This window comes from Pinus tabuliformis, chromosome 3_2 (assembly GCF_031772625.1).
Source record: "Pinus tabuliformis cultivar Carrire ecotype Pingquan chromosome 3_2, CPIR1, whole genome shotgun sequence".
NCBI lineage: Eukaryota > Viridiplantae > Streptophyta > Pinopsida > Pinales > Pinaceae > Pinus > Pinus tabuliformis.
This window is the reverse complement of record NC_142302.1, coordinates 140,010,873-140,299,230: the sequence shown is the minus strand read 5'-3', so window position 1 is coordinate 140,299,230 and position 288,358 is coordinate 140,010,873. Positions and strand designations below refer to the sequence as shown.

Sequence of the window (288,358 nt, the reverse complement as noted above, 5' to 3'; positions counted from 1 at the left end):
GTTCCCACTCCCACCACCACAATATCGTTCTTTGTTCCAAGAACGAAACCTTGGCCACAACCTTCCTTCCATTTTAATGTTATAGAAAGGAAAAGGAAGAAATAAATAGGATTTGGGGCACATGTTTCTTATGATGTGACACATGCTTCAACATTACCAATAGTAACCAAAAATTACGAGGCAATGTTTAATGTTGTGGTTGGGCCTATATATAAATTCACCAATACTTAAGATTATCTGGGCATAAGTCTTCAAAATTAGAAAATCAATTGTATGAATATATCAGAGGAGTTGAGAAAAATAATGGGGGGAGGTCAGATCCACAGTTATATCATATGGTTGGATAAATGGGATGGGAAAGGTGTGGAAATTTCAAAAATTTGTGCTTTATAAGACTCCAAAGATTTCATCTTATTTACTTGAAGTTTCTCTGGTCTATTTCATAAAACTTTGAAAATTACAGTTGATTTTGAAACATTTATTGCCACAACAAATACTTCAATGTTGTCCTACCTTTTAACTAGGGAATAATCTTAGCCAACTCTCGCATTTGAAAATCAATTTCATATTTGCATGATTGTAAAAGTGTTAAATATGATTTCTAATTTATGCCAAAACACACAACATTTTTGCCTAGTTGTTCAAACAAATTAGCATATTAAAAAGGCCATACTAATCATAACAATAAGAAACCAAAGTTTGATTTATATATCTCCAACATATGAATTTAAGATAGCAGTAGTACACTTCATATATTACAAATGAAAATAAAGTACAATACTTCAACTCATCTGAAGAAAAGCTCTTTAGCTACTTCCTAAGCCCTAGCTGGGGCATCCACCAAAGCTAACTGGAAATATGTTAAAGGCCCAACAAGGCATCCCACCAAGCTAGCTAATCGCACCAAGGCTTCCACAACAAGCTAGTATCAACACCAAGAAGCCACCTTTGGATGCCCCAAGCCCCAATATCATTCCACAAGCTATCAAGAAGATTCACCAAGTATGCATCACACAAACTCCAGTTGCAACCAAGCCTAGGTATATATTAAACCAAGACTTCAAGACAAACCCTATCACTGCAACTCTTCTCTAGGGTTAACTTCACACAAACCCTAAGTATTCCAACTCTTGCATCACACAAGTATTGTTTTTCCACTATTCTATGCTATTGCAATCACTTTAGCTCAGTCTTTTCATAAATTGGTAATCAAATTTAATCTTCCAATGATAAATAAAAATTGTAGATGGAACAATAAATACAATGTACAATAGAAGACAATAAAAAACAATAACAGGAGACACCAAATTTGGTCAAAGACCAGGGGAAAACCCCACAAGGGAGAAAACCCTTTCAAATACGTATTCTTACTAGATTGTCATTAAATGTTCAAAAAAGAGATATAATGATTCAATTCATCAATAAAAGAGTCAAAGTCAATTTTTTTACTGTCCAAGAGATCAACCAACCAATATCCAATAGATGAACCTCAAAGTCAAATCTGGTCAACAAGTCAAAGTCTGCAATTTTTTCATAGTCAATAGCAGTCAAAGATGCCATAACTAGTCCACAAGTCAATGATCAAACTCCTCTAAAAGATCTCGGTCAACTGCTCAAAAATGTGGCCTTGAATGTTCGTCAAAATGAAGTTAGAATAGTCCCAAACAACTCAATCAAACTTGGTCAAAGGAGAGATATAATTTCTACAGTCAAACTTCATATTTTAGAGGTTAAAGTCAAAGGTCAGCAGCAGTCAAATGTGCCCAGAAAATTTCGACTCCACAGAAAAATTCAGCCTCAAAAGATCGAAATTTTGCAAGTCAAAGGAGGTCAAACTCGAAGTCAAACTTGGTCAACAATCACCCAATCAGAAAGTTAACGTAGAATTTCAGAACTGCCTCTTTCCCTTCACACGTGTGAGCTTGGACGTCTCAATTGCAAACATGTATGAACCAATCCAAAGAACAAAGATAAGAAGATGCTTGTGATGTGATTTCCAAATGAGGTTGACTTTCCATGTATTTATATGCTTCCTTAGAGACCTAATTTGTCCTTTAGGTCGAACTAAACTTTTGTGAAAATGTGGGTTTTCATATTAAAAATATATTTTTCCTTGACCAAATTAAATTTTTCCAAGGGTAGAGATGGTCTTCTTTGGATGAGGAAGGTTGTCCAAAGGAGGGAATTTGTCCCTGAGTTGCAAAATTAACACTCCCTCTCAGCTAGGGTCCCGACTGCAACATATGTCCCATCTCAAATGTCTCATCACCATTAAGTCAAATGTCGTATTTTCTCATCTTTACTCGTCTCTAGTCATTTTCTGAACACTCTCAAATCTAAAAGAAGAGGAATTTGACATCATATGAGAGATCAAGCTACCATTCTCTATCCAAAGACACACTCTATCTTATTGACCTGTGCCAATAGGAAGGATACCACTTACCATGAGTTAAGGATCACACTTTATCCTATTGTTTGTTGTTCTTTCCAACTTGAAACCCAAGAATCAGTGGTAGAACACACACATCCCATAACTTGAGCGAGATACCACTTAATTTTATATAAATGGTAAGGATTGCACCTAACTCAGGTAGCTAGCACCCATTGGCCAGGTGGCTGGGAAACAATCCCAACAAGCCCAATTTGTGGGTAGGATGCTAATTGGGGTATACTCTCTCAATACCAAAGATAGACAATAGGTAGGATACAACTTAACGTGGAAGGTAAGGATCACAAACTATCATATTGCTCGACAATAGGCAGGATACGACTTACCAAGTAAGGTAAGGATCACAAACTATCATATGCTCGACAATAGGCAGGATATGACTTACCAAGTAAGGTAAGGATCACAAACTATCCTATTTTCCATATTTCCTTCAACCCCATGAGCTCTTCGGCTCAATTCCTCTCCCTATGAGCTCAAACTGGGGGAATAGCATAGCTCAGTGTCCTCGATCAGTTGGGACCCTTACCCAGGAGGGTCACATCCATCAGTCTAAGCTGCTCTCTGAAGACCAAGAACTTCCCTTTCGGTAAAGACTTGGTGAATATATCTGCTATCTTCTCATCAGTCGAAATGTGATGAAGTCTCATTGCTCCTCTCTTCACTATATCTTGAATATAATGATACATGATCTTAATACGCTTGGACTTTTCATCGAACATGGGATTCTATACTAATCAAATCCCATTCTTGTTGTCACAATATATCATTGTCGTATCAAGGACCTGCTCAAACAACTCTCCAAATAGCTTCCTTAACCAAATGACCTCATAGCAAGGCATGCTAGCAACAATATACTTTACCCTTGTCGTACTTAAAGCTACAAACTTTTTCATCCTACTCATCCAAGATATCATGGCAGAACCCAAACTAAAGCAACACCCTGATGTGCTCTTCCTATCAATAACATTTACGACCCAATCAACATCAGTGTATCCATGTAGTCTCACATCTTTGGTAGTATATCTTAGACCAAGATTGATTTTCCCACACAAATATCTCAGCACGTGCTTGGAAGAAACCCAGTGTGCATGAAGAGGCTCAGTCATGAATTGACTCAAGGTGTTAACTGCAAAACATGTATGGACGAGTGTTCACAAGGAACGTCAATGCCTCAATCAACTGTTAATACTCAGAGTGGTTCGCCAAGCCAGGTTTAGCAGCATCTCCACATAGCTTTTTGAAGTTCATTTCCATCTAAGTGGTTAAGGACTTTCATTCTACCATTCCAAATCTTTCCAATAATTTCACAACATATTTTCCTTGAGAAAGGAAAATCTCACCAGGTCTTTGCCACACTTCTAATCCCAGGAAGTAATGCATCAAACCAAGATCCTTCATTTCAAACTCAGAGGCCATCTCCCTCTTACACTCGAGCATTAAAGACTCACTACCTATTAAGAATAAATCATCAACATATAAAACTAAAATCAAATGTATACCTTGGACCACTTTGAAGTAGAGGTTTGGGTGAGAACTGCTTCTTGTGAATCCATATAGATCTTTCTTCAACCTACAAACATAAGTCTTTATGTCCTTCACTTCAAATATCTTATGTTGCTCAACATATACTTCTTCTTGTAGTATGCCATGAAGAAATGAAATCTTCACATCCATCTGGTGAAGGGTCCATCCTTGACTAGTAGCAAAGGAAACAATAGAACAAATAGTGGTGTATTGGGAAACTAGTGCAAATATGTCATCATATTCTTCTCCCTCTTTCTGGGAGAAACCTCTTGCCACGAACCTTGCTTTATACTATTCAATTCTTCCATTAGCTCCATGCTTGATCTTGTATAGCCATTTAAAGGTCACAACATACTTTCCTTTAGGTCTTAGAACAACATTCCATACATCATTCTTCATAATAGGATCATACTCATCGGTCATGGAATCCTTCCAAACTTTCTCTTTCATTGCTTCTTCAAAGGTGGCAGGCTCAACCTGTATGATGGAGCTCATAGCTACAATGTATCATTGGTACTAGCATGGTTTCTTGCTTTCTTTAAAGGTTCCTTTGGTAGGAGCATGCCTCTCGACGTCCTGTAATGTATCACGGAGCCAAATAGGCCTTTTCCTGGTAGGGGAATCACTTGGAGGGGGATCCAAAGGGTCCATAGGCTCCATGGGATCATTAAGAATATATTTCTTAGGTTTCAGCACAGAAGGACCTTCTAGTAGGTCCATGTCATCATCTTTTTTCTCAATAAGAGGAGGTGGAGGAAGGTCCCTTGATTTTCCAAGGGAAATGTCTTCATCAAAGGTTACATCCCCATTAAATTTGATTTTACTTTGACCAAATATATATATATTCTAAAGGCTTTAGAATTTTCAAAATATCCAACAAATGTACCTTTCTTTCTTATGGCTTCCAACTTGTTCCTTTTTTCCTTCAGCATATGAAAATACATGGGGTAGACAAATATCCTTAGATGACCAATATCGAGCTTCACACCTGTAAACACTTATTCAGGAGTTATGTTATCCAACGCTTGATGAGGAACCCTATTTTGAACATAGACCATTGTATTTGTGGCTTCTCCCCAAAGGAACTTTGACAACTTTTGATCATGTAACATGGCTCGGGCAACTTCCATGATAGATCTGTTCTTTCTTTCAGCCACACCATTCTACTTGGGATTATATGGTACAATAGTCTCTTTCTTGATTCCAACCTCCTTACAAAATTCAACGAACTCATTTGAGGTATATTCTCCACCATTGTTGGACCTAAAAAATTTGATTCTCTTCCTTGTTTGATTCTCTATCAGATCCTTGAATTCCTTGAACATGTAAAATGCTTTGTCCTTATGCTTCAAATAAAATATCCATGTTTTCCTGGAGAAGTCATCATTAAAGATAATATGATAGAGGTAGGCACCAAGGGAGTGCACAGGCATGAATCCACATATATTAGATTGAATGAGTTGTAGAATATCATTAGTCTTGTTTTTTTAGAGGGGAATGGTCCCCTTGTCTTCTTTCCACTAGCACATCCTAGACATACACCATCATGACTAGATGGAACATCAGGCATCCCGGAAACCAGTCCTATAACTTTAGGTGGGCTTCATAATGTAGGTGTGCCAATCTTCGATTCCATAACTCACTTTAATGAGTGGAATATTGAACCAATGCTTGCAATGACCTTCCATTAACTCTATAGAGTCGTTCAATTCTAGATCCTAAGGTGAAAGAATCTCTCATGCAAGATTCCATAGGCCGAGTGAGGGAATTTCCTTTTATGAAGGCAACTCTCATCTCTTTGTCTTCCAAGGTATATATAGATACCAAGTTCTTCTTTAGTCTCGAAACATACATCAGAACATGAAGAAGAACTAATTCCCCAAAGTCCAAATGAAATTTAACAAAACCAAAGCTCTGCACAAGATATGTAGAGTTGTCCCCAACGATGATATTTCGATTAGACTCCCTCTCAACCAGATTGGATAGGACTTCCTTGTACCTAGAGAAATGTCTAGAAGGCCCACAATCTACAAGCCAACTATCACAAGAATATGGAGGAGGAGAACTAGAAAGAGAGGAAATAAGAATATATTCAGATTAACTAGAAGCAGAATTATTTTCATACATGGAGTTCCTTGACCACTTTTGAGGATGGTGGCCTTCTTCTCGATCATCAGGGGCATCTCTTCTTTTATCATTTCCTCTTCTTCTATCTTTGAACCTATTGTTGTTGAAGCCACGATTGTTGTTCTATTTGGAACTTGGGGCATCTCTCTTCTTTGGGCAGTGTTAGGCATAGTGACCATGCTTGTGACAATTGTAGCATTCAATATCCCTTAATCTTCTATTAGAGTCCTTTGATTCAGGGGTAGGATTTCTTAAACCATATTGTCTCCCTATTCCTTTTCTATTCTTGTTTTTTGCAACAAATGCAGAGGGCTCTCCTTCTTCATTTTTTTGGATCCTCCCTTTGGAGATCATCTCGATTTCTTCTTGGGTATAATTTCCAACGAGCTCATCAGATGTTGGGAACTTTTCATTATTGCTAATAGTAGTAATGAAAGTTTCCCAAATAAGAGGAAGAACTTGAAGAGTGACCAACACCAATTCTCTGTCAGATATAGGCTTACCAGCAGTTTTCAATTGATCTCTTAGTTGGGATATCCTTATGACATAGGATTGCACTGATTCTCCCTTGTTCATCTTCATGCCCTTGAGTTGATTTTTCAAGGAAAGGATATGATTCAAATTGTTAACCTCATACATCCCAACTAGCTTATCATAGATGTCCTTAGACTTCTTCAATTTTCCAACATAAGTAAACAAATGATATTTTAATGAATCAATAAGAATTATCTTGGCTTTGAACTCACCTTTCTTATATTTGTTCTTGATAGCAACAAAACCATTCTCTGAAGGCTCAAGTACTTTTCCTTGTACATATTCCCAAAATCATTGTCATATAGTATGATTTCCAACCTAATATTCCAAGTAGGAAAGTTGAAAGAATCACCTAGCTTCTCATTATCCTTTAAGAAAGAGGTAGACATCTTGACCAAGTCAAATAAGCTCCTTTAGCTTCTTCCAAAGATGATTGCTCTTGATTCCTTGGCATTGTTTTCACCTTAGCTCTGATACCATATTAATTTTCCACTGTTATGTGCTATTACAATCACTTTAGCCCAAAATTTTCTTCAATTAGCAATCAAATTTGATATTCCAATGATAAAAGCAATTGTAGATAGAACAATAAATGTAATGTATAGTAGAAGAAAATCAAGAGAAATAACAAGAGACACCAAATTTGGTTAAAGACCAAGGAAAAACCCCAAAAGGGGGAAAACCCTTTCAAATTCTTCTTCTTATTAGATTGTCACAAAATGTTCAAGAGAGAGATACAATGATTCAATTCATCAACAAAAGAGTCAAAGTCAAATCTTTGACTATCCAAGAGATCAACAAACAATATCCAATAGATGAGCCTCAAAGTCAAATCTGTCCAACAAGTCAAAGTTTGTAATTTTGTCACAGTCAACAATAGTCAAATTTTCCCTAACTAGTCCACAAGTCAATGGTCAAACTCCTCCAAAGTGCGGCCTTGAATGCTAGTAAAAATGAAGTCAAAACAATCCCAAACAACTTGGTTAAAGGAGAGATATAATTTATGCAGTCAAACTGCATATTCCATAGGTCAAATTCAATGGTCAGTAGTAGTCAAAAGTGCCCAAAAAATCTCAGCTCCTCCATAGAGAACTTAACCTCAAAAGATTGAAATTTTGCAAGTCAAAGGAGGTCAAAACTCCAAGTCAAACTTAGTCTACAATCACCCAATTAGAAAGTCAGCACAAAATTTTAGAATTGCCTCTTTCCCTTCGCACGTGTGAGCTCAGACCCCTCAATTGCAGACCTGTACAAAACAATCCAAAGAAGAGAAAGAAGAAGATGCTTGTGATGTGATGTCCAAATGAGGTTGACTTGTCTTGTATTTATATGCTTCCTTAGAGACCCAATTTGTCCTTTAGGTAGACCTGAAATTTTGTGCACATGTGGGTTTTCATATTAAAAATATATTTTTCCTTAACCAAATTAAATTTTTCCAAGGGAAAAGAGGGTCTTCTCCGGATGAGGAAGGTTGGCCAAAGGAGGGAATTTGTCATTGAGTTGCCAAATTCACAACAAGTAAAAAAAAGTCTAAGACAAGAACATCAATATTACAAGTACACTAGACTTCACAGTAAATGATAACACTCCAAGTGTTGTCTAGGGTTTACTTCACATAAACCCTAAGTCTTCCAACTCTTGTATCATGCAGGTGCAATGAGTCCAAGACAAATAGATCAAGATTACAAGTACATACTTGAATAATTGTGCCAAAGGCTCCACAACAACCTATTCTAAGTCATTATACTAGATTCACAAGTTCAGTGCACCTCTATCAACATGTCATTAGGTGGTTAGGAACCATCTTCCAAGTGGTGCACTCTCCAAGCTATGGCTCCACATCCCAAGCACTCCTTATCAAAATGTTGCACACTCCCTAAACTAAGGCTCCAAATGTCAAGAACTCATCATCACAAGGTTGCATGATCTCCAAGCAAGTCTCTACATGTGAAGTTCTCCTCATCACAAGATTACATGCTCTCAAAGAAAGGATTTAATCTCCAATGCTCCTCCACATGTGTGTAACAGGTCCACTGGTGTGCCCTCCAAGAAGGCTCACTCAAGCCAAGCACTCAACCTCCACCCATGTGTCATATGGTCTTGATGTTCTTAGGTCTAAGCACCCTTTCTCTTAGTGCCACACACTCCTCCAAAAGATAACTCCATGTCTTATTCTAAGGCACGATCCTCCTCAACATAAACACCATGTAGAAGATGTTAATGCCACATCAAGTAACTATCTCTACAAGAGGTGCACCACCTCTCGCACATATCCCATGGACAAGCATCCACCTACAGTAAGCTCTCTAAATGTTGATCAACTAAAACTATCTAAGATACAACAAGAGGTTAGGGTTTTATCATAAATACCACATCACATGAAGCACACCCTTACATGGTGTAAACATTCTTGAAGAAATTAAAAAGCTAACACATGGCCCTATTAAATTTCTTCATTTATTGTCCTATAGGGGCAATGTTTATTAAATTTATTAATGCATTTGCTAATGTTAAGCATGCTACACTATTATGTAACTTTATGGATGAGTTCATTATCAAGTTACACATAGAGCATGTTTTTTTTGGGTCATAACAAATAATTACATCTAATTATATGGTAGTTGGAAAAATGTTAATACAAGAACACCACACATTATTTTAGACTCCATGTGCATTACATTGCTTTGGACTCCATGTGCATTATTTTGCTTTGATTTGATGCTCAAGGATATTAGAAAAGAATGCTTTGTTATAGATGATTGGGGAGGCTAAAAGCATTGCCAAGTTCATTTATAACCATGCCTTAGTACTTAACCTCATGAGAACATTCACATAAAATTGATAATTGGAATATTCTACCATGACCCATTTTTTTTACTAGTGTCATTTCTCTTCAATCCATTCTTAATTGCTAATTAGAGTTGAAGAGAATGTTTCTACAAATATTATACAAATCCATCCTACCAGAAACATGAGCAAACTATTTCTTCACTTGTAAACAAAGCAGTGTTGAAAAATTGATATTGGCCAAAAAAAATTAGCAAAAAATTAATAAGATTCCATAAAGCAACTTCTCCGAAACATTGATAGGCAAAAATCAACAAACTATGGCAAACATTAAAAATTTAAAAATATATTCATTTTTTTTAAATTGGAAAAAAAAAAAAACAAACAAAACCAAAAAAAAAAAAACAAAAAATTGGGAAAAATCGTAAAAGATCACTAAAAGGGAAAAATCACAAATTTTTCAGGCTGATAAATCAGTTGGCCGACAAAATTGTGATTTTTCGGCACATCGCCAAAAAAAATCGGTGGTTTTATCAACATTGATAGAAAGAATCATTTTGGGATCAACACAAGAGGTTTCTGCTATCAATGAATGTTTGGAGTACCATGACCAAATTTTCAACCGCGATGCTTTGCATTATTATATTATGATCAAACCAAAAGTGTGACTATCTTCATACCCATGCATTGTATTGCATATTTGGATATTTTTCCTCATTGGAGGAGCACCTTACCATGTTGGGAGCGTTTGTTGTTCCTTGATATGTTCAAAAATATGCCAAGGCATCATAAACCTATTTTTCACCTCAAGTTGGTCGTTGGCCCTTGGTTCTAAGGGGGCTCCCTCATCAGATTCAAGAAGAAAACTCGTTGCTCACTGGCACTAAGTAGCAGCATGCCCATTAAGATCAAAGGCCAGATTTAGATGGTAAGGAATAGGAGAAATAGGGTTGAGGATACAAATGGCGGGGAACTGAGAGTAAAGACTGTAAAATCTCCAAACCGGAGGCCTAATTCATTGGGAATGGGAGGAACTGGAGTCCCGAAGTACAGAGCTACAGAAAATAAAACTTAATGATGGAAGGTGCAAGAGAAAAAACAAAATTAAATCTCTGGCATCAGTGAGTAAGGAAAGCGCAGCAACGCTGAAATAGAGAAAATTTGTTGGTCAAAAAATGAGAATCTAGTAAAATAAAAGTGAAAGTAATCTTTGCAATATATATCCTAAAGATACATGAAAAGGAATGAGAACCTCTCAGAATCCTTTCCCTGTGCTCTATCAATTGTATAAATACTTCACAAGACAAAATAACATAAAATAGACCATGTCGATAGACTTACTTGAGACGCCTCAACACCTATAATAATCAGTTGTCACAATTATACTAAAATATAGACATTATATAAGAGATCGAGACTGTTGTGAAAATTAAACTCATATTTCTGCAAGGTGTTGACATATAAATGTTCCACATGAAATTTCTTATCTATATCGATAATCAGTATAACCAGATAACAAATAATATTATTTCCACCAGTCTGAATGCAACACTTTGTCTCTATGTGCCTCCAATGTGGGATTCGGATTAACCTCTATGCGCTTTCTCCCACTTGTCACTTGGTTTGTAAGCTCCTTGCACATATAATATGAGCCCTGAAACCTCGACGAACCTACTCCACACTTGGATTATGGTTTAGCACTTGCAAGGCACAAGTCATTCGAACATCTTCCTACCTAATATCATGCCTATAAGATGCATTTTCCAAAGCATGCTTTTCATGAAGGATTTTTAATTCTTACCTTTAGGCAACTACTACAATTTGAATTCCTCTTCCAGTGTCCTAACGATGAGAAACAAATTATGCTTCCATACGCTTCTCTAATTACCAAATTCAGGTGCATGCATTAGGACTTGACCAGATAAAGGAGCCCTGGAATCAAAATCAACTTCTCTGTGGAAACAATATGGCTACAAAGAAATATTTCATTTCTTCTACCAGTTTAATGTCTGATGTTGTAGATACATGTATGCCAAATCATGTTCGAACCATCCCCAATCTCATGAGTCGTTGTTGTTCTCTTTGCATTTCTGACCAAATGACCATGTCTTTACTTTGTAGGAAGACTGATTTCCAACATTAACATAGAGGTGATCCTAGCACTCCAACCGTGGTAAATCTAGCACGTCTTTGCTCTTGCTTACTCATTAGGTCTTTCTTGATAACAAATAACATTAGCACTAGAGCCAGAGAAAGTCATTGCAGCCAAAGGCCTTCATGCCTTCATTCGTTCAACATTTTGAAGTTTTGGGCATCGAACCCTTTGAAAGCCTTGGGTTTGTTGCAAAAGAATAGACCAAAACCCCAACCACTACACTTGAATTTCTAGGATAGACATCGACTTGGAATGATGTCGTTGTGGTGCAAATAAACTGGGAGTTGACTGAGAAACAAATCGTTGGGTTTCTTCATGGGAATCAACTTAGAACCTCTTCCTGTGCATTCGGATTGGCCCTAAAATAACTCGATTTGGCTCCCCATTGTCAAATGTCAAATCCCATGCACTTTATTGGAATGCTTTTTTTCTGCAAATTCAAGTTCCTCTACGCCCATGTTTGTTTTTAATATTTCACAAATGGCCAGATTTGCTCTGTGTTGGCTACTAGGGAGGTAGTAGGTGTAAATTTCATAAAAATGGTTGAGTTAGTGTAGGTCTTGTGGTGGTGATTGTCTGTTGTCTTTCTTCCCACTTGGGTTCTAAGTTCTAGATATGACACGTTTATTTATAACATTATTATTTACCTTGATTGTCAGGGATAGTAGTAGATAGATATTGTTAGTGGACTTAGCTAGTACTAAATTCCTGGGGATAGTAATAGATAAATATTATTAGTGGACTTGGCAAGAAATAGATTGATATAGTGAACCAATTAAAAAAAAAAAATCTAACAAAACTTCCACTTGTTAATAATATTTGTATTTCGAGCAAGGATGTGATTTCAAGGGGGTTCCCTTAGTTGTTTCAAAAACCGTCAGGGCAACAGACACACTCTAATATGAGCACATCAATTGCCCATAAAGCCAATGGATTCCTATTTCGACACCCCCCTTTATTAACTCTCGAGCAGGCTGGGGAGAAGAAATCCATTGTAATCATTGATTCGCTCCTATTTTAATCTTTCAAAAGCCCATATCGTTCATGTCAACATCTCTGTTCCAACCGCAAACATATTGAGCACCATTGCCTTGACTGTTTCAACATGATATTTGCTTGCATTTGGGAGAGATATTGATGCTTCTTGACCCTACTCAACCTCATTTAGCTAGACAACCTCCTCTATTATTGGAGGATTTATTGTACATGTGATACTTTTTGTTGTAGTTTGACTTAGTCTATTCGATGGCAATTCATTTTTTTTCCTAGGCTAAATTAAGAGAGATTAGAATATAATAAAGAGCGAGAAGAATGTAGAAGCCTCCATTATAAATAGAATCTCCCATCTCATTTGAAATTGTTGTTGTTGGTTATTTTTTTGAGAATACAATTTTGTTGAAGATTTACTTATTAAAGCTTTTAGTGTCATTTTTTTTAGATTTTCTCTCTTGGATTATTTTTGGTGCATTAAAGATGTATTGAAATAACTCACCACTTTTACAAGTTTTCAAGATCAATCCATTTGAGGGGTAAGCCTACCACTCAAAGAAAAAGGTTTTAAGGTTTATCCCTTCCTTCTTCCTTTGTTAATTTGGTAAATATTGACTTCCTTCTTGTGTTTTTCCTTTCAATCCTTGGCAAGGGTTTTAAGTATTTTATTCAATCTATAGTTGATCTTGTTGATGAAAGGAACTTGTTTTAGGAACCTTTTCTTGTAGGGGTTTGTTGTTAATACCTTGTCTTGATTAGATTGGGACAATTTTACCCTCAAAGTCATAATTTCTTAGCCCTAATCCATTAAGTCATAAAGACCAATTTTAAGAAGGGCACAATTCTGACCCAGAAGCCCTAGTTACAATAAGGCAATTGTCTTCTCCCAACAAACAACCAAAAACCCTAAAATTAAAAAAAAAAACAAAAAAAAGTTAGTAAAAACAAAATGAAAATCATAAATTGGATTTCCTTCCTAATCTAGTGCAAAATTCACGGTTTATTACATTTCCTAGATTGGTTTGTCAAGGCTTTGCCCGTCATTTATTATCTCTAAGCCCTATAGAGGAAAATTTTCCCTATAATATTGTGCTTCAATGTTTTATCTGAAGTGTTTTGGGTTGATTTTAAGGATTTACAAATCTTGAAATTGCATAACAACAATAAAATCAATTTTTAAGAAACTCCTAAAAGCTATGGTGCTTAAAGGTGTAGCTTCCATTTCATTAACTACTTTTTTTTAATTGCATTTCTAGTGGTGAAATTCATCTTCAAATAATTATAATTACATATACTTCATTTGGAGATGGTTTGCGTGAATTCAAAGTACAAACATTGGATAAGAAAAGGGGGAATCCACTCTTTTATTTAAATTTATTGTTTATTTCAATGATATATCTATTGTAATTTTGCTTCTAACATCTTGGATTGTTTGTTTATTGCATACCGCAAGCCCTAGCTTTGAACATCCAAGACACCTTGCATATAAGTGGAAAAGTTTATCTTGGATGGTTCTTTCTTCACTTTAAATTTGAGTGCATTATTTATCATAGAATAAATTTGGAAGTGTCAAACTATTCAGAAATATAGCTCTAGCGAGATTCTTGCACAACTTAGGTGTGAACATGTGAGAAGTAGAGATAACTTCTAGAGACCACTTAGTAAAAGTGGGAAGCAATACTATCTAGTAATTTCCCTTAAATAAATACAAGTAAAATTTATTGTATTCTTCTAGTCCTATAAATCTAAATGAAATGTTCTATAATTATAGAATATTAGTTAACTATATTTATTCTAATCTTAGCCATACACCTTATTATTGAAATAAAGTAGTTGGTATGATTAATGAGATTGTATGGAAAATTAGTTTATAGGATTAAGGAGATTAGTTGTCTCTCCCAAAGCATAAAGAGGACAACATGGAAGAAGTTGAAACACACAAGAGAACACTTGAGAGAGGCGGAGACCAAGAGAAAAAGGAGAGTACATATGAGAGGAGAAAGTGTGGATACAATGTAGCAAACAACAAGATGGAATCCATACAACAACAACATCGTACAATTGTAAAGCAATGGTGTTTTTTTTTTGCAAAGCCGAACTTCTATTTTAGTAGGTTGTACTTCTCTATTATGCAATATTTTATTTATTGTACAATTGCTAAGTTACAACACACTGTAGACATACCTTGTAAGATTTGATCATTAGAATAATAAGCTTATTCAAAGGGGAAAATCACTATGCATGTGTGTTATTCATTTATTGCTTCCATTGTTCATTTTTCCAACCATTTGCATGATTGTTGCATGTTCAAAAATATATTCATTTCTCTAATTAAATAAGTTTAGATTTGATTTATTTAATTAAGAGAAACATAGGACAACAATTATCTAGGGCCTTCAGAAAATTTGACATGACCATTTTTCATCTAGTCATTATTTTAGCTTAAGATTGACTGCAACTCAAACGACACCTTGCATCATCAATTTATGTTAACCAATTTCATTCCTAGGGCTCTAAAGGTAGCTTAAAGTGGTTTATTTCAAGTAGCCTCTTCTAAGTTTCATTTATTGGAATGACAATCATTTTAATGCAAAACTAAGGTTGTCTTTTATGTTTATATATAAATTAAATTTGATGCACACAAAAAAACACACATCCACTAACCCAGAACTCTTTTTCTCAAGTGGATAATTTATGGATAATGTTATTGATATTAATTTGGTATCTCAAGGCATTTAATCATCTTGGAATACTTGTGCTTTACATTTTCATACATATTGATTCATTGAAGAAAATCATAATATTGCATAATATTAATTCACTAAAGATATTTACTCATAAATATATCATTGTAGATAGGGATACCCATCTTGGCCTTTGGAGCTTGCCTAAAGTGAATGGGATATTGTGCTAAGGTAACATGGTGCAATTTCCATCTTATTTCCTCAAAGTAGCACCAATGGTTGGAATTTCCACCAAGTGCTAAATTAGGCAATAATTTTTTTGGCATTGTTGCCCATGAGAAAGTCCATATCTCGGTTTTTGATGGGTTTATTTTTTTATTTGTATCTTAATGAGAATGTTGTGAAAGTTAATTTAAAATATCTCATCCGAAAACCCCACATAATGAAAATATAACGAAGAGATACTCTAGAATAAAACACCCAAGGTTTACTTTGTCTTGTTCCTATACCCATATTGCTTAAAAATGAAGAATATATAGGCTTAAGAGAAGAGAAGTTAATATTAAATAATCACTAAGGACTTGAATATATGCAAGATATAAGAAGATTATTTCTTAATAATACAATTGTCTTTAATCAAAGATCAAATGGTTGCTCCTTGGTTGAATGATTATTACAAACCATTCGATTTCACTAATATTGTTGGTCAACATCATGATTTACTCAACTGATTGGAAGAGATGCATTTATTTCATGGTGATAATGTTTTTAGCACTAACAAATGTTGGGATGCTTTCATAATTTTGTTAAATCTCTTTCAATTGAACATTTTTATTTATTAAATGTTTTTCTCAATCATTGAGGAAAGATGCTAGACAATGGTTTCTTTGATTTCCTAATAATAGTATTAACCCTCTTCAAGCTTGTAGAGATACTTTCTTTGGTAGATGGTTTGAAATAAGAGAATATGTTTTGTTTGAATGTTTTAACTAATATAAAAAAGAAAAAAATGAAAATATGGATGAACTCAACATTAGATTTCCTCAAAGCCATCAACGTATCCTAGCCACTATCATGTTGTAGTATTTGAACTCCTTCCAAAGCCAATTTAGTTTCTTTCTAAATGAAGCTAAACGAACCAAATTGATGGATGATAAAAGAAAATATTAGAGCATTGATGATAATTGGGTTCTTACAATAAAGTCAAATATGCTAACTCCTTATAGAGCTATAGTTGATCCTAAACCAAGGGCTATCCATACTACTCAATTAACCTGTAAGCCTTTTTCCACCATCATGGAGGAAACAAAGAGATTAGAGACAAATTTATCGTAAACAATATGTGTTATAAAATAGGATATTCATCCAGGTAAAACGAAATCAACAACAAAACATGTTTCCTCCTAGAAATGGGAATCGAAGCCCTCCTTTGAATCAAAGACCTTCCTTAACTCTGGAACCAACCAACAAGTTTGCCATGATCCCCCTCATTATTTAATAGCTTGATAATGCTTCCACGAATTATAAAATACTTGTGCAAAGTATATCCAAATAGTCAAAGCAATTGCTTAAGATGATGAGAACCATTGAGACTCTTGCACCAACTTATTTGAAGGGAGGAAGAAATTCCATTTGTCCTAAGAGAACATGCAAATTTATAGATAGGTCCATAGATGTTAAAAGAGAAATTAGAATATTTGGTGAAAATTTGTCTCAAGAGGAAATTCAAAAGATGGCTAATAAGTATAAAGGTTTGACCTACCAAAGAAGACAAAGTAAATGTCCTCATGGAGATCAACAAGATCTTTAGAGTTCCCTGAGAAGGATAACCAACCAATAGGACTAAGTATGAAAGTACCTCAACATGATCCCTCAATGAGTAATCCTTTTGAGTTAAAGTTGGATGTAACAAGTTGGATGGGTAATGCTAAGGTACATGTTCCCATAGTTGAATAGTAAGGATTCCTTTTGTAAGAAGTCAAATAAAAGAAGTCTTGCAACTAGAAGTGACAAGTAAAACAAGCCAAGTTGTGGAAGATAATGAAAATGGCCCTATCATTCTATAAGCTATGAATGAGGAAGGAAGAAGAAGTACAACTCACCAACCTTTTCTCATATCGTTATTAGTAGTTGACTTGCTTTTGCATAATTGTATATTGGACTTTAGAGCCTCAACCAATATCATTGTCTTACAACATTGAACCAATTGGGATTGAAAACCACAATACCTTACATAAATATATATGCAATGGATTCCAAAGAGGTTAAGGTGTGTCATTTAATCAAGGATATTCACATAAAATTAGTGGTCTACCCAAACATCTCATTATTAATGGATGTAGTTGTCATAGATGTTTAGACGCTTTGGGAATGCTTTTATCTCACAAGTGGGTTGTCACCCTTGGAGTTAGTATTAAAATGGACCTATATTATGCTATCACCCCTACTTGTGAGAATAAATTTGTGACTTTGCACCATAAATAGACAAGAAGATATCATCTCGAGGACCTTGAGGATCATATGAGAGAATTCATTTGTTAAGAGGAAAATATAAGATCTCGTATATTTTGGAAACTAGAGTAGCTTCCTAAGAAAATCTAAGCACTATTTGGAAGATGAATTGTGATGGAGCTATGTCTAATATAGGCATCAATGTTGGGAATGTGTTTACTTCCCCTAATGGTGACACTTTGTGTCATGCATTTTGGAATTGAAGTAAAAAATAACATGGTGAAATATGATGTTTGCTTGGATTAAGCATGACTAAGGATATGGAAATTAATATTTTGAAAATCCAAGTTGACTCTAATTTGGTAATCCTACAAGTAAAGAAGCAATTTGCATGCAAGAATAAAAGATTGAAGAGATACAAAAATTTTGTGTGGGATATAGTGGAATGGTTTTATGTGTTGTCCTTACATGCAAAACTTGGAATGTTGAATGAGAAAGCTAATGCTTTTTCGATTGTTGCTTCAAATCTCAAACCATGAAAAAAATTGTTGGAAGGAGGAAAATTAGAGATCATATTTAGACCATCAATTTCCAACAATATTGAGCATTGGTGGGATTTTTATATTGATGCCTAAATCATAATATTTATAAACAAACTAAAAGAGTTTGTTGAAAATGAAATTGAATAGAGAAAGGAAGGAACAAAATAACAAGAGTAGTTAAAAGATAATAAGACTCTAGCTAACCTCATTCCATTAGAGAATACGTTTGACAAAGATGGCATGTACAAGTAAAATAAATAAATAGTTACACCAAATGAGTACATGGAAATCAACACTGGATCTCCAAATGGTTCTAAGATTGTGAAGATTAGTAAAGGAACTTCAAGTGAATAAAGAAAGAAGATCAAGATTTTCATTAGAGAGTACAAATATGTCTTTGGTTGATCATATGATGATTTCAAATCCTACAAGGGTCACATGATATGACAAACAATATCCTTGAAAGAGGATGTCAGACCCTTTCGATAGAAGTTGAGACAAATAAATCCAAAGTTAGCGCCCCTTATTTAATGGATTTTTAGGTTACAACCAATTGTGGGTAAAAAAGGTGATCAACATAATATTACATTACCACATTAGGGGACATTTGAATATTTAAGAATGCATTTTGACTTATTCAACATGGATGCCACTTTTCAAAAAGCCATGGATTATACATTTAGATATTAGGGGAAAGATAATTGAGATATACCAAGATTATCTAACTATGATTTTAAAGGAAAGTAAATATCGTGGTGGAAAGTAACTCTCATGGTGGATGTCTTAGGAAAGTGTTTGAAAGATTCCATAAATATGGAATATCATTGAACCTAAAGAAGTTGATGCTTTGCATTCTTAAAGAAAAGCTTATTGGACATGTAGTTTGAAAGGATGGGCTAAAGCTCAACCCAAAGGGAACTAAAGGTATTAAAGAACTCCCTTTACCCTGAAACAAGAAAGCTTTGCAATCATTTTTTAGTAAAATCAAATTTATTCAAAGATTTATCCCAGTTTTTTCCAATATAACCAATCCTATAACCAAATTCTTAAAAAGGATGTGGATTTCAAAGCGGATAAGAAAAAGAGAGTTAGCTTTTGAAGCCATCAAAGAATCCATTGTGAAATCCCCCATGTTGGTAAGTCCAAAGTATTCAAAGGATTTCCAATTCTTCTCTTTCACTTCTGAAGATACCATTGTAGGTGTTTTACTTCAAAATAATGATAAAGGTGAAGAGAAACCCGCCGTTTTTTATGAGAAAGATAACATTGCAAGTGTTTTTCTTCCAAATAATGATAAAGGTGAAGAACAACCCATAGTTTTTATGATAAAGACTTGTTAATTTTCTAATACGAAATCTAGTTTAAGTTCTTATCAATTTATTTCATGCCCAAAAAATATATATTCACTCAATAAATTATATTTCTGAAAATTCATTGAACTGGTATTTTAACTTAAATAATTTGCAATGAAAATTTAAATAGAAAATTAGTCATTAACACAACAATTTTTTTCTCCCTCCAAATTATCCTCCACTTATATTACTCAGGAAAATTAATGGCTCCCTTAACAAGGAAAATGACACTCAAAGAAAACACAGTTAATGGAACATGGCAAAACTGACCCCTATAAATTCATGTTACACTTTGTTAGTTGTCTCTCACAAGTTTGGCCTTCCTCGAGCTACTCAGCTTCTCCACTAGTGCAACCTCAACCTTGTCAACCTACTCACACTCATGAAACCACTCCACAAACTTTGCCTCAGCTGGCATGGCCTCTCCAAGCTCACATCACACCTCAACCTCATCCTTACGCAAATATCAACCCTCCTCTTATGCTCTCCACTTGAAAAGCAGTGTTCTCAATCAAACTACTAGTTGCACACTTTTCTTCTCCCTTTACTCTTTAGTCTGTCACTCCTCTTGATAAATTTTCTTTCCTAATAATTTGATATGTCTTTCACCTCTTCCTTAGGTTTTTGATATGCTTTCATTAAGCTAGATCTCAAACCCTATATCTCCTAAGTGATAGAATACTAGGATTAGATCCTAAGCCTCACTTGAGATTAACAATAGAGATTATATCTAACTTACTAAAGTAAACAAATTTACTTTTAGCTCAATAGCCAACATTAATTAATTAATGTGATTTTCGCAAGTTAGATTTATGAACAAATCATAAAATCACTTAATTAATAATTTAAGGAAGTGCCTAAAGAGGCTTTTGGACATATTTTGCATGTTTGACACCTATCCTATGCAGAATCACCTTTTTGAGCTATCATCAACACTCTCTCCTAGCAAGGAAGGTATTTGGCACCACCCCCAACTTATCTTTGTAGAAGACAAACTTCCCCTTCACTAGCGGCTTGGTGAAAATGTTCTCAACCTGCACATATGTGGAGATGTATTGAAGCTTCATAGCTCCCCTCTAGACCTTGTCTTTGATGAAGTTGTATCTAATCTCTCTATGCTTGCACCTATCTTGACACATTCGATTATTTGAGAGTTTGATGAAACTCTAATTATCATGGTGAATCACAGTGGATCCAACTCTACACCAAATAATCACGTGAGCATCTTGTGAAGCTAAATGGCCTCACAAATCACCAAACTCATTGCCATGTACTTGGCATATACTAAACTAAGAATAATTAAACTTTTCTTCTTTCTAAACCATGAAATCATTGTTGATTCCATACTCAATCAACACCATGAGGTTCTTTTCCTATTTAGCACACTCCCGACCCAATTTGAGCTTATATAACCCTGCAAATACACTCCACCACTCATGACATATCTCATCCCATGCTCCACTGTACCTTGCAAGTACATGAGCACATGCTTCATTGCCACCCAATGCACACTCCTTAGCTCCACCATAAATTGACTCATGGTATTCATAGCAAAACACATATATGCCCTAGTGTTGACTAGATACATCAAAGAACCTATCAATTTCTTGCACAAAGTGGGATCTAGCATCCTTGACTCTTAAGAATTTAAATTATTCAAGTTGTTAATCATGGGGGTAAACATATGCCTACAATCCACCATATTGAATCTCCTCAAGAAAATAATTGTATATGTTCCCTATCCCATGAAAATTCCATATATTTGTTGCCACACCTCCAATACCTACTCTATAGAAATATATTTATTGCACTTCTTTGTGAGTTTCTCTAACCTTGTGAGTCATACTAATCAACATAAAGCACCAAGATGAGTGGATCATATCCAACAAGCATCTACTACAAGTTGGGATCTTCCTCACTCTTGGTGAATTCCATACCTAGTAGATACTCATTAATCCTCGAGTAACATCCTCTCAATGATTTCTTGAGTATGTATAGTGCCAAGTCTTAAACTTGCATATATGTGACTCTCTCTCATTCATCTCAAAACCATGTGACTACTCAATGTGAACCTCCTCAATAAGTCCATTGAGTAAGGATGTTTTCACATCCATATGATGTATCCTCCACCCCATCTTTGAAGCAAAAGATATAGCATCCCTAATAGAACTATACCTAGTGAATGGAACACATGTTTTCTCATAGTCCATTCCCTCCTTCTAGGAAAACCCTCTTGCCATGAACCTAGCCTTATGCTTCTCAATACCATTATCTATAGCATGCTTGATCTTAAAGATCCATCTCGAACTAAACATTGGTTTCACTTTTTTCATCGACATAATTTCATGCACAACATTTTTCATGATGGAAGCATACTCTTTAGCCATAGAATACCTCCAAATATGCTAGCTTGCAACCTCCTGATAAATTCTAGGCTCATAGTCAATGATATCATTCATAAGTTCCATGTAGCTAGGAAACTGTCTTAGTGGTCTACTATCCCTCAAATTACTCCTAGAAGTGATCCAAATGGAAAGTGGAATCCGGACATGGTATTTACCCATGGTATTGTAACTCAAGCTGGCGCCATAAATAATGAGCCTCACCTCATAAAAGGACAGATTGTTCCACCATAATGTAGTGGCAAAAAGTTTCGCACATTTAATAAATGGTTATCTTTCCTTTCACATGTTGGGATGTATTCAATGAGTATCTTTATTATCAATGCTCTGTTGAGAATAATTGATATTATGTGTTTTTGTTTCCCCTCCTAGTATTCAAGTTCCTAAGATCTTGGCCCCCCAAGATTCAAATTAATGGTATTAGAGCTGGTTATAAGTCCATGGAAACTAGGGTTTAAAGAAAATGTCAAAGGTTCTAAAGTGAGGTAGAGGTGCAAGAGAATGGGACTCTGCCATGGGGGAATCTCTGTCACTCCCTCCAGTGTCGTGGATGAAACATACACCTGCCCCATCTATGGAACCGACAGAGACATCCTCCCCTACTACGAGAACTATTGGTCCTACTTCAATTCCCTTTACAAGATGGAACAATGGGCAGGGAACTATGCCTGTTGTGGCACCCTCAATGACATCTTTGCATTGATATTGTGATTTTAAATCGCTCTGCCTGTTATCAAATTGCATACTAGTATTAAATTACATGATTATTGGAATGTTGTGGGTTTGGCATCAATTATGGCCGTGTGACGGACAACCTCCCATTGCTTCCATCAATCGTGGTCCTGATTAAAGACCCGCAAGTCGGATGCTAGCATCAAATTTAAACATTAGATAGGAAGCTGAATAACACAGCTAGAAAGCACGAAATCAAAATGGTTACTCCATCAAGAGCACCATAAAACATAATCTAGTTAGACACCAGAGGCAAGTGACACATACATACCTCCAATGTACAGGCCAAGCCTAGATCCTTCATCCCTTCCAATGAGTTATAATGTAGTATACAACCACCAAGGAGTTGATGAATATTCATCAAAGCAGTAGCACCAATGACATGCTTTCCTAGAAGATGGAAAGAAAACATCTTGGATGCACAAGTAGAGTGGTTAAGTTTTACAAGTACATGTGAGAACTCCTTTCCAAGAGTGTTGGTAGCCTTAAGGTCACAAATAATAATTTCATCACAAGCATTCCAAGATTGGCACCACAAACCCTCTTCTAACGCAATAATTTTAGATGGGGAAGGATATTCTTCCATAAATGACGTCTGACCAAAATTCTAAGCTAGCAGATCAATGAGATCTGACTTAGATAAACCGTCAGCTATGACCTAATTTGAAGAAGTTTCGACAGTTTTGGGCTTCACACTGGGAGTCACCTTAATAAGTCGGTTCAATATCATAGTATTTTACTTCTATTGGCACAAAATGTGGTATTGGTAGGTTTGGATGTGGAACTAGTGACAACAAAAACATCCCTATCAGTTGAGGTAGATTCAGGTATTGACCTGAACTTTTCTATTATTTAAATTGTCCATGATTGTAAAGAATCATTCAGGAAACATTCAAGCAAGGAGTGATCTACATTGCATCTAGTGAGCACATTAAATATGGTTTTATGAGTTGTCAGGCAAATGTGTTAGCAAAATGTGCTTACATTTCTTTATTGTAATTCCTAACACCATTATTTGGTCTCTTATTTGTGTTGATTTTTGAGGGAGTGCTTACTCAAGCTTTCCCAAACTAACATATTTTTGTTTCTGAGGAAGAGGAACCTTCTTAATGATGGCTATTTTATTAGGATCTATCTGGATTCTTTCCTTAGAGAGAAAGTTCCCTAAACCAATCCCTTCATTCATAAAAAAAATGGCACTTTTCAAGGCTCAAGGAGAGATTCATCTCTATACACATTTTCAAAACTTTATATAGGTGAGAGAGAGCTTCTTGGAAATCATCTCCATAAGGTCTGAAATCAACCATATAGATCTCTGTTGAGTCATGTACAAGATTAGACAAAATGCTCAATACATCCCTTTGGAAGGTAGTAAGGACATTATATAAACCAAATGGAAGAACCCCATAGGAAAATTTTCCCTGTGGACATGTAAAAGTGGTTTTATCCTAATCTTCAGGGTTGATCTGGTTCTGATTATACTTGTTGAATCCATCTAAAAATGAAAAAAAACTTTTTCCCTCCGAGAACATCCAAGACTTGGTCAATGAAGGGCATGTCAGGAAAATGGTCCTTTTTTATCGCTTTGTTCAGTTCCATGCAATCAATGTAGACTATCCATTTTCCATTCTTATTAGGGACAATAGCTAAGGGAGACACCCATTCACTATCTGAAATTGGATGGATGAATCTTGCATCTAATAATTTTTGAAATTCTACATTTACAATGTCTTTTACTGCAGGGTTTATTTGCCTCTGAGGCTGGCAAACAAGTTTGTGTTACTCTTTGATGTATATATGATGAGTGCATATAGAGGGGTGGAATCCCTTCATTTCCTTGTAATCCCATGCAAAGGCATCAATATTCTACCCCAAAACAATGAGCAGTTTATCCTCTTGATTAGTTGAAAGAAGGGGGCTAATTTTCAAAGTTTTGGAGGGGCTGGTTTTATAGTTTTTACATTACTTTGGTCAGAACCAATAGTGATTAGATATTCCCATCAATTGTCCTGAGAGAAGCCAAGTTTTCATGTAGATTCTTCTTTCAGGCCATTAATGTTCATGGCAATAGGATATTTTTTTTACATAAATTTGTCAATCAAATTATCTTCATCTAATTGTCTACTACCAATGTGGTTTCTAGTGTACAAATTAGGTAGGGTCATGATAGATAAAGGTCTTATTCTTATTCCTCTTCTACCCAAACAATAAAATCATGCTTAATGAGAGGTTGAGCAGGAAGATATAAAACAAGTTTTTTTTTTGGACTACCCTTTGTGATTGTCATATTTCTATCCCTATAGTTGATGTAGGCACAAATAGTGGCCAACCAAGGTCCTCATAAAATAAGAGGGTATCCATTAAAATTGGTCTTGGGTTGAAGAACAAGGAAATATGTGGGATATTCCCAAGAATCGATGGAGACCAAGACATCTTCAATGATGCCTTCAAGTTCTCTGTGGATCTATCAACAATTTGTAGTACTATGGTGGTTTTCCTTAGGGATCCTTGGAGATTGAGATTAAGCATAGTTTCCTTGGTCATGACACTTATTATAGGTCCCAAGTCAATGAGAGTGTTAGGAAATATAATATCATTGATGTGAACATCTACTACTGGGCTTACAGGATCTAAATACTTTGTGATGATGACCTTCCCAAGCATAATATCAGCTAGCTACCCTATTGTATTAATAGTAGGGGTATCTCTTTTCCTCCTTCCAGACCTTCTAAGGCATTCCTCTTTGATGAAATTGTTGTATATAGGAACATATTTGATGTCCTACAGGAGGGGAATTTTAATACACATATTTTTCAATCCCCCCTAAATTTTGGCTTCTTCTAGGGTGTGTGCTTTGTGAGGGGTCAACCTTTCATATTAAGGAGGTATGTTGACTTGAGGTATAGGGTCTTCCTTCTCTTCTTCTATATTTTCCATTGAAGAAGGTGGGTGATAATTTGGAAGAATCTTCCTAGACTTGAGGTTGATTTCTTGGATATCTACAACAAAAGTTAGATAAGAGGTTTCTCCAATGTAGACATAACGATCCTCCTTATTTTTAGGATTAGGGTTCGATTGGGTTTTTTTGCAAGATTATGTTGGGGTAGCTTTGTTTTAGAAGAAGGGGCATTAAGGCAGGTGGTTGGGATTCATGAGGCCTCCATCTTGAAGATGGATTACCCCATTAAGGAGGTTGGTTCTAATATTGTTGAAAAGGAGTAATTGTATTTTTGGGAGGATAAGACCGTGGAGTAGGCATAGACTAAGGTGAAAAGCTAGGTGGACAGTAAGGTTGAAAATGTGCTTTATAACTTGTATTGAAAGAGGAGGGGCAGTTCATACCTTGTTGATATTGTCTGAGGCCTTGTGGCCTCTTTTGATTGACAAAGAAGAGTTGCTCTATGCTCACATCTTCTCCTTGGTACACAACTATCAAACCTGAAAAAGATGGAAATTTGTCAATTACATGAATTTCTTCACATACAAAACATATCTCTATGGCATCTAAGGGGAACTCATTCCTATGATGTCTTTTGGTGCATCTAGGGAAAAATATAGTTAATTCCCTTTCTACTTCTTCTTGTTTTTTCTTAATATGTTGTATGTCCATATACATAGAAAAGATGTGCAAGATCTCGTTTTTTAAATCTTGTAGCATACCTCCTATCTCGTTCATAGTAATTGTGGTGGAGGAAGAGGGACTTACCAAACCCTTTTTTGTTCTACCGCTTTTTCCAGTAGCTCTAGAATGATTTTTGAATATTGTTTTGATATCTTCATAGTTGAGCTAATAAATATCTCCATTGTCCAACATGTTGAGGGTCTCCATTAGTTATATGAATCCCCGTATCAAAACTAATTTAAAGGGATCTAGATCTAACATGTAGTTGTATGCTCTTTTAAAACTTAGCTGAAATCCTTCCTTGAAATCTTCTTGGGATTCATCTACCCCTTGGGTCATTTTCAATATCGCATCCCTTGTGTCTCTTTCTCTACAATATTCCTTGTACTTGGTGTTAAAATCTTATTTCATTTCTCCCCATGAAGTGATGCTACCCCCTGTAGAAATTCCCACTGTAGATCAACAAATTATGCAATATACTAAAGCAAAATACAATATCTACTTCTACAACAAACTTTGCGGAAGCTTAATCGAATATGAGCAAGATCAATGAGAACACATATAACTGAGAATGAGAAATCAATCACACATAACATAGAAGAAATAACCCGGGGAAAGCCTCAGCCTAAAACCCCAATCTCTGTAAGTGGAAATATGTTCAAGTTACAAAAAGAATTAGCGTTCAAGCTATCCTACTCTCTCTGCAATCAAACAATACTACTCATAGACAGTCAAAGGCTCTCACAACCTTCTCCTCTGCCCTCCAAGCCTCCTATTTCCTTGCGCAGTTTTTCCTGGGGTCCAGTGCTTCCACTTGTGTGAATTCCCACCTCACATTGCTCACTTGGCTCAGAAATAACTGCACAAACCTAAAGGAGATAATTCCTTCTGCATGGATGAGTTTCCTATATAGGAAAAATCCTCCAACTGATAGTACATTGTCCCTTCCTCTGATCTCAACTGGGTCTTTGACTGAACTGACATGCATGAGTTATTTATGAGAGAATATTCAGTTATCTGGAGAGCGGCAGTTACATGCATGCAAGCATTAACTAACTGAACTCACAATTAATTCAACAAACAGTTTGAACTAATCTAACTTGACTTGACTCAGTTAACTGAGCCAACTAATTACAACTCAATATTACAACTCATCCTTATCCCTTTAATTGATGGATAAATTCCTCAATCAATGGAGAAAATGTTGCATGTCCCCACCTAGACTTCATGTTTGATTTTCTACAACTAATTAACTCAAGATAATTAATTAATTATTAATCAAACAACTGCTAAGAACAAATTCGAATTTTAGTTCAGGAACTAACTAAAATTGGAATCCATCCCGAAATGTGATTTATAGCAATGCTATTTTTAGCACTTCCATTTTTCATTCCTTGTTGCTATGTCTAACACTAGTACCCGAATTGCTATTTATAGCAATGCTATTTTTAGCACTTCTATTTTTCGCATTTCTTGTTGCCCTTTTCAACACCCCCTTCTAGGCTCATGAACCAATGAAGGGTTGCAACCTTGAGGGTAAAGGGGAATAGTTTGAGCTTATGCTCATCTTTTTTGTAATCATATTGTTGGGTATGTTGTCATTGATATCAAAGTGAGCGCGGAAGGTACAAGATGTCGAGCAGGTGTAGGATGATTGACCAGGTTCGAGCAAGAGCAGGCAAGTGCAAGATGTAGAGTGTGTAGATATCATCATTGATCTCAAATTTAGTTAGTGGTCACTGATGCGTTGATTCCCACAAAATGATACAAGTGATGATGATGATATAGGTAATGATGATGTAGCTTGTTGATGTCCATAGGATGATGCAACTTGTTGATGTCCATAGGATGATGTAGCTTGATGATGTACTGATGAAACCCTAGCTCTATGGTTTTGTTTCCTTGGAGGATGGACATACCTCACATTTGTTGGAGTTTTTGAAGTAGAATATTAGTGATTTTTCCTTAGAGACCCTCAACATTAGATTCTCCTCGTCACATTGATTTTATTGATGTGTGGAGTGTCTCATGGGCCTTCACAGTTTGTGAGATATGCACAGTTAAAGTTGATACATCCTAATTGAGGTCAAGAACCCCAAAGGGTGATGAGGTGGCATCATAATTTTGGATGATGATGTGGTAGTTTTAATGATGTGGCATTTTTTTATTGATTTATTTAGTATTCATTTATTAGTGAAGGAAGGGGTTAGCTTTCAATGATCGGTGCCAAAATAGAATTCATTAACTTGAAGGGAAAATTAAATTTAAAAATTACTATGGTCCAAAGTGTTAAAGAGAAATCAAAATATTAGAGAGGGAAAACTTTCAAATATTAAATTTTTAATTCCCTCCTTTTTGTCTAAGTTGACCCTCCTAAAAGCCTAAACTTCCTATAAATACAAGGGACCAATGCTCATGTTGTTTGTGAAGAAATTGATCTTTCAGTATTGCATCTACAACATTGTGGTGTAATGTTTGGATTAGACGAAAGCTTTTGAGAAGGATTCACATATATTTTTGGGAGTTACATTTTTCTTTAGGTTTTTCATTTGAAAAGTGGATTCACTTAATTAACTTGCAAGTGGGTCCTGTTGGAGGTTTCACTTTTACAGTCTTTGTCTAATGACTCAATACTTACTCTAACTTGTGATGAATGTGACCCCTTCTTCCTAAAATAAATGCAGATCCGAATACTTAAACTATGATCTGAAGGAAATTTTGAAATCCATCTATGACTAGGGCATCATGATTATTGGTTTTTGGTTGGTTGTTTTTGTTGGGTAAAGGGTCTTGCTAATTATTGCAGATACATTTGTTGAAGAAACTTTTAAAGCATATCTCTGGTGGGCAATAATTATGGGTAATATTGAGTGAACCCCATGCAATCTACATTGCATCTCTTTGAAACACCAAATCCCCAATTCATGTACGTAACTATGAACGAATGTAATCTATACATATATGATAGGAGGTCAGGATTTGATGTCCTGAGCAGATTCAAGCATAGTAGTATTGTGATATTTCTCTTAGCAAGACACTGAGATTTCAAAATGTTGGGTAATTTAATTGTTCTTAAATTACTTCATTAATTGTCGACCAAGGTTTGTGTACTTATGAGATGTATGTGCATTATATATGCTAGGAATTCATCTATGGACTGAATTATTCGAAGTATGAATTATCTTAAGTATGGACAAATGTTTGAATGAGATTTAGAAAGTAAACACACACAAGTTATTTCTATTCAAAGTTACATCAAAACCAAATTATTTAACTGAATTGAAATCTATTGCTTGCATAATTGAAAGTCTTTTTTAATTGCAGAATTCAAAACTTACTTCTACTTGCATAAAATGAAATGCTAGTACTAAATTGTAGCAAAAATATTCTAATACTACTTGCAAAATTGAAAACACTACACCACTATTTTGCAGAAAGAAACTTCTACACTAATTGCATAAGAAAACTAATTGCAGAAAGAAAAGAAACTAATTACAATTTCATAATGAAACTACTGACAGGAATAAAAATCAAATGAGAACTTGTAACTCTAAATGATTACTAATATGCGCAATTAACTCCAAAAGACATTTCTTTTGCCATCTATGAATTTAGCTAAGTAATGAAACCTGAAAGGAAACACATATGAAAGTTAAATCTTTTTGGTAATTTTATTTTATGAGCGCTCTAAGACTGAAATAACAAATGATCAAATCATAATTGTAATGAAACTATTCTAAGAGAAAATAAAATTCAGAAGACTATCACGCTATGAGAAAATGGAAACATAAACAAAACTAAATAACCTTACAACTCAATAGGGGGGCCTCTCGTGAGCATAAGTCTGCTATTGATCAGATGATTTCTTAGTCACGCATTGAAAACAGAGGATTGTATTAACTTGAAACAGAGTATCACAAATTCTAGAAATGAACCACAATAAACTTAATAATCACACTTTGTTTTGGGCCTTGCCTTATGGATTTTATACAAGTTTTGATTAAACAACTTCAAGAGTTTTATGCCAAAACGAAATGAAACTATTCTACCATCTAGGAAATATATTTAAACTAAAACTTTATCTCCTCATGATTTTCTATCGAAAGAGAAAATCACGAGGGATTCTTATCGGATCATATCCTCATGATTGAAAAAGTCTTTTGCACGCTCGCCTGATGTCGTTTTGATCTATTGTTTCCTTTGCTTGATTGTTTCATCGTCATACTCAAAGTTTGACTCTTAGATCTCCTGATCTTTGTAGCCTACCAAGTCATTTCGATAGGTGGTCATCCATGTAGTGAAAATTTTTCACCTTCAGATACTCTTCATCCCTTCACTAATGCACTGAAACCTAACCATTTACATCACTGTAGAATTCAACATTGGCTACAGAATGTTCACAATTTTGTTATTGTAGGAATGCTTTCATTATAATTCATAAAGAAACATAGATTCTAAACATGGATGATAAATACCTTTTTATAAATTGAATTGACCTTGAGTATGTTGATACTGCTACAAAAATGGTGACAAAAAGGTAAAGGAGATGGGAAAAACTAATTAAAAAGGAAACAATTCCAGACTTCAACATTCCCCCACACCAAAAATTTTGCATGTCCCCATGCACCAAATATTTAAAATTGATTCTTCGTTCTTCTTCAATGTGTGATTTCTGAAGCCTGTGCAAGCACATCCAAACTAGTGCTTTTTTTTCTTTGTCTAATGTTGAAGGTATCCCTTGGTCTCTTCATCAGAATTTTAATCTACAATCCCCTAATTATATTCTTAAGGAACTTGTTGTTAGCCTTGAGTTTCTTATTTTTCTTATACCAATGGTAGAGATGTAGAAGTATGTTATCATTATGGGTTCTTAATATCTCATTATGTACCTTTGTTGCTTCCCTTTCTTGTGTCAGGTGTTTATTAAGAACCTCTAGCTCATATATGTCATATTTCAAAGCATCTTCAACTCTGTGTTCTTGTTATGGAGTTTATTTTGTCAAGGAAGTTTCACCAATTTCATTCTTTTGATTCTGAGAGATATTTGCCTTATGTTTTTCTCTTTGTTCCAAAGATTCTACATAATCATAAATTTATTGCTGGACTAGGTCAATGTCTGGAGTTTTTCTTGTCAGGATCACTCTGTGAAGTGGTGTTTAGTACCCTTCTTCTTCAATATCAATCATTTCTAGGGACTATGTCTTTGAAAGTTTTGAAATTCTCCTACTTCTTCTCAATTTTACCCCTGATCCTTTAGTGTCTTGACTTTTTTCTTTTCTAACCTCTTGTTTTCTCTTCTCTGATTTTTCACTTTCTTCAAGTAGCTTAGAACTTGAGCTAGATTTCTTTCTTATAAGACTTTGTTTTTCATTTTTCTTCTTACATTTTTCAAAGTACTGAGAGAGCAGAGTATCATCCTCAAACATGTCTTCTGGTACTTCTATATCATTCTTCTTTGGACTTTCTTCTTCAATTTTATCTTTTTTAGGGTTAGGGTTTGATTCTAACCTTTGTTGACTTCATTTAACCCTACTGCTTGTTTCTTCTTCCTAGATTTCTACAAAATGATTTCAAACTAGGAAATCTTGCCAATTGTCTCCCTTAGCTTCTAAATGTGCCTCTATAAGGATTTTGATGAGTCCATGATGGTAGAGAGCATTATCAATGGATCTAGACTCTCTTTGTATACTAGATTCCATCTTTCTAAGACTTTGAAGCAAAAAGTAAGGCAAATTGATTTCATTCCCGTCAATAAAATGCATAAAGAGTTGGGCATGGTAGAAAAACATAGTTCCAAATCTATCTTCACAAGTTAAAAAATTTTGGATAACCAACAATAAATTTCTCCATTTTCCTTTCAATGCCATAACTGGGATTCTCTTTTTAAAGATGGATATGTCCATACCTTGATCTCTAAGGAAGTGTACCCATTCATTCTCCTTGATTTTTTTGTTCTTGGACCAACTTTCTCTATTTTTGGGAAATTTTGTAGCTTCTGCCATGATAGACTCTATCAGAATAAGCTTAATGTCTCCAATTTTTGCCTCGACTCCATAAAAAGCCCTAGAAAAATCTTTGATAACCTCTACCTCATGCCCGTCAAATTTTTCATAGAACTTAAGCCACCCGACTTGTTGCAATTGGTATTTTACTATCGGGTGTGCTTGAAGAAACTTAATCCCGTTTGGTTCAAAGCATACAATAATCCCCGTGGTGAGAAGAATTTTCTATCCTCAATTGTTTCCTTTCAATAGGGATGATGAAAGACTGATACAAAAGGGAATGAGTGAAGCTTGAATGGTAGAGATTTCATAATGGAGCATAATGAAATGAAACATAGTATAATGATAGCAGAATAATGTGCCCATGGAAATATTTGTTTTATGACCAGACTGTTCCTTTTGTATAATTACCCACGATCCCTAGATTTGATTTCATAGGATCAATGGAACGTATTTGATATTGATCAGATTGATGTGACCAACTAAGTAATGATGAGGGAGTGGGGTGTAATGGTCATGATAATGAGTGTGATTTTTTTAGCATTTTTATAAGGCCTTTTAATGATTCAATTTTTTCTTTGATAAAATCATCCATGAATTAAAACATAAGTTCTTATATGAAAAATAATTCAACATCCTACATATGTTTGCTTTGTGAGTTCCTTTGATGTTCCTTTGTTATGGATTTTCTGATGTTGATGCAGATGTAGAATTTAGACTTGGCTACAGAATTGAAGATCAGCAACACGATGACATAAATTTTGTTGTTGCTCATTTGAAATTTTGTTGCTCCGATAAAAAAAGGCTCTTTATCATTGTTGTTGCTTTAGGTGGTCAGTGAAAAAGATTGATCCTCAGAAGTATTGTTTGCCACCTGAAATTTATTAGAAAAAGAAGGATAGAAAGAAATAGGGACAAGAAAGAGGAATTATCAAAATCTATACATCCAAGAAACCTTGGTTTTCAATTAATATTTTCTATATAAACATGCCAACATAGTTGGTTTTCATGTTTATATATGTATATATATCTTCTTCTTTTTTATATTGGAAAAATTAAAATGAAGTTGGAGAATGAGGAGAAGAATCTCTCCTTTCTTGACCAACTTGAATTCATAATTCTCTTGCAAATATTTGTCAAACTCTTCATTTGTTAGTGGTTTATGATACAACCTTAATCTATGACCATTAACAACGAAAGTAACATGTTAATCATCAATAGTTATAATTTTGACTGCTCCATTATCAAAAATAGTATCAATCTCATAAGGACCAAGCCAATGAGTTTGAAATTTCCCTTGAAAATATTTGAATTTGGAATTAAAAAAGAAGAGCTCAGTCACCTTGCTTGAACTTTCTAGCTTTGATAAATTTGTCATGCCACTTTGATCTTTGTTGTTTAACTATGTTGGTTATTTTAATAGCATCTTGACGTATCTCATCTAGCTCATTCAATTGTGATAGTCTCTATTTTTGAACTTCTAATAGATCAAGGCACAGTTTAGTTGTTTTCTTTAAGGTCTACACTTGGAACTCAATTGGAAGAAAAACTTGCTTTCCATAGACAATCTCATAAGGAGTGTGTCCAATTGTGTTTCTCCATGTAGTTTGATATACCAATAGTTCTTATGGAATATTTTCTGCCAATCCTTCCTATGCAAGTGCACAGTCTTGCTGAGAATTGCTTCAAGTACTTTGTTGGTGGATTCCACTTGTCCATTGGTTTGTGCATGATATGGAGTAGACTTTCGATGCTTGATCTTATATTGCTCCATGATATTTTGCACCAACTTGGATGTGAATTGAGTACCTTGATCTGTTACAATTTCTCTTGGAACACCAAAATGACTAAAAGTATCCTCAAACGGAAATGTAACTACAACATTTTCAGTTGCAAATAAAAGAGGTTTAGCTTCTACCCATTTTGTAACATAATATGTGAAAACAAGTATGCACATTTTCTTCTTAGATGGAGGATTTATTGGTCCAACAAAATCTAGAGCCCATTTTTCAAAAGGCTCTACAATTACGTGTGGTTGTAGAGGCATTTCATCTAATGGAATAGGTTTCCCCATTCTTTGACAACTATCACATCTTTTGACATATTCTTTGGCATCCTTGAAAATGGATGGCCAATAATATCCCAAAAGAAGGATTTTGTAAGCAGTTCTTTTGTCAGCAAAGTGTCCTCCACATGGCTCATCATGGAAATCTTTCAAGATTTCAGGTACTTCATCTTCTTGAACACATCTTTGGATGATCAAATCAGATCTAGTTTTGTACAATTCTCCATCTATCCATGAATAAGGTGCACTGGTTTTGATCACTTTTTGCTTTTCTATAGTTGATAGTTTTGGAGGTAAATTTCTTGTAGCCAAATAATTAGTAATATCTACAAACCAAGATGTTTTACTAGATACTGCAAAAATATATTCATCAAGAAAATTATCTTTTACAGGAACATCATCATTATTATTCTGCATTCTAGCAATAAATCCGCAACTATATTTTCTTTTCCTGGTCTATCAAGAATAGTAATGTTGAATTATTGTAACAATAGCAATCATCTTGTAATTATACCATTACTAATTGGTTTGTTCATTAGATGTCTAATGGAAGAATGATTTGTATGAATGGAAGTTTCATAACTAGTGATATAATGAAATAACTTATTAATGGCATGCACAACAACTAAAATCTCTTTTTCTGTTATAGTGTAATTTAACTTTGTTGGAGTAATTTTTTTGCTTGTATAATAGATAGCATAAGGAGTTAAATACGTTTGTCCCAACACAGATCCTAGAGTTGTATCTAAAGCATCAGTGGAAATGAGGAAAGGAAGAGACCAATTAGGTCCCCTTAAAATTGGTGCTTCAGTAATCTTTTGTTTCAATGTCTCAATTGCTTTTTGACAGTTAGAATTAGAAAAAAAATCACAATCTTTTGTAAGGAGTCTGAAAAGTGGAGAGGATATTTTTGTGAATTTTTCTATGAATCTTCTATAATACCCAGTAAATCCAAGAAAAATTCTAACATCTCTTTGACAAACAAGAATTGAAATTTTAGAAATTATTTCTACTTTAGATGTATCCACTTTAATTCCATCACTTGAAATATGGTGGCCTAAAACAATCTCTTCATTAAACATCATAAAACATTTCTCATGGCTTAATGAAATGTTTGCCTCTTTACATCTAATAAGAACTTTTTCTGATTTTTCAATAGCTTTCTCAAAAGTATCACCATACACAGTGAAATCATCCATGTATAATTCCACACAATCATGAATTAGATCAGAAAATATACCTAAAACTATTCTTTGAAATGTGGCGGGTGCATTACATAATCCAAAGGGAAGTACCCTATAGGGATATGTTCCCCGTGGACATGTAAAATAGTTTTATCTTAATCTTCTAGTGCTAGTTTGATTTGGTTATATCCACTAAAACCATCTAAAAATGGAAAATACTTCTTTCCTACCAAGGTATCTAATACTTGATCTATAAAGGGTAGTGGAAAATGATCTTTCAAGGTAGTCGTGTTTAATTCCCTATAGTCAATACACACTCTCCATTTTCCATTTTTCTTAGAAACAATCACTAAAGGTGACATCCATTGACTATGTGATATTGGATAGATGAAATTCACATTAAGTAACTTTTGTAATTACTCCTTAACAATTTCTCTCATATTAGGATACATCCTTCTCTGAGGTTGTCTAACCCATTTGGAATTTTCCTGAATATAAATATGATGCATACAAGTTTTAGGATCAATTCCTTTCATATCAATGTACTCCCATGCATAAGCAGAAGAGTTTTTTTGTAGCATCTGTATCAATTTCCTCTTTTGAAATTCTTCCAAATTATTATTAATATTTAATGTTTTATCTGGAAAAAATTCTACTTGAGAATTGCCAAACTTTTCCATAGAATGTAAAGCCATTTGGTGAGATGATAGATATTCAATATTGCATTTCTCTTGAAAACTTTGATCTTGCTCACAGTATGAAGAAGAATCATTATTATTCATTAAATTTATTAATTGATCTTCTTCATCTAATTGCAAAAGAATATAAACTGGTTGCATATCATCAAAGTCTTCATTATCATCATCTATCCAAATTTCACTTTCTACTTTAGTTATTGTTTTTGCAGGAGGATACAATGTAAATTTCTTAGTGGTACTCCCATAAGAGATATACATATCTCTGGATCTACAATTTATGAATGCATCAACTATAGCTAGCCAAGGTCTACCAAGGATCAAAGGATGTCCTCCTAGATTATTCTTGGGAGTTAAAATCATGAAATCTATAGGATACTCCCAATAATATAGCAAAACATACACATCTTCTAATACTCCATCTAATTTGATAATAGATCTATCTGCTAATTGTAATAATGTAGGGGTATATTGAAGATTAGGAAGCTTAAGTTGCTCCATTGTCGGTTTACTCATAATATTGATGGATGCTCCTAGATCAATTAAAGTGTTTCGAATTTCAATACCATTGCATGAATTTTCACAATGGGACTACCAGGATCTAGATATTTTTGAACAATAGGTTTCCCCATTATGGTATCAACAATTTTTCTTACCAATTGGATTTTTTTAACGTATTTTCTTTTTCTTCCTAGTTTTCTAATGCAGAGCTCCTTAATAGTTTTTGAAAATATTAGTATTTCCTTTATAGCTTGGAGTAAAGGAATTTTGATGCAAATATTCTTAAGTTCATCTAGCATATCATAGTCTGATAAAATAATTTTCCTTTCTATTCCTTTATCAATTTTGAGCCTTTCAGGAAAAGGTGGATCCTACAAAGAAATAGAAGGTTTTTCTACTAGAGGAACTATAGGAGATTGCTTTATTTGCTCATCCTTTGATTGTATAGGAACATCTTCCTTTAGAGGAATATTTTCTTGATCAATATTTGCATCTTTTTCATGAACTTCATCCTCTTTAGATTTTTGGATGGTGATTGTTGGTGACTTATTTTGTAAAACCCTACTAGATATAAGTTGAACATCATTTAGACCTAATGGGGTAATCATACAAGCTCGAAAATTTTGTGCTTCAACAATGATAAATAGCTTGTTGATTCTTATTGTTTGGATTCAGCAGCGGTTGAGCAGGTAGTTGAATGGGTTTTTGAGGAAACGGTAATGAAATTTGTTGATTTGGATTTTGAAATTGAGGGGGTTGGGTTGGTTGAGGATGATAATTTTATGGTGGAAAAGAAGGATAAGGTTGTTGGAATTGAGGATATTGACGATATTTTCCATAAGGATTTTTCCAAACTTGTGCCCAAGATGGATTTTGAGATTGTGGGGGCCAAGGTTGCCATGGCATGGGTATAGTCCAATTGTTTTGTGGATATGCATATGATTGAGTATTGAAACCTTGAGTCATAATTGATTGTTGATTTTTCCATGGTCTTTTAGCAATAAAACAAAGAGATTCAGCTTGGCTTGTTCCAACTTCATCTTGAAAAACAACTTTAAGACCAAGTTTCGAAGGAAATTTCTTTGTATTACGATTTTCAGCACATATGACACAAATTTCTATACTATCAAGGGGTTATTCTATTAAGGAATGTTTATTCCAAGACTTGGGACAGAAAATAGAGAATGCAACATTCTCAAATTTTTGCTTGTTTTGTATCTTAAGGGTATCTAGTTGATCACTAAGACTCCCTAGGATATCTGTTTTGAAATTGTCAAGTAAATTGCCTATTTCAGTTATACTTATCGTTCTAGTTACAGATTTATTAATTCTGGGCATCACAAGATTTTTACCAGTTCTAGCCTTACCCCTTGAAATATGCTTACACAAATCACAGATTTCTCCAAATGAAAGTTGTGAAACATCTCACTTTCCCATTAAATTGAGAATATCAATCCATTCATCTCTGATGGATTTTAACTAAAGAGCTTTCTATGTTTCATCATCTAAATTATGCATCTTAGCACTTTTAATATTGTAAGCAAATCTCTCAACTAGGTCTTCAAGGCTTTCATCCTCTTTCTACATCATCTTAAAAACTTCATCCTTAAGGTTATGGGGTATACAATAATCCTTATATTTTTCTAAGAACATATTTTTCATTTATTCCCATGTTCTAATAATGTGTGTTCCTAATCCCATGAACCATTTAAGTGCTCCATATTTAAGAGTAGCTGGAAATAATTTCTATTTTTTAGGATCAAGTAAGTAGTCATAAGATCTATATAAAACTTCAAACTCAAAAAGAAATGTTTTAGGATCCTCATTTCTCAAACCATGGAAATTAGGAAGGATGGAGGGTGAGATGTTCTTCATTGTGGTTGTGTTATCCTCCTCAAAAATGGGAAATCCATAAGGATCTTGTTCTCCCCTACCACCTCTACCACCTTGACCTCCACCTCCTCCACTTCCTCTTCCACCTCCAACCCTAATTTCACCATTTACATTGTGTACTTCTCCTTCTCCTTCCCCCACCATTGTAGATTCCTCATAGCTAATATAAGGTTCTATGATAGGATTGTCTAGCTCTTATTTTGGTTCCTCTACTAATGGTATATTATAATAAGTTTCTTCTTCTTCTTCTTCTTCACCAAGAACCTCTAGTTCTTATCCTAGAAGTTCCTCTCCTGTTGAAGATTGGAAAATTACTCCTTCTGTTGGGGATGTAGGTTCTTCAACTATAGCTTTGGTAGAGGAAGTTAGTGAATCTTTTGGTTGGATTTCAAATCTATGCACCTTAGGGAGTCTATGTCTACCTTCCAATGATGGATCGTGAGTATGAGTGGATGGTGTGGAACTATGAGATCTAGCGGGGATGAGTGGTGATGTTGGAATTTAAATTCTACCTCTACTTACAAATATACCCCTAAAATCCCTTTCTCTATGCATAAATTATTTTTACCATGCTTTAATTATGCATCTACAAAATTGAATGCACCTAAAATGATATGCAAACCAAGAATGGAATCTTGTATACGCCTCCCTGGCAATGGCGCCAAAATGTTGGGTAGTTTAATTGTTCTTAAATTACTTCATTAATTGTCAACCAAGGTTCGTGTACTTATGAGATGTATGTGGACTATATATGCTAGGTTCTATCTATGGACTGAATTATATTAAGTATGGAATTATCTTAAGTATGGACAAATGTTTGAATGAGATTTAGAGAGTAAACATGCACAAGTTATTTCTATTCAAGTTACATCAAAACCAAATTACTTAACTGAATTGAAATTTATTGCTTGCAGAATTGAAAGTCTATTTTAATTGCAGAATTTAAAACTTACTTCTACTTGCATAAAAGGAAATGCTAGTACTAAATTGCAGGAAAAATATTCTAATGCTACTTGCAAAATTGAAAACACTACAACATTACAGAAAGGAACTTATACACAATTGCATAAGAAAACCAATTGCAGAAAGAAAATAAGTTAATTACAATTGCGGAAAGAAACTACCGACAAGAATAAAAATCAAATGAGAACTTGTAATTCTAAGATTACTGACGTGCACGATTAACTCTAAAAGAAATTTCTTTTTTCATCTATGAATTTAACTGGGTAATGAAACCTAAAAGGAAACGCATATGAAAGTTAAATATTTTTGGTAATTTTCTTTTATGAGCGCTCTGAGGCTGAAATAGAAAATGGTCAAATCATAGCTATAATGAAACTATCCTAAGAGAAAATAAACTTCAAAAGACTATCACACTATGAGAAAATGGAAACATAAACAAAACTAAATAACCTTACAACTCAACAGGGGGCCCTCCCATGAGTGCAAGTTTGCTATCGATCAAGTGGTTTCTTAGCCACGCATTGAAAACAAAGGATTTTATTAAGTTGAAACAAAGTATCACAAATTCTAGAAATCAACCACAATAAACTTAATAATCGAATTGTGTTTTGGGTCTCACCTTATGGATTTTATACAAGTTTTTATTAAACAACTTCAAGAGTCTTATGCCAATATGAAATGAAACTATTTTTCCATCTAGGAAATAGATTTAAACTAAAACTTTGTTTCCTTATAATTTGCTATTGAAAGATAAAATCACGAGGGATTATTCTCAGATCATATCCTCGTGATTGAACAAGCCTTTTGCATGCTCGTCTGATGTCGTTTTGATCTCTTGTTTCCTTCACTTAATTGTTGCATCGTCATACTCAAAGTTTGACTCTTAGATATCCTGATATTTGTAGCCTCCCAAGTCATGCCAATAGGTGGTCATCCATGTGGTGAACATTTGTCACCTTCATATATGCTTCATCCCTTCACTGATGCATTGAAACCTATCTAACCATGAATATCATTGCATAATTGAACATTAGTTGTGAAATGTTCACAACTCTTTTATTGTAGGAATGTTTTCGTTATAATTCATAAAGAACATAGATTCTAAACATGGATGATAAATACCTTTTTATAAATTGAATTGACCTTTAGTATGCTGAGACTGCTTCAAAAATGGTGATGAAAAGGTGAAGGGGATGGAAAAAGGTAATAAAAAGGGAAACAATTTCAAACTTCAACACTCAGGTTGGGACGAGGCATTGTCTGGTAGAATTTTGGAGCATACAATTGAATATTGTATCCAAATACTAAGAATCAGACACATACTAGGGTGTACTGCGAGGAATTGTAGGTGTGGTTGAGCAGAGGTGCAACTAGGTTTGGTAGTTAATGTTGTAGTGTTGACTTTGTTTGAGTGTCTACATTATAGCATCAACAATAGTAGGTAGTCCTGGAATATTGGGAAGAAGAGGGGACGATGATGTGGAACAGTAGAAATAGTGGAAGAAGTGACAACAGTGGCAGCAGGAGGAGTAGCAGATAGTGGCAGCATCAGTGGATAGTTGGAGCATTTGCAGTAGTGAAAGAAGAGACAACAGTGGCAGTAGGAGGAATAATGAATGGTAGTATCAACAGTAGGAGAGAGAGTAGGAAGCAGTGAGTAACTCTAGCATAGCAGTGTGCAGCAACAATGAGTGACACCAACAAAGTAGTGTGAAATAGTAGCATCAATAGGCAACAGTGAGTGACACCAGCAGTAGCATCAGTGGAAAACAATGAGTGGCACCAGCAGAGAAGTGTACAACAATAGCATCAATGAATAACAGTGAACTATGGGAGCACTGAGTGGCAACAGTCGATAGTTGGAGTAGTAGTGGAAGTAGTGGCATTGTGAGTGGAAAATTGTAATTGGGCCATTATCCCTGGTACGAGATCCCAAACCCTTTTATTGGATCATTTTCTTCCTTCTATCTTACCGCTAAAACCCTTAGGGAGTCTTTTATTTCTTTCTAGATTCATCTAGTAAACTTGTATGTACATCATACATAATCAAGCACTTGTTGAGACGATATATCCTATAAACTGATCTTTTGATGTGATGTTATTTTATGTTCTGATATGATGCTCTAAATGTTTAAAGTAATAAACTAGCAAATTGTATAAAAAGAAAGGGAAATATTGATTCACCCCCTTCTTAGTATTTCCAACACATATGCCTTACAAACTACAACAAAAAGTGTCAAGGTATTTAGTTCCAAAACATGGAAGTGTGGGAGAGAAGATGGGTTGATGCTTCTCATTTTGGTCTCCCCATTTGCCTCCATAATAGGAAAAACTTCAGGCTACCTATTTCTAGCCATGGTATTAGTGGGTGATGAAGGTACTTCTCCTTTTGCAAGCTCCTCAGAAATCCTTTCTTTCTAACCTAAAAAGGCTTCAATATCCTCAATGGACAAAGTAGGAGGCTCACAATCAGTAAGAGAAGGTTGGTTTCTTATGGAAGTGAGGCTTTTTTATAATAAAAAAAATCCTAAGTTATCCCTAATTCTATGAGACAAAAAGAAATAAATATTGTTCTATTTTTTCTTTTTTTTTTCTATGATTTAAATGAGAATGCTTATGCAATGTTTTTTTTAAATGAAAAATGCCTAATGCATATTTTTATGTTTTTGTGGAAAATGAAAGAAGTGAATCAACTAGGAAGAAATCAGTGCATACTTTAACACGTCCTTGGAAACAACACCAAAAAGTGATGGACCTCAGTATTACAACAAGAACTATGCAACTCTCAAGGGTCTCAACTTTAATTTTCAACCTGGGGTTCAAACAAACTTAAGAGGGGTTGACACCATGTGTGCAACATGTATTATCTTCTTCTTTTGTTGATCTTATGGAGGTAAAACCAACTGAGAATAAGTTGAGTTACAAAGAGACCATTATGATTTATATGTTATAGGAAAGATTCAAAATTGTGAGAAAGGAAGAATAGTAAACAAACCTACACTATATGTAGGAAAAAGGAAGCAAACCAATTCAATCTTGCTGAAACAAAATCAAGTCTACTTTGTTGTCCATGGGAATCAAACTTGTAGATGAAATAGAGCATAAAAATACTAAACCTTAATTTGACCTAAAAAAGAAATTTTCCTACAACAACTAGGTAAAATATTGGTGTGCGATACAAGTGGAATCCAAGGGATAATTCGAACCAGAGGCACAATGCATTTTGGATCAGAGGTAGGTCATGACCCAAAATCAATTAATAGAGTATGTTAAGGTGCAATGGAAGCCCTTTGCACCAGATGAAGCCACCTAGGAACTCACTGGTCAAATGAGGGTTTCTTACCCAATTTTTTTTACTATGTAAATGAATGTAAATAGTTGTGTATATATAAAGCTCACAATTGTATTTTTTGTTCTGTGTATAAAACACCAAGGACGGTGTTCCTCTAAGGGGGTGGGGTCTGTAACAACCCTTTTTTTTGCCCTCTGTCAATGTCATTATGAATATTGATTTGTGTAAATGATGTGGAAATACAAATTATGGCGAAGTTGGAGGAGTGGACACATATTCAAAATATAAGGAGGAGAGGTTGCTTTGGATGTGATTATCCTAGGCCACTTCATTTATTTCATTCTTCCTATTCCCTAATTGAATTAAATGGTTTACACAACAAATAGTGATGTTGAGTATGGGCCACAAGGGTAAACGAAGAACCCCATACTTCCTTTGTTCTCATGGGACATGTTGGGAAATCCAACATGCAAGAGAAGGGCCAAGGGAGTTGGTAACGGAGAGAACACAAACTACATGGAGTGAAAGTGGAGAATAAAGGTCAAAGTAGAGCAAAAAAAGAACATGGGGGAGAGAATGCACAAAGTGAGTGGATGTGAGACCAAGAGGAGAGCATGCAGGAGCTCTTCGAAGATAAGAGAACACGAGATGATGATCCTTGTATTTTTGGTGAGTCGACAATGTAGTTTATTGGTTTTATGATGGGTCAGTGAAGACTCAATGATGATATTGACCCACTAGTGCTTGTTGTCTTCGATGATAAACCTTAAAGTGATTTCCTTGGTGTAGATAAACCACTTAAATATTATTGAATGGGATGATAAACCATGCGGGTGCTTGTTGGAAGGATGATAAACCACTTGGCAGGCTGAGACACTTAGGTTCTTGTTGTCTCAGTTGATAAACCTCTCAGTTCTTTCCTTGGGCTGAAAAAAACACGTAGAGATTGTTGGATGGATTAATAAACCACCTAGATAGTGAACTTTGGACTACTGCAATGCTTGCCTTGAAAATCCTGCTGATAAATTGCCCTTAGATTGAGATCATTCTCCTAGACTAAGAAGAAATTCATTTAGCCTAGGGTGAATAATTGTGATCTATTTAGAGAGGCATAAGAGTCATTATGGTGTTTACCGCGTGAGGTAGTTGATAAACCACATGGACAATGCACTCCCTCTCTCATCTAGTTGACTTGTATTGGTGTGAATTTTCCCTTGACCACTTAACTCCTCAGATTTAAATCTGGCTCGTGGGTGATCAACTGCAAGAAATATTGTAGTGTAGTTGGCCTATGATTGGGTGGAGAGTTGAAGTCCCTCCTTCAATTGTTAGTCATTTAAGTTAAGAAAATAAGTGTATTTACTTTAATATATATATTTGCACCATGGATGATGAACAATGTCTTAGTATGTGATATGGCATTGTATGTACTAACTCTACTAATGGAGGAATGTGACATTCTTGTTTGTTTTCGATGAATTTTTCATTTATGTGTTTTCATGGTTTTGAGGGACTAGTAGGTCTCTATGTTGTTGTTATTCTCACAATTGACATAGCTATTTACATGGTTAAGTATGATTTATGGTTGTGACTCAGCTAATCTGTTAAAGATGTGATTTCCATTATCTAATATGTTGGGAATATCAAATATCTCTATCTTGTTTAAGGTTGTTGACTATTTTTCTTGATAAAGAGCTATGGAAGGTGCAGTGTAACATATGATAAATTAGTTAAGATCTAATAGTAATTGTTTGAGGTAAATTCATTAGTTATGTATGAAAGTGTGTTATTGGAGCTCTAGAGAGGTATTAATTGTAATATATTTATTCAGTATCTAATATCAGATAGGTCATTAGACCCATTAAATGTGATAAGTATAAGTATAACACTTTTAATGTTTAGGGCTTAGATATCGGTTTCATCCTTGTATAATTGGTGTGTTGGGTAGTGCCTCACTTCAAGGAAGCTCAGGTCAAATACCTCAAGGTTGCTTTATTTTATAAGTTTATGTCTAGGTAGAAGTCGGCACTTGTATCCAAGGCTAGATGGATCTTGGATGGACCAAGTATCGAGACTGGATACCTTTTTAAGCCTCTATTGCAAAGTGCATCCAGGGATGACAAAGGGGTGGATGCATTTAGGACTAGTGGATGTATCCAAATAGCACATGTGAATTTTCAAAGTGCACCAGGTTTCAAATGATCAAGGTTTTCCATGGGTAAGTTAATAGAGCAGTGATATCCAGTGAGGGCCCCACGTCGGTGGGGCCAAATGTTAATTCATTGGTAAGTAAATTTGGGATCTGAGTGATCCAATTATTTGTATGTGGTGGAAATTTTTGTGATGCTGAATTTTTCCTATGAGCAAGATTTAACATAGAAATGCAACAAAGTGTAGCAAGACCAAACCCTAGGGACCCGATAGTTTGGGTCAAGGTGGCAATTTCCACAGAGGTTTTTAGGACCACATGGATGCTACATGGAAATCCTTGCTAACATGGTGAATTTTAACTAGTTATATTTCAAATGAGCATATATTTCAATTTAGAAGTCAGATGGAGATAAAGTTTATATCACCGAAAATATCTCAATGAGTTGAGTATGATGGTGATATCATAAATTAAATTCCACAAACATTGGTGAAGGATTTTTATAACCCCATTTCCATAACATACCATGTGTGTAACACCTCCCACAGCTTGAGAAGGTCTAAGTAGATCAGAGGAAGCATCAGAGGGGGTCTCAATGCTTACCTCATTCCATCTATATGTTTTTATGGTCATGTTAGCAAGGGACCTACCCATCACCCCATTGGGGGTCGGGGGTCCCAATGCTTATGTTTAACGCACTTTACCATCGATTAGTTCTGATGGTTGGATCAACGAGGGTCCTACCCATCACTCCATCGAGGGTTGGGGGTCCCAACACTTACATAAAATATGTCAACATACCATTAAATTCTTGGTGAAATTATAATTACAAGTTTTCTCTAGGTTGCAACTATTTAGTAGTGTTTATCAAATAAGTGATGTGATTATTATCTTAGATACGTAGCATAGAATTCAACCTTTTAAAATTACTCTATTTCATAGAAACATTGGAATGATAGGAATTCCTAAACATATTTATGAATAATATTATGTATCATTGAATGCATCATCCATCAACGATAGGAAACATAAATATAATTATTGGAGATGTATAATGGTATACCTCCAGTGGCGGAAAGGGAATACCATCCCAACATTATGAAGAATTATTAAACTATTGGACCACCTAAATATTTGAAAGGAAATATTGAATAAGAGAGATCTATTAGTTAAAGTACTATTTGATTGTTAATATCTAATAATTTCTCTTGTAAAAGAGATAATTATTCCAACAACATAATAGAGACCTCTTCAATCCTTAGATCTGCTATAATGAAATAGTACCGACGTAAATATTATTCCTTTGTCAATAAATCTTATTAATGTTGAAATTCCCTTGTACCCCAAATCTGGTATATATCTAGACTAGATCATAAACACACTGAAGGTACTCTACTAAAATCTTTTTGCACAACAAAAATATGACAACAGTGAAATCAATGAAAGTACACAATATTTTGCAAAACTTGTCCTTATTAGTCCATCAATAAAAAAATCATAGGGTTCTCGTACCATGTATCTTTACAACCCCTTATATAAAATAGTATACACAGTATACAACAACTAGGGCCGCTAAGGTCTAAACCTTCATACCCTAATTTTCCTAATACAAAATACAAATGGTTTTCCTCTACCTACAAAAATAAAATTAGGAAGATATTGTCTTACCTAGGTTTCCGTTTAGCCATAGACTTTAGTTCTCTTGTTATACCTTATTGTAGCACAAATCCTACTGTTGCTACAAACTTCTTTCCTTACATAAGCCCTAATCTTCCCCTTCTACAATAATAACTTTGCATCCCACTGATATCTCCTTAGATTGCTCCCTATAGCCTTAGGATAGCCATTTATTATTTGTGTAGGTCTCATCCTACCTCCTAACTATCTCGGCCAACCTACTTGGCACTTATACTTCTGCTTCCAACCCTCACTAGGGATACTAAATTACTAACCAACCCTCCTTAAGATGTCCACTTTCCTTACTATTCTTCTCTTCAAGAGTCTTGGCATGTTTCCCATAAGTTCTATTCAGCCCTTACATGCCAACTTATACTTAGCCTTGACCCTCCTACATTGCCTGAGGTCCCTCGACCTATAGATTAACACTATGGACCTGGTCCTAAGGCTATAGTAGTTTGCGACTAATCCTTATTGGCTCTACAACTGCCCTACAAAGCACCTAAAAAATATGTAGGAGGCCTTAACTAGGCCTTAACCCTCTTAGCCTTCTAGAACTAGGCCTCAGACCATCTTGTAGATTCTCTTGTGCTTGTGGCCACACTCCTTAAGGATGTAATTCAACATTAGAGCTCATGCTGCTTGAACATACCTTATATTAGTCACTTTGAAACCATTCTTTGGTTTTTCCCTGCCTCTTGGATGCCCTTCTTGGGGCCTGTGGCTAGATCCCTTCTTCTTGCGATCTAGACAAACATGGTCTAACCCTCTTCTAGGGCTCGAACCTCTTTATTATCTCAGGAATGTCACAAATCAACCTCTTATTTTGGCACAACAACTTCGGCTCCCTTAAGGACAATCCACTTGGCCTCTACCATAGATTCTAGGACAAAATTACTAACTTGGCCTCCTTATATAGATTGTGGCTCCTCTAGGGTCTCTTTTCTCTACTAATGAATTTTCTCACTTGTACGTCTAGGACTCTCCTTTGGCCTCTTATTTATACTTTCCCTTTAGGTTATTTAGGGAACCCTTGGCCCTTGAGGGTTTTTCCCACTTAACCATTAACAATTAATTAGAATAAAGAATTAATTAACTTGGGTCTCAAGCCCACTACTTTGGGTCAAAACCCCAACCACTTAGGTAACTTTCCCAACAAACTCTCTTTTGGTGGGTTTTCTACTCTAGAAAATAACTTCTGAGCTACCCAAATTTCAACAATTACATATTATGTTATTTTATTGGTGAAAGGGGCAGGACCCTAGAGAATTTTATTTTCACAATGATATGTGTGTGTGTGTGTGTGTGTGTGTTAACCAAGAAACGTCGTCCAGAAGTGGTGGGTGATTACACAAACCATTCAAGTTTTAACCCAAAGATGGTAACATGAAACACCAATTTATTGAAAGCAATGTACACTATGACGCGATGGAGGAGAGCCGCAACATCCTTTATATTCTAATGTTTCCCTACAAAGTGAACATCTCTTTCAGCTATAAATTTGACTACAAAAACTATTGCAAGGAATGACATAGCCAACATAATCTTCACATTGCATAAGTATTGTTTTAATGTTGTTGATGGTTATACTTTCAAGGTGGTGTATTTAATGGTGGGTATGCATATGTTCTCTTCACCTAGTTTTGTTATAGCAACCTCCCTGAATTTGGTTATAATGATCAATGGAATTAAGCTACTCAGCCAAATATAACCACTTGAGTTTAATATAGGCATAAAGGATGAGTTATATATATCCATTGTCTATGACATGCCCAATTTGGAAATTCGTGATTTATATTGGTAATGGAATTGCTTAAATTAAAATGTTGAGGCAAGATAATGGCATGACTATGAATAATTCTCACATTATAGATTTATAATGATGATATATAATTACCTAGAAAATAGTGTATGATACAGTTTTAACATTCACCTAACATATAATTACGTCTATATTTTTTAATATAGGGATCATTAACTGTGTACTGTTAAATAGTTGAAAGCGTTTACAAGTTTGAATAATCCATAATCAAGTACAATTAAATACTATACATATCTCCTCCAAATATCCATTAAGCATTTAGAGAGAGAAATTAAGTGTGCCAACATATTTCACATAGAGATATATATACAAGAAATTTCCATCATAATAATCATGAGTCAACATTTATAAAATAGAGGAACATAGATCATATTACTTATCTAGTTGATTTGTTAGGAAATTGAAGGAGAGACTTCCACTCTCCTCCCAATTGCAGGTCATATGTACTGTAATTCTCTTGTAGCGGGCCACACCTAAGCCAAATCCAATGTCTAAGGAATTACAAGTGGTTCAACAACAGTTAGAGATTGGGCCCTTTGGCCTGTGAATTAGCTCCAACGAAGAAATAAATAGATGGCACGATAGAAACACAAGTTGGTGTGATGGATCTCTATCCAAAGTGATGGTGCAAGTGAAGTAATCAATATGTGTATTTTCCCAATAAACTAGCACTAAGAAGGGATTGCACATTTTTCTCAAGAAGAGGGGGTGCAATTACAAATTGGCTGAGTAAACCAGAATGAGAAAGGGAGGATGTGAGTACTCTAAGGCTCTAGGAAATGGTGTGAGAGGGCTAGAGTCAAAGGTACGAATTTATTTCCCCCCTCTCTGATGTGAGGGCATATATTTATGTCGCTCAGATCCACCACCTCTACATCCCTTGGTACGATCGAGAAGCACCACCTTGGTTCCCCGTTGCCTTCACATGCACCCTTTGTCTTTACAAAGTGGAAGAGGGACTCCCGATGGCACCCGTAGCCAACTTGCCCCTCCACATTTATATCAGTGGATAGTCCACTAACTCTAAATAATTGGCCCATACACTGTCTCTAAAATATGGCATAGTTGCATTAATAATTCTAGTCAGAACAGGGAACAATTTTTTCTCATCCATAAGGAGTTTGGCATTTAATTCAATGGGGTGTGGTTAAGGCCTTTTAGAGCAACAAGAAAAACCCTACAATCCTCCCTCAAACCAAGGATTCGTAAGGCAGTCCAACCTTTAGTTGTGTTCATTTTAGTTAATAAGTAATATCAATTATTAATTAGGGTTTCGGCCAGTCATGGCTCTCTCCACGTTGGTGTGGTCATCACATCTATATTTAAAATAGCAGGGTAGAATAGGGGCTGTTACACTTATGGAAGAAGAAACTAAACCAAATGTGGTTGCTAAGAGTATGACTCTAAATAGACAGTCACATAAAGCCTTTTGAGTTACCTCAACCTGTATGGTGTCATGAATTTACGTGAATGGATAAGGAAGTCAGTATGGAATCTTTCAACCTAAGTGAGAGGGTCAGGAGAAGTCTTGAGTGATTTGTCTAAACTAAGCACAAAAGGCACTGAGAAAGGGGAAGTACCAAAGGATTGCTAAATCATAGAAGAACTCCTTTGTGATGTGAAATCCCATTGTGGAAACACTATGAATGATAACAAGGCACATCTTAATGGTTGAAAGGTGACCTGCTAACGTATATTTGTGAAGGAGAGTGGCCTTCATGTTTTGTATCTGCTTTGAACCCTGTTAATCCCTAAGTGACTCTTCCTCTTAAAGTATTGGATCTAGATTGAAGGTGGCTAGCTGCAAGAAAATTGTAGTGTGGCTAACCCTATGGTCAGATAGAGAGTGTGATGTATGAGCATCAGTTAAAGCTCAAATGATTAAAAATATCAAAACCTTTACCAAAGGAGTTGGTTCCTCAAAAAGTGTAAATTTTATTATATGTAAAATAAAATTATTATTATTTTTCCATGGAAGCTCTAGCTAATTATTTAGATGCTCGAGAGACTTTATTTACAGAGAAGATTTTTCCGAAAAAAATCACATCTTTTATTTCTTGAGCCAAATTGGGCCATCTGATCCACTTTTCATAGATCTGGAATGATGCCACATATGTATTTATTCATGATTAAAATCAATTAAAAAAAAAGCAGAGAGTGTGTGGCGAGAGGGTTAGCGTGAAAAAAATTGCAGAGTCACAGGGTGTGCGTTAAAACTTATATAAATGTGTGGAAAGCCTACGTAACAAAGCTTCTTCCCAGAACGAAGTGTAATGGGTCAGGACTTAACTTGTTAAGAGATTACAGGATACATTCCTTAGGGCAAAGTATATTGGCCGAGACGTATTTTACAAAGAAATAGAGCGATCGAAACACCAGTGGGAGAGACAGACTTTAGTCTATTAAGTGTTGGAGATATTTCCTTCCTGGACTTTGTTTCCCTGGAGTTTCAAAGAGGTATTGCTTATAAAATAATCGGGGTCTGGGGTTCAAATTTTTATCGCGGTGGTAGCATGGTAGTCTCATTGCTTTTCCCCTTGATGCTAAATCCAAATACAACGGAGCTTAACAAAAAGGTTGACGGAACGGGAGTTCGACAACAGATGGGGAAAAATATTCGTCCAGGAGTCTGTCTCCCCGGAGATTTCGAAGACAGGATCAGTTGAAATTGTCGAGGTTCCAAGATTAAGTTGGTGGTCACGTCCCATAGTCTTATGACATTCACTTCGAATGTTCGAGTGCTTATGTGTTTTAAAACGGGCTTGGGTTGTTAATTGAAAGATTTGAGTCGTTGAAGAGATTCCCGTCCCGGTTTCTCTCTCCCCAGGACTTTACAAAGCAGACCCAAAGCACTCAACTTGAAATCATCGGCGTCCAGGGTTGATCGCCATGGTCTCTCTCACAGTCGTAAAAGCCTCCATTGGTAAGCATTGTATATATATAAGAGGATTGGAAATGGCTGCATTGTTGGGCTATTAAGGGCGTTCCCATTTCCCCTTAGACCCCCTTTTTATATATAAAAAAGGGAAACACCAAATAGGTTGGGACTTGGTGTATTCCTCTATGGGTTAACTGCATATTTGGTCTATATATATAAAACAAAGTTTTAAATCTGTTGGTTTTATTACATAAAAGAAATCCTCTCACTCAATTATTTTTATAATACACTTATAATTTGGGATTGTGTTGAAAGTTTTGGCTGCGGTGGTTCTAAATTGATTTGAGGTCTGATAAAAAAATTTGACTTGCTATATATATGCGTTAAATTAAAGCCTTAGGCCTGCACCAGAGTGACTCTCCCTTCTTCTATTTCCATCTGAAAGGTTAAGTGACATGGATAAGTATAATTATTCCTTCTTCTTTTTAATGAAATGACACTGTTATTCAATGTTTCATGAAATTTGCTATGTTAGGTTATTGAGTATGCTTATGTTGATGAGCTGGTACAATGTTTAATTATACTTGGTTACTAGTTGTTACTTTTTTTATGAACTAACTTTATAGAAAAGTGAAATCTTTTAAGTATGTCACTTGTGATAAATGTAAAATGTATGGTTCTATGAAGTAAAATGCCTAAAGCTAAAATGAGCTTTAAGGATATCCATGTATTTTGTTAGTTTGCATGGTTTTTACTAGGTTAGCTATGAGATTGAATATCAATATTGTATCTCTATTGGGAATGGGAAAAAGGGTCAGCCTATGATTTGGTTACAACTCTGACTTGCATTGTTCAAGAAAAGAGAATCCATGAATCATGAAATATGTATTTCCCTTTACTAGCATGATCATAAGTATAATGGAAGTCTAAATCTCTATGTCGAAGGCAAAGAAGCCTCATCTATGACCTTAGTCCATTTTTTTTAAAGAAAAAGATGCTTCAATCAAATTCATTGATGATCCTTGCATATAGAAGTTTGATTCAATACTCAAGGAAAACAAATTCTAGCATGAATTTCTATGGATAATTTCTAGACCAAAATAAAGTGGAGGAACCACCGGAATTCCATCCAGAAATATAAGTTTTGTTATGTGCCAAGGAAGAAGGACAAAGAGGTCTAACAAGCCTCATATTTGACCCATTGTGGAAGGTCGAAAGGCCTCAGATGTTTCACCAAAATTTCGTGATAAAGGTCGAGTGTCTTCACCTCCAAAAACAATTTTTTTGATATCTTCTAGCTTACTATAATGTTGGATGTTGAAGAGTTACGTTTGAAGTTTGATGCATCCTTGAACACTTGGAATGTGAGGTATGTATCATCGCTATAGTTTTTGTTTTAAATATTCTTAGATCTCAAATCATCTGTATCAGCAAAGACTGAGTGTAGGTCTAGTTGGAAAAAGTTTTTATCAAAGACTTGAATCATAATATACTTTGGAGTTGTTCTCAAAATGCATTGTGAAATTGTTCCTTAATTAGAGGACTATGTCAATGTCCTAAAAATGCTACCTTATAAAAATTATGCATTAAATGAGGTCATAAGGAAAATTATATGATGAGATTTACAATCAACAGTACATGCACAAATACATCTACTGATGTGTGGCATGTAAGTTATCTTGTTGTATTCAAATATGATACAGGCAACCTGTACAATAAAGTGATGAATAGAAGATGCAAATTTTGTACACAATATACTATAATGTTATGTTTTTCACTGCATTGATGTAAGTATGTGAGTATAATCATATCGGATGAGATATGAAGCAATAACAAAAGGCTTGAAGAAAACTTGGGTAATTATTCCTTCCTTCCTTAGGGTTATGTGTTTCCTTTGGAAAACATTGCATTGTATTTCTAAATTTAGGACATTGTTACAAACCATTGACACCTGGAAGATGCATTGTATATGTTGATACTAAGAAAACACACATTGATGGAGGATGTGCATTGGATATGGCAAGCTCATATTAAAGGAAAAGAGGTTGAGTCCCTCTTCGAGGTTAAAGATCGAACCTCTCCTGACAAATACAAGTCATTTACAGAATCCAATATTGTTTTGTCACATAAAATGATTGAAAAATATGTTGGATTAAAGCTCTTGAATGAATCTATTGTTACTAAGACCTAAGCTTCTAGAAGTACCCATATCATTTATATTGTTGTACTACTATGGGTATTTGAGTGGTGAGATCTATTTGTAAATATAATTCTCAACCCAGAATGATGAAGTCTACACTTTGCATATTAAAGTGAAGACCAAGTCACCAAGGATGAGAAATTATTGTTGCTACAATGATCGTGAGGAAGCCGAATTACTTGGTTTGGAAAAATCAAGGATAATCATTGGACAAAATACTCTTGATTGATTAATGAAAATAATATATATTAAGAGTGTATCAATTTTAGGGTCTTGACATTTTGATATCAGAATTAAAAGTTTAAGGTTTGGAAAATTTGGCTAGTTAATAAGGCTTAAATAAGAAATCTTTAGGGTTTGTGGTCAAAACCCTAAAACTAAATCAACGTTTCCATTGGAAGAAGAAACCCTATACTATGCAAGGAAGGAATGACATCTTGTTAATGATGAGGACAAGGATAATAAAGTTTCAAGATGGACGAAATGAAGCTAAGATTAAGAGGGAGCTAGCATTTCCTTATAATCCTCAAAAGATAGGTACTTTATATCTCTTCTTTGATTATTAGTCTTTTTTTTACTATTAGTCTCTTGTCTTTGTTTCTTTTCGTGGGTTGTAATTGTTCTTCCATGACCTCCTAGTGAGGATTGCAGGTATATAGTGAAGGCTACCAAGGCTTTGGAAATAGATGGAAGAAGTGGAAGAATGAAGCAAATTAGAGGACTTTCCCATAATTGTTAGTTTTGTTGAGAGATATTCTACTAGATGAAATCCGGGCTTAAAGGGAGCTAGTTTGAAGTATGCCTCGATTGTGCCAAAGAGAAGTCATTAATGACTTCCAAATAGATATAACATGCAGTTGATGGCAGCATAGACAAGTAAAAAGTGGGAGTTGAATAGAAGGTTCTCCCAAAAAGAGGGAGAGGATCATGACAAGACATTGACTCCAAGTTGAGAGGTACACTTATGTTAAAACTATTATCTTTTCTTTGAAAATTGCACCAAATGGATGCAAAGATTGTTTCCCTCAATATGGTAATTGACGAGGAATAAGTGTACATATAACTACCTCAAGGCTTTGAGATACATGAGAAGAAGTCTCATGATTGAATAAGGCTTTGTATGATCACAAGAAAATATGCCAGGCTTGGTATTTTTGGATTGATGAATCAAGGTTAATTCTATATGATTTGTCTATAAAGGAAACATAAGAACTCATGCATCAGAAGGAGTAGCATTGATTTTCTTTAGAGGGAGTAGTCAAGGCTTCCTTAGGAACCCTTGCTTTAGCTTCAGAGGGAGTAGACCTCTGAGTTTGATATGATGAACTATTATTGACATTGTCAAGCTAGAGAGCTAATATGCTGAAAGGCAATAAAAACAAAGGGAATAGCCTAAATTACCACAGTAGGATATGTTTCAGTGTGAGAGGGAGCACCCAGTTAGGGTGAAAGGAAAGAAATTGTGGTGGTTGTTTCCGGGAAAACTAGTGTCCATTCAGAGCTGCTAGTCCCACCAAGACGGGTAGCTATCTTAGAAACAAACAATTCAAAGTCACTTGTGTTTTCCTTTATGAGAGATAGATGAGAGATAAGCAGAGAGTACCAACCTTAGTCTTTCGCTTGGCTCTTTGCTTGTTTCCTCTCTCCTTTGATAGAGCTTCACCACTCCTTTCTCACTTGTCTCGCTTCAAAGAACACCTGTAGAGTCAAAGCAGCAAAATACCATCAAAGCATAGATATCTATAACCATAAACAATGTAGAATCAGATGTACATTAACCATACAAATGCATACACAAATACAAGATTCAAAAATATACAAGTATATGGAGGAAAACTCAAATAAATTTATTGATAGAAGTAGTAGAAGAGAGGATTACAACCCAGCTGTCTGATCCAGCATCATCCTCCCAACATGAAAGCCCTCTTCACCTCATAAAAAGCTAGATCACCCAACAATACAATGTCTCAAAGAGAAACAAACAGCACTTCCTTACAATTTACAAAATTCCAGCCTCTGGATCTCTAGGATGAGGGATCCATATATAGATATTTGTAGGGGGGTGAGTTAGCTTCTGGGATTTTGATTAGTGTCATTTCACTGATAGTTCTTGGTTCCACTTGGAGATTTCATGATCTCTTACTCATCCCTGGGCGAATTCAGTGAGGCAAGTGTCATATGAGCAATTTCTAGAAGATTCTCTGGGTTTCCACCTAGCAAACTACCTCTGCCATTTATCTGCTCTCGCTCATCGCACCCTACAGAAGGGCTTTTCAGTATGCATTGCACCCTTTGTGTGTAGTAGGTGAGATGCATCGCACCCTTAGCATGGAGCAGTTTGTATGGTCCAGTTTTGACCAGTTCTGAGCAGTTTTTCAAGGAGAACTTCTGGGAAATTATGTAATCAGTTGACCTTGATCCTTTAGGGTATGAAACAATAATTTTAGGGGTTTTAGAGCCCTTGGTTTATGGACATATGTGATTGGGGTTGCACTGCCCAAATATGTCTATAACAGTTTCCCCCTAAAGCATGAGGTCGTAAATCTTCTGATGTCGGGTGAAATGCTTTACCATGAGGATACAAGGTTTTTTGAACTGGAAGGTGACCTGTAATGAGATACAATATAATACATTATCTTCATAATATTTTCATGATCTAGCTGAGGCGGGCATTCCCATGTTCAGCTTTATAAATTCATTTTCATGTACATAGGACAGACAACGTCTGTGTGGCAGACTGATGATTCTAGTAGAGCCATCATCCCTCAGCTTGGATGATTATCTGTGTAGCTATGATGTACATTTGATGTCTTTATTTTCCTGAATATATCGCAGCCCGAATGGATGAAACTAGATCCGGGGTCTTCAAACTCGTTCAATCTTCGCCCGAAGTACAAGTCGATCCATGTGAAAAGATGTTATGGTGTCGAACATGGAAAGACATCGCCTGATTACCAGCCAATGATGTAAGTTGTTAACAGGCGCGAGAGGAATCACCGCTAATGATAATGGCCCTCAAGGTACTGCAATACAATTCACGTGGTGTGAATACATGAGTCGATGTCGAACACCACTCAAAATCTTTCGGTCGAAGGCCGTTGATGTAAACCTGTCGCCAGAAGTGAGAAACTTTCCATTGAGACATGCAAGCTTCAAAGTATTGAAAGGGTTGTTCCTAAGTCAACTTCTTGGATAATGAGCTAATGTCGAGAAGAAGTGACCCGTCATAGGAGGGCCTTAATGAATCCCACATCCACGACATGGAACGGAGCAAAATATTTTGTGGAGGTGAAAACGATCTGATGATACAAGGTTCAGGGTGGCGGTCATGAAAGAATGGAGCGTGAAGGTATTGCAGCGGATGAGGCATTAGCTGGGTTGGTGAATTATCTGAGCGACTTCCCTTGAACATATCGGCGACACTGAAATGGATTGGTAGCATTAACCCCAAAATGGATGGTACGGAGGACCAATGGTGATATGACCGGTGAAAGAAATAGCCCAACCCGACTCAATCATGGTGATGGAGTGAAAGTGTCATGTTCAAGAGCGACCAGCTACCAATGAATTTCTTCAAGTTTTCTTCCCTTTTTCCCCAGTCTTTGTTGACCAGTACCTCTTTATTTTTGTCAAGCTTGAGGAGGATAACATATGCTTGTTCTATAATTTTCCCTTCGAGCAAACATGTTGCTATGTTTTAGCGAGCCTAGCGACAGTGAAACTTGCTCTTGTCCGTATGGACAAGTTTGTCGCTATTGTTTTAACAAGTTTAATGAAAAAGATAAATCGGTCCTTTTCAGTTTTAGAGAGTCTGAAAAGAGATGGAAAGGAAAATCCAATAGTCCTTTTTCGTAGTATAATCCCTTAAGTCTGAAAAAAGTATAAAATAATACGAAAGGGATGACTTTTCCGATCACTTTAGCGAGCTGAAAAAGACAATCACTCGATCTTTTTGTGTAATGATCCCTCAGGTCCAAAAAGATTAAAATATAAAGGAGGGATGGCACTTCCAATCACTTTAACGAGCTGGAGAGGCCAATTGCTTGGCAATCTTTTCATATTCTATGAATCTAAAAAGAGCTTAAAGGAGACTCATTTATGAGGAACGAGTGATGTTTTTGGATAGCAACTGGTTCCAGGTAAGTTTGGAACTTTTCAATCACGGCAGTGTAAAGGAGGTGGCTAATAGAATCACTCGTCGCCGCTGTTCCTCAAAAGGGTAAACAATCAAGTGGAGGCGTATGATCGGCTAGAAAGTGGAGGTGATGGTAAGAACACGACCAAGGCTCAAAAGTTGATAGCGATGTGATTAAAAAGGTTATTTATCGAAGGTCGGTTCATTTTCTAATGAGCTTGAACTCTAGTGGAACATATGCTCATTGCTAGGTTTATTTTTTAACGAGCTTGAACTTTGCGTAAACCTACTCATTGCTAGGTTTATTTTTTAACGAGCTTGAACTTCGCGGAAATGTGCTCATTCCAGTTGTATAATAAGGATGTCTCTCATTAGTAGGTTCATTTTTTAGGGAGCTTGCCCCATGCGAAACTTTGCTCCGAGCCTTTTGTATGCAAGCTAGGAATGACCAATTACTGTCCTAAGGGTTAAAGAACTACTGAGGTTAGGTAGGATACTTTCTCGCCGGGAAACATTTCCTTTACTTTTCCATCGTTGTTGGTTCCGACAAAGGTGAATGGCGGATCAGACCAATCACCTAACTTAAGCAGCTGAAGTTAGTAAAAATACGGGGTTAGAATTACGCTGGTCGCCTTTCACTTACGTAAAAAAGGTTTGCATGCCCCCAGGTATAAAGAGAAGTAGAGTTTCTAGGTTACCATATGGAAGTTCTTGCATTAAAGCAAGGTTGTTTCGTCCACGTAGCAGCCAAAACACTTCCTTGGCTTTGTCCATCGAAATAGACAAAGGTGAATGGTGGGAGCTTCCAATCACATAACCTTCGATGAGGAAATCTTATTCCAAACTGATCCCATTTTCCTAAATGGACGGGTGTGTCAGACTAGTCATATATCCTATGAGGAAACCTACCTTATATCTAGGGTTTTCCTACCGAAGCAGACCAGGGCACATGCCCCATGGGTTTAGTCACATTCACCGAATCACTCGCAATCATCAGGTGGATGGACTGGAGGTTGATGAGACATTCCTTGTGCAAAAAGACCATTTAGGGATGGCATTTGACTAGTAGCCATGTTTGAACCAGGGAATGAAATCTAGTCAACGAGCCGGACCATTCTGCCTTCATACGGGAAATACATCACCCGAAAGAGTGAGGAAACAATAGCTCTCATGCTGTAAATGTAGTCACGTCGAAGGAGTAGATTGTAATCTAGAGTTCCTTGGACTACCACACATTTAGATGAATGATTTTCCTTCTCAAAGTTATAGGAAAATTTGGAATGATCCCTAATAGTCGACTGGTTCCTTTATTGAAGCCTGAGAGATTTCAAATCTTAGGCAGAAGAAATGGCTAACCAAGTGGTTTCCAAGTAGTTGAGGAAAGGATACTCACAGAGGCCCCTTCATCTATGACAGTACCAGCCATGATCATTCTGTAAGCTTGTATTATGATTCAGAATGGTACATTAGATGGTAGGCAGGGTCTCGATAGTAGATTCCAATCAAAGCAAATGACTAAATTGCTTGGAGGAGGGACCGAATAAATGGCCGGATGAATCTCTTGAACTGAGGACTTCCTTTCTGTGGTAGAGGAACGAGTAGATTGCTCCCCTGTTCATTGGATTCTGTGTTAACAAAAAGAATTTGAACAGTGTCGTTCTCATTCTCTTTGGAGACTGTATCATCTGAAGGTGGACCTTCTGAAGACAAAACTGGGTCGATTGCTGTCTCGACCTATTGACTTTGGTCCGGTGTGGACTCAGATGGTTTATCTTCGATGATAGGTGTTTTGACGGACAACAGAGGTGTGTCAGTTGGATTTTCAACTAGCGATGGACTTGGCAAGAGTTTCTTGTATCCAGGAGGAAGTCAGTGTGGTGAAGCAGGACGGTTATCCAAGACTCTTTTAGCTTCGTCTAGGAAAGGGCAATGGTGGAGGGCATGATTTCCTTCACACAACCTACAAGGAAATTTAAATCTTCCTTTTTTCCCATTGACTTCATTTTCACTAGTTGATGGTGTACTCTCAACATGATCGATAGAGGTTGAAGACACCGATTGTGCAAGTGGGGAGACTAGTCTCTCAAGATTCGCGGGATACAGGGGCAATCTCGATGATAGTAGTCTCCTTTGTAAATGAAACACAGATATTTGGGTTTGGATAGTGCAGTGTGTGGATTTTCGCCAGACGATGCATGGTTTCCCCCTTTCATCGTTGGATTCTTCTTCTTCTCCTCCTTCCCTTTCTTCTTCTTCTCAGTTACTTGGTTTTTAGTGTTACTAATTTCACCAAGCGAAGAAGAAGAAGGAGAGGGAGAAACAAACGAAGTGGAAGGTGGGGGAGAAACTTCAGTATCATCTGGTTGCTGATTTGATTGCTAAGGATTTACGGTGTTTTGAATGACAGAGGTCGAGAAAAGCCATACTGGTAGGCTAATTGTGAGTCCTGGAAGGGACAATGTAGCCATGTGTGGAGCACCAACATCTCCCCAGGATTAGAAAGGACTAGGATTCCCCCCAAGGGGAAATCCTTGATTGGTGGACTCCATTTTCTCAACCTAAGACCAACGAGGGAACAGTGATGTTATTCCAAATTAAATGAATTTTATGATGCTTTGACACAACTTGACTTTTCAATTTTTAATAGTCTAGAAAAAGCTAAAGATGACTCTAGTCGCCTTCGATTTTTAATGAGTCTGAAGTGACAAGTGCTCAAATGGACCTTTTCTTTTAAGGAGTCTGAAAAGGAATGAAAGTGACTACTCTAGAAGTCTAGACAGAGGGATTATCAAACCAATTGCAAAATTGCAATATACACCTCAGTGGTAAATTATAGAGAAATTACCGAGGACTTTAGGTACGACAGTCAATCTTCCTTAATGTTTTGTTCAGTGCATTGTGATCGATAGGGCAGTAGACACAGCTTCCTAAGGATAAAGGATATCAGCCTATTGTGGTATCCCAATATATACTCGACGGTACGTTGGAGCGCAAGTCCATACTGGCACTTGTCGTATCAAAGAGGAGGAATCACCCAACCTATGATGAAAACGATAGTTACCAAGCTTTACGATGCCGGAATACATCTCTAGCCTAGACTTCTAGATGTTGTGCGTTAGGTTCCAAAGCGTTTTTATGTTCATTGAGGTTTATTTTATAGTTTATCTTTCTTAAGAAGTTTTCCTTTCAAGGTTCACCGCGTGATGTATATGTACAACTCCTAAATATGCAATCTAAAATGATAAACAGTCGTTTATTTTTTTTTAGCAATGAAAATCCTAGCTACTAAGGAAAGGAAAATATGATTCTTTCAACATAGAGCAGATAGCACACACTAGATGCACTTTTCCTAAATCAATTTCCGCATGCAGTCTAAATGCAAATGCACATGCATGTATTTATTTTTCAGATCCCTTAATGTGAGAATGACAAAAAGAAAACTAAGTACAGATCTGAACTATTTTCTTTCAAAGCGATAGTACTAACAATTTCCTCTTTTCAAAATGAAAGGAAGACTAAGACGACACTTTGCGATTTCAAACTTAAAACTGCTTTCGACACTTGAAATACTAATAATTTCAAAATCAAGTACAATGGAAAAAGTGTAATCAAGTATCTAAAAGAGGAAGACTTTACGACACTCTTTTTCTTGACTGAAAACGACAGTTGCGACACTTTTGAATCAAAAGACGACAGTTCGATTAAGCTACTGTTTGCAAAGGAGGACTGTAAACGATGAAAAATACATAATAATAAAAAACGTTCACAATTCCTTATCAATGGAGGCTTAATAATGTAAAGGAAGAAGGTTTCAATAGTGACATACTGATCATAGACAGCAAAACTACGGAATAGAGTTGAAAACAATGAAGAAAAAACCAAAATCTGGAGGCAGAAACAATCTCATTCAATCATCGCGCCTGTCCTTAAGGGAAACAAGGATGCATCTCACCTACAGCACACGGGAGGTGAAATGCATCTAGACTGCCAATGAGAGACAGTGCAATGGTCCAAGGACAAGACTAAGCTTGGTTTTCACCCACAGTTTGCAACTAAGTTCAGGGATTTAGGCCGAGCTAATGATAGACAGTAAACACAAAGTATAGGGGCAGATCTAATGAGGTTATTGAGCTACCACCAAGGCAATTAGGATGTTTGAAAGTCAGATGTTCAGTTCATAAACCAACCCGGAGATTGACTGAAGCAAAATTGATCTACTTTGCAGTTGCATAGCAAAAGCAGTTCGAAGGCTAGCTGGATTTACTTCAGGCTCCGCCTGTAGTTTATAAAGCAAACAATAGTAACAAACAAACAAACTATTCGCTCCCAGTGGAGTCGCCATTTTGTTTCCGGGAAAACTAGTGTCCATTCAGAGCTGCTAGTCCCACTAAGACGGGTAGCTATCTTAGAAACAAATAATTCAAAGTCACTTGTGTTTTCAATTATGAGAGATAGATGAGAGAGAAGCAGAGAGTACCAACCTCAGTCTTTCGCTTAGCTCCTTGCTTGTTTCCTCTCTCCTTTGATAGAGCTTCGCCACTCCTTTCTCACTTCTCCCACTTCAAAGAACACCTGTAGAGTCAAAGCAGCAAAATACCATCAAATCATAGAGATCTATAACCATAAACAATGTAGAATCAGATGTACATTAACCATACAAATGCATACACAAATACAAGATTCAGAAATATACAAGTATATGGAGGAAAACTCAAATAACTTTATTGATAGAAGTAGTAGAAGAGAGGATTACAACCCAACTATCTGATCCAACATCATCCCCCCAGCATGAAAGCCCTCTTCACCTCATGAAAAGCTAGATCACCCAACAATACAATGTCTCAAAGAGAAACCAACAACACTTCCTTACAATTTAAAAAATTCCAACCTCTGGATCTCTATGATGAGGGATCCATATATAAATATTTTCAAGGGGGTGAATCAGCTTTTGGGATTTTGATTAGTGTCATTTCGCTGATAGTTCTTGGTTCCACTTGGAGATTTCATGATCTCTTACTCATCCCTGGGTGAATTCAGAGAGGCAAGTGTTATATGAGTAGTTTCTAGAAGATTCTCTGGGTTTCCACCTAGCAAACTGCCTCTGCCATTTGTCTACTCTAACTCATCGTACCCTACAAAAGGGATTTTCAGTATGCACCCTTTGTGTGTAGCAGGTGAGATGCATCGCACCCTTAGCATGGAGCAGTATGTATGGTCTAGTTTTGACCAGTTCTGAGCAGTTTTTCAGGGAGAACTTCAGGGAAATGATGTAATCAGTTGACCTTGATCCTTTAGGGTATGAAACAACACTTTTAGGGGTTTGAGAGCCCTTTGTTTATGGACATATGTGATTGGGGTTGTAGTGCCCAAATATGTCTATAACAGTGGTGGACCCCGTGATAGGAAGTTGATCATTTTTATGAGCCAAGGTGTGTTTCCCAACATGGGTTGGAGTACCAGCATAGTAGAGTTGGTCATGGCAAAGTCAATTATGATTTAAGTAAACAACGAAGTACAACTACAAATTCAGATTGGGCAAAAAGTGTTGAAGACAGAAAGAGTTCATCATGATATTACTTTGGTTTGGAATCTATTATAATTTCTTGGATGAGTAGGAAGAAGACATTTTCACAATCATTATTGCAGTGGTTGCATATATTGTGACTAGATTCGAAAATTGAGAAGCAATTTGTCTTCAAAATCTACTTGAAAGATTGTCTTGATCAAGTGTAGGTGACGACCATGATGACAAGTAGGAGCATAGTGAGATATAGTACCAATACTTGGTATAAAAGGAAGCAGCCTGTGTTTCCGAGAAAACTAGTGTCTTTTCGATCTGCTAATCCCACTAAGACGAGTAGCTATCTTAGAAACAAACAATCAAAGCAATTTTCTCTTTCCTTTATGTAAGATAGATAAGAAAGAAGAAAAGAGGACCAACCTGGATCTTCCACTTGGCTCCTTGCTTGATTTCTCTCTCCCTTGATAGAATTTGCAACTACTCTCCTACTTGTCCCGCTCTAGAGAGTACTTGTAGAGTCAAAGTAACAAAACACCATCAAAGCATCTCGATCTATAATATCATAAACAATGCAGAATCAAAAATAAATAGACCATACAATTGCATTCAAAAACAACAAGATTCACAAATACATGATTATATGGAGGAAAACTCAAAGAATTTTAATAATAGTAGAAGAGAGGATTACAACCCAACTATCTGATCCAGCATCATCCTCCATGCATCAAAGCCCTCTTCACCTCATGAAAAGGAAGATCACCCAACAATACAATGTCTCTTCTCACAGATAAACCAACAGCACTTCCTTACAAATTACAAAATTCCAGCCTCTAGATCTCTCAGATGAGGGATCCATTTATAGATTTCTTGCAAGGGTGTGAGTCAGCTCTAGGTTTTTTATTAGTGTCATTCGACTGATAGTTCTTTGTTCCACTTGGAGATTTCATTGATCTCTTACTCATCCTTGGGCGAATTCAGAGGGGCAAGTGTCATGGGAGAAGTTTCTAGAAGATTCCATGAGCTTCCACTTAGCAAATTGTCTCTGCCATTTGTCCATTCTTGCTCATCGCACCCTACAGAAGGAATCTTCAGTATGCATCACACTTGGCTAGTTTAGTAGTCGGTATGCATCACACCTTGACCATGGAGCAGTCAGTATGGTCTAGTTTTGGCCAATTCTGAGTGGTTTTTCAGCTGGACCTTCTGGGAAATGATGTAATCAGTGGACCATGACCCTTTAGGGTATGAAACAACACTTTTAGGGGTTAAAGATCCCTTGGTTTATGGACATATGTGATTGGGGTTGAAGTGGCCATATATTTCTATAACAGTTTCCCCCTAAAGCATGAGGTCGTAAATCTTTTGATGTCGGGTGAAATGCTTTATCATGAGGATCCGAGGTATTCGAACTAGAAGGTGACCTGTATAAAATACAATACAATACATCATCATCATATTATTTTCATGATCTGGCTGAGGCAGGCATTCCCATGCTCAGCTTTGTAAATTCACTTTCATATACATAGGACAGATAATCGTCTGTTGTTGCAAATTGGTGATTCTTTATATGAAGAGTCATCATCCCTCAGCTTGGATGATCATCTGTGCAGCTTATGTGTACAATTGATGTCTTTATTTTCCTGAATATATCGCAATCCGTATGGATGAAACTGGATCCAGGGTCTTCAAACTCGTTCAATCTTTGCCCGATGTACAAGTCGATCCATGTGAAAAGATGTTCTGAAGTCGAACATGGAAAGACATCGCCTGATTACTAGCCAATAATGTACGCTATTAACAAGTGCGAGAGGAATCACTGATAATGTTAATGACCCTCAAGGTACTACAGTAAAATTCATGTGGTGTGAATATATGAGCCGATGTCGAACACCACGCAAAATCTTTCGATCGAAGGCCATTGATGTAAACCTGTCGTCGAAAGTGAGAAACTTGCCATTGAAGCATGCAAGCTTCAAAGTACTGAAAGGGTTGTTTCCAAGTCAACTTCTTAGATAATGAGCTGATGTCGATAAGAAGTGACCCATTGTAGGATGGCCTTGATGTATCCCACATCTACGACACGAAATGAAGCAAATGATTTTTTCTCGAGGTGAAAACGATCTGATGATACAAGGTTCAGGAATGGTTGTTATGAAAAATGAAGGGTGAAGGTATTGCAGTGGATGAGGCATTAGCTGGATGGTGAATTCTCTGAATGACTTCTCTTGAACATGTCAACGACACTAAGATGGATTGTTAGCATTAACCCCAAAAGATGGATGGTATGGAGGACCAATGGTGATATGACCGGTGAATGGAATAACTCAACCAAACTCGATCATGGTGATGGAGTGAAAGTGTCATGTTCAAGAGCGACCTGTTACCAATAAAATTCTTCAAGTTTTCTTCCCTTTTTCCCCAGTCATTGTTGACCAATACCTCTTTATTTTTGTCAAGCTTAAGGGGGATAACATATGCTTGTTCTATAATTTTTCCTTCGGGCAAACCTGTCACTATGTTTTAGCGAGCCTAGCGACAGTGAAACTCGTTCTTGTCTGGATGGACAAGTTTATCGCTATTGTTTTAACGATTTTAACAACAAAGATAACTCGGTTCTTTTCATGTTTAGATAGTTTGAAAAGGGATGAAAAGGAAACTCTAGCAGTCCTTTTTCTATAGCATAATCTCTTAAGTCTGAAAAAGTATAAAATAATACGAAAGGGATGACTTTTCAATCACTTTAGCAAGCCGAAAAAGACAAGCGCTTGATCTTTTTGTTTGATAATCCCTCAAGTCTAAAAGATTAAAATGTATAGGAGGGATGGCGCTTCCCCTTACTTTAACGAGCTGGAAAGGCCAATAGCTCGACAATCTTTTTATATTTAATGAGTCTAAAAAGAGTTTAAAAGAGACTCGTTTTTTAGGAACGAGTGGTGTTTTGGGGTAGCAACTGGTTCCAGGTAAGCTTGGAACTTCTCAAAACATGGCAGTGTGAAGAGGGTGGCTAACAGGACCACTCGTCGCAGTTGTTCCTCAAAAGGGTAAACAATCAAGTGGAAGCGTATGATCGGCCAAAAGAATGGAGGTGACGGTAGGAACACAACCAAGGTTCAAAAGGCTGATAGCAGGGCAATCACAAAGGTTATTTACCGAGGGTGGATTCATTTTTTAATGAGCTTGAACTGGGAGAAACTATGCTCATAGGCAGGTTTATTTTTTAATGAGCTTGAACCTTGTGGAAACATTGCTCATACCAGTCGTTTAAAGATGTCTCTCATTGGTAGGTTTATTTTTTAGTGAGCTTGAACTCTATGATAACATGTGCTCATTGTCTTTTTATGTAGGCTAGAAACGACCAAACTACAAAGCTAACTACACTAAAGCTAAGGAACTACTGAGGTTAGGTAGGATAGTTTTGTCTTTCGTCTCGACAAAACACTTCCTTTGCTTCGTCCACGTGCTCCAGACAAAGGTGAATGGTGGATCAGACCAATCACTTAACCTAAGAAGTTGAACTAAAAAGCTAAAAAGCTAAAAACACTAAAAAGCTAAGAAATGAAAATGGTCATTTTTTGCTTGCATAAAAAAGATTTACATGCCCCCAAGTATCGAGAAAATGAGAGTTTCTAGGTAACCATATGGAAGTCACTGCGGTTAGGCAGGATTGTTTCTGTCAGCGATTAGACAAAAACACTTACTTGGCTTTGTCCATCGAAATAGACGAAGGTGAATGGTGTGAGCTTCCAATCACATAATCTGTCGGGAAACCTATTTTTTTCAGCTGGGTTTACCTGCCGACGCAGACCAGGGTGCATGCCCTCTAAGCTTCGTTACATTCACCAGACTACTCACAGTAATTAGGTGGATGAAATGAAGTTTGAAGAGACATTCTTGACGCAAAGAGACCATTTAGGGATTATGTTTGACTTGTAGGTGTGTTTGAACCGGGAAATGAAAGCTAGTTGATAAGTTGTACCAGTTTGCCTTCATGCAGTAAACACATCACTCGCAAGAGTGTGGAAACAATAGCTTCCAAGCTATATATATAGTCACATCCAAGAAGCAGATTGTAATCTAATGGTCCCTGTAATTCCATCACATTCAACTAAACAGTTTTCCTTTTCAAAGTTATTGGCAACTTCAGAAGGATCCCTAACAGTCGATTGGTTCCTTTGTTAAAGCCTGACAAATGATGTGTGACAGGCGCAAGCGATGGTGAACCAAGTGCTTTCCAAGTAGTTGAGGAAAGGATACTCACTGAAGCCCCTTCATCTATGATTGTGCCAGACATGATCATTTTGTAAACTTTTACTATGATCTGGAATGGTACATTAGATGGAAGGCGGGGTCTTGCTAGTTGATTCCAATCAGAGAAAATGACTATACTGCTCGGAGGAGGTACCGGAAAACGGCTGGATGAACCTCATGAAATGGGGGGCTTTCCTCCCCTTGTAAAGAAATGGATGGATTGCCCCCAAGTTCATCAGACTCTGTATTGACAAAAAGAATTTGAACAGTGTCGTTCTCCTTCTCTTTGGAAATTGTATCATCTGAAGGTGGACCTTCTGAAGGCAATACTGGGTCGACTGCCATCTCGACCTATTGACTTTGGTCCGGTATGGAGTCAGAAGGTTCACTTTCAAAGATAGGCATTTTGACCGACAATTTAATTATGTTAGTCGGGTTTTCAACTAGCGACGGATTTGGTGAGAGTTTCTTGTATCTAGGTGGAAGTCGGTGCGGTGAAGCGAGAAAGTTATCCAAGACACTTTTGGGTTTGTCAAAAAAAAGACAATGGTGAAGAGCATGATTACGTTCACAAAACCTACATTAAAATCTGACCTTTCCTTTCTGTCCATTGACTTCATTTTCACTAGTTGATGGTGTGCTATCAACCTGATTGCCAGAGGTTGATGACACTGGATGGTGTGAACGGGGAGACCATTCTCTCAAGATCCGCAGAATGCAAGGACAATCTCAATGAAGGTGGTCTCCCTTGCAAATTATGCATGGAGATCTGTGCTTGGAAAGTTCAGTGTGTGGATTTTCACCGGATGATGCATGATTACCCCCATGCTTAACTGACTTCTTCTTCTTCTTTTCCTTCCCTTTCTTCTTCTTCTCAGCTACTTGTTTTTTAGTATCGCTAGTTTCACCAAGCGAAGAGGAAGAAGGGGAGGGAGAAACAAGCGAAGTAGAAGGTGAAGGGACAACTTCAATGTCATCTCGTTGCTGATTTGATTGCTAAGGAATCACGGTGTTTTGAACGACAGAGGTTGAGAATAGCCATACTGGCAGGCCAATTGTGATTCCTAGAAGGGACAATGTAGCCATATATGGAGCACCAATATCTTCCCAAGAAGAGAAAGGACTAGGATTCCCCCCAAGAGGGATTCCTTGATTGGTGGACTCCATTATCTCGACTGAAGATCAACGAAGGAATAGGGATGTTCTTCCAATTTAAATAAATTTTAAATGACGCTTTGACACAACTTTTCTTTTTCAATTTTGAAGAGTCGAGAAAAAGTTGAAGATGACTCTAGTCGCCTTCTATTTTTAATGAGCCTGAAGTGACAAGTGCTCAGATTGACCTTTTCTTTTAAGGAGTCGAAAAGGAATGAAAGTGACTACTCTAAAAATCTAGACAGGTGGATTACCAAACCAATCGCAAAACTGCAAAATACACCTTGGTGATAAATTAAAGAGAAATTACCAAGGACTTATGTACGGCAGTCAATCTTCCCGAATGTCGTGTTCAGTGCATTGCGATCGATAGGGCGGCAGACATGGCTTCCTATGGATAAAGGATATCAGCCTATTGTGGTCTCGCAATATATACTCGACAGTACGGGGAGCACAAGTCCGTACTAGCACTTGTCGTATCAAAGAGGAGGAATCACCCAACCTTTGATGAAAATGATAGTTACCAAGTTTTACGACGCCAGATCACATCTCTAGCCTAGAATTCTAGATGTGTTGCATCAGGTTCCGAAGAGTTTTTATGTTCATTGAGATTTATTTTAGAGTTGATCCTGTTTAGAAGTTTGTCTTTCAAGGTTCACCGCATGATGTAGATGTAAAATTCCTAAAATGTGCAATCTAAAATGATAAAAAGTCGTTTATTTTCTTTTTAGCAATGAAAATCCTAACTACTAAGGAAAGAAAATTATGATTCTTTTAATAGAGAGCAAAGAGCACACACTAAATGCACTTTTCCTAAATCATTTTCTGCACACAGTCTAAATGCAAATGCAAATGCATGTATTTGTTTTTCGTTTCCTTAATGTGAGAATGCCAAAAAGGAAAACTAAGTATAGATCTGAACTATTTTCTTCAAAGCGACATTTCGACAATTTCTTTTCAAAATGAAAGGAAGACTAAATGACACTTTTCGATTTCGAATAGAAAACTGCTTTCGACACTTCAAATATTAACAATTCAAATAAAATACAATGACAAAAGTACAATCGACTATCTAGAGGACAAAGACTTTACGACACTCTTCTTTTTTATTCAAAATGACAGTTACGACATTTTGTTCATCAAAACGACAGTTCGATTAAGCTACTTTTTTGAAGAAGGACTGTAAATGATGGACAAATACATAAAAAACATTTACTAATCCTTAATCAATGGAGGCTGAAATATGTAAAGAAAGGTGGCTTCAGCAATGAGATACTGATCATAAGCAGCAACACAATCAAACAGAGCTGAAAACAAGGACAAAAACCAAATTTCAAAGAGAGAAATAGTATCATTCAGTCATTGCACCTATCCTTCAGGGAAACAGGGATGTATCTCACCTGCAACATACGGGAGGTGCGATGCATATAGGCTGCTAGTTACAGACAGTATGATAGGCCAGGGAGCGAAACTAAGTTGGGTTTTTGGTCAAATTTGCAGCTGAGTTCAAGGATTTAGGCTGAGATATTATGAACAGTGAAGAACAAAGTACAGGGATATGATCTTAGGAGGTTATTAAGCTACCACAAGGGCACTTAGAATTCTTGTAAGTCAAATGTTTAGTTCATAAACCAACCTGGAGATTGACTGAAGCAGCGTTCATCTACTTCGCAATTGCATAGCAAAGGCAGTTCGAAGGCTATCTAGCTAACTTCAGGCTCTGTCTGTAGTTTATAAAGCAAACAACAATAACAAACAAACAAACTATGCACTCCCCAGTGGAGTCGCCATTTTGTTTCTGAGAAAACTAGTGTCTTTTCTATCCTCTAGTCCCACTAAGACAGGTAGCTATCTCAGAAACAAATATCATAGCAATTTGCGATTTCCTTTATGTAAGATAGATAAGAGAGAAGCAAAGAGGACCAACCTGGATCTTCTGCTTGGCTCCTTGCTTGATTTCTCTCTCCCTTGATAGAATTTGCAACTCCTCTCCTACTTGTCCCGCTCTAGAGAGTACCTGTAGAGTCAAAGTAACGAAACACCATCAAAGCATCTCAATCTATAATATCATAAACAATGCAGAATAAGAAATACATTTACCATACAATTGCATTCACAAATACACAATTATATAGAGGAAAACTCAAAGAAATTTTTTAATATTAGAAGAGAGGATTACAACCCGGCTGTCTGATCCAGCATCGTCCTCCCAGCATCAAAGTCCTCTTCACCTCATGAAAAGCAAGATCACCCAATAATACAATGTCTCTTCTCACAGGTAAACCAATAGCACTTCCTTACAAATTACAAAATTCTAGCCTCCAGATCTCTCAGATGAGGGATCCATTTATAGATGTCTTGCAAGGGTGTGAGTCAGCTCTGGGTTTTTGATTAGTGTCATTCCTTTGATAGTTATTGGTTCCACTTGGAGATTTCATTGATCTCTTACTCATTCCTGGGCGAATTCAAAGAGGCAAGTGTCATGGGAGAAGTTTCTAGAAGATTTCATGAGCTTCCACTTAGCAAACTGTGTTTTCCATTTGTCCATTCTTGCTCATCACACCCTATAGAAGGCCTCTTCAGTATGCATCGCACCTAGCTAGTGTAGCAGTTAGTATGCATCGCACCTTGACCATGGAGCAGTCAGTATGGTCCAGTTTTGGCTAATTCTGATTGGTTTTTCGGGTGGGAAATGATGTAATCAGTTGACCATGATCCTTTAGGGTATGAAACAACACTTTTAGGGGTTAAAGAGCCCTTGGTTTATGGACATATTTGATTGGGGTTGAAGTGCCCAAATATGTTTATAACAATCTGGCTCCAGTATTATTCTACAACCAAGAAGATTGTTGACAAAGCCTCATTCCCATGACGAAGTTTGTATACTTGAGGGACAAGCTTGGACTTATTAAGAATGCTTATCTTAGTGAAAGGGAGCGTTGATGAGATATCATCATGAACTGACATTCTCCCATTGTCAAGTATATTAACCTGAATCAGGGAAAATGGTTCGGTAGAGGAAAGGCATTCTTCCTATGTCTAGTATGTTGACCCAAATGAGGAAGAATGGTCCTAGAGCATCAAGTTCGTTTAGCATCAGGCCCTGAATTACTCAGTTAGAGTGTGGCCTTTGGAGATTCACCATGTGTCAAATATATTGACCTAAATGACGGTGAACCAAGACTAGTCTAGATATCATGTGTTAGGTACTGACCCGAATTATGGTGACTAGTTGATGATGTACCATGTGCCTGAAGTACCTAGATTATGGTGAGGATGTACCATAGGTCTAAGGTATTGACTTGAATTATGATAACTTGTTGATGCTAAATGATATACCATGTGTCTAGATACTGACCTAGAATATGGTGAGGATATACCATAGGTTTGAGGTATTGACCTAAATTATGGTAACTTATTGGTGTTGTTGGTTTACCATGTGTCACAATTATTGGCTAGATTATGGTAACCTGTTGATACTATTTTTTTACCATGTGTCACAATTGTTGACCCGATTATGGTAATTGGATTTGTTATAACCTTTTCTTGGAGAAATTTGTCAACATGAGAGCATCTAGATAGTCATTATGAATACTTCCCCTAGTTAAGAGGGAGTGTTGATGTTATGCAACCATCTCACAAAATAGAAGAAAAGATAGATCAATGACTTCAAAATCAGCCTCTTCGAGGGGGAAACCTCCTTTACATTACACAAATAAAAAATTCTTGGATGATTCAAATGACAAAACCTCCTTTCTATATATAGGAGTCTAAGGGGTCATAATTTAATGTAAGGGCACAACAATAACAATAATGGGCTTCTATGGGGCACAACCATAACTATAAGGGGGCTACACTAATAACAATGAGGGAATACACTAGTATTATAGGGACCTAACATGCCCCTCTCCTTCAAAAATAGTGTTGTCCTCAACGCTTGAGTAATTCTGGATGATTCTGTATAAAATTCTCATCCTCCCATGTGGAATCTTCTGCGGGTAAGTTCTTCCACTTGATTAGATACTCTGAAATTGATCGATTTCGTAGCTGCCAAGTTCTTGTTTCCGTGACTACTTCAGGTTCCAATATGATTTTTCCTTCCTCGTCAAGTTTTGGCAATATTGTTTGAACTAAGAACTTGTCACCTATAACCTTCTTTAAGCATGAAACATGAAAAAATGAGTGCACTTGGGAAGATGTAGGAAGCTCCACTTTGTATGCCATGGTACCAATCTTTTTCAACACCTTGTAAGGACCATAACACTTTGGTGATAATTTATTATCCTTCTTAGCTTTCTTGAGGGACATTTGTTTGTATGGTTATAACTGTAAAAATACTCAGTTGCCTACATCAAAACTTCTTTCACTGTGATGTTGATGAGCCTGTTGTTTCATTCTATCTGCGCCAAAGTGAGGTTATCCTTTAAGAGTTGGAGAACTTGTTGTGATGTGATCCAGATTTAAATAGGAACACAACAAATTACAGATATAACCATACATATAGAGATGCAGAAGAAATAATACTTCATTTAATTACTGTAAAATACTGAAATATGCTTACAAACATAAATGGAAATAAACTAGCTAGGGCGATGGTAGCTTATCTCTGAGAAGAGATGTGGCAGCTACATGCCCCTGAACTGTGTTAAAATGAGGCTCGAAGGCCTATTTATTGTTGAGAAACAATGGAAAACCATAAACATCCAAAAACCCAACCCTAGGAGATGAAGCGCCAAACTATGGGCCCCGTTTTGGGTAAATTGGTACATCAACTTCCCGGGGTCGTAACTTTGGCATATGATCTCTGTTTGATGCGCACAATGCCTTGTTAGAAAGATCTATCCGAGGAATACAACTTTGGGGAGAGAAACATTAGTTTGTGGACCCATTTTTCTCCCAATTTTCCCAAAAAAATGTCGTTTAGGGCCTCAAAACAGTTCCAGAAGTTCAGGACCCGAAAAACTGCTAAAAATAGAAAAGTGTGCTACAATTAAGGAAACTGAAAAAATATATATATATATATATTGAAAGAAACAATGGTGGGGGTCCAAGTAGAATTAGTGGGTGGCCACCAATATCCACCTGTATCATTCCTCCCCCCTTAGGAAGCAATGGTCCCCATTGCGTTGAGTTCCGCCATGAGATGAGGAAACTTCTGCTGACCTTGGTTCCTGGTGAGCCACTTGCCCTAGTAAAGGAGTTGGCCTACTTTGACAACTCGATACAGTTGGATCTTCTATTGGTGAGTGTACTTGATTTGTGTGTCCAAGATCCGATTGGCTGTATCTTGTTCCATGAAATCTGGATTTAACTCTGTGGGTGTGAGTTGTTCTGCAATGTCGAATGTGTCTAGTAATGGTGGAAACTATGGCCGAAGGCGGACCACATTGAACACTGGGTGCAGGCCAAGGAATGGGGGAATGCTGAGCTCAAATGCATTATCTCCCACAGCCTTGGCAATGGTGTAAAGACCATATTAAAGTGGCCTAAGTTTCCGATAGGCTCCGGTAAGGCGTTCCTTTTGCAAATGTAACCAGACTTTGTCACCCACCTGAAACTTGTGTGGCACCCGATGTTGATCATGTCGCTGCTTGTACTTGGAATTTGATTTCTCTAAAATGTTGTGGACCTGTTGGCGAATATGTTGGATGTGCTCAATGAAGTTGTTTGCCTTATCTGTTTCAGACTGGACATGAGTCGAATCTACCTGAGTAGCTGCAAATGGCATGGCCACATCAATGGGACATAGTGGCTGGAATCCCAAGCCCACCTAAAAAGGGCTATGGCCAGTCGAGATGTGGAGAGCCCGGTTATAACTGTGTTGAACATAGGGGAGGCTCTCATCCCATGTGTGTGGATGCTTTGAGTTGTACATGCGCAGAATGTGTATGATCATCCTGTTGACAACCTTTGTCTGGCCATCAGTTTGGGGATGGAAGGCTGTGGACTTAGTGAGTTTGGTGTCCAACATCAACTAGAGACTGGAACAAAATGTAGTGAGGAACCTGTGGATCCCAAAGTGTACCCAAACTCATTCAAAGAAGAGTTTAGCAGTGGCTTTTTCTATGATATTATTCTTGCAAGCTGCCATAATGGCCATCTTCAAGAACCTGTCGACAACCACAAAAACATATTCGTTTCCATGCTTAGTAGAAGGAAGGCTCGACATGTAATCCATGGAGATGGATTCCCAAGGTCGACTAGGGGTAGGTAGCAAGGTATATAGGCCTTGCTTCTTGATGGTCGGTTTGGAAATGGCATAGGTAGTGCATGATCTGATGTACTTCCCGACATCCTGACGAAGATTCGGCCAATAGAAATACTTTTGCAGTACTGCCACTATTTTCTCAACCCTGAAATGCCCAACAACCCGACTGTAGTGTGCATCCCAAATCACCTTGGCATGCTCGCTTGAAGGAACACAAAGGTGACCCAATCTGGAACATGTTGACCCTCCAAGAGTGTCTGGTATGTGTGGCTGAATTCTAGGTCGCTTTTGTAGAGAAGTGGCCAATCAAAAGTCTCGTGCCCACTAGAGTTGAGCACGGTGGTTAACACCATGATCGGTGGTCGAATGAGGCAATCTGTAACATTATTGGTGTTTCCCTTCTTATACTTGATATTCAAATGGAACTGTTGTAGGTATGTGGACCACTTCTAATGGCGATCATTCTGCAATTTTCCTTGGGTCTGCATGAACTGCAGGGGTTGGTGGTCTATGTGGATGATCATTTCCTTCCCCAAAATTTAATGCTTCCATTGTCGGTAGGCCTGCACAATGCAATACATCTCTTTGTCATAAGTGGGATACTTCTGGATTGTGTCTGAAAGTGTCTCACTATGATATGCCACTGGATGCCCGTGTTGAGTAAGGATTGCCCTAATAGCATAGTCAAAGGCATCTGTCTCGACCTCAAATGGTTGTTTCAAGTCTGGTAATGCGAGCACTAGTGCTGAACAGGGGCAATGTTTTAACTTTGTGAATGCCTTCTGTTGAGATTTAAACCAAAATAATTTTTCTTTCAGTCCTCCCTTGGTGACTTGACTCAAGGGCCAAGTGATATGAGAAAATCCCAACACGAACCTGCAGTAGAAGTTGGCAAGACCCAGAAAGCTGCATAGCTCTGTCAGAGTGGTTGGATATGGCCAATCCCAAATGACTTGGATCTTAGCTGGATCCACATGCACCCCCTGTTCATCAATAATGTATCCCAGATACTAAACCTAGGTCATGCCAAAAGTGCAATTCTCCAAATTGGAACATAAATTGTGTTGCCACAGTGTTTGGAGAACCTGTCGGATGTGGTGGAGGTGCTCTTCCCAACTCTGGTTGAAGATCAGGATGTCATCCAAGTATACCACTACAAATGAGTTGGTGAATGGTCGCAAGATTTCATCCATTATCCTCATGAAGGTTGCAGGAGCATTCTTTAACCCGAAAGGCATAACCAACCATTCAAAAAATCCCTCTTTGGCTTTGAAGGTAGTCTTCCACACATCGGAGGGTTCGATCTGTACCTGATGATATCCTGACTTCAAATTGATCTTGCTGAAATATTTTTCCCTCTTCAGTTGGTCCAGGAGGTCATCAATCCATGGGATCGGGTACCTATTATGGACAGTGATATTGTTCAACGCCCGATAGTCAATACAGAGTCTCCAAGTCCCACCCTTCTTCTGTACCAACACGATCAGGCTCCCAAAAGGTGATGAACTCGGACAGATGTGACCTTTCTGCAACAGCTCCTGAATTTGCCTCTTGATTTCATCGTTCTCCAGAATGGAGAACCGATGGATTGGTCCATTTGGCAGTGGTGCACCTGGGGTTAGATCAATGGAGTGCTTGACCTAACAGTGTAGAGGAACCCCTGCGGGGGAGGTGAAGATGTCCTCGTACTCCTCCACAACCTTTTCCATCTGTAGTTGTCGTGCGGAGGGCCATATCTGGAAGTCGTGGCCACCATCTTCTTCTTTCCTTGAGGGCGTATCATCAGGAAAATAAATTCTTGGTTTTGGTAACGAGCTTACTGCATTGTTTTGCAATAACCAAAGAGATGGCAATATGTGGTGCTACCTCTGGTATCCTGTACAACTTATTTCCCAAAGTAACAATAACATCACAAGGCCTTGATTCATACACAAGATGTCGCTTCCACAAGTATGGTTGGCCTAATAATACATCACAAACATCAATGGGAGCAATGTCAAACAATACCTCATCCATGAAGGGCTTGATGTTGTATGGAAGGAGACACTGCTAGCTCACGCGAAGATCCCGTCCTTGGTGAAGCCACCCGATGGTGTATGGTTGTGGATGTGTTGTGGTCGGTAAGCCCAGCCACTTCACGACCTCCACCAAAATGAGGTTCTTTTGGCTCTCGCTGTCAACAATGAACTGTAGCAGGGAGCCCTTTACCCACATCTGGGAGTGGAAGAGGCGCTCCTCCTCCTCTGGATCTCCAGGTTCCTTCTTCTGGATCTTCGTGGTGGCAACGGTGGTGTTGGGCTCCGCATCGATAATCTGCTTAACTTTGTCACTCCCCTTGTCAGGTTCTGAATCAGAGTCAAAACATGCATCTGATTTTAAAACCTTTAGCTCGGATACCAGTGACTGCTTGGCCTGACACTCGCTTGTGTTGTGAGTGAAGCCCTTATGGGATTCACACCACTTTCCCATGTCCTTTTTCGGCTTCGTGGCACTGTTCTTTGCTTTCAACTTTGGTGGGTTGTCTTGGGCCACCCTACCTTGGCTTTGTCCTTTGTTCTATGGTTTGGGGATACCTTTCCCTTGCTTCAGATTCGCAGATACACAGTCTCGCTTCTTCTGTTTAAACTTTTCCTCGATCTTGATGGTATATCAGTATGTCGTGCTGAGCGAGGAGATGTTCAGGAATTCTATTTCATACTAGATGTAACTGTGCAGGTAGCCACGGTATTTGAGTACCAAATGCTGCTCCGAATCCTTGATACCCAACTCTATGTGAAGGGTATGGAAAATATTGGTAAACTCTGGCACATCTTGGTCCCTTCCCTACCGCAGCATGGTCCAATTTATGTATTGATCCTCATAGCTTCTGACAAGGTAGTACAGCTTGAAATGAATTCCAAGTGGGTGCGTATGAAAACAGTGAGGCTATACTTTCATCCTTCTGCTCGCAGTAGGTTTCCCACCAATCCTTGACATGGGGAGCGGCTTTGAGAAGAGCGAAAGTAATCTTTTCATGGCTGGAAAAATCATGAACAAAAAATTACCCTTCTAGCAAATTTAACCATTTATCTACAACGTCTGCATCTATCTGACCCTGAAATATGGGAATGTCAAAGTTAACTTGTAGCTTAAAGGGTGTGGCGCTTCCAGAGTAGCTGTTGGAAGTAGATATGTCGCCCCTGGATAGCTATTGAAGGATTTGGGCAAAGTTGTCCATCATCACGTTCCTTTGTCGCTCGAGGGCCTCTTCGAGCAAGATTTTGATAGGATCTCCTACCCCCTCGTCTTTCTTTTCATCTATCATGGGAGGCCATCGGGATTTGCGAGGCTGGTCTTGTAAAGGTTCGACCAGTTCAAGTCCTAACTCCTTATATCCTGACCTCATTGGGGACATGCAAAGAAAGACAGAGAAAGAGCAGACCACTCTGATACCACTGATCCAAATTTAAATAGGAACGCAACAAATTATAGATATAACCATACATATAGAGATGCAGCAGAAATAATACTTCATTTCATTATTGTAAAATACTGAAATATGCTTACAAACAGAAATGGAAATAAACTAGCTAGGGCGATGGTAGCTTATCTCTGAGAAGAGATGTGGTGGCTACATGCCTCTAAACTATGTTACAATGAGGCTCGAAGGCCTATTTATTGTTGATAAACAATGGAAACCCCTAAACATCCAAAAACCCAACCCTAGGAGATAAAGCACCAAACTATGGGCCCCGTTTTGGGTAAATTGGTACATCAACTTCCCAGGGTCGTAACTTTGGCATATGATCTTTGTTTTACATGCATAATACCTCGTTAGAAATATATATCCGAGGAATACAACTTTGGGAAGAGAAACAGTGGTCCATGGACCCATGTTGCTCCTAGTTTTCCCGAAAAAACATCATTTAGGACCTCAAAACGGCTCCGGAAGTTCAGGACCCGAAAAAATGCTAAAAATAGTAAATTATGCTACAATTAAGGAAACTGAAAAATAGAAAGAAACAATGGTGGGGGTCCAAGTGGAATTTGCGAGTGGCCACCAATATCCACCTGGATCATGATGCTCGATGTGATCTTCCACTGCTTGAATCTTAGAATTTTCTCGTAAAGATGATGTCATGGACGGTGGATGACATCCATCAAGTGTCATAATTGTGGTCGTTTTTGCTACAGTATCGGAGGAAGTGTTATATCACCATTCAGCCTGAGGTAACCACTTGACCCATTGTGTCTATTTACCAGATACAAAGCAACGAAGATATTCTTCCAAATATTTGTTCACTATTTCAGTTTTCCCATCTGATTGAGGATGATAAGATGAGCTTTGAGCTAATTGAGTACCCAGACAAGAAAATAATTTCATCCAAAAATTTCCAGTGAAAATAGGATCTTTGTCACTTACAATAATCTTTGGGTTTCCATGTATCTTTTGAATTGTTTCCATAAATGCAGTAACCACCATACTAGATTTAAATGGATGAGATAATGCACAAAAGTGTGCATACTTGGTAAGTCTATCAACTACCACCATGATGACACTCTTTCTTTCAGACTTGGGTAAACCTGTGATAAAATCCATTGATACCTCCTCCCAATGTTGACTTGGAATGGATAAAGGTGTAACAGACCCGGATTCATAATTGTCTCATCTTTATTTTGATTGAAAACCAAGCATTCCGCCACAAAATTTTGAATATCAGATTTAAGACCATCCAAAAAAAACCTTCTCAACCTTGTGGTAAATTTTTAAAAATCCTGAGTGCCCTCCTAAGGGAGAGGTGTGCAATTCCTGAAGAACTTTTTGTTTGAGTTGGGAATTCTTACAAAGGTACAAGCGATCTTTGTACCATAATGAATCATTATTCTAGTTGAATGTCTCAGATGTACTAAGATCTTACTGCAACTTTTGAATGAGTTCCCACACTTCTTCGTCATTCTACCATTCATCCCTTGCTTCAGTTATCCAATCTAGTTGGATAATAGAAATGGCATAAAGAAATTCTTCCACATCCTCATCCTTTCTTAAGAGTGCATCTACAACAACATTTTGCTTCCCTTTTTTGTAGATAATTTCAAATTCATAACCCAACATCTTTGTGACCCATTTTTTATGCTCTTCTAAAGATATGTGGTGCAGTAATATCCTCTTTGCGGGCAAAGACGATCCCTCTAGCCCAAGAGAGTGGGTCTAGCCACAAACAAGACAATCTATTGTAAATTTCCTTAGATTAGAATTGAATAAGAGGGCCTACCTCTTATAATGCTAATCCACTTGATGGTGATCTTGCTTCCTTGCTCCAGCTTCCTTTCATTCCTGTAACTAAAACAAACGTGCAAGAAACAATAGCAAACGTGATAGCATAAAATCGAATCCAATCTACTTAAAAGGTCAAGGAGTTCTAAGCTATCAAATGTAATATTACACCCGATATAGGAAATAAACCATTAGTTGTATTAAAATAAACTTCAAAGAGAAATACAATCGAAGCCTTGACGTTGGAGATCTCCTTTCTGGTATCCAAGTCCTGCTACACACCTTTTCAATACTCTTTTCCTCCTCTAGCTTGACATGAAATGGATTCCAAGCTCTAACTCTCTCTCCTCATGATTTAGCTACCAAATACTATTCTTTTGTCATCTAAGACTAATCTTCTTCTATCAAAAGCTAAAGATTTAAGAATTTTGCAGCTTCACTATGTGTTGTATTATGTTGTCTCTAACAAAAAAGGGTAAGAGGAAGTGGTTTATATAGGGAGAGGAGGATAAGAATGAGATCCACTCAAGGAGGAAGAAGGTCTTATCTCCTTGGGAAGGTCCACTTTTAAGGGGGAAAGAACCTTATATGGAGTTCTCGTCCCTTATCCAAACAAACGAACATCCAGCACATCGCCACTAGAAGTTTCTAGACATGAAACTCCATTTCCTTTTATAAAAATTTTCCAAAAGTAGAGCGGTGTGGATATTGGGCTAACAGTAGCATCGATTGGCACATGTCACAGTGTAAAACTATTCCATTAGCGCGGGTGAGACACTGGGAAAGAGCGTTGATCTTTAAAACTTGGTTTTAAGAAGGATTCTCTGGAAATGTCCTGAAGGGTGTAGGGACTACTTTCTTCAAAGTTCAAGGGATGCAAGAGCATAGGTTTCATGGTGAAAGTATAACATAGTAGTCACTACTAGGGTTCTCTGAAATTAGGAATGGGGAGTGATAGGAGAGTGACAAATTACTGTGTAACAGATTCCCCCCAAAGCATGAAGTCAAAGCTAAGAGCGATGGCTGAAATGCTTTAAGACGAAGCGATGACTTGGAATACCAGCATCAGAAGACCTGCAAATCAAACATCCATGTACATATCTAAAATCTGATAGTAATGCTAGATAAACATGAGAGGCATATAACAATACATGAACCCATGGTATAGGCACAGCTATCCATCAAGAAAAGGATCATGTGCATGATCCTCGGCATGGACGCAGCCATCCAACTGAAGGGATCATATGAAATAGATCCACGGCATGGGCACAGTCATTTGCATAGAGAGGATAAAAATGAAAAGACCCACGGTATGGTCACAACCATTCAACTAAGTAGGATCAAAATGATATCCACGGCATGGTTGTAGCCATCTGTCTAAAGAATCATGTATATAATCATGAATGACTCATCACTCCTCGCAACCTAGAATTTTGTGATCTAAGCCCAGGGTCTTGCACTCCAACACAACTTGATCAAAGTACAAATTCTAACATGTGAATAGACACGTTGAAGATGAACATGCTAGAAAATCTCTTGATTACTGGCCAATGATGTGAACTGTTAACAAGCGCGAGAGAAACCACCCATAATGTCAATGTCTCTCAAGGTACTATCAGTACAATGCATGAAGTGTGAATAAGGAACTGAAGTCGAACACCTGTGAAATCACTTGATTGAGGGCCAATAATGAGAACCTGTTTTCGAGTTTGAAGAACTTGCCATTGAGGCATGCAAGCTTTAAGGTACTAGAAAGGAGTTTCTAGATCAACTTCCTAGATAATGAGCTGAAGTCGACAGGAAGTGATCTATCGAAGGAAGGTCATAATGAATGCTTCATCATCGACACAAAATGGGAAACACAATGAATGAGATTAATCCAAGATGGTGACATATGATCAAACAATGTACAGGTAGGAAGACTTCTCTTGAACATGTGGATGACACGACTCCAGATTTTGGCAGCATTTGATATCATAAGATCATAGGCCACGGTGACATGGTAGAGATCATATGAGAGGTTTAAAATGGATAACCCAAAACCCAAGGAGGTAATTGACAGAGTGAGGATGTCAAAACCCGACATGAACAACAGATGGGTGTCAATGTTCAAGAGCGACATGTTGCCTCAAGTGAATAATACAACTGATGAAATACTTCCAATTTTCCCCCGCCATTTCTAGCGAGTACCCCATTTATTTTTACACAAGCTTGACGAGGATAGCATATGCTTGTAATATAAGTCAATCCTTCGGATGGATCCATGCTAGTAAGTTTTATGAGCCCTAGGAAGGAGTAGCTCATTCTCGTCATAATGACATGTCCTATGTCATTTAATCTTTTAATGAGTCTAACAAAGGTGAAACTCAGAATCTTTTCCACGTTTAAAGAGTTTGAAAAGGACACAGAAAAGAAAACTACAAAGGTCCCTTTTCATAAAGTTGTCTCTCGAACCCGAAAAGGTAGAAAAAAATATTCAAGAGAACCTCCTAGTCATGTTTGACTAAGGTGTTCCTTTTTCGTAAATAGTTTATCCTAGCGTGAAAAAGGGGTAAATGTATACTGGGTAAATGACATTTTGTAGCCTTTAACGAGTTCAAAATGACAAGAGCTTGGCAATCTTTTCATATTTTGAGAGTCAAAAAAGAGCTCAAAGATGACTCCCTGCTTTTATTTGCTTTAATGAGTCTAAAAGGGAAAAATACTCGGCAATCTTTTCATTTTTTACGAGTCAGAAAAGAGCTTAAAGGTGACTTGTCCTGGAGGAATGAGTGGTGTAAAGGGTAACAACTGGTTCCGGTTATGGGGGAATTGCTCAAAACACCGAAAGGTCAAGAGATTAGCTAGCAAAACCACTCATTGTTGCGGTTCCTCGGGAAAGGAAAATCAACCAAATGAAATCATATGATCGACCAAAGAGATGGTGGAAATGGAATGAAACAACCAAGGCTCATCTAGCAGAAATTAGCTGATAAAAACGGCAATCACGAGATGTAAATTAGGCATGGGTTCATTTTTACATAAGCTTTAAGCATGGGGAACTCTGCTTGAATTCAGTTTCATGTTTACACAAGCTTGAAATGAAAAATTATGCTTGAGTTAAGTTTGCATGCCCCCAGCATAATGACTCAAATCAAGGTACATGCCCCCCAAGCTTCATTTCATTCAACTAGGTGGATGGAATGAAGGTTCACTTTCGAGATCTAGGAAATACTTGACTAGGATATTACGATATCTTAATTAAAGACTCGATTTGGAAAAGGAAGTTGTTTCATTTTTTAACGAGGTTGACATAGTAAAAGAACTATTCTCAGACAGTTGTTTCATTTTTTAACAAGGTAGATACAGGAAGAAGCTATCCTTGGACATCTGTTTCATTTTTTAACGAGGTTGATACAGGAATAAACTGTCCTCAGATGTCTACTTCATTTTTTAATGAGTTTGATATAGGAAGAAACTATCCTCGGACTCCTTGATTCATTTTTCAACAAGCTTGACACGAGACAAGGAACTATGCTCACACCCCTTGTTTCATTTTTTAACAAGCTTGACACAAGACAAGGAAATCTGCTCACACCCCTATTCATGGACCATATGAGAACATGGCTCCCAAGAGGTCCTCACTAGATGGGAGAACCATGCTCTGGGAGGAATACATGTCAACTGGTGCCAAAGACAAATCAGGTTCAATTGCCCCCGGTACATAATGTACTATACCATCTATGTGATCATCAGCAGATGTGGAGACAGAACAGGTAGCCACATAATTGATCTGTGGCGGGGAGGGTACTTCTTGCAAACAAGAACCAATAGGGGATGATGGTTGCATAGGAGATCAATGGTCACTATTCTCCCTTCGTGTGGAAAACAAACCACACAAAAAATCGAAGAAACAAGAACTCCCATGGCATAAACATAGTTGCGTCCAAGGAGAAGATTGAAATCTAAGGGACCTTGTACTACCATCACATCTATATAGACTATCTTTCCTCCAAAAGTAATAGGGAACTTTGGAAGGATCCATAAGGGCTAACTGGTTCCTCTGTTGAAAGCCAACAGATTCTAGGTGACAGGCACAAGCTATGGGGAACCCAAAGTTTTCCAAGTAGTAGAAGACATGATGATAACAAACGTGCCTTCATCTAATACAGTTCCATGTACTACCATATTATAGGCTTGTACTGTAATCTAGAAAGGCACATAAGATGGAAGGCGGAAAGAAGTCAATTGACTCCAGTCAAAAGAAATGACATAACTACTTGGTGGCGGTATTATAGGATTGCCCCCATGCTTTACAGGACTAGGAGAAGGACTCTCCTGAGCAACTGGGATGAGAGGGTCACTCTTCGATTCATGAGAATCTGAGGAGACGAGAAGAACATGAGCAGTATGATCACTACTCTCTTCGGGAACAGAGTGAACAACTGAAGGCAGGGCCAAGTCGACACTTTTTTCGACCAATGGTTGGTCGGTAACAGACACAAGAGAGTCATGCTTAGGAAGAGCAGGATGGGCAAGAGATGAATCCGAGTCAATCTCCTTACCAACTAGAAGAGGGTTAGAAGAAAGCCTCTGATAACCAACAGGGGGTTGGGCTTGAGGAGCTGCAAGGTTTTCCAAAATTTTGGAAGCTTTATCCATAAGATGACAAAGGTGAAGAATATGTTTCCCTTCACATAACATACAGGGAAATCTAATCTTTCCCTTCTTCTTACCATCATTAGATGAAGGTGTAGCATCGACATGATCTCCACAGGTTGATGAGGATGGTGGATTCAGGTCTTAAGACCATACCTCTAAGACTCTGGGAATGCCAGGACAGTCTCGAAGGAGATGGTCACCCTTACACAACTTGCAAGGGAATCTGACCTTCCATGGAGGCTCGGAAGGTTTGTCTATGGGAGGTGCATTTGGAGTAATAGTTGAACAGTTGGCCTCTCGCTTATCTGACTTCTTCTTCTTATTCTTAGCCTCCTGGTTACTGAATTTCAAACTTTCACTAAGCGAAGTAAAAGAGGAAGGGGAAGAAATAGGGGAAGAAGGTGAGAGGTCAACCTTAGAGTCAATGTGATGTGGTTCAAATGAAGGAGATGGTTGGACAGAAGTTGGGACACTCGAGACCACCGAGGTCGAAAATAACTAGACAGGTAAACCAATGGTTAAACCTAGGAGGGACAACGTTGCCATATAAGGAGCACTAGTGTATCCAAAAGAAGGAAACGGACCAGGATTCTCATTCGAGGAGAATCCTTGACTGGTAGACTCTGGAAATGTTGCCATTGGAATCAACCCTAAAGAATCACTAAGGAAGATAACTTTAACCAGGAATATTTTGTGGGTAGTTAATTTTAAGACACTGAAACAAAAATTTTCCTTTTCATATTTTAAGAGTCGAGAAAAGAGCGAAAGGTGACTCTAGTCGCTTTCGGAGTTAACGAGCTCGAAAGGACAAGTGCTTGATGATCTTTTTAAATTTAAAGAGTCAAAAAATATCAAAATGACTACTCAGGATCATCTAGGCAAAAGGATTACCAGGTAACCGTGAACTGTAGAATACCTCCCGGCAAACCGAAAAATACGAGCAGGCTATATCCCCGAATGTTGTGTTCGGTGTATCATGTTTACAAGGCGGAAAACTCATCTTCCTATGGATAAAGGATTACAACCTATAGGGGTCTCCCTTTATATACGTGACGGTACAGGGAGCACAAGTCCATACTAGTGTTGTCTAAAGTTAACGACAGCTGCTAGGTTTAAAGACGTCAGAACACGTCTTTAGCCTAGACCACTAAATATGAGCGTTAAGTTTCAATGCTTCCTTAGGTTAATTCAATAAATTTTAACAGTTGATCTTGAATTAGGTTTCAATTCCAAGGCCCTGCCGCTGTCATTTGAAAACTACTGTATGCATCTGTATGAGAAAAGAAATCTTTCTTCGATGAAAGTTAACACTAATTGAGGGATATATAGCACACAATAAATGCAACAGTAAAAGAATGAAATCTTTCACTAATACATTTCCTAAATGTACTTAATATTCCCTTAACAACAAAAGAAGTTTCATTTCATTTCCAATGCTTATGATCATGCAATTCTATTTTCCCAATAACGCTACTAATGCAATATTTTCACTTAAGTAAACTAGAATGATGTTCTTCTTTTCATAAAATGCAAAATGAATCTTTCACATAGAGCATTTTTAATGAAAATTTCACAATTCCGAACAAACATGCATCAATCAAATCAAAATCATGATAAATGAAACTAAAATCTACTTCTTCCTTGAATCTAACAAACCAAACACATAAATGATTCAATTGACAAACCAAGCAATGTAATCTATGCTTGGAAAGAGAAAAGAGACACTTGAAATAAGATAACAAACGAGACTCTTTCACTCATCCAATTGAAAATGATGAAATGAAGATGTTGCCACTGAAAGATGGATTAAATGAAGCAACAAATCAAAAACTTGAGACAATGAGTAAACAAACAAATGAACGGTAATTGACCTAGATGCCCTAGGGTCATAGAAACCATCCAAAAACTCAAAAAATCAAGCAATGAAACTTCAAGCCAATCAATCAATCAAACCCAGCAAACAAAGCATCCTAGTCACTTCTAGGTGGAAGAAGAGAGTCTGAGGGTCAAGACACACTGGCACTAGAATGGGAGAAACTCTGATTTTTTCTTAACTCAGAAACCGGCACAACTTTTGGGCTAAAACTAGTGCTGATAGGCATGACTATCAGACTAAAACTAGCGTTGATCGGCGTGATCGGCGCGACTGTTTGGATAAAACTAGCGCTGATCGAGGGATTCAAAGAAAAAATAAAAAATAACTTCACACAGGGCCAGACTTAACACATCAGAGGGTGGGCTAGTGTCTGTATGCCTTCAAACAGGTCAATACAGATCCAGAAGACCATAAATAAACAAACTAGACGCACAAGTAGAAAAAAACTGAATGATGAAAAGGAGATGTATGTCCCTATTATGGTCACCAATTTATGGTGTAGGAATATCCTCTCTATGGATAGAGACGATGCCTCTAGCCCAAGAGAGTGGGTCTAGCCACAAAAAAGACAATCTAATGTAAATTACCTTAGATTATAATCGAATAAGAGGGCCTACCTCTTATAACGTTAATCCGCTTGATGGTGATCTTGTTTCCTTGCTCCAGCTTCCTTTCGTTCCTATACCTGAAATAAACATGCAAGAAACAATAGAAAATGTGATAGCATAAAATTGAATCCAATCTACTTAAAAGGTCAAGGAGTTATAAGCTATTAAATGTAATATTACACCCGATATAGGAAATAAACCATGAGTTGTATTAAAATAAAAATCAAAGAGAAATACAACCGAAGCCTTAACGTTGGAGATCTCCTTTGTGGTATCCAAGTCCTAATGCACGCCTTTTCAGCACTCTTTTCCTCCTCTATCTTGACATGAAATGGCTTCCAAGCTCTAACTCTCTCTCCTCATGCTTTAGCTACTAAATATTAGTCTTTTGTCATCTAAGACTAATATTCTTCTATCAAAAGCTAAATATTTCATAATTTTGTAGCTTCATTATGTGTTGTATTGTGTTGTCTCTAACCAAAAAGGGTAAGACAAAGTGGTTTATATAGGGAGAGGAGGATAAGAATGAGGTCCACTCAAGGAGGAAGAAGCTCTTATCTCCTTGGGAAGGTCCACTTTTAAGGGGGAAAGAACCTTATATGGAGTTCCCGGCCCTTATACAACCAAACGAACATCCATCACATCACCACTAGAAGTTTCTAGACGTGAAACTTCGTTTCCTTTTATAAAAAATTTCCAAAAGTAGACTAGCACAGGTATTGGGCTAAAAGTAGCGCTGATCGGCGTGGGTCACAATGTAAAACTCTGCCATCGGCACAGGGGAGGCACTGGGAAAGAGCGTTGGTCTTAAAAATTGGGTTTTAAGAAGGATTCTCTAGAAATATCTTGAAGGGAGTGGGGACTACTTTCTTCAAACTTAAAGGGATGCAAGAGCATAGGTTTCATGGTTAAAGTATAAAATAATAGTCACTACTAGGGTTCTCCGGGAACAGGAACGGGGAGTGACAGGAAAGTGACAAATTACTGTGTAAAAAGATAATATTTGTTCTAAAAAGTATTTAATACTATCATCATGTATTTTTACCTTGAAGTGCCTTCCCATTAGGTAAGGTCATCATTTCTTAAGTGCATGTAGTATTTCCAACATTTCCTTCTCATAAATAGCTTTGTGTAAATACTTTCCTTTGATTGGATGACTTTCAAAAGCAATGGGTCTTCCTTCTTGCATTAAAACAGCACCATTTCCATTTCCTGAGGCATCACATTCCACATTAAAAGTTTTTGTGAAGTCTAGTGTAGCTAAGATCAGTGCTTGGCACATTGCCTCTTTAGTATTCTCAAAGGCCTTAGTTGCTTCTGGAGTCCAAGAAAATGCATCTTTCTTCAGTAATGTTGTTAGAGGTGTTGTTATTCTCCCATAATTCTTAACAAACTTGCAATAATACCCTGTCAACCCGAGAAATCCTCACAGATGCTTTATGGATGTGGCTATTTTCCATTCCTTAATGGACTTAATTTTGTTAGGGTCTACCTTAACACCCTTATGAGATACAATATGACCCAGATATTCCACCTCCTCTACTCCAAAGAAACATTTGGAGGTTTTTGCATATAATTGTTTCTCCTCTAATAGCTTGAGCACCCTGTCAACATGTTGAACATGATCCTTCCAAGCCTTGATGTAGATTAGTATATCATCAAAAAATACTAACAAATTTTCTAAGGGTGGGTTTGAAAATGGAATTCATCAAACCTTTAAATGTAGAAGATGCATTGGTAAGGCCAAAAGGCATGACCAAAAATTCATAATGACCCTCATAAGTTCTAAATGGTGTTTTTGGAACGTCTTCAGTCTTCATTCTTATTTGATGATATCTTGAACGAAGATCCAACTTGGTGAAGTAAATTGCTCCATGTAATTCGTCCAATAATTCATCAATGACGGGAATGGGAAATTTATCTTTAATAGTGAGCTTGCTGATCTCCCTATAATCTAGACACATGTACCATGATCCATCCTTCTTGTGCACCAATACCACTGGAGTAGTGAAATAACTTTGACTAGGTTGAATTATACCAGCCTCTAGCAATTCTGGAACCATGCATCCAATTTCACTCTTTTGTGCATAGGGATATTTGTAAGGCCTCATATTTGGAGGAATACTTCCTAGAATCAAATGAATAGCATGATCATGATCATGAATAGGTGGGAGTCATTGGGAGTCTCAAATACCTTGGAATGATTTTCCAAGACTTTCTGGAGGTCTGGATAAATAGATGATTTTGATGTTTAAGCCTCAAGTGAACATAATTGTGAAATTACACCTCGTTTTTCTTTATTTAGAATATTTTTCATGCTATTAGAGTTTATTATCTTTCTCGGTTTCCCTGCGATACCCCTTAATTCAAATTCCTTTCCTTCCCAAAAAAATTTCAATAAAAGTTATTGAAAATTAAAAGCTATCATACCCAAAGATTGTAACCATTGACTCCTAGTACAACATCAGCACTACCCATTGGAATGGAAAGCATTGGACTATTAAATACATATTCTCCCATGGATAGCTTGATATTATGGCACTTTCCTGAGCAATTTATGGTTCCTCCATTTGCAACCATCACTTGACACTCTGGTGCTGGATATAAGAAGCAATTTAATTCCTTGGCTATCTTACAATGAATAAAATTATGGGTACTACTCGAATCAATCAAAACTATTACCTTTTTCTTCTTGGTATGTCCTTCTATCTTGAGAGTTTTAGGAGTGGTAATTCCTGCCAATGCATTAAAAGATATGGTTGTATTCATTTCTTCTTTCTATGGGGTTGGTTCCTAGTGTATATCTTCTTCTTTTGATGTTTCTTGTTCCTTTTCTTCCTCCTCTTCACAATCGATGTAAAATATTTTCTTCTCAGCACACTTATGACCTTTAGTGTACTTGTTATCACAATTATAACAAAGCCCTTTTGCTCTTTTTTCTTCCAATTGTTGTGGCGTCAACCTTGTATTTTGTGGAAGGCTAGGAGAAACCACACTTCCATCTTTATAGTTGTGAGTGGTAGGCTTCCTTGTTGCCATAATTTTGCTTTCAATTTTTCTTGCCAACCTAAATGCCTTCTCCAATAAATCAGGTTCCTAAAGGTGAACCTCATGTTGGATGTTATCCTTTAGAGTCCCTATGAATAAATCAATCCTATGCTCCTCTAGAATATCATTTATCCTTATATTCAACTTTGGGAAGTCCTCAATGTGCTACACTATTGAACCCTTTTGTTTGAGATTTATCAATTGGCTAAAGAAGGTGTTTCTATTTGTATCATCATAATGTGCTACCATTTCCTCCATAAAAATTGACCAAGTGACAATTTGTTTATGAGAGAAAAGCCATTGATACCATACAAACTGATTAGGTTCTAAATATAAAGTTGAAATGTGTACTTTCTGTGTGTTTTGCACATTATGGAAATCAAAATATTTCTCCATCTGTAGTATCCATGTTACAGGATCCTTGCCATCAAACTTCCTCATATCGATCTTTGGAATATGGTGGGTCTTCATTCCAATATTAGAGTCTATGAAATCATGATTAATATATATTTTGTTCTCATCATGACTTTCCTCTACTACATTTTCGCCATTAGGAAGCATTTCGTGTAGCAACTTTGCCAAACCTTCCATGTCTTTCTTTAAATCTTCAATGTTACCTTTTGATTCGTTGATGTCATTCTTCAAACCATCAATCTTAGCTTCCATTTCATTCGTCAAACCATCCATCTTATCTTCCATGCCATTCTTAAAACCATCCATCTTAGCTTTTGTTACATTTTGTGAGAGTGAAATTTTTTGTACTTGGTGTCGTAATTTTGATATATCATGTTGCATTTCTTCCTCTTCTTCATGAGTCATAGAAGAGATTTTAGGTTGCTTACTAGGTGTTTCCATTTTCTTTCTTCAGGGCATCAATTAATGATAATTATGCTTCACTATTCCCTTTGAATCACTTCAAACTAATTTTTCAAACAAAACTTATGCAAATTTTAAAAAAGACTACACACCTTTTATTTTTTTGTTTTTCTTTGTAGGAGTTCAATTTTGAATCTGATGTATCACTAAAATTTCGGATCTCTAAGGTCTAAATTTTTTTCTTGCAGTATACTTCTGAGTCCTCTTTCCAACCCCACAAGTCTGATCAATATTTGATTTTCCAAGAAAGAATTATGCCCAATCTCCCACAATGACCTGATTATACAATGGTTCAGTAGAGTGAACTTGTATGAAGTTCCACGTGTCATTGTTTTGACCTTCGGCCCTGAAAATGATACCCAACAAACTACAGCCTATCCCCTTTCTGTATCTTTTTACTAAATTTGAATCTGATGCTCATAGAGAGATTTATGATGATTTTCCCAAGGTCACCTATTTGGGATGGAATTCGGGAGCCTAAAAAAACCCTTCCTCAGTTCATATCTCCGAAAATTTTGGAGAAACGGTCTAAAATTTGGACACAAAGTTCTTCAATATGTTGTCACAAATGGGTTTTTTTTTAGATTCTAAAGGTTTGTAGAAGAAAATCTATAGTGAAAATTCCATAATTACCTGTTTGAAGTAGTGAAACCCTAGAATCCAAAGCTCTGATACCAAATATTATGCAACCAACTCAACAAATAGAAGAAAAGATAGATCAACGGCTTCAAAATCAATATCTTTGAGGGGGAAACCTCCTTTACATTACACAAATGAATAATTCTTGGATGATTCAAATGACAAAACTTCCTTTCTATATATTGGAGTCTTAGGGGTCACAATATAATCAGAGCTGACATAATAATAATAATGTAAGGGCACAAAAATAAAAATAGTGGGCTTCTATGGGGCACAACCATAACAATAAGGGGGATACACTAATAACAATGAGGGAATACACTAGTATTATAGAGACCTAACAGTTGAATTTCGTAGATATGGTCAGTCTTCATAATTATTATTTTTGGTCATTGATGTATTTTATAAAATATTTTCTTTAGGATATTGTCATGATATGAATTCTAAGGCATGTTCTTCATGTCCTTTTAAAAGAGAAAAAATAGTATTTTTGGCTCCAAAGAAGCCAAGACAGTCTCCTACTAGTCAAGTCAGCCTAGTCATAAAGGCACCCATTCGAAACATCTAGTATGTTGTAAATTGTTTTTACTCATAAATTTTTCTTATGAAGGAATTTTTTAAAAAAGGGGTTTATATCATGCACTTTGTAAGAATTGGGCATATTTTATAAATGTTGTGTGAAAAAATGTTTATTTTATAAATAAATGTAAATTATCTTTAATTTTCCACCAATAAAAGATGTGTAGTGACTCCCGCACTTGTCTCAACGGCCAGGATTTTATTCACGGCAATCAAAAGCTCACAAGTGATTGTAGACCCCCCCCACCTCCTGTGCCCTCCCGATGTTTAACGGGGCAGTCCACAATCCAAGGTTTCTGCAAACCATAGAAAATTATGTGGCGAGCGCTTGTGCATTGCGCACCCCCCCACCACCTGTAAACTACCTTCCCGCTCGGCATTACTCCTGTCAAATTTATCCCTCCACTATTTGTTCCACCAAATAATCTCCTGCTCAATTCATAACCGTAAAATATTGCAATAAATTCATGCCAATGTTAAAAAAACATGTTAAACACTCTGATCATTAAAATCATCATCAATAGGTATTTGAATTTTCTTTAAAAGGTTAGTCTGCCTAGATAGTCTAGTCATTTGCTCAGATTTGCAGTGCTAGCAGGACAATTAAGCAACAGAAGAATTTCCAAGTCCGCACAGGATTTTCGCTCACCATCATCAATCTTGCCTGGTATTCCAATTTGCCTGCCTTTTGTTCAATCTCAAAATGAGTATTTCAAAAGGAAAAAGTAAGTTACATATTGAAAACTCTATGCTTCATGTAGTCTCGAATTTGGATGAGCTATCTCTCGTAGACTTAGATTTCAAAATTATAGAGACCAAGTGTGAGTTTGATTTGTAGGAATTGCATAATTGGGATTTACAGAAGTTTGAATATTCCAGTGATGAGTTTAGTTTTTGGGAATCCATGTTACCTCAATTTTTTTCCTCAAGCTCATCATTTTCCCGAGTTTGTCTCCTAGTGCAAAAGCAGGTATACCCAATTAGAGCGCAATAGTAGCCAGAAATGGTTAAATTTTGTTCTATATAACACCAAAGTCCATTCTTCAAGCTTTACAAATCCATCCTCCAAGTTCCCTTCATTCCTTTTTAGTCGACTCGTTAATGGAAATTTATCAGAAGCTTACATTTCAAGAGAGAGCCCATATTTTTGAGTCATGTTTACCAAAAGGATCTGAATTATCACTATATAATCCACCTTACTCCTCAACTATGTTTCCTGAAATGTCTAGAAAAATAATCTCCATAGTTTGTTATCTGTTAGGTTATCAAAGTGATGAATGGGTTGATGAAGTTATTCTAGGATTCCTGTTTGTCTTTTCTTCTACGAAAAAGCTTTATGTCATGTTCAATTTTATCCAGTTTATTTAGATAACATTCATGAGTAGTTTTTAAAATTCAGTGCAGAAAGATCCTCCAAACATCAGTTTGTGTTAATTTACTCATTCTTACACCACCTGCTGAGAGGTTTAAGATGCTACTACATAAGTTGGATTCACAAGGGAGGCCACAATATGTTATTCATTAGACCTCATTAGTCAAAAAGAATTCATAAGAATACTCATTCAGTGATTTTGTTAACTATTTTTTGTAGTCGCAAGGATTGCAGCTGAAATTAAGAGAATTTTACATTTAAGTGAGAAGACAAAGGTAGGACATTGGTATCTATATCAGAGTTTCATAGAGATCAAAATTTTTGGTTGTAAATTGGCACCTTATAAGCTACCAATATTTCTTCCGACGAGGATTTTTTGAATGTAGATGAATTTCATTTTTTGTCCAAGAAACAGAAAGCTCAGTTTAAATTAAAATCTCAAATTGGCCCCTTCATAGCAAACACCAGAGAAACTGATAAAGACGCAGAAAATGTGTTAAATCAAATGAAGTTTAAAATGAGTTTTAGTTGGCCTTATGAACCTTTGGGAATAATTTCATCTATCATACTTGTGCAGAAGTCAACTCCTCAATATTCATTTCTCAAAGCCAAAAATTGAACAGTATGTTAATCGAGAGGTTTGGGAGGAAAAAACTTTATAGGAAGTTAAAGAACATGAGTCAAGTCAAGAAGCATTGGAAGCTCCTCATCCAAAAGAAAAGGAGTTGAAAAAAGGAAGTGAGATAATTTCTCCTAGCATTTTAGCATCTAAGTCAACAGAGTTTAGAGTTTTCAAAAGATGAAATACCAAGGAAACATAAGAAGAATCATCTTAAGTCGGGAATACATAGGTCTCAACTACAGTGATGGTGTCAAGCAAGCATGTGTTTACTCTATAGCAGATCGAAGAAACAATATTGATGCATCTACTTCTCCTTCTTCTAGTAGTCAAAGCCTTTTTGCTAAATTTAGAGAGATGAAGAAAAAGAATGAGCTTCTAAAGTTTGCTACATATACTCAATTTTGGAAACAAACTTCCTCTACCCAAAACATATTGTTATCTGCACTAGATCCTAATAGTAGACAATTTCAATTGGTATTTCTTGAGCCAAAGGTTCTAGTCCCAAAGACTGTAAAGGACTACAAAACTTCTTTATTTTCTTTTGATACTAAACAAATTCACCCTATAGACCAAATAGATCTACATAAGCAAGCAGGTGAAATGATCTACTCTTCTCTAACAAGTTCTGCTATGGTTGTTTCAAAATTACAAACTTCTTTGAAAAACATTCATACGCATCTGAATTTAGAAAATATGTCATCATTGGCAAAAGATACAAGGATATAATCTTTAGAAGATATTGTTATCAAATTAGGATTGGATCTTAACGATGTTGATGCAGCTCAAGAGATCATAAAAAATAGAAATGCATATTTTTAAGCATTGCGCAGGGAATTAAAGTTACCAACAACAGAGCATACTCAAGCTCAGGAAGTAGGAGAAATTGAGGAAAAAAAGGAAAACATGTTGTGTATGATTGTGGAACAAAATCTGCAAATACAAAAAATGGAGGCAAAAATGGAAAAGCTAGTGAAAGAGAGAGAACAAAATGTTGGTACAGGAGTTTCAACAATGGAGACAGGATCAACAAGTCATGATTCAATGGAATAATTATCCAAAGAAATGGCTAATTTATGTTTGAGAAATGTAGAAATTGAAAAATTGAAAGCATCATTGCAAAAGGCAAATGAAAATAAAATAAAATTAGACAATGCACACATTTCATAAGTGTAGAAAATTTTCAAGCTTACAAAGCAGCTTGAAAAATATTTAGATGAATCAATTAGTGCACAGAGTTTATCATAAGCTAAAGAGCAGATTTGGATGGACATAAATTCTACAATTTCATATTTATGGTCTTCCATAGAGATCATTTTTGAACAAGAACAAATATTGGAGAAAGCTAAAGTAGCCATTGAAGATATCAAAGAAGAGTTGGACAAAAGGCCTAGAGAAGCAACTAGAATAATCAAAGTCCTAAATTCAAAAACTAGGGAGGAGCTAGAAGAAATGGGAATTGAAGATATGACAGATGCAGTTCTTGAAGTGAGAAAAGTATTGACAAAGAGGAATTTAATGTTGCAGTTGGAGAACAAATGTGAAAATTTAGAAGTTCAAATAAAGAGATTTCATAAAAAAATTATTTGTTCTTCAACAAAAAGGACTCCCATCATTGAGGGATTCTCGTGGTCAATTAATTCAACAGGAAGACTATCAATAAAGACTACATGATATAGCAGCAGACAAATTAAAATTTACTAAATTTAAAGGAATTATTAGTGGTAAAAGTTGTCTTCGGGGTATAGAAGATGATTTGTTTATTTCACATGAAATTCATCATCTTTTTATCAGTAAACTGACTTTTGAAAAGTATACTGAGGTAGATGAGGCCTACAGAAAGGTGATAAAAATTTCATGCTTAGATGATGATTAGTGGGATAAGTTCGTTGAACTTATCAGTTGAACAAGAAGTAGATTTCCAGGCAATATTTTGGCAAGGAGCAGAAAATTCAAGAGCACAATCAGAAGAATGCATATTTAAAGCTAGCCATTGGAAACAAGATCCTTGAACAATGTGCTAAGTCAGAAAATCAGTTCGAAGAACTCCAATTTGAGTTATTTTTATTAAGAATTATCCAAATTATATTGGATACACATTTATTTTTCATGAAAAGGTTGTAAAAGGTTAGAGATTTTTGGAAAAAACTCTATATGTACTTTGTAATTTGAAGTAAGAAGGGTTGATAATTGAAGGATATTTTTGGAGTGATATTGTTGTAATATTTTCATCTTAAAGATAATCATAAGATTATGGTTTCTATTTTTGTAGCATTTTTGTCCCTGTGAGTGTTTTCTAGTGATTTCCATAATCTATTTATGCATATTTTTTAGATAGTGTAGGACATTGGGAAGGGAAGGACTAAATAGTAGTCTCCCCGACATCCCTAATGCAGGTTTATTTTCTATATTGTGTTATAGTTAAACAGTATGTTTAATTAAATACTCATAAATTAAAATATTATTGCTTATATGCTACTTAAACATATTTTGTTTACTATAGAGCTACATATGTAAGTTTCCTCTTATCTCAGATGATTAGATGTTCAGGAATAATATTTAGCCTTCTAAGTTCTTCTTTATTCTTCCTTAAAAGAACTTATAAATATTGTATGTTATCATAACGGAATACCAGCACTTTGATTAATCTAAAGGATTAAGAATTATAGGCATAAGTATTTACATCTTTAGATCATCCATTTCAATCAATACCCCTCACAATTGATTCTTTGGCACATTTCTTAGGTTGGTGATTGTCTACAAAGCTACAACATAATGTACTATATATATGAGGCATTTGACCTCCCTCCAAAGCAAGCAATTCATATTACTTCTGAGGTGGAGTTCAGATTATCTTAGGGACAAATCTTAGGTCAAAACTAGAGACAAGAAGACGACGGATCTAGGGTAAATTTGAGGCAAGTGAAGAAGACCATTATGAGGCAGATCGAGATGAAGTAGACCATTCTGGGACAAACCAAAATTTTTAACTTTATGACAAACCAAAATTCTCATAAGGCCAAGTTTCTGACATGAGTTGATGTTGCAGGTGTTAGGTTCCTATACCAATAAGAGTCATAATTTTGAATGACTGAGATTAAACCTTGTAATATTGTACATACCTTTGCTTTTGCAAATGTTTTCCATATTCAAAAATAAATAAAAAATGTAAAGAGGGTATGTCCTAAAAGAATAATCAAAGGACAAAAAGAACAAAAAGGTCAAAAAATATGAAAAAATATGAACCCCAAGAAAAGGAAAAAGACCATGAAAGTGAGCAAGCCAAAATGCCACTCCTATTTACTTTTATGCATAATAAAAGATTGTGTGCAGCTTGTGATCCTTGCCACAATCCATGATAGTCAAAATGTTTAAATTTGGCTATTTCATGTTTTCAATTTCATGTCTATAGGTAGAGAATAAAAATCTGGCCAAACAGTGTAACCTTGGCAGATAATTAGATAAGTAGAGTAAATAAAAGGAGCTCAATTGTTTAATCTGAGCCCTTGGATGTAATAAGGTTAGATTTAGTTAGTTTACTATTGTAAAGAAAAAGAAAAATATTTGATAAGGTTTGCTAGCTCAAATGCACCCTAATAAAGTGAAGTAAAAATGGTAGGAAAAGTAGATGGGTAAGTAGGAGAAAGGTTGTAGAAGTATGATGATTTATTAGACAAAAGCATATCTATCATTCTCATCATAAAAGTTCCAAATATGAATGAACAAATCAAGCATGCAAAGGGATTTCGAAGTCAATTAATTAACTTCCTCCATTCATTTCACCTTTTACTTAACTAATTTCCCATAAATAAAGTCCAAAGTGCTCAAAAACCTTTAAGTCAAAGAGGCTTAGAGCATTTCTCTAACTTTTGGAGGGACCGGACCCTCGGCTCAATGATTTATGGATATCAAGTACTAAATTCCCCTCGTAAAAATCATCCCCCCCTTCAGTTCATTTATTTTCCTAAATAATGTTCCTTTCCTAAGGATAAAACACTTTTGCCTAGGAAAAGCATTTTCCCCGCCACTTAAAGAATTTTCATATCAAAAACCCACCAAAACACATTACCCTAAGTATTCATGTTAATATATGAAAGCATTCAAATCATGAAAAAGCATTTGCTTAGTGTGTTGTGTCCCTTTTCCACCCATTCTTTATTAACTACTAATTTATTATATTAAAATCTCGATAATAAAACCCATTTCCCCGTATATATGTAACTCCTACATATTAATTAACCCTACACCTTATTTTAAATATAAACTATAATATATAGTCAACCTGACAAAAAACTCACTAACTAATCGATCTGCCATTATGTTAGGCAAAACCCCATTTAAATCCTTCATTAATCACCCCAATGGCATAATCACTCTTTAAAGCCATCATTAATCCCCAAAACCGTTGTAATTAAGTGACTGTCGGGGCCCCCATTAACCTCTGCACGTAATTGCACCCCAACCACCATCCAATCTGAAGGCCCAGATCTAACACCCCGAAATCATTTCGGGCACAATCATTCATCGGACGATACACACCCAAAAAAGTTGTTTTCCACGAGACCACCCTGGCGACATGTCAATCGCTAAGTAGATGCGAGCAACCCCTCCTAAAAATCACTCGACGTCCATAAGCGGTGTGAAATTAACTGCTTACCACCTCCCCGCTATGCAACAAATCAGTCATTTTTATCCCGTACCTACCAAAACTAACTTTTCGCGCATAAAAGCCAAAAAGCCCCAAATCATTTGTTTTCACTGGAATTTCAACTGTAAACCTTTGTACGCATGCACGCCACCTGCGAATGTCGAAGTTGTCAACCCACGTCCAATTGCACTCCAAAGATGTCGCAGACCACCCAGACAACCTTGCAGCCTATACAAAACCCCTTCAACCATTTGTAGTCGCCAGCCACCCTACTCAGAACCATTTCAACCCAGTTCCAGGTATTTAAGCCACAATTCATCAAACACCCTGTCAATTTCAAAGAAACCAGTGATTGAGTATTCTTAGTTAAGTTTAAAATTAATTGAAGAAACTCAAGAACGCAAGCCTACTCTGTGTTGAACCACCGTTGCCCTAAAATACTGTAAATCACCTCCCCCATACTCAAATCCACAAGAACTGAGAATGGCTGCCCCAATTGCCATGGATGTGAGACCCATCTCTACACCCCACTTAGACCTGGACCACCTTCCCTTAACTGATAGATATTTCCAAATAAAAGATACCTCTATCATAGAGCTCCTACTCAAAATTCACTGCCAAAGTAGGGATAAGTTCCTGAACCATGCTGATCAAATTGGCCTTTGGGAGTCAAATTTGCCCAAGTACCAGTTCCCCCAAGTCCACATTTTTCCTGAAATTGTACATATGTGCCATGCCAACTATGTCCCCAGTCAAAGAGCAGTCATGTCCCCTAACCAGGCCATATTTTTCACTACCATTGCTGAATTTATAAATGAGATGCTACAACTCCTTCCTGGCCAAAACTTGACTCCCCTCTCAATTGGAGACCTGTTGGACTTATATCTCAAACTTAGCCTGCAAGATTGGCCCAATTAATCCAAACCTTCATTATAGAAGAGAAGTATACCACCAAAGACCCCCCTCCATATGTAGCAACTATATTTTCTCCTTGTGGCAGAAATATTGTACCCATGATATCTTGTGTTTGGCTTACTCCATATGTGAATACATTGATGAAATCATCCTAGCTTTCATGTCCATCTATACCCCAGGATAGCCTCCTGCAACCATTTACGACTTTTCCACATTCATAGCTGATAGGATGCATGAACAGTTCCTCAGAATGAGTAATGAGAGAGTCTTCAAATACTCCTCCGTCTTGTATCACCTTTTCCTATACTTCCAAGCAGATAAATTCCCACTTACCTTGCAAAAGTTGGACACCAAGGGCCAACCAAGATCAGTCATCTTCTAGACCCCATTGATTCATCAATATTCCTCCCCCTATTCATACAATGAATTCATAGATTCCTTTGTCCACCCTGTGATGACCATGCTCAGTGGAACCCCTCCACCAAGAATCAGTCCTGAGATTAGGAGAGTCCTTCATCTAAACATCAATCATCAGGTGGGAGATTGGTACTTGTACCAAAACCACACTGAAATCAGGATTTATGGGTGCCACTTGGCCCCATACAAACTACCTAAATACCTCCCAATGAGGTTATTTTCCCTGGAGTACTATAGGCAGATAATAAATTCATATGAGGTAAACTTTGTTAAAGCCAAAAAGAAAGCCCAGCTCAAGATCAAAGACCAATTGGGTCCTTTTATTTTTAATAGCGGAGAAGATAGAAAGGAGGCAGAGTTTATCCTTCAGAGATTAAAATTAAAACAGAGCTTCATATGGAGATATGATCCCTTGGATTTCATCTGCAAAAGAAGGCAAAAAAACAAGATGGCTCCCTATATCCATCACCGCATCCCTGAGATAGAAAAGTATGCCAACCAATTGCAATGGGTGGAAAACACTTTAGAGGACAAGGATAAAACTGAAGTTGCTGCAGAAAACACATTAATAGATTTGGAAAAACAACTTGATGAGGGTTCTTTCCTGCAGGTGCCAAAACAGTCAGATAGGCTAGAACAGTCAACCAGGACAGAACCATCAGAAGAACCAGCAACTACTTCAAGTGCCCATCCAGTCATGCAAACTCCTCAGAATGAGGAGAAGGTCCCAAAAAGGAATAGAGAAGGGGATTCCACTTCAGGAATGCCTACTTCTGATGTACAACAAGAATCAAACAAAAGGCAAAATCCCAATCCAGCCTCTAAGCAAGAATTCACTGATGACTCAGCTGAGGTCACCAACATAGAGGTTGAAAGAAGCAGGCCCACCACTCCATCTGGGAGTGTGAAGGAGCCTTCCACATCACAGACTCAAATGTTGATGAGGCAGCAAAGTGTTGAGGTATCTTCCTTTAGAATGCCTGCAAATAAGGACCAAGATATTAAGGAAAGATACAAAGAGATCAAAGCCAGAAATGAGAGGCTTAAGGCCCAAACATATGCCCAATATTTGAAGATGACCCCCATTAATCAAACAAGGCTAATGTCAGCCTTTGATATCAAAGAGGGGAAAATGCAGATGAATTTCATCAAGCCAACCACTCAGCAGCCAAGGGCAGCATCAGATTTCAAAAAGGTGGATTTTGAAGTACTGGCAAGGGATATTCATCCCATTGACTAGATCGAACTACATAAGCAAATATGGGAGATGATATACTCCACATTAACAGGGAAGGCCATTGCTACCCACCAATTACAGAACTCCCTAAACAATATATCAGCACAATTTCAATTGGAGAAGGCCTCCTCATAGGCCAAGGATACTAGAATCAAGTCCTTAGAGGACTTAGTGATTGAATTGGGACACGATCCCAAAGATGTAAAAGCTACAGAACATATGATTAAAAAGAAAAATGATGACATTGCTGCACTCAAGAAGCAGCTAAAGATACCCCAACTACATCACCCATAGACAAGGGAAGTCCTAGAAGCACAGCAAGGACATGAAGAGCTCATGGACTTGGTCCTGAAGCTGAACGATCAACTCAAGGAGACAGAGAAGGAGTCAGAGACTTTAATTCAGTCGAAGCAAAGTGACTTGGCCTCAACTTCTAGAACTGTCATCCCCATAGTATCTACAGCAATTCCTTCCACACTGGCAGCATCGTTGGCACCCACAGCTCCACCTGCCACAACATTGCCAGTAACAGTAGAATCCACAACAACAACAGGTACACAAGGAGAGAAAGCAGCAGAATTAGTCAAAGCCATGGAAGAGATGTCTATCCAGGCTACAGAGATGAAGAGACAAAAAGAAAAGGTAGCAAGTCTGGAAACTGATTGTAAACTTGCCCAACTCTAGCAAAAAGAATATTCCAGAGTAGAAATGCTACAAATATCAGCCAGCTTAAAGGGCTCCAACTCAACTGAAACAGCGAGCAACACCACAATAAAAGGGACAACATGAATCAGTTCAACATCTGTCTCTATATTCATGCAAGAAGCTATTTTTATTCCCTAGATTTAGTCTCAAGTTGTTTTGAGATATTTTGTAAATTTTTTTGTATATATACTTCATATTTCGAAGTATGAGGTATGGATTCTTATACTTTCAATAGAATTTTGTTCAAAGACAGTAAAAGCTTTTGTATCACTAACTGGGCCAGCATGTTGGATTGATGAATAAAGATCAGATATTTCAAGGGATTCATGTGTCAATCGGAGTACAAATGAGTAATTCTCTTGTGTTGTTTTATCTCCCTTAAAGTTGTTTCATAATCTTAAATGTTTCAGAAGTCTGAATGTTTAACTTGAATATTATTTCAGAATTTGCTTAACTGCACTCTGTCTTACTGTTATACATTCTTAATGTTTTCTCTTAAACTATCTTAGCTACGGAATTCTTAATTTCTCCTTAGCTTCCGTAGTTTCTCCTTTGGTCTATAGTAAAGGATTCTTAATTTCCCTTTACTCATGATTCAGTGATGTTCCCCCATCTTAGCCTTAATCTGAGGATTCTTGATTGCCCTCTCACCTCCATTAAGACTCATCTAACCATTCATTCCAAGGATTTGTACTTCACTCTGCTATCTTGCCCCTTGAACATTCCATTTAGTGATTTAACTCTAGCTTTACTGCCCCTTCTTTGACTCCATTTCGCAATGGCCTAAAGGCATCAACCTATCAAGTTGTTTCAAGGATTCCACCACTAGATCTTTATACAAATCAAAAACTCCCCTGAACTCTAGAACTAGCCTAATATCTAAGAAAACATAGCTAAACTATATAGATAGAGCCCTCTCTGAGCCATAAGTTGGCTAGAGCCTATGCTTAAAATTTGGTTTGTGTTTACCTCGAAGCTTTCCCTTCTTCCAAAACTTCTAAGGAAAAGTTTTGAGTGATAACAACAGGATCAAGTTTATTGGGTGTAGGAGCAAGCCTAACTAGATCGAAGTTATTGGGGAATGTTATGACTTGAATAGGAGGCAGTGAACCAAGTATGACCAAGAATTCTTAATTACTATATGATTGAGGTGTGTCTCTTGTTGAACTAAATAATTTCTTAAAGGAAAATGTTGTTGGGTTTTTCATCCATTTGGGTTTTCCCAGTGTAAAATCTTATGTTCTTTGTTTGGATGTCTCTCCATGATCCTACTGTCATAAATGTTATAGTGTTGATGTCTTTTGTGTAATTACTTAATGATGGAATAATGAATAAGAATGTGAAAAATAACTACATCATTAGAAGTAATTATCATTATAGAAGACCCTATGAAAAATCAACACCTTTCACCCAACATGGGGCATCTATTAAATGGTTATTAGTAATGATAGCAGTTCTATTTAATTTTTTCAATATATTACACTCGTGTTACTCACATGTTTCACTACAAACTATAATTGTAAAGGGATAAATTAGTTTTTGTATTCATTGGTCTTTTTGTGAATCCCAATTCTATTAATGTGCATACATTTAAATGTTGGTTTTGAAAATTTTACTTTATATTCTATGCATCATATTGTATTTAACATTGCAACTTTTTACTCAAGAACTTAGTGTATTGAATGTATATGGAAATATTTCTAATCGCATCAAGGATATGATTATATAATTTATTTCCAACAATTAAAAATTTCACCCTTGTGAACTCTTGAACCAAAAAATCACTTTTACCATGATATGACTTCCTTGGGAAGCTTAAGCAACAATGGCCCCTCATGAGGAGGAGATTGAACAACTAGGGGAAGAAACTATGGACTTTCATGAAGAGGCAACATTGGAAGCATATAATAGCATTGATACCATATAAGCCATGGCTTGATCCAATCCTCAACGATAAATCCATAATATCCATGTCATATGTTGTAGCTCCTAGAGACAGCCCCCGGGTTGAAGAGAGACCAATGCCTAGGACATCTTGATGAGTGCTTATAAGATATGCTAAAATTGTTCACTTACACTCAATATTTAACTAGATTTTAAGTCAGAATTGGTTCAGAATCTTCTTTATGAAGAGAATACTAATATGGGTGCAAACTAATACTCATAGAAGCATTAATGTCTAACTCCAGTGGCCAACATTACATGAGCATGTAGTTTTATCAGTCATTTGTAGTATATTGGAGAGAGGAATCGAGAAGGAAATAAAACCAACGCACAGGGCTTAAATTAAGAATCCAGTGCATCGAAGTTCAACATGAAGTGGATGAGAAAAACATTCAAATGATGTGCTAAGATACATGGAGCACATTTTAAGGATAATAATTCTTATCAGTCATAGGCATCTTAGATCAGCATTAGACATAGATGAATCCATGAATTCATAAAAACATATCCAATAGCTGCTATTACATGTAATCTGAGAAGAAGAGTGAGGGTATATGGAACAAACACAAGAGAGAATACATACTACACATTCATATGAGCCGAAATCACCAAAAGATTTCATTAATCTTCAACAGGGCATACATTTCATTTACAGTTTGTAGAGCTTCCCTCTTGAAAACAAAATTCGAAACCCTTCGTCTAGCATCATAAATTGTTTTTTATATGGCCTCAGGGAGTGAACCCCTTACAAAATATTTTTTCTTGATTTGGAAGTGAATCCTCATAACAAAAATATCAGTGTGCTTTGTAGGCACAGTTGTACTAGCCAGATCCTAACTAGCTAGATAGCATTGAGTCTCCGAAAACAGAATATTTACATTAAACATAAAATATCAAAGTGTCGTGATTGACACTATCTGAAGTATCTTTAATCATGATAGACAGGTTCAGGAGGTATTGTCGTTGCGTCAATGATCTGGATCATTAGAGGATTGATGAGTTGTTCACGTCTTTGCCACGACATTGGATGGGAGTCCTGGACCAGTTTGATGATTGAACGACATTGCAGAATGGACGAATGGCAGGAGGATTTTGCACCAGGAAAGAAAAACAAATTCAAAAATCTGGAGCAGGAAGGGTTTTTATAGGCAGAGAGGAGAAACGGTCATATGATGAAACGGGGGGGGAGCACGTGGCGTAAGACGATTGGGAAATGAAGGTGACAGATAGATGGGAGCAGGGGATGAGGAAGTTACCATTTTACCTTAACTTTCGTCGCTCACTTGAAAAATGGTGCTGGCAAAATTGTGACGTGAAGGGTGGTGCCCACCTTTCTCCAACAGGTGGAAGAATGGGAAGCAGGATCCTGCGGTTACCCCCCAGAATTAATTTGGGTTGTTGGATCGGCAGGCCCGCTCATTTGACTATTCAACTCCGAGGGGTAGCACTAGTCTATCGTCTGCACAAGTTACCCACCCCCCCCACAAATTTTTCCAAGGGTCGGTCGGGCAGAGATGGATGGCGATATGCCATGTGATCTGCTCGACTTTTAACCAAAAAGGTGCTCCTATGCTAATTTCATTATTTACCCCACTACGCTCGCTTGGTGGAGTATTCCATGGATGAGGGCTCTGGTATTAGAGCTCCTCATTATGGCACCAGGGACTAAATTTGCCCTCATCACCAATTTGATTATTTTTTAAGCCATAAGTCTTGAATGCAACCCTTTATCACCCCTATGACAAGAAATAATGAAGGGAAACAACATTGGCTCCAATAGGGGACAATGTATTGTATGCAATGCATTGAGAACCTACATATTATTGTCTCATTCCTTGGGCATGGAGTCATTTTATTCAAACCTTCATAAAACAAAACAATAGTAATAAGAACACAAAACATTTCTGGTATTTACAATGGGTCACTTGTATTTAAAGTGGGTGAGAATGGGATTCTTCAATGTTGGAAGTAAAGCTTGAGAAACTGCCCATTCACAGGCAGTCCAAGCATTTCACCATCTAAATTTTCCAGCAATAAAGTATTGTTCCCTTTTGCTTCAGCAATCTTGAAAGGTCCAAACCATAGAGGATCAAACTTCCCATGTTTTCATTTATCTTCTCTTTTGACATCCCACCTAAGTACTAAATCTCCTGGCTGCAAGGATCTGTCCTTTTCTTTTCTGTCAAAAAGAGACTTCATCCTCTCCTAATAATTAAGCAAATTTTGGTTTACTTGTTCCCTATTTTCTTGAAGCTCTACCAATTGATTTATCCTTCTGGTCAATGTATTCAGCTCCTCCTCAACATCTTGTAGGATTTTAGCTACTGGCATTCCTAATTGTATAGGGAAAATTACAGCTTTCGCATACACTAATTCAAAAGGAGATTTCTCAATGGACATCTTGGTGGTAGCCTTGTTTTCCCATAGGGAAAACTTCAGCTGTGAATCTTAGTTCTTCTTATTTTTTTCTATTGTCTTCTTCAAAATCCCTACTAAGGTTTTATTAGAGGATTAGCCAATTCATTTCCTTGTGGGTAATAGGTAGTGGAATGGCCTACTATAATGTTATACCTTTGGGAAAAATCAATAAATTTGGCAGACTTGAACACCTTAGCATTGTCAATAAAAATTTTCCTTGTGAATTCGAACCTAGCAAGGATGTTTTCCTCCATAAACTTGATGACTATTGCATCAGTTGCATTTCTAACTGGGGTACCTTCCACCCACTTAGTGAAATAATCAATGGTTGTGAGCATCCATTTTTGTTGGTCACTGGAAGGTGGATGTATTTCTCCAATGAAGTATAACCCCATTTCCTGAGAGGTTCTTCTATAATAACAAGGATTAAAGGAAGGGGAGCCAACCTCCATTTTCCTGCAAACATTTGACAGTTCTCACAGACTCGAACATAGGCATGCACCTCACCAAACAACTTAGGCCAATAAAACCCTGCTTTGATAATTTTGTGGGTTGTGGCTCTCCAACTATAATGTCCTCCACAGACGTAATTATGGAACTCATCAACCACTTTGTGGATCTCTTCTTCAACCAGGCATAAGAGATAAATCCCCACTGGGTCTTTCCAATACAGTTGGTCATTTGAGATCACCAATGTTTGGGCTTGTAGCCTCAAAGCCATGTATTTAACTTTATCAAAATTGACTGGACCGCTCTGAAAAAATTAAATAATGAGCAATATGTTTATACCTGTGGGATACAATGTATTTCATCTAGATTTTCTGAGTTGAGGTCTCAATTCTTTGTTGTTCCTCTACTTTTCCACTTTCTCCATCCTTTCCTGTCAGTAAGTTTATGCCCAAAGCTTGGAAATTTGCATCAAACAGAATTTTAGCTAGCCCCTGCCCTTTGATCAACTTGGTGGGTTTGATATCCATGTCATATTCATGTATTTTAGCAATCCACTTGCCTCTTTTTCCCTCACTATCACCTTGCACAAGGATATCTTGCACAACAGCTATAGGAACATAAGCTATTATATTTTATTGTAGGACATAGGTTCTGAAATCTTTCAGGGATATGACTAAGGAATAGGCTTGTTTCTCCAAGATAATTTATTTTAGCTTAGCATCTCGTAACACTTGGTTGAAGAATGTGATTGGTTGCTCTTGTCCTTCATAATTTTTTTGCAACAAGACAATAGCCACTGTGTAGGGAGAAGCAAAAGAAAATATGAAAAATGGTTTTTGGTAAATTGGGTTGACTATTACTAGGGCCTCTGCAAAATCCTTTTTGATTCTAGAGAATGATTCCTAAGATTCTATATTCCACTTTACCTCCCTATCCTTCCTCGACATCTTTGTGATTTCTTTGACTAGTTTAGCGTAATTGGGTATAAAACTTCTTAAAAAGTTGATTCTACCCAAAAAGACCTGGATTTCTTTATTATTTCTTGGTAATGGAATGTTATTGATGCCTTCCACCCTTTTGGGATCAATCTGTACTCCTTCCTTTGCCACAATGTGGCCCAGTAGTTTTCCCTCACTTAGAGAAAATTGAGATTTCTTGGGGTTTAAAGACAGACCATACCTTCTGCATTTCTCAAAAGTGAGTTGAAAGTGTTTAATGTGTTCTTCATCTGTTTTTTAGAAAACAATGATGTCATCTAGGTATATTACTACAAATGTTTCATGTTCTCCAACAAATGCTATATCCATAGTTCTCTGAAAAATGGCTCCTGCGTTTATGAGGCCAAAGGGCATTCTGGCATACATAAATGTTACCCGGGATGTAGTGAAAGCGGTTTTCTTCTAATCTTATGGATGCACAGCTACTTGGTTGTATCCAGAGAAGCCATCCATCATGGACATCCGAGCAGACCCTACTACCTTCTATAGAATGTAGTCCACCTTAGGCAGCGGGTAATTATATTTTAGTGAGGCCTTGTTTAGATTCCTGAAGTCAATACATAACCTTATTTCTCCATTGTTCTTCCTGATAGGGACTAAATTTTCTACCCAATTTGAATACCTCAAAGGTACAATAATTTTTTCCTGGAGCAACTTCCTCACCTCTTTCTCAATTGATGGAAGTAACAGAGGGTTAATTTTCTTGAGCTTTTGTTTATATGGCTTCACCCCACTCTTCAAAGGAATTTTGTGTTGAATGATAGTAGTGTCAAAAGTTTGCGAGTCATCATATGAACAAGAAAACACATCCATATATTGCTTAAAAAGATCCATATACCTTTGCTTGTATTCTTTAGGAACTCCTTTAGCCAACTTAATTACTTTGGGGTCTTGTTCTGTACCAATGTTACAGTCTTCCACCTGCTCTTCAAGCTCTTGTTCAGTTGGCTTGGTAGCCACATCATTTGAGTTAAACAACCTTTCCAATGGGACCAAACCCCTGGGGATGGTGTTACCCTTCAATTGTAAAATCTTGTGTCCAACAATAGTTTCTCCCCAGCTGACTTCTTGTTCATCTATCACTTTATCATCCTCCTGGTCAATCATTGAGTTTGAAAACTCTCCAATAACCTCCATGAAGCATTATACCAATACTTGACATTGCCTAGTATTGAAGGCTTTCACCTGACCTCGAATTTGTATATGAGCAAGGGGTTTTGAGGAGGCTTAAATTTACTAGCAACTACATCCAAGAAGCCAGCCACCTGATTTCTATCTCTAGGAAAAAATTGGATATTAAAGGCTAAGAAAAAATTCTCAATCAGATCCCATACCTCATTTCGGTAAGCCTTCAATCTTGGATGTTTAGTTTGGCATTAATTTCTTATTTTCTTCACCACCAGCTCTGAATCTCCAAACACTGCCAAGCACCCAATGTTGATATTTTTGGAAGCTTGCAACCCTAACAACAAAGTGCCATCTTAAGAAATATTATTAGTGGCTTCAAACTCTAGCTTAAAGGAGAGAAGAATCAGATTGCCTTCTGGAGACACCAATAGCACACTTGCCCCATTTCCTTCCCTGGAATAAGCACCATCAAATTATAACTTCCATACTTTATTACACTCTAGTGATTGTTTATTTAGCTAGACAGAACATTCCTCCTATGTTTCATCCAAGATTTGATCATTTTCCTCTAATAACAAACAAGAGAAATCATTCTCTTTACCATACACTAGAGAATTATTTGAACAATCAACCCTTGTAACTGTCTTTACAAATCTCGATTCTCTATACAGTCGACGTTCCTCTCCACCAAACACAGGAATGGTAGCATATGTCAAATCCAGTTTGATAGATCCCCCAATTTTCGATCCCCATGACCTGGACAAAATCATACCGAACTTTATCGGGATGTAAGAAACTACAATATCCATTACAACACTTTTGACAAGGATCTGAGCCAAATTGACCACCAGGTCTTTAATCATCCCCTGGCATTTTACTCTCTTGGAGTCAAAGGAGTATAGGTATTTATATGGCTTTGTTATTTATAGCCCCAACTGTTCTATGCCAGACAAGGGCATCAGATTATGAGAAGCTCCTAAGTCAAGCATGCAATTATGAAATAAGAGCTCATGAATTACCAATGTAACATAGAAAGGGGTAGCGAAAGAGTCTTGTTCCTCAACATGATGTCCAAATACAACCATGGGTCTTTCTTCTTGGAGGTTCAAGCTATCTTGCAAAGGAGCTATAGTGGGTAGACACATGAACTGAGATACTTGAGCTTTATAATTGGGATGTTTTAACAATTCAGTCAAGGGAATAGATATTTTGACCTTCTCCAAATCTTTTTGAAGATTAAAGGTATAGGGGTTCCTATCAGTTGTTGCAACTTCAGCAAGTTCCTTCTCCTTACTACTGACTGGCTTGGTTTAGGGAGGAAATTTCTCTATTTTGGGTACTTTAGGCTTACGATAAAAAGGACCTGAGGACTCATTCTTGTTTGGTGGGACTTGGTCAAGAAGCTTCTTTCCTTTCTCTATTGAATTAGGGGATTTGAGTGGGGAGGCTCTTCATTTTGATATTTCATTCTATACCTTTTCCTAGAAGACCTGAGGTCATATTTTTTGTGTAACTGGGCCTGCATGAAGTCAACAAATTGTCTACAATAGTTGTCAATCTCACCATCATCCAATGGGAATCCAAGTCATCCCCTTCTTCCTCGTGTGCTTCTATTTCATGTTCCTCATCAGAAAGAGAAGAGAATTGGTTTTCTTGAACCTCTATGGTTTCTTCAACATGTTCCTCTAGATCATCTTCCAAATACAAAGGTGGTTGAATATGATCTTGTTGTTCCTTTCTCTCCCTTTGCAAGAGCTGCAAAGGTGGTCTTCTATATTGAGGGTTGAAATTTTGGTTTGGAGATGGTTGACTTTGTCGAGGAGGGTTTTTGTTTTCCAACTCCAGTTTTACAAGCTTGTTAGACAAATTTCTTATCAACTTATTCATCTCCTCAAGCTTTTGTTCTTGGGTTTCCTTCCCATGGATCGAAGAGTTGGCTTCCTCTTTTCCCCTCCTCCTATCACCATACTCAGTTTTCCCTTTCCATTTCCCAGTGGAGGTGAAATTTTCTTCAACTTCTAAAGCATCTATTTGAATATGGTCCAAGGTACAGGACTTTCTTTCTCTAAGAGTGAACCCAAATTCAGGTTCAAAAGCCCCAGCAAAAACCACTTTGGCAGCAACCTGTGGAGGTTTGATTTTAGTTGGAAGGCTATTGTATAATTTTTTAAACCTTTTTATGAATTCTGAAACATCTTCATTATGTTTTTTCTTCATTGCATTGAATTCAGTGAGGATGTACCCATGGTCCCTTTTCTCTCCCCACTTCTACATAAAATAATTATCCATCTCCTCCCAGGTAGTGATTGAAGCATTTGGGAGGGCTTTGAACCATTTCATGGCCTCCCCATCTAGGGACTAGACAAAGATTCTTAACACCATAGCCAAGTGTTCTACATTCAGATTTTCTACAAATGCACAGAAGGTTTCTATATGTCTTTGAGTTTAGATATCATCTTCTCCAGTGAATCTTGGCAAGAGTTTAAGATAATCTTGTGGCATACCATTTAGGGGCTATGGCAAGTCTAGTGGAGCATATTTATTTAGGAGAAATCTAGGGAAAACCATGTTGTGCAAGGGAGGTGGTAGGAGGTTTATCACAGGGCTTTGCTAAGGAGTTGTCTGAATTGCAACTAACTAGAGTTGGATTGGAAAATTGTTGATGCTCTGTGTTGGACTATTTATGAGAATATCTTTAACTTCCTCAAGTTCTGCAAAGGTATGAAAAGTGAAGGGAGGTGAACTGACATAATCTTCTTCAATTTTGACTCTTGAGGAAAATGGGCCAAACAATGCACAACATTCCTCAAAATATTCCAAAACTTTGGAGGAAGACACAAAGTAATTTATCATAGCCTTTTTTTTAGAGCTAGAGGATGATACTTCTAGAAAAGATGTCACGAGAATTGGAGTGACAAGAGTTATTTCTTTCTAGACTCTCCTAGATATTATCTTTTCAGGGTCAAACACAGGAGGAGTTCTCTGTTGTGAAGTATCAGAGTGAGTGTGTGGCCTTTTGAAAGCCAGGATGCTCAAAATGAGATTCAAACAATGGATTTGCCAAGGTGATAGATCTTCAACCCACACCCCTTTCTGCTCACCTTGCCAAAGGGTGTGCAAATGTCATACCCAAGGAAAATATTATGATTCGTCCCTGAAAACAACGCCAGAAGATGCTGTAGCCCCTAGAGATAGCCCCCGAGTTGAAGAGAGACCACTGCCTAGGACATCTTGATGAGTGCTTATAAGATATGCTAGAATTGTTCACTTACACTCAATATTTAACTAGATTTTAAGTCAGAATTGGTTCAGAATCTTCTTTACAAAGACAAATACTAATCTAGGTGCAAAGTAATACTCATAGAAGCATTAATGTCTAACTCCAGTGGCCAACATTACATGAGCATGTAGCTTTATCATTCATTTGTAGTATATTGGAGAGAGGAATCAAGAAGGAAAGAAAACCAACGCACAGGGCTTAAATTAAGAATCCAGTGCATCGAAGTTCAACATGAGGTGCATGAGAAAAACATTCAAATGATTTTCTAAGATACATGGAGTGCATTTTAAGGACAATCATTCTTATCAGTCATAGGCATATTAGATCAACATTAGACAAAGATCAATCCATGAATTCATAAAAACATATCCATGAGTTGCTATTACATGTAATCTGAGAAGAAGAGTGAGGGTATATGGAACAAACACAAGAGAGAATACATACTACACATTCATATGAGTCGGAATCGCCAAAAGCTTCCCTCTTGAAAACAAAATTTGCAACCCTTCGTTCCACATCATAAAATATTTTGTATATGGCCTTAGGGAGAGAACCCCTCACAAAATATTATTTCTTGATTTAGCAGTGAATCACCATAACAAAAATATCAGCATGCTTTAGTGGCACAGTTGTACTAGCCATTGAGTCTCTGAAAACAGAATATTTACATAAAAAATAAAATATCAAAGTGTCATGATCGACACAATCAACAATATCTTTAATCATGATAGACAGGTTCAGGAGGCAACATCGTTGGGTCGATGATCTGGAGCACTAGAGGATTAAATTGTTCGCATCTTTGCCACAGCGTTGGAGGGGAGTTCTGGACCAGCTTGGTGATCAAACGACATTGTAGAACAGATTGGAGGCGGGAGGCATTTACACTGGGAAAGAAAAACAAATTCAAAAACCTGGAGTGGGAAGGGTTTTTATAGGTGGAGAGGGGCAACGGTCGTCTGACGTCGAATGACGTCATAAGGGGAGACACGTGGCGGAGGATGATTGGGCAATGAAGGTGATAGATGGACAGGAGCAGGGGATGAAGTTACCATTTTACCTTTACTTTCATCACTTGCATGAAAAATGGTGCTGGCGGAACTGTGACATGGTGGGTGGTCCCCACCTTCCTCTGGCGGGTGTACGAATGGGAAGTGGGATCATGCAGTTACCCACCGGAATTAATCTGGTTCGTTGGATTGGCGAGCCCACTCATTTGACTATTCAACTTCGGGAGGTAGCGTCGGTCTATCGTTCGCACAAGTTACCCCCCTGAAATGTTTTCAAGAGTCGGTCCAGCGAAGATGGACGACGATCCGCCATGCGATCTGCTCGACCTTTAACCAAAAAGGCGCGCATGTGCTAATTTCGTTGTTTACCCCGCTATGCTCGCTTGGTGGAGTATTCCATGGATGAGGGCTCTGGTATTAGATCTCCTCATTATGACACCAAGGCCTAAAGTTGCCCTCATCACCAATTTGATTATTTTTAAGCCAAAAGTTTTGAATGCGACCCTTTAGCACCCCTACAACAAGAAATAATGAAGGGAAACAACATAGCCATGTCATCCACGTTAATTTATTCCAATCATATCCCTTTTTCAAACTACGTAAATGGACATAATCCCAATCCATCTCAATCTTCGAAATGTTGCTAATGGTCATAACCTCAATCCACCTCAAACTTGGAAAATTTGCTAGTCATTTCAAGGAGGAGAGGAAAGTACATTATATAAGTTATTTTGCATTTCCAAATAAGATTCTATTATGTTCTTTATTAAAATTAACACTCTAACTCTTCCCCCACAATTTCTCATGCGTTATGGAAAAGATTTACTTATCTGCTTTGCAATTAGCTAGTATAAGTTGTCAATTTATTTAACTTGAACCTATAACAATTTTTGTTCATCCCTTTATTTCTATTCAGTGTTTCTTGCTGACGTGATGACATTTTGGAAAATAACAACAAAGATTTCAATTATGGCATATAATTATTCTTTGAGAATATGGGGAAACAATGACCCTTTTTTTATAAAATAGTTCATGAAAGAGTCTTAAATTTTCAAGAATAATATTTATAAATATGAACCGAACAACAAAATTTCAATTATCAAATTTTATATATTTAAAAAAAAGGTAACATTAAAAATTTCAAATTATTAAACAACAAATTGTTAAAATAAAGAATCAAGAAATAATGATAACAATTAAGAAATTAAAAATAAATAAATAAACTACATTTTTTCATTTTAATTCCTAGAATTTTTGCCCGACTTTTAAAATTCTAATTTTGAAAAACTCCATGTTAAGAATTTTCAATTTGAAGCAAGCTCATCAAGTCATTTTTAGTGATATGACCCAAATTATCATCTCTAAATTTGGCATCCCCACCCTCTCAACAACTCATTTATGCATATGCAACATTGACATTAAGATTTTCCAAATTATGTAATCTTAATATTACCTAACATAGTCCACAGTGGGAGATATTAATAAAAACATTGAAAATGAGCTCCTTGATAATGTCAAGAAAATAATTATTTACTTTGATGTTTTTTCTAATATTGTTAAAACATTATCTCATGCATGTTTTCTAATATTGTTAAAACATTATCTCATGCATGTTTGACTAAAATAATATTTATATTTTAAACATAAAATTGAATTTAATACAAATTTATTTTTAGGAAGGCATCCACATCTCTCTACTTGTTAAGCCACCCTACATTTTGAGTCTAAAGGGAATATCACAAATTAAATTACCCCAACCCCCATAATAGGAGGCCTCAATTAATTGAAAGGGGGACCATCATCTTTGGCAACTCAGGCTAATAAAAACTAGGAAGGATGACCTTATCCCCTCTAACAGTGTCAAAAGAGTTGATATATAGATCGCTTTAACATTTCTAGTAAGGTAAAGTAAATTTCTTATAGAAGTTGACTAGAAAACTTCCTCTTTTAAAATTATATTTGACATATAATATTAATTATTAAAGTTATGTTGATATTTACTTTAAATTATGTTAAAATTGGCAACTAGGGCCAAACTCCATATGTGTCATCTTATTTATGGTTGTTGAGATTTTTTTGGATCCCTCTCATCGAGAGGTGTAGAATTGATCTAAAGATCATCCGATTCCGATAGGTATTCATGGAGTTATGAATTCATTTGCGTTATAAGACAATTCGTCAAGGTCGGCTAGCAACCAAATAAACCCCACATGTGCTCAACGTTTTAGTATAAATAAAGGTGGCCTTCAAGTCATTTCAACACACTTGGAATCTCTTCCTCTCGCTACTTGTCTTTGGGTTTTAGTACGAGGAGAGATCCTAAGGAATAATATTGCTCTGATCCAGAGGGCAAAAAGCTGGAACTGCCGAAAAAGCCGAAACTGCCAGAAAAGTTGGAACTGCCAAAACTGCCGGAAATGCCGGAAACGCTGGAACTGTCAGAAAAGCTAGAAAAGCCGGAAAAGACGGAACTGTCGGAAAAACCGGAAAACTGGAACTGCCAGAAAAGTCGGAAAAGTTGTAACTGTCGGAAAAGACGAAACTGCCGAAAAAGCCAAAACTGCCGGAAAAGTCGGAACTGCCGAAAAAGCCGGAACTGCCGAAAAAGCCGGAACTGTCGGGACTACCAGAACTACGGGGAACAATCGGAACTACCGGGAACAGCGGGAACTGCCAGAACTCTCGGGAACTGCCGAAACAACCGAAGCATCTGTCTCCGAAGAGCAGCATGCAAGGGACAGCTAACTAACATTGGGACAGTTGTATGGTACTTAGCAGAAAATACACCAAACATGCAATGTTACAGCTAGCATGCAAGGGACAACTAGCATGCAACAACAAGCATGCTAAGGACAACAAGCAAGCAAGGTGCAGCCAACACATAGGTCAAGATAGCAACATGGTGCAGCAATGGCACATAATGCAGTACAGTGATGATTAATGAAACGTGATGAGATGTGGGACAGTGATGATGGGTGCAGCATGGTGCAGCGCGGTGAGGTGCAGCATGATGACGAAATGCAGCACAACGATAGGTAAGGAGTCACTTTGGAGAATTAGTTGAAGCATCATGTCTTCAACTGATCTCATGTATCATCTTCTTGGAGGTGATCTATGCTCTTACCTAGATAAGTTAAATTGTTGACTTTTGTTGTAAACGTCCTATCTCTCTCTCTCTACTGAAGTATTGAAAAACATATAAGAAGAATTGATCAAAAGTTTTCCCACATTGGGGTTTGTCCCTGGCTAGTGCCACATCTTGTATCCTCTTGTCTTGGCTTGTCTTCTGCGATTTATGTTTATGTTCTATCTGCAGTTTACTTTAATGTTGATGTGATTGCTAACCTGGAAAAAATATGGAGCTAACTATGAAAATTGAAATAAATTGCTCTAAGCATTGAACATAACTAAAATTAACAAATTATATTTCAATATTAAAATTCAAAATAGAATTTAATTTAGAATATTTGGCTGTGAATTTAGATTCATAAAGCTTCTAAAAAAAATTATTAAAAATTAAATTAAATTAAATATATATATATATATATGCATTTTCAATGAAATTTTACGATGTTGATAGTTTTATAGAGTGAATGGTGTGTATTAACTTGAAATTGTGTAGTAGTTTGAAAGATCCAAGATTTCAACTAGACACTCTACCCATCATTAGTGAGTGCATTTGTCTATGACGATGGATGGAACATCCACTTGAAACATTGAGTTTTTCAAGTTAATGCAGAGTACAAAAGACTATCATCTATATAACTTAATGTAGAAATCTACACTCAAAAAAATAGAGAAACAAAATCTTATAATTTTATCTCACTGGAAATCTACACTAAGAATATGAAAAATTTCAAATTTTAATAATAGAGTGACACAAAATCTTATAATTTTATTATAAATTTTTAAATTAAAATTAACATTTTAATGATAAAGTGATAAAACCCTATAACTTTTTCTTAATTTTTAAGAATTTTATAAATTTTAAATTTTAAGAATGTATTACTTATCAAATAAATCAAAAATATTTAAGCATTGTTCGATCTGTCCAATGTTTCGGATAATTACTCCGTCAATCATCAAAAACAACAGAAAAATTCAATTATAAAATTATATATGTCCATCCACATGAATTCATAAAAGTGAATTCATGTCATGTCTTTTGATCCAATCAAACTAAATGGATTAAATGGATTAAACTTTACATTTGATTAAGTGATATTAATTACAATTAAAAATAAAACTTTAATTTTCTACCTATATTAGTGCAACTTGAGGGAAATCCATCTAACTTGGTATTCTATGTCCTTCCTGGACTTTGGTACAAGAAAAGCATGCAAGCAACAACCTGTGATTTATGAGGGAGTTGTTTTTAGTGTGATTTTTTGGAGATTCCGGTGATGGAATCCGACGGAAAAAATTGAGGTTAAATCTTGATTTGTATTATTTAAAATGGTTTTTTAACTGCATATTTGGATTCAGCACCCTGAAAAACCTCTAGGACGCTTTGATTGTGCAGAAATTACCTATCAACCTTGCGATTTCAATAAATTGCTGCCGGATTTTAGAGAAATTTGACCGGAAAAACCCACCGGAAAAGCCTCCAAAAAATCTCACTAAAGACAACTGCATTTATGAGTACCATGTAAGGGTAAATTTCTTGGGTAGAAATCAATGCAAGTGTGCCAATCAACTAAACATCTAGCACTAAGAAAGTGAAGCCATTTCTCGTTGAATAAAAGGGACAGGATTTTAGTCACCTTTGCAACATTTTTTCTTTTAGAAATAAACTTTTGCTTTGTGGACATTGTTCTATTTGTTAGGAACTCAATGCAGTAATGACATTTTGCCCAGACACTGCAGAGTTGCCGAATCAAAGTGCTATTCGTTGTTCTCTGATAAGGTTTTACGTGTGCATCAACCTTTTTTACTGGACTTCACTGCATCTCCAAGTATAGGTCTTGTCCTTCAGAACTGGAGCAGAGACATCAATATGATAATATAGCTCACAACCATTAAATTATAGAATCTATTTCAACCAACTGTCAACCTCGCAGAGACATCAATATGATAATATAGCTCACAACCATTAAATTATAGAATCTATTTCAACCAACTGTCAACCTCGACCAGGGATTTGCTCATGTAAGCTGCGATATATCTATTGAACAGTTAAACAAATCCCATGGTTAGAGAGTATCTAGCATCACACTGCACAACATAAACTTAATATGAGGTGTCAAGTTACAAAAGTTATCAATGCAAAATCGAACAAAGATTGATCACTGGAATTTACTGCAGTTCTTTAGTAGACTATCCACGTTGCCTCCTAGGTCTTCGTTCAGCGGTGGGTGGTAGCTTCTCTGAAGGCCCACAAGGAAGTGTTTGACCAGTTTCTTGTTCAATGCGTCTTTTCAGTTCCCTGAGAATTTTAATCTGACTGAGCTTCTCAGGTGATAATCTGTCCCAATAAATACCTGTAAAATATTGTATGCAACGACCAAAATTAAAGCAAGTCAGTTAGCCTCAGCTATGAGCTGGATATAAAAAGATTGTTTCAGAATTCACCTTGAGGTTTTGGAATAGTTGTATTTGTATGAATAACTTGAGTAGGAGTGCAAATCACATCCACTGGTACATCATGTACTTGCAGTTTCTCTAGAGGAATGTCGTCAACCAACTGCTTATCATGAACTGCAACAAAAGATTGCTATTGTCAGCTTGCAAGGTCAATACACAAGCGTTACCAAAGCACTGAAAAGCACATTCTATTTACCCAAGTAAAATATACTATGACTAGAATGCACATTCTATTTATCTAAGTAAAATATACTACTCTCATTGCACAAGGGGTTAGCACAACAGATTGTTGCCTATGTTGTTCAGCATTTGGCTAGTCAAAACCTCAGGGAAAATATATATCTAATAATCTCATTAGATTTATATTAGGTCATATTTTAACAGCAACTAATCAATGTTTTAATGCTTCCCACCAAAAAAATATATAGTTTTACATCTTTCCTGTCAAAAGTTTGATTCTTCAAGCTTTTGATTTAAGCAGGTAACAAATTACTCTTAAGCTATAACATAACAGGGAAGAGCTGGCTACAGGATGGATAAAGACAGTGCTGATGTGCACAAAGATTCGATGGCTTCACAGCAGTTGGTTGTTCTTCCTAGCAAAGATAATTTAGATGGTGAAGATGAGAATCTCCTTCATGGTTAGGATCAGTGAAGCATAAATTGCCAATTAATTGGCAAATCTGCTCTACGACAAGTATTCAACTGTAAAAAAGTCAGATTTCAGGTAATTTATTCCCTTCTTTTTAAATATAAGCAAGCATGGGCACGTTTCTCAGAATAAAGTCAGAAACTGTATTCATTTGTCCATTTTCACTTGTTGATTTCGTGCCAAGGAAGGAAAACTTCAGTTTTGCTTGCAGAGGGGATAAATGGTCATTTATCCATAATAAAGATACTTCCTTAGATGCAACAATCCCCATTCGATTCTTCGCAGTTTAATTCACAGAACAAGCGTAGCCTATATATGTTTTTGCTCATTTTATGCAGATATCTGCAACTTATTGGTAAAATAATCTTATGTTAGCATATAATCTGTTTCATGCAGTGTTGATAATATCGCCGAAATATCGGCGATATTCGTAAATATCACGATATTTTCGGCGAGCCAAAATATCGCCGAGAAAATATTGCGATATTTATCGTGATATTTTCAGCTCCCAAAAATATCGCGATATTTCCGAGGAGCGGAAAATATCGCGATATTTCCGAAATATCGGCAATATTTCGGCAAAATATCGCGCAACGATGCAATTTATCGCCGGGAGACAATAGAAAATATCCGCGCAGGTTATAAAATTCGGATTTTGGTTTTTTATGAATCATTTTCATTTCTGATTGCTGGAGAAGGAAGGGGAGAGCTATGTGCTTGCTGCCAAGGAGTGTTTGAGCGTTCCATCGCTATTATCGCCACCAACAATGAAGATTTCATTGATCTAAGCTTCAAGAACAGTGAGACAATTTCATTTCTTCCATTAACAGGGATGTTCAAATAAACCCCTATTTTAATGAATTTTTTGTTAGTTTTAAGATTGTTCTTGCTTGCCTATTTGCCTACAATCATTTTGCTTGATTTTTTTTCCATTTGAAAAGATTTTCATGCCCATGAGCAAATGCAAGGGTTTTAAGTTTTTAAGTTTTCAAGTTTTCTCCATATTTGGAGAGCAAACTCCATTTTTTTTGAGTTCATAGCTGCAGAGGCTATTTATTAATTTTATTATATATTAGGGGTTCATCTCTATAAAATTTCTTCACCTTAGAAATTAGTTTCTTATTGTGCAATGTGAACAGTGAGGTAGGTTTACCGTTTGCCTATTTCTATGTATGAATTTATGAAATGATGTGCTCAATATTGGATGTTGTGTAATGCCTTCGAAGTGAAACGTATTCCTCCTCTTATTGACAGTGTTGTTTATTCATGTAGCCATGATTATCTACTTGGTGTTTCCCTTAAATATTTCTCTGATATTCGAGAGCAAACTGCATTTTTTTTTAAGCTTTCAAACACACCCTCTTATTGATATTTATGGTTTTTCATTGAATTTTCAATTTTCAATTCACATTGCAAAATTGCAAATAATGTAGCAAAAAAACTGTTTTGTAAAATGATGTGGTTATTACTTATTAAGTTACTAATTCCAATTTATTTTTTGGTGCCCTAGGTTTGAGTTAGCCCACTACAAAATACAAATATGCCAAAAGCCTTGGACCCATTTTGAGAGTATGGGAACCCTGATGGTGGGACAAATCGTGCATATCTTACATGCAAATTGTGTGGGACCAGGATGACAGGTGGGGTTACACGACTGAAATACCATCTTGCTAGACTCAGTGGACATGATGTTGGGATTTGTACAGTTTCTAGTCCGGAGCTTATACAAAAAGCTCTTGAGGCAATTGATGAAAAACACAGAAGAAGGAAGAGGCAGAAAGAAACAAAGCTAAACGTGCAGGTAGATCTTTCGGGATATCTTCTCCTGATTTTGATGTTGAGGGTAGTGGGAGGGGCTCCATAGCTAGCACTGGCACATCATCACCTGCTACTGCTAGTGCGAGGTCATCATTTTTTGTTCCACAAACAGGACCTGGAACACAACCTGGCATAAAATCGCTTGTTAAAAAAAAGGAGAAGCAAGAAGCAGATAGAGTCATGGGGAGGTGTATTTTCTTGAACGACTTACCTCTCAGCGTCACCAAAACCAATCCATTTTGGCAGCCAATGTGTGATGCTATTGCTGTTGTGGGCGTAGGGTACAAAAGTGCCACATATGAGGAGTTGCGGGGGCCAATTCTTCAAGCAGAATAGCAGGACATCAACTCTAGATTGGCGAAGTTGAAAAAGACATGGGAAGTTACTGGATGCACAGTGATGTTTGATGGTTGGACAGATAGGAAGGGTAGGACCCTTCTAAATTTCTTGGTACATTGTCCTAAAGGTACCATGTTTATTAAATCGTTGGATGCATCAAAACATATCAAAGATGCAGCAACGATATGTGAGTTGTTAGATGGGTTCATTTGGGAGATTGGTGTGTAGAATGTGGTGCAAGTCATAACAGACAATGCAGCTAATTATGTGTTGGCCAGCAAGATGCTTATGGAGAGCCATCCCACATTGTTTTGGACTCCGTGTGCAGCACATTATCTCGATTTGTTGCTTGAGGATATGGGGAAACTCTCCTTCATCAAGGAGGCAGTTGATATGGCTAGGAGCGTCCCCAAGTTTATTTATAACCATGCTTTTGTTCTTAGCCTCATGAGGAGGTTCACTAGAAACAAGGAGTTGTGGCATCCTGCGATCACACGTTTTGCCACAAACTTTATTACTCTTCAGTCTTTGCTTCGATGTTAGTTCGAGTTGAAGCAAATGTTTGTGTCTGATGATTGGCGTAATTGTAGATACAACAGGAGATAGGACGGGAAAGCCATTGCAAAAATGGTGTACTCTGAGACATTTTGGCGTGGAGTAGAAGAAGCATGCGCAGTTAGTGAACCTATAGTAAAGGCTCTCAAATTGGTGGATGGGGAGAAGCCTGCAATGGCTTATTTGTATGAGGGCATGGATAGGGCCAAGGAGGCCATTCGTTCTTATTATGCAAACAAGGGTTCTGTTGGCCTTGATAGGCAGATGATGTTATGGGATGTGATTGATAGTCAGTGGACAGAGATGCTTCATCGACCCATTCATGCAGTAGCACTTTTCCTCAACCCCGCATTGTCATACAAATGCGGCTTTGATTTTGATGGCGAGGTGATGGAAGGGCTCCATTCTTGTATTCAGAGGATGGTACCTGATCCTGAACTTTGTAGCAATATCAATCACGAGATACAGTGTTATCGGGATTGTGTTGGCCTATTTGGCTTTGATGATGCTATTAGGGAAAGGACCCTCTTCATGCCACGTAAGTGACAAGTCATCACTCATTAGAAATTAGAATTTTCAATTTAGAATTTCCTTACTTATAGTTCTATTTTTTTTAAATTCAATTATGTAACTTTTATTTGAAAGTTTAATTATGTTTTAAGTTTTTGAATTTTTTATTTCATTATTTTGTTGTAGATATTTGGTGGCGAAGCTATGGTGCAAGGGCACCAAATTTGCAGAAATTGGCCATACGAATCTTGAGTCAAACATGTAGCTCTTCAGGGTGTTAGCGCAATTGGAGTGTATTTGAGAAAATACACGCAAAAAAGCGCAACAGGTATAACTTCGAGCTCCAGCGTTCAATTGAGCAATTAGACTTATTGTAATTTTTAATTTTTAATTAATGACCTTCAAGTGTCAAGAGTCAAGACTCATTACTTTTTTTGACACTCTTACAAGTTGGAGTTCGCATGCCTCAACGATTTGGTGTATGTGCATTATAACATCCGACTTCGAGTGAGGCAAATAGAATCACCAATGGATCCAGATGCCATTTCCTTAGACAATATTGATGTATTGTCTTAGTGGAGGGTGGAGTCTGAGGAGCCCATCTTGGAGGAGTGACCTTCATGGTTAGGGCCAGTGGCAGATGATCCATTAGAACAGGGGCAGCAAGAGGAGGAGGACTCAGAGGAGCAACAGCACTCAGAGGAGGAGCAGGAGGAGGAGGAAGAGGACACTGCGGGAGCATTAGCATCAACACCATCTGCTATAGATATAGGAGAGCATAGCCCCATACCTAGCACTCATTATTTGACATTAGGTGCAGAGGCAGGGTCAGGGCCTTCTACTACTAGGGGCAGGCCTGGCAAACAGCCCATCATGTTTTCCTGTAAAAGGGGGAGAGGACAGTGATTTCAGATAGATAGCTACTAGCCTGCTAGTTTTATTTGTTATGCTACATAAAACTCATGATGATGAGATACTTTTATATATGTGATGTTATTTTGTATTGGTTCTCCACATTTGAGTCCTTGAATGGACAATTATCAGGGATCAGCAGGATTTGGTATCGCCTTTGATGTATCATTTCTATTTGACATCATATATATCAGTGCTTTCTTCATATTTATGTGTCAATGTGTTTATTTCATGTTGTTATTGCTTTCTATGTTTAAAAATCTGAACAAAAAAAAAAAAAAAAAGCCCGATATTGCCGATAAGATATTTTATGGACCCTTGCCAATATTTTCCCGATACCGATATTTTCAACACTGCTTCTAAGGGTGTCTTCATGAAAATCAATGGACTCAACTATAGTAGAAGACCCCATCTCATCCATCACTATTACCTAAGCCTTCAATGGGCTCTCCAAAAGAGTAGACTCATGATACTTATGATGCGATTTAGGCAATTCTGAGTCATGCTTCTCCTCATGATCATGCAAGTTCGTTAATTTTAGTTAACAATGGTATGTTCTATGCTTAACAAAATTACTTCAATATCCTTTAGCAACGCAATGACAATTTCCAATTAATAGAAATCACATTGACAGTAATTGTAGATAGAACATGAATAATAAAATGCAAAAGACAAGCCAAGACAAAAGGACACCAAATTTGGCGGATGCCAGGGAAAAACCCCAAGATGGGGAAAACCCTTTGATCAATTCTTCTTATTATTATATCAAATGTTCAGCAAAGAGAGTACAAAAAGTCAAAATTGACTTGCCAAATCAAAGTCAAAACAACCTTGTCAAATCTATAGTCAACTATAATCAAATTCAGCCCTAATCAGAAATTCAAATATGGTCAACGCAGCAACAAAACATCCCCTTTGAAGCTCGGTCAAAGGCAGTCAAACTCGGCTTGAACAAGTGGTCAAAATCAGCCCAAAACAATCCCAAAGTCAGTGGTCAAACTTAGTCAAATTTTGCCCTAGAAATCTGTGGTCAACCTGCAATTTATCTCTGTAGTGAAAGTGCTCATATTACCTCGGTTTCTATACCAAATGGTGCGGCTTGCCCAAACAGAAAACTGCCCAAAAGATCAAACTCAAATTTTGCCTAGAAAGTCAAAGTCAACATTGGTCAAACTACAGGGGAATTCTGAAATTTTTGACCCTATAATCTGTGCCCAAAAAATTCGTTCTCCTTCCCACACATGTGAGAGAAAAGGTACGCCCAATAGTTGTACGAATCAATCAGAGAAGGAGAGAGAAGAATGTGTGAGAGAGTGAGGTGCCAAATGTGGTTGGAGGTCATTTATATTTATATAAGTCGTTAAGGGTGAAGCGACATGTCCATTGGTCTTCATGAGCCTACATGATGATGTGGCCAACCTTGACAATTTGCAAATGTGTGGGCTTGACCTCAAAAACATATTTTCCCTTGTCCAAATTTGATGATCTTTAAGTTGATTTTGGTCCTCTCAAAAAGAAGAATTCAATGCAATCATTATCTCCATCAAATGAGTTGTTCAAAGTGGAATTTGGCCCTAGTTGCCAACTTTAGCACTCCCACTTATCTAGGGAGAATTCCACCTATCAATCTATCCATCATCATCGATCATCATGCCATCCTAACATCATGTACCATCTTTGTATCTCGTCTCTGTTGGAAAATCAGAAAGGCAAAAAGATTTTCTTTATGGTGATAATTACTTGTGATATTCTTATGATCTTATTAACTTTCTTGTGTTCTTTTATCATAGTTCATAAAGCAAATACCAATAACCATAACACAGAGATCAAAGACACCAGATGTAGGCGGATAGCGAGGGCAAAACCCCTATCTAGGGGAAAACCCAGTCAGCAACTCTTCCTTTAATAGTTTCACAAGATGATCCAAGACTCCTTGACCTAGACACAAACTTCCTCCAATCACCAAGTCAGCCCTTCCTTTCTTCTGCAAATGATAACCTTCCTGCAACAACTTCGACCTAGCACTTTGATCTAGCAGAATTTCGACCTCCCCAGCAGTAGAACATAGACCCAGCAGCAAAACTTCGACCCAGCAATAGAACTTCGACCCTAATGCAGTACTTCGACCTTCTAGCAATAGCCCAGTAAATTCACACATGAGAGAGATGACCCAGAAAACTTCAATCTAGCAATCATTCTCCTTCTCCTGCAATTTCGTACACTTTTGCTTTTTCTGCTTGTATATCGAACTTGTGAGAGATACTCCAAATGAATCGAACTTCACTGTATTAATAGCCTCTTCTGAAGTTCGAATTACCCTCATGTCAGCCGACTTGATCAAGTAAGGTCGGACTTCGTGTGGAGGTGACAAATGACTTATTTTACTCAATACATATTATTTTTACATGATTCAAAAGCCCAAGAAGGGTCTCATTAAATGGTCAATGCCTCTAATGACTTAATATAAAACCTAGAAGTCCTCAATGGGGACTTTGACCTAAAACATGATGACCCAGCATGAAACCCGTGCTTTAATAAGTCATAATAATTATAATAATAATTTATTTTTCTTTATTTTGATAAATACATTTTATTATGACTCAAGTACAATTTATGAAGACCAAACCAAGTTACATTCTTCAACACTCCCTCTTAACTAGGGAGGTATTCATAATTACACATATATATACAAGTACATGGAAGATCTCAAAACACATGAACCATGAAGAGTTTAAGCACACATGGTACCATAGACTACATACCTAACCAGGGCAATCTATCTAGGTGGGACTAAGACGTGTGAAAATTTCTAACACAAAATTCTACTGCAGTAACTTATTTATTTCACCTACTTATCTTTCACAATAAGTTATCTACGAAACCCTTCAGTAAACATTAATATAAATGCTACTGCAATTATCACATAATTACATAGAGAAAATAACAATGATATACAAGCACAAAAATCAATCACATCAACACAGTTGATTTTGGACAATTGTCCCCGGAAAACCCAATGTGGGAAAACCGATGCAGCAGATGAGGGTTTTATTAATCTTCAGCAGCAATCGCTTTACAAGGAATGATTCCACAGAAAAATTGGGACACTTCTCAGAGAAAACACCTGAGATAAAGTTTCACTTCCTCCTGGAGAAGTTCTAACACTCCGGAGACCCGTCACCCACCTCTGCGTCAACCTGCGTGAGGACTGTGTCTCCAATGGTGTTGTCTCCCTGCTCTTCCCTCTGCGTTGTCTCTCGAATGCCTTGCGTCACCTCCTCCTCAGTCACTGATTGTTGTTGATGTCGTCCTCTTCCTTCACCCTGCAACTCTCCCTCTGAAATTGTTAAGTTATGGTATGTTCTATGCTTAGAGCAGTTTACTTCTTTTCTTGTTATTATCCACAGATTAGCAATCACATGTACATTAAGTAAAGTGCAGATAGAACATTAAACGATCGACAGAAAAACAAGCCAAGACAAGAAACACAAGATGTGGTGGCTAGCCAAGGACAAACCCCAATATGGGGAAACCCTTTGATCAAATCTTCTTTTATCTTCAATAATTCAGCAGAGAGAAATAGCACAAAGATCTGATTTATATCAGCAACAGCAAACCCTAGATCAGCCCTAAACTAGGGCAGCAGACCCTAGATCAAACTTGTCAAGTTTCCACCGGTGAGTCGTTCACCGTGCACCAGTCCAAGACTTCGTCATGCACCAGTCCAAGATTCGCCGCGCACCAGTCCAAGATTTCACCGCGCACCAGTGCAAGATTTCGCCGCGCACCAGTGCAAGATTTCAAACGACCTGTTTCGGCTTGGGTGAGAGAGAGAGATGTGATGAGAAGTGTGTCTCCAAATGAGGAGGAGACATCCTGTATTTATGATGTCTGTTGGGCTTCTGAGCCTACATAAGTTGTTGGTCGACTTTGACAATTTGTCCATAATCAAAATAAATTCATATCTCCATAAATACTTATCAGAATCGGATGATCTTTAGATCAATCCTACACCTCTCAAGGAGAGGAATCTAGATAAAATGTTATCAGCCATGAATAAGATGACCCACATGGAGTTTGGCCCTAGTTGCCAATTTTAACACTCCCTCTCAACTAGGGAGAACTCCATCTGCAATTCGTCTATCGGTCGCTACTATTCATCCATCAAATGCACTGCCCTGTACAGCTTGACCCTTGCTCTGCTCTGCTCTATCCTGCCTACTATGCTTTGTTTTGTTCTGCCCTGTTCTGATCTGCTCTGCTCTGCTTTGTTCTGCTTTGTCCGAATTATGAAGAAGAAGAAATGATCAAGGATGTATCATACTAACTCAAAGTTAGTCTCAGAGTGTGTACCACTAGTCCCAAACCAGTCCTCAATCGACCCAAAGTCAGTGTCATAGTGGGTACAACTCCTACCACTGGTCCCAGACCAGTATCATCCTCCACTGACTCAAAGTCAGTCTCAGAGTATGTACCACTGGTCCCAGACCAGTCTCAACCGACCCAAAGTCAACGTCATAGTGGGTACAACTCCTACCACTGGTCCCAAACCAGTCCTTCACTGACCCGAAGTCAGTCTCAGAGTATGTACCACTAGTCCCAAACCAGTCTCAACCGACTCGAAGTCAGCATCATAGTGGGTACAACTCCTACCACTAGTCCGAGACCAGTATCATTGATCCCAGATCAATGAAGGTCATCCTAGCATAGGGAGTACGGTAGATACAGTGATGCGTCCATCGGTACTACTATGGTCCCTATCCTCATTTCCCTACTCATTGATCAGATGAGAGGTACTTCCCATGAGTCCCAGACTGCATGGGTAGGATGTCTCGACAGGAGAACTAATCAATCCTATCCTCACATGAGAACTAATCATCCTGCTACACAATCGCCATGGAGAACACATCATCCAAGCCTCACAAGAGAACTAATCATCCTGCTACATAATCGTCATGGAGAACACATCATCCAGACCTCACAGGAGAACTAATCATCCTGCTACATAATCGTCATGGAGAACACATCATCCAGACCTCACAGGAGAACTAATCATCCTACTACATAATCGAGAACACATCATCCAGACCTCACAGGAGAATTAATCATCCTGCTACATAATCGTCGTGGAGAACACATCATCCAGACCTCACAGGAGAACTAATCATCCTGCTACATAGTCGCCATGGGGTGTTACAGGGAAAGTTTTGATTCTTTTACCTTGTGATCATATGTCGCTCCAAGAAGTACCCCGCACCCGCTCGGAGCTACAAGAGCTCCATACGTCATACAAGACCCTCATCAGAGGGTTTCTAAACGACACCAAGGCATTCTTGGAAAGTCAAAAATTTGACCTTTCCTAGGGGCTTTGTCAGAATGTCGGCGACCTGTTCATCTGTACCAATATGTTGGAGCCTTATAGCTCCCCGCTGCACCATATCTCGAATATAGTGGTACCTGATATCAATATGCTTGGAGTGATCATGAAATACGGGATTCTCTGACAAACGAATCCCACTCTGGTTGTCACATAGGATCACGGTGGTATCCAATGTAAATCCAAACAACTCACTGAAGAGCTTTCGCAACCAGACTGCCTCACAGGAGGCCATGCTAGCAGCAATATACTCTGCCTCGACGGTGCTCAGAGCCACCGACTTTTGCTTCTGGCTCATCCAAGATATCGAAGCAAATCCCAAGGAGAGACAACACCCAGAAGTGCTCTGACGATCCACCACACTGCCTGCCCAATCAGCATCAGTGTATCTAAGTAGTCTCACATCTCCGACAGTGTATCTTAGCCCATGAGAGATTGTGCCCCGAAGACATCTCAGAAGATTCTTGGCATCAATCCAATGAGGCTCAACCAAATATGAGCTCACCATGCTCGCTGCAAAACATATGTCCGGACGGAGGTTCACCAAGAACATCAACGCGAATGAGTTTATGAAACTCAGAGGCATTTCTCAAATCTGGTCCAACATCACTACCATATAACTTTTGAAAGTTAAGATCCTCGAGGTAGTCATAGGCTTGCAGTCCACCATACTGAATCTTTCCAAAATCTTCACCACATATTTTCTTTGAGATAGGAAAATTTCCCTTGGCTTCTGCCAGACTTCAAGTTCTAGGAAATAGTGCATCAGTCCTAGGTCCTTCATTTAAAATTCAAAAGCCAACTCCCTCTTACATTTGTGAATGAGAGGGTCTGCACCTGTTAGAAAGAGGTCGTCAACATACAGCACCAGTATGAGAGGTTTGTCATCTTCAACCTTAAAGTAGAGGTTAGGGTCAGCTTCACTCCTAGTGAATCCCAGCTTCATCAAGTAGCTATCGATCCTTTCATACCATGCTCGGGGTGCTTGCTTCAGCCCATAGAGGGCCTTCTTCAACCTGCACACATGAGATTTTCGATCATAAATCTCAAATCCTTCGGGTTGCTCCACGTAGACCTCTTCTTTGATCGAACCATGCAAAAATGTGGTCTTGACATCCATCTGATGTAGGTTCCATTCTTGTGAAGCCGCAAGGGCTATGATCGAGCGGATGGTGGTATATCTGACAATAGGTGTAAATATCTCATCATACTCTTTTTCTCTACGTTCCCTGGTGTCAGCTTCTTGAGAGCTCCTCAATGTAGGAAGATTGTTCACTTTGTTGAGAGCCATATCTTTATCAAAGGTGACATCATGACTAATCATGACTTCCCTTTGACTGGGTACATAGTTTCTATAGCCCTTAGTATTTTCACCATAGCCCACAAAGATTCCTTTCTTTCCAAATGCACCCAATTTATTCCTTTTCTCTTTCGGCACATGAAAATATATAGGGCTTCCAAAAATTCTAAAATGAGATATGTCAGGGTTTTTACCGGTGAACATTTATTCAAGAGTCTTGGAACCCAATGCTTGATGAGGGCATCGGTTTGTACATATACGGCGGTGTTTGCAACTTCAGTCCATAGAAACTTCGGAAGTCTTTGATCATGGAGCATGGCATGGACAACTTCCACAATCGTACGGTTCTTCCTTTCCGCCACACCATTTTGTTCAAGAGTATATGGTGTAGTAGTCTCCCTCTTAATGCCAACCTCTTTACAAAAGTCATGAAACTCGTTAGATTCATATTCAGTCCCATTATCAGTCCTTAAGATATTGATCTTCTTTTCGGTTTTATTCTTGATCAAGGCTTGAGATGTGTCACATGACATGACACCTAGCAGACTTCCTCCGACCTAATATAATGAATCAACTCGAAACCCAAGAGTGAAGGCATCTTTAATATTGTTTTTCCATGCACGTACCTAGCCATCGCTGAAAGCCACCTACTAGCCTTTGTCTTCCATAGCCGAAATGGACACCAAGTTCTTTTTTAGGTCAAGTACATATAATACATCCTGTAAGTGGATCGTATTGCCTTGATTCAATTTAAGAGAGACATAGCCTACACCTTTCACGGGATATTTCATATTATCTCCAAGGACAATTTCCAGGTTAGTTTCTTTCTCTATCAAATTATGGAGAACTTCTTTGTAACTAGTGAAGTGCCTTGAGGCACCACTATCAATAAGCTAATTTCCCAGAAAGTCCAAAGGAGCAGAGGTAGATAGAGCAGCCGGTAGATAATATTTATCCTGTTTATTGTCAACAGTGTTAGATTCATACCTGGAATTTCTAGCCTTCTTGAATGGTTGTCCTCTTCCTTGATTTCCAGCACTCCTTTTACCTCCGCTATTAGATTTGCCATTCCATTGGTTGCCATGAGGGATTTTGATCATTGTCCCGCTGTGAGTCCCTTCTATCAGGGCACTCCCTTGCTTAGTGACCTGCTTTATCACAAATGTAACATCGTCCTTTTCTTCCACCCTTAGGTCCATTTGTTCTTAGCAACTGCAGATGCATTTGATGGAGGCTCAGCAATTCCACCTTTCACATGGTCCAACACTTCATGTTCTTCTAATGTTAGATTGAGAGACATCTTCCATCCGTGGTAGTCAGACTTCTCACGGAGCTTGTCTTCAACAGGGAAGTGTGTTGAGGACCCCATGAATTCTTTTTGGATAGCCTGCCAATCTTCTCTTCGGTGATTGCTCTTGCTCTTGCTCAGGATTTGTCTTCACCTCAGCTCTGATACCATTTTAAGTTATGGTATGTTCTATGCTTAGAGCAGTTTACTTATTTTCTTATTATTATCCACAGATTAGCAATCACATGTACATTAAGTAAAGTGCAGATAGAACATTAAACGATCGACAGAAAAACAAGCCAAGACAAGAGACACAAGATGTGGCGGCTAGCCAGGGACAAACCCCAATGTGGGAAAACCCTTTGATCAAGTCTTCTTTTATCTTCAATAATTCAGCAAAGAGAAATAGTACAAAGATCTAATTTATATCAACAACAGCAAACCCCAGATCATCCCTAAATTAGGGCAGCAAACCCTAGATCGAACTTGTCAAGTTTGCATCGGTGAGTCATTCACTGTTCACCAGTGTAAGACTTCGTCGTGCACTGGTCCAAGATTCATTGCGCACCAGTCCAAGATTTCACTACGCACCAATGCAAGATTTCGCCGTGCACCAGTGCAAGATTTTGTCGCGCACCAGTGCAAGATTTCAAACGACCTGTTTTGGCCCTGGTGAGAGAGAGAGAGATGTGATGAGAAGTGTGTCTCCAAATGAGGAGGAGACATCCTGTATTTATATACAAAAGTTGATGATGAATAGATGTGTCTATTGGGCTTCTGAGCCTACACTGACCGACTTTGACAATTTGTCCATAATCAAAATAAATTCAAATCTCCATAAATAGTTATCGGAATCGAATGATCTTTAGATCAATCCTACACCTCTCAATGAGAGGAATCTAGATAAAATATTATCAGCCATGAATAAGATGACCCACGTGGAGTTTGGACCTAGTTGCCAATTTCAACAGAAATCGAACTCCTCCTTGAGAATCGATTTCCCTCGGGATACTGAGTATTTGCCTGGTGTATCTCCAAATGACTCTCAAGTCTTCTCTTATACTTTTCTTGTTGATGAATCAACAGTCGAGATTAAGTCTCTAATCAACAGCTAAGATTAAAATAGACTTGATCCTCATCTCTTAGAAGCTTCTCACCCATATCTTTATTAATACCCATTAATATTTTTATTTTCCTAAGTTTAGACTTAGGAACCCATTAAAAATATTAATTATTTTAATAACTCCTCATCTGGGTGGAATTTCTCCAAACGATTTCTAGGTCTTGGAGATCTCATGTGTTCTAGCCCCTCCACAAAATTTCGGAGCTAGAGCACATCTGATGCTACCCAAAATCAACACTTCCTCTTAGCGAGGAATGTGCTCTAGCAATACTTCTCAGCAGAAGCATCACACTAATCCACGGCATCGGTCCTCTGCGTTGTTGATGCTCGGCCAACTGTCCCTCATCCACTGCGTTGTTGCAACCTGTATTGCTGCCCATGACACTGTAACTGTCACTGCTACATTTGTACCGCAGCTCCCTTTGAATATGCTACATCATGTTGCCCGTAGCACAGTCACTGCTAACTGTTGCACCGCAACTCCTTATGCTATCCGCTTCTGCTACTTAAACGGAATCTTCACCATCCCATCTTCTCCCTGAAGTAAATAAACTTTGTTCTTCCTAGGGCCTTGGTGAGAATGTCTGCCACTTGTTCTCCTGTTGGGGTGTACCTCAACTGTACTAGCCCTCGTTGGACACAGTCCCTGAAAAAGTGACACCTGATATCAATGTGCTTCGACTGATCATGAAACACTGGATTCTCAAAGAGCTTGATGCAACTCTGATTATCACACAAAACACTGGTCGCTTCCATCTTTCTCCTGAATAGATTCACAAGCAATTTCCTTAACCATATGGTTTCGCACGAAGCTGTGCTAGTTGCCATATATTCAGATTCAGCTGAGCTTAGAGCCACGGATTTCTGTTTCCTACTACACCAGGACGTTATTCCTAATCCAATGCTGAAACAATACCCAGTGGTACTTTTTCGATCTACTGAACTTCCAACCCAATCTATGTCACTGAACCCACTCAACCTAATGCCATTGTCTTGGGTGTAAATTAGTCCATGCTCGACTGTTCCTTGTATATATCTGAGAACATGCTTGGTTGTTGCCCAGTGCACCCTCTTTCGTTCTACCATCAATTGACTGAGGGTGTTGACAGCGTAACAAATGTCTGGCCTGGTATTGACCAGATACATCAGGGACCCTATGAGCTGCCTGTACAAGGTGGGATCGACTTCTTTATCTTCGGATGCATCAATCTTCTTCCAGTTGGTGATCATTGGAGTAGCCATAGGTCTACAGTCCTGCATTCTGAACCTTTTCAAAATATCTGTAGCGTATCTCCCTTGCCCAAGGAAAATTTCACCCTTCTACTGCCAAACTTCCAACCCCAGGAAATAATGCATCTGTCCCAAATCCTTCATGTCGAATTTTGTGGCTAGGTTCTCCTTGCAATCTTTGATGAGCCTAGATGATCCTATCAAAAAGAGATCATCCACATATAAAACCAGGATTAGAGGCTCATTCTCTACAACCAGATAGCAAAGGTTAGGATCTGCATCAGTTTTGACGAATCCCATCTTCTACAAGTAACCATCAATTCGACTGTACCATGCTCTAGGTGCCTATTTAAGCCCATACAGATCTTTCTTCAATCTGAATACATGAGATTCCTTCTCATGTGTCTCAAAACCCTCTAGTTGTTCAATGTATACTTCTTCTTCTATCACCCCATTCAAGAACGTCATCTTAACATCCATCTGGTGAATCTCCCACCCCAGCTGAGCTGCAAGGGATATCACAGATCTAATAGAAGTATACCTGGCTACTAGGGCGAATTTTCTTCATAGTCTATCCCTTCCTTTTGAACAAACCCCTTAGCCACAAACATGGCTTTGTATTTTTCTACACTGCCATCTGCAACTATTTGACTTTGTAGAGCTATCTCGACCCTAGGTACCACTTCCCAGACATCATTGACCATTATGGAACTATATTCCTCCACCATAGCATCTACCCATACTTGATGCTGAACGGCCTCCTGAAAACTAGAGGGTTCTCCAACCTAAGCCACCAAGGCTTGGTATCTGTCTGGTTGTCTACGCTCCCTTTTCTCGTTCCTGGGTGCCCCAACAAAATCCTTTGCATCTCGTAGTATTTGTCGAAGTTCCCGGCTCGTTCTACCACTGGTAGTGGGTATATCTATCTGCTCCTCCTCTTCTTGAGGCTCCACCTCTGGAGTTTTGTCTTTAGGAGAAATACTAGTGCTAGTTTCTGCTGGTCGAAGTGGCTAGACCAACGGATCATCCTTTGACTGCTCTTCGGAAGGCATTTCTCGAGATTTTCTGAAGGCTCTGTCCTCCATGAACTTTACATCCCGTCGAATTACGATCATCCTATTCCCTTGAAGATAGACTCTATATGCCTTATAATTCTTGCTATATCCTACAAGATATCCTTTCTCTGCAGTTTGATCCAATTTCTTCCTTCCTCTTCGGGTACATCGCAGTATGCCAAACTCCCAAATATCCTGAAATGACTCACCTCATGTTTCTTACCAGTAAAGACACTCTCTGGAGTAATCTTACCTAATGCCCTGTGAGGATTCCTATTCTGGACATACACTGTCGTCTTGCATGCTTCTGCCCATAGAAAATTGGGCATATCCTGATCATACAACATTGCCCTGGCTGCTTCAACAATAATCCAATTCTTCCTTTCTACTACTCCATTCTGCTCCAGATTATAGGGGGTTGTCCACTCTCTTTTGATGCCTTCCCTTGCGCAAAAATCAGTGAAGTCCTTGTCAATGTATTCTCCACCATTATCTGAGCGCAATATCTTTATCTTCTTTCCTGTCAGATTCTCAACTAGAGCCTTAAACTCTTTGAATCAACTAAAAACCTCATCCTTGATTTTTAGAAAGTAGATCCAAGTCTTTCTGGAATGGTCATCAATGAAAGTGACAAAATATTTGGCACCACTAAGAGCTTTTGTGGACATGGGTCCGCAGATATTTGAGTGTATCAATCCCAGAACACTCTTAGCCCTATTGTTGCTTCTGGAAAATGTTGCCTTGGCGTACTTGCTTAACGTGCATCCTTTGCATACATCATCTCGTTCGGTACTTAATTTTGGAACTCCTGATATTGTTTTCCCGAGAATTCTCAAAGCCCCATGGTGTAAGTGTCCCATCCTCCTGTGCCATAGTTCATTCAAATCTTTATCCCCACTACTGTCTATCAGCGCCATTGGAGATTCTAGCTGTAATCTATACAGCTTGTTACTTCTGATTCCAATCTAGGCCTTCTTTTTCCAACTCGGGTGTTTGACATATACTTTCTCCTTAATGAAAAAAATGTCATAGCCGTTGTTTTGAAGCTGAGATATAGAGAGTAAGTTCATCCCCAAGCCTAACACATGTAGCACATTGGTTGCCCTAAGTCGATCCCCTGCTTTTGTTTGAAAGACTACAGTACCTCTTCCTACAGGGGTACAATTTGCCTTATTTCCCATGGTGATCTAAAAATTCATCCTTTCTTCCTGATAATTCGAAAAACATTCTCATATTCCTGTCATATGCCAGGAAGCTCCAATATCTATATACCAAACCTCAGAAGATGCAGAACTCGGTAAGCAAGCGACTTATGCTTCCAGTGTGGAAGATAACATAGAATAATAGTGATCCATGTTCTTTGTGCTCTCTTCTTTCTCTGGAGATCTGCGTGAGTCCCTCTGAGTTGATGCCTCGGCATCATGCCCCTGACTCATAGCAGATTCTTCAATCCTGTTGCCCAATCTTTGCTCTGATACCATGTGAAAATTTCTAACATGAAATTTTACCGCAGTAACTAATTTATTTCACCTACTTATCTTTCACAATAAGTTATTTACGAAACCCTTCAGTAAACATTAAAATAAATTCTACTGCAATTATCACATAATTACATAGAGAGAATAACAGTGATATACAAGCACAAGAATCAATCACATCAACACATTTGTTTTTGGACAATTGTCCCTAAAAAACCCAATGTGGGAAAACCGATAAAGCAGATGAGGGTTTTATTAAACTTCAGCAACAACCGCTTTACGAATGATCCACAGAAAAATTGAGACACTTCTAAGAGAAAACACTTGAGACAAAGTTTCTCTTCCTCCTAGAGAAGTTCTGATACCCTAGAGACCCTTCACCCACCTCTGTGTCACTTTTGTGTCAGCGTGCATGAAGACTACGTCTCCAATGGTGTTGTCTCCCTGCTCTTCCCTCTGCACTGTCTCTCGAATGCCCCGCGTCACCTCCTCAGTCACTGACTGTTGTTGATGCCCTCCTCTTCCTTCACCTTGCAACTCTCCCTTTGAAATCGAACTCCTCCTTGAGAATCAGTTTCCCTCGGGGTACTGAGTATTTGCCCGATGTATCTCCAAATGACTCTCAAGTCTTCTCTTATACTTTCCCTGTTGATCAATCAACGGCCGAGATTAAGTCTCTAATCAACGGCTAAGATTAAAAAAGACTTGATCCTCTCTTTAGAAGCTTCTCACCCATATCTTTATTAATACCCATTAATATTTTTATTTTCCTAAGTTTAGACTTAGGAACCCATTAAAAATATTAATTATTTTAATAACTCCTCATCTGAGTGGAATTTCTCCAAACGATTTCTGGGTCTTGGAGATCTCATGTGTTCTAGCCCCTCCACAAAATTTCAGAGCTAGAGCACATCAGATGCTACCCAAAATCAACAAGATGGACTAAATCTTTCAGCGTCTCTAGGTACCATCAGTTTTACTTACTAACCATCAACCCAAGGAACTAGGTGCGTAATGCAAGGTCAAAGCTCTATCACCAATGCCACCCTCCTCCCTACTTTGGGAACTAGACATCAACACACAGGCCGGCCAAATGTCCTCCCAAGCATTTTGTATTACACGCAATGTCCTCCAAAACTTCGAGAGATTTACCTAAACAATCACAACCCCAATCAGTAACAAACTTTCCAATACATAAGTAAACACAAACCTTCGGGGACTACAAACATCTTGATGCTACTTCACAATTTATCATAGTAGGGCTTAGAGGCTTTCCAAACAAATCTTCACTGGAAATTCCTCAATCATATAGCTTCCTTTCCTACTTCACATGCAACAACATATTCTACAATTGGATCCTGCTTTCCTTCTTTTAGCAGCACCTCAATATTCATTCTCCAATTTCTTCTTCAAGGTATCCATCATGACTATAATATGCCCTCCCTCTCAACTTGGGAGATATAATCTTTCCTTATCCAGGCTCCCTCTTAACTTAGGGAGATCAACTTCTTTTCCATAACATTGGAGAATCTTTCATGGCTTCAATCCTTCTTATTAAAGTCATCTTGATCATCATCATTCATATAACTTCCTTCATCATGCTTATCAAATCAACTTTACTTACGAATATCTTCAACCTCTTGAAGATTATGTACCTGCACAACTTAAACCGCAAGTACAACCAAATACATATATAGAAGCATGAAGTTAACTATATCAAAATCATACAATAATGGAAGCATTAGGCATCAAATACCTAAACTTAGTTAGGTTCATAATCAGCAAGAAACACATACTTCCATACTTCAACCTCTAGCTCGGGTTTGCCACAAACCCTAGATCACATCAGTAACTCAATCAAGATATCAGTGTCATTATATCTAGGCTCTCAATATTATTTTCATAAATATGACAAACTCTATTATGATACCTTGCAAATCCTACAAGCAATTCAAACAAGTATAGTTCTACAATGCATCCAACAACTTTAGAACATGTTAGACTTCTACTAGGATTTATTGCAAACCCTAGATTCCATACATGAGACACTAAGCTTCAATAATCAAAACCAATCATAGCACAATCTAAGGTTTCAACAATATGACCAACCTTTTTTGTAAACCTTATATTTTATCATCACATCATATCCTAGAATGTCAAACTTCGACTAGGGCTTAGTTACAAACCCCTAGAACTTATGAACATCAACAATTAGGTTAGCACATAATAACATATGCATATCTAGGATTTCATAATCATGCACAAGCATATCATAACAACATATATTAGATAAACCCAAGACACAAATATCAATATATTAAAGTTAGACACATAACAATCTTGTTAGGCTAGGGTTTTGATCAGACAGACAAACATACACCTAGGGTTTCATTCCTAGGAGCTTATTCTAGATATATAAGGGTTTTGCTCATAAACCCTAATTTATCAAAGCCTCAAGGTCTAGGAATGTATTACCATTCAACCCTAACGGACTAGGGTTTTCCATAACAATACTAAAACTCCAAACATGACATTAACATCAAAACCCCAAACATCAAAAGAATAGTATTTTCTAGATTTCATCAATAACCCTAAGTAGACTAGAATCTTCACATTGACATACCCTTAGCTTAGGGTTTTACAGAGAACCTTTTAGGGTTCCACAAACATGATGACTTTAATGAGGGTAGATTCAATCTAATGATTAATCACCCAAACAAGAATCTTTAAGATTCAAAGGTCCTAGACGTAACACTTGTTAGTAATGTAAAGCAGATTTATTAGAATGAATGAATATACCTTTATCACGAAGAGAACAAAGCTTATGGTCTAAGACATACCTCTAAATTGTTTTTCTAGACAAACCTTAAAGGACATCAATTCCAATAGAACTTCTATCATACTTTGTCTTGTGAGGTCTTCTCCTTGAGCATTTTGCAAGCCTTTCCTAAACAAGAAAAATATGAAAATAAATGTTATTATTATCTAATACAAACATATAGAGATAAGAGAAGGAAACCAAATATAAAAGGATAATAAGATACTTATATTTGAGAAGTGGTGAGGGCTCCCTCTCAATCCAATCTCGAGGGATACCTATAACTGTATCAAAAAAATGTTTTTCCAAAGCATTTTAAACCTACAAGTACTAGAAATCAAAGCATAAAGGAAAATAACTCAAAACTTTAGAGTAGAAGGATATGTAAGGGATAGATTCCCTAAGAGTCCCTAGCAAATAAGTCTTTGACTTTGGATTCTTCCATCTTGTTCTTCTTTGGTGGTCCTTCATCAGCAACATTTGCATGTTCCATTTCTCTCTTCTTATTCTTGGATGCTCATGACAATCACTTTTATAGTGACCCATCTTGTAACAATTGTAGCATTCTATCTTGGATAGGTCTACCTTCCTTCTAAATCCTTTAGACTTCTTGAAGGTTCCTTTGTTCTTGTGATGAGCGGAATAGGCATTTGAAATTTTCTCTTCTTCATTCTCTTTGTTGCTTACTAATGAAATTTTGACTTTTTCTTGACTACATGCATTCCATAATTGTTTGAATGTAGGAGTTTCCTTCCAACTGTTGATACTTGATGAAAAGGCACTCCAAGATGTTGGTAATCCTAGAAGTGCAGTGATTACAAGCTCTTTTTCAAGTACTATCTCATCTATTTCCTGGAGTTCATCTTTGATTCTAGCTATCCTTACAAAGAAGGATGCCACAGTGTCCTCCTTTGTCATCTTCATAGTTCTTAGTTCATTCTTAAGACTTGCAATTTGACCAAGATTCTTGATTGTGAATAATTTGGATAAGGCCTCATACATCTCTTGAGCAGAATCTATGTTGGATATATATGGGATGAGGTTGTCCTTTATTCCATCCACCATTAAGGTCATGGCCAATATCTCTGTTTCTCTGAACTTTGCCTTTTCTACATCACTTGATTCATTTGTAGGCTTCTTTACTTTTCCTTTGACTAGATCCAAGACTTTATTCTTCTCGAGGATGAGATCTATCCTCTTTTTCCATGCCCTGTAATTGGATGCTCCTTCTAATTTGTTTTCTCCCTTCATTGAGTTAGACATTGTTCTTGAAGATGGTAGGCTTAATTTCTTATATGATCCTTTTCCTTGATAACCCTATTTCAAACTTCTTACAGCTCCTTATTCTCCTTTCAATAGATCTTCAAGTTCCCTTTTTCCTTCTTCTTCATCTTAGCTCTGATACCATGTTGGAAAATCAGAAAGGAAGAAAGGTTTTCTTTATGTTGATAATTACTTGTGATATTCTTATTAACTTTCTTGTGTTCTTTTATCTTAATTCATCAAAAAATTACCAATAACCATAACACGAAGATCAAAGACACCAGATTTAGAAGGATAGCCAAGGAAAAACCCCTATCTAGGGGAAAACCCAGTCTACAACTCTTCCTTTACTAGTTTCACAAGATGATCCAAGACTCCTTGACCTAGACACAAACTTCCTCCAATCACCAAGTCAGACCTTCCTTTCTTCTGCAGATGATAACCTTCCAGCAACAACTTCAACCTAGCACTTCGATATAGCAGAATTTCGACCTCCCAGCAGCAGAACTTAGACCTAGCAACAGAATTTCGACTGTTAAAATTGGCAACTAGGGCCAAACTCCATGTGGGTCATCTTATTCATGGATGATAATATTTTTATTAGATTCCTCTCGTTGAGAGATGTAGGATTGATCTAAAGATCATCCGATTCCGATAAGTATTTATGGAGATATGAATTTATTTTCAATATGGAATAATTATCAAGTCGACAGCTACTCATGTAGGCTCAGAAGCCCAACAATCGCATCTATTCAATCATCAACATTTGTATATAAATACAGAAGGTCTTTTCCTCATTTGCACACACTCTCTCATCACATCTCTCTCGCTCTCCTGCGCAGAAAAGAGGCTCTTCTCCTACTACACAGAAAGAGACTCTTCTCTCACACGTGTGGAAGGAAGGATGCAGATTTAGGGCTGCAACTGCAAATCGGAAGTTTGACCAGCGTTGACCATCTTTCTCTCTCTCAGAACTGCATTGTAGGTGGAACTGACTCTCCTCAGAAGGCCGCATTTTTTGGTGAAGGAATCAAGCCGATCCGACAGTCGGTTTGCAAGATATTGTCTGCCCTAGTTGAGGGTTGATCTAGGGTTTGTTGCTGCTAATGTAAATCAGATTTCTGTACTATTTCTCTCTGTTGAATTATTGAAGATAAAAGAAGATTTGATCAAAGGGTTTCCCCATATTGGGGTTTGTCCCTGGCTAGCCGCCACATCCTGTGTCTCTTGTCTTGGCTTGTTTTTTGTCGATCGTTTAATGTTCTATCTGCACTTTACTTAATGTACATGTGATTGCTAATGTGTGGATAATAATAAGAAAAAGAAGTAAACTGCTCTAAGCATAGAACATACCATAAATTAACATGGTATCGAAGCTAAGGTGAAGACAAAGCCCAAGCAAGAGCAAGAGCAATCACCAAAGAGAAGATTGGCAAGGCTATCCTAAAAGAACTATGGGGTCTCAACACTCTTCCTTGCCGAAGACAAGCTTCGTGAGAAGTCTGACTATCACGGATGGAAGATGTCTCTCGATCTAACCTTAGAAGATCAAGGAGTGTTGGACCATGTGAGAAGCAATATTGTTGAGCCTCCATCAAATGCACCAACTGCTTCCAAGCACAAATGGAAAATCGGTTAAGTCAAAGAAAGAAGTTCATCCGGGACTCTACCAACAAGCGCTTGGTGGCCTATATCTCCAACCTGAACACCTCCAAGGAAATCTACGATAGACTGGTGAGTTTATTTAAAGTTAATGATGCAAATCAAGTTTTCTTTCTTAGAAATAAGCTGAAGGAAATTAAGAAGGGCAAAGATGAGAGTATGCAAGCATATTTCTTAAGAATCACCGAGATCAAGAACGATCTATTATCTATTGGAGAAATTATCACTGATAGGGAAATGGCACTCTCAACCCTTGGAGGATTACCATCCGAATGGTACGTGTTCAGGACTACTCTTCTCAACAATAACGTAATTCCTGGTTTCGAAGAATTAATGGCAAGATGCATTTAAGAAGAAACAAGGATAGAAGAGCAAGAAATGCCCATGCCTAAAGGTCCTCCTACTGCCTTTTCTTCTCATGCTAAGAAAAGAAATAATTCCGAGACTAAATCAAAAAGAAAGGTTGGACCTAAGGGTGGAAGAAAAGGACGATGTTACATTTACGATAAAGCAGGTCACTATGCAAGGGAATGCCTTGATAGAAGGAACTCTCACCAGGACGACGATCAAAATCCCTGTCATGGCAATCAAAGGAATGGCAAATCTAATAACAGAGGTAAAAGGAGTGTTGGAAATCAAGGAAGAGGACAATCATTCAAGAAGGCTAGAAATTCCAGGTATGAATCTAACACTGTTGACAATAAGCAGGATGAATATTAAATACCAGCTGCTCTATCTACCTCTGCTCCTCCGGACTCGCTGGGAAATTGGCTTATTGATAGTGGTGCCTCAAGGCACTTTACTGGTTACAAAGAAGTTCTCCATAATCTAATAGAGAAAGAAACTAACCTGGAAATTGTCCTTGGAGATAATATGAAATATCCCATGAAAGGTGTAGGCAATGTCTCTCTTAAATTGAACCTAGGTAATACGATCCACTTACAGGATGTATTATATCTACCTGGCCTCAAAAAGAACCGGTGTCCATTTCGGCTATGGAAGACAAAGGCTACAAGGTGGCTTTCAGTGATGGCAAGGTACGTGCATGGAAAAACTATATTAAAGATGCCTTCACTCTTGGGTTTCGAGTTGATTCATTATATCAGGTCGGAGGAAGTCCGCTAGGTGTCATGTCACGTGACACATCTCAAGCCTTGATCAAGAATCAAATTGAAAAAAAGATCAAGATCTTAAGGACTGATAATGGGACTGAATATGAATCTAACGAGTTTCATGACTTTTGTAAAGAGGCTGGCATTAAAAGGGAGACTACTACACCATATACTCCTGAACAGAATGGTGTGGCGGAAAGGAAGAATCGTACGATTGTGGAAGCTGTCTGTGCCATGCTCCATGATTAAAGACTTCCGAAGTTTATATGGGCTGAAGCTACAAACACTGTCGTATATGTACAAAACCGATGCCCTCACCAAGCATTGGGTTCCAAGACTCCTGAAGAAATGTTCACCAGTGAGAAACCCGACGTATCTCATTTTAGAATTTTTGGAAGCCTTGTATATTTTCATGTGCTGAAAGAGAAAAGGAATAAATTGGGTGCACCTGGAAAGAAAGGAATCTTCGTGGGCTATGATGAAAATACTAAGGGCTATAGAATCTATGTAGCCAGTCAGAGGGAAGTCGTGATTAGTCATGATGTCACCTTTGACGAAGATATGGCTCTCAGCAAGGTGAACAATCTTCCTACTGTGAGAAGCTCTCAAGAAGCTGACACCAGGGAACCTAAAGAAAAAGATGATGAAACAATGCCCGATGTGGAAGAACCCATGGATCCTATTGATCCTCCTCCACCTGAGCCTTCTTCTTCTAGGAAGAGGCCCTCATGGCTTAGGGGGACACTTGATGATGCTGAAAAACATGCTGCACCCCGAGGAACCTTCCGTGAAAGTAAGAAACCAAACAGGTATCAGGGATACCTGACCATCATGAGCACGATCATTCAAAATGAGCCTTCATCATTCTCAGATGCCGTCAAGCATCAAGTATGGAAGGATGCTATGATTGAAGAATATGAGTCTATTATGAAAAATGATGTCTAGGAAGTGGTTCCCAGACCCCTGGACAAGACAATTGTCACTTCCAAATGGCTTTACAAGATAAAGCATGCAACAGATGGAAGTACGAAAAAGTATAAGGCTCGTTTTGTCGCTCGTGGCTTCTCCCAGAAGGAAGGTATAGACTATGACGAGATATTTGCACCTGTTGCCAGATATACCACCATCCGCTCGATCATAGCCCTTGCAGCTTCACAAGGATGGAACCTACATCAGATTGATGTCAAGACCACATTCTTGCATGGTTCTATCAAAGAAGAGGTCTACATGGAGCAACCCGAAGGATTTGAGATTTATGATCGAAAATCTCATGTATGCAGGTTGAAGAAGGCTCTCTATGGGTTGAAGCAAGCACCCCGAGCATGGTATGAGAGGATCAATAGCTACTTGATGAAGCTGGGATTCACTAGGAGTGAAGTCGATCCTAACCTTTACTTTAAGGTTGAAGATGACAAACCTCTCATACTGGTGTTGTATGTGGATGACCTCTTTCTAACAGGTGCAGACCCTCTCATTCACAAATGTAAGAGGGAGTTGGCTTCTAAATTTAAAATGAAGGACCTAGGACTGATGCACTATTCCCTAGGACTTGAAGTCTGGTAGAAGCAAAGGGAAATTTTCCTATCTCAAGGAAAATATGTGGTGAAGATATTGGAAAGATTCGGTATGGTGAACTACAAGCCTGGTCTAGATATATGCTTCGCAGTCAACACATTGAGTCAACATATGGTTGAACCTCACCACATACATTGGATTGGTGCCAAGAATCTGTTGAGATATCTTCGTAGCACAATTACTTATGGGTTAAGATACATTGTCGGAGATGGGAGACTACTTAGATACGCTGATGATGATTGGGCAGGCAGTGTGGTGGATCGTAAGAGCACTTCTGGGTGTTGTTTCTCCTTGGGATCTGCTTCGATATCCTGGATGAGCAAGAAGCAGAAGTCGGTAGCTTTGAGCACCACCGAGGCAGAGTATATTGCTGCCAGCATGGCCTCCTGCGAGGCAGTCTGGTTGCGAAAGCTCTTCAGTAAGCTGTTTGGATTTACATTGGATACCACTATGAGCCTATGTGACAACCAGAGTGGGATTCGTTTGTCAGAGAATCCCATATCTCATGATCACTCCAAGCATACCGATATCAAGTACCACTATATTCGAGATATGGTGCAGCGAGGAGCAATAAGGCTCCAACATATCGATACAGATGAACAGGTCACCGACATTCTAACAAAGCCCCTAGGAAAGGTCAAATTTTTTACTCTTCGAAAACGACTTGGTGTCGTTCAGAAACCCTCTAATGAGGGTCCTGTATGATGTATTGAGCTCTGGGAGCTCTGGGGGGGCACGGGGTACTTCTTGGAGCGACATATGACCATAGGGTGACTCACCATCCCCTGGTGGTGCACCTTGTACAAGGTAAAAGGATCAAACTTTCCCTGTGACACCCCATGGCAACTATGTAGCAAGATGATTAGTTCTCCTGTGAGGTCTGGATGACGTGTTCTCCATGACGATTGTGTAGCAAGATGATTAGTTCTCCTGTGAGGTCTGGGTGATGTGTTCTCCATGACGATTGTGTAGCAGGATGATTAGTTCTCCTGTGAGGCCTGGATGATGTGTTCTCCATGGCGATTGTGGAACAGGATGATTCGCTCTCCTGTGGGCTAGGATGATTAGTTCTCCGTGGCATCCACTGGACAGGATGATTCGCTCTCCTGTGGACAGGATGATTTGCTCTCCTATGGACAAGATGATTCGCTCTCTTGTGGGACAGGATGATTCGCTCTCCTGTGGACAAGATTGATTAGTTCTCCTGTCGAGGCATCCTACCCATGCAGTCTGGGACTCATGGGAAGTAACTCTCATTTGATCAATGAGCAGGGAAATGAGGATAGGGACCATAGTAGAACCAATGGATGCATCGTTGTACCTATTGTACTCCCTATGCTAGGATGACCTTCATTGATCTGGGATCAATGACACTGGTCTGGGACTAGTGGTAGGAGTTGTACCCACTATGACACTGACTTCGTGTCGGTTGAAGACTGGTCTGGGACCAGTGGTACACACTCTGAGACTGACTTTGAGTCAGTGAAGTATGATACTGGTTTGGGACCAGTGGTAGGAGCTGTACCCACTATGACACCGACTTCGGGTCGGTTGAGGACTGGTCTGGGACCAATGGTACACACTCTGAGACTAACTTTGAGTCAGTGGAGGATGGTATGATACATCCTCGATCACTTCTTCTTCTTCATAATTCGAACAAAGCAGAGCGGAGCAAAACAGAGCAGATCAGAACAGGGCAGAACAGAACAGATCAGAGTAGGCAGAATAGAGCAGAGCAGAGCAGGGGTCAAGCTGTACAGGGCAGTGCATTTGATAGATGAATAGTAGCGACCAACAGACGAATTGCAGATGGAGTTCTCCCTAGTTGAGTGGGAGTGTTAAAATTGGCAACTAGGGCCAAACTCCATGTGGGTCATCTTATTCATCGCTGGTAATATTTTTATTAGATTCCTCTCATCGAGAGGTGTAGGATTGATGAGAGGTGTAGGATTGATCTAAGGATCATCCGATTCCGACAAGTATTTATGGAGATATGAATTTATTTTCATTATGGAATAATTATCAAGGCGACTAGCAACTCATGTAGGCTTAGAAGCCCAACAGTCGCATCTATTCAATCATCAACATTTGTATATAAATATAGGAGGTCTTTTCCTCATTTGCACACACTCTCTCATCACATCTCTCTCTCTCTCCTGCGCAGAAAAGAGGCTCTTTTCCTACTGCGCAGAAAGAGACTCTTCTCTCACACGTGTGGAAGCAAGGACGCAGATTTAGGGCTACAACTGCAGATCGGAAGTTTGACCAGCATTGACCATCTTTCTCTCTCTCAGAACTGCGTTGTAGGTGGAACTGACTCTCCTCAGAAGGCCGCATTTTTTGTTTAAGGAATCAAGCTGATCCGACGACCGGTTTGCAAGATATTGTCTTCCCTAGTTGAGGGTTGATCTAGGGTTTGCTGCTGCTGATGTAAATCAGATTTCTGTACTATTTCTCTCTGCTGAATTATTGAAGATAAAAGAAGATTTGATCAAAGGGTTTCCCCATATTGGGGTTTGTCCCTGGCTAGCCGCCACATCTTGTGTCACTTGTCTTGGCTTGTTTTTTGTTGATCGTTTAATGTTCTATCTGCACTTTACTTAATGTACATGTGATTATTAATCTGTGGATAATAATAAGAAAAAGAAGTAAATTGCTCTAAGCATAGAACATACCATAAATTAACATCGACCCAGCAGTAGAACTGCGACCCTGATGCAGTACTTCGACCTTCCAGCAGTAGCCCAATAAATTCACACGTGAGAGAGATAGCCCGAAAAACTTCGATCTAGAAATCCTTCTCCTTCTCTTGCAATTTCGTACACTTTTGCTTCTTCTGCTTGTATATCGAACCTGTGACTGGTACTCCAAATGAATCGAACTGCACTATATTAATAGCCTCTTCTGAAGTTCGAATTACCCTCATGTAGGCCGACTTGGTGTGGAGATGACAAATGACTTATTTTACTCAATAATAATTATTTTTACATGATTCAAAAGCCCAAGAAGGGTCTCATTAAATGGACAATGACTCTAATGACTTAATATAAAACCTAGAAGTCCTCAATGGGGACATTGACCTAAAAGATGATGACCCAAGCATGAAACCCATGTTTTAATAAGTCATAATAATAATAATAATAAATTATTTTTCTCTCTTTTGATAAATACATTTTATTATGACTCAAATACAATTTAAGAAGATCGAACCTAGTTACATTTTTCAACAATCTCAACTCTGTTGAACACTGATATAGATAATGAAGAAGAATTGATCGAGAGAGAGTCACAAGACCTTACCACTCTCCAATGACAAAAGTCAGTCCAAGTGTAGAACCCCAATCAGACTTGATCCCAGACCAAGTTGTTGAACACCATGCATCCTAGACATAGGGAGTACGGCAGTACATGATGCATCCATCTGTAGTGCTATGGTCCTATTGTAGCTACTACAACCACCCTCCAAAATTTTGCCCATGCTTTGATTTGGAGCCTTCCTTCTGTCCACAGGAGCTTATCTTTTACTATCGTCAAGTATTCATGCTATGATAAAGACTCATATTTTCATGCTTTGCTTGTGATGTACTGATCCCAGTTTGATATTCTTCAAAGACAGGCTAGCTGTTGCCATGACCTTGCAACATTGTTGGGCTTGCCTCCAGAAACTGTGTAATTCTTCTTGGCAGGCTAGCCTTAAGCATGAAAATTGCGCAATTATGGATTGCAGACCAGCCTTGATGATAGAAATTGCGCAAAGCATCTTCCTTCTGTCCACAGGAGCTTATCTTTTACTATCGTCAAGTATTCATGCTATGATAAAGACTCATATTTTCATGCTTTGCTTGTGATGTACTGATCCCAGTTTGATATCCTTCAAACACAGGCTAACTGTTGACATGACCTTGCAACATTGTTGGGCTTGCCTCCAAAAACTGTGCAATTCTTCTTGGCAGGGTAGCCTTAAGCATGAAAACTGCGCAATTTTGGGTTGCAGACCAGCCTTGATGATAGAAATTGCGCAAAGCATCTCTTGAGCTCAACAACTGGGCAATACACTGAGTCGAGAAGTTGCCCAATCCTAGGGAATTGCACAATCCTTCTTAGCAGTGTGCATGCAAGTTTCCAAAAAAAAACAAAAAGAATCCCTAGAAAATAGGGATTCACTAATTAGTTTCCCGAAGGTGGCACACTTACTATTTTGGAACTTTCCACCAAGTGTCACTTTTTCCTTAATTTTAGGCATGTGCATCATAAACCCTAATCAGTCTAGATCTATATAATGGACGTCCCTAGAGCTAATTTGTACATTCAATTATGGAGCTCTAGCATTCCCAAGGAGATCAAGGAGCCTTCGGTGGAGTTTGCGGCGCTTTTCCAGGTGAGTTTTTCTTTGTCGCTTTTTCCGTCACTTTTTGTCGTTTGGTTTCTATGTGTTGTTTTGGTTTCTTTTCATGGTTGTTGGTGTTTTAATGTATATTAGCTTGTACAAGTGTTGGTTCAGTCCGTCGTTCGCCTTTTACAAGTGTCACATTAGTTTTCTTGTTTTTGCCCATTAGTGGTTGTCGTTTTGGCGACTCTCCATGCATGTTTGTTTTTCCTTTTGCATGTTGATCTTCCGCACTTGTTTTACACCAATCTATCTATACTTAGTCAGATCTGCATTTTAATTTGCACCATCACTCAAATCTGCTAGTTTCCCACACTCAATCCAGGCAAATCTTCCCTTCCACTAGACATGCATCACCTTGTCTAGCTGGACATTGTGCAAGTTTGAGGCTCAAACTCTTAGCTTGGCCTCTGAGACTGTGTAATGCACAATACCAAGCTGACCCAACTGCGCAGTTCCAGGCTCAAGCCCATCCCTTGGCCACTAAGACTACACAATTCACAGTCTCCACCTCAGTCTGCCTAGGCAAAACTACGCATTGTGCAGTCTTTAGCCTCAGGCTGCATCACTGGCTATTGAGACTGCGCAATGCGCAGTTCCCTCAACCAGTCTCTCTCCCTCACCTCAGAAATTGCGCAATTTCCTCATGAATCCATGTGGTTGTTGCTTGATCTTGCTTTGTAAGTTGATTTGTTGAAGCTAATTTATGTCTGCCATGAGTGTTTTTTCCTCCCACAGGTATTGCAGGTGTTGAGCACTTCTCTTCATCAGTCATTGTTATCATGGCACCAAAGAGATCTACTTCAAAGGATACCACAAAGAGCAACACCGGGGAGGCAGTTGAGAGTATGCCAGTTTACTCAGACACTCAACTGTTTGTAGAAAAGGAATCAGATATCACATGGCAGAAGGTGAATGAAATTTTCTCAGCAAGAACCTTCAAAGCAGATATGGAAGACCAACAGGTGTATGTCAATGTCCAGAAGTCAGGGTTACATAGGATTGCATGTAGATATTTGGCTTTTCCATGCGCAAACGTTATCAGCTGGATACTATCCCATATAGATCCGAAGACTATCTCAATAGCACTAGCGGACAGAGGCTTGCTTCTTTTCTGGCAGCAGACTATCATCTCATGTACCATTTTCCTGAGCCAAAATCACTCATGGATTCGTACTTCTATGCAAAAACCAGCTACTTGAGCACCAAGGATATTGTTAAACGCTAGGTGAAAGAGCCAACAAAGTTCCGTCAGACACCCACCAACACATATAAGACAAAATCTCTTAGGAGGGTCTATCAGCGCTTAATAATTTTATATTACAGAATCTACGACCAGCAAAGCATTGAGACCTTTCCGGAAGGGTGGGCTTTCTTACTCAACCAGGTTGTGAACGAAGGTAAGCCATTTAATTGGTCAGATTCGTTGGCTCAATGGTTGCGGATCCATGTCTCTAATGCCCTTAGACCCTCCAAGGGCGGGCAAGCCAGAATTTACATGTCTGTCTATCTACTGGATGCAATCTGCACACACAATGCATTCCCTGGCATGAATTGGACTTGGAAACCACGGGAGCCTGTCATGTATGTTTATTGCAAGTTGCTTTTGGCGTGCAGCAACGGAGGAGTAACGGAGAAGCTAACTAACCACTTCCTCATTCCATTGTACAAGTTGATCTTTGAGGAAGAGCCACCTTGCATGTCACGTGGGGCAATGGAAGCAGTGTCAGAGATAACAGATTAATTTGCCTCACTGGATGGAACTTTCCTCAGGTTGTTCGGCGGACAGAAGTCTCTGCATCTTCTACCGAGGTATGCCACCGATAAGTTAGTCATGCAAGAGGTTGTGTATCATCTCTCCACAAGGTTTTAAGCAACTTTGCACAGGAAGAAGAAAGCACCTTGGCCAACTCTTCATATGGAAATTGGATTTTACGAGATCAAGACTCTGAAAGTCGTGGATACCAAAGGAAAGGTGATACAAAAGTTTGCATTCGATACTCTGGACTTTAATCAGTACGATCCCCGGAATGTCTATAGAGACCATTGTGTGAGAATCCATTTCTAGTGGCTAAACGGGACCTTTCACTAGCCGGAGGAGGAATCATGGAAGAATTGTTACAATGCCCCCAAGTCCCGCGAGCCAGTCAGTTTTGCAGGAACTTTATAGGTTGCTTCACAGAATGAAATCACTCCAGAGGCAGCGCCAGCAGAAGAGCACAACCCAGTGCGTGAGAAGGGAAAGAGGAAGGTTGTGCACAGTCTAGGAGGAGAGCGAAGCTGCAAGATGAAAGCAAATCTAGTTATTCTAAGAGCGAGCAAAGCAGCAGAGAAGAAGAGGAAAGAAAGGGTGCAAGAAGCAGAACGAAAATAAAGGGAAGAACAAGAGCAAAAGAGATTGGAGGAAGAAATGCAAAAGCAAGAAGAAGAAGAAAGGCGAAAAGTAATAGCAGAAGAAACAACACAAAGACAAGTTGAAGAACAAGAACAGAACCGACAGTTAGAGGAGGAGAGCAAACAAATGCAGGACAAGGAGCTTGCTCAAGAGATTGAAGAATTGATCGAGATCCAAGACATGGAGGAGGAAATGGAGCCGCAGAACCAAGATGTCGACATGATGCCAAGTACACAGCAGGTCACCATTCAGTCTCCCCATCCTCCAGCAGAGCAAGCTCCAAGCGAGGAAGAGGAAATTGTTCCTCTCGATGATGGTCTGGTTATGGACACGTACAATCTGACTTATGACGAGCTTCAGAAAAAGATTATACAAGCGAGGAAGAAACATTTTCCGAATGACCTCGCATCTCCTGCATTCATCAGAGAAAGGGTGATCGTGACAGACACCAGGAAGAATCTAGGTGCCATTGCCGCAGCCAACTTGGCCTTCGCAGGTGCATAAAATTCAAACACGGACTATTTGTTGGCCGAGAACAAACAGTTGGCAAAGAACTTGCAGGCTGCTAGGCAAGAGGTTGACCAGCTCTATAGAGTTACAGAATGCAGCTCCCGCACAAGCCTATCTGGAAGAATTGAAGGCAGCGATACTCGGTGAAGTATCGACACTGGGAGAGACCATGCGGAGTCTTTATGAGGAGCTTGTTATTGTGCACAAGGCAGTTGTCCACTTGCATGGGTTGCAACATAAATGTAAAGATTATGTTAAAACTCTCAAGGTTGTGCAATCAGCTATTGCTGTCGTGCATGAATGGTCAATGCAATACAAAGGGGCACCGCTTGAATTGGGAAAGAAAACAAGGCAAGAGGCAGAGTTGGAGAAGGCAAGGGTTCATATGCTCATACATAATAACAAACAGCTCGCCTCGTTCATTGCCAACACTCAAGCCTCATATCCACGAATGTACAACAGCCTAGGCTTCTTAGTGAAATCGCATGGGATCCCGTCAGTCGGCTCACTCACAAGGATTAGGCACAGGAATCAGGTCAGGCAGGAGATTGAAGAATACTTGGAATAGTTGAGACAGATAGCCATCAAGGAAGATCTTGAAGTAAACAGACAAAATATGCACAAGTACATTGGTGGCCTTGTCCAAATCAACACAATGTTGCTCCTGCTCAAGAAGGAAACACAAATCAGTTCCAAGTCAGTGTACCCGGATGCCATGGAGGCTAGAGTCCGCTTCCAGCCTGACACCATCACACAGTTTGGGGATGTCATCGCACAATACAAAGCTTGGCACTGTTACATAACCGAGAAACATCAAGTGGAAGTTGTTGAGCTGGAGTTTCCCCAAACTCAAGCTTAACTGTTTTGTCTTATTAGGTTGTCTAGTTGGCTCTACCCAATTTTGTCTTATATGGGTACGAGTGTATTATAATATTCTTTTGTAATTAATTTGTAAGTGGAATTCCAAGTGTCAATATTGGAATGTGAAGAGTCATGATGTAATGAATGTAAAGAGTCATTTTGTAAAGAAGTTGAAGAGTCATGAGGGAAGTCCAAGAGTCATAAGGGGAAGTGAATAGTCACCCCTTTTGTTATAAGTAGGACATCATAACTCATGTAAAGGGCTTTTGGCAGCCAAGTTTTTGGCTAGTCTTAGGCTTAGAATCAAGAACTTGGGAGTTTGTGAGAGCCTTGGCTTCTCCGTAGCATAGAAGGTGTATCTTTCTTTGGAGGAAAGGGTGTTGAATTCATGTTCCACTATTGGGGCTAGTGGTCTGTCAATGGTATATGTATGATTGGAACTTTTACTTAATAAAAGCTCAGAGCCGACACATTTTCATGCATATGTTGTGAATATAGTAGGATTATTCTTGTTATGTTTGCAATGTATGTTATTTAACTTACGCTTATACTTATGAACTATTTTGTTTGCATTGGTATGAATCTTGTTGAATGCGCGTTGTTGTATTCTTCCATCATTGTTAATTTGTGAACTATTTCGCAAACTAGCTTGTGATGTCTTTATGCTCGTGTGTTCATTCCAATTTGCGTACTATTACAGGCTTCTAAGGGACACACATTTTCCCTTTGTGTGTCAGAACCTTCATGCATTACACTTAACTTTCCACAGAGTCACACACTTGTTCCCACCAAAGTCACCATACACCACTCTATGTGTTATTGCAGCCAAGGCACATCATTAAAACCCACTGCATCGACAACCGGGTCGTATTCCAAATGGGACTCCTACACCAAACGGTGTGAGGTCTAATTGGGACTTCATATCGAGGAAATGCCCTGAATGTTGGCAGGTCCAGCACCGTCAACATTTATGGCGCTAGAAGGAGGGCTAGATGACACGCTGAGCCCTTGAAGTTTTTCTGAACTTTCTGTATCTTTAATGGCTTCTTCCCAAATCTTAACTTCGGCATGTTTTTCCAGAACCACAAGTCTAAAAGTGCTCGCGGGAATAATCAATGACTTGTCAAATCTAAAATTTGACGGCAGGGGTGAAACAACCATTCTCGAGCACACTGCTCGCTTTCTTGAATTGTGCACTAAACACAATATTCACTACGAGGATGCCTCTTGCAGGTTGTTCATTCTCACATTCAAAGCGCGTGTCAAGGAATGGTGTTACACATTGCTAGCCACTTTCATACACTCTTTCGACCATCTTGTCAAAGAGCTCTTCCGTGCCTTTCGCAGGTATGATTATAAATCTGTTTGCAAGAAAATCATGCGATTGTGAAAAGCACCTAATGAATCTCTGGATGGTTTCCACGATCATTTCATTCATTTTTGTTTTGAATTTTCTAAAGATGATATTGATTAGAGTTAGATGAAAGAGAAATTCGAATTTCTTGTTCATATTTCAACGAATCCACAAGAATATGACTCTTTCAAAGTCTCCCAACATACCTCGATTATAGATCTCGTAAATCTGTGACAAACGAAGTTGATGTTCCAAGTGACTCTTTGTCTTCTCCTCATCAAACAACTCCACTTCCGCAGGTCGAGTATCCGTTGATTTACCACCATCTTCTCCCGCCCCACATACTCAGAATTTCAATGCTGGTTTGGACTACGAATCTGATGTTTGTGATGATGTGTTATCTCCTCATCCTCCATCCGTTGATTCATATGGTCCTCCGGATTGCAAGTTGTTTGGTTCACTGGTCTCAATTGTTTTTGTTGGTGTTCATGAGGATCAATTTCAGGACGGAGTTAGTGTTGAGCAGCCAACCTGTGATATCATTTACGATGACTATGTATGGGAGTCCATCTCTGAACAAGAATTTGCGATGAAGGTCGATCTTTTTCCTTCTGCACCTCTCCCTCATTATTCTAACATATTCCACGATTTCGTCATTCCTATTGAATCTTTCAAAGAATCAGTTTCTGATGATGTTATTTCTGATCACACTCAGAACTCGTGGGATGTCAGTTTTACATCCGAATGCGGAGAGGAAAAATCTTCTCTTCTTGATCTCTCCAATCCATCATCTGATCATCATGAAGAATTAGAGGGTGAAATTTCTTATTTTCAATCTTCCCCTCTTTACAATTCATCAGATCATGAGGATGACTCTATTTTTTATCTTGAACTTTCTAATCATGGATGTCATGGTCTTTTCGTTGATTTAGTTTGTCTCCACTCTGATCTTTCCATTGTTGATCTTTCTAAATCACCAGTTTTAGATGATCTACCTTTTGATGTTTTGGAACTTCCGTAAGTTATCGAGGCACTTCAGCTCGAGCTGATGGTTATGTCAGGTTCTCACAGTCTTGAGACCAGTTCCAATCATGATCAAAATAGCATTGTATCTTTCAAGGTTCCTCATCACTCCTCTGCACAAATTGAAAATCAGTCTATATCTCAAATTTCACATCCTCCATCTGTTTTGCATGATCCCATCGCTCAATCATTGGAGGAGTCATACCTAGTGAGCTCTGTTGCGAAACACAAGTTTTCTTCTTTCTTTATGTTCGCCCAGTTTAGAAGTTCGAAAGAAAGTTCTCGCATGGCATATTGTCACAGTGTGTTCGAACACCATAATGCTTCCGCAGAGTGCCTTGGTTGTGATTTTCTTTTGTATTTCTCTACGTATATTTTCAAACTTTGAATGTTATGGTATGCATCGCTTTATCTTTCTTGTTTCTTGTTATATTTTAATATATTTCTTGACATACATTCCCTCGCCCATATAGGCCAGCCGATGCGTCAGTGGTTACACTGGAAATTTCATTTTACGTGAGCCTGGCCTATTCTCGGTTAGTGTAGGAGTAGGGGTAGTTTGTTTGTTTTCTTTCTTTGTTTTGTTTTGTTTTGATTTACTTTCCACCCCGCTCTTTTCGTTTCTTTCAGTTGTAGGATAGCTTCCGCATGAGACTGTGTTTGGTTTCCGAAGCAAGCATGGTGAAGTTCAAGAGGAAGTTGTGCTACTGTCAACGCTTGGTTATCTGTTTATTCCCTCTCTTTGCGTGAATCTTGCATCTTTTAGTCGATGATACCTTGATGGAAAATATGTTCTTTTCGGAGAAAACCATAGTGGAATCACGATGCTTGAATCTATAACTAGTACCGCCTACTCTAATCGGTCTTTTATAATTTTCGGTTCCTTGTCGACTAAGTCGAGTAGAGTAAGGAGGGGAGGAAACTTTAACAAGTATGTCAAAGGTATATAAATATCCTTCTCTGAAGGGACAACCTCTTCTACTCTCAATAAGTCGGGATCCCTCTTCCGCCTCATTAAATCAATAAGTGTCTATGCACAATTCTTTGAACAAAATAAAAAATGAAAAAATATAATAAAAGGCAAAAGAAGAGAAAGGCTTCCTGCGCAGAGAGGTGAAGCAAGCAAATCCACCCGTGTACTATCTAGGTTCGCTAGTAGCAGAGCAATGTTTGTGTTCTTCGTGGGGTACTATCCAACCCTGTTGCGCAACACCAGAGATGAAAACTAAGACTCTGACAATTCTTTTACTTATGTATCTATATACTCCTCATCCCCAATCGAAACAACTGAGTTTGACTTGGCTTGGTTAAGTGTGTCGCTGATAAACAGAATGGTAGGGACTATATCTTTAACGCAAGTTAAGTGAAGAAACTACGGCGATCAATGAATTGAACAATACTTCCGGAAGAGTTAGACCTGTTTTGCATGAGACAAAATCCATATAGAGAGCTAGAGTTCTACCAGTGTGTTGCCAAGTGTTGAAGCTGCTACAACCACCCTCCAAAATTTTGCCCATGATTTGATTTTGGAGCCTTCCTTCTATCCACAGGAGCTTACCTTTTACTGTCATCAAGTATTCATGCTAGGATAAAGACTCATCTTTTCATGTTTTGCTTGTGATGCATTGATCCCAGTTTGATATCTTTCAAACGCAGACTAACTCTTGACTTGACCTTGCAGCATTGCTAGGCTTGCCTCCAGAAACTACGCAATCTCGAAAGGCAAAACAACCTTGCCTCCAAAAACTGCACAATTCTTCTTGGCAGGCCAACCTTGAGCATGAAAACTACGCAATTCTGGATGGCAGCCCAGCCTTGATGATGGTAACTATGCAAACCATCTCTTGAGCTCAGAAACTGGGCAATGCACTGAGTCAAGAAGTTGCCCAGTCCTAGGGAGTTGCACAATCCTTCTTGGCAGTGTGCATGCAAGTTTCACTCTTAAAAAAAAGCAAAAGGCAAAAAAGCAAAAAACATCCTCAGAAAATAGGGACTCATTAATTAGTTTCGCAAAGGTGGCACACTTATTATTTTTGAACTTTCCGCCAAGTGTGACTTTTTCCTTGATTTTAGGCATGCACATCATAAAGCCTAATTGGTCTAGATCTATTAATGGACGCCCCTAGAGCTCATTTGTACATTCAATCGTGGAGCTCTAGCATTCTGAAGGAGATCAAGGAGACTTCGATGGAGTTTGAAGTGCATCTCCGGGTGAGTTTTGCTTTTGTCGTCTTTTGTCGCTTTTTTTCTCGCTTTTTGTCATTTGGCTTCTATGAGTGTTGTTTTGCTAGTTTATTTTTATGGTTGTTGGCTTTTTATGTATATTGGCTTGTACAAGTGTTGGTTCGGACCGTCATTCACCTTTTACAAGTGTCACATTAGTTTTCTTGTTTTTGCTTGTTAGTGCTCATCCTTTCGACGACACTCCATGCATGTTTGTTTTTCCTTTTGCATGTTGATCTTTCGCACTTGTTTTACACCGATCTATCTATACTTAGTTAGATCTGCACTTTAACTTGCACCATCACTCAAATCTGCTAGTTTCCCACACTCAGTCCGGGAAAATCTGCCCTTCCACTAGCCATGCATCACCTTGTCTAGCTGGCATTGCGCAAGTCTGAGGATCAAGCTCTCATCTCGGCCTCTGAGACTGCGCAATGCGCAGTTACCGGCTGACCCAACTGTGCATTGTGCAGTTCCAGGGTTCAAGACCATCCCTTGGCCACTGAGACTGCGCAATGCATAGTCTCCACCTCAGTCTACCCATGCAGAACTACGCATTGCGCAGTGTCTAGCCTCAGGCTGCATCACTGGCTACTGAGACTGCACAATGCGCAGTTCCCTCAACCAGTCTCTCTCCGTCACCTCAGAAATTGTGCAATTTTCCTCATCAGTCCATGTGGTTGTTGCTTGATCTTGCTTTGTAAGTTGATTTGCTGAAGCTAATTTATGTTAGCCATGAGTGTTTTTTCCTCCCACAGGTATTGCAGGTGTTGAGCACTTCTCTTCATCAGTCATTGTTATCACGGTACCCAAGAGATCTACTTCAAAGGATACCGCAGAGAGCAGCACCGAGGAGGCAATTGAGAATACGCCAGCTTACTTGCCAGTTTACTCAGACACTCAACTGTTTGTAGAAAAGGAATCAGATATCACATGGCAGAAGGTGAATGAAATTTTCTCAGTGAGAACCTTCAAAGCAGACCTGGGAGACCGGCGGGCATATTTCAATGTCCAAAAGTTAGGGTTACACAAGATTTCATGCAAATATCCGACTTTTCCATGTGCAGACGTTGTCAGCTGGATACTATCCCATATAGATCCAAAGACTATGACTCTCAATAGTGCCAACGGATAAAGGCTTGCTTCTTTTCTGCACGTAGACTATCATCTCATGTACCATTTGCCTAAGCCAGAATCACTCATGGATTCCTACTTCTATGCGAAAACCAGCTACTTGAGCACCAAGGATATTGTTAAAGGCTGGGTGAAAGAGCCAACAAAGTTCCATCAAACACCCACCAACACATACAAGACAAAATCTATAAGGAGGTCCTATCAACTCTTGATAGTTTGATGTTGCAAAATCTACGGCCAGCGAAGCACCAAGACCTTTCCTGAAGAGTGGGCTTTCTTACTCAACCAGGTTGTGAATGAAGGTAAACCATTCAACTGGTTTGTTGGCTCAGTAGCTGCGGATCCATGTATCTAATGCCCTTAGTCCCCCCAAGGGTCGGCAAGCTAGATTTTACATGTATGCCTATCTACTAGATGCAATCTATGCACAAAATGCATTCCTTGGCATGAATTGGACTTGGACACCATGGGAGCCTGCCGTGTATGTTTATTGCAAGCTACTTTCGGAATGCAGCCACAGAGGAGTAATGGAGAAGCTAACTGACCACTTTCTCATTCCATTTTACAAGGTGATCTTTGAGGAAGATCCATCTTGCATGTCATGTGGGGCAATGGAAGCAATGTTCGAGATAGCAGATTGGTTTGCCTCACCAGATGGCACTTTCCTCAGGGTGTTCCGCGGACAGAAGTCTCTGCATCTTCTACCGAGGTATGCCATCGATGAGTTAGTCATGCAAGAGGTCATGTATCATCTCTCCATAAGGTGGTCAGCAACTTTGTGCAGGAAGAAGAAAACACATTGGCCAACTCTTCCTATGCAAATCAGATTGTACGAGATCAAGAATCTGAAAGTCGTAGATACTGAAGGAAAGGCAATAGAAAAGTTTGCATTCGGTACTCTGGACTTCAATCTGTATGATCCCCGGAATGTTTGCAGAGACCATTGTGCGAGGATCCATTTCCAGTGGCTAAGCAGGACCTTTCATTAGCCAAAGGAGGAACCATGGAAGACTTGTTAAAATGCCTCCAATTCTGGTGACCCGATCAGTTTTTCAGGAACTTCACAAGTTGCTCCACAAAAGGAAATCACTCCAAAGGTAGCACCAGCAGAAGAGCGCAACCCAGTGCTCAAGAAGGGAAAGAGGAAGATTTTGCATAGTCCAGGAGGAGAGCGAATCTACAAGATAAAATCAGATCCATTCATTATGAGAGCGGCCATAGCAACAGAGAAGAAGAGGAAACAAAGGGTGCAAGACGCAAAACAGAAGCAAATGGAAGAACAAGAGTAGAAGAGATTGGAGGAAGAAAGGCAGAAGCAGGAAGAAGAAGAAAGGTGAAACGTAATAGCAGAAGAAACAGCGCAAAGACAAGCTGAAGAAAAAAAATAGAACCCGCAGCTAAAGGAGGAGAGCAAACAGGCGCAGGACAAGGAGCTCGCTCAAGAGATTGAAGAATTGATCGAGATCCAACACATGGAAGAGGAAATGAAGCCGCAGAACCAAAATGTCGACCTGATTCCAAGTACACAGCAGGTCACCATTCAGTGTCCCCATCCTCCAGCAGAGCAAGCTCCAAGCGAGGAAGAGGAAATTGTTCCTCGATCATGGTCCAGTTATGGACACGTACAATCTGACTTATGACGAGCTTCGGAAAAAGATTGTACATGCGAGGAAGAAACATTTTCTAGATGACCTCGCATCTCCTGCATTCATCAGAGAAAGGGTGATCATGACAGACACAAGGAAGAATCCAGGTGCCATTGCCGCAGCCAAATTGGCCTTCGCAGGTGCTACAAAGTCAAACACGGACTATTTGTTGGCCAAGAACAAATAGTTGGCAAAGAACTTGCAGGGTGCAGGCAAGAGGTTGAACAAATCCGAGCAGAGTTACAGAACGTAGCTCCTGCACAGGGCTATCTGGAAGAATTGAAGGCAGCGATACTCGATGAAGTATCGACACTGGGAGAGACCATGTGGAGTCTTTATGAGGAGCTTGTTACCATGCATGAGGCAGCTGTCCACCTACATGGGTTGCAGCAAAAATGTAAAGATTATGTTAAAACTCTCAAGGTTGTTCAATCAACTATTGTTGTCGTACCTGAATGGTCAATGCAATACAAAGGGGCAATGCTTGAATTGGGAAATAAAACAAGGCAAGAGGCAGAGTTAGAGAAGGCAAAGGTTCAAATGCTCATCCAGAATAACAAACATCTCTCCTCATTCATTGCCAACACTCAGGCCTCTTATGCACGATTGTACAACAGCGTGGACTTCTTAGTGAAATCACACAGGATCCCATCAATCGGCTCACTCATGAAGATCAGGTGCAGGAATCAAGTCAGGTAGGAGATTGAAGAATACTTGGAACATTTGAGAAATGTAGACATCAAGGAAGATCTTGAAGTAAACAGATAGAATATGCACAAGTACATTGGTGGCCTTGTCCAAATCAACACAATGTTGCTCCTGCTCAAGAAGGAAACACAAACCAGTGCCAAGTCAGTGTACCTGAATGTCATGGAGGCTAGAGTCCGCTTCTAGCCTGACACCATCGCACAGTTTGGGGATGTCATTGCACAATACAAAGCTTGGCACTGTCACGTAACCGAGAAACATCAAGTGGAAGTTGTTGAGCTAAAGTTTCCCCAAACTCAAGCTTAATTGTTTTGTCTTATTACGTTGTCTAGTTGACTCTACCCAATTTTGTCTTATATGGGAATGAGTGTACTATAATATTCTTTTGTAATTAATTTGTAAGTGGAATTCCAAGTGTCAATATTGGAATATGAAGAATCGTGATGTAATGAATGTAAAGAGTTGTTTTGTAAATAAGTTCCAGAGTCATGAAGGAAATCCAAGAGTCACAAGAGGAAGTGAATAGTCACCCCTTCTGTTATAAGTAGACCCTCATTACTCATGTAAAGGGCTTTTGGAAGCAAAGCTTTTGGCTAGGCATAGGCTTAGAATTAGGAGCTTGGGAGTTTGTGAGAGCCTTGGCTTCTCTGTAGCATAGAGGGAGTATCTTTATTTAGAGGAGCAGGTGTTGACTTCATTTTCCACTATTGGGGCTAATGGTCCATCAATGCTATATGTATGATTGGAACTTTCACTTAATAAAAGCTCAGAGCCAACACGTTTTCATGCATATGTTGTGAATATAATAGGACTATTCTTGTTATGTTTGCAATGTATGTTATTTAACTTACGCTTATGCTTATGAACTATTTTGTTTGCATTGGTACGAATCTTGTTGAATGTGTGTTGTTGTATTCTTCCATCATTGTTAACTTGTGAACTATTTCGCAAATTAGCTTGTGATGTCTTTATGCTTGTGTGTTCCTTCCAAGTTGCGTATTATTACAGGCTTCTAAGGGACTCACTCATTTTTCCTTCGTGTGTTAGAACCTTCATGCATTACACTTGACTTTCCGCAGAGTCACACACTTGTTCCCACCAAAGTCACCATACACCATGCTATGTGTTATTGTAGCCAAGGCCAATTATTAAAACCCACTGCATCGGCAATCGGGCCATATTCCAAATGGAACCCTACACCAAACAGTGTGAAGTCTAATTGGGATTTCATATCAGGGAGATCCCCTCAATGTTGGCGGGTCCAGCACCGTCAACAGGTCCCTATCCACGTTTCCCGACTCATTGGCCAGATGAGAGGTACTTCCCATGAGTCCTGAACTACATGGGTGGAATGTATGCTGGGGCATCCACAGGAGAAGATGAACCACTCATCCTGCTCATATGCCATAGGAGAAGGTGAACCACTCATCCTGCTCATATGCCATAGGAGAAGGTGAACCACTCATCCTATGTATAATATATATATCATCAATCGTAAGGGAAGGTGAACCACTCACCCTACACACATGTCAACAATCATGAGGTATCATAGGGGAAAGTGAACCACTCACCCTACACACATGTCAACCATCATGGGGTATCATAGGGGAAGGTGAACCACTCACCCTGTACACAGCGCACCTATAGGGGAAGGTCAACCACTCACCCCATGGTCGCTCATAGCTCCAAGAAGTACCCCAAGCCCCCAAAAGCTCCCAGAGCTCAATGTCCAACTCAAGCGAGACCCTCACAAGAGGGTCCTTCCACGACTCCAAGTCTCTCTCGAAAGGCTAAGAATTTGACCTTCCCGAAGGGCTTCGTGAGGATCTCAGCAACCTGTTCATCGCTCCTAATGTGTTGGAACTTAGAGCCTTATTGCTCCTCATTGTACCATATCTCAAATAAAGTGGTACCTGATATGAATGTGCTTGGAGTGGTCGTGGAACACAGAATTCTTTGAAAGGCAAATCCCACTTTGGTTGTCGCAACAGATCACGGTGGTATCTAGCACATGCTCAAATAGCTCACTGAAGAGCTTCCTCAACCAAATAGCTTCACAAGAGGCCATACTAGCTGCAATGTATCTGGCCTCGGCGGTGCTTAAAGCAACCGATTTCTGCTTCCTGCTCATCCATGAAATCAAAGCAAACCCCAAGGAGAAGCAACATCTTGACGTGCTCTTTCGATCCACCACACTGCCAACCCAGTTAGCATCATTATATCCATGTAGCCTCAAATTCCTAGAAGTGTATCTCAGACCATAATTGATTGTGCCATGAAGATATCTCAAGAGATTCTTAGCAACAATCCAATTTATGTGATGAGTCTCAACCATAAATTGAGTCCACATATTCACAACAAAACATATGTTCGATCGAGAGTTTACCAAGAACATCAGGACCCCCACAAGTTGTCGATACTCGGAAGGGTTTGCCAATTCGAGCCCAGCATTACTTCCACATAGCTTCTTGAAGTTGAGTTCCAACGGAGTAGACATAGATTTGCAATCCACCATCCCACATCTCTCTAGTAGATTCACAATGTATTTTCCTTGAGAAAGGAAAATCTCGCCTAGATTTTTCTAGACCTCCAGGCCTAGGAAATAGTGCATCAATTAGGTCCTTCATCTCAAACTCGGAAGTCAACCCCCTCTTGCATTGATAAATGAGAGGGTTCGCACTAGTGAAAAAGAGATCATCAAAATAAAGGACCAAAATGAGAGGCATGTCCTTTTCAACCTTGAAGTATAGGTTTGGATCAGCATAACTCCTCGCATATTCCAACTTCATAAGATAATTGTCAATCCTCTCATACCAAGCCCTAGGGTCTTGCTTCAAGCCATAGAGGGCTTCCTTCAACCTGCATACGTGTGTCCTTTGATCTTGTACTTCAACCCCTAAGGTTGTTCCAAGTAGACTTCCTCCTTAAGCGAGCTATGCAAGAAAGCTGTCTTGACGTCCATTTGCTGTAGGCTCCATCATTGAGTGGCAACTAGAGCAATAATAGATCGGATAGTGGTATATCGGGCAACCGGTTGAAATATCTTGTCATAGTCCACTCCTTCCTTTTGAGAGATGCCTCGAGCAACGAACCAGGCCTTATATTTTTCAGCACTCCCATCAACTCCATGTTTAATTTTGTAAAGCCATTTAGAAGTGACCATAGATTTTTCCTTGGGTCTAGGCACCACGTCCCATGTTGAGAAATCTAAGGGCTTGAGATGTTAATGATTTCTCTATTATGATAACTGCTTGTGAAGTAATTTCAAGCTTTAAATAATTCAAAACCATGAACTTTTATATGTTAGTGATTATTAACTTCATCAACCACATACCATGCATAATAAACAAAAGAACAGTAACACAAGATATAGGCAGCAACCAGGGCAAAACCTCTCCAAAGCTGAGAAGAAAACCCATGGTAATTCTTCTTATAGTTTCTTCTCTTGACAAAATTTCCAAGACCAATACAAAGACCCTTGAGACCAAGTGACTCCAAGATCAAGGCTAGAATCCCTTCTTACTATTGTTCTCTTCACTTGCTGCAATACGAATCAAATCTACTACTACACATGGATGATCTGGCTAACTTCTCCCTTCTCTTCCTCCTCCAAGCTTTCCCTTACTCAAGATAGTCCACTAGCCTAGAGAATCTTCTTTAACGTTGTCCTTAAACAATATGATCTGTCCTTTTGAGATGACTATTCAGAAACCCTAACTGTAGGTCTGAAACTGATACCTTTCTTCACACGTGAGTGATTTCTTGGCCTAGAAATCTTCTCCTTCCTTTGCTAGGCTAGTAGCATTCTTCTAGGCATCCAACCGAATTCTTTAGACTTCACATTAGCCTTAATCATGAGATTTTCATGGACTGCAACTCAGTCCTTATTATGCATAGCACCTTCGCACATATGGAGGTTTTGGGGCTCTCCTAGCCCTCCCAAGCCTTCGCTTTACCAGCCAGTCTTCCTAGCATAAATCTTCCTTCAAAATAGACCCAAAACCGAAATGCTTCCTTGGAGATGAGAGTAGATTGAACGATGCCCTAACTTCGCATGTGTGAAGACTTCTGCAGCTATGGAAAGGCTACTCTGTGGTCATGAACAGACTCCTGTTGTGGCTACGTTTCCCCGCTCTCTTGGACAAACTTCTTTGCTTGGAATGAGACCCAATAGACTTTGTCATATAGGAGATGAACCCACGTCAAGTTTGTGCATCCGAATTGGTATGAGAGTAGGCCTATTTATAGTGTATGAGGCCTTCTTATCAAGCCGACGTGATCTGTTCCTTAGCCAACTTGAAGCCGACATGATCATCTATTATAAATATAATATATATGCCGAAAATATATTATTTCTTTTGCATTCGTTTGGAGGGATCATTTCGTAGCTCTTTTGATCTTGCCTTTGAAGGAGTTTTGCCACAGGATTCTAACCTTGATCTTGGAGTCATACTTGTACATTTCAAGTGTAAACATTAATGACACAACCTATCACCTAGAGCTCATAATGAGAGCTACAAAGATAAATACATTTTGATCATGAAACCCATGATTCAAGTTTACACAATATTTTGCTAGATACTATTTACATCATTGACTTGTGTCATTATGAAGACCGAACCTAGTTACACTTTCTTCAACACTCCCTCTTAACTAGGGAGGTATTCATACATACATGATCATTGGACAATTTTTCAAGTTCACAGAAGAATTCTTATGAGAAGATCGGATTTGCAATCCATCTAATATAGCATCATTTCAACCAACATTGTTTCCATATAGCAAGGCCTTGACTAACAACTCTATCTCTTACTTAGATCTAAGCACACAATGTTGGCAAGACCAATGACTGATAGACACACATCATCATTGTCTCTCTTAGGGTCATACCCACCCAGGTCTTCTCCGAGTATGCCCTACTAGGACTATTCTCATCTTGGGTTCCCAGCCCTCAAGAATATTGGTCGTCTTGCCCACTCTTGTCTTGGATGCCCTACCACATCCTAAGAGTGTCGGATGCCAAATGATTACACAATCCTCCATTCTTTCTTCCAAACTAAAGACAAAATGTCATGTCTAACTCTCCCTCTTAACTAGGGATGAGTTCCAAGTTTCTCTTTACTCAGAGACATGCTCAAGTTCTTTTGCTCATAGGAACTTCCCAGAGCTCCCTCTTACCCAGGGACTCTATCATCAGTGCTTTATAGGGTCTTCCAGTTGACTGACGATTCAAGACTTCGATGTCATCAATTTCTTCACATGTAGGGTTCAGCCATCCATCACTTTCCTCCGTCATATCATTCCTTCTTTTCTCGGAAAGTATCCTCCTTGGATTTATATCCGGGGCTTCCTTCATAGGGCCATTTGTCTTTCCTTCGACAGTGATTACTATCAATCACAAGGTACATAGTTGTGACATCCTTTACAGCTCTTCTTACCATGGCCCTACACACATACCCAGACTTAACCAAAAAGTCAAAAACCAAAAAATAAATCACATATTACCTTTTTGGTGATGGCCTTTTCTAGTGACATCTCCTGGTAGATATCAACATCCTACATACGTGTTGACACATCTTCGTAGATATCTATAGTCAAGGGTCTTTAACTTTTCAATCTTCTATCCAAGTCTTCGTATCTTTCTGAGAGATTTCCTCATCAAATCTTCTCCGGTTATTGATTGCTTCAATCATGGTTGCATATCTCACGATCTCTTACACCTTTCATTCTCAGCGGCTTCCAATCAGAGTTTCTTAATTGTAGTCAACTACCTCATACTCCATATGAGGACATATTGTGTTGATTTCATTTTTAAACCTTTCAGAGGAGGTGACCTTGATCACACTTGATCCATGCTACCTGCAACCATGTGACATGATATTATAATGTCAAACAAAATATACATACCTCATTTGTCTTGAATCATATCATGATTCTTGCAGCTGATTTCTTGAGGGATCTTTGACCTGCAGTGTAGTTGATAAGTACCATTGACCTGGATTCTTTACAGAGGATATTTGCTTGTAGAAATTCTTCAAAGATTCGAAGAACCAAGATGTTCTCATCCTAGAATTTCCTACACATAAACAATTTCATTTCTACCTAGAATCCTTACATAAAGAAATACAATGTACATTAATCATAACCATTAACAGTATTTCCAGAGGATTCAACATATCCTCATTCATCAATAGTTCATCCATGGATGTTACCAAATCCATAATCAGTTCATTCTCTAAAAGAATTATTTAAACAACATATAAGAATGTCCATGATTCACAACATGCTACGCTATCTAAGACCTATGAAAGAAAAACAGGAGGTGATCTTTTAATCATAGTCAAGATCCTCAGGCTCCTACTTCTTCGGCTTCTTTTCATTGTATTTTGTTTCTTGAGCGACATGAGCTGCTTCATACTTCCTCTTGCCATTCTTCTTTCGCTCGGGACAATCTCTTCGGTAGTGTCCATATTCGGGACATTCAAAGCATTGGATCTTTGACATGTCTTTCTTGGGATGTTGTTGGTGACTAGATCTTTCAAACTTTCTGAACTTCCCTTTTCTTTTAAACCTGGCAACAAATGCTTGCTCTTTGGATCCAACTGCAATATCTTCCTTGGCCTTTAATCATGCTTCTTCCACTTTCAATATTGCCCATAGATCATTGAGTGAGGATGCCTCCTTCTTGGCCCATATGCTTCTTGTAAGGTTTCCCCACTCCTCAATTAATGCAGTCAGCACTATCATAGTCATCTCTTGATCAGACATGATTTCTCCTCGTTCTTCAACTGATCTTTTATTTCAGAAACCCTCATGAAATATGAAGTTATACCTTCTTCTTTGTTGATCTTCATTTTGTATAATTCGTTCCTCAGAGAGATCCCTTCTCCTGCGGTGCTGATGGAGAATAAATCTATCAGTTTGTCATAGATCTCTTTGGTTGTTTCAAGCTTGGCTACATAAGGAATCAAAGAGTCCTTGATAGATTCTATGAGCATCTTTTGAGCTCTCACTTCGTTCTTGTTATGCTTAGCTAGTTATTGAATATCAGAAGGACCAACAATTTTCTTTTGTACATAGTCAATAACTTCTTGTTCTTTCAAAGTGAGATCAGTCCTCTTCTTCCAAGCAAGGAAGTTGGCAACCCCAACTAACTTATTGCTTTCCTTGCAAGAAGACATCCTTTTCAAGATTAGATTTGCTCAAATCAATAAGATACTTACTTGATGTAGTGATCCTTGAAGTTTGACTGTAGATGGCTGCCTTGAAGGAGCTTGAGGAAGCTTGACTACACTTGACTGCTAGGGAACCTGAGATCTGCTTGCCTTATCCTTGAGGATCTGTTGTTTAACTGAAGTAAGAGGATTATAGATCCCTCACTTTGATAGATCTTGGAGTTTCAAAATGTGGATCTGAATTTTGAATCTTGCTTTACCTTCAACTTCAGTTGCCTTACCTCTTCCTGAATGTTTTATATCAGCCCTTTCTTGATTTGCTACCAACCCTCTGATACCATGTTGAGAAATCTAAGGGCTTGAGATGTTAATGATTTCTCTATTATGATAACTGCTTGTGAAGTAATTTCAAGCTTTAAATAATTCAAAACCATGAACTTTTATATGTTAGTGATTATTAACTTCATCAACCAGCTACCATGCATAATAAACAAAAGAACAGTAACACAAGATATAGGCAGCAACCAGGGAAAAACCTCTCCAAACCTGAGAGGAAAACCCACGGTAATTCTTCTTATAGTTTCTTCTCTTGACAAAATTTCCAAGACCAATACAAAGACCCTTGAGACCAAGTGACTCCAAGATCAAGGCTAGAATCCCTTCTTACTGTTGTTCTCTTCACTTGCTGCAATACGGATCAGATCTGCTACTACACATGGATGATCTGGCTACCTTCTCCCTTCTCTTCCTCCTCCAAGCTTTCCCTTACTCAAGATAGTCCACTAGCCTAGAGAATCTTCTTTAACGCTACCCTTAAACAAGATGATTTGTCCTTATGAGATCACTGTTCAGAAACCCTAACTGTAGGTTTGAAACTGATACCTTTCTTCAAGTGTGAGTGATTTCTTGGCCTAGAAATCTTCTCCTTCCTTCGCTAGGCTAGTAGCATTCTTCTAGGCATCCAACCGAATTCTTTAGACTTCATGTTAGCCTTAATCATGAGGTTTTCATGGACTGCAACTCAGTCCTAATTATGCACAGCACCTTCACATGTATGGAGGGTTTGGGGCTCTCCTAGCCCTCCCAAGCCTTCACTTTACCAGCCAGACTTCCTCGCATAAATCTTCCTTCAAAACAGACCCAAAACCAAAATGTTTCCTTGGAGATGAGAGCAGATTGAACGATGCCCTAACTTCGAGTGTGTGACAGACTTCTGCGGCTATGGAAAGGCTCCTCTGTGGTCATGAACAAACTTGTACTGCGGCTATGTTTCCTCGCTCTCTTGGACAGACTTCTTCACTTGGAATGAGACCCAATAGACTTCGTGATATAGGAGATGAACCCACGTCAAGTTTGTGCATCCGAATTGGTATGAGAGGAGGCCTATTTATAGTGTATGAGGCCTTCTTATCAAGCCGACGTGATTTGTTCCTTAGCCGACATGATCATCTATTATAAATATAATATATATGCCGAAAATATATTATTTCTTTCACATTCGTTTGGAGGGATCATTTCGTAGCTCTTTTGATCTTGCCTTTGAAGGAGTTTTCCACACGATTCTAACCTTGATCTTGGAGTCATACTTGTACATTTCAAGTGTAGACATTAATGACACAACCTATCACCTAGAGCTCATAATGAGAGCTACAAAGATAAATGCATTTTGATCATGAAATCCATGATTCAAGTTTACACAATGTTTTGCTAGACACTATTTACATCATTGACTTGTGTCATTATGAAGACCGAACCTAGTTACACTTTCTTCATCATCCCAGACATCATTCTTCATGATCGATTCGTATTCCTCATTCATCGCATCCTTCCATACATGGTTCTTTACAGCTTCTTCGAACGTGCATGGTTCATCTTGAACAATAGTACTCATAGCAACCAAATATCCTTGGTACCTATTCGTCTTCTTAGTTTCACAAAATGCCCCTCTTGGAGCAGTATGTCATTTAGCATCTTCAAGAGTATTTTTAAGCCATAGAGGTCGTTTCCTTTAGGTAGAGGGATCACCAGGAGGTGGATCAATAGGATCCATCGAACCATCAACATCGGGCATAGGTTCATCGTGTTTTTCTGCAGCATCATCATTGTCCTTCCTTGGAATGGGGAGATCTTTGGCTTTCTTAAGGGATAGTATCTTCATTAAAGGTGACATCATGACTTACTTCCACATCTCTTTGACCAAGTACATAGATTTAATATGCTTTCAAATTTTCACTGTAGCCAATGAATATACCCTTCTTCCCAAAAGCTTCCAACTTGTTCCTTTTCTCTTTAGGCACATGAAAATACATGAGACAACCAAATATTCTAAAATGAGAAACATCAGGTTTCTTACCAGAGAAGACCTCCTCAGGTGTCTTCAAATCCAATGCTTGATGCAGGCTCCTATTTTGAACATACACAGCAGTGTTGGCAGCTTCTCCCCATAAGAACTTCAGTAGACCTTGATCATGGAACATGACACAAGTGGCTTCCATGATTGTTCAACTCTTCCTTTCAGCAACTCCATTTTGCTCAAGAGTGTATGGAACAGTCGTCTCCCTCCTAATGTCATCCTCTCTGCAAAAGTCATTGAATTCATTTGATTCATATTCGATTCCATTGTCGGTCCTCAATATCTTGATCTTCTTCCTTGTTTGATTTTCCACCAATGCTTTGAAAGAACAGAACCATTTGAACACTTCATCCTTCTTTAAGAAATAGATCCATGTTTTGTGTGAGAAGTCATCCACAAAGATTGCATAATATAGGTATCCTCCCAATGATGTTATGGGCAACATACCAGACAGGTCAGAGTGGACCAATTGGAGAATATCGATGGTCTTGCTTTCACTAGAAGGGAATGGTCCCTTTGTAAGTTTCCTAGTTGCACAACCCTAACAAACACCTTTGTGGTTCATATTGAACTCGAGCATACCTATGACCATCTTCCTTACCCCAAGTAAGGCTTTGTAATGTAAGTGGGCGAACCTTCGGTGCCATAGCTCAGATTGAAGAGAAGTATCACTGGCCAAAGCTCCCAAAGGACTTCCTCCAACTTGATAGAGACCATCAACCCTAAATCCAAGAGTAAATGCATCTTTAGGGTTTCTTTGCCAAATACGTACCTTTCCATCAATGAATGCTACCTTGAAGCCTTTATCTTCCATCATAGAACTAGACACCAAGTTCTTCAAATTGGGCACATACAACACTTTTTGTAGATGAATGGTTTGACCTTGATTTAAGTGAAGTGACAGTACCTATCCCTTTCACGAGGTAGATGGCATTATCTCCAAGAATGATCTTCAAATTAGTCTTCTTTTCAACCAAATTTGAGAGGGCCTCCTTATACCCAGTGAAGTGCCTTGAGGCTCCACTATCAATCAACCAATGATCCCAAGTATCTAGAGGAGAGGCAGTAGATAGAGCAAAAATAAGATAGAATTCATCTTGTTTTTCTACAACATTACTTTGATCATACCTGGTATTTCTCGTCTTTTGGGAGGTTGACCGTTTCCATTTCGAGCAGTGAGAGCATTCCTCTTTCCTTTGTTGTTGAACTTGTTGTTCCTTTGATTGCCACTGCCTTTGAAATTGTTGTTGTTGTTGTCGTCATCCCTTGGAGTATTCTTCTTTTGAGGGCACTCTCTAGCATAGTGGTCGAACCTATTGCAATTGTAGCACCTTCCTTTTCTTCCTTCTTTGAATCCCTTGTTGAATCTTTGACACTGTCTCCTTGGACCAGCATTATTTTTCCTCTTTGCATGGGCAGAGAAAACAATAGGTTCATTTCCATTTGAGGGCTTGTCTCTCTCCATCATCCTAGTCTCCTCTTGAGTGCTTCTAGTCAATAACTCATCAAAACCAGGTATCCTGTCATTGTTGAGAATGGTGGTGACAAATAAATCCCATGGGCTTGGAACACCTCCAAGAGCAATGAGTGAGAGCTCTCTGTCATAAATAACTTCTCCAATAGATAGCAAGTCATTCTTGACTTGCGTTATTCTCATGAAGTAGGATTGAATAGACTCCCCTTTATCCATCTTGATATCCTTCAACTTGTTTTTGAGAAAGAGGATTTGATTTGCATTGTTCACTTTGAACATCCCAACCAACTTATCATACATCTCCTTAGATGTTCCTAAATCAGAAATATAGGCAACCAAATGCTTTTGAATGGAGTCAATGATAATTTTCTTAGCTTTGACCTCACCTTTCTTATACTTCGTCTTAGCAGCAGTCAGTGCATTTGGAGGCTCCACCACTTTTCCCTGCACATAGTCCATTGCATCATGCTCTTCCAAAGTCAAGTCCAAAGTCATTTTCCATGCATGATAGTCAGATTTGTCATTGAGCTTGTCCTTGGTCTTGAAGTAAGATGTAGAAGCCATGGAGACTTGTCCAATAGTCTTGTCCAACAGATCTCTCTTAGTGATTGTTTTTCTCTCTCTTTCTTGGGCTTTGTCTTCACCTAGGCTCTGATACCATGTTAATTTTAGTTAATAATGGTATGTTCTATGCTTAACACAATTAATTCAATGTCCTTTATGAGCCCAATGAAAATTTCCAATTAATTGCAATCACATTAACCATAAATCACATTGATAGTAATTGTACATAGAACATGAATAATAAAATGAAGAACACAATCCAAGACAAGAAGACACTAGCTTTGGTGGATGCCAGGGAAAAACCCCAATATGGGAAAACCCTTTGATCAATTCTTCTTATTATTATATCAAATGTTCAGCAGAGAGAGAGAGTACAAAAATTCAAAATTGACTTGCCAAATCAAAGTCAAAACAGCCCTGTCAAATTTGCAGTCAACTGTAGTCAAATTCAACCCTAACCAGAAAGTCAAAGACAGTCAATGCAGCAACAAAACATCCCCTTTGAAGCTCGGACAAAGGCAGTCAAACTCTGCTTAAACAAGTGGTCAAAGTCAGCCCAAAACAGTCCCAAAGTCAGCGGTCAAACTTGGTCAAATTTTTCCCTGGAAAATTGTAGTCGACCACAATTTATCTCTGCAGTCAATGTGCTCAGATCACCTCGGTTTCTGTGCCAAATGGTGAAGCCTGCCCAAACAGAAAACTATCCAAAAGATTGAACTCAAATTCTGCCTGGAAAGTCAAAGTCAACATTGGTCAACGTTCGTGAAACTACGGGAGAATTCCAAAATTTTCGGCCCTATAATCTGTGCCTAGAAAATTCGTCCTCCTTGCCACACGTGTGAGAGAAAAGGTATGCCCAATAGTTGTACGAACCAATGAGAGAAGGAGAGAGAAGAATGTGTGAGTGAATGAGGTGCCAAATGAGGTTGGAGGTCACTTATATTTATACAAGTCATTGAGGGTGAAATGACATGTCCATTGGGCTTCATGAGCCTACATGATAATGTGGTTGACCTTGACAATTTGCACATGTGTAGGCTTGACTTCAAAAACATATTTTGCCTTGTCCAAATTTGATGATCTTTAGGTCGATTTTGGCCCTCTCGAAAAGAGAAATTCAATGCTATCATCATCTCCATCAAATGAGTTGTCCAAAGTGGAATTTGGCTCTAGTTGCCAATTTTAACAAAGTTAGAGCATTCCACATGTGACTCATGTCCAACCATGTACCCTTCAACCCTTTCCACAATCAGTTGACTTGAGTTCCTTGCCATTTATTGCTCTTCTTCAAATTTTGCAGTCTCATATGCTTCTCTATCTCTTTTAACTTTACATCTATGATCTGGTGTCCATGCTTACTGACATTGAAACAGATTTTCTCTCTTCTCATTTGATTTCCACTTTTCTTTGGGAATTGTGGACACTACTTTTGCTTTGGCTCCTCATCTTTTCCAAATCTAGATGCCCCAAAAAATATCCTCATGGAATTTCTTCTGGCGAGAGGGTCAGCACTGATGGTTGCAAACTACCTTAGCGACTCATCCAACCTTTGTTGGCCTTTGGCCAAGTCACTCCAAATCCTTGATGGATCATCCATGAGCCAATAAACTTGCATATTTTCAAGTTCCTCTCAAGATCTTATATTCAGCTTACATGGCTTGACATTAATACAAATACATGGTAGAACGCAAAATCTGTAGCAGCTTACAAGACTCTATCCTCTTAGTTGTATCTTGAATAATACATCAGTGCATACATACATGACACATGACTTTGACATACAAAATCTTATTGACAAATTCACATACCAAAGACAACTCTGTCAAACCCTCTTATTGTCAACTTCACTGGCAATACATAATAATGTTTTGACTCAATAAAAAACACAGCAATAGACTTTGCTTACACGACCATCTGACCTCTCACATCATGTAATATCCCTTATCAGGAATATACCCCAAACTCAAGCAAACTCCAACCAGAGATGGACTGGGAGGGCATTTACCAGATATGTCGCCTCTAAAAAGAGGACGAGATCCGGAGGCTACCTGGCCCTTTCCAGACTCTATCTAAAAGTATAAGAGAAACACCCAAGTGGTATAATAGCCAAGAATGCTCAAAGAGATACAAATAACAATGATGCAACGTATAACAATAAAACCATAAGCAGATACTCAAGAAATGCAGAGAGAATGCTAAGCCATTTTATTATATTGAGTAATAGAATGAGTACAGGAGGTGATCAGGAAGATGGCACCTCGACTTGCACAAGGCAAGTGAAGAAATACACTCAGAATAGCAAAGGAATGGCCCCTCTCTGAACTGCGTCCCAGCTGTTGGAGAATTGTTGTGCTGCTGCTGCTAGAAATCAAATGAGGATTTGGGGCTGCTCCCCTCCTCGGAAATGGTTGAAACTCTGGAATCGGGCTCTACTCAAGAAACCCAGAAAAGCCCAGAAAGCGTTTCTGGAATGGTCGACCCCCGAAAATCACCCCCTTGGGGTTCTGCGCAGTCTCTCAGTGCTTTGCGCTGCCACTGAATGAAACCCTCCAGAAATATGCCTAAAACCTCTGCCAAAAACTCTCCAGATGCAAGGGTTGATCCCCTGCTCTATCTCTCAGCACAAATCCTACTGCAAACCCTCAAACCAGAACTGCGTCCCTCTCTCAGTGCTGCGCAGTCCTCCAGAACTGCGTCCCTCTCTCAGTGCTACGCAATCCTCCAAAATGCTGATGAAACTGCTGCTGAAATGCTGATGAATCTACTGCTGAAATGCCAATGGAATGTAGAAATTTCTCATTTCCCACCCCGGTTTTCAGTTTCTCCTTATTTCTCCCATATAGTTAAATGCCCTTTCCCATAACCATACATTTAACAAGCTAAAAATAAATAAATTTGCTGAAAACACAAATTCTGGAAATTTTACAGAATGCTGGAAATTGCAGAAATAAAAATCAGCAGTAATAAACAGCCATTAAAACACATTTAAACACTGAGATTTTTGGTCAATGTGACCCTGGAAAAACCCCCTACAACTCTTGGGAAAAACCAGTTTGAGAGCTCTTCTTTATTTCTGGAAAATGACTTTTTACAGTAAGAGAAATGTTCAGCAAAAAAATCAGCAAACAGACTTTTACAACTTATCTCAGCCTTGCTGATACTCCGCTGCTGTTACACCGCTATTGATACTCCGCTGCTGTTACACCGCTGCTGTTACACCGCTGCTGATACTGCGCAGCTGTTACACCGCCCAGAAATCTCCCTTGCTCTCTTGCTCTCCTTCTCTCAATCTGCTCATGAAAGAATTGAATCGAATGTGATCTTTTCCTCTTTTTCCTCCCTTAATATAACTCCGAATGACTTTTGGGTGATCTCTAAATCCAATGGCTGAAATAGATTTAGATCAATGGCTGAGATTAAATGCTCATTTAAATCTCACTTTTTATTTTTTAATTCACCCCACTTTAATAAAGACCCACTTAGTCATTTATTTCCAAAGTCACTTTTAAATTAGATTTAACTTTATAAAATTATAAAGTCACTTTAGGAGAAAAATTAAATTCTTTTGGACACTTTTCCCTAGGCCAAATATCAAAGCCTAAGGGAACCACCTGTCCTCCGGTACCAAATTTCAACACTCCCTCTTACCGAGGAAGGTGTTCCTCACCACACCCATCTTGTCTCTGAAGTAGACATGCTTGCCCCGTGGTAAGGCTTTGGTAAGAATATCTGCAACCTGCTCATCAGTGGAAATATACTCAAGCTTCACAGCTCCCTTCTGAACATAGTCTCTGATGAAATGATATCTGATCCCGATATGCTTTGACCTGTCATGAAATACTGGATTCTCCGTGAGTTTAATGCAACTCTGATTATCACAGTAAATCACTGAAGGTCTCAACGGCTAACCAAATAAGCCAAACAACATCTTGCGAAGCCAGATAGTCTCACAACTAGCTAGACTGGCTGCCATGTACTCTGCTTCCGCTGAACTCAGTGCTACTGACTGCTGCTTCCGGCTGAACCATGACACTACTGCTGAACCCAACCCAAAACAGCACCCTGAAGTGCTCTTCCTATCAGAAGCACAACCTGCCCAATCAGAATCAGTGTATCCTGCCAATCTCACTCCATCTCCCTGCCTGTAGTCCAAACCATAATCCACTGTCCCCTGCAAGTACCGCAAAATCTGTTTTGCAGCCACCCAGTGAACCTTCCAGTGATCTTTGGCCTAGGGAAAAGTGTCCAAATGAATTTAATTTTTCTCCTAAAGTGACTTTATAATTTTATAAAGTTAAATCTAATTTAAAAGTGACTTTAAGTGATAAAGTTACTAAGTCTAATTTTAAAGTGACTTTTATAAAGTCAATGAAAAATTAGAAAGGAAAAGTGACTTTGGAAATAAATGACTAAGTGGGTCTTTATTAAAGTGGGGTGAATTAAAAAATAAAAAGTGAGATTTAAATGAGCATTTAATCTCAGCCATTGATCTAAATCTATTTCAGTCATTGGATTTAGAGATCACCCAAAAGTCACTTGGATCACCCAAAAGTCACTTGGAGTTATATTAAGGGAGGAAAAAGAGGAAAAGATCACATTCGATTCAATTTTTTCATGAGCAGATTGAGAGAAGGAGAGCAAGGGAGATTTTTGGGCGGTGTAACAGCTGCGGAGTATCAGTAGCGGTGTATCAGCAGCGGTGTAACAGCAGCGGAGTATCAGCAGCGGTGTAACAGCAGCGGTGTAACAGCAGCGGAGTATCAGCAAGGCTGAGTTTCAACAAGGCTGAGATAAGTTGTAAAAGTCTGTTTGCTGATTTTTTTTGTTGAACATTTCTCTTACTGTAAAAAGGCATTTTCCAGAAATAAAGAAGAGCTCTCAAACTGGTTTTCCCCAAGAGTTGTAGGGGGTTTTTCCAGGGTCACATTGACCAAAAATCTCAGTGTTTAAATGTGTTTTAATGGCTGTTTATTACTGCTGATTTTTATTTCTGCAATTTCCAACATTCTGTAAAATTTCCAGAATTTGTGTTTTCAGCAAATTTATTTTTTTCAGCTTGTTAAATGTATGGTTATGGGAAAGGGCATTTAACTATATGGGAGAAATAAGGAGAAACTGAAAACCAGGGTGGGAAATGAGAAATTTCTACTCGAAGTCCCCTGGGGCTAAGGGTGAGATCTCCAAACAGAGACACTCAATGCACTAAACAGTGCTGCAGACTAGCTAAACAGCCATCGTGCTCTAAGTCGAAATGACTATCACAAATGCTCATATCTGAATGATCCAAATGAGGGGGTTCCTCTCTCTTTTATAGCCCTTGCCTCTCTCAATCCCAAGGCTCACCTCCTCCTGCGTGATTCCCCTCTTGCCATGTGTTTTTTCCTTCTTGCGCAGTTCCTCCATGTGTCTGCGTGGGCTCCATTTCTATGTCCCCCTTTGGCCCCCTTGGCTCCCACTTTAAGTCACAACGTTGTGCTACTAGGAAGTGACCTTTTTTTTATTCTAAAAGTGAGTTATGTCCCCCTTCCTCACTTTTTTATTTACGAATAACTATAGAAGGCAAAAATTGAACAAAATCGAATATTCCAATTAGCCATGGCTAATTAGGAATATTACAGTATCCCTCGGCAAAATGTTGCTTGTCCTCAAGCAACTGAAGTGATGGATGTTGTAGGATCTTCTCGCTCTCCCAAGTGGCATCCTCATCCGGCAAATTCTTCCACCTCACCAAGAATTCCCAGACTGTCTTGCTCCACAGCTGCCTCTCCCTGGTATCAATGATAGCCTCCGGCTACAATACCAAATTCCCCTCGTCAACCATGGGTGGTAGCTCATCTGTCACTGTCACCTGCTGCCCCAATGCCTTTTTCAGGCATGATACATGAAAAATGTTATGAATCTTGCTGCCTTGGGGCTGCTCCAACTCATATGCAACCTGTCCAATCCTACGTATCACCCTGTATGGCCCATAAAAGCGGGGCTTGAGCTTCTCAGCCCCCTTCTGCTTCCATGACGACTGTCGGTATGGCTGTAATCGTAGGTAGACCATGGCCCCTACCTCGCACTGCCTCTCCACCCGACCCCTATCGGCATACAGCTTCTGCTGATTCTGCATTGTAGCCATGTTATCCTTGAGCTTGGAGGATATCCTGACTCTCTTGGATCCAAATCTTGGCTCTAGGAGCCCTGCTATCACCAAACATCACGTCAACAAAAGATAAAGGATGATACCCATACAAGGCATAGAATGGTGACATACCAATGGACATGTGATGTGAAGTATTGTAGCAGTACTTCCCCAGATGCAACCACTTCAGCCATGCTCGCTGTTGCCAGCTGACATAGTTACGCAAGTAGCCCTCCAACCACTTGTTAACTATCTCTGTCTGCCCATCTATCTGTGGGTGATAACTGGTACCCGGTGTCAACTCTATCCCCACCAAATGGAAAAGCTCCTGCCAAAACCCGCCCATGAAACGGTTGTTCCTATCATTGATGATGGTCTTGGGAAGACCATGTAGCCTGAAGATCTCCCTGAAGAACAGCTCGGCCACCAGTGCTGTTGTATAGTGTGCGGATATGGCAAAAAAATGTGTGTACTTTGTCAGTCAATCAACACAACAAAGATACAATCCTTGCCCTGTACCATGGGCAATCCTGTGATGAAGTCCATCGAAATACTCTCCCATTTCCCCTCCGGAATGGAAGAGGCTGCAATAAACCCGCGGGATGGCTCATCTCTCCCTTGTTCCTCTGGCAAACATCGCACTCCCGGATGTGCTGGAGTACGTCCTCCTTAAGGCCCTTCCATGAGAACCTCTCTCCAATGGCCCCATAGGTTTTGGTAAACCCCTGATGTCCAGCCAAAGGTGAATCATGTGATGCCTGAAGTATCTTCTTCTTAAGCTGAGACCCCTCAGTCAAGAAGATCCAGTCCCTGTAATAGATGATCTCATCGAACACCCTGTACCTGTCATTTGCCACCTGCCCATCCAGAACCTCACATGCAAACCTGTCCTTGGAGTACTCTACTAAGAGTCGAGCCCTCCAGTCTGTATCCAAGCTCATAAGAGACAACGTGGCTAGTCTACGAGAAAGGGCATCTGCTACCACGTTGTTCTTACCCTTGACATACTCAACGTCAAAGTCATATGCTTGGATCTTACTGATCCACTTCTACTACCTCTCCTGTAGCTGCTTCTGCTCCAAAAAGAACTTGAGGCTATTGTGATCAGTCCTCACCCTGAACCTGTTACCCACCAAATACTACCGGTACTTAGCCAATGCATGCATGATGGCCAGCATCTCCTTGTCATATATAGAATACAACCTCTCGTGCGGAAGGAGCTTCTGGCTCTCAAAGGCTATAGGGTGACCTCCCTGCATCAATATTGCGTCGATCCCCTCTCCTGACGCATCACACTCCAAAACAAATGGTTGCGTAAAATCTGGCAATGCAAGCACTGGGCAGCTGCTCATAACCTCCTTGAGCCTGTCAAAGACTCGCTGCGCTGTGTGCGACCAACTGAATGCCCCCTTCCTCGTCAAATCTGTCAGGGGTGCAACAAGCTGTGAGAAACCTTTGACGAACTTCCGATAGTAAGTACAAATGCCAATGAATCCTCGAAGTTCATCACGTTTCTCGGCTCCGGCCATTCTCTGATGGCCCTGATCCTCTCCTCATGGACCCTCACTCCGTCCACTCCTATGATGTGTCCCAGATATAACATCTCTGTCAACCCAAACTCACACTTGGAGGGTTTGGCATAGAACTGCTACTCCTGTAAGATACGCAATACTATCTCAATGTGCTGGAGATGCTCCTCCCAAGTCCTACTGTAAATGAGAATATCATCGAAGAATACCAACACAAACTTCCTCAAGTGACTACGGAAGATGTGATTCATGCAGAACGAAAATGTAGCTGGGGCATTGGTAAGCCCAAAAGGCGTCACCAAGAACTCAAAATGCCCATAGTGACACCTGAAGGTGGTCTTGGGAATGTCCTGCTCCCTCACGCGAATCTGATGGTACCCCAATCTCAAATCAATCTTTGAGAAGAAACGTGTCCCTCTCAACTCGTCCATCAACTCATCGATCCTGGGTATGGGGTATCTGTTCTTCAGGGTCTTCTTGTTCAGGGCCCTGTAGTCAATGCACATCCTCAACGTACCGTCCTTCTTTTTCACCAACACCACAGAAGAAGCAAAAGGACTCGTGCTCGGTCGAATGTGCCCAAGAGCCAGCAACTCCTGGATAACCCTCTCAATCTCATCCCAATAGGCCTTGGGGTGCCTATAGGGGTGGTGATCACTGCCTGTATGCACTGCTCTAGCTCGATGGTGTGCTCAAACCCCCGATCCGGTGGCTACCCTGGTGGAATCTCCCCAAACACTATGGCATACCGATCAAGGATAGACTGTATCTTTGGATGTACCGTCTGCCCTATAGACCCTGCCTTTGATGCACGCAACTCCACTACCCACTCTATGTCTCCCTTTCGGAAGACTGCCTCCATCCGATGAGCCGAAACAGTCTGAGGCGGATATGTGTGTTGTCCCTGTATCTTCTCATGCCTCCCCGTCTTCTCATCATCCCACTCCATCTCTAGGGTCTTCCAATCTGTCGTGACCTTCCCTAGAGTGATAAGCCACTGAACACCCAATATCATGTTGGTGTCTGGAATATTGACCACGAAAAAGTGGTCAGTGAAAGTGTAGGTGCCCATCGTCACTGGAAGCTCTGGAACATAACGAGCACACGTCATGGTTTGATCTCCTGGGACCAAGACTGAAAACCCATCGAAGCTCTCTGTCTGTATACCTCTCTACTCAACCATCTGTGCATCGATGAAGTTGTGGGTCGCCCCACTGTCGACCAAAACTGATACCTGCTGGCCACGCACTGTCCCTTGTATGCATAGCGTCAGATACTTGGGAACTCCTCGCAATGCTGCAAGGGCCCCTCCGATGGGTGCAAATGATGCACCTCCTACTGCTGGTGGTGGAGGTGGTAAAGGTCCCTGTACGGCATGGCTATCTCCTGCCTCCCCATCATCCTCGTCATCGTCTTCTCCACTGCTCTCAGAGAAGACCTCAATAAAATGTGCTTTGCCAACAACACATCTATGTCCCAGTGCCCACAGCTCCTGACATGTGAAGCACAACCGCTTCTTCTTCAGCTCCCTCCTGGCATCATCATCAAGCTGTACTTGTCCTGGATTCCCCTTTGGAGGTGGAATCCTCACGTCCTTCCCCTTAGACTGGAAAGTCTGTCTCTGGGGGTAAGGTGTCCAGGTCCAGGTAAGACATCTTGTAAGTCCCGGGTCCTGCTGACAGCGTCCTGGAGTGTGGCTGGTCTAGTGGATCGGACTAGACCCCGAAGTGGCTCTGCTAACCCCTCAACATACATATAGACCCTCCGCGTCGTGGATAGGTCTGGCACCATCACGGAGACCCTCAAGAAATCTGCAATGTAGGTCTCTGGGCTCCCTATCTGTTTGAGCCTCGTCAACTCAACAAAATGTTGCTCTAGATCCCTCCGATCAAATCGCTCCATCAATCTCCTAGTAAACTCAGCATATGTCGTCATTGTAGAGTTCCCGAGTGTAACCATCCCATGAAACCACCAATCCTGGGCCTCACCATCCAAATGCAATGTTGCCACCTTGATGGCCTCTATCTCCGACATCTGGTTAAGCTGGAAATAAATGTCCAATTTCTCCACCCAAGACTTTGTCGAACTGTTTGATGAACCATCAAACATAGGCAAGTGGAATCTACTCGCTACACGGTGGGTGTCACCATCATGGTAATGCTGGTACCCTCTAGGATGGTCGCGGGGTCTGCTATCTCGTTGGAGCTGAACAAAATCTCTAAATGAGAGGGCTTCCCTGAACTCCTGCCCATAGGCCTGGCACTCTGCAAAATAATCGCCCATATGTCTGAGCTCTGCCTCCTGCTGGGTTACGGCCCCCGTATCTACTCCTAAGAAAGTGGGCATGGTAGAGCGTGTAGGGGCATGTGAGACCACCTGCTGCGTAGTATCACGCTGCTCTGCTAAATGGTGGGATGCGCCCGATCCCTCACCAACCTGGAAAACCCGTGGGCTCTCACGTTGTTTGGCCTCTACTGTCGTGAATCTCTGCCCCATCACCTCAATCTGCCTCGACAGATCCTACACTGATTTGAGGAGCATATCCGCAAATCTCTTCCCGTCATCATCTGCCATCGGAGCCCCCTGCTCTGCGTCCACCATAGGCTCCCTCTGCTCTGTGTCCACTATAGGCTCCTCCTGTTCTGCGTCTACTACCGGAACACAGTCTCCCTCTCCATAAGTGTTCTCCAACCTATGCCCAGAGTCTCTGTATCTCCGACCTCTGTAACAGATATAGGGTTTTTCCCCCGGTGTCATAGATTGCTAGCTCCACAGGCTGAGCCAGATCTATGCTCTGATACCACTGTAATATCCCTTATCAGGAATATACCCCAAACTCAAGCAAACTCCAACCAGAGATGGACTGGGAGGGCATTTACCAGATATGTCGCCTCTAAAAAGAGGATGAGATCCGGAGGCTACCTGGCCCTTTCCAGACTTTGTCTAAGAGTATAAGAGAAACACCCAAGTGGTATAATAGCCAAGAATGCTCAAAGAGATACAAATAACAATGATGCAACGTATAACAATAAAACCATAAGCAGATACTCAAGAAATGCAGAGAGAATGCTAAGCCATTTTATTATACTGAGTAATAGAATGAGTACAGGAGGTGATCAGGAAGATGGCACCTCAACTTGCACAAGGAAAGTGAAGAAATACACTCAAAATAGCAAAGGAATGGCCCCTCTCTGAACTGCGTCCCAACTGCTAGAGAACTGTTGTGCTGCTGCTGCTACTAGAAATCAAATGAGGATTTGGGGCTGCTCCCCTCCTCGGAAATGGCTGAAACTCTGGAATCGGGCTCTACTCAAGAAACCCAGAAAAGCCCAGACAGCATTTCTAGAATGGTCGACCCCCGAAAATCACCCCCTTGAGGCTCTGCGCAATCTCTCAGTGCTCTGCGCTGCCACTGAATGAAACCCTCCAGAAATATGCCTAAAACCTTTGCCAAAAACTCTCCAGATGCAAGGGCTGATCCCCTGCTCTATCTCTCAGCACAAATCCTACTGCAAACCCTCAAACCAGAACTACGTCCCTCTCTTAGTGCTGCAGTCCTCCAGAATTGCGTCCCTCTCTCAGTGCTGCGCAGTCCTCCAAAATGCTGATGAAACTGCTGCTGAAATGTTGATGTATCTACTGCTGAAATGCCAATGGAAATACCTTACCCGAGCAGGCACTCAAACTCCCCCGGGGCTAAGGGTGAGATCTCCGGACAGAGACACTCAATGCACTAAACTATGCTACAGACTAGCTAAACAGCTAGCGTGCTCTAAGTCGAAATGACTATCACAAATGCTCATATCTGAATGATCCAAATGAGGGGGTTCCTCTCTCTTTTATAGCCCTTGCCTCTCTCAATCCCAAGGCTCACCTCCTCCTACGTGATTCCCCTCTTGCCACGTGTTTTTTTCCTTCCTGCGCAGTTCCTCCATGTGTCTGCGTGGGCTCCATTTCTGCGTCCCCCTTTGGCCCCCTTGGCTCCCCCTTTAAGTCACAACGTTGTGCTACTAGGAAGTGACTTTTTTTTTTATTCTAAAAGTGAGTTATGTCCCCCTTCCTCACTTTTTTATTTACGAATAACTATAGAAGGCAAAAATTGAACAAAATCGAATATTCCAATTAGCCATGGCTAATTAGGAATATTACACATCAAGACACACTCCTCTTTTCATGACAAGATCAGCATAGCAATACAATCACCCTCAAATCATCCCTATATATTTGCAACAACCTCTCTCTCAGCAAATCAACTCAACATTAATACTCTGACCCATAAACCAAAAACACACGCAACCTCTCTGCAACTCAACGCTGTCACAGTAATTATGCTAAGTTATAATACTCGATCAAACCTTAGCAGACCACAACGATTCTGTCCATACACATTATTGTCAATAGAGAGCTCAATCAATTATACATCAATGGCGTCATACATTATCACTCTTCTCATCAAATTATTCGTTGTCATAATATCACTTATCATGTAATGTACTTGTCAAAAGAATAAAGAAAAGAAATTTTATTATTATTATTATTATGACTTATCAAAGAATGGGTTTCATGCTTGGGTCATCATGTTTTAGGCCAAAGTCTCCATTGAGGACTTTTGGAATTTATTATGAGTTAATAGAGTCATTGCACTATTAAAGAGACCCTTCTTGGGGCTTTGAATCATGTAAAAAGGTTTAATATTGAGTCACAAATGAAATATGTTGCCTCCACACCAAGTCAGCCTTAAGATGATCAAGTCGGCCTTAAGGAGAGTTATTCGACCTCACCTAAAGGCTATAAATGAAGCAGTTCGAATTCCATTTGGAGAACAATCAACTCAAGCAAGTTCGATATCTCTTTGAAGCTAGGAAAAAGTGCGAAGTAGAGAAAGAAAGCAAAAGGAGTGCGAGTTTGGTCTAGGAGAAGGAAGGAAGGAAAATCAAAGTTTTGGTGTATCTCTCTCTCTATCTCGTGCCCTAGTTTGGAACGTCGAAGTTCTTTTGTTGATGTCGCTGCCAGTTGTTGCATGTTGTTGCTGCTAGATCAAATATAGATCGAAGTTGCTATTGTTGGATGGTGCTGCCTCAGGAAGTTGTATTGGGCCAAGATCGAAGTTCCTAAGTGAAGATCGAAGTCTTTCAGTGAAGATCGAAGTTGTTGGGCCCAAGAAAGTGTTGCTACTACCATTGTTGCTCCCAGGTCAAGTAGGATCATTTGCAAAGAAAGAAGAAGGTTGACTTGGTGTGGAGGAAAGTTTGTGTCAAGGTCTAGAGTCTTGGAATATCTTAGGAAAAACTACTGAAGGAAGAATTATTGATTGTGTTTTCCCCTAGAGAGGGGATTTACCCTGGTTGTGTGCCTATCTCTAGTGTCCATTGATTTATGTGATATTGCTTTGGTAATTGCTTGATGAACTAAAAGAAAGAAGATATAAAGAAACCTACTAAGAAATCAAGAACATCACAAGTAATTATCAAGTATAAGAAAATATTTTTGCCTTTCTAATTTTCTAACACCAACGAGCTATTACACTAAGGTGTTTCTTGAAATAATCCCCTCCACACGACACTTTTAGCGTTTTTTATTAAATTATGTTGATAATAACCCCGTTTTACGAGATTCATCAGAATGCAACAGAACCAAGAACAAATTGTGCAGAATTGCCCTGGATGATGAAATATAGCAAGTGAACTCCATCGAACCCTATAAAACTCCTCCAAAACCCTCTAGGCCCTCTAATGATGTAATCTTGCTCCTGTAAACCGGTTGCCACCAACCTTGGAAGTCCATCCTGACTGCTTCATAAGGGAAACTGAAAATGGGGACATGAAAGTGTAGGACTTCATTATCGTATAGGAAGAGAGAAGCTAACATGATGTGCCAATTTTTTCCAAATCTCGCAATTTTTCGGGCCAATTTTTCATTTGAAGTTTAACATCATGAAAATCACAATGTTGCCAAATTTTTGACGATTTTTAGATTTATAGTTTGACAAAGGATTAGTTATCGTGAGTTATTTGCACTTAATAATGAGTTGAGCACTTTAAATAGAGAATATTTTCTCCACTAGTGTGACTTACTCCTCATGCACAAGTGCACCTTATCTAGAGAGGAAACTACTACAATTCACTTGACAGATGTCAGTGTAACTTTAGTGAGACATTCTCTCATATGGAAGACCTTCCTAGTATAGCTAGTGTGCCAACGTAGGAGAGTCAAACATGTCTTTTGTTATCTTCTTTAATTGGTGGTTGTCTTCTTCCACCACTTGGTTTCTTGAGATGAGCATGTGGCAAGTTAGAGGGTGAGTCAGTTCTTGGTTTCTTGAGATAAGCATGTGGCAAGTTAGAGGGTGAGTCAACTTGAGAAAACGCACCCATGTGGAGTGCCTACTTTCTGAGGGTATTTCTCTCTTGTTTTGGATTGTTGTAATCATTCTTTTGAGGTTAGTGAAAAATAATGTGATTGTTGTTGTGGTTTTCAAGCTTGCTAGCGTTAATTTTTTGAATTAGCATTTTTCAAATCTATACTCTAGTCTACGACAAGGTGGATTGACCCAATATTCAGATATGTTGTGTTTCTACTCCTGATCTATCCTTCTATTGTTTTAGCTTTTGAAAATATTAAACTTTGATTTGTGTTTCGTAAAATTTGAAGTTTCAGCTTTAGATTAGATCTTGTTCAGATTTCAATGACGTGAATAGAAATTTTAACAAGAAAACCATATTCTTAAGACTATTGATGCTGGTCAAGACAATAGATTTTGTATTTCACTAGAAGAGTCAAAAGATGTTATCGAATCCAAATATTGGTAATATCAGTGAATTGATTTATCATTTATTGTTTGAACAATGAATATTTTAATATTTGCATCATTCCAAACTTTCTGTTGGCAATATTAATCACGCTATTGAGGATGGCTCTGTTTTTACTATGAGTACGATATCTCTATGGATGTACTTGTCATAATTTGAGTGACATGCAAAACTATTTGTATGATAAGTGTTGACACTGATAGTTAGAATTTTGATGTTTGCATATATATTAAGAAAACCCTTTATACCCCTAAAACGCTTTTTATCAGGAAACCCAAGAATTTATGTTTCAAAGACTGAATCCATTTCTCGTTTCATTTCACGTTTCTGGTAGCATAGATTAACACTATTTAAGAAAAAGTTTTTGATGTTGGAGAGCAATATCACCCATTTTACAGGGTTCTTGTTTATGTTTCTGTTCGTGATCAAACAAAACAGTTCGCAATCAATTTGAATCTAAAGAATTATGTTAAGTTCATCTTGGTAGTCCTCATCAAAAATTTAATAAGTTTTAGACCAAATATATTTGTGTCAAGTTCAACCGCCCAGTCATAAACCTTGATATTTAGTGCATACAGGCTTACAGCAACCAAGAACATTCCATTTGCAGCACATATATTTGATTATACACTATATTTTAAATACTTATTTAGTCACTGGTAACATTGTTAGGCAAGGATAGCCCCCCTGGGGACAGCTCAATTGGCGATGGCTGTGAAAATGAAGTATTATGTTCCCAGAGCTTCCAGGTTCAAATCCCCCAAGTTTACCCATGGGTCATGTGCTGGGAGTGGCGTGGTTCACCTAGAGGTTATGGTGGTAGCAGTTGGAATTGACCCTGTGTCACGTGACTAAGAGACTTGCCCAGCTGCCGATTCCTCTAGATACAATAAAAAAAACCACTGTTATGCAAGGACCATATGAAAGGCCACCATTAGACCTGCGTTATTATTAATCATCTCTGAAATCACTAACAAGGCCTTGGGGTTCACTGGTGAGGATGACAGAGTAAGCCATCCACCAGGATTCCATTCTTCTTGTGGTTAGCCCCACCAAAGTGGCATGTCAAAGAAGGATGAGGCTAGGTGCATGCCCCAGGCAAATTCAATGGAAATGGAATAGATGCCCCGTAAATAGATTTATGCTGCATCCAATAACCAGAAGGCTTTAGGTTTTAAATCATTAGACTGCACACACATGCAAGTAACTCATCCCAGAGATATAAAAGAGTGACCCAAAATCAAGACGAAACAATGACACAGCTGATAAAGATACCTGAAGTGATGATTAGAGTTGAGTCATCTATAGCCCCCATGTAACGCAGCATTCCATACTCAAGTTCAGCAAACCCCTGCATTCAATAAAGTTCAAAGTCTAAAATTCCCTGTAAAGTACTAGAAATATTACCACTAGCTTTGTTGACAAGGTAGAAATTCAGAAGGAAATATGGTTAAGCGAAAGTTATTGATGGAAAACAATAAAACCATCGGCATTACAATATGTCATCTTTAATTCTCTAATAAGGTTTGTCCAAGACACCAACTCCAGTGTAACTCAATTCCAGATAAACTCTCCCCCAGTGTAAAGTGGTATGTTTTGTCCTGATGGTTGCTTCGTTTGAATTTCTGCCGTGTCTATGGTCCTCTGTACAGTCCTTTATTGAAAATATGAGAGCGTCAATGTTTATAATGGTTTCTTATGCAGTAGATTGATATATAGAATATCTAAATTGACTTTAACAGTCTAGCCCTCTTGAAAAAATTGCAATAGATCTATCAATACTGCACATATATCCAGCACTTAGATCCTATACTATTATTTTTAATAATGTACTATTTCCCCAGTTACATAGAACCACACAGCAGAACACTGAACAAAATTCTATAAGCCATCCACTTCAATATCTAGAAATGGATTTTATCATGTAAGAACATATTGAAATCTAGAATAGTCGAGATCAACAACATCAAAACTGCTAATACGGAATAATCCTGCTAAGCAAGTGTTTTAAGATTGCCCGCTCTAATATAGTGGTCTTACCTATAAGCAATAATACTCTAACACATCGAAAGTTACTGTGCTGATACTGTTTTTTATGAGGTGAAATTTCCAATCATGCCATTTCCATTCAAATAAAAGAAATGTAATATTAACTTGAAAAAAAGCAAAAAACAAAGATGTTTATGTTCTTAGATTTTTCAGAGGAGTCCAGGTAAAAAAAAAAAAAAAAAAAAAAAAAACTAAAGCATCATCACCTCGCCTTTCCCAAGCCTTGCACCAGTTCCGGGATCAACAGCAACTGACCCAATGACAATTAAGTCAACTTTAAGCTTTGCATCTAAACTAACTGGCTTCCCATACTTCCCAGCTCCCGCTGAAGTACAAGCTTCATGTATGGCTCCTTGAGGCAAAGTTGTAGCATCCAGAATAGAGAAGAAGCCTGTTCTCAGACGTGGCTGAGGGGTCAGAAGCTTTTTCCCACCTATAATAACCCAGTAAATTCAGTTCAATTAAAGTCCAACACACTAAGAGTATTCTGGAATTCAAACAGACTGAAAATCTTACAGCAGAAAATTAAAAGTCCAAGGCTAAAAACAGTGTAGCTTGAATGGTTGGGAGGATCTTAGGATTGCCTTAACAATGCGAGAATTTCAAAATTGAAAATCCCAAGGAGATAACTGATGCAAGTGTTATACAACTACCCCTGCATGGGAGAGAGAAAATTGAGAGTGACTATACCTGGGTTACCTTTAACAGTCACAAAGCAATGATTCTAAATTGTCATAGTTACAAATATTGATGGTATCACAGGTTTCTCAACTCCCTAATTATTGGACATTTTTGCTTTGTCATCATCGGATTTAGTTAGGCAATTTTCACCAAATTTACAATTTTGAATTAGATGATATTGTTTTTTTAATGTAAAAATGAATTAAGAATCCACAATTACCTTTACTGCAACTAGATTATGCAATGTTAACATCTAACATCTAACATCTAATATTTGCAATTCTATCTAATCCGAAATTATTCTTGACAGATTTCAAGTCAAAAATACCCATTTGCACGTGATTTTGAATTAGTGAAAAAGGACCAATTCATAATGCTTTTAAACTATAGCCCAAAAAATCACCACATATAAACAAAATATCCAGATATTGTGGAAAATATTGTCCAATATGGAATTTTTTTCCCTCATTTTGAAGAGAAAAACAAGAAATTGAGAATAAAAGGGTTACTAGCCATTCCCTCTGCCCATATAAAAAAATAGAGAGAGGAGTTGTTTTTAAAACATGTATACCCATAAAAAGAATAGTGAGATGAGGTTGTCTGTCTATATATATGTGTGTATGTATAAAAGGTTGCCTCTATTTTTCCAATATTTCAGATAAGTTGCTGATACAATATTGCAGCATTGCTTTTAATGTAACATTTTTGCATATGTATTGTATTGAACAGGATACCTGATAAAGCCAGATAGCGGACTTGCTTTTGAGGTGAATCAGGATTCACCTTCACACACTTCGCAGTAGAAAATGCCTGCAAGCTGCCCAACTTGAGGCATGAACAAGAGAAGAACATTATACCATCTTAGGAAATAAAAATGTAAACACTCTAATAATGAACCAGGAAATTATGAAAAGCCAATTAATTCCACCCTTGGGACTTCAAAGTGGCAAGATTTACAAGGAAAAACACTGAATTATTCCAACTAATTCATTCATAACATCCTCTTTCATTTTGGTGCTCACATGGAAGTAGTTTCAATATTGTGCTTGGTTATTGTTGTTATTCATGCAAGCTATACAGTAGCATATATTTATACTAAGATTTTGTTCCACATTCATACTTCCTTGTATGAGTGTAATATCCCTTTATATTATTTTCGTTAAAATATCAGGGAATTAACTTCGGGAAAATTATTCCATGAATTTCATCCAAAAATACCATGAAAATTTCACCAATTCACATAATGGAAACTGCCAGCAAATTAAAAATTGTAAAAACCCTAAAATTGAATAAAGTGTTGCTGATCCGGCAATTTTATTAATGGAATTTCAGGAGAAAATTTACATAAAATTTTGGAGATGGAACCAGGTGAATGAAACCTGAAAATGCTGGTCCTCAGACTTCTGGGTAGTTCAGCCCTCCAACTGAATAAATCAGCCTTCTTGCAGATTGCAAATCTGCCCTCCTTGCTGGTACAAACTCGGCCCTATAATTGAGACAATCCGGCCCTCCTTGGAGACCAATAAATTTGATCTCTGGCTGGAATAACTTGGCTCCTCGGATGACGTAACAATTTAAGCTCCTTGTAAGATCAATGATTAGCTATGGTGGCTTTACAACCACCACCAGCTAGGGTGTATATTTCAACACCAAAACCAGCAAGAGTTTCTCCCTCCCACTGTAAGCTACTAGAGCTCTCACGATAGTTAATAAAATATCAATACTCATGCATATCCCCAAGGGAACTCTCTGTAATGTCCCCTATGGATTAATTGCCCAAAGGAGAACGAAATAGCCTATCCAAAATGGGGGTTGTACTTGTAACCCCTCACATTAGATTAAGGAAGAGAAAACCCCATGAGGAATCTATAAATAACAGAGTGAGGGTATCCTTTTCTCATCATGAATTGGATTGTATTGTCTCTCTTTTCTTTGAGCCTGAGGCTTTGAGGGTTTTAAGACCCTTTCTTCTTGATTAGTTTCGGTGAAGGTGATCCCACCCTGTTTAATCCCCTGTCTAGTTTCTGTGGAGGTGATCCCACCCTAGCCAGACACTTTTTTCTTTGTTTTGGCACAGCACATTATCTTGGAACCACGCAGATTTGTCTGGCTAGCAAAATCGAAATTTTTGTGGTATTCTCTAAATCGACCAGCGGGAATTTCTTCCTAAGGAAACCCTCCCGACCTTTTCCCTGAAGTTGACCGAAGAGATTTGAAGCAAAACAATAAGGGCAACGAAAGACAGTACAGCACATCAATCACCAGCTCTTAGTCTTAAGGTTGATTCAAGGATCGCAGCCTAGCAATTAGGGTATTGCCTGCGGTCAACTTAACCCTCCAAAGACTGTTCGGACAACAAACAATCTACCAAATCTTCCTGAGGCTACTCCAGACAATGAGTTTACCTAAGGACTTTGTTACAGCCAAAAAGATCGATTGAAGGGCAGTCAGACCGAATTAGAACCTTGTTCAAGACTATAGGGAACCGGACTCAGCCAGCAAAGTTGATGAGAAGGAAGCCAAATCATTTGACGTCCTTTGTTCATGACAACAAGGACCCCTGAGGACAATGTTCCAATCGGCGAGCTTGTTACAAGTCTTTTGTAGCCACAGATATTGAAGAAAGCACAGTTAGTCTTTGGGTTACAAAAAGGACCTGAAGCTACACTCAGTGCCAACATGAGGAGTGAAGAAATCAAAGGGGAAGACCATATTACCAAGCTCGGTGAAGTATAGAGTCCATCTATTTTTGAAACAGTAGTATCTGGATAATAGAGTGGTAATGAATAGGGTTTAATTTATTGGTTCAATTACATTACTAGTGTCTAAATCAGGGTTGCGGAGGAGCAGCTCCCCCTCCTCGAACCCGCTCCCGAAGCGCACTCCCTTTGGGAGCGACCCCGGGAGCGAAATTTTCGCTCCATAGCCTTTCTGCAAAAACATTCCAAATACAATTTTTTTTCAAAGAAACAATAATTTTTGAGTGGGGCAGCCTAATGATCAAGCCTATGGCCCGAGGATTGATATGCAATTCATGGTAATGTTAAACTCTTAAAATAGAAGTGACATTCTCCTTAATCTTCATTTTCATCCTTTTACTTAAATTTTTAACATTACCATGAAATGACTCGAGATGTTCAAGAGTGGTTCTAACCTCATTGGATTTCATATGGAGAAAGTAGAAATCTAGATCTCATTCAAAATCTAGCAGACTTATCAATTTTTCAAGATTTTAGGATTGGGGGGATTGCAACGTTTCGATTGGATTTTGTCATGTATTAGGGTATGGAACTTGTATTTAATCAGGAGCACCAATCCCTCTAGGTACCTTGATGTTAGTGACATTGGTTGTCGAACTCCTCTATCATGACCCTACTAAAAATGTACCCATCACTCACAAAATCTTGACTTGACATGCTATGTTTTTCTATCTTATGTTAATGCTTAGAGGGTGATATTACTGACAAAGGTCCCTATACAGATCAAGAGGTAATGACAAATATACATCTAGATATTAATGCTTAGAGGGTGATATTAATGACAAAGATCATGATTTTCCAACAAGACTCAAAAATTAGACATTTCTCGTGGCGGCAAGAAGCCCAAGCAATAGCAATAGATAATAGATTTACTTGTCTTTTCTAGTTTCTAGTAGTTTTTATAATTGTTGACTCTTTCATATTTATTATGATATTTTTTGTAAACAATATATGACAATTTAAGTTTGAAGTTGGCAATTATAACTCATTGGTAATGAATTATGAATATGATGCTTCATGAAAGTTGAAAGTTGTTTCATTTCATTTCATTTTATAGCATTTCATTTCATGTTAGAATTTTTAAATAATTTTGGTGATCAATGATGATAAATGTTATGTAATGAATTTTGAAAGCTTGAAACTTTAAGATTGATGAATCATGAGACTCGATATGTTGTATGTTACTAACTTGTGGACGTGGTTGATGAAGATTATAACTTCTAGATGATTAATGTTATATGGTTCAATCTATGTTTTTATGCTTTTTATATCTAATTCATCATTCTACATGCTTTTGTTGACGTTATGCATCAAAATATATAAAAATATATATTATATAAAAATACGCTCCCGAACCAGGAGCTTTCGAAAATGTCGCTCCCCACTCTCACTTCCCACTTTCGCTTCCGCTCCCAAGTAAGCTTGGTCTAAATTGAATGAACTGTTACTGCCAGGGTGTAAAAGCCCTTGTAAATGATTTTTAGGTTGCAACTAGCATAAGCCACTGAAGTCTTTATATTGTTGGATGGCAACTGAAGTATTTTGGTTGATGTTACTTATTTGTGGCCTATTGTAACTCAATTATTACAATAATTTATGTGGTTGTTGAACATATTTATATCGTTGTTGAATTATTGATTTGTTAAATCCTAGACCAATATCGAAAAAACATAGGAAAAAGAACAAAACAAAAAAAACTATAGCTAGAAAATCCCCTTTTGGATATTACAGTGTTATCAGAGTTGGGCATCCTGCCAGCTTGTGAGTTTATGACCCTTGAAGGTACAAGTTACAGTCAAATGAAAAGGATTGTCAATAGCAAAGTTATGGAGGATAGGGGAGTTCAATGAGAACAAGATCCTAGTGATCTCTTGAAGGTACTAATCCATGGACAGCAGGACATGACCAATTTGCTATTGCAAAGGCCGCAGCAGATAGCCCATAAAAAGCAGCAAATGACGTAGCTCATCCAGGCCATAAACACTCTAGGTAACAATGTTGCAAATTGTTTGAATGTTGGTAACAGGAATGGGGTTGAAGGGAGCAGAAACCATAATCCTAGCTCTATTAATACTTTTGCACAATCTAATGCCAGGGAAATACCTCAAATGTCTATTGGTCAAAGAGGGGAGTCATCTCTTTTTGTTCAATATGGGGTATCTAGTTTGGTCAATAATAAAAAACCTGTGCAAGTAAGGGCAACATCTTTGTTGACTCCAAAGGCAGATGGTAATAGTGGGGCATCATCATTGGAAAAGACAATTACACGAGAGACTGGAGACAAATTTTATTATTTAGACAATGACAAACAGTTTTTTGGCTTTGATAAATTGTATGATTCAAAAGGGGCCAATGTCTATAGGATGTTTGGGCCAATGCGTAGTGCTTCCCAGCATGCACGTAAGATAATTGGTTACAAGGTTGATGGGATCCATGTCCACACACAAGCAGAGAGTGATACTTCTAAAGGCCAAATAGGTTGCGCATGCAATTATGAAAAAACAGAACCAAACATGATTAAGGAAATTGATGTTGCAATCAGATTTGAAGGTAGTAATATGTTCACTAATTTGGAAGTAGAAACGGCTTAAATCAACTTTGAAGATATAGATGAATATGAAGCAACCTTAAGGCAAGATCTCTTTGCTAACAGTAAAGTCAACGTTGGTATGAAACAACCATCCAGGGATTTTAAAGCCACCCCTAACGATGAGGTATCAGTTGTTCAAGAGGAAGTTCCTAGTACAAAATCCGATGATGCTAACACTACTATCAAAATAGAGAGTCCTAGTGAAGCAGAGCCACTTAAGCAGATGAATGAGAAGTGTATCAATGATAAATTTGGTGATGATGTGACCGCTGATTCCAACAAAGAGAACAGCACAGAAATTGAAGAAGGCATTTTTGCTAGCCCCACAAATTTGACGCTTTATCAAGAATTTAAAGGAGGACAATATGACAGCAATTTAAAGAAAAGTTTAACACAAATTGTTGTTAAGTTATGGTATGTTCTATGCTTATAACAGTTTACTTCTTTTTCTTATTATATTCCACATATTAGCAATCACATGCACATAAAGTAAAGTGCAAATAGAACATTAAAATATTGACAGAAAACAATCCAAGACAAGAGACACAAGATGTGGCGGCTAGCCAGGGACAAACCCCACAATGTGTGGGGAAACCCTTTGATCAAATCGTCTTTTATCTTCAATAATTCAGCTGAGAGAAATAGTACAATAAATCTGATTTATATCAGCAGTAGCAAACCCTAGATCCGCAGCATCAGCATTAGCAGCTTCATCATCAAACTAGGGCAGACAATATCTCACAAACCGACCGTCGGATCGGCTTGATTCCACCACCAAAAGTTGCGGTTTCCAGAGGAGGTTCAGATGAACCTACAGCGCAGTTCAGATGAGGAGATCTTCTAATCCACGCAGGTCAAACTTTACTTCTGCAATTGCAGCTTCAGTTTCGGCAGCTTCCGGTTTCAAACTAGGGCAGTCAATATCTTGCAAACCGTCCGTCGGATTGACTTGATTCCACCACCAAAAGTTGCTGCTTTCAAAGGAGGTTCAGATGAACCTACAACACAGTTCAGATGAGGAGATCTTCTAGTCCACGCAGGTCAAACTTTACTTCTGCAGTTGCAGCGTCAGTTTCAACAGCTTCCGGCTTCAAACTAGGGCAGTGGATATCTTGCAAACCGTCCGTCGGATTGGCTTGATTCCACCACCAAAAGTTACGGCTTTCAGAGGAGGTTCAGATGAATCTACAGCACAGTTCAGACGAGGAGATCTTCTAGTCGACGTAGGTCAAACTTTACTTCTGCAGTGGCAGCTTCAGTTTCGGCAGCTTCCGGCTTCAAACTAGGGCAGTCGATATCTTGCAAACCCTCCGTCGGATTGACTTGAATCCACCACCAAAATTTGCGGCTTTCAGAGGAGGTTCAGATGAACTTACAACGCAGTTCAGATGAGGAGATCTTCTAGTCCACACAGGTCAATCTTTACTTCTGCAGTTGCAGCTTCAGTTTCAGCAGCTTCCAACTTCACATGTGTGAGGGAGAGACCCATTTCTGCGCAGTAGAGAAGAGACTCTTTTCTGCGCAGTAGAGAGAGAGATGTGATGAGATGAATGAGTCCAAATGAGGAAAAGTCCTCCTGTATTTATACACAATGTTGGTGTTTGAATAGATGCGACTGTTGGGCTTCTGAGCCTACATGAGTTGTAGGTCGACTTGATAATAATTCCATAATCAAAATAAATTCATATCTCCATGAATACTTATCGGAATCGGATGATCTTTATATCAATCCTACACCTCTCGACGAGAGGAATCTAATAAAAATATTATCAGCGATGAATAAGATGACCCACATGAGTTTTTTCCCTAGTTGCCAATTTTAACAATTGTGTACCAGGAGTAAAAATAGAGAGACTCCCTCCTTCATAACTGAGGTATAGGACATGTTTACCACACAAAGGTCAACTACCCTATAGCAGAGAACACTCCATATTTTTTCAAAGAGCAGTCAGAGTTTTGAAAATTTCATCATCATCTTTCAACTTCTGGTCTTATGTTGTAATTCCAAATTCTGTAGCCCTATCTGGCCATTGTAAAAATTATTCTAGTATGACTATGAAGCCGTGTAAAAACATCTAGTGTTATCGAGTCCATGTAAATTATCATTATAAATCACATCTTGAGTCTTGCAGAATTTGGTAAAGTCTAAGTGTCTAAGGTTAATTATTAAAATTTCCCACTGGGCGTGATTTTAATAACTATTTTTTTTGTAAAATGTAATGTGTATAGAGGTTGATGGGGGTAGAGTACTCATAATTAGAACCTCTACGCCTCAACTTTCTATTTAGACACAATTTGAGGGTTGAAATCGTGTCTATCCCCTCAAATTATTTTATTTTTTATTTTCTAGCAAAAAATGGCAAAAAATTAGCCAGAAAAATGGTCAAAATATAAAAATTCTCTCCAAGTGGAAAAATGAATTTTTGGAGGAGATTGACTTTCCCGAGGAAGATTAATTTTGAAGGACTCATATCCAAGGCAGAAAAATCCCACAAAAAATTCCTTGGACCAGGAATCGATTTTTTGGGTCTAGGTGGTTAAATTAAATGAGGGAATTTTGAGGAAAGAAATTAGAAAATATTTTTGAGGCCCTCTATCAAAGGAAAATTTTGACTGTTTTTAAAAAATCAAACCTTTGGACCATGGTGATTTAGTCAAGGAACAATTTTCAAGGAAAAACGTTGGAAAAAATATTTTTTGCACTGGGATCAAAGCCTTCTTCAACAAATTCGATTTTTTTTTTCTTCCAGATCAAGGGGCAGGATTAATTTTTGGCATGGATCAAGCCTCAACTAGCTGTTATTCTCCAGTATCAAGACAAAGTTGTGCACATCTCTGGACCTAGCCATTTTCCACTTGGAGGGGGATCTAGATCTCTCAATTTTCTATATAAGGAAGCTCTAAACTCCTCATTTGATCATCATGTGATACAGCTCTTGGCTAAGAAGCTCCGCTGGTCTTGTAATACTTTTTAAGTTTTTCTATTGAGAAATAAAGCAAAAGTCTTTGGGGTTAAACTATGGTGTTTTTCTCAGCTTGTTATGGTAATGTATTTTGAATAATGTGCTTTTAATTTCTAGTATTGTTTTAAGACGTGTTATTTTCAATAGCCTACCAGATTTATTGTAGCTTGTTTGCTCCTTTATTTGGATTGGGGAACACATTTGCTTAGGCGGATGTAGTGGATCCTTGCTTGGATGCTAGACTTCCTTTTCGCTAGAAGGTTTATTCATTTGGTTTGGCATAAATTCATTGATTTAATTGTCTTTTCTTTGCAGAAGCCGAGAAAACCTTTGGAGGGCTATCTCTTTTCATGATTTGTGAGCATACAAGTGACATTTCATCTCCGGTTGAAGGCCTTTAGGGTCTGATACATTTGATCAAACTGAGGGCCATAAGCCTCAAGCCTCAACAAAGTTCCCTATATTTTTAAATAAAATTTAATTAAAATTCAAGCTATTTTGGGGAACTGGCCGAGAGTATTTGCATCTTTGTTGTGAAGTTTATTATGGAGGTTGATCTTTTGTTTTGCAGGGATAAACTACTGACTCTTGTGTGCAGGACCTCTGAAGGAAGAAAGCTAGCCTATTGTGTCTTTTCACTCAATAAAAAAGGCACAAATTTGTGGCATTCTGATCACTGGCATAAGGTGTTTTCATCATTTTGCAGGAGCCTCTATGATAGAAATTTCAAACCTCTCCTATAGCAGAGATTTGGCAGATTCGGCAGATTTGTGAGCCTTTGCAACAAAGGGAATCTGAAGTTTTAAGCCTCTTTGGTTGAGAAATTTCTTCCTGCCTGTTGAAATATGTAACTAGGTTTGGTCTTCATAATGACATATGTAATCATGATTTTATGTATTTGATGTAATGAGAAAAATAAATTTATTATTGTTGATCTTGAGGCATGGGTATTACATGATTTTATGTATTTGATGTAATGAGAAAAATAAATTTATTATTGTTGATCTTGAGGCATGGGTTTCATGCTCAAGAAGATTTATTTTTAGGTCAAGCTCCCATTGAGAGCTCTTAGGATTTGTCATTGAGTCATCAAGTCATTAGAGTCATTGTCATGTATGAAGCGACCCATTTGGGCATGTTCCATATTGTAAGAAAATTTTATTGGAGTCAAAAGTCTAATCAAAGAACTCTCGAAGACCAAGTCATAAAAGAAAATCACAAGTCGGCCTTCTCAAAGATCAAGTTGGCCCAGGGACAGCTTCAAGTCAGCCTCAAATCATGGATGAGGAAGTCTATATATAGGACAACTCGGCCTCATTTTAGTATCATTGATGAACAATTCAGAAGTTCAATCAACAAGGCAAGAAAGGGGCTCAGTCAAGCAAAGGAGAAGTGAATTGAATGAGAGATAAACTCACTATATTTCAGATCTATTTTGGGCTCATTTCCTCACACGTGTGACCTGTAACTAGGGCACATTCTTAGCCAGAGAAAGTCAAGATTACAGTTTAGGCCGAATACGCAAAACAAGGGTAAAAGAAGTCTCATATAGCAAGCCAAATAATCTAAGAAAGAAAGCCTGCCCAAGCGAAGAGGAGAAGGAGTCTCCAACATCCTCAATCTGCCACACGTGTGAAAAGTATAGTCTGTTTCAGGAGGCCGAGAATTGCGGTCAAGGAGGCCAAAAGTTGCAGTCAAGGTGGTCGAAAATTTCAGGGTCAAAGACTGAAGTTGAAGAAGGGATTGAAGTCAAGAAGAATCTATCATTGACTTGAGGCAAGTTTGACTTGGTCTTGGAAAAGTTCACTGTCAAGGGTCTAGGTCTTGGAATTCGTCAATTGAAAGATTCTATAAGAAGAAGAATTGTGTGGGTTTTCCTCTCCATATTGGAGAGGTTTTCGCCCTGGCTGACCGCCTATATCTTGTGTCCTTTGTTTCATTGTTCATTATGTTTTGGTTGCTGTTTGATGAAGAGACCAGAATAATAATCAAGCTAAAGAAGAATCTAATCAAGAAAAATAAAAAGCCTCCACAGGCAGTTATCATAAGCAAGTGAAATCACCTATACTGCTGCTCCTAGATTTCTCAACATGGTATCAGAGCTAAGGCATCAAGTCAAGAAAGGGCAGCTCAAAGAAGGAAAATCAAGAATAGAAGCATTAGAAGATCATCAAGAACTAAGGAAGCAAGATGAGGAAAAGCAGCTTGAAGGGGGACATCAAAAGGAAGATGAATCTTGAAGAATACTGAAGGGCTGAATTCAAAAAGAGAGCTTGATAAAATTCTGGGCACAAAAATCTCAAGGTCTGATCTCAAGAAGTTACAGTGAACTACATCTCTCAAGACATTAAAGGACCCAATCTCATTCCAAAATCAATCGAGAGTCTTCACTACAATATTTGACCTTCCCCAAGCAAAAAGACCTACAATCTGTGGACATAATGAAGTGATATAAAATCACTGTTTCAATAAGCCGAAAGCAAATTTCAAATGTTCAAAAACAACCTGAGTCCATTAGTAAGAAAAATCAAGCATCTAATCCTTGAAAGAAAGGACTGTTTACTTATTCTCCAAAGGGCTATCCTACTAAAGCAACTTCAGGATCAAGTATCTCGGCATCCTCAGGATCATGAAGGCAGTCAAGATATAACATTCATTTCAATAATTGCAAAACCCAAGTCTGGGGTGAGTCAAACATCTATGGCACTAAGAGCGCAAACATCAACAATTCACATATACTTGTTCTTTGTGGAACAATCAATCATTCGAGAAAGGCTAACCTTCCAGTGGAAGTGCCTTGACAATCATTTAAATACATTCTAAAAGAGAGTGCAAATAAGCATCTACAGACAGTAGACAAATACAGCAAGAAGATTCCCTACTGTGAAGATCTGCAGCAAAGAAGTCTTGAAGCTGTCAAATATAGCAGAAAAGAGCTCGTGGAGAAGCTGGTCCCATCAGACGAGCAGTAAAAGAAAGTCAGAAAGATAGCAAAAAGGATGGCAAAGATACCTTTGTGAAGGAACCATGGCATCACAGGTAAGTACTCATAAGGTATGTATACTATTTTTTTATTTTTAAGGGTCCATCATAAGATGTTGTAGGGTTGAAGTTATGGCTCTAGGGTTTGTATCTTGAACTATAGATGGCTCATAAGAAACCCTAGTATTTAAAAACCCTAATCTTAAGGTACTTATTCCCTATAACTAGACTTCTAAGGTTTGTTAGGATGTTAGGGCCAATGTTTTTAAAACCGGAACCGGTGACCGGACCGGTCCACCTAATGAACCGGTTTACCGACTGGAACCGGTCTAACCGGGACTGGTTTGGTCTAAACGAACCGGTTTTAAAAAAATACATTAAATAATTAATTTTTAATGAAACAAAACTATTTTTAAGATGTAAAACCATGATTCCAAGCCAATAGAGACAAAATATGCAAAGTTTGCTCATTTATATACCATGCAAAGGTGAATATATCAAAATGGCACCGAGTGCAATACATATCATCGACAAAATAGCAAAATACATAAGAAATGAGGCTCTAAATGGCCTATAAAGTCCAAAAACAATGCTGCAAGCTATGAGGCCATTGGCCTACTACAAGTCTACAGTGTACACATGATCAATCATCAAGTCCATCACCACTACTAGACACAGGATCATCATCAGGAGCTACATAGACATCATTTGGTTCAGAGTCTGAGGATGCCTCAGCCTGATCTGCAACATCAGTATCAATGCCACCAATGACAATAGAAGTGGACCTAATGGAAGCACGAGTTTGTCGACCTGCACGACTAGTGCCTTCCATTGGTTCCTTGCCTTTCCTTGATGCCGCTACTGATCCTGGTTCTGATGCCGCCACATAATCTGCCTCATCCCCGGCTAAAGCCATGTCGATATCAAAATCAGCCTCAAACACAGGATCTTCAGTCTCCTCCACCCATTCTGATGTTGGATCAATATCGTCCAACACAATGGGATCTAGATCAGGTGATTTGCTCATCATTTGGTTCCTCCTCAGTCGAAGGTTGTATTGCACAAAAACAAGATCATTTAACCGTTTTTGTTCCAAACGGTTTCTCTTCTTCGTGTGTATGCACTCAAAAACAGACCAATTGCGCTCACAACCTGAAGCACTGCAAGTTTGACTGAGGACTCTAATTGCAAACCTTTGCAATTGAGGACACTGGCCACCAAATGACTCCCACCAATGTGCTGCAAAGAAAAAGACAATAATTAGTAACTTAGTTTATAATTTGAATTGTAAAGAACGTAAACAATTTTAACTTGAAATGAAAAACAAAATGGAAATTGGAATTGCTTACCTGGTTGGTCCACATATCTTGCCATCTTTGCCAAGTTTTTGCCAAAAGTACCACTTGCCATATTGAAAATAGTAAGCTGTCTATGTATTTCCAACTGGTCTACATGGTTAGGGACCATGCGCTCCAAGCAATCAATCAATCCAGCTCTGACCTCCCCATCATGCTGATCTCCTAGCCGATTTTTATAGTGATACCTTGGGTTCAAAAAATACCCGGCTGCATGTATAGGACGATGGAGTTGATTGTTCCATCTGTTATCAATGATCTCCCATATACGGCCATATTTAGCTAACCTGTCCTTGTAAGCTGCCCGTATCTGCTCCTTTGCCTGATCCATAGCTTCATAAATGTAGCCCATGGCCAATCTTTCCCCATCCACCAACCTTAGCACCTTAACAAGGGGCTTGGTAATTTTCACAAGCTCTACAGACCTTTTCCAAAAATAAGTGTCTAACACTTTCTTTTTGGTGTCTTTTCCATCTGGTCTACGAGCCGACCGAGATTCAGACCATTCTTCAGAGGAAAACATTTTCTGCAAGTTTTTATGTTGACCATTGAGACATTGCAACGTGAGGAAGTGAGTTGCAAATCTCGTAATTGCAGGCCTAACAAGCTCTTTGCCTCCAGTGTGTTTCCTCATTAGGTTCAATACCCATGAGTGGTTGTAAATGTATTTTGTAATGCACTTGGCATGCTCTACAGTGTTTTTTACCCACTCCACTTTGCCTATATCCTCAAGCATGAGGTCTATGCAATGTGCAGCACATGGAGTCCAAAATATGGTCTTATATTTGGCCTCAAGCATCTTTCCAGCAAGAACATAGTTTGAGGCATTATCAGTGATGACCTGCACAACATGCTGCTCCCCAACTTCCTGAATAACGTTATCCAAAAGCTCAAATAGAAGGATTGCATCCTTTACCTTATCAGATGCATCAACTGATTTCAAAAACATGGTTCCTTGAGGGCAAGAAACAAGGAAATTAATAATAGTGCAGTTCTTTCCATCGGTCCATCCATCTGACATAATGGAACAACCTGTTTTGAGCCATGACTCTTTAAACTCAACCAAATACTCATCAATGGAAGATATCTCTTTTTGCAAAAGAGCTCCCCTCAAGTCATGCATACTAGGGCCTTTGAAGCCCTTTCCTGCAGCTATAACAGAGTCCCACATAGCTTGGTAATAAGGTGAGCGAGCAGCATTAAATGGGATATCTGAATCATACCACCATCTAGCAATGTATTGGTGAGAAGTTTCTTTGCATTGTTTTTTCCAATGTTGATCCAAAGTGGGTTGAGAACTTGGCTGGGAGGAAGTGGGATTAGATTTAGAAGAGGCAATGTTGGCAGAAGATGAGAAATAACTTTGGATGTTTGCTCTCTTTGTTCCTTTTGATGGTTGGCCAAGTCCAACAGAAGGATGAACATAGTGAAAGGGGTCATTGGTGGAAGGGATAGAAGTGGAGTCTTGAATCTCATAATCATCATACCCACTCTCTTTCATGGCTTCTAATAATTCCCTCTTCCTTGCAATTTCATCTTGGATGGCCTTCTCCCTAGCCTTATCCTCATAAAATTTTTCAAGCTTGGCAATGTATTCTGCCCTAATAGGACCTAACAGTGCATTTGGTGCATCACATGGCTTTACTTGGCCTCTTATCCCAGCCAAGTGTTGTTTCAACCTAAGAATACCCCCACCTCCAATAGATTTATGGCATAATTTGCATATCATTTTTCCATCAATTACATCACAATGAGCCCATGCACTGTCCTTTCCTTTTGGAGCCATGTTTGCTTGAAATAATAACAATTTGCAAAGAAATCTGCCATTTAAAAAAAAAAATTGCAGCTAAGCAAAATGGAAAACCAAAGATAAATGTAGGAAAACAAATGCACATGCAAGGCTCAAGCTACAAAATTTGATAGCATAGAGCTAGAGAGTTTATAGCATACATGATAGATCATAGAAGTGAGAAGTTTATAAGTATAACACATTAAAAAAAAAATCATGGACAGCAGACTCAAATGAGGAATTATCAAGTGCAAATCCTTACCTGGAAATGCAAACTAGCTCCCTTAGCCTCCTCTTGAAGATGGCAACTCCACTGACAGCTACACACTATCTCCAAAATAGCTCCAACTCCAACTCCAAGATGACTACTTCAGCAAAAACTCCACACTCTCCAAGCTCACAAACAAACTCACAAACACTCACAAACACTCCAAATCAGTTGTGTGAGACAAATGAGAGTGAGAGGGGTCTCTTATAGCTTGGAGAGGGTGTTTTTGGAGGGAAAATACCTTTACCTCCCCCCAAAACCCCTAAACCACAAACCACCAACGCCTTTTTCCAAGATTCGGTGGGCATGCCATAAACCGGCCGGTTCCGTCCTAAACCGGCCGGTTTTCACCGGTTAGGGCCAAAAATCGGGCAAATGAAGGGTCTGACCGGGTTTTTAGGCCGGTTCGGACCGGCCAGCTAGCTAACCGGCCGGTTTGACCAGTTACCGGTTTTTCTGAGCGGTTTTTAAAACTATGGTTAGGGCATGGGAGAAACCCTAGTGTGACATAATATGATTTAGAGTTTGTACCTAAGAAACCATAGGATGACCTCTTGGTTGCATAGAGACCCTAGTAGGATAACTTGACATCATGTTTTGGTATTGTTGACCCTGCCGCCTACACCTACCTACAAGTCAGTGAGAAAAGCCTTCAACCCCACAAGGTGTGGCTGGTGGCAGAGAACTCAGAGAAGGGTCTGTCACACTAAATCCCTTCTCTCTCCGTTTAAGCTATCTCCTAAGTTAGCTAAGGCGGTGGTCCCTATTGAAAAGTTAAGTTAAAAAGGATGTGAGTTTCTATGAGAATTGTTTAAACAAATTATTTCTTTAAGATTTATAAGCAAAAATCTGATATGAGCAATAACCATCAATACACAAGATAAACTTGAAATACATAAACAACCAATGCCTTCAAAGTATTGCTCTTTAAGAAATGAAATTGTATTTGCTTAAAATGAAGTGAGATGCTTTCAAATGGAAAGCCAAAATAATCCTGAAAAGAAGACAAAGATGACATGAAAGTGTCAAAATGATAATCTACAATTAGTGTACAAGAACTAGATCAAGACATGCAAGTGGAACTCCATACTTGTCTAGTTAAAACCATGCTCTAGGTAGCAAATAAAATCCTTGAAAGCACAAGATATTGATCAAGAAAAATATTTAATTTAAATTTATGTGATCTTAGTAAGCTAGAGGAAAGGAAACTCCCTCTTTCAAGAGATCCTTGAGGCAAACCGATTGGGTCCTTCTATTCTTGATCTTGGGAGTTATTTCATCTATTGGAGAGTACACCATGCCCAAGTAAATCCTTCAACCAAATCTAAAGATCTCTACACACTTGGAAAAAGATGTCAGCAATCATAAAGGTATTAGATTATACAACGGAGGAGAAGGCTAGAGATTTTACCAAAAATCTTCTAGTGCTCATCTTCCTAAAGTATTTCTCTAACCCAAAAACCATACAAGATAGCTTGCATATGTTAATCCAAACAAGTAGCAAAATGATAAAAATGATAACTAGCATAATCCAACATACATGTAGAATGTAAAGCACAACAACTGAAATAACATCACCTCAAGAATGGAAGGAGAACACTAACACAATAGTACCCCAAAGTCTCTTTTATTATATGAAAATGAATACAAAATCTAGCAGAGTCTCCATAAGCCCAATAGCTCGTTCTAAAGATGCACAAATGAGAGCTCAAGACTCGTATAAATGAGAAAATGGGAGATGATCCCAATGGAGATACCAAGTGATAAGTGTAGCTTGATGACAATCCCAAAGACCAAGTCAAGTTTCAAGTCGCAATGTGACTGTGAAGTGTGGAAATCAAACTGCTGTGAATACCCTCTGTTGGCCTGTGCGTACATCCTCACTGCTGCCATGTGTATAAATGTTGGTGGAATGGGGAGACAACTCCTTAGTTAACTGTTGTAAACTCTAATGCAATCCCCACAAAATACGATGTCAAACTGCCTCTGCGTATGAACTTAGCAACATGTATCTCTTAACTGATTTTGTAGGGGGACAAACTCTGACACATGTCCCCCACTAACTGAAATAACACAGCGCCTTCCAAATCTACGTGTAGTTTGAACTAGCTGTTATGTAGAGGCTAAGGTAGGTATTGTGTGTACAAGTGTAAAGGATATGAAGTTGTGTGGAGATATACTCCCAAAATAATAGCAATCTAATCTGCTATTACAAAATCTGAACCATGCATTGATTTCCCTTGTTGTGTGGAACCTTCTTTTCCCTTTGCGTTGAATCTTTAATGGCATGTGCATAAATCTGATTTGATTGCCTCCTATGTAGACTATATGATTGAGGTGGGGTCCAAATTGGCAACTAGGGCTAAACTCCATGTGGGTCATCTTGTTAATGGAAGCTGATATTTTTCTTGGATCCCTCTCATCGAGAGGTGTAGGATTTGATCTAAAGATCATCCGATTCCGATAAGTATTCATGGAGATATGAATTTATTTGTGTTATGGGACAATTCGTCAAGGTCGGCCAGCAACCAAATAAACCCCACTTGTGCTTTTTAGTATAAATAGAGGTGGCCTTCAAGTCATTTCAACACACTTGGGATCTCTTCCTCTCTACTTGTCTTTGGGTTTTAGTAGGAGGAGAGATCCTAAGGGATAATGCTGCAGAAGCCGAAACTGCTGGGAGAAGCCGGAACTGTTGGGAAAAGCCGGAACTGCCAGGAAAAGCTGGAACAGCCGGAACTGTCGGAAATAGCCGGGAAAAGCCGAAACTGCCAGGAATAGCCAGAATTGTCGAAATTGCTGGAACTACCAAGAATAGCCGGAATAGCCAGAACTTGCCGAAACTGCCGGAATTGTCGGGAATTGCCGGAATTGTCCGGACTGTCGTAACTCCCGGGAATAGCCGGAATTGCCAGAATTGCTGGAACTACCAGGAATAGCCACAATAGTCGAAACTGCCGGAACTGTCGGGAATAGCTGGAATTGTCGGAACTGCCGAGATAGCCGGAATTGCCGAAACTACCAGAACTGCCGGAACTACTAGCCGGAATTGCCGAAACTACCAGAACTGCCGGAACTACTAGTCGGAATTACCGAAACTGCCAGGAACTGCCAGAACTGCCGGGAAAAACCGGAACTGCCGGAATTGATAGAACTGCCGAGAACAGCCGAAATTGCCGAAACTGCCAGAACAGCGAGAGCATTTGTCTCCGAAGGAGAGCAACATGCAAGGGACAACTAACTAACATTGGGACAGTTGTATGGTACTTAGCAGCAAATACACCAAGCATGCAATGTTACAGCTAGCATGCAACAGTAAGCATGCAAAGGACAACAAGCATGCTAGGGACAACAAGCAAGCAAGATGCAGTGAGCACATAGGTCAGTATGTCAACATGGTGCAACAATGGCACATAATGTAATACAGTGATGGGTATAGTCATGATTAATGAAGCATGATGAGATGCAGCATAGTGATGATGAGTGCAGCATGGTGCAGCACGGTGAGGTGCAGCATGATGACGAAATGCAGCACAACGATAGGTGAAGGAGTCACCTTGGAGAATCAGTTGAAGCAGCATGTCTTCAACTGATCTCATATATCATCTTCTTAGAGATGATCTATGCTCTTATCTAGATAAGTCAAAGTGTTGACTTCTGTTGTAAACGTACTATCTCTCTCTCTGTGCTGAACTATTGAAGAACATATAAGAAGAATTGATCAAGGGTTTCCCCACATTGGGGTTTGTCCCTGGCTAGCGTCACATCTTGTGTCGTCTTGTCTTGGCTTGTCTTCTACGATTTATGTTTATGTTCTATCTGCAGTTTACTTTAATGCTGATGTGATTGCTAATCTGGAAAAGATATTGAGCTAGCTGTAAAAATTGAAATAAATTGCTCTAAGCATAGAACATACCTAAAATTAACATGGTATCAAAGCTGAGGTGAAGACAATGCCCAAGCAAGAGTGAAAGAGCAATCACTGAACACAGTTGGTAAAGGAAAAAAGGATCAGTGGATTCCTCATCCCTCTTCAAATTCACCAATGGTGAAGTCGAAGCAGAGAATATTATCAGAATGGCATAGCAAAAGTTTCTTATGGTCTACCTAAAGATCACTTCAATGGGAAGTTCAGATCTATGGGTGGAAGGAAAGGCAGATGCCTTGGTTGTAATAAGTTTGGCCATTATGCGAAGGAGTGTCTGAATGGCAGAGACACATCTCTTAATGAAGATAACAATCATTCCAGGGACATCTTCAATGATCAAATGAATGACAGGTATGCAGGTCATCAAGGAAATGGCCAACTCTTCAAAGAAAGCAAGGAACCCCGGGTATGAAGAATCAAATGTTGTTTTTGATAAGATAAATAAGCGTTATCTTGTATTGGCCCTCTCCTTCAGATTCTTTGGGAATCTGGCTTATTGATTGTAGTGCTTCAAGGCACTTCATCGGATAGAAGGGTGCACTCTCTAATTTGGTAGAGATGGAAACAATCATGGGATTATACTTGGAGCCAATGCCACCTATCCTGGAAAGGGTGTAGGGAATGTTACCCCTCAATTGAATGAGGGTAACTCGATTCATTTACAGAATCTCTTTTATGTACCTGATCGCAAGAAGAACCTGGTGTCCATTTCAGCAATGGAAGTCAAAGATTACGAGGTGGCACTCATCGATGGAAAGGTACATGTTTGAAAATAGAATTTTCAATGATGTTTTTGAGTTCAGGGTTGTATCAAGTTGCAAGAAGTCCACTGGGGACCATGTCCATTGACACATAGCACCAGAGGTCTGTGAGTCAAATGGTGATAGGGATGCCTAAATTCAAGAAGAGCATGAAGGTACATCTTTGAGATGTACCGAAGGAAAATCCTATAAGGGGACCATTCCCCTCATGCAGCAAGTCCACAAGTTTGGAACAACCTGAAGAGTTTGAGATTCATGAACGGGAATCTCATGTATACAAGTGGAAGAAAGCCCTCTATGGCTTGAAGCAAAACTCCTCGGGCGTAGTATGAGAGGATTGATAGTTGTCAAATGAAGCTAAGATTCACTAAGAGTGAAGCCGATCCAAACCATTGTTCGAAGGTTGTGGATGATAGACCTCTCATACTAGCACCTTATGAGGACGACCTATTTCTGACAGGTGCAGCCTCTCTCATTTGTAGAAGTAAGAGGGAGTTGGATTCCGGATGTGGAATGATAAACTGCAAGCTTATGACTACCTCGAGGATCTTAACTTTCAGAAGTTATATGGTAGTGATGTCCGACCAGATTTGGGAAATGCCTCTGAGTTTCAGAAACTCATTCGCATTGATGTTCTTGGTGAACTTCCGTCCAGACATATGTTTTGCAATTAGCATGGTGAGCTCATATTTGGTTGAGCCTCATTGGATTGGTGCCAAGAATCTTCTGAGATATCTTTGGGGCACAATCTCTCATGGATTGAGATACACTGCCAGAAATATGAAACTGCATGATTATTCGAATGTTGACTGGGCATGCAATGTGGAGGATCACTAGAGCACTTCTCAGTGCTAGTTCTCTTTGGATTCTGCTTCGATATCATGGATGAGCAGGAAGCAGAAGTCGGTTGCTATAAGCACCGTCGAGACCAAATACATAGCTACAAGTATGATCTTGTGTGAAGCTGCATGGTTGCAGAAGCTCTTAAGTGAGCTGTTTGTACACATGATGAACACCACCGTGATTCTTTGTGACAACCAAAAGGGGGATTCGATTATTGAGGAATCCCATATTCGATGATTGCTCCAGCAGATAGACATCAGATACTGCCTTATTTGGGATATGGTAAGTCGATGAGCGAGGAGGTTCCATTGCATTGAGACTGATGTATAGGTTGGAGACATTTTGTCAAAGTCTCGGGGAAAGGTCAAATCTGTGACTTTCCCGAACGACTTGGAGTCGTTGAGAGACCTTATAAGGGTCCTGCATGTTGCATGCATTGAGCTCTGGGAGCTCTGGGGAGCTTGGGGTACTTAGTGGAGCAACATACGACCACAGGGCAACTCACCCTCCCCTGGTGGTGCGCTATATACAAGATGACAAGTTCAACCTTCCCTTGTGATATCCAGTGGCAACTATCGAATAGGAATGACTAGTTCTCCTGTGGGCCGAGATGATTAGTTCTCCCGTGGCAACTATGGAACAGGATGATTAGTTCTCCTGTGGGCCAGGATGATTAGTTCTCCTGTGGGCCGGGATGATTAGTTCTCCCGTGGCAACTGTGGAACATGAAGATTAGTTCTCTTGTGGGCCAGGATGATTAGTTCTCCCATGGCAACTGTGAAATGGGATGATTAGTTCTCCTGTGGGCCGAGATTATTAGTTTTCCCGTGGCGACTGTGGGGCAGGATGATTTGTTCTCTTGTGGACACGATGATTAGTTCTCCTGTCGAGGCATCCTACCCATGCAGTCTAGGACTCATGGGAAGTACCTCTCATCTGATCAATGAGCAGGGAAATGGGGTTAGGGACCATAGTAGTACTATCGATGGACGCATCGATGTATCTACCGTACTCCCTATGCTAGGATGACCTCCATTGATCTGGGATCAATGAAACTGATATGGGATCAGTACCAGTGGTTTGAGACACTCTCTTGTGATATTGATCTAGGATCAATAAAACTGACTTCAGGCCAGTAAGAGTGATGTGACACACAGAGTGATGTGACACACTCTCTTCAGATGAAACTGACTTCGGGTCAGTAGAGAATGGTATGAGACATTCTCGATCAATTCTTCTTCTTCATGGTTCAGCAAAGCAGAGCAGAGCAGTGCAAGGCACTGATGGTAGAGATAGTATAGTCGTACATATGGATCAACGGATGGAGTTCTCCCTAGTTGAGAGGGAGTGTTAAAATTGGCAACTAGGGCCAAACTCCATGTGGGTCATCTTATTAATGGAAGCTGATATTTTTCTTGGATCCCTCTCATCGAGAGGTGTAGGATTGATCTAAAGATCATCCGATTCCGATAAATATTCATGGAGATATGAATTTATTTGTGTTATGGGGCAATTCGTGAAGGTCGGCCAACAACCAAATAAACCCCACTTGTGCTCAAGGTTTTAGTATAAATAGAGGTGGCCTTCAAGTCATTTCAACACACTTGGGATCTCTTCCTCTCTACTTGTCTTTGGGTTTTAGTAGGAGGAGAGATCCTAAGGGATAACGCTGCCCTAATCCAGAGGGCAAAAGCTGGAACTGCCGGGAGAAGCCGAAACTACCAGGAAAAGACGGAACTGCCAGGAAAAGCCGGAACTGCTCGAATTGTCGGGACTGTCGGAATTGTCGGGACTACCGGAACTGCCGGGAATAACCAGAATTGCCAAAATTGCCGGCACTGTCGAGATAGCAGGAATAGCCGGAACTGCCGAGAATAGCCGGAATAGCTGGAACTGCCGGAACTGCCGGGAATTGCCAGAATTGTCGGGACTACCGAAACTACCGAGATTAGTCGAAATTGCGGGACTGCCAGAACTGCCGAGAATAATCGGAATTGCTAAAATTACTGGAACTGCCAGGAATAGCCGGAACTGCCGGAACTACCAAAACTGCCAGAACTGTCGGGAATAGCCGGAATTGCCAGAACTGCTGAGAATAGCCGGAATTGCCGAAACTGTCGGAACTGTCGGGAACTGCCGGAACTGCTAGCCGAAATTGCCGAAACTGCCGAAACTGCCGAGAAAACCGGAACTGCCGAGAATAGCCGAAATTTTCGAAACTGCCGAAATAGCCAGAGCATCTGTCTCCAAAGGAGAGCAGCATGCAAGGGACAACTAACTAACATTGGGACAGTTGTATGGTACTTAGCAGCAAATACACCAAGCATGCAATGTTACAGCTAGCATGGAACAACAAGCATGCAAAAGACAACAAGCATGATAGGGACAACAAGCAAGCTAGGGAGAACAAGCAAGCAAGATGCAGTGAGCACATAGGTCGGTATGGCAACATGGTGCAACAATGGCACATATGCAATACAGTGATGGGTATAGTCATGATTAATGAAGCATGATGAGATGCAGCATAGTGATGATGAGTGTAACATGGTGCAGCACGGTGAGGTGCAGCATGATGATGAAATGCAGCACAACGATAGGTGAAGGAGTCACCTTGGAGAATCAGTTGAAGCAGCCTGTCTTCAACTGATCTCATGTATCATCTTCTTAGAGATGATCTATGCTCTTATCTAGATAAGTCAAAGTGTTAACTTTTGTTGTAAACGTACTATCTCTCTCTCTCTGCTGAACTATTAAAGAACATATAAGAAGAATTGATCAAGGGTTTCCCCACATTGGGGTTTGTCCCTGGCTAGCGCCACATCTTGTGTCCTCTTGTCTTGGCTTGTCTTCTGCGATTTATGTTTATGTTCTATCTGCGGTTTACTTTAATGCTGATGTGATTGCTAATCTGGAAAAGATATCGAGCTAACTGTGAAAATTGAAATAAATTGCTCTAAGCATAGAACATACCTAAAATTAACAAATCCCCACCCACTTTATTAAAGTTTAAACTTCAGATTTATATTCCATAACATTTGAATTATATCAAGGTGAGCTTTTGGCCATACGTATGAACTCAACGTGGGCCCAGTTTGACTTTGACTTGACTTGTAATTGAGCTAGCGTCTTTTTGCTAGGCTCCATGTAACTGCCACATCACCTTTGATTCTCCACATAATTTCCATGTCAAAATTTGACTTATTTTGACTTTGGAAAAATCTATAAATTTTTCCAATTATTCATTTTTTGAATTTTTGCCACTAACATTAAGAAAATTGACTTTTGAGGGACTAAAGTCATTTTTTGACCCCCAAAGTGGCTCCTATGATAATGTTGGGCCTCTGAGGATGAATTTTGAGTAGGCATACGCCCTAGACATTTCCTAAGGCCACTTATTTACACCATTACATAGAAAATAATTAAAAAATTCCGTTTTGCGAGAAATTTTTAATTATTAAAAAATCCTACTTAGACCTAGCCAAATTCCACGAAATTTTTTGTGTGATCTAGTATGGTAATATACATCGACTCTAGACACTAAGATGTGTTAGGGGCTCAACATTCAAACTGTCACCCTGGCTTTGGGGTAAAAAGTGAGTGAAAAAACCCAGAAAATTATCCGCCTCTGAAAAAGAAGGGATAATTAACCGAATAAAAAGAACACTCCAAGGTGTACTCGTTTGTTGATCGAGTCCCAACATCCTAGGCCTATTACAGACTCAAAAACTCATCATTACTAGTATCACTTATTACAATTCCCCGCAGGGTGTGGAATCTGGGTACAAGAAAGATGATGAGAAGATAGAAGTAGAGTTTAAAAACTCTGTTGACTGATGATATATGATGGTACAACTGTCTTCTGGATCATCCTTGGGCGTGGAGTCTTCATATAATCGTCAGGTGCCACTCCATTGGTCAACATGTATCATATTATTTGCTTGGGGTACTTGTTAAGTTATATTGCAGGTACAAGAAATAAAGATGGATGGGCTAATCCTTTGAGAAGCATGATGGAATGGAACTATATGGACTCCTAGACACTATTCATGATGTAGATGGATAGAAAGGAAAAATAGAAGATGAAAGACATCTGCCATGGTTGAAATATGATAGGATGCATCTTAAGAAGTCATCAAAGTAAGCTTACAAGAGCTCACGTCATAACTGAAGTAAAAGTCTACATACTTGTAGCAGTCATCATAGGAAATCGTACCTCTTCGTAACCTCATTAGAAGCATAAGTAGCACTTACAGAAGAAGGAAGTCATCTAGTATAGATCTCATCATCCATCATTAGAAAGGAGCATTTGCAAGACAAGGATATTCAAGATCCTTTATAGGAATCTTCATTCGAAGATTCATCCCTTGGAAGAAGCAAATGCCTCGTTAAGAATACCACCTTAGATGGGATTCACTGTTTAGAAGAATTATGGTATGATGACAAAGGAATGCAGCAGGTCAAAGATGATTGAAGCACTCTCAATCAAGGACAGGAAGCTGCTGAAGGAAGCCTAGATGACCAAAGAAGAAAAGAGGTATGTATGCATATGTTCAATGGGTCAAGTCATGTCATTATATAGTTGCAGATAGTAAGGATGCATGCTCTACCTCATGAGCATGATCAAGAGAAAAGGATCTCTTTCATTAAAAGGATGCATAAAGGCATGGGTCACATCTTAACTAGATGAAATCAACATAACATGTCCTCATATGGAATATGAGGTGGTTGACAAAAATGAAGGAACTATGATTGGGAGTTTCTGGGAAGTAATATGTGAAGAAAGAGAAAAGAAGAGATCGTGAAGGATGCAACTATGGAGAAGGCAATCAACATCCTATGAGTAGAAGAATTGACTATGATATCTCCATGCGAAAGATATGAAGACCTTGGAAAATTCTGAAAAGAGAGAAAACCCTTAACAAATGAATATCTTGGAGATGTGTCAATATGAATACAGGATTGATATTGCAACAAGCAGATGTCACGATGAAGGGCCATCACAAAAGGTAATTTTTTATTTGATGTTCATTTCTAATTTTTCGAATAATATATGGATGGGCTAATACAAGGCTACCTAAAGAGAAGTGTGGATGTCATCTACAACTGATACTCGTGGAAGGATGGAAGATCCTGAAGGAGACATGATGTGAAAAAGGTAGTTGTATGAGGAAAAACCAAATATGGTCCAATGGATCACTCTCTGAGGAAAGGAAGGATGACATGATTGCCTTGATTCAAGAAGGAAAGTGATGGATGGCCGATGCCCTGTAATATCCCTAATGGAAATTTTAACAATAGATACAAAAATGAACTTGAAAAGTAAAATAATTGTAAATAGACACACGACCACAAAATTGATACACAAATAGATGCCAATAAAATCACTAAGCTATTTTATTAATCAACATGAAGGAATAGTGGAACCTGAGCTTGCCAAGCAAGCGAAGCAAAACCCAGAAAAAGATCTTTGACCCACTGATGATGACTCTGGCAATAACGTAGATGGCCCGGTGAGAAGACTGCTGCAAACCCGCTACTGCAAAACTACTCTCTCCAAAACTCCAATGAAGCACTGTGAGATTTATGAGTGAAATCTCCTGAGTGTTGGGTCTTCATCCAACACCCACTAGTACACCCTAGGGTTTCCGTCCCAGGGCTACCAATGAAGTAGAGAATCAGGTTCTCAACCTCTCATACAAGAAGAAATATCAAATCCAAGATTACCTCTAATGGCCTCCTCCTCTTTTTATAGATCTGATGGACCCCTCTAGAAGCTCTTATTTTAATATTATTTTAATCATTGAGCACATTTCCCTCAATTAAAATATCTTTTTAATGTGGGAAAGTGGTAAATTGGCCACCATGCTCTCTCTAAGCACTGGAAGTCACTTCTCAGCATCCCATCTTGTAGATCTTCTCGTTTTAGTTCCAACGAGTTATTACACTGAGGTGTTCCATCAATTAATCTCCCCAGAATGCCACCTTGAGCATAATTAATTAAGTTAGGCCCCATAATAACGCTTATTTTTTTAAGTTGTCAGAATGCAACGAAACGAAAGGCAAATTGTGCGGATGATAAAATATGCCAAGTGAATGCCATCTAATCCCATAAAAACTCCTCAAAACCTCTGATGACATAAACTTGCTCCCATGACCTGGCCATCCCCTGCCTTGGAAATCCACCCTGGCTATTTAATGGAGGAAAATAAAAATGGGGACATGACAAATCCTCCCACCCCAAGATTGCTTGCCCTCAAGCAATCCACACATGTCCACTGTAGAGGCATCTACAAACTGATACCAGGATCCCATATGAACCATTGGTCCACATCATGCCTCCAAGCAAACCAAACATGACTAAATCCCCCAATACCTGGATCCCATGCCCATCTCTGACTCAACCTGCTACTAGTAGATCTATCTCGATCCCAATTCCACCATGGCCAATCGTGGCCCAAGCCCCATGGCTCTGACTGTGCTCTGTCTCTGACTAAAGTTGTTGCTCCATCAAGCAAATACCAACTCATTACCTCTCTCCAATCCATCCTCTGGCACAGGCCAAAGTCAGCCCCACTGTGTGAATGTTGGGCTAGTGCTACTGAAATACTAATGAACTGTCGAACTACATCCCTCAGCCAACTGAAATATGCAATATCCCTTACATCTAAGGGCTCTTGATGTACTATGTCCCTAAATAAAAACATCACTCCATCAATAGAGTACCAACTCATGATCTCCGCCAATCCATCCCATGGGAAGGATTGGATGCAAATGTACCTATATACGATACGAGTCCACGGTGTTGCACCATGCTCAACTTATGCAACTCTGCCCAACCAATCAACCAGATATGTCTAGGAATCCCTGCCTCTCTCCCTATAAGTGGGCAACCCGTGTTGCACGCGCTGTCTATGTACTCCTAGAGAAGGTTGTGGCCTGGAAATATTGCAGCTCTACTGGCTGCCACTGCACCTATTTGCACCTCATCAATGGGTAGGCCAAAAGATGGTTGCACCACCATCTCCAACAGCTCCTCCCTCCTCTGATCGGAAACTCCACGCTCCTACCAATTACTAGCCTCCAGCAAAACTACCCTGTCAGCCTCCAACACCTCTTGAGGATAAGTGCCTACAAACACTACCACCTTGCTAGTTGTCTATACATCTATCTACGCCTCATCAATGGCTGACCCCAAGCGTGTGTTGGAATTTCTAAGTCTATCCATTAGAAATTCTTCCTGTACTATCTGATTTATTTCTTCCTACTTGTTCAGTTACTTAACAAGTTATTTACTATGTAAATACTGAAAATAAATACAAGTACAGTGTCCACATACAGATCATCAACTGAAAGAAAAAACAAACACAAGTAACACCATTGTTTTTGGACTAATGTCCCCGGAAAAACCCAATGCGGGAAAACCAGTGCAGCTATTAGAGGGTTTTATTATTAATCAGTTTCATAATACAATTTGGGTGCCAGAAATGGCTGACCCAACAGAGAATGCCCTTGGCAATAGTACCTCTCAGTCGGAAAAAGATATTCTGGCTAAATCGCCGAATGAATGATCCCACAACAACACTGCAGCACTTTTGCTGCTCTCTGTCACCCTCATAGGGACTGCGTCACCCTATCTAGCTCTCCAACTCTTAGTCTGTCCCACAAAATTCTCCCAGCACTACCTCTAGGCCCTGCGCCAGCCTCTTTGGCCCTGCGTCAGCCTCTCTGGCCCTGTGTCAACCTCTCTGGGCTCTGCGTCAGCTTCTGCAGCCTCTGCGTCAGCCCCTAGACCCTCTGTGTCTCACATGCTAGCCCTCTCTGGCTCTGCGCAACCCCTGGCTGCCTCTGCGTAGCCTCTAGCTGGCTCTGCGTCAACCTCTCCCAGCTTTACGCTGATCCTCCTGGTACTAACTCTGCCTCTCTGCTATGTATTCAGTTCCCCTCAGCTGCAATTCAAATCACTCACTCGATTTCCTCAACAAACCCTACCCCAGAAAATCGAATTCTTGATCTCTCTTGGTGTGTGTTCTCCAACTAACCCTCAAGCCTCCTCTTATACTTTTCTCGTTGGTCCATCAACAGCCGAGATCAAATCTCTAATCAACGGCTAAGATCAGATTTGGCTTGATCCATGACTTTTGGACCATTATAACTCAGTTTTATATTAATTCTCATTAATATTTTATTTTTCCTAAGTTTAGACTTAGGAACTCCATTAAAAATATTAAATATTTTAATATCTCCCAAACTGGTTAGATTCTACCCAAACCATTTCTGAGTTTTGGAGATCTCATGTGCTATAGCTAGCCTCTCTACCAAATTTCGTGGCTAGAGCACATCCGATGCTACCCCAAATCAACAGCATGGCTGCTCATCCTCCTCCATCACGGGCTCAATATGAACCTCCAACTAGCTCTCCCCAAAAGGCTCATCATGCATATTGTGCACATCATCCTCCTCAACTGACTCATGCTCCACCATATGTTGCTCATGTTGAATCATCACTGGTGACTCATCATCCTGAATGTCTCCCATAGGGTCGACTGACTACTCACCATACACACCGGAATATAAATTTGGCCTGCTGTCAACAACTCCACATGATTCATGCTCCTTAGAGGCATCCTCGTATGAATCCATGGACTCGTTCACAGAAGAATCTTCACCCTGAAAGTCAAAAGGAATCTCCTCCTACTCTACCTTTGTCATCTCCTCGGCATCACCCATGCATGAGTGGTTAGGTCCCCAAGGTCCCTTGCAAATGAAGCAAAGACCCTTCCTCCTCAGCTCATTCTTGTTGCATGATCCACCAACCCTGAGCAGCCCCTCCCTACTCAATTGTCTCCTGAACAGCACAATGTTTTGCTCAACCAACCTTTCAGCCAGTTCATAAGCAACAAGTGAAACCAATTGTTCTCTCCTCCAAATGGTCAATAATTTAGTTCGCAACTCCCTGCAAATGGCATCACGATCCCCCATAACTGAAGACAAAATGGACAGCATGTTTTCTTTGACCGTGTCAGGGTGATGTTTCTTAACGCTGAAGAAACATTGGAACATCTGATAAATCAAGTCATCAAACCCTAAATCAAACATGATTTCATATGTTCTGACCATGACCATGATTTCTAGAATCTCAAGCTTCTTCCCAAAGGTAGAGCCTACACTATTGTCTAAGTCCTGAAAAGCCTCTACTATCAGTTTAAAAACTCTCCTCATAACTAGGGAAAATTTTAAGAACCCCCCCTAAATTTATATGTATAATAAATGGGTGAATCTCCATGGTATATAGGAAAAATGGAAGGCGATTTTATCAATAATATGATATGTATATATAATTTTTTGGCGAATCTCTCACCAGGCATGGCGAATATTTTACTCAATTATAAAATCTTGTGTTTATTGAATACACAAATGAAATCATTGCATTTCTTTAAAATATCTTTTGAAATCAAAATTACCGAAATTACATATCGATAACCTAGTGGGTGTAGGATAAAATTCACCCATGCCATTCACAGAAAGCATGAGAAAAAACCTAATACTATATATAAAACCAAAAAAAATTCCAAATTCATCACTTCTAGGGACCTCGTAACCAACCTGCCAATACACAGGTATGTTCCTATTTGCAATTAGAAAAATTACCCAAATTACAATCTGTTTACTATAGCATATGTTGGAAAGTTATAGAAGGATGACCAGTGCAATCAATCCATTCCTTTTAGCCCTGGATTTGTTTCAGTTTAAAACAGAAGTATACAAATATACTTGTCCAATGTCTATGCTTTAACCATTCACCTTAATATGTTTTTACAATATAATTTCCTAAGTCTATTTAATATCTTCATTATCATAAAAACCAACCTATATCCATCTTAACTCCACATCTACCACTCTTAGGGGGATGAAATCTATTTATCACTCTGAGCACTTGGTAGACCCAGAATTAAGATGGATCTAAGATGATAGAATTTCCCCTTTAAATAGTCTATGCTCACATGAATACCATGTTATTTCCATGGGTCAATACCATGGGTTATCATAAACCTGGAGCTTAAAAATTACTATTAGTAATTTATAAAATTAATAAATTAATAGTTGATTTTTATTTTATTTTTTATTTTAACCAAGCTAAAATGTTTAACATACATTAAATTACAACATCCATTTTTACTCTTGATCGGATCAAATATCAGGGGTTAGTAGATTCGTAAAGATGGATCTATGCTGGTTTAATTCCCCCATTTAAATAGGCTACATTCCAGGTGAATACCATGGGTCAATACCATGTGCCATTTTGGTGAATACCATGGGTCAATACCATGTGCCATTTTTAGTTTTATTAATACTAATAATAGGCTTAATAATGTTTTTTTGCATGTTACTAACAACAATCTAGTCCATGGTATTTGTCCCATAGTATTTTGCCCATAGGTTTCACCTAAATATAACGCATTTTTTGAGTATTCATAAATATAAGGTGACTTATGGAGTAAATATAAAAAAATATTTTATTTGTTTACCATACCTCTCGTTTATTTATATTTTTATTAATTTACCATATCTCTTTTACAAATATGGTATTTGCCCCATAGGATTCACTTAAATAAAACCTCTTTCTTGAGCCTTCATAAATAGAACGAGGGTTATGGACTAAATATAAAAAAAGGTTTTATTTATTACCATGCGTCTAGTTTATTTATATTTTTATTTATTTACCATACCTTTTGAGTAAGTATAAAAAAACGTTTTATTTATTTACCATACCTCCACTTTACTTATATATATATTTTTTCACCGTGCATGTATATAAGGTGACTTATGGAGTAAATATAAAAAATGTTTTATTTATTTACCATACCTCTTATTTATTTATATTTTTATTAATTTACCATACCTCTTTTATAAATATGGTATTTGGGCCTTTGGCCCACAGGATTCACTTAAATAAAGCCTATTCTTGAAAATGGGCGAATGGATTCACTTAAATAAAACCTATTCTTGAAAATGGGCGAATGGAAGGTTGTAACTCCTAATTTCAAGGGCTAAATTTACCTTTTTTACCCTCTCCCTTAAAATAAAGTGGGCTATTTGAGGTGATTTGTAAAAATGTACTATGATACAAAATATTCGCCCACTAAAAATTTAAAACCCCTTAATTTCGCCAAATGGCGAACATTCGCCCCTAAAATTTTCTATGCTCATAACATCATTGTTGTAAGGAGGTATAGGTGTGGTTAGTCTCATGATGTTACTGAGACAAGATGCAACTGGAAGTTTGACCCCATCACAAGGTTCCTTCAAAAACTTGTGTTGTATGAGAGCAAACATAGTTGGTTTTAGAGCCCAAATTAGTTCCTTCCCTTCTAACTAGATCACATTGGAAAGGAGTGCATCCAATTCATCTAGTTTGAAAAGGGCTTTCACTGTGACGCTCATGTGTTTCAAATCTTACCCAAGTGCAATGATTTTGTGCCATATTTCATGTCCCCTCAATAAATCTTCTAGCAGTTCTTGTTGGAGAAGGGTGTGAATCCCTTTTGGGAATGGTTTGTTGTTCTGTGTGGGTTTTTGGCCCCATGGTACATGGTGGTTAACTTATGTGTTGTTCAATCTCCTCAATTCATTCATGAGTGTTGTGAGCCTTTGCATGGTTTAGTTTAGTGAGGATAGTACATGAGACTGACTTATACAAGACTTTTGACCAGTACAACAATGGTAAAGATACCAACAAACTTTCTTTATTTTTGTTTATACATGTATCAACAGACTTCAAAATAGACTGATGCTACTTGTATCCGACCCAAAAATTTTGTAATGACCCACCTACAATTACAAATAGAATGTGAATATTAAAACACATACGGGCCACCCATTTGATAGCTACATATGCATGACCCGCGTGTAGTGCAATAATATACATACCGGCTAATGTTGGACTCTATCTTTGCTCAAGTTAATAAATCGATTATCGAAATAACTCACCATAATATATATATATAGTGAATGGCGCCTTTTGATATATATATATATATATCTTTGATTAAGGACTTATATATATTTATATATCTTTTTAATCAAAGATATATATATATATATATCTTTTTATATATATATATATCTTTGATTAAAAAGATATATATATATATATATAAGTCCTTAATCAAAGATATATATATATATATATCTTTGATTAAGGACTTATATATATATATATATATATATATATATATATATATATGTCCTTAATCAAAGATATATATATATATATATATATATAGACAACAACAAAAATAATAAATTATGAATTAAATTTAATTGATGTATAATTTAATTTAATTATATGTTAAGAATAAAAATGAATTATTCAAAATTATAAATAAAGTAACATAAATCATAAAACATTATATTAAACCAAATAAAATAAAACCATAAAATAAAAATAATTCACTCAAAATAAACAAAGTCAGCAACCTTAATGACCCACGTAAAATATATATATATACACTCATTTAACATAAGGGAGACAGAGAGGCATTGCAAGTGGCATGTAATGAAGAAGAGTCGAGGAGATGACAAGTGGGGCGGTGGAGAAGTGGAGACGGTGGGAGAAAAGGGAGTCGAAAGGGAGTTTTGAGAGAGGATTTTCTTTTAGAGAATGGAGAACACAGAGAAGGAATTTACAACAGAGAGCCATAACTAATCAAAGATTACTGAGCCTTGAATGTTCTTGATGCTTTTGGGCACGGGGGCTAGGGTGTTGAAATTTTGAGGTATTGTGGAGCTAGGTACCGGGGTTGTGCCCAATTTGGCACAGAGATTTTGGTCTTTTGGTAACGGGGGCAGGAGCAAATCAGAAGCATCTTCAACCACAGAAACCCAGGTACGTACTCAACATCAAATTGATAAATTTTGATATTATGAATTTTGGTTAAACCTTTAAAGCAAGTTTCATATTCTGTTTAAAGTAAATATTTGATTTAAATTATTTAGAGCCTTACAGTTTGATATCAGAGGCATCTTAAACCCTTAGACCTGTCAAGATAGTGTTAAATTATTTTTTTATCCCAATTATTGACGTTATAGATTCAAATCTCTGTATTTGTGTTCGAATTTGGTATGTTCATATCTTGGGCTTTGACCTTGCCAATTCTGTAAATAAAGCTTCTCCTGCAACTTACCTTTGGATTTAAGAAAGCCCAATTAGGAAGCGAAAATGAAATACTTCGTCAAATCTAGCAATATCATAAAATACTATCTATATTGCGGCTATGTAGGTTAGCTATGATTGTCGGGAATTATAGAGAAACTTCAGGAAAGGGTGTTGTGTGGTTGTATTACTGTATTTAGTACAACACCATACCTGTGTACTTCATTGTCTTTAAGTAAACCCTAATAAAGTTTTTGCTTTAGTTCATCATATATAGTAATGCGTTTAGAACCCATTCAACAGTCTTTTAATCTAAGGGCTAATATGTTCTAGTTGCCTTAATTGGTGATCTCTTGCAAACCCAGCTATAACGGGATGTGTGATTCTTTCACACTATTCACCTCTCAACAGGCAAGTTATCTAATATTTATAGGCGTGTTCGCTGGACACAAATGACCATTCAATTAATTATTTAACATCATTATATCAGTTGATTTCCATCACCAAATGGAAAATTTGCAGAGGTATTGAGAATAACATAGCATGAGGTATCAGAAAACAGACTGTAGTCATAAAGAGGGATATGTTTAGGGATTGTTGAAATTTTCTTGTGATTAGAACTACTTTTAAAAAGTTCTTATCACCCAATTAGGCCAAAGTTATAAGGGGCATAATGTGAAATTAAGGCCATCTTGAACTAGCAAAATTGATTCACGTAAGATTTAAGGACCTTCACACTACACGCTGTTAAGGCTTTTGTTAAGCATCTTGAATAATTCAAGTTAAAAATTCTTAAGCATGCCTCACGAATCACAATCTCTGTCAAGAAACCATGCAAGGATGTTTCATCGATTACAGTTTTCTCTTAGCAATCTTCGATCCATCTAAAGCTACTCCACCAATACAAGCATAACTTCCTATAGAGATAAGGTGAGTTATAGTTGCAATTTATCGAATAATATCGGCATATGGCCTATAGTTTGTTGGACGAGTTTTGCATGCCCTCGTGGGTTCCTTCCTTTGTTGGACGTGTTTTGCATGCCCTCGTGGGCTCCTTCCTTGTGACGTGACGCTTAGTCTCAGTTAGAACGTTGGGCCTATGCGTCCTGACGTTCAGACTTGGTGCCTTGTTTGATAGTCATGATATACTCGGCATTAATATTAGGCGTTAACAATTGATTAACGCTAACACTTTAAAAAAATATATAAAATCCGAAATATTTTATTATTATTGTATGTATTGATTAAATTTAAATTATATTTATTGTTTATTTAATTTTAATTCATTTTAATTTATTCTTTAAAAAAAAAAATTGTGAGGCTGGACCCGATCGGGGAACTGAGCAATTTCCCTTGTTGCCCGTCTCAATATTCCTGTTGTCGGCCCATCATAGCAACAACGTTGATCATTGAGCAGGACTCTGTTGGACCATTTTCTTTTGGGACAACTAGATTGGAGATTGTCGAATTATATAATCGAGCAAATTATTGAAATTTTGTCACTGTAGAAAAGGTAATTATTCACTCGCTCAGAAGGCAAGTGTTTACCACCGGGTTTAATAATATGACCGTACTTTATTTTTATATTTTAATAATATTTTGAATTATATTATAAGAAGGAATGGGATTGATTTCATTATTTAAGTCTACCTCCTTGACTTCGATGCTTCCATTTACCCACTGCAACTCTATTTGCTTATAAAGTTGTATTTATAAATGCTCCATTCCCAACGATCACTCCTTCGATTTAAATTATTTTGAGCCTTAAATTGCAATATAAAGATTCTCACGTAAAACCATTTATTCTCCTTTCCTTGAAAATTCCAAATTATGGAGCCTCACCACTTTCACAATTATTTGTAAAATTCTCATTTGTCGTGTCGTGTCCGAATAAATTTTATTTACACGTGCTTTTAGGTTCGTGGATATTATAATGTTGCAACTTTATATAACACAGCAACTAAAATCATTATATTACAAAATTTTGAAGGGAGTTGTGTTGTTAATATAAAACATTGAACGAGAACATTTAAACTTTACCAAGCTTTGTCATCAATCACGTTACTGTTTTTAAACATATTTGTTCACTGTCAAATTAAACATATATTTAGAATCGAACGAAAACAGTTGCGAAATTAGAATGGTCGCTCACTATCGTAATTACAACAACAACAACAAAAATCTGTAAAAAAATATATATATATAAATTAATAAATTATAAAAAAAAAAAAAAGTATTAATTTAATTACATAAGTTCTATATATAAGTGATACTTGTATATAGTAGTATTCTTTCAAATAACATACCTTGTGAAGTTATCACGTTTCTTAGAATTTCATAAAGAGTTCTAATAGTGTATTTTATAGAGTATTCTATAAATAAAAGACCTTTATTATAAGTTATAAATATTATGAATGATACTATGATCCATGAGGATCCATGCATTTTAGTAAATATTATTAAGCATCAGGATAGAACACCATGCATTAGGACAAGGAGGTGACGATACCACCCTCCTTGACCTCGATACCAGTAAGACCTGCCTGCAGGTAATAATAGCAAAAGACTATACCCGTTTGTGAGTTTGAATTTACTAAATTATATAGATTAAATCTAAAAATGTACCTCAAATTTTCATAATTTTATTATGTATCCAGGAAAAACTGCAATGGCAAGGACATATCAACGACGACAATGCGATCGAGTAGCATCACCATCACTAACGCCACCACCATCATCATCGCCATCGCCATCGCCACCACCAAGACCATCATCAACGCCAACTACTTCAACACCTGAGTTAACCGTTATAATGCGCTCATTGGAAGCCATCTTGGAAACATTAAAAGCACCGCCAATAGCTAATACCAAAGAGAAGCAACCTCAACTTGAAGAAAGAAATCCAGCAAAACCCAAAAGTTCTGATTATAGACAACCGAAAGAAGATATTTCTAGGGAACTGCAAAAGATCAAAATCCGAGAATTTTCAAGAGGACAAGCAGGAGAATGTGCCGAAGCATGGCTAGAAGGAATGAACAGATGTTTTGTGTTAAGGGAATGCTCTTCTACCTCCAAGACGAAGATTGTCATCCTTCAATTAAGGGAAAGTGCCTTGGTTTGGTGGGGAAATTTGGAAAAATAATTACACTTCATAGTGGATAATGTCCCCTGGGAATTGTTCGAGGAAAGATTTTGCGCTAAATACTTACCACCTTACTATCAAGAGCAACAAGCCGGGACCTTTCATACGCTAGTCCAAGGTAACAAAACAGTGGAGGAATATGAGATAAGATATATGGAGCTTGTGAAATATATTCATTATTTAGATACTGACGAACGACGACTTGAGCGCTTCATATATAAATTAAATCCTCGAATCAGGGCCATGGTTAGGACGTGGAAGCCATCATCAGTAGCCGAGACAATTAAACATGGTTGTTATGCAGAGGAGCATCTGGGGATAAAAAAGGGATGTCAGACCAACAAAACCCCTATAGCCAGGACTTCCAAGAAAAACTCCCCGAAATTTTTTCAGGGGAAGTAGCTCGAGACCACCTCCTTATGGTAATAGATTTACCCCAAGAGGAGTAGGAGCAAGAGCTCCCATGACAATTAATACTATAGTTGTTGAATCATCAAACACAAGTCCATGGAAATCTCAAGGAACTGCTAATAGAGGAAGAAACACGAGAGGAAGTGGCATAAGAGCACGTAGCTCCTTATCTAGAAACTCACAATTTGACTCAAGGGGACCACCCCAAGTTAATTGTTGGGGATGTGGAGGAGATCATTTTCAACGTGATTGCCTAAAAGCTTCGTCAAATAAAATGCATAGAACAAAAAAAGAACCATCATCAAATACCCAAGGCAATCATAAAATCCATGCAGTAGTCAACAATAACCAAGCAGAACATCAGTCCACTGTAATGGAATCCTCGGGTACTATTAACGGTATAAAACTCAAAATTTTATTTGATACTAGTGCGACTGATAGTTTCATTTCATCATATGCATTAAATAAATGTGGGTTGGCAGCCTACAAGCAAAACGATTTCAAACAAGTAGAAATGACTTCAGGAGAACTTCAATCCGTAGACTTAAATGTGGAGGAATGCAAAATTCATCTAAGGATTTGTTCGACTAAGTTAAAAGTTTATGTCACAGCCCTAGGAACTTATGACCTCGTCATAGGTATGGATTGGTTAGAAGCTCATCAAGCATGGGTAGATTGTTGCAGGAAAACAATTCTCTATATAAATGATGAAGGAGAAATGATCAAAATCTAAGGTATTAAGAGGAAAGTATCTTTACATTTCATTTCAGCAATGCAAATGAAGCGTTGCATAAAAAAAGGTTGTCAGGTATACAGAGTTCAAGAAGTAAGCAAGGAGAAAGGACCGTCCTTAGAACAATATCCAATGTTATCCGAATTTCCGGATGTTTTTCCAAAGGAACTACGAGGATTACCTCCCGAAAGAGAGCTAGATCTCATAATAGAATTGAAACCTGGTACAGAACCAATCTCTAAAACACCTTACAGAATGACAGCTCCAGAACTTCAAGAATTGCAAATTCAATTGAAGTAACTATTGGATATAGGACACATTTGACCCAGTATTTCACCTTGGGGTGCTCATGTAAAATTTTTGTCAAGAAGAAGGATGGTTCCTTACGGTTAAGCATGGACTACCGAGACTTAAATCGAGCTACAATAAAGAATTGATATCCAATGTCTCCAATTGATGACCTCTTCGACCAAATGAAAGGAGTTTTTGTCTTTTCAAAAATCAATCTACGATTGGGCTATCATCAATTAAGAATTAAGGAAAGCAATATCTCTAAGACTGCATTCCGAACACGCTTTGGGCATTATGAGTTCACTGTGATACCATTTGGGCTGACCAATGCACCAGCAATATTCATGAACCTTATGAACAGTGTTTTCCGCAAATATCTCAATCAATTTGTACAAGTCTTCTTAGATGATATTCTCATCTACTCCAAAAATGAGAAAGAACATGAAGAACATTTACGGATAGTATTATCTTGCCTCAAAGAACACCAGTTATATGGAAAGTTATCCAAGTGTTCTTTCTTTCAGAAGAAGATTCATTACTTGGGTCATATCATATCTGGTGAAGGAATCTCAATAGATCCTAAGAAGGTAAAGACAATCATGGAATGGTCGATACCAAAAAATGCACATGAAGTGCAAAGCTTTATGGGTTTAGTTGGCTACTATCGAAGGTTTGTAGAAGGATTCTCCAAAATTGCAAAGTCTATCACAACCCTCCAGCATAAAGGAGTTAGATATGAATGGACTGAGGAATGTCATAGAGCATTCTCTGAACTTAAAAGATTGTTGACCAATGCACCAATCTTGTGAGTACCTGATATGGACAAAGACTTTACTGTATGTACTAATGCATCTAAGCAAGGATTAGGTGCAGTATTAATGTAGGATAGAGGCGTAATAGCGTATGCCTCAAGGAAATTAAAGCCTCATGAAGAACTCTACGCCATGCATGATTTAGAGTTAGTCGTTGTAATGTTAGCTTTAAAGATATGGAGACACTATCTAGTAGGGAGAAGCTTTATGCTCAAAAGCAAAACATCAAAGTCTACAATATTTATTTACTCAAAGAGACTTGAATGTTAGGCAAAGACGATGGAGTGAATTCCTAAGTGAGTATGACTTTGGAATTTCATATATTAAAGGAAAAGAGAATGTAGTGGCAGAAGCTTTAAGCAAAAGACGTCATATATTTTCCCTCATAGGTATCAAGGTAGACTTAAAACAACGAGTACTAGAACATCTCTTGAGAGACAGTTGGTATTTAAAAGTAAAACCCGAGCTTGATAATAAAAACCCAAAAGAACTTAAATTTGAGGGATATGAACTAGAAGATGATGGAATTTTGTGATTCCATGGAAGAATGTACATTCCTGATAATGGGGATCTCTGAGACACCATCCTTAAGGAAGCCCACAGAGCATTGTATTGTGCACATCCTAGTGTAAAGAAAATGTATGTTGATACAAAGAAACTCTTCTTTTGGGCAGGCATGAAACGTGATATTGTCCAATTCGTTGCAAAATGTCTCGAATGTCAGCAAGTGAAGGTTGACCATTGTCATCCAGCAGGTCTCCTACAACCTCACGACATTCCTATGACCAAATGGGAGATAATTTCCATGGATTTTATCGTTGGGCTACCTCTTACTCCACAAAGGCATAATGTCATTCTGGTTGTGGTGGATAAATTAACGAAAAACGTCCATTTCATCTCCATAAGAGATACTTACGAAATTGTTGACGTAACTCAAGTATTTATAAATGAAATTATCAGATTTCATAGAGTACCTAAGAAGATCATATCAGATAGAGATTCACAATTTACTTCAAAATTTTGGACTTGTATGCAATCAACCTTAGGAACTCAGCTAAATTTAAGTACAGCTTATCATCCTGAGACTGATGGACAAACAGAAAGGGTGAACCAAGTACTAGAAGATATGTTGAAGATGTATGTTATGGACCAGCAAACACATTGGGAAAAGTACTTTCCCTTAGTCGAATTTGCATACAATAACAGTTACCACAGTTCAATCGGGATGCCTCCATTTGAAGCATTGTACGGCATACCTTGCAGGACACCGTTCGGTTGGGACAAGTTAAAAGATCGAGTGATAGTGGGGCCAGAATTAATTCAAAAGATGGAGGAACAAGTAAAACAAATTAGACAACAGTTAAAGGAGGCACAGGATAGACAAAAGAGTTATGCTAATGCTCACAGGACAGATAGGAATTATGAAGTAGGGGATCAGGTTTTCATCCGCATTAGACCAAACAAAAGCACTATCCGATTTGGAAAAGGGACAAAGTTGTCACCCCGATTTATTGGGCAATTCAAAGTTCTAGAAAAAGTTGGATATGTTGCCTATCGTCTTGCACTGCCACCCCACTTGCATAAAGTTCATAATGCATTTCATGTCTCTGTATTAAGACATTTCATAGCTGACAAATCTCATAACCTTCAATGGAAGGACTGCAGGTATCAGACAAGGGAACCATTTCGGTCGAACCATTACGTATACTGGAACGTAGGATTCAACAGCTCAGGAACCACCTGGTAGACCAAGTTAAGGTCCAGTGGGACAAGTATAGCGATGGATCAACTACCTGGGAAGATATAGAGACCATATGTCGAAGACATCCCAACTTGTGTTGATTTTGACGAATGTAGAACCGTATTTTGTATATGACTACTCATTTTAATTAGATACTTAACACTATCATTTTGAACTATCACATGTAAAAATGAATTTTATTTTGTTGGTACATGGATACCTATAAGAAATATGTTATTCACTTAACTCTGTTGATATATGGTATATGTTATTTGCTTTACTAGTACGTGGATACCAATATGAAATATGTTATGTAAACGCAAAGATAGCATTGTAATGTTATTTAAATACAATTTATTTTGAATAGATTGATTCATATGTTATAATGTATGGACATGTGTTTACATTGCAGATCGCATCGTTACCAAAATGACCACGTGATGACAAAAGCTCCAAGAACAATTAAGGCTCAATAAGGTTCCATGATAAGGGATTGACTCTGGTCCTGCTAGGAGGAGTGGAGGTGTTGCCCACCATTATCCTCCAAAACCTGGAGTCATGGGAGGACTATGCAAGTCACGCTCCCCTAGACGTGTGATGATGACTGTTGGATGCCTACTCGAAAATCAGGTCAATATAGTCAAAGTTGTCATCCTTAGGGTTTATGAATGGTTAGGTCAGTATAACTGACACCATGGCATACTCCAGTAGAGGACAAATAGGATGGGAGCAGAAGAGATTAGGAAGGATAGGATGATTTAGAATAGCTTGGGAACCCGACAGATGCAAGGCATGACTATCATGTTGGCATTATGATACATATGTTGTACTTGATGGCAACCCACTCATCTCAGATGATAAATTATAGTGCAGAAAAGTTCACGCACTTTTATGCAGAGAAAAGTTTATTTCATGTAGAGAAAAGTTCACGCACTTTTATGCAAAGAAAAGTTTATTTCATGTAGAGAAAAGTTCACGCACTTTTATGCAGAGAAAAGTTTATTTCATGTAGAGAAAAAGTTCACGCACTTTCATGCAAGGAAAAGCGCGTATATGTTGGAAAACTTACCTTTGGTCCATGGTAGTTAGTCCTTGGTATTTGAACCTATGGTTTTGGACCATGGTACCTCGTCAGAAGTGTTGATCCCAAGTATTGGGTTCGTGGTATTGGTTTATTATGGTTTTGGTCCGTGGTATTGCATGTAGAGAAAAAGTTCACGCACTTTCATGCAAGGAAAAGCGCGTATATGTTGGAGAACTTACCTTTGGTCCATGGTAGTTAGTCCTTGGTATTTGAACCTATGGTTTTGGACCATGGTACCTCGTCAGAAGTGTTGATCCCAAGTATTAGGTTCGTAGTATTGGTTTATTATGGTTTTGGTCCGTGGTATTGCATCCAAAAGTGTTGATCTCACGCACTTTCATGGTTGGTTCATGGTATTAGTCCAACAGTTTTTTGATCCTATGGTTTTGGACCGTGGTATTGTGGAAGGCCTAAGACTATAAAAGAGGAAGGAGATCATTTGGCAAAGTATCATCGATGAATTGAATATCTAATAAGTGCTAGATATGAAATATTTGTGATTGGGTTATGGTGCAGATCTGGATCTGAATGAAGGAGGAACCTTAGCGCATAAAGAAGGATAAGTTCTATTGATGGGTCATAATCTTTATGCTTGAATAATAGTATCTTTGTATGATTTTGATCTGTTATATAAGGCGCATGCTTGATCTATAAATCTGACAATCTGGGTAAATTAGTGTCTGAATATTTGAAAGAAGGAATTATCCTTTATAGATCTGCACGCAGGTTTCAGGTTGTTGAAGTAGCGTATATCTTTAAATTATGATCTAGCTGCCTCTGTCTATTGCTGCAGTATTCTGGGTTCAGAATTTGGTGTGTGATTACTGTTACTGTGTTCTAGGTACAGCTGTCAGAGAAGTGTTTACTTGATTCGGTGCTAATTGGGAAAAGGAGATTGTTTGATGCAGATATACTTGATGATTGATTGATGTTCATGGATCCAGTTTGAAAATTTATGAAAAGTGCTCCTTGAAAGAAAAGAAGTAGGGGGTTGTAACTCCCTTCCAGGAGAGAGAGTTGTAGCTCTCTGCAGGTTGCAGCCTGCGTACTGGTAAAGGACTGCACCAGTACAAAATCATTGTAAAAGGAGTTTTCTAATTGAAAGAAGATAGAGACATATTGCAGCAGGTGGTTTTCACCCACATTGGGTTTCCACCTTATATCTGGTGTTCTTTGGTGTGACTATCTGTTTTTCTTGTTCATGCTGATTATTTTATGGTACTAACATACAATAATTCAAAGTATAAATATATTGAAAAAGAATAGATAATACTGATTCACCCCCCTCTCAGTATTATATCCAACATATCATGGTTGAAAAAATTTAAATGTTCAAAAACATAAATTTTAAAATGTCATCATGTTAAACAAAAATTCAATTTTGAGACACAATTCTTAAGTGATTATATTAATCACTAAATAATTACTGATAAACCCTAACTTCGAGTCGAAGTTTTCAGAAAGAGGGGTGTATGTAATGAACCACCTACAATTACAAATAGAATGTGAATATTACCACACATACGGGCCACCCATATGATAACTACATATGCATGACCCGCATGTAGTGCAATAGTATACATAAAGGCTAATGTTGGACTCTATCTTTGCTTAAGTTAATAAATCAATTATCGAAATAACTCACCATTATATATATATATATATATAGTGAATGGGGCCTTCTGATATATATATACAAGAACAAAAATAATAAATTATGAATTAAATTTAATTGATGTATAATTTAATTTAATTATATGTTAAGAATAAAATGAATTATTAAAAATTATAAATAAAATCAGTAACATAAATCATAAAACATTATATTAAACTAACAAAAATAAAAACAATTCACTCAAAAGAAACAAAACCTCAATGAGCCACGTAAAATATATATATATGCACTCATTTAACGTAAGGGAGACAAAGAGACATTGCAGGTGACATGTAATGAAGAAGAGTCGAGGAGATGACAGGTGGGGCGGCGGAGAAGTGGAGACGATGGGAGAAAGAGCTTATAAGGGAGTTGAAAGGGAGTTTTGAGAGAGGGTTTTCTTTTGGAGAATGGAGACAACAAAGAAGGAATTTACAACAGAGAGCCATAAATTGATCGAAGAATACTAGGCCTTGATTGTTCTTGATGCTTTTGGGCACGTGGGCCAAGGTACTAAAATTTCGAGGTATTCTGGAGCTGGCTACCGAGGTTGTGCCCAATTTGGCAGGGAGATTTTGGTATTTTGATAATGAGAGCGGGAGCGGGAGCAAATCAGAAGCATCTTCAACCACAAAAACCCAGGTAGGTATTCAACATCAAATTGATAAATTCTAATATTATGAATTCTCGCTAAATCTTTAAAGCAAGTTTCATATTCTGTTTAAAGTAAATATCTAACTTAAATTATTTAGAGCCTTACAAATTTACCCAATGTTGTCACATAACAATAACATCACATGGGAAATAAAAAGAGTATAGTGAACATCAAAGAATGATGAACCTGGAATATGTGAAAAACCAAAAACTCGAATCATATTGCAGCAACTGGAAATTATTCACCTAATTATTATTTTAATTAACAATTTATTATTGTTTCCTACAGCAAACACTGAATAACTCACATTGCAACCTACACAAATAAAACTATGGAAAAATAAACGTTGGAAGAAATGCTAGCGCACACGTAAATTTACACAGTTATTTTTGGACCAATGTCCTCGGAAAACCCCAACTTGGGAAAACCAGTGCAACAGTGAGGGTTTTATTTATTATGTAGCAGTGAAATCTGAGTACATCTATGGATGCCCAACTAGCAATCCAAACAACAAGAAAATTTGAGTAAAATATTAAAGGGAATTACCCTTCTCCCACAGGCAATCTCTAGTTGGACTTTCCCTATCAAAAACTCGACCTCCTGGAGCATTGCGTTGGCCTCTGCGCTGCTCTGCGTAGCTAGCTGGACGACTTGCTTCGGGCTGAGCTCAAATGAAGTCGTTCTGCCTCTAGAAGCTAAGAAAATCGTCTCTCCAACCCTCTGGGACTCCTTTCGGCCTCTGGAACTGAGAACGATTTTTCTTCTCTCCAAATCAATATGCCTCTTTGGGATAATTCGACTCACTTGTTGCTACCTCTCCGGATCTGGAAAATCTTTCCTCCAGATCACTATCTCTACCCCTCACTCACTGCTTCAATCTCACTAGGTCTCTCTCCGGCAACTGACTATTGCTACTCTGGAAATCGACCTGCTCATGAAATCGAACTGCTTTAGTGTTTTTCCAAGTGTCCATCGCCTTCTTATAATCCTCTGTTGAGACTTAAACGACCAAGATTAGATCTTAATCTATGGCTATTATTAACTTGAAAACGATCTGTGTGAGTTTCTAGATCATTCACACCTTGACTTAATTAATTCTGATTAGTTAGTCATATTCTCTAAGTTTAGACTTAGGAAATATTTAAAAAGTAACTAATAAGCTAATTAAGTCATTTCTAGGCGAAATTTCCAGAAACGATTTATGGGTTTTGGAGATCTCATGTATTCTAGCCTCTCCAATAAATTTCAAGGCTAGAACACATCTGATGCTACAAAAACTAAAAGAATAAGGATTATCTAGGCACCCTCCAAAGCAGTGACCAAGTGCAGATGTAATTTCAACAAGGCGTTTTGACTATCTCACTATAACAACTTTTAATCATGCCCAGAATGCACGCACATCAAAAAGTGAGCCACAACTAGCACGTTGACTTTGTGAAATGGTTTGATCAGCAATTGCACAGTGAGGAATACGGCCTTATAATTTTTTTATGGTTGGTGCACTAATAAATCGACCACTTGGAAATGTATGGCTAATGGCACTCAAAACCCCTTGTATCCTTTAAAGAGGAAATACAATCTGATAACTATCGAATCTGGAATGGAAGAGTACATTGGACAGTCACATGCACAAGTCCATAGTCTCTAGGTTTTCTAGTGTTGAACTCCAGTGCTTTGATTAAGGAATATGCTGCCTAGGTATTGAGTTAACAACCCAGACTTTCAAGATGAGGTCACATGTCTAGCTCAGCAAGACTCTAGCTGAAATATGTTGCATATAACTCACTATCAAACTGCCCAAGTGCGTTCAAGATTTTAATACATAGGTCCAGCAGTATTTACCAACTTGTGATAGCCCAGAAATGGTAGAGTTCAAGTTCTTTATGAGCAGAAAAATCCCTTGTGCAGAAGGGACTCCCTCAGTGAAAACATACCGTCAACGAGCAATAAATCGTGGCCCTCAAATTCGATACCATAGACAAAGCTTGATTAGGATGGCCTGGAAATGCTCTTGAAGCTAAAATATGTTGCTACAGGGATGGCTCCCAAGAGAAGCTTCAAATTTGGAACACGACAATCAATTGACCCCTTGGAATGCAGTCTTCTTTAAACCATTCGACCTCCTCCAATATTTATATTGCGTTGTAGCTATCAAAAACTCGGCCCTCCCTGAAAATCCCTTCACAAAACAACCTCTCTTATGTCAAGGGACTCTGCCTTTACAGGACCATACACCCCACAAAAGATAGAATAAAGACTTCGGCCTTTCAATCAAGGCAACTCTATTCTTTCTTGTGCCCAGAAAACATTTAGGCGAAGATTTGGCCCATGCCTAGCAAGCAAAACCACTTTGGCCAGGAGGAAACTCATCTCAATTGAACAACAAACTCGGCCAATCAGATAAAGCACCTGAAAAATCGTTCATTCTCTCTGATTGATTCGATTCTCCCTTTGGATGGCTCAATTTCTTGTCGACATGATACTGGAAATTTGTTTGAATTATTTATAAGCCCTCCATCCTTTTGAAGAAAACTCGCACAACATATTCAACTTGTCGTCACAATTCTTCAACAATTTGCAGCTCGACCCTTCAATTAAAATTGGACGGCTTTCTAAAATAAAATTAAAAGTCTATCCTTTATCCTAAAGTTCGGCCCTTCTTAATATTCTATGTCAAAAACATAATCGGCCCTTCTTAATATTCTATGTCAAAACATAATCGGCCCCTCCAAATATAATATTATCACGGCCCCACTTATAAAATAATGTGCTACGGCCATTTTGAAACTTTTTCTCATGACCTTTTTTAAAAAAATATTTGATCCCTTTATAATAATTTCAATCTTTGGGCCCTTTATAAAATAATCAAGATGCTTCCTTAATACCTTGGCAAATTGTAAATTTGTCAAATAGTTATTGAGCGAAAAACAATTTGGCAGAAATTTGTTAGACGCTCAATAAGGAGAATTTGTCGAACTAGGTCTTTGGCTTTTCTGGCAAATGGAGGAATCTGGCACTTTGCGGAATTTCTACAAATAATCCTGAAACCCTCAAACCATAATAGTTGCAACAGAAAATTGAAAAGCCGCATGCTGAGCCAAGATCAATGCTTTGATACCACTGTAATATCGCTAATGGAAATTTTAACAGTAGATACCAGAAATGAACTTGAACAGCAAAATAATTGTAAATAGACACACAACCACCAAATTGATACACAAATAGATGCCAATAAAATCATTGAGCCATTTTATTAATCCATTGAAAAGAGTACATCAACATGAAGGAATAGTCGGACTTGAGCTTGCCAAGCAAGCGGAGCAAAACCCAAAAAAAGATCTCTGACCCACTAATGAATGACTCTGGCAATGACGTAGATGGCCCGGTGAGAAGACTGTTGCAAACTCACTACTTCAAAATTGCTCTCTCCAAAACTTCAATGAAGCATTGTGAGATTTCTGAGTGAAATCTCCTCAAGAGTGTTGCATTTTCGTCCAACATCCACTAGCACACCCGAGGATTTCTATCCTGGAACTACCAATGAAGTAGAGAACCGGGTTCTCAACCTCTCATACAAGAAGAAATATCAAATCCAAGATGTCCTCTAATGGCCTCCTCCTCCCTCTCTTTTTATGGATCTGATGGACCCCTCTAGAAGCTCTTATTTTATTATTATTTTAATCATTGAGCACATTTCCCTCAATTAAAATATCTTTTTAATGTGGAAAAATGGTAAACTGGCCACCATACTCTCTCTGAGCACTGGAAGTCACTTTTCAGCATCCCATCCTGTAGATCTTCTTGTTCTGGTTCCAACGAGCTATTACACTGAGTTGTTCCATCAATTAATCTCCCCGGAATGCCACCTCGAGCATAATTAATTAAGTGAGACCCCATAATAATGCAATTTTTGAAAGTTATTGGAATGGGACAAAACGAAAGGCAAATTGTGTAGATGATGAAATATGCCAAGCGAACGCCATCTAATCCCATAAAAACTCCTCAAAACTCCCTCAAAGCCCCTAATGACATAAACCTGCTCCCATGACCTGGCCATCACCTACCCTGGAAATCCACTCTCGCTGTACTATGGAGGAAAATAAAAATGGGACATGACAGTCGTACATAGAAGTCCCAAAGATGAAGGCTCCATAATATTAGAAATGAAATTCATGACATCAAATGGAGGAGCTATACAAGCAGCTGAAGGTCCCATGATCTCCACCAATGAATAAAAGAGTTGTTGCAGGGAACAGGTCCCTAGTTAAGAGGGAACCTGGAAGCAAGTTTCTGATTTAGTAGAAACTTGGAAGCAAGTCCCTAAGTCAAGAGGGAGCTTGGGTACATTCCTTTTATAGGAATGGGTACATTCCTTCATTGGAATGGGTATATCCTCCCTAGTTGAGAGGGAGAGATAGACACATCATTCTTGTCTTCACTTGGGAAGAAAAGAATGGAGGATTGGGTAAGCATCTAGCATATGATACTCTTTGAGGATGTGGTAGGGCATCCAAGACAAGAGTAGCCGTAGAGGACTGATATTCTTTGAGGACTGGGAGCCCAAGATAAGAATAGTCCTGAAAGGTCATACCATGTGAACACCCAAGTGGGGTATGCTCCTGGAGAGACAATGATGAAGCTGTCTATAAATCATTGGTCTCGCAACATTGTGCTCTAATCTTGTTGAGAGATAGAGTTGTTAGACAAGGCCTTGCTATGTGACAATGCTGGATGATATGATGCTATGCAGATGGGTTACCAATCCAACTCTTCTTATGAGAATTTTTCATATTGAGAATGTCCAAGCACCTTGTATGGATAATGAATACCTCCCTAGTTAAGTGGGAGTGTTGAATTATGTAACTAGGTTCGGTCTTCATAATGACATATGTAATCATGATTTTATGTATTTGATATAATGAGAAAAATAAATTTATTATTGTTGATCTTGAGGCATGGAATGCATGCTCAAGAAGATTTATTTTTAGGTCAAGCTCCCATTGAGAGCTCTTAGGATTTGTCATTGAGTCATCAAGTCATTAGAGTCATTGTCATGTATGAAAAGACCCATTTGGGCATGTTACATATTGTAAGAAAATTTTATTTGAGTCAAAATCTAGTCAAAGAACTCTCCAAGACCAAGTCATAAAAGCAAATCACAAGTCGGCCTTCTTAAAGATCAAGTTGGCCTAGGGACAACTTCAAGTCGGCCTCAAATCATGGATGAGGAAGTCTATATATAGGAGGACTCAACCTCATTCTAGTATCATCGATGAACAATTCAGAAGTTCAATCAACAAGGCATGAAAAGGTCTCAATCAAGTGAAAGAGAAGTGAATTGAATGAGAGATAAACTCGCTATATTTTAGATCTATTTTGGGCTCATTTCCTCACACGTGTGACCTGTAACTAGGGCACATTCTAGCAGCAATGAAAGTCAATATTACAATCAGGGCGAATGGGCAAAACAAGGGTAAAAGATGTCTAATATAGCAAGTTGAATAATCTAAGAAAGGAAGCTTGCCCAAGCGAAGAGGAGGAGTCTCCAACGTCCTCAATCTGTCACAAGTGCGAAAAGTATAGTCTGTTTCAAGAGGCCGAGAATTGCAGTCAAGGAGGGCGAGAATTGCATACAAGAAGGTCGAAAATTTCAGGGTCAAAGACTAAAGTTGAAGAAGGGATAGAAATCAAGAAGAATCTATCATTGACTTGAGGCATGTTTGACTTGGCCTTGGAGAATTTAACTGTCAAGGGTCTAGGTCTTGGAATTCGTCAATTGAAGATTCTATAGGAAGAAAAAATTTGTGGGTTTTCCTCTCAAGATTGGAGAGGTTTTGGCCCTCGCTGATCGCCTATATCATGTGTCATTTATCTCATTGTTCATTATGTTTTGGTAGTTGTTTGATGAAGAGAACACAATAATAATCAAGCTAAAGAAGAATCTAATCAAGAAAAATAAAAGTCTCCACAAGCAGTTATCATAAGCAAGAGAAATCACCTATACTGTGTGAAAATTCAGAAACCCGAATCCTATTGCAGCAACTGAAAATTATTCTCCTAATTGTTAATTGAGTTTAACAATTTATATATTGTTTCCTACAGCAAATACTGAACAACTCACACTGCAACCTACACAAATAAAACTACAGAAGAATAAACACTGGAAGAAATGCTAGCACACACACATAAATTTACACAGCTATTTTTGGACAAAAGTCCCCGGAAAAACCCAACTTGGGAAAATTGGTACAACCGCTGAGGATTTTATTATTGAGCAGCAGTGAAATAATCTGAGTGCAATCTAGATGCCGAATACTGGCAAAAAATCTAGTGAGAAAATCCCCTCACCCCACAGGAAAATCCGAGCTCTGACCTCAGCTCCAAGTGAGTCATCCAAATTGGCTTTGCGCAGCTACTATGTCACCCTAGCGCAGTTCCTTCTGCACTTAGTTTGAATCAGCCTCTTCTCAAGTCGTCTGGTCTGCTGCATTCTAGGAAAATGTTTCTCCTGGCCTCCGGAACCTTTGTCCAGCTTCTGGCACTGAAACTCGTCTTTCCCCAACAAATTAAAAATTGTAAAAAGCCCAAAAATTAAATAAAGTGTTAGTGCTCTGGCGATTTTATTAATGGAATTTCAGGAGAAAAATTATATAAAATTTTGGAGATAGAACCTAATGATTGAAACCTGAAAATGTTGGTATTCAGACTTCTAGGTAATTTGGGCCTCCAACTAAATAAATCGACCTTCTTGCATATTGCAATTCAGCGCTCCTTTCTAGTACAAACTTGGCCATCTAATTGAGATAATTTGGCCCTCTTTGGAGACCAATAAATTTGATCTGTGGCTGGAATAACTTGGCTTCTCGGCTGATGTAACAATTTAAACTCCCTATAAGATCAATGATTAGCTAGGGTAGCTTTACAACCACTAAAACCAACCACCACCAACTAGGGTGTGTATTTCAACAACCAAACAAGGAAATATAACTAGGGTTCCTCCCTCCCACCGTAAAACTGAGCTCTCATTATAGTTAACAAAATATCAATATGCATTCATATCCCCAAAGGAACTCTCACACTCCTTTTTATAATTTTTCTCCTCTCATATATTTTTTTTCCTCTCAATGCCATGGGTGAAACACAACAGGTCCCTCAAATTCCATGGTCCTCTCTTCTTCTTCTTTTAGTAATAGAGTGACTTTATAAATTATATTTCTTAATTAAATCAAAAAGTCATTTTTAAGCCTTTTTTAATTTAATTACTCACTATCACCTTTCAATAAGGTTAAATATTTAAGCTCCTTTTAATTTAATTACTCACTATCACCTTTCAATAAGGTTAAATAATTAAATTAAAGAACACAATAAATAATGAAATTAATTTTCTCAGTTCTTTCTTACGTTCACTGCAATGAGATATCTCCAATCTATTTCATTAATGAGACTTTTTGCCCATAAAGACTCCGAAATATTTAGGAAAATAAAAACTGTCATCCATCTGAGTAACAACTGAATTTTATTAAAACCCAGGTAGTTACAGGTCGTTTGGATTTGTATTAAATCTTTTAAAAAGTTAAGAATGAAGGATGCAGACACTCACCATTTGAGCTGCAGCACCGGCCCCTACAAAATTGGGAATACGATGATGAACAGGGCGGGGGTTCTGAGCAATATTTTCCCTCTCCATCAAATCCCAATTTCGTTTCCGTATTTCCCATTTCCAAGCATTGGAATTGGAATCGGTCTGCTGAGATTCTGCTTCTGCTCTGACCATCATTGCTTCGCGAGCGTCGGCGTCTAGACGCAGCCTCTCGGCCTCGTAAGCCTCTTTGTCGAAGGCTGTTGAGCTGTTGCTGTCCGCACGAATTTGGCCACAGCGTTGTGGTACTGGTCGATATATCCTCTTCTTCATGTGACAGCACTGATTAGTGGGTGCGGAGACCCAATTCTCGTGGAGCACAGGGCAGTGGAATTCTCCAGACCTTGCGGACTTCAGATGGTGCACTCTAAATAACGCCCATGGCGCTAAGGTTGAGGATGCCATTCACAATGCTGTAAACATCATTGCCATTTGCATAAGGTGATATTAATGTTATGTTGTTCATGTCGTGATAATTGGTTTGGGTTTTGTTATGTGAAATAGGAAGGTTTGTCCCTAGAATAAATGGAATTTATATTTTAAAAAATTCGATGAACAAAGAGAAAGCGAGAGAATTAGATTAAATATTTTTTGAAATCCCATTATATATTTAAATATATGGAAATAAAAGTTTGAAATAAATATATATCAAATTTCAAACTTTTATTTCCATATATTTAAATATATAATGGGATTTCAAAATATATATTTTTAGACTAATTAAATATTATTATAATAAAGATGGTTATTATTTTTTCATATTTAATTCATTTTAAATAATATAGTGATTGTTAAACTACCTTATTGTTATAATAACTTTAAATACATTATTTCCCTATTGGAGTGCCAACCATGACATTAATTAATGTAGAAACGCCTGAGGATCAACAAGACAAAAGAGGTGTTGCGGAGAGGCAACAAGCAGCCACCACGAACCCCCCACACGCAACATTGCATAGCTTTAATAGTTGGAAGGGTTTATCGCCATCAAATGGTGCAAATGATAAGCAAGTTGGAGGGCTCGCTTTGCAACGAGCCTCCCCACTTTGATTTCGCATTATTGTCACTAGCTTGTATGGAGCTCTATCTTCATTTAGCTATGTTTTGCAACATGTTCCCAAGAGAATTTCAGCGCTTGCAAGGTAATTTCCCCATTCTTGTGCTTTGTTGCGAAGCTTTCGCCTGGTTTAGAAGCAGAATCATTTGCATTCATCAAGCGCTTCCCCTCCTTACCTTCCTCCTTCGACTTGTAGAAGGCACAGGCCCTCCCGCCCTAGTGTCTTTTGTTTTGATTCCATTCTTGCCTTCTGGTTTTTTTCTTTTTGTAGAAAGGTCTCAGACTTGCCTTGTTTCTTCTTCTGACCTCTTCTTTCTTTGGGCCGCACAAGCTTCTCATGGCTTATGAGCTTCACCTCCACTCCTCTCCCCGCACCCTCTATGTGCTCGCCTACCCCACTCCTTTCACCTATCCCTCGCCAGCCCTTCCTCTACCTTCGCTCTCCCTCTTAGTTTCTCCTCCTCTAAGTTAGAATGCCTCGTCAATGGGCATGGTCCCATAGAGGTGCAGGTGGTCATGATGGTTTAGGCAGTGCACAGGCCCAAGTCTGAGCACGCATAGTAATGAAACACTCTAGGGAGCACACTTCACTAGAAGCACAGTAAGAGATTGATGGCATTGAACAAGAGGCGGTCGAGGAAAGAGGAGACTACTCTGATAGTGAAGTGCACAAAACCATGGTTGATTGGGTACGACACTTGAGCACCGAGAGGGGGAGGCGTTGTTGGCGTAGTTGTCATTGATGGCAAAGGAGCAACGAGGTATTGTTGATTATGAGGTGAAGGAGTTGAGTATGTGTTGCTTGAGGTTGCTTGCAATGGTGTGATGTTGTGATGCTATGTTGCTTTTGAATGAATATGTTGATCACTCTTGTGATGCAAGGCAATGACATGAAGAAGTTATGATGCAAAGGGAAATGGCAAATGTTATTGAGCTAGTGATGTCGATAGGAGTATGTTGCAGCCACAAAGATTAGGTTGCAAAACAAAGGCATGTTGTTAACCATGATAAAAACATGAGGTTTGATGCTCAATTGCTTATGAGCCTTGAAGATGTTTGGTCATTGGAGGTATGAATGCTCAGTTACATGGTATTATGTTATCCCTATAAAGTTACATGGTATTGGCATTATGTTGTGTATTTAATCATTACAGGTGGTTGAAAATGATATTTGGTGGAGCATTTATTTTGTTTTAATATTCAAAATCTAAAAAGCTGTGAAACTAATTGGTGGAATGCAAAGAGGCAAGATTGTTCACTTCATATTCTTGTGTGGAATACTGACAACCAACAAAGTTTTTTTATAAAATATGTGATTTTGGAAGGCTAGTGTGTGGAAGAGTTGAGTTGTTGTTAGTCCTTGTTCATGAGTTACCAGACACAAAGAGACAGATGTAGAAGAAGTGTATGTGAAGCAGATTTGAGGAGGAGTCGATGTAGAGGCAGAGATGAAGGTATGTTGAACTAAAGACCAAGTAAACCAACACATTGTTTCTTTCATGTATAAGGGGATTGCGGTCTCCTTTTAGGTTGTAACCTGATAAAGAACAGGTTGGAGCTTGTTGAAGTGGAAATAAGAGCTTTCAAGAAAGTTATAGCTTGCCGAACAAACTGAGGTAGAAGCCTCCTGCGGGTTGTAGCCTATAGAAAATTAATATAAGAGGGAGTAGGAGCTTCCCAACAAGTTGTAGCTTCCAAAGTATAAGATAGGTTGCAGCCTCCAAAAGTTGACGTAATAGAAGAAATAGGAGCTTGCCTTTGCATCAGAACAAGAACAAATTCATGGTTTTCTCCCTTTATGGGCTTCCACTTATATCTTGTGTCCATATGTGTTGATTTTATATTGTCATGGAATGTTGTGTGTTAAAATATGCCTTTTGTATGGAGGAATGTTGCTCATTTACTAGTTCAAATAAATGTTAAAAACAAAAGTAAACAGAAATTTGATGTCCGTGAATGGACTAACTTGATTCACCCCCCTCTAAGTTTAGTCAAGTTTCCATCAATTGGTAATATAGTTGCTTCCTTATGTTTCAACCTAATAGCTGGAAAGTAGACCTAGTTGAATCATGGACTATTAAAGTGTAGTTGTGCTTAGTACATCAAACTTTCAAGAATGGCAAGAGAAAGTAAAATCTACACTGATAGCTCATGGATCTCATGCATGGAAGCTAGTATTCGATGGGTATTGTAAATATTCCCCCTCAACTCAAGAACAACATTAGAATGCTCAAGAAAAATGTGCAATTTAAAACAACCTTCACAATATGGATCTTGAGACAGTGATAGATTTAAAATCTGCAAAAGAAATTTGGGATAGATTGCAGCTCATGCATGAAGGAGATACTAGTAGCAGCAATGTAGAAAAGGAGAAGAAAAAGGCCTCTCAAAGAGAATGTGTTCAGTTAAATGAAACATATTATGCTAGTGTGAATGTACCTAATTGTCATGAGGAAAAGTTAGTTGAAGAACAAGCCAAGATTAACTCAACTTTGATTGAAATAGATAGACTAACAAATGAAAATAGAGATCAAAAGAAACTATTGTAGATATGTGATAAAAGAAAGCATGAGTACAAGGAGGAAATTATTAGCCCGAGGACGCAGTTGGAAGAAGCTAGAAGAATTAAAGAGATGTTGTGTAGTCGACTGAAGGAGAGATAGGAACAGTGCGAAAGATTGGAAGCTGAGATTGGTTCAACAAGAAATGAATTGGATGAAAAGAACAAACTGTATAAAAAGCTAGAAGATGAGGTTGTCTCCAAGAATAATAAGTCTAAAAAGAGTAGTAACTCAAATGCAGTCAGGAAAGAAAATAAAGCAGCTCCAAAAATGCCCATAGAAGAAGGGGCAAGCAGCATGATTAGTAAGGAAACAAACAAACAACAAACAACAAAATCAGAAGTAAAGAAATGAGTTAAAGATGATGTCCTTTGTAATAAGAGTGTTTACTCATGGAGATGAGTTGAGCAAATTTGGAAGGTCACAAAAGAGATTCTTTGCTCCCTTGAAAGATGCCAAGTGCTTCTCAAGCCATAACATTGTACATATAGCAGTTGACTGTAGGAGAAATCAAATCAAGACTTATCGGTAGAAGATACAATAGATAAAGAAGCTACCTCAAGCAAACAATCAAAGAATATTTCCTCCAAGGAGATCATTAGCAACCAGGTACACAAATCATTTCTATGGTTGTTGTTATTTGTGCAATGATTTTGGACATAAATTTGTTGATTACAAACACTATGGAAAGAAGAATAGAAATGACATAAGAAAATACAAACCCCTTCCTTCATTTCTTGGCCATACAAGATGTTATTTATGTAGCAACCTTGGCCACATAGCCAAAGACTACAAGCTGCCTTGTACCCTAAAGAAGCCTAGATAGAAGAAAGAAGCCACTCAAAGCAAATCGAACAATGAGTCAAATAGAAATGTAGACAACATAAGGCAACTAACTAAAGTGTGGAAGAGGAAGAAAGAGTAGCATGTGACTTCAATGAAAAATTGAAGTCAGCATGGCCTCAGGGGGAGCTACTCAAGGAAATGAAAGCATCCATCCAATCAATGAAAAATAAGTAACATCTTAGGGGGAGCGCAACCCCAAACAATATCTTGATGATATATTACATAAGTTGGAGTCTCTGCAATAAGATTTCAAATGAAATAGATGGCCATGATTAGTTGAAATACCAAGAGGAGATGTGTTTAAAGGACCTTGTTAAGAAGCACTCAGAGTTCATCAATTTTCCTATATCTCTATGGAATAAGAAGGCTACAAAAATGAAGAAGGAAAAATGTTATGACATTTGAAGAAAGAAAAAGTACATAAATCAATCTAAGACTACCAATGCAAAATGATAGTCCTTTTGTGTTTAGTGTAGTTTCATCCATAAACAAAGTTGACACATGTACAAGATATAAGAACAAGCACACAAATTGTGACTTCCTCAATAGTACGCTTGAACAATTTACCATGGAAAACAACTACATATTTGAAGACAAATAGATTGAATTTATCAAAGAAGTGTTGGTCAAATTAAGAGCCACAACCTCATAAAATGACACCAAAACCTTGCAAAATGACCTTGTTTTTGTATGCAAATTACTAAAGGGTCGCTCACACTATGAAAAGATGTGAACAAATCGACTTGAGTATGCATTAATCAAATTATTTACATGAAGTACAGATGGAGATAAAGACTATGAAAAGATGTGAATAAACAGGCTCAAGTATGCATTAATCAAATTATTTACATGTAATGCAGATGGAGATAAAGACTATATTGAAAAATGCAAGAAAATACAAATGGTAGAAGACAAAGACAAACAAAATACCAAGGGCTCAAAGAAAAAGTGAAGTGCATTTGTGAGGAGGATTGTTGCACTTCACATATAGAAAAATATGTGACAACATGCATTTGAAACTCCATAAATCATTATAAAGATTTTATTTTCAATCCATAAACTACATGAGCACTGTAACATAGAACACAATTTCAAGATATTGACATTAATTATGGCTCAAGCTAAACTTTGCACCAATTCTCTTATAATGTATGCGGCCAACTCTACCCTTCTTAATGAAATCCGTTACATTCTCATTCATCTTGGCAAGAGTCATGTTGAAGTAATTCATCAACCATGCAAAGTGACGGGAACTTTCCAATGTGAGATTTATTTTATAAATGTGTCATAAAATATCTTTTGCACACTGTTGGGAACTTGTTGCCATCACAAGGACATTGTTCATATTAAAGACTAAATATGTTATCCAATAGAATGAATTTGAGAAAAGGCTATGAAGAAACCAAAAATGAAATTTATAGAGAGAACTATCAATACCAGCGAAGACAAAACCATGACTTATATTCAGAAATATGCATACACAGTCCATACACAATGAATATCAGAGAGATACTTATTCTAATATGAATGACTCTTGAAGAAGACTCTTTTTCAAATCAGGATGGAATATAGGATCATAACTACTCACTAACATTAGCCGACAACAAGTTGAACCTTCTGAGTGTGATTCGTGTGTTGGCATATAAAGTTGAGTGATCATAAAATGACCTGTGTGTGTGACCTAGCCTACATCCTATGTAAGCATGGAAGTGCATGGAGTGTGGAGATTTATTTGTGGTGTCACACGGTGTGTGTTGGAATGTGAATCCTATGTGGCTCATAATGTGAATCCTAGAATGTGAAGGCTATGTAGGAATGTGTAACCTATGTGGGATGCATGGGATCGCAGAGGGATGTGAGGCTTAAGAGCTACTAGCATCTAATGTGAGCACACTTCTTTCAATTGAGGGATTTGATGGTGTGCACATGGAAGTATTAGAAGAAGGCAATGTGGGCAAGGAAAGTGGTTAAGAAGAAGATAATCGTTGGAGTTGTGATGTGTTGTGTTGGACTAAGCTAGAGAGTCATGTTAGAATCAATTGTCCATTCAAATATTAATGCAAGTTGTTTTACATCGTGTGCATGCATGTGCTAAGTGATCTATAAGCTAATTCATTAAAGAAAGAAGTTTCACTTGATATAGAAGAAGGCAATGTGGGCAAGGAATGTGGCTAAGAAGAAGATAATCGTTGGAGTTGTGATGTGTTGTGTTGGACTAAGCTAGAGAATCATGTTAGAATCAACTATCCATTCAAATATTAATGCAAGTTGTTGTACATCGTTTGCATGCATGTGCTAAGTGATTTATAAGCTAATTCATTAAAGAAAGAAGTTTCACTGGATATAGAGCACAATAAAGAATTTATTTCCTGCTCACATGCGGAAGAACAAGAAGCAATAATAATAAGACTTGTTGCTAAGAATTTAGTTGAAGTAAGTGTTTAGTGTCCATCTAGGAATCCATACAACCAAGGAAGAACAATAAGCTCACGATTTCTCATATCTATGTTTTTCTCCTGGAAAAGGAAGCAAAGACTCTTATAAAATTAGCTCATTCAAGCCAATGGTGATTATGCTCACTCATTCGCTTGATTCTTCTCTGGTAAGAAAGTATATTCACACAAATCGATATGCAAAGAGATATAAATCAATACACAAACATATACATTTCTATGAAGTTTACGTAGAGATAAATATGCATTACTCTATGACTAACCCAAAAACATATGTAAATATAGATATACATTATTTCTATGAAAGGAAAAGATAAAATTAATTATACACAAAGACTATTGACAATGCTTTCATAAACTTCAAAGATATGCATATTTATCTTTGTGTTGAACTTCATAGGAATATATCTATTTGTGTAATGCATATTTGTCTCTGAAATATATTTGGCTTAGTCTCACAGTAATGCATATTTATCTTTGTGTTGGACTTCATAGAAATATATATATCAGTGTATTGATTTATATATCTTTGTGTACTGATTTGTTTTCTCTGCATATGTTTTCACTTCATATTCTTGTGTGGAATACTAACAACCAACAAAGTCTGTTTATAAAATATGTGATTCTGGAAGGCTAAAAAGTAAGAGAGGGTGTGGAAGAGATGATTTGTTGTCTGGAATCGCTAGTAATCGTCGGTCAGCCATACGGTGGTGAATCCATTCCCGGGCCTTGTACACACCGCCCGTCACACTATGGGAGCTGGCCATGCCCCAAGTCATTACCTTAACCGCAAGGAGGGGGATGCCGAAGGCTGCGTAAGCAGGCTCGACTGTTAAGGAGAGGACCTTTAGGTGCTCGACCAAGAGGGAGAGGATGCGCAAGCAGGCTCGACTGTTAAGGAGAGGACCCTTTAGGGGGCTCACTATTCATATGGTGAGGAGAGGTGCTTGACCAAAAGGATGCGTAAGCAGGCTCGACTGTTAAGGAGAGGACCTTTAGGGTGCGTAAGCACGCTCGACTAATAAGGATGCGTAAGCAGGCTGAGTCCTTGTTCGCGAGTTACCTGGCACAAAGAGACAAAGGTAGAAGAGCATATGTGAAGCAAATTTGAGGAGGAGAAAAGGCAGAGACAAAGATGAAGTTATGTTGAGCTAAAGACCAAGTAAAACGACACAATTTATTTCATGTGTGAGGGGATTGTAGTCCCCTTTCAGGTTGTAGCCTAATAAAGAACAAGTTGGAGTCTATTGAGTTAGTTTAGCAATGACCCTTCCCATCTCCACTTGTCCCATAAGTTTTACAAATATGTTTGTTTGAAAATGTTTTTTGAGTTAATTTAACAATAATTTTGGCAATATCATTTTATTTTTTGATTCTGAATGTTGGCACACATTAACTATTAGATTTAAAATTGGGACAAAAACATCTTGCCACACATAGAAGTCTTGTTCAACTAAGAGGCCACAAGCTTGTTTACTTAAGAAGCCACAACCAAGGAGTATTTTTTCTACTACACAAGAATTGGCCCCACCCAATTTCACAAATACAAGTGCACATTCAAGCACAAACACATGCATGTCATTAAGAAAGTTAGCCCTAGTGGGGATGATAATAACACCTTACTTTCATAAACCCACTCATTGATAATAAGATTTAATAGTATTGATCTTAATGATTTGATTGCCCTTTTTTATGTCCCAATAGTTAGTCAAAGCCTTAGAATTTGTAGCCCAACTTTTCTTGAGTTTTTGATGACTAATGCTCATGCTAGAAGCCATAACAAGGATCCTCCATAAAAGAATGTTCAAGGTCAATCAACAAAGTGAGATGAGAAGCATTGCATTTAATATTATAAATATAGGTAAAAGAAAACATTATTTTAATTTGTTAAATTTATTCCAATCATCATGAGAAATGTTGCAAGAGCAAACTTCAAAATGGTATAGAAGTTTTGGGATAATTAAAATGTTGAAAATGGTTTTCTATTATCCCTGACAACTTTGTATGTGTTTCAAAACCATAATAAATTTTCCAACAGTGAGTGGTTCTCTTCTCAACATTGCAATGACCATTTCATTTATTACTTATGACAACATTTAAGTGGTTACTAATAATTTAACCAATGCATTTCTTTTAAAATAGGATCTTTGATCGATTGGTCAAAAGAAGGGGTCTCAAAAAACACATATCATTAAGATAGAAAGTTTTATTTATGTTGGTCAACCTATGCATGTAATCTTAGGACGTGTAATGAGATGATGGAAGCACCTTAACTTAACACTTTACAACGATAAAAGGAAATATTCAAAGAATGGAACTTTGTCACCAAACTCCACTTATATAATGTTGATTATATCTTTAATATTTTTTAGATGAAATTGCAATAACTAGTCAATGGTGACTTGATGAGTCAATAAAATTAGGGTGATGTTGTAGCCTCCACTAGGGTTTCATTTCTCTAAGGACATTTGTGCTTGTCCTTATGCTCATTTTGCACTTTTATAGTCGGTAATGGTTGGGCTAGGTGCAAGTCTTGTACTACAAATTTTTGGAAGATTAACCACCCAAAAAAATCTAAGAAATCTCTCTACCTTGACATCCCACTTAAATCATTGATTTTACAACCAATAGTCTCTATAGTGGATGATATATAGTCCATAGTCACTACAAATTTTTGGTTTATTAACCACCCAAAATAATTATAAGAAATATCTCTACCTTGACATCCCACGTAAATGGGTGATTTCACAACCAATAGTCTCTATATTGGATGATATATAGTCCATATGAAACGTCTTCCATAACAACTATCATAAACATCTAAATCAATGCCTAACACAATGTCTAAAAAAGTGATTTATGGCCCAAAAAATAGGGCATTTGTTGAAGATGTTGTTAGTTCTTAGTTGAACATTAAATAAACATTCAAACTAATAATATTAGCAAATGTAATAGGAAGATATAATAATAAATAATGATAATAATAATCAATACAAATGATAATGATGATAAAATGTTAACGAGGCTTGGTTGGTTAGTGAGGTAGTGACATTACCACTCCCCCCACAAAGATTCAAATCTCCCATTCACATGTTCACTCATCATGACATGGCCAATATTAGATCGAGGAAGGATAGAGCCTAGTCTCATTAGATCGGGGAAGGAATCATTGACTGATCGACCTACCACTATATTAACCTGGAGTATTTTCATTTCTGACAATAGGGCTTTGGCATTCATTTTGTTTTTCTTTAAGCAATCCCTGTTTTAGAGAATGACGATCAAATTTTTTGTACGTAGATCACGCAAAAGCAACGTACTGAGAATTCTAAGGTCAAAGAGATTTATAAGGATTATTATGCATTTTTATTTACATTATTTCCATTATGATCATGGATACACTAATCCTCCTAACCCCTATTGTATGTGATATAATCACCCCCTAAGCACTTTGACCCCATACCCATTATACTCCTAACCCTTGTGACAATAACACAATCATCATTTAACAGAGTGTGACTCATGAATAGAGAAACCCGTTAGCATGGAAACACTCTTAACCATTATGATCCTATACACAATTACCTCTTAACCTTTATGATCTCCAATATAATATACCCCTTGATCGTTATAACCCATAACATAATGATCGCTCTTTAACTCACCAACCTCCCGACACAATCAATCTCTAACAGACTTTATATTGGGAAATTTAGACACTTAGGAGTTAGTTAAGATCAACTTGGTATAATCTATCTTTGGGTCAAGTGGCTTACCACCCAATTGGTCCATGATCGCTATTTAAAGAGCATGGAGGGTCATTTTTTTATGATCAATTGTGAGAAACTCATATGTAAAATGTTCTTCTTTTGTATTAATATAGTTCCTCTAATGATTGCATTGGATAGGGTCATGGGTTGTTTCCCTCTCTTGTATTTTTGACCATATAATACATTAGTGTGTTGATATTTGATATAATCGTCTAAGTAGTTGCTCTATGGTGTTTGACATGTATGGATATACCATATTTTCAAAGATGGTATTGGAGCCCCTATAAAGTCTCACTCACATCATTGATCAAGATATTGAACCTGTATCACTACGTGCATTGAAAACTTAAGGATTTTATTGTTTGTGAACATGTTTGGGATAAGAGGATGATTCCATTTCATCTAGAGCATTGTTTTCAGCTGGAAACCCTTTTTGTTTTACCTGAAAATGTTTTCATTTGCCTAACATAACCATTTTTATAGAATATAAAGGTACTTAGTTTCCTTTCGATCTTAAATAAATTCCTTCATTCTATTTTAATATTTCATTTTCGTTTTTCTGCTTATATTGCTAGTTCATTCCCTTCCCGATTTGTATATGCTCTTTTTTGTGCACATAGTTCAATCTTGACAAATCATAAATAGAGCAAAACATGTTTTATTTTATGTGTATGTTCTTTACCCTATGTTTTTTGTGATCTTGGGAAATTGGAAACAAACAAAAAATTTGTGATTTTCAAGTAGACTAACCAAGATCAAGGCCCGAGGTTATAAAGTTTAGGATTATTTTTTTCAAAAAAATTGATTATTTTTATGCATGATTGTGTTGAAGCTTTTTACAAGAAAAATCAAGGATTTAGGGGGGTATGTATGTAATTATTTTCTGTGATATAGTAGAGAATTTATATTATACTAAAACAAGAATAATTGTACATATATTAGGTCTTGTTGGTCTTCCACCAGGGAAACCAAACCCCCAAAAAAAAAATTCCTTTCTCCCTATTTTTGACATCAAATTATCCATCAAAGATACATAAAACAAGGAAATGTTTAGATAACAAGTGATAAACTTATAGAGATTTACATAATTGTTATTCCTACAAGGAGGAATAAAAAAATAAAGAACTTGTGCATGCTAGAGACCATTCAAAGAGGATATTGATTAGAGCACTAGATGCTTATCCTAGAGTATGTTATGGCCTTGCAAAATCTAGGGCACGAGCATTCTTAGCTAAATCTATAATCTTAGTGTCTACAACTTTGACTTGTAGTTGCACTTCATCTAGTTATGACAATATTTCTTGGTAGACCTCATTCCTCTCCAACAACACCTTGCCTAATATTGTCGTCATCTATGAGTAATAATAAATTGCCTTGAGGTACATGGTGTCCCTAGTTTTGGGTTGTCAATGTTAGGTATTGAATTCCCCATCTCACCATATATATTTAGATTATGGATGAACTTATGTTCCATCCTCCTTACCTATTCTATTGTGTTGATTTTTCCTTAGTATCGTAGATTTGTTCTATGTATAATCACGATCATAAACACACTGAAATACATAACTACAAGCACTTTGCGCAATAGAAATCTACAATACTGAAATCAATAAAATACACAGAAATGTTTGAGCCCAAACCTCAATTTTTTATTATTTCGTTAATAAAAAAATCACGAGCCTCCTATACTAGGGATCATGGGCCTTTAGATTACTAGTACAACTATTGTACATAGTATCCAAAGAAATTAGGGGTTGAGGTTAGATCCATTAGATCCTTAATCTACCCATCACATCAAAGAACAAATTCATGACTTACTTGATGTAGCAACCCCTCACTTGCATCCATTTTTGTCCTCTTTTCCCTTGATGTACCTGATTGTCCTTTGTCTCCATCACATAGAGGAGTAAGTCCTTTCACTCCTTTACATATTCAGCTGCTCACAGTGAGTTTAGTCCTTCAAAAAATTGCATAACCAACTCCATAACTTGCAGTTACACACAATGACTTAGATCCTTTAAGGTCATTGTGTAACCATCCCTTTAACATGTTGTTCACAACTCCATAAATGAACAAACTTTAAAAATCCATCTCAACAATTCATCTTCTCCAACATATCAACTTTCCATATTGTCCCACTGCCTTCTCTCTCTGCCTGAGGTACTCGTTGCCTTTGTTCCAAATCTGAGGTCAATTTCAACATCTCATAGGGCTCGACCTTACCACATAATCCATCGAACCTTCTAAGGCCTTTAAACCCTCCACAATGGTTTGATCTAAGGCTTGTTAGGCCTCTTTTTAGGGATTAACCCTCCTCCCTTTGCACATAACAAAGCCCTAACTTTAGACAAAATTTTCGGTGCCTTCCTGCTCCTTATTTTGGCATGGACAAAGACCTCTTAGGGCACATATCATCCACAAAATTCTCAACCAATCTACCTAGGCAAACTCAACCTCTTTCCAACAAAAAAAAAATCATAAACTTTTAATCTTTCTTGTTTTGGCTACTCTTGAGGTTCAACGTATTCTTATTGGGCTAATGTAGACACAATATGAGTTGTTACCTTCATTTTATTCTCATTCATAGAAACCCTTTCCCTTGACTCTCCGTAGTAATTCAGTTCACACATGCTGAGGCACTAAACCCCCTTCAAGGGTTACAATAGCATGGCCATATCTCCTTTATTGGATTTAGACCAGGCCCTAAACTAGGGTTGGATGTGCTCTTTAGCCCTCTAAGATTTTGGCTACCTTGCTCCTCCTATAACATTTGACTCAACCTTCTCGGAACTGGAGTTGCGGTCTTCTCTCAAGGGTATATCAACCTCCATGAGCAAAATTCGACCCTCCATTAGGGCACACCTTGCACAACAAAAGTCGCGTCTCTCTTGCACAATGGGCCTCTCCTTTGGCTCCTCTATTTATTCTTTCTCTTGGCTCATTTTCAAAACCTCTAGATCTTATGGTTTTAGCCTCTCAACTCATTAGTATAAATAATTAGTTTCTTTTAGGTCCTAAACCCACTACTTTGGGTCCATAGAGTACTTACCCTACTAATTCATTTAGGTGGGTTTTACTCTTGAAAATATCTTCTGAGCTACCCAAAATATAACACTCTCTCTTAGTAAGGAAGGTATTTCCTTAACGCTTCCAGCTCTGTGACTTTCCTTGCATACCCATGACTATCCTCACGAGTTATGTCTTTCCTCGCATAGCCATACTTGTCCTTGTATGTGCCATGCCTTCTTTTTACTAAACCTAGCTTTGCCTTGCATGGTGCATGATTGTCTTGAATGCAACATGTCTTTTCCTTGCACCACCATGAATGTTCTCGTATGGTATGTGACTATCCTTGCATGGGATGAAAACTCCTCTATCTCATTAGAACCTGAAGATTCAAACTTCCATAGGGAAATTGACAATCCTTTGTAGTCTCCCTTTGAAGCTAGACTCCCTCTGATCCTACACAACCTCCACTGACTCACTTTGCTTCCTGCACACACTTTGATTCGTGTGCTCTTTAAAGTAACTCTAATACCATGTTGGTTTTTCCTTAGTATCTGAGATATGGCCTATGTCTAATCACGATCATAAACACACTAAAATACACAACTACAAGCACTTTGCACAGTGGAAATATACAACATTGAAAACAATAAACTACATAGAGATATTTGAGCCCAAACCTCGATGTTTTATTATTCATTAATAAAATAATCACAGGGATCCCATACCAGGTATGATAGCCCTTCATATCACTAGTACAACTAGTACTTTGTTGTCGTTGCGAAAAAGAACATCCAAAATTTTTGCCTCATTCAGTTTTGGAGCCTACCTATGCTGTCATGAGTTGTCACTTCAAGCTATATTGTGTCATCTTGTCATTTGCTCATGTTTTTCTAAGTCTCAACTATCCTTTCAACATCTCTAAGTGTTTCTTTTTCTCCTAGGTCAAAATTTCTTAGTGTCACTTTCTTTTCTTTGGAAGTTATTGTGTTACCTTTCTAAATATAGAAAAATCACTAGCTTTTCTTTGTCTTGTTCAAGCTTTCATCACTTAACATGCACACCACACAAAATCAAGAAAGCACAACCTTTCTCCTTAGTGAGAGTGCACTTTCCAAATTTAGTGACTACAAATGCACTGTTGGAGAAAATTGTGCCCTCTTGAGCCATAGCGCACTTCCTTCTCGCAGTGCAGTACACTTCCTTCTCATAGTTGAGCACACTCCTTGTAAATAGTGATTGCACACTTCTTGTCAACATCAAGTGCACACCACTTGTCCTTAGCAATTGTGCCCTCCTTGTCTCTGGTAGGTGCACACTTCCTCGATTTCATGTAGGGCGCACTCCTAAAAAATAGGTATCCTCTCCCACTTATCTCACCTAACTAAGTGATCAAGCAACAAGTCGTGAACATGCATTGAAACCCTAATACTATCTTGCATGTAGTTTTTTTTATAACGAGCCCAAACCATTTTTTATTCTCACAATTTCTATTCACTTTGAGTTGATAGCATTCTCTCATTGCAGGGATTTTTTCTCACTCTTAGTCATAAGTGTGTCGATCCTTGATAAGTTTTGTAAAGTGTCGCTTTTGTTTGATTTTGTCATTTTTAATGGTGCTTTTGTTTTCCTTAGTGGCATTTCGATCTACTTTTTGCATATGAAACATCGTTTTTATCCATTCTTGCTCCTACAAGTCTCATCTTGCAGTCGCAAGTGGTGTTTCTATCGACTCTTCACATTTCATGACCTTTCACCTTCTAGTCATGATTGCGACATGATATATAAACACTTGCAACCTATTTCTCTTACTTTCACTTTGCTATTAACTGGTTATTGATCATCACTTAACATTTTGAGCTAACCCTTCTCTCTTTGAGCAATGCGCACTTCCAGGTAACATGCACTCACTACAAATTTGAACTAAGCACAACTGATAAAGGCTTCCCTTCCAAAGCACATATTGCACTTCTAACCCACAATGAGGCATCTCTACAACTGCAACTGTGATTTGTACCCTTGTTGAGCCTCCCTAGCGCATTGCGCACTTCTAGTCAACGGTGTACCTCACCCTTGCTCACTGCAACTATGACCTATGCCTAGGAGGAATCTCTCTCTCACACAGGTGTGCATGGCATAGTTCTAAGCTCCAACCTTGTCTTCCTTGTCCACTGTCACCCCGACTTGTTCCCTCTCTTCCTTTCCTTGGCGCGGTGCATACTTCCAATGGCTATTGAAGCCACCTTGTCTCATATTTACAAGATTGTGCTCCCATCTTAGTCAATATCTTTTGTATAGTTGGCATGCGATAGCTAGGAGATTTCTAGGAACTAATCTTTGTTTTCCATGAGTGATCTTCCACTTGCAGGTGTTATATACACAAAACACATTAGTCTCTTATATTCTGCAGAAAGAATGCCTCCCACCACTTGATAGGATACATCAAAAGAAACTTCAGAAAGTAGTGTTGAGGAGGAGGAGGCAATAGAATGTTCCAACCCAACTATTCCTATCTTATAATACACAAAGTGATTCATTGATAAATCTGTCAAAGTCTCATTGAAGGACATAAAATATTCCTTCATGCAAAAAGAAATATCGTATAGTTAGAAGACAAGGAAGAATACATAAGCATTAAGAGCTCTAAAATCCATAAAGTTGTAGTTTTCCATTACTACCCTGTGCAGAAGCTATTGAATAAATCTTACTATATATAGATAACAAGAATATGGTCCTCAGCAGTGAGAGTCGAAAGGATATTTCCACCTATCATCCACATGATTTACATTCCTATTATAAGATGGTAACTCCCAAGCAGTGTTTGAATACACACTTATATGTAGCTTAGGCTAACTTGGATACCAAGGATATTATCAAGTCTTAGTGGCAAGAGCCTGCAAAATTTCACCAAAATCCAAGTGCGGTTTACAAGACCAAATATTTGAGAAACATCTATCAATACCTTATGGCAATGTGCTACATATTACATGGGAGAAATAACACTGAGAATTTTGAAGAGAGATGGATTTATTTAGTCAATCTGGTTCTTTCTAAAGGCAAGATCTTCAATTGGGCTGACATCATGTCTCATGAACTGTAGATCAATATACAACAGGCCAAGACAACTTTACAAGCCAAACAATAACCAGAATTATATATGTCTACTTATCTGCTGGATGGAATCTATGATTGCTATGCATTCACTGGGATGAAATGGAATTGGACCCCTCAAGAGAAGTTTCATGTCTATTTTCATTTCATATTATTGTCAAAAATTAGTTTCCAAGGAGTATATACAAAAACAACTAGGCATTTCTTTGTAGTTTTATATCAAATGATTTTTGAGACAAAACCTCCTTGCATGACAAATCAGGTGAAGGAGGCCCTTTATGAAATTGTTTATTGGTTCACTTCACCACAGGGCACATACCTCAGGGTTTCCGGTGCCAAACTTCCCCTCACCTTATGTCGACATACGTGACTAACAAGGTGGTCCTATAGGAATATGCCTATAAGTTGAACAATGGTTTGTCTACATAGCTCCAAAGGAAGAAGAAGAAGCCTCCTTGGCCCTCTTTTCCTTTATGGATCATATTGTATGCTATTAAGATCCTTAAGGTGGTTGAAGTTGAGTTTGAAGAACTTAGGCACCTTCATTTTGTAGTAATGAGTTTTCATAGATATGACCCTAGAAATGTTTGCAGACAACATTGTATCAAGATATGTTACACCTGGTCATATGTATTTATGACATTACTAGAAGATGAGAAGATCAAGAATTGGTACAATGCATTAAGTAATAATCGACCAGGAGATGAGGTAGGTCCCTCCCATGTTACTCAGCTACTGGATACACATATGGAGGAGATTCAACTAGAAGTGACTTCTCAGGCTGACATTATATCATCGAGGAAGAGACCAAAGAATGATCCCATAGTGGAGAGTAGTAGAAAGTTCAAGGTGTATCCTCTTTGCAAAGGTGCAATTGAGGTAGAGCAACAAAATAAGCAAAGGGAGCAAGGGAAGAAGAAGTAAAATGACTTGCTGAAGAAGAAAGAAGAGATGACGAAGAGAAAAATAGAGGAGATATGAAATAAACAACAAGAGGAAATCTTAAAGAAGCATAAATCATAAGAAGATAGGAAAATAACATAGGAAGAGGAACAACAAAAGTGGTTACAGGAGGAGGAGATGAAGAACAAACAAGAAGAAGAAGCTACACAGGAAACGAAGGAAGGACTAATGGTCTGTGATGTAGAAGCATATTTTGAAGAGGAAGAAGACATTGAACAAATTATAGATGAGCTCAACATTCAGTCAGGACCTCCTCTCACTGGTGGCCATCTCCCATTCAACAAGATGGGAATTGTCCTTCCACCTAACGACAGGGTTATGGACATATCCAAATTTACCTTCAACCAACTGAAGAAGAGAATCATATAGGAGAGGCGAAGGTATTTTCCCAATGACCTTGTTCATCATGTCTCCATAGCCACATAGAAAGTTATAACATCTAACACCAAGAGGAATCCTCGAGCAGTTATCATAGCAAACATGGCCTTTGTGACAACAACACATGATAATACATAGTATCTTTTGAGTCATAATGAACAACTACGAAAGGAGCTGATTTTTGTAAAGAAATAGGTTGATCATATTGCTACATAAAATCAAAGGTTATCTTCTACTAGTCATGACAAAGCTATGGTCAGCTATTCTTGAAGAACAGAAGACAATGGAAGACACAATGAAATAAATTTACAATGAGATGATCCTTTTACATGAGATGATGACACCCCCGGTCAAAATATACAAAAGATATCACTAAATCCTGAAGGTTCTAAAGGTTGTAGGCACAACTGTGGATTTGATGTAGGATTAGGGAATCAAGTATCTTAATATTCCTGAGTAGTTGGTCAAGAAGGACATATTAGTAGTCGAGGTGGATAGAGCATATTTATGATTACATATTCAGAATTACAACCAGCTTGGCGAGAAAGTGACCAACATTATAACTGCCTATGTTCAAATGCACAACAATTTAGAGTCCCTGGCACAGAAACATAAAGCACCTTCTATCGTCACACTTGGATAAATAAGGGGAAATGATATCATCATGCAGGAGTTGAAATATTTCATTGAAAAAATCCAGTAAGCAACAAATTAGGAGAGCTTGGAGGTGACTAAGAGTACCATTCTATAGTATGCAATTGGGTCAACAAAAGTTCATATGAAGTTATTCATGTTGTGGAGTAGTATACAACCAAACTCCAAATATATATTATCAGATGCATTGGAGGTGAAGATGTGGTATAATGCAGATCTACCAACAAGAGTCAAAGTTATCGCAACAAAGTTCAAAGCTTGGCACTCTTATATTACTAATGAGCTCCACTCTCAAGCCATTGATTTGTCTTTTCCTCCTACATGAGGAGTTTTGTCTTATTATAATTTTGTCCTATATAACCACCATTTTTTAATGTAATTTGTCTTTTATGGAAATACAAAATTCAATGTAAAAGAAGTCCAAGGAACACATGTGGACTGTGAAGAGTCACATAGAAGTCCATAGGTTGTAGAAGTCAAAGAGTCTTGTGGAAGCTCAATGATCATTTCAGTTGTTATAAACAATCCCTCATAACTCAAACAAAGGGCTTGAACTTTTGGAGAATTGGCCTTGGTTTCTCTAGTTTTGCATAGGGGAGAAGATCATTCTTTGGAGAAGCAAGTGGTAGCTTCATGTTCCACTATTAGGGCTAGTGTTTAATCAATGTAACAATGTACTTGGATCTTTCATTTAATTATCAAAATCTCTTGGATCCAACACTATTTCATGCATGTATCATGAATGTTGTAAGACTATTCTTTAGTTGTTTGCGGTATACGTTTATGTTATGCCTACTAAAGAGAATGAACTATTTCATTAACTTCGTATATGAATCTTGTTGAATGGGTGTTGTTACGTGTTTTCATGATCATTGTTATCTTATGAACTATTTTGCAAGTAAATAAATGATTCTTCCCCTTTTGCTCTCACATATCTCTCTTAGGACAGTACTAATACTTTTCTATTAGGGGCACATCTTTTATCTCCCTTTCGTGGAAGCTACCTTTACACTTTACAATCTGTGTCTCACAAAGATTACACACTTGTTGTCCACAAATTTATGTGTGTGATATCTTGTGTGAGTGTGTTGTGCAACCAAGGCATATCTCTAAGATCTCTCGCAAATGGTGTCTGAGCCTAAAAACCGAATGGGGCTCCTATCCCAAAAGGTGTGAGGTCTAATTGGGACTTCACATCGGGGATACCCCCTGTATGTTGGCGGTATCCACACCATCAACATTTTGGTGCTAGAAGGAGGGCCAAATGACAAGTTGAGCCCGTGAAGTCTGTGTGAATCTCTAATCTTAAATGGATTCATCCCAAATCATAATCCCTATATGTTTTTATAATGCTTTGGATCTTTCAATCCCTAAGGAAGTTTAACATAAGTTGTCACATTTAAAGTTTGATGGAAAGGGCCAAACAACCGTCCTTGATTATGTGTTTGAGTTTGTTCAATTATGATTTTCAAGCAAATTTTATTTTGAGGATATCCTTGCTAGGTTGTTTACCCTTACATTGGAAGGTCGTGCCAAGCAGTGGTGTTATTCTTTACCTGTTGCTTCTATCCATTATTTTCAACAACTGGTTAAGGAGTTTCGTCAAGTTTTTGATAGGTATGAATATCAAGATGTTTATAATAGGATTAATCAACTTAGGATGAAATCAAATGAATCTCTAGAAGAGTTTGTCGATAGGTTTCTTCACATCTGTTATGAGTTTTTGAATCAAGATGTGGATTGGGAATCTTTTGATAAAAAAATTTGATTTTTGGTTAGGATTTCAAGGGAGTCTTTTCAATTAGATCTTCTAGATGGTATTTCCCAAGGGGAACCTCAATCTTCCAAGGCAGAATCTACTACTCCTTTTGTTCCTTATCCTCCTCCTTTCCCTGTACCCTATTGGGTTCCACCTATTAACTTTATTGAAGTTGGAAAATCTGGAAACCAAATCACCAATCGCTTCTTCTATTCTCATCCCCTATCCATGAATTTGATACAACAACTAAGTCCTCCATTATTTCAAGTAATAACATGGTCTCAAATGATAATTTTAAATAAGGCTAATTTTTTTTTTATTGATGATGAGTTTTGTTTCCTTTCATCTCTTTCTCAAGATGACAATTCTTCTTGTCTCGTTTAATCATTCATCTCATAATCTTGGTAAACACCCTGTCAATCTCGAATCCTTTAATCATATTGAATCCTTGGACAAACATTATCCTAATCATCCTATTTCTATGGAATTGTACGATGATGGTTGTCTAAGTCTAATGGATGACTCTTCATTTTCACAGGAAGGATTAGATTTGCTTAAATTTCAATTGGAGTCTGATGTGATCATTAAAGAGTTTCTTATAGGAATATCTATCCCCACCTGCATGCCTTGAGTCAGGATGTATGTAGTGAATCGATTAGTTTGTCAGATGAAGGTTTTCAAGATGATGAGATGCTACTCATTGAAAATTTCTCTCATAATCTTGAAAGTTTGTTTGATAAGGGTCAAGCGTTCCATGAATATTTTAATTCAAACAAATCTTATTCAATTTAGGAAGATCTTATTAATGCAAATAATGGAAGTTGTTCTCATTTAAGTACTAAAATGACCATACTTTCCAATCCTAAGTGTTCATCATTAGAAAGTTCGAAATTTTGTCAGGAAGTTGGGGCACTTCAATCTGCACTGATGGTTATGTCAGGTCCTTGCTACCCCGATGAGACTTTTGAACTTGGTTGGATTAAGATTTTCTTGCAAAAATATATTATTAGCATCCTCTCCTAGGCTGATAACTCTCTCTTGAAGTATTTTTAGTATCTTCATGTGGATTTCTCTCATCCTCAAGATGGAGTTTCTGACCAGGTACATAAATCTCCATTGATGCATCCATCTTCATGCAAATCTTTGATCTGGTACTCAGAAATGAAGAATGTGTTAAATGATTATTTGATCCCTCGTTCTGACACCCCTTGATTCTTACCCATCATTAGGTTTGACTCACACACCAACCATGATAATTTTCGATCTATGGTATTATCGCTCGATCTCTTATATGATGAAGATGTGTTCATAGTAACTTTACCCCTACAAAGTTTTCAAGATGATTGTTTTTAGGATCCCATTGTAGATTGGTTAGAAGGAACATACTTGGTGAGTTCAATGGCTCATAATAATTACTTTCAAGAGTTTAATCAAACTTTGTGTAGATGCAAGTCTGAGAGGTGTTCCCAAGGTGTCTCCTTTTATCATCCATTTTACCATCATTCGATAGAACGAACATCTACCTTACACCGTTATACTTATACTACATACCTTCACATTCATGTGTATATGTTTTGGTTGTTTATCTCTCTTACTGCACGTGGTGTTACTTTGGTCTTACTCGTTGTTATCTTTCAACTTAAGGGTTGGGAGAAACTTTTGTGGTTGCATTAGAAATTTCGTTTTACTTAGCCCCGAACTTCTAGCTCCTTAGTATAGGTTAGGTCACTACAAGGAAAAGACCTAGTAGAGGTTTTTGTGGAAGCCCTTATAAAAATAGCCCCAAAATCCATTTGTAGCAAAGATAACTAGTGGAGGTGGGTGGGTGGATGTTTTAACGAATGTTGCTTTGACGGTGCATCTACAATATACAAACGCACCTGTGCTTTACTATCCATATAAACACTGGTGCCGAATAGAACATGGTGCACCATGGCATATTTTTTTTTTAATTAATAAAAAAAGGGCTCCAAATCACAAAGAGCATCGGTGCGTATACTACTCGATAGCATCACAAAAGGGTTAAATTTACAAAAATATCGGTCGTAAAATTCATTTTTCCTAGTCCCATGCCATACTGTGTCAATGACCTGGTGCTAAAACAGTACTATAACGACCCAGTGGTTACATTGTATACCACGCATTGGTGCTTGAATAATTGATAACACCAGATAAAGGTTAAATTTTAAAAATTGTTGATGCTATATGCACCTGCAGCACCGATTCCCTCCTTGCAGTAAAACACCCTTATCCATACTTAGAAGGAGCACTGCTATAGTTTTCAATTAAAAAAAAAGTAGTGCTCTATGCCAACGAAGTACTTGTGCTATTCATTTATTAAAACGCCCCAGCGTGTCTTCTAAAGAGCACAGTTAGGCGGTTTTTAATTTTAACAAATGTGGTGCTATATTCCAACAAAGCAACAGTGCGGTACATACGCCCCTGGGCATCTTAAAAAAATAACCATTATAGGTTAAAAAAATGTGCTCTTGGATATTTGATGCATTGGTGTGGTTATAATAAAGCACCAAAAGAGGGTTAAATAAAAATAAATAAATAAAACCTTCCGACCGTAAATTTCATTTTTACTATCTACAGTGTTATAGAGATATGAAGCATCAGTTCCATTCTTGCCTCATGCAAGGGCCTTGACGTTGGTGCTTCTCATACTCACCATCCTTCTGTACCATGCTCAGTGTGTGGCTTTCCAATTTTCTCAAACGATGGTGAAATTTGTTTTTCTCAATTACGTGTCAACAATGCCTCCTCGACGACCAAATGTCTAGGTAATGTCTATGTTTCTCTCTAATTTAATTTTTTAGAGGATTAGAATTGTGAAATAGGTAAAAAAATCCACTATTTTTGAAAAAGAAACTGTGCATGGTGCATTCGACAACTTCGGCTTGCCCGATAACAATGCACCCTGTAAATTTACAAGGTGAAATTCCATTTGAGGCGTGAACCTAACACACTGTTATTTGTGCAGTACATTTCATAAATGAAAATTCACCGAGAAAAGCTATAGATTGTACGTTGGTATGTACATTTTTAGGTTACACCTGGTGCATTTATATTTATCAAACACGCTGCAAAAATTGTAACGCACTCCTCCCACATTTACCCACTTTCACTGCCCTACTGGGGTAAACATGAGCTGAGGGATACTATGACATCAATCAACCTCATAAGTACAATTAAGGAAGCATAATCAACAAACTAGAACCTTACTAACCTTCCTAAGGAGCTACAAGACACCCAGGAGCTAAACAACCACTCCCAATGCCCATACCCTGAGCTGGAATGCCATTTTTTTGACCTGGGCTCCCAACCGCATGCACAACAAGGCCACCATATGGTTGAGGGCCTCTAACTGCATGCATAAGCCTACCAAGGTGTGGTTATGACCCAAATTCCTCAATTCAGAGGATGCGTTCTTGAATTCTAAGCCTAAATTCTAGGCTAGCCTCCAAACCACTTTCCATAACTCAATGAGACTTTCTAGAATGATAAATAACATTAGGACAAATGAATTCATACAAAACTTGATGAAAGACTTGACCTAACCAAACCTAACCATGACAGTCATTTCATCAAACATATTAAGAACGTGTAATCTACAGGTCATGAATGCATATCTAAACTTAAGGGCCTGACACTTATCTGAGAATCATCAAGAAGGTCTAATGCCCTCTCATAATAACTGCAATAACATTTTTTATCTCTTTCATTCATTAACCATTCATCAACAAATCAAACATATCAAGAGCCATAACTAGAACTTGTTATGGAACCATGCTTATAACCATCATATAACTAGAATAATAGCCATGATAAAACAACAATGAAATCCACATAATAACAAGTACAAGTACCCATGACATACAATAGGAAAAGAGCTCTTATTAACATATGAAAAATCCAACCAAGTCAGGGACTTCCATGTACCACCCAACCATAGATTGAGCTGAACCAAATCTTTCTTTCAACCAGTCACCCCCTTGCCATATTCCAAGCATGAATGCAGGACTAAAGACAAAAAAAACCAAGGATTCCTAAAGATTAAACCACCTCCACCCCCAGGATTTACCACAATCTCGCCAAAATCAGTCAAGGGATTACTAGGCCCAAAACAAGCTTGGATTCCTCAAAATTTCTTCACCAATACCTTGAGGAATTTCATGTTTCCACGCTCAGGATTTATCGCAATATCACAGAAACCGGTCAAGGGATTCTTAGGCCATATGGGAATTTACTTGAGACCACCTCACCTGGTTCCAAAACCATTCGATAATCCAAAGCTCAACCAAATAAAAAAACCCCATCACACTATGGCTATCGAGAAATGGTAAGGCAAGGCTGAAACCACTGTCACACCTAGAAAAACCCATGCCAATGACAACAACATAACCAAATATACACATGCATGTACCATGCATTCAAATATCAACTAGGAAATCACACATGCAACCTGTTACTTGCAAGTATTCCTGTTGAAGATGCTTGATCCAAATTTTCCTTACTTTTCCCTTGCTTTCCTTTTCCTTCCTTCCTTTCCTTTCCCTTCTCCAATGTTAGAGTGCTTAAAGAATGCTCTAAGTGTGCAATAGTATGAGAGAATAAAGAGAGTTCCAAAACTGAATTGATAAAAGGTTAAAATGAAAAAAGTTGTGAACTGATCCTGCGAAGCCTTTTTATTATTGAGGCCTCTATTTTATTCAATTTCATATATTTTTCCTTCAATTCCCTTCTCACGCAAATCTATGGCCTTTCATCTCCCTTTTCTCCTATTTGCCTTTATTTTCATAAATAAAATGTCAATTAATGCCTCTTTTCTTTTCCCAATTTCTCTCAACCATAATAAACCAAATGGACACCCACTAGGATGTTTTTCCAAATATTAAGCTTGGAATACGTGTCCCAAGACTTTGGTCTTATTTTGCCTTTATTAACTTTATTACATGAAGTTTTAACCTAGGGTCGTTATAGACGCCTCCCCCTTAGGGGAACACCGTCCTCGGTGTTCTATGACTCCTATGACCAACAAACCACTGAAAACCAAAACATACTGCCCATGGAGCTTTATAACTTAGCTTGATGGAGTATTTACAATGAACAACCTGTTGAAAAGCAACCCGACATGACAAACCTAACAACATGATAACCATACCACCTATTGGAGATTTATAACATAGTACATTGTGGTATTTACAATAACACCCATATATATATATATATATATATGAAAAATCCTTTGCCTCAATCGACAAACAATGAAGGATACATAACCCGCACCTAATTAGCAATCTCTCATGTAGCTTCATTGGGCCCAAAGTGCTTCCATTGCACTTTAACTTGTTCGATTGATTAGTTCCAAAGCATTACCTATTTTTAATGCAATATGCACTAAGGCTATGACTGGAATTCTTCTTTTTGCTCCACTTGTAATACAAACCAGTCAATCACATGATCAACTTCTTTCATATACTTTCTAAGCAATGACACATGGAAAACATCATGGAATTTCATTGTCAGAGTCAGTGCAAGTCTGTAGGCCATTGGTCCAACCCTCTTAAGAATCTCGAAAGGTCCACAATACCAGGGTTCCAACTTGGCATATGATCCAATCCTCAAGGAGCTCCTCTCAGGCTTGATGCACAAGTACATATGATCCCCAACCCAAAACTCCTTAAATTCCCTGTGCTGATCTGCATAACTCTTCTGTCTGTCTTGTGCTTCCTTTAGATTCTTCTTGATAACCTGCATTTCTGATTCCATCTCTGCCAACATGTTTGGTCTGATCAATACCTTGTTCACTAGATCACTCCAGCTGATGGGAGTATTACAACTCTGCCCATAAAGTGCCTCAAAAATATTCATTCTTGGTGACTCTTGATACCCATTGTTGTAAGCAAACTCAACTAGTGGAGGATACTCCTCCAACCTCTTTTGTTGGTGCATAACATACATTCTCAACATGTCCTCTAGAATCCTGTTGACCCTCTTTGCCTGTCCATCTATCTGCGGATGATAAGATGTACTAAAAGCCAACTTTGTACCCAAACCTACAAATAACTCCTTCCAAAACCTGGAAGTGAACTTGTCATCTCTGTGTGACACAATATTCTTAAGAACGCCATGCAATTTCACTATCTCCATGATTAAGACCTATGCTGCCTCACTAGATTAATTAGTAGAATTCACCAGAATAAAGTAAGCTACATTATTCAACCAGTCAACCACAACCATGATGGAATCATGTTGTCTAGATGTCCTTCATAAACCTATAATGGAATCCATGGGAATGACCTCCCATTTCCACTCTGGAATCGGAATCGACTGCAATAGACCACCTGGATGCTTACATTACGCCTTTACCTATTGACAATTCAAACACCTAGCGACTAACTCAACTACCTCTTTTTTTAGATTCAGCTAATAGTAGAACTTCTTCATAACTGTTAGAGTCTTTTGATAGCCCGGATGACCTGAATACGACTTAACATGAAATTATCTCAAGATAATATTATTGAGTTCATTGTTGTCCGACACATATATCATGTCCCTAAATATCACCAAACCATCTGTCATGAGATGATAATCCACATCCTGATCACCTATACCCTGCTATTGTAACCTGTGCCTAAGCTCTTTATAGCTGTCATCCCGTTGTCCTGCCTGTAAGATCCAATCCTGTAAATTTGTCCCATATGAACTCATAGCTGCAATGTGATTGACATGCACTCTCTTGCTAAGAGCATCTATAACCATGTTCTCTTTACCCTTAATGTACCTGATCTCGAAGTTAAACTGAGTGAGTGTGGCCAACCATCTAGATTTCCTGGCATTCAAATTAGGTTGGTCAAACAAATAGCTCAACCCACTGTGATAACTCATCAACATAAACCTCCTGCCAAGAAGATAGTGCCTCCACATCTTCAATGCATGAATGATCGCTTCCAACTCAAGATCATGAGTTAGATAATTCTACTCGGGCTTATTCAATTTTCTTGACTCATAATATATCACCTGTCCCTCCTACATTAGGACTCCACCAAGTCCTCTCTTACAAGCATCTATACATACCACAAAATATTTATATGTATTTGCAATCTTTAGAACTGGAGCATTTGTAAGCAACTGCTTCAACTGCTCAAAATTAGCTACAAATTCCTCTGTCCATTCAAATTTGTTTCCTTTCCTCTGTAAAGTTGTAATAGGATGGGAAATCTGTGAGAAGTTCCTGCTGAACCTCCTGGAGTAACCTGCTAACCCCATGAATGATATGACCTATCCACATTCCTAAGAGCTGCCTATTCCATGATAACTCTGAACTGTTTTGGGTCCACTATTATGCCTTCCTTGGAAACAACATGTACCAAGTAATGTACCTCTGTATAAAAGAAACTACATTTACTAAGCTTGGCCTACAATTGATGTTCCATTAGCAATCTCGATACTGTTGTTAAGTGTTCTGCATGCTCTTCCTCATTCTTAGAATATATCAATATATCATTAATGAATATAATCACATACTTGTCCAGATAAGGACGCAACACACTATTCATCAAATGCATGCAAGTAGCTGGAGCATTAGTCAAACCAAAAGAAACTACAACAAAATCATAATGCCCATACCTAGTTCAGAAAGAAATATTGTATATGTCCTCTTTTTTTATGTGTACCTGATGATATCCTGATCTCAAATCAATCTTTGAGAACATTGTTGTTCCCTTCAACTGATCAAGCAAGTCATCGTTCCTCAGTAATTGTTCTTGATGGTCACCTTGTTCAACTACCTTTAATCAATACACAACCTAAGAGTACCATCCTTATTCTTCACAATCAACACTGGTGCACCCCAAGGCAACACACTTGGCCTAATATATCCCTTGTAAAGCATGTCATTCAACTACAAATTTAGTTCCACAAAATTTGGAGTGCTCATCCTGTAAGGTGGCAACTCTGAAATATTTGCTGGAAATACATCCTGGAACTACTGCAAAACCGGGTACCTTTTCAAGACTTTTTCGTCCTAAACATCCTTACCCTTATCACTAGAAACATGCATTGGAAACAATACACACCCTTTCTTGCAACTGCGCTTTGCCTACATAACTTTAACCGTTCTCACTTATGTAGGCTTCTTTGTAGCCTGCAAGATTCTCTACTCTCCATTGACATCCAAGCACTCAGTAGTTTTTTCATAACAATCCACCTTAGTCCTGTGAAGGTACAACCAATCCATACCCATAAGCATATTGTATGAACCCAATGGAAGCACATTCATATACGTTGATGTAGGCATACAATTCAACTCAAATGCACAAGCTCTCACCCAATGATGAACTCTTTTCTTAGTATTTGTAGCTAACTACACTAACCAAGACTTTGCATGCACTTATTTTCTCAAACCACACTTATCCTCCAGGTCAAGTTTAACATAACTATAATTAGATCCAGGGTCAATCAAAATAGAAACAAATCGATCACAAAGCTTACTTTCCATCTTAATAATAGATAAATGATGATATGCCTGCTTGTTATCAAATGTCACATATATATGAGGAATGCTCTCCCCAACATCCCCAACTGTCTGTGCCTCTTGAGCACTGTAGATTTGAGGCCTACCACCACGTTACAATGAAAATTCCTTCTTGAGATGATCCTTGCCACATATCCAACACTGCAACTTTCTCCTACTATCACCTCTATTATGATGCTCTCCAGGTTGAGGTCCATGCCCCTTCTCTACTGCATTAAACTTCTTATAAGGGGAGACATTGTCTTTCTCACGTGCATCCTAAGGTCTTGTTTGCTTTGGTGGCCATTTAACTTTAGCCTTATCATTCCCTTTCCAACCTTGCTTAAACTCGGTCTTACGCTTCGATTACTCATAATAGTGCTTCAACTTCTTAATGACTTCTTCTAGTGACCGAGGCTCATCATAATCAATCCGATCTTTAAATACTAATGGTAGTCCACTGATGAGCCTTCAAACTTTTGACTTCTCATCCTTAAGAGATGACACATACCTCAACAACTCCAAGAACTTAGTTGTGTACTCCTCATTTGTCATAGACTCCATCTTCAACTCATATAACTCCTTAGCATCACTATCACAGTAACTCTCTGACAAATATTTCTTCTTAAAGAGTCTCTTGAATTAACGCTAACTCAACTCCTCTATCCTAATGTCTCTAACCTACTTCGGATATTCCCACCAAATGTGTTCCTTCCCTTTGAGACTGAAAATAACTATCATGGTCTTCATGTTCTTTGTTTAATCATGCAACTCAAATAACTTTTCCATCCCAAGTAACCATGTCTCTGCATCTTCCAGTTTCTTTAGCTCTCCATCAAATGTAGGTGGCATGGATTTCTTGAACTCATCCAACAAATATTTGTTGTCACTCCTCCTGTAAGGATCATAATGATGATGACCATGATACATGTTTGAACCAGAACTAGAGTAGAATCCATATCCAGTGCCTCTCCTATAAGGTGTATCCAAGAACATGCCATCACTGACTATGTCATGTCTGTTCGACATGCGCCCACCATGAGACCTACTGCCATATGCCCCATTAGTCCTATCCCCTTATCCATAACTAATCCATGGTTGTCCATGTCTGTGCAAGTGTGAAAAACTATGAAGGATGACTGCATTAACTTTTGGTTATTTCTTATATGCCCTAGCAAGTCTCTCTTGTGACTTAATGATCTTGTCATTATCTACTTTGCAACTTTTGATTTCTGTGTTTAGACTTCTCAAAGTGTCTGCTATGTGAGGAGAGTACCCATATTTTGGTTGCTCATTTGATATGTAAGAAGAGCCTTCATGAACTTTAATCCACTATTTTTCTAGTCATCTCTAATCCTCTTCTTCCTGGAAACATACCATGTCAGATAAAATAAATACAAACATAGTGAACATACCTCAATGAAGTTCAGGGGAGGCTATCTCATCTGCAAAATCAGTCCAGATTAACATGATACATGTATATACATAATCATATCAATATACCGACATCATGCATGATAACACCAACTGCATACCATGACCTCATGCATGACAACCATAACCATGACAATGCATGCATAACAACCATATATACAACTGACATGCATGCATGACAAACACATTCTGCCCATTCAGTCCAAGTGTTTGAACCATGCTCTGATACCAATCTGTAACACACTCCTCCCACATTTACCCACTTTCATTGGCTTGTCGGGGTAAACATGAGCTGAGGGCTACTATGACATGACTCAACCTCCTAAGTATAATTAAGGAAGCAGAATTGACAAACTAGAACCTTACTGACCTTCCTCAGGAGCTACAAGACACCCAAGAGCTAAACAACCACTCCCAGTGCCCAAACCCTGAGCTGGAATGCCTTTTTACTGACCTGGGCTCCCAACCGCATGCATGACAAGGCCTCCATGTAGTTGAGGGCCTCCAACCGCATGCATAAGCCTACCAGGATGTGGTTATGATCCAAATTACTTAGTTCAAAGGGTGCGGTCTTGAATTATGAGCCTAAATTCCAGGTCAGCCTCTAGACCACTACCTAGAATTCAATGAGACTTTCCATAATGATAAATAACATCAGGATAAATCAATTCATACAAAAATTGACCTAATATTTGACTTAATCAGGCCTAACCATGACAATCATTTTGTCAAACATATTGAGAACATGTAATCTATAGGTCATGAATGCATATCTGAACTTAGGGGTCTGATACTTATCTAAGAATCATCAAGAAGGTATAATTACCTCTCATAATCGTTGCAATAACATTTGTTAGCTCGTGGATTCAATAACAATCCATCAACAAATGAAACATATCAAGAGCCATAGCTAGAACCTATTACGGAACTGTTGTCGCTACGACAAACACCCTCCAAAAATTTTCATACACTCAAATTTTGAAGCCTACTATAGATCTTGTGATCGGTCGTTCCATAGTCACTTCTTGGTCAGCTGATACTTTTAAGCTCCCTTCTTGCATCGGAAGGGTCGAAGTCACTTTCTCATACATGCTCAGTCCACAACAAGTTCATGAGCACATTATTTTACGCAAGCTTGGACAAGCATAGCACGTTCCATCAATATTGTTCTTGTTCGGTGTCTAATCCATGTCAATAGTTAGTGCACACTGACAAAGACAATTTCTCACATTAGAGCTGTGCTTGTACTTCTATTTCAGTAAGTTTTGCAAAATGTCTCTCCCGCGCACCTTTATTTTTCGCAAGTGTCGCTTTCATGTTTTGGATTGTCGCCTTCACTTTCTTTCACTCTAACTAGTGTCATTTTCATGTTATCTTGCTCTGACATGTGTTACTTTCACTGTCATTCACATATCACAAGAGTCATTTGCACTTTATCAATTGTCATCTTTTCAACATGCTAGCTATCACACAATGTATGGACGCATGTTCTAGTGGTTTCAAGGGGTTATCTCTGTGTGAATGAGTTGGTCTAACCATGTAAACATCATTCACACTCATTCCCAAAGTTTTAAGCACCGTCGCAAAAGTGTTGTCACGATTGTCATAAAGTGTATCTTAAGTGTTGCACTTGTCATAAAGTTGTCACACAGAGGGAAATGCATTGTTCATGTGTCATGGATGGTCTATGTTGATTGTGTCGTCAAGTATTCTAACTGTGTGATCATAATCAAAGTCTTATCACTGTTTACATCTGTCTCACACTTAGCCATTTCTGGAAAGGCTTCCTGAACAAGTAATATAGCTCCACTCAACCTCCTTGAACTATGCACTATGCAATTTCAATCCTCTAGTTGTGACCTTCCCCTTTGGTACTTCGCAATCTGCAGATCCTGCCTCCCAGGAATGCTACACTACGTAGTTTCTGTGCTCAAGCTCTGGGCTTAACCTCTAGAATTGCGTAATCCTTTCTCCCATCCTAGCCCTAACTATGCACTACATAATCAAAATCCATAGACTCATTCCCTAAGCTTCTGGGTTGCGTAGTTGTGCAATTTCCTAGCCTCCCTTGTCTCCCAGAACTACGCAGTGTGTTCACTAAGTGTCCATCCCCTCAACCTGCCTCTCTGGCTCCCATAACTGCGTAGTTTCCTCCCTCAATCCAACCTGAACTATGCACTATGCAGTCTCAAGGCTCAAGGCTCAGACCCGAGCTCTTGAATTGTGTAATTGTGCAGTCATCTAGGCTCATTTGTCCTCCAAGTTGCGCAATAGGTTGATCCAGTGTTGATCCCCTTAGCCTGTGATCCTGAGCTCCTAGACTGCCTAGTTTTATTGCTCAACCCATCCCGAACTACGCAGTCTCAAGGTTCAAACTTCACCCTTGACTGCCTGAGCTACGAAATTGCGCCATTAATGAGATTCTTTCCTAGCCTGTCACCCTGTTCTTGCCAAGTCAGTGGATCAATGTGCACCAACTTAAACTAGGGGTTTATCAGACTGATGTCATCTTGTCCTAAGTGAATTGCTTATACAGGAACTCTATCATGCTATGACAAGATGATGGAGAAGGAGATGGAGAAGGAAGACATGCTAGAAGACACACATGGAGCTGAAGAGATGAGATGATCAGCAGGCGAGAAGGCGAAGGTACATCAAACTTTAACATAATATGAAGATTAAGATCACATGGAAGACTCCTCATCTTCAAGTTATAAGGAGGAGGAAGAAGAAGAACATGTACCATCTGTTCAAGAAGACATAAAGAAAGAAGTGGCAAGAAGGACAAGTTGGCATTGTCACATCATCATGCAATCCATGTCATCAGTGTCATGTCATGTCCTATCACAAGTCATCATATGCCACAACATTATCATGAAATATGTAATTACCTATTCGAAATGTATTTTAAAGTGGAAGTCCAAAGGACACACATGGAATATGAAGAGTCATGTAAGTCGAAAAGTCATAGGAAGTCAAACAATCATGAGGGTAGTCAAAGAGTCACAAGGAGGGTGAAGCATCACCCCTTGGTTATATATACACCCTCATTGTATGAGAAAAGTACTTTTTACCTTGGCTCCTCCCGCAAGGCATTAGAGAGATAAGCCAGTTCTTTTGAGGAGCAAGGAGTGGCTCCAACGCTCCACTATTGGAGCTAGTGGTGTTCATTGTATACATGTGTCTTGGAAATTTTACTTAATATGAGAATCCCTATGGGTCATCACATTCTCCATGCATGTATTATGGATATTTGTAATACTAATATGTGAATGTTTGTAATTCATGTTTGCTTTCAACACGAAGAGTCAGTTTATGTGTGAGCCTAGGAAGGTTCACTGGGTGGCTGCAAAACAGATTTTGCGGTACTTGCAGGGGACAGTGGATTATGGTTTGGACTACAGGCAGGGAGATGGAGTGAGATTGGCAGGATACACTGATTCTAATTGGGCAGGTTGTGCTTCTGATAGGAAGAGCACTTCAGGGTGCTGTTTTGGGTTGGGTTCAACAGTAGTGTCATGGTTCAACCGGAAGCAGCAGTCAGTAGCACTGAGTTCAGCGGAAGCAGAGTATATTGCAGCCATTCTAGCTAGTTGTGAGGCTATCTGGCTTCGCAAGATTTTGTTTGGCTTATTTGGTCAGCCGTTGAGACCTTCAGTGATTTACTGTGATAATCAGAGTTGCATTAAACTCACGGAGAATCCAGTATTTCATGACAGGTCAAAGCATATCGGGATCAGATATCATTTCATCAGAGACTATGTTCAGAAGGGAGCTGTGAAGCTTGAGTATATTTCCACTGATGAGCAGGTTGCAGATATTCTTACCAAAGCCTTACCACGGGGCAAGCATGTCTACTTCAGAGACAAGATGGGTGTGGTGAGGAACACCTTCATCGGTAAGAGGGATTGTTGAAATTTGGTACCGGAGGACAGGTGGTTCCCTTAGGCTTTGATCTTTGGCCTAGGGAAAAGTGTCCAAAAGAATTTAATTTTTCTCCTAAAGTGACTTTATAATTTTATAAAGTTAAATCTAATTTAAAAGTGACTTTAAGTGATAAAGTTACTAAGTCTAATTTTAAAGTGACTTTTATAAAGTCAATGAAAAATTAGAAAGGAAAAGTGACTTTGAAAATAAATGACTAAGTGGGTCTTTATTAAAGTGGGGTGAATTAAAAAATAAAAAGTGAGATTTAAATGAGCATTTAATCTCAGCCATTGATCTAAATCTATTTCAGCCATTGGATTTAGAGATCACCCAAAAGTCACTTGGATCACCCAAAAGTCACTTGGAGTTATATTAAGGGAGGAAAAAGAGGAAAAGATCACATTCGATTCAATTCTTTCATGAGCAGATTGAGAGAAGGAGAGCAAGAGAGCAAGAGAGATTTCTGGGCGGTGTAACAGCTGCGGAGTATCAGTAGCGGTGTATCAGCAACGGTGTATCAGCAGCGGTGTAACAGCAGCGAAGTATCAGCAGCGGTGTAACAGTAGCGGTGTAACAGCAACGGAGTATCAGCAAGGCTGAGATAAGTTGTAAAAGTCTGTTTGCTGATTTTTTTGCTGAATATTTCTCTTACTGTAAAAAGGCATTTTCCAGAAATAAAGAAGAGCTCTCAAATTAGTTTTCCCCAAGAGTTGTAGGGGGTTTTTCTAGGGTCACATTGACCAAAAATCTCAATGTTTAAATGTGTTTTAATGGCTGTTTATTACTGCTGATTTTTATTTCTGCAATTTCCAGCATTTTGTAAAATTTCTAGAATTTGTGTTTTCAACAATTTATTTATTTATTTATTTTTTTTTTCAGCTTGTTAAATGTATGGTTATGGGAAAGGGCATTTAACTATATGGGAGAAATAAGGAGAAACTGAAAACCGAGGTGGGAAATGAGAAATTTCTACTCGAAGTCCCCCGGGGCTAAGGGTGAGATCTCCAAACAGAGACACTCAATGCACTAAACAGTGCTGCAGACTAGCTAAACAGCCAGCGTGCTCTAAGTCGAAATGACTATCACAAATGCTCATATTTGAATGATCCAAATGAGGGGGTTCCTCTCTCTTTTATAGCCCTTGCCTCTCTCAATCCCAAGGCTCACCTCCTCCTGTGTGATTCCCCTCTTGCCATGTGTTTTTTCCTTCTTGCGCAGTTCCTCCATGTGTTTGCGTGGGCTCCATTTCTGTGTCCCCCTTTGGCCCCCTTGGCTCCCCCTTTAAGTCACAACGTTGTGCTACTAGGAAGTGACCTTTTTTTTATTCTAAAAGTGAGTTATGTCCCCCTTCCTCACTTTTTTATTTACGAATAACTATAGAAGGCAAAAATTGAACAAAATCGAATATTCCAATTAGCCATGGCTAATTAGGAATACTACAGTATCCCTCGGCAAAATGTTGCTTGTCCTCAAGCAACTGAAGTGATGGATGTTGTAGGATCTTCTCGCTCTCCCAAGTGGCATCCTCATCCGGCAAATTCTTCCACCTCACCAAGAATTCCCAGACTGTCTTTCTCCACAGCTGCCTCTCCCTGGTATCAATGATAGCCTCCGGCTACAATACCAAATTCCCCTCATCAACCATGGGTGGTAGCTCATCTGTCACTATCACCTTCTGCCCCAATGCCTTTTTCAGGCATGATACATGAAAAATGTTATGAATCTTGCTGCCTTGGGGCTGCTCCAACTCATATGCAACCTGTCCAATCCTACGTATCACCCTGTATGGCCCATAAAAGCGGGGCTTGAGCTTCTCAGCCCCCTTCTGCTTCCATGACGACTGTCGGTATGGCTGTAATCGTAGGTAGACCATGGCCCCTACCTCGCACTGCCTCTCCACCCGACCCCTATCGGCATACAGCTTCTGCTGATTCTGCATTGTAGCCATGTTATCCTTGAGAGCTCGGAGGATATCCTGACTCTCTTGGATCCAAATCCTGGCTCTAGGAGCCCTGCTATCAACAAAAGATAAAGGATGATACCCATACAAGGCATAGAATGGTGACATACCAATGGACATGTGATGTGAAGTATTGTAGCAGTACTCCCCCAGATGCAACCACTTCAGCCATGCTCGTTGTTGCCAGCTGACATAGTTACGCAAGTAGCCCTCCAACCACTTGTTAACTATCTCTGTCTGCCCATCTATCTGTGGGTGATAACTGGTACCCGGTGTCAACTCTATCCCCACCAACTGGAAAAGCTCCTGCCAAAACCCGCCCATGAAACGGTTGTTCCTATCATTGATGATGGTCTTGGGAAGACCATGTAGCCTGAAGATCTCCCTGAAGAACAGCTCAGCCACCTGTGCTGTTGTATAGTGTGCGGATATGGCAAAAAAATGTGTGTACTTTGTTAGTCAATCAACACAACAAAGATACAATCCTTGTCCTGTACCATGGGCAATCCTGTGATGAAGTCCATCGAAATACTCTCCCATTTCCCCTCCGGAATGGGAAGAGGCTGCAATAAACCCGCGGGATGGCTCATCTCTCCCTTGTTCCTCTGGCAAACATCGCACTCCCAGATGTGCTGGAGTACGTCCTCCTTAAGGCCCTTCCATGAGAACCTCTCTCCAATGGCCCCATAGGTTTTGGTAAACCCCTGATGTCCGGCCAAAGGTGAATCATGTGATGCCTAAAGTATCTTCTTCTTAAGCTGAGGCCCCTCAGTCAAGAAGATCCAGTCCCTGTAATAGATGATCTCATCGACCACCCTGTACCTGTCATTTGCCACCTGCCCATCCAGAACCTCACATGCAAACCTGTCCTTGGAGTACTCTACTAAGAGTCGAGCCCTCCAGTCTGTATCCAAGCTCATAAGAGACAACGTGGCTGGTCTACGAGAAAGGGCATCTGCTACCACGTTGGTCTTACCCTTGACATACTCAACGTCAAAGTCATATGCTTGGATCTTACTGATCCACTTCTGCTACCTCTCCTGTAGCTGCTTCTGCTCCAAAAAGAACTTGAGGCTATTGTGATCAGTCCTCACCCTGAACCTGTTACCCACCAAATACTACCGGTACTTAGCCAATGCATGCATGATGGCCAGCATCTCCTTGTCATATATAGATTACAACCTCTCGTGCGGAAGGAGCTTCTGGCTCCCAAAGGCTATAGGGTGACCTCCTTGCATCAATATTGCGTCGATCCCCTCTCCTGACGCATCACACTCCAAAACAAATGGTTGCGTAAAATCTGGCAATGCAAGCACTGGGCAGCTGCTCATAACCTCCTTGAGCCTGTCAAAGGCTCGCTGCGCTGTGTGCGACCAACTGAATGCCCCCTTCCTCGTCAAATCATAATTCCGAGATTTTTTCCACAAGAGCTTAAGCTTTCCATCCCTGCGGATTTTTTCCCTAACTTGTCCCAATATGTGTTTGATGGCGAGGGTGAATTGACTCTTTGTAAAGATCTATTTCAAGTTGTCCATTTTTTCCTTTCTAATGGAATACATTGTAGGGATGTTATGTGTAGATTGCTCACCCTCACATTTGAAGGTCGTGTTAACATATGGTATCATACATTACATGTTGCTTCGATCTATTCATTCAACTAGCTTGTGAAGGAGATTCATAAAGTATTTGATAGGTATGATTACCGACATGTTCTTAAAAGAATTAATCACCTAAGAATGAAGCCTAATGAATAAATTGAGGATTTATCTGATCGTTTCCTCCACCTTTGCTATGAATTTCCTGGAGAAAATACAGATTGGGATTTCTTTAAACGAAAGTTCAAGTGTTTGGTTCATATCTCTTTGCATGGTGAATCCAAACCACTTGATGTTTTTGCTTCCTAATTTCAGAGAAGGAACCTACTATTCCTTTTGTTCCTTGTCCTCCTCCTTTTCCAGTTCCGATGAGGGTGCCTCCTTGCGATGATAATAAAGTTGGTATATTTTCTAATAAAATTCCTAATCCATCTCCTCATTCTTATTCTAATTTTCATGACATAGATTCAATGAAGGAAATCCCAAAATGGCTCATGAAGCCCATGGTGAAGACTAAATCCTCCATTGCACAAGATGACGTTATTATCATAGCTATAGTCTTGAATCTGATATGGATTTATGTTATCCTCTATCATCTACAGGCCATGACTCTTTGTACCATGATCCGTGTGAGCAATCTATTCCACCAACTAGTTTTCCACATTCTCTTGATTTTTGAGTTGTTGGTTCAAATTGCGATTAGATACAAGGAAGTCACATTGCACACGGAGAGCATTAGGAAGGTGAAGATGATTTCAATATTTCTTCTCTTTTTCAAAATCCTCCATGTCAAAACAATGTAATTCCATTCTTGGATGATTTTCAATATGCTAATCTTGGGAGATAATAAAATGCAATAAATTCTTTCAATCAATATGTAACCTCGGAAACAATCATTCCAATGATTTTAATTTAGATCCAGAATCTAATTCGGTCAAAGAAGATGTGCTTATCAAAACTTCCTCTTCATCTCACTATCCCTTGTGCACTACCATGTGCGATGCATCCACTTGTGATAGAGATACTCCATGCTCTTTAAGTTATTCATCCAATGAGTTATAGTCTCAATTGACACAAGGAAGTGAGATTACCCATGATTCAAATGAAAACAATCAAATCATTGAGTACTCTTTCCATCCCTCATCATCCCTTATATTGCATGAAGGCAACTCTTCAAATCAACTTGCTCATGAAATTTCCTCGATTCATTCATCTTCGAATTTGCGATCGGAAGAATCTTTTGACTTGAGTAATCTAGTTGTTGAAGTTGGAAAATGACAGAGATGGCTACCATCCATTGAGCAGTGACCTTATTGAAACCAATGGTAGAAACTTTCCTCAAACTATGCATGATCTAGTTCAATCTTCAAAATGTGATTTTACAGTCCTTGAAAATTCTGGGACTTGTCAGGAACTTGAGCCACTTCAACTTGTGTTGATGGTTGTATCAGGATCTAGTGACTCTGGTAAGCGCCCCGAACTAAGTCAGATCTAGTTTATTTTGCACAATCCTTCTCTTTGCATGGTTTCACTCGATGTAAATTTATTTTGGAAAGATGTTTGGAATGCCTGATGTGATTTTTCAAATTTTCCAGATTTTACTTCTCATCAGATTCAGGAATATTTTTCAGTTCATTATCTCAATGCAAATCGCTTGCAACAAATGCGGGTTTGGAATGTGTATCTCTCATAGAGTCATGGAATTGTAAAGTTGATCATTCCAAAGACCATGTTTGGCTGAAGGAATCATATCTATCAGATTTATTTCATGATGAGTAGCTCCTGGACTTGCTTGTGAATGTCATATCACGAATCTTGTTCTTCATCACTCTCTAAATTCCCTTGAGTGTGTATGAATGCATGAGTTATTGTGAAAATCAAGCTATTCTTTGTTCACCATGTCCTGATTGGTCTCATGTATTTGTTGTGATGACATCCCTTTTAAATTCTTTTGATGATTACGATGCTTGTATAGTTTGTCATCAGTTACATGAAAATGGATTGTCACGTTCATCATGCGAGGAAGATGATTCTATTATTTAGAGCATTTGTAAAACTGTTCAAATTGATTTATCTTGGTTAATTACAGAATGAGAATCTGATGCTTTAATCATCCCATATGATCATTATTCTGTCTTCGATGACTGTCATTCAACTTATCATTTTTCCATCAACACATCCAATGACAATTGTTTTACATCCTTCGATATTCATCGTTCAATATCTCACTATTTAGATTTTTGTCAAGCAGTCAAGGCACTTCAACCTTCACTAATAGTTATGTCAGGTCGTCATTGTCTCGACATGACTATTGAATATGATTAGATCTATTTTCCCTCACAATATTCCCATCGTAATCCTATGCCTCTAATTGAAAATTCATCTTTTCAAATATTTCGGGGTTTTCAAGAGGATCATCATGAATTTTATGATCCAATCGCTGAATGGTTGGAACAGTCTTACCTAGCTACCTCCATCGCAACTAACAAGTTTCGATTTTTTCTCACGCTTGCTAAGGAGTTCGGTGTAGATGGAGACACATTCACAAGAAGCTTCAAAGGTTTTTTGAATGATGGTTCTCATCAAAGAGGTAACAATATAAAATGGTTAGAAGCAGTGGTTATGGTCTATCTTTCTATTGAGAGGAAATACCTTCAAATATTTGTGCAAGTTATTCAAGTTTTTATTTGTTATGTTGCACATTATTTTATATATGTTTTAATCATTCGTATATTTGTGGATGCAGGTTGGGAACAACTATAGTGGATTCACTGGAAATTTCATTATACGTGACCCCAACCTTCTAGATGTTAGGTTAGGAGTAGGATTAGTTGCATCCTAGTTTTTCTGCTCTTGCACTCATCCCGTGGTTATTCTCTTTAGTTTCTCTTGTCTTCTCTTACTTTTCTCTTGCATTTTGCTTTGGTTTAGCTTCTTTTGCTTATGCTTTGGTTTTTCTTTCTTTTTATGTTGTGTCTTTTCCTTTTGTTCCTTCAATATGGCCTTGCATATGTTGGCTCAGAATGGAATGTGGAAAAATAGAAAAATACTTTGTAACACTGCAACATTTGGCTAACTCTTTGTCTTTCTTCCTTGTCTGGGTTACATATTTTGGTTGATGATGTTCTGAGGAAAAATACAATCCTTGCATTAAGAAATATTTGTGTCGAACCATTACTTCCATGTCTATTATGGAAACATCATCCTGCGCTTGGGTTTTTATGTTTCTCTATTTTCAAACTGATCCAATCAAGTAGAGAAGGAAAAGGGGGAAATCTAAATGAGAAAACCAATATCAGAGGTATTGTATATGCTTCTTTGAATGGAAAACCTCCCCTACTCTCAATAAGTCGTGATTGCTCTTTCGCCCATAAATAAATAAGTGTCGATGCACAGTCCTCTTTAAATAAATAAATAAAGGCGAAAGAAGAGAAAGGCTTCCTGCACAAAGACGTGGAGCAAGGAACTCTGCGAGGGTACTGTCTAGGCTCACTGGCAACGGAGAAATGTTTTTTTTCTTGTAGTGACTCCATTGGGGCACTACCTAAGCTTGCTGGTAGTAGAGCAACACCAGAGATGAAAAACTATACTCTGAAAATCTAAACCTCATGAACTTCATTACCCTATCCTCATTCGAAGCATTATGCGATCACTGATCTTTTGTTTGTGTTTAACTGAGTAAAGGAATGAAGGGGACTATGTTTATGCATGGGGTAAGTGGGGAAGCCATGGTAATATAAAAAATGAATCAATACTTACTGAAGAAATAAACCCTTATTATATCGGTTTCAATGACCATCACATCTCTGTGGACTATTCTGCTTGATGTTGTACGAACCCTTCTTGTTCATGTGTGTCTCTATTAGGGTGGTACTACTACCTCTTTCTTAGAGGCTCACTATTCCTCCCCTCTAGAGTGAAAGAAATTTGACACACATATGATCGAACACTCCCTAGGCACACCATCTTTACTTTTCAAAAGCACCACACATTCTGCTCTCTTGCTGACAGTTATATCCAAGGAAAATATAAAATAATACATGGAAATCGGGTTGATATTCCATATGGGGCTCCTACTCCAAACAATATGAGGTCTAATTGGAACTTCACATCAAGGATGATCCAAAATGGATTCAGTTTTACCTCCAGATCAAAAGTCTTCAAATGCAGGTGAGAGTAGGCTCAAGTCAAAGTGCTCATTAATACAAAACCAATGGTGCAAACAGCATGTAAATCAGAATCCGGATGAAGAAATTAAAGCCAATTAAAGATTTAGGTCAAAAAGTCAATGCCTATGTCAACAGGACACGTGGCAACCCGGGAATGAGTCATAGTTTCTGGATGATGTCAGCAGAGAAGGAATGACATATGTGTGATTGGTTCACACCACAGTCGTTAGATCATCCGATTAAAGGAGATCGACGCATATTGTGTCGAGACATGCAAGCGGGTTATCTTTGAAAATGGACACGACGAGGATATTCAAAAGAAGTTAAACTTATTTGAGTTCTGGTAGGGAAGCGGTAAATGGTTTTTCACGTGCCTCAAAGGCTGTAAATGGTTTTTCAAAAATATACGCGATTCCACTCAACGGTCAACACGTAACAGCTCGAAACAACTTTTCTCATGTGCTTTTGGAGAATTAACTGATGTGCTAGTTGGAGTGCGAGATTGCACGACAACCATCGGATGAAGCAGGACAGATTGACAGTGCGGATCATCTGGATTAGTTGACGAGCGGGATGTGATAACTGTTGGATTGCTTGGTATTGGTATCTGCGCCAGGGCAAAGGTCGAACAGTCGAGGTGAACTCCACACCCGCCAGTTCTTTGGTTTATCCTCTGTTTTTAGTGTAATCGTATTATTTTGCGTTTATTGCAATTTGTAACTAAACATGGTATATTAATACCATATCACCAAAAAAGTTGACAGAGTGTAGTTTTGAGGCATTCCAGGGGGTCTGGAGGTCATAGTGGCTAAGTACGGTCGAGTGTATACTCGTTTTGACTCGAAAACTCGAGCTGAACACAGTGGTGAGACCCATTTTCATGTTTGAGACTCTGTTTCTGTGCCCACACCTATAACAACAATTTGAAGACATAATAGAGAGGTCAACACTGGAAGTGAAGGACCAGGAGACGTAGCCAGGAAGTCTGGTGAACTCCTTTATTAAATTTGGTTGTGTTGATGGTTTCAATATGTTTTCTAATTGTTAAAGTGTTGATGTTATTCACAATCTTTTCGATCCATTGCACTAAGTAACACAGGCAACTTCACACATAGTCTATAATACCTTTTTCATTAAAGGATCAAGTGGTATCAAAGTGAAAGGTTTGACAAGTTTGTGTGGAGATTTAAATGCTTACTAGGTTGAGGCTCGGATGAGGTGAAGGTGAACTTGTTGAGGCAAATCCAGAGATTGGAAGGGTCTTTTCACAAAGAAGGATGGTAGATGAAACTCCACTTGGGTCAGAATCCCAATTCTTGGATAGTTTCATGACGATACGTGCAATGGTGGAAGAGATGTATAATGAGTTTAAAAAGGGAAAAGGTGAAGGCACTTCATCACCTAAACCAGACAAAGGAGCAGAGGAACCTTTTCTTTTTGTCCCTCCAGATAAAGGAAAAGGAGAAAAGCCTCCTCCACCATCTCCTCCATCATCACCATCATCGTCATCATCATCATCTTCTTCTCATAAAACTAGTTCTTCTAAGAAGAAGAAAAAGAAAGCCTCTTTGATCAAATTAGATGTAAAATTTGATTTGCCAATTTATGATGGAGAACTTAACGCTGAAAATATTGGTAATTGGATAAGTCAAATTGATGTATATTGCAGCGTGCAGAAAGTTGATTCAGAAAGGAAGAAGATCTAACTTGCTAGCTTTCGACTTGGAGGAACCGCACTTGTATGGTGGGAAGGAAAGACACAAGTAGATCTCGAAAAACATGGTAAAATCATTTCAACTTGGAATTTATTTGTTTATGCCATTAAAAAACAATTTTATCCTTTGGCTTATAGGCAACAAGCAATGATGAGTTGGCAAACACTACGTCAACTAAAAGGTGAAAGTGTTCAGAGTTATACTTAGGAATTTCGTAAGAGAGCTTTAACATTAAGCATATCATTAGACTCACCAGAGACATTGTTAAAATATATAGGTGGTCTTCATAGTTATTTGAGGCATACTATACTTATGTTTAATCCAAATAGCTTAGACGATGTATCAATTCAAGCAACTCATTTAAAGGCTAGAGGTAGAAACGTAACCCCAGATGTTGGGAAATCATCCAAACCTATTGAAAGCAAGAATAAAAGTAAGAAGAAACTGAAATGGAAGGAAAAGAAAACAAACACTGTGAAGAAGGATAAACCTTCATGCACTCATTGTAAGAAGGAAGGACATGATGAGGCACACTGCTGGTTTTTGCATCCAGAATTGAAGCCTAAGAAGTTCGGGAGTAAAGAGCTAAAGAATGCTATTGCTGTTCAAAAGGACTTAGGGTCAGATTCAGGTGATGAGACAATGGTTACAACTATAGGTATAAAAGGTAAAGATTCGGAAGCATATACAAGTACTTCTTCACATTCTGTTGATAATGGTAATGATGAGAGGAAAAGGAATGAGCTATTTCATATTAGAGCCATTTCCAAGCATACTAAAATTGATACTTTATTTGATAGCGGGTCACAAGTTAATTTGATTTTTGAAGCAATTGTAAAGAAGTTGGGTCTAGAAACAAAACCTCATAAAAAGCCATATCCATTAGGTTGGGTGTGTGATAAAACAAAGCTACAAGTTACGAAACAATGTAAACTTCATTTTTCTATTGGGTCAAAGTTTGTAGATGAGGTTGCGTTAGACATAGTCCCATTGGACATATCTTCTATCAAACTGAAAATAAGTATCAACTCACTAAGGATGGAACTGAATATATTGTAAGGGCTCATAAACTCAAAGATAACTTCTCTCTCATAAATTTAGGATAGATGAAAAGAATTGTAAATTCAAGTAAGCAATTTTTACTTATGATTGTAAAAGCAAAGGATATTGATAAATCCGATGCATTCCAAGGTTGTAATCCTAAACAGAAAGCAGATCTAGTTAAAGTTGTTTCCGATTATGATATTATGTTTCAAGAGCCTAAAGGGCTTCCACCCAAGCGAGAGATAGAACATGAGATTTATTTGTAGCAAGATGCTCCACTACCTAACATTGGAATGTACAGGTTATCAGCTCTAGAGAATGCAGAGATAAAGAAGAAGGTACAGGAGTTGCTCGATGAGGGGTTTATTTGACCAAGCACATCACCGTGCGGATCACCTATTGTGTTAGTGCGAAATAAAGAGGGTTCGTGGAGAATGTGGATTGATTTTAGAGCACTAAATAAAATCACAATAAAGAATCGTTATCCTCTTCCTTGTATTTATGATTTGTTAGATCAGTTAAAAGATGTAGTTTACTTCTCTAAATTGGACTTGCGAAGTGGCTACCATCAGATTAGAGTTGCAGAACAGGATGTATGGAAGATTGCTTTCAAAACGAAGCAAGGACTCTATGAATGGATGGTTATGCCTTTCGGATTAACTAATGCTCCAGAAACGTTTATGTGAGTCATGAATGATGTATTTAGACCATTTATTGATGATTTTGTAATAGTATATTTAGATGATATTCTTGTTTTTAGTAGAACATGGGATGAACATGTAAAGCATATTTTAGATGTATTGAAAAGAGAAAATCTCTATGTAAAACTGCCAAAATGTGAATTTGGCAGAACATCTTTGAATTATTTGGGTTATATTGTAGGGGGTCATGAATTGAAGATAGATCCCTCTAAGGTCGAAGCCATTTTAAATTGGCCTAAGCCCAATACTGCTACAGAAGTTAGAAGTTTCTTAGGGGCAGTGAAATACTGGAGAAAGTTTATTGCTAACTTTTCTTTGATTGTAGCTCCTTTACATGCTTTGACAAGTGTGAAACAGGTGTTTCAGTGGGGAGGCAAACAACAGAAAGCCTTCGACACATTGAAAGAAAGGATCAGTGTAATGGCAGTACTAGCATTGCCAGATCTTCAACATCCATTTGAGATTGAGACAGATGCAAGTGAATATGCCATGGGGGCAATGTTTATGCAGCACAGGAAGCCTATATGCTTTCATTCTGAGACATTTACATCAATAGTAGTTAACTATCCTACATATGATAAAGAACTGTATGCATTAGTTCAGAGTGTTAAAAAGTGGAAAAATTACATAATGGGTAAAGAAACAATCATACATACATATCATCAACCACTTCAATATTTGCACACACAAACAAAATTGCAACAATCAAGACATTATAGGTGGATGGGTTTTCTACAGCAATTTCATCTTTTTATTAGATATAAGAAGGGCGTACATAATAAGGTTGCAGAGATGTGATCAAGACCAATTATAAATGCATCCACAATACTTACGCATAATTCAGTAATTCATGAAAGTTACATTGAACAATATGCTCAAGACATAGATTTTAAGGATGTATATGAAACTTTAAGTCATGGCAAGTAGGTAA

The 288,358-nt window shown here is 38.4% G+C and overlaps 1 protein-coding gene across 2 annotated transcripts; it reads right to left on the bottom strand.

The window, feature by feature from the left end:
• Nucleotides 1–118,595: 118,595 nt before the first annotated feature.
• Nucleotides 118,596–242,275, bottom strand: LOC149180212 (5-formyltetrahydrofolate cyclo-ligase-like protein COG0212). Of its 2 annotated transcripts, XM_089415969.1 has the most exons (7): nt 241,765–242,275; nt 190,985–191,075; nt 189,776–190,002; nt 188,796–188,871; nt 119,170–119,295; nt 118,898–119,078; nt 118,596–118,762 (listed from the first exon to the last, which is right to left on the bottom strand). In XM_089415969.1, the coding sequence occupies exons 1-6, from the start codon at nt 242,206–242,208 to the stop codon at nt 118,915–118,917; spliced, it is 1,128 nt and encodes a 375-aa protein (XP_089272095.1). In that variant the 5' UTR covers nt 242,209–242,275; the 3' UTR covers nt 118,596–118,762; nt 118,898–118,914. The 2 variants fall into 2 exon arrangements, with proteins under 2 accessions (XP_089272095.1, XP_089272094.1); XM_089415968.1 differs by having other exon boundaries at nt 118,596–119,078.
• Nucleotides 242,276–288,358: the final 46,083 nt, after the last annotated feature.

What these genes read in the sequence shown, in the direction of transcription:
- LOC149180212 (XM_089415968.1), bottom strand. Translation starts at nt 242,208, where the DNA reads ATGGCATCCTCAACCTTAGCGCCATGGGCGTTATTTAGAGTGCACCAT. An exon ending in CCGGTGCTGCAGCTCAAATG is followed by an intron (nt 191,076 to 241,764) that starts GTGAGTGTCTGC and finishes TCATGCCTCAAG; the next exon opens with TTGGGCAGCTTGCAGGCATT. An exon ending in CCGCTATCTGGCTTTATCAG is followed by an intron (nt 190,003 to 190,984) that starts GTATCCTGTTCA and finishes GGGTTATTATAG; the next exon opens with GTGGGAAAAAGCTTCTGACC.